Consider the following 288358-nt stretch of genomic DNA (forward strand, 5'->3'; position numbering starts at 1 on the left):
GCTAAAAAAGTGCTGATTTTATTTTGTTCCATCTTATTCAAGAAACTTTCAGAAGAAAACTGGACTGTCTAAAAATATGATAAACCCCTTGAAGGAAACCTTGTGGGGTCTACTTGTGTGAATGAAGTCATTTATGGGGTGTTTCTAATGTTTCAGCAGCATTAGGCCCCCCAGAAAACAGTATGCGGCTATAAAATCAAATGCAAAATTCCTGGACCGAAAAGGCCAAAAAGCCTCCTTTTATGCCAAGCCCTGGCACATGCCCGCACAGTGAATAAGGCTCACATATTTGGTATCCCCATGCACGGGAGAAGTGGAAGAATGTGAAAGGAGATTAATTTTGGCCGTGGTTCATACCGTGTGTGAAAAATGCTAGCATAAACCGACGCAATTGTTAAATTCTTGCATTTTTTTCCAATTTTGCCCACTTTAGTGAAAAAAAAAAAAATGATATATACTGACAAATGCCACTAAAACAAAGCCCTATCTGTCCTTTAAAAAGAGTGTAAAATTCAAAGATGAACTTTATTCACCTGCTGAGTTATAGTCATGTAAAGAAGCGCATAGCAAAATTGTGAAATTTGCTCTGGTCATTTAGCTGTAAAACAGCCTAGTCCTTAACCGGTTAATGTAGGGTGTATTTGAAATATTGTAATTATTTTATTTGATTATTAGAATAATTTTCCATGGTGCGATTCACCGCGGAACGCTGCGAACCCCCTCCCCCGGCACGTATGTCTTTGTTGGCAAAACAGAGAACCTGCTGTTAAAAATTGGAATCCGACCCCTGAATTACCCCTTAAGGAATCATATATGAGGCCTGTGCTATATGGTGGCGTTACACAGCTGTTGTTGCTTGTCTGTTGCACCCCCACCATAAATTAAATATCACAATCTGTGCGTGTATGTATATAGGACAGTAGAGCACTGTACAGTACCCAGCTAGAAGAGGGGAGCCAGGGACCGCACCCAGTGGTAGATCCCTATAGGTCCATTATGGGCAGCCGCCCAGGGACCGAGGCTCTCGAGGGACCCATGCCGCCTAAAGAACACATCTTAGTTTTGTCATGTTTTTGCTGCGAATCCGGTCATTTGAGTCTTTCCTGCTGGATGCGGCCTGGTCAGAAGAGACCAGGCCTGCATCATCGGAGACGAGGACGGTGCTGGAACAGGGACATGTAAGTGTGGTACTAACTACAGGGGGTGGCGCCTCTACAGGTGGGCTGTGTGGCGATTTCTACAGGGGGCTGTGTGGCGCTTTCTACAAGGGGGTAGTGCTATCTACAGGGGGGGCTGTGTGTGATACTGTCTATGGGGGCTGTGTGTTGCGCTATCTACAGGGGGGTGTTTGGCGCTATCTACAGGAGGCTGTATGTGATGCTATCTACAGGGGCTGTGTCCAGCACTATCTACAGGGGGTGTGTGTGGAGCTATCTACAGAGGGGTGTGTGGTGCTATCTATAGGTTGGTGTACGGCTCTATCTATTGGAGGTGTGTGTGTGGCAATATCTACAGGTGGGGCTCTGTGTGATGCTATCTACAGGGGGGGTGTGGTGCTATCTACAGGGGCTGTGTGGGGCACTATCTACAGGGGTTCTATGGGGTGCTATCTACAGGGGGCTGTGTGACGCTATCTACAGGGGGGCTGTGAGGCGCTGTCTATAGGGGGGCTTTGTGATGCTATATACAGGGGCTGTATATGACGCAACCCACAGGTGGGGTGGCACTACCTATAGGGTGTGTGTGTGTGTGTGATGCTATCTACAGGGGCTGTGTGTGGCGCTATCTACAGGGGCTGTGTGTGGCGCTATATCCAGGGGGCTATGTGTGATGTTATCTATAGGGGGCTATGTGGGATGCTATCTAGAGGGGGCTGTGTGTGGCTCTATCTCAAGGGGCACTTTGTATGTGGTGCTTTACTTTACAGTGTTTGATACAATTATATTCAGGGGCACAGTGTTTGGTACTATTTTATTAACGGAATCAGTGTATGGTGCTATTATATTTAGGGGCACAGTGTGTGGCACCTTGAGAACTTTTTCTTTGTTTATATGTGTGTTAATGTTGCAAAAGTGAGGAGCCAATGACATCTGAGTGGCAAATTCTGCAGAAATGGGTCAAGTCTGGACCGGATGGAGAAGAAAAGAGGAAAAAGAACTACTAGAATCTGAAAAGTCGTCACCTGTGAGTTACTGGATTTAAAGAGAATCTGCCACCTCTCCTGACATGTTTATTATGGGAAATCCTTGTATTTCACAAAAAGTCTTTGTGCAGTCCAGGACTGATTTTGTTTTTAATCCTTTCTGCTGTTCTTCACAGCAGTAAATCTGGCTGAAAATCTGCACCAAATGAAACATGATTTGGTGCAGACTTTCATTCGGAATTTCCTGTGGAATCTAGGTCGAATTTGCTGCAGAAAATTCTGACCCGTGTGAACATATTCTTAATCATACCTTTCACCCATCTGATCTGCCATTTTTTTTATTTATCTATTTATCTATCTACAAGGAGTAGGCAAAACTCTGTATAGTATTCAAGTGAAAATAATAATGTTTTATTCCCCCATAATAATGCGACGTTTTAGCCCCTATCATGGACTTTTCTCTATCTATCTATCTATCTATCTATCTATCTATCTATCTATCTATCTATCTATCTATCTATCTATCTATCTCATATCTATCTATCTCATATCTATCTATCTATCTATCTATCTATCTATCTATCTATCTATCTATCTATCTATCTATCTATCTATCCATCCCATATCTATCTATCTATCTATCTATCTATCTATCTATCTATCTATCTATCTAATATCTATCTATCTATCTATCTATCTATCTATCTATCTATCTATCTATCTATCTATCTATCTATCTATCTACCTATCTATCTCATATCTATCTATCTATCTATCTATCTATCTATCTATCTATCTATCTATCTATCTATCTATCTATCTATCTCTCTCATGTCTATCTATCTAATCTATCCATCTATCTATCTATCTATCTATCCATCCCATATCTATCTATCTATCTATCTATCTATCTATCTATCTAATATCTATCTATCTATCTATCTATCTATCTATCTATCTATCTATCTATCTATCTATCTATCTCTCATATCTATCTATCTATCTATCTATCTATCTATCTATCTATCTATCTATCTATCTATCTATCTATCTATCTATCTATCTCTCATATCTATCTATCTATCTATCTCTCATATCTATCTATCTATCTATCTATCTATCTATCTATCTATCTATCTATCTATCTATCTATCTATCTATCTATCTATCTATCTATCTATCTATCTCTCATATCTATCTATCTATCTATCTATCTATCTATCTATCTATCTATCTATCTATCTATCTATCTATCTATCTATCTATCTATCTATCTATCTATCTATCTATCTATCTATCTATCTCATATCCATCCATCTATCTCTTCCCTCAAAGGGCCCTACTATGCATATCACACGCCTTCCTCAATTCTACCTGATCTCATTGGCCAAAAGGAAGTCATCTGACAACTCACGGATCCTTCGCAAACTGAGCTGATTGGCTGTATAGCTACGGGGACCAGATCTAACGTCAGTCAAACTAATCTGGGCGGGCCACAGAAGAGAGGCGTGACGGGAACTGTAGTACAGCAGCCAACACCCTGCCCAAAGCAGACACGTGGTGGCCCGTAGATTGATACAAAATAGCAGCTGTAATTATATCCGCGCTGTGTATGACGGTCCACAGTTATAATGTAGCTGCCTGTCACACCGGAACCTCCGCTATACCGAGTGCGCTAACCCGGCTCAGACCACAGTCATGGTGAAACTACAAATCCCAGCGTGCTGTCAGCCATGATGGTGCTTGTAGTCCCAGTGCACATGTGGAGATGCTGGTTGTCTGCTGTCTCTATAAAGCATTCTTGTGAACACACTGCTGGATGGATAATTCTGTCCTGATGCCTGGCATACAGCTTCAAACATTGCAATGTGGCATTCATTCCCTGCCATGTGGGCACAGCCTGGGCACCACCCCCACTTGTAAATCTTGGGAATGAGCTTCTGTCATTGGACATCACCATCAGTATGAAAATTCAAGTTAACACACAACATTTCATAACCTGGAAGTCCCAGCATGCACTGTCCGCAGGATGATGGTGCTTGTAGTTGCTGATGCAGAGCTACAGGTTGCCAATGTATAAAACCAGATTGCAGAGAAGCCGCTAATACACACGGCAGGTGCTGCAGTGTAAGGTCTTATGTGGCATCGCTGTGGGCACAGCTGCTGGAATACGTGGTGGTGCCATGTTCTCCAGAGAAAGAACCGCTTTTTGCAGTGTCTCTCGGCTCTGGCATATACGGGCGGGCAGTGAGGACAGCCTTGTTTGGGTATGTGCAACACTAGACTAAAAACGTCTGAAAATACGGAGCTGTTTCCAAGGGAAAACAGCTGATTTTTAGACGTTTTTGTAGCAACTCGCGTTTTTCGCGGCGTATTTACGGCCGTTCTTGTAGCTGTTTTTCAATGGAGTCAATGAAAAACGGCTCCAAAAACGTTCCAAGAAGTGACCTGCACTTCTTTTTCGCGGGGGTGTCTTTTTACGCGCCGTATTTTGACAGCGATGCGTAAAATTAAGCCTCGTGGGAACAGAACACCGTAAAACCCATTGCAAGCAATGGGCAGATGTTTGTAGGCGTATTAGGTGCGTTTTTTCAGACGTAATTCGAGGCGTAAAACACCCGAATTACGTCTGAAACCATTGCGTGTGAACATAATCTTAGACATGCCATGAATGTATGATCTTTTTTCCGCTCCGACCGCTGACACCATCACTGATGCCTACAAAGAAGGAGCCGTGGCTCTTGTTAAATTGCAGGGGCCTCTTCGACGCCCCCCCCCCCCCCAAGGATCTGTGTAGGAAATGCAACGCCACCTCTATTCACTTTCACATCATGACATAGCTCCTGGTCAGGAGTGGCGCTGATACAGGAAGAATTCGCACCTCCTTCATTCTCGGGGGTCTAATCAATTTGCCATCAATTTTTTGGTGGAGATACACCTTTAACGCCTGATTCACACGAACGTGTTAAACGTCCGTGGGACGGCCGTTGAAACAGCGGCCGTCCTACGGACCTATGTAATTCAATGTGGCCGTTCACACAGCCGTTGTTTCAACAGACCGTGTGAAGGGTCCGTGCGAAAATAGGACATGTCCTATATTTTCACGCATCACGCATCCCTCCATAGACTCTCAACTACGGTAGATGCGGATATCGCGTCCCGCAGCGCTAAGCACGGATGCACCTCGGACGTGGAAAACGGCAGTTTTTCACGTCCGAGATGCGTAGCGCTCGTGTGAATCAGGCCTAAGGGTGCGTTTATTCGTTATAAATTGCCATATGGGTATCACCCTCACAGGAGTTTCTGCCATTGCTTCGAATGGAAATTCAGTTTCCGTCACCAACTAGTTAACACATCAGCACCACAACAGGAAGCTCCGCATCCCTGGAGCCCCACACACATCAGTAATGGCCACAAGGCAGGATCCATGGTGACCGCTCTCTGCAGTGCAGGACATGCTAACAAAAGGGTGGGGGTGGCGCGGTGGGGGCATCCTGTGCAGAAGCCATCAATAAGTGCTGGGCTCCATTGTAAAAACAAGAAATGGATTTTCTGCAGGTTAAGTATTCATGAGGCAGAATGAAGTCTTATTGGAAACCTGTGTATTGTGATGTATATACAGTAACAGCCGGCATCCCACAGGAGCTCTTCTGATGCAATGAGGATGATGGGCTTCTATATACTGTTAGCGGGTATATCAAGGGGGGGTGGTTGGGGTCCGTACTCCCCCAGGATATGTAATATAGAAAGTATATCCTTTCCATTGTGTGATAATATACACAAAGCTAAAAGGCTTAGATTTATGTACAGTGAGAATTAAGTGACCCTTTACTGTAATCTAGAAATGGTTCCGGCATTTTCTTTATCGCTTAGGCCTCGTTTACATCTGCACCAGAGGAACAGAACAAAGAAAATACTGGAAGCACCGATTCCATTGTAAAACGGACACCATCGGTGGCCCAACAGGACCTATTGACTTTAATGGGTTGCGCCAGGTTTCCCGTAAACACTAGTGCGGCATGCTGCGCTATTGTTTCGAGTATTTTCTGCTGGATCCATGGCGGAGGCCATGCTAGGAGTCCCTGCCTCGCTGCCGGACAACTGTCCTGTACTGTAAACATGTTTTCAGTACAGGACAGTAGTTCCACGGAGAGGCAGTGACTCCTAGCGTCGTACATAACTATGATGCTAGGAGCCCGGCTCCCTGCAGTGTGTTCGGTCCGGGACTTGCAGCCGAAATACGTTCCGTCCATTACGGACGTAATGTGCTTGTATGAAACCAGCCTTAGGGTATGTGCACACACACTAATTACGTCCGTAATTGACGGACGTATTTCGGCCGCAAGTCCCGGACCGAACACAGTGCAGGGAGCCGGGCTCCTAGAATCATACTTATGTACGATGCTAGGAGTCCCTGCCTCGCTGCAGGACAACTGTCCCGTAGTATAATCATGTTTTCAGTACGAGACAGTTGTCTTGCAGCGAGGCAGGGACTCCTAGCATCGTACATAACTATGATGCTAGGAGCCCGGCTCCCTGCACTGTGTTCGGTCCGGGACTTGCGGCCGAAATACGTCCGTCAATTACGGACGTAATTAGTGTGTGTGCACATACCCTTAAAGGGTTTTCATATTCAAACCCTTGAATATCAAGTTAATCAGACATAAAGGTGTAATAGCTGGAGGTCCAGTAGGTGGTGTCCTTATTGATTACAGGAGCGTTCAGTTCTTAAAGGGGTTGTCCAGAATTAGAAAAACATGGCTGCTCTCCTAAAACCAGTACTATGCCGGCCCACAGGTTGTGTGTGGTATTGCAACGGTCCCATTTACTTTTAAGGAGCGGAGCTGCAATACCAGACACATCCCTTTGGCAGGTGTGGCGCTGTTTCTCGGAGAAAGCAGCCATGTTTTTCTGAACCTGTACAACCCTTTTAATGGTGAGGTTAGGCTTATGTGAGGTAACCTTCATATGAAATCAGGGTTCCCTAAGGCCAGTTTTATGAAGCCGCAACACCCTATTGTGATCCAAGTTCGGTTCAGTAGAGCCCAATGCGGGGGGCTGGGTGTTGTGGACCCATAAGTACAATTGTGTGAAACCGGTCTTACTTTCAATCACTTTAATGGAGAATGACCGCAAGTGCGATGCCACATCTACGAATGTTTCTGTGGACAAAACCCCTTAAAAGTATAAAAGGTGTCCATAAATGGTTAAATGAATGGGCGCTTCGTGCCTCTACCCTACAGCTCACTGTACCGGAGTTCAGGGTGTTGCACTTTGATACCGAGCAGCGGATATATGGATCAGCCGGCGACGGAGTGTGATATATCCCATTTTCCACATGCTCTTGCCCAATCAGCTTCACCAATAGTTTACAGCAATGGCGGGGCCTCCAAACGCCAGATCAGGGCTGAACACGGACCTCGCTTCACACTTATTTACTCCTTTATTGCCAGCCTGTCACACATCTGTCTCCTCACACAATATAGGCTTTTGTTTTATTTTTTTCTGCCGGCAGCCCTTTTTGGTCAAGTGCTATAGCCAGTGGGGGGTGGGACATGGGTATATAGCGTTACATTTTCCACGCTATAATAAAGATATAGATGTATTTTTGGGTTGTCCAATGGATTAGCAGCCATGGGTATGAATCCAACTCTGCATTAAGTGTATATATTCCAAGTTTCCCCCACAATTTAAAAGATCGGTGAAATCATAGGCATATAGACCTCTATGGGCGCCAGATTAGGGTACATATAACTTGGAGGTCGTCAGAGCCATAATACAGCCGAGTGCAGGAGGCCAAGGGTTAATGTGAAATTGGCTTTAGTGTGCGATATAGGAGAATCAGATTGTGAGCTGGGGACAGATAGGAATGCATTCTCTGTACATCCCTGCAGGATATGTTTGTGATATAGAAAGAATAGTTAATGTTCTAAAAGATAGCAAGGATACACTACCCTTAGGCCCTGTTCACACTGAGTTTTTTTGACGCAGAAACCGCGTCGGAAAACGCATCAAAAAACGGCAGAAAATGTAAAACAACGCTCGCGGTAAAAAGAACCGTCATGCCCTATCTTCGGGCATTTATGTCTCTGACCTCCCATTGACATCAATGGGAGGCAGAAAAAGCGTATTTAGAGGCATTTTTGCCAGTGCCACTCAATGGGAGCGAGCGAAAATCGGGAAAAATTTTGAGGCAGAATTTTCCTCCGGCAAAAAGCTCAGTGTGAACCTTACATTTCTTACCAAATCCTTGGATGGCACTTCCCTAATATATTCTACAGGATAGTATACAGAGTAATACAATGGTTATATATATACAGTGAAGGAAATAAGTATTTGATCCCTTGCTGATTTTGTAAGTTTGCCCACTGTCAAAGACATGAGCAGTCTAGAATTTTTAGGCTAGGTTAATTTTACCAGTGAGAGATAGATTATATAAAAAAAAACAGAAAATCACATTGTCAAAATGATATATTTTTATTTGCATTGTGCACAGAGAAATAAGTATGTGACCCCCTACCAACCATTAACCCCTTCCCGCACCTTGGCGTAACTGTACGTCCATATAAGCAGTAACTTCGCGCACCTGGGCGTACAGTTACGTCCGCGCTTTAAAAGTTAACCGCCGCGCGGCGCTACACCGCAGCGGCGGTTAACTGTGCAGGGTGTCAGCCCTGCTCTCCCCGTTGCAGATCAGCGGCCTGTCGCCGCTGAAATCGGCAATTAACCCCTTCGATGCGGTGGTCGATTGCGATCACCACATCGAAGAGGTTTACAGCGGATCGGCAGCCCCCCACATGTATTTGCGGGGGCTGGCGATCCTTATCATGGCAACCAGAGGCCAGACAATGACCTCCGGGTTGCCATGTACGGAAGCCTCGGAGGATCAGCCTCCGGCCGTTCCTCCTCTGCTTCCTGTCAGTGTGACAGTTACGTCACAATGACAGTTAGAACACATTACACTACGTGTGTAGTGTAATGTGTTCCAGCAGCGATCAGAGCTGCAGGTCTAAGTGTCCCCTAGTGGGACAAGTAAAAAAAGTTAAAAAAAGATAATAAAAATGTTTTGAAAAAGTGTAAAAATCAAAGTTAGAAGTGACATAAACAAAGAATGCTTTTTTTCTTATAATAAGACTTTTATTATAGGAAAAAAAATTAACATGTTAAAAAAAAGTACACATATTTGGTATCGCCGCGTTCGTAACGACCCCAACTATAAAACTATAATATTATTTTTCCCGCACGGTGAACACCGCGAAAAAAATAAACGAAAAACAGTGCCCGAATCACAATTTTTTGGTTACCAACCCTCCCAAAATATACAATAAAAAGTGATCAAAAAGTCGCATGTACGCCAAAATGGTACCAATACAAACTACATCCCGTACCGCAAAAAACAAGCCCTTACACCGCTTTTTTGACTGAAAACTAAAAACGTTATGGCTCTTAGAATATGGTGACACAAAAATTAATTTATTTTATAAATAAGTGATTTTATTGCACAAACGCTGCAAAACATAACAAAATTATATACATCTGGTATCGCCGTAATCGTATCGACCCGCAGAATAAAGTATAATGGTCATTTATAGCCCAGGGTGAAGGCCATAAAAAAAACAAATAAAAAACATTGTCAGAATTGATGGTTTTTGGTCACCTTGCTTGCCAAAAAATGGAATAAAACGTGATCAAAAAAATTTCTGGTACCCCAAAATGGTACCAATGAAAACTACAGATTGTCCCGCAAAGAATAAACCCTCACTCGGCTCCGGTGGAGAAAAAATAAAACAGTTCTGGCTCTCAGAATATGGCGATGCAAAATGTGCAGTGTTCCAAAAGCGGATAAGATCGTGCGCCATTTATCAGTGCGACACTGGCCACATATCTGTGGATTATTATTTATTTACTGCATTATTATACCCTCTTATTATACCCTGATGTACCCCGCACAGATAACATGTACCCCGATGTACTCCGCACAGATAACATGTACCCTGATGTACTCCGCACAGATAACATGTACCCTGATGTACTCCGCACAGCTTACATATACCCTGATGTACTCCGCACAGCTTACATATGCCCCCACATTATAAACTCAAACACCAGTAAAACCCCAAACAGAACAACTACCAAGCAAACTCTGCGCCCCAAAAGCCAAATGGCGTCCCTCCCTTCTGAGCCCTGCAGCGTGCCCAAACACCAATTTACGTCCACAGATATGGCATCGCCATACCCGGGAGAACCCGGTTAATATTTTGAGTTATTTGTCTTCAGTGGCACAAACTGGGCATAACATATAGTGCACTAAAATGGCATATGAGTGGAAAATTGTAATTTTCACTCTGCACCATGCGCTGCGCATTAACCCCTGCGCGCACCATGACATAGCATGTCGTAGTGTGGGGGGTGATGTATGGAGCGTCTCACGTAAAAAATAAAGAATTTAGAACGGCAAAATCGCTGTTTTTTTGGTCACTTTGGCTCTACCTAAAAATGTAATAAAAAGTGCTCAAAAAGTTGTATGTACCAAAAAGTTGCACCAATAAAAACGACCGCTCGTCCCTCAATAAATAAGCCCTCATACCGCTCTATTGACTGAAAAATAAAAAAGTTGTGGCTCTTGGAACGCGGGGAGGAAAAAACTAAAAAGGAAAAGAAAAAAATGGATCAGTCCAGAAAGGGTTAATTACTTTCTAATGAAAAACCATTTATGACCACACGTGGGGTATAGCCGTACTCGGGAGAAATTGCTTTACAAATGTTGGGCAGCTTTTACCCCCTTTATCCGTTGTGAAATTGAAAAAAATGCAACATTTTAGTGGAAGAAATGTCGATATTCACTTTCACGGCCTAATTCTAATAAATCCTGCAAAAGACTTGTGGGGTCTAAATGCCCACTATACCCCTAGATAGATTCTTTAAGTGGTGTAATTTCCACTTTTGGGGGGTTTCCACTGTTTGGCCTCTCAGGGGCTTTGCAAATGCGACATGGCACCCAAAAACCATTTCAGCTAAATTTGAGCTCCAAAAGCCAAATAGCGCTCCTTCCCTTCTAAGCCTTGCTGTGGGTCCAAACAGCAGTTTATTACCACATATGGCATATTTCCGTAATCGGGAGAAATTGTTTTACAAATGTTGGGGTGCTTTTTCTCCTTTATTCCTTGTAAAAATTAAAAATGGCTACCTTTTTTCAGAAAAAAAGTCGATTTTTACCTTTACAGAATAATTTCAATGAATTCAGCAAAACAACCGTGGGGTCAAAATGCTAACTTTACCCCTAGAAAAATTCCTTGAGGGGTGTAGTTTCCAAAATGGGGTCACTTTCCGGGGGTTTCCACTATTTTGTTCCCTCCAGTGCATTTCAAACGCGACATGGCACTGAAAACCATTCCAGCAAAATCAGAATTTCAAAATCCAAATGGTGCTCCTTCCCTTCTGAGTCCTGCTGTGGGTCCAAACAGCAGTTTATTACCACATATGGGGTATTGCTATAATCAGGAGAAATTGCTTTACATATGTTGGGGTGTTTTTTCTCTTTTATACCTTGAAAAAATTAAAAATTTCTAGGTTTTTCAGAAAAAAGTAGATTTTCATCTTCACAAACTAATTCAAATAAATTTAGCAAAAAAACTGTGGGTTCAAAATGCTAACTATACCCCTAGATAAAATTCCCTGAGGGGTGTAGTTTCCAAAATGAGGTCACTTTTGGGGGTCTTTATTGTTTTGGCCCCACAAGACCTCTTCAAACCTGACATGGTACCTAAAATATATGCTAAAAAAAGAAGGCCCCAAAATCCACTAGGTGCTCCTTTGCTTCTGAGGCCTGTGTTTCAGTCCATGACCGAACTAGGGCCACATGTGGGGTATTTCTAAAAACTGCAGAATCTGGGCAATAAATAATAAGTTACATTTTTTGGGAAAAACCTTCTGTGGTATAGAAAAAAATGTATTACAAATGAATTTTGTATAAAAAAAATGAAATTTGTAACTTTCACCTCTACTTTGCTTTAATTCCTGTGAAACGCCTAAAGGGTTAATACACTTTCTGAATGCTGTTTTGAATACTTTGAGGGGTGCAGTTTTCAAAATGGGGTGATTTATGGGGACTTTCTAATATATAAGACTCTCAAAACCACTTCAGAACTGAACTTGTCCTTGTAAAAATCGCCTTTTGAAATTTTCTTGAAAATATGAGAAATTGCTGCTAAAGTTCTAAGCCTTGTAACGTCCTAGAAAAATAAAATAATGTTCAAAAAACGATGCCAAACTAAAGTAGACATGTGGGGGATGGTAACTAGTAACTATTTTCTGTGGTATTACTATCGGTTTTACAAGCAGATACATTTAAATTTCGAAAAATGCTAATTTTTGCAATTTTTCGCTACATTTTGGTGTTTTTCACAATTAAATACTGAATCTATCGGGCAAATTTTGCCAGTAACATAAAGTCCAATGTGTCACGAGAAAACAATCTCAGAATCGCTTGGATAGGTAAAAGCATTCCGGAGTTATTACCACATAAAGTGACACATGTCAGATTTTAAAAATCGGCTTCGTCCTGAAGGCCAAAACAGGCTCAGTCCTGAAGGGGTTAAGAGTTCAGCCTCCTCCAGACCAGTTACACGCTCCAAATCAACTTGGTGCCTGCATTATAGACAGCTCTTACATGGTCACCTGTATAAAAGACTCCTGTCCACAGACTCAATGAATCAGTCTGACTCTAACCTCTACAACATGTGCAAGACCAAAGAGCTTTCTAAGGATGTCAGGGACAAGATCATAGACCTGCACAAGGCTGGAATGGGCTACAAAGCCATAAGTAAGACGCTGGGTGAGAAGGAGACAACTGTTGGTGCAATAGTAAGAAAATGGAAGACATACAAAATGACTGTCAATCGACATCGATCTGGGGATCCATGCAAAATCTCACCTCGTGGGGTATCCTTGATCCTGAGGAAGGTGAGAGCTCAGCCGAAAACTACACGGGGGGAACTTGTTAATGATCTCAAGGCAGCTGGGACCACAGTCACCAAGAAAACCATTGGTAACACATTACGCCGTAATGGATTAAAATCCTGCAGTGCCCGCAAGGTCCCCCTGCTCAAGAAGGCACATGTACAGGCCCGTCTGAAGTTTGCAAATGAACATCTGGATGATTCTGAGAGTGATTGGGAGAAGGTGCTGTGGTCAGATGAGACTGAAATTGAGCTCTTTGGCATTAACTCAACTCGCCGTGTTTGGAGGAAGAGAAATGCTGCCTATGACCCAAAGAACACCGTCCCCACTGTCAAGCATGGAGGTGGAAACATTATGTTTTGGGGGTGTTTCTCTGCTAAGGGCACAGGACTACTTCACCGCATTAATGGGAGAATGGATGGAGCCATGTACCGTCAAATCCTGAGTGACAACCTCCTTCCCTCCACCAGGACATTAAAAATGGCTCGTGGCTGGGTCTTCCAGCACGACAATTACCTGAAACATACAGCCAAGGCAACAAAGGAGTGGCTCAAAAAGAAGCACATTAAGGTCATGGAGTGGCCTAGCCAGTCTCCAGACCTTAATCCCATCGAAAACTTATGGAGGGAGCTGAAGATCCGAGTTGCCAAGCGACAGCCTCGAAATTTTAATGATTTACAGATGATCTGCAAAGAGGAGTGGGCCAAAATTCCATCTAACACGTGTGTAAACCTCATCATCAACTACAAAAAATGTCTGACTGCTGTGCGTGCCAACAAGGGTTTTGCCACCAAGTATTAAGTCTTGTTTGCCAAAGGGATCAAATACTTATTTCTCTGTGCACAATGCAAATAAATATATATAATTTTGACAATGTGATTTTCGTTTTTTTTTTTTAAATATAATTATCTCTCACTGGTAAAATTAACCTAGCCTAAAAATTCTAGACTGTTCATGTCTTTGACAGTGGGCAAACTTACAAAATCAGCAAAGGATCAAATACTTATTTCCTTCACTGTATATACAAAAAGCTTTAAAGGGAATGTGTCATCAAAAGATGAACTATTGTTTAAATCAAGTTTTTATGTGAAACATTTAAGAATTATTAGATTTTTTTTTAATTTGGCATTATCTATATTAAAAAATAATTCTAAAACCTTGCAGTTTTCACTCTGGGCACTGAACCTTCCAATAGACTGATGCCTCATGCACACGACCGTTGTGCCACTCCGGCTGTTTTTGACGCCATCCGAGTGGCACCCGATAGTCTTCTTGGACCCATTCACTTTAGCGGGTGAATCGGGTCCGTGAAAAATGTTCAGAGTCTCCGATCCGAGGAGAAATAGAAAATGTCCTATCTTTCCTCGGATCACTGACGGGACTAAAATGGCACACTCGGTCGTGTGCATGAGGCGTAATCCTTCCTGTTCTGTAGAGATCACTTCCCAGCGTCTTCTCATTATCATCACAGGCAGGTTTACAATGAAAGCGAACACCTATATATAGAAAACACAGGATCCACAACTCATAATAGACTGATCCTTCCTGTTCTGTAGAGATCACTTCTCAGCAGTCACCTCATTATCATCACAGGCAGGATTACACTGACAGGTAACACCTATATATAGATAACACAGGATCCACCAATTATAATAGGCGATGGACACAGTTCTCCTCTTCCCCCTCCATGCACAATGACCTCTGCACAGGTCACAGAGCATGCCCACAACACTCTTCCATAAAAATCAACGGGTCCCCTCCAGTTCACAGGTTCCTATGGCTGCTGTACAGCAGATCTCTAAATGTGGTTAACAGCAACTCAGGCAAAATGACTGCCCCCATAACCATGTACAGAAAATAGAATTCACTTTCTGGTTTTAATTATGAAAGAAAATATAGCGGACACTTTCCCTTTAAGATATACAATGTTTATTCAGCCGTTATGACAATAAACGTTGATATAAGGCATTTATATCTACAGGCACAAACTTCACAGTTATAGGATCACACGTGCACATGGACAATGTATAATCTAAACCACAATATAACAGCTACAAACATGGGATCCTTCACAAGCCATCTCGGGGACTGGCACAAGCTTGCCAACATAGCTCAAGCAGGGTCAAGAACAGCTATTCTGGGGAGGACATACGAGGGATTATAGAACAGGCAGCACATCCTTAGTGGCATCAATTGCGATGGAGACTGGCGTATTTTTATGAATGGCAGGGCCCTTTAAAGGTAACGTCGGGGGGGGAATCTTTCCCGTTTTTGCACTTTGACACTTGCTGGTGCTCAGTATAGTCATGCCATTTCTATAGAAGTGACAGGGCCTTATAGCAAAACGAGATTTGATTTGTAAGTAGGTCGAATAAAATCTACAGGTCTAGTTCCAAATTTAGCGTTGGCGAGGCCGACAGAGCAAAGAAAAATCTGGCTACACTGCCCCCTACTGGGGACAACTGGCTGAACGTTACATGTAACTATGCTGAGACGGTAGTTGTAGATCAAACAATTAATTCGCCAAGGTCGGACATTACTATTACCGGCACTGAAAACGATGTCCGGGACTATTCTGGATTTGATAAGCAATGGGATCATGACCGTTTGCATAGTTTATTAGCAGAGCGATGTCTCATACATAGGAATATATAGGTTTTATGGTCGTTAAATAAAACGTGAAATACGCAGAGCATTATAACAACGAGAGGAGACCGGACGTCAGTGCGACAGGACACAAGTCGTTCGCTATATAGAGTAACATGAATACAAATCTTGAATTTATCTGGAGCAAGGCTTCATCCAAACACATGTAAATCATCAGATGAGATGCAGCCATAATACATGTAGTGAACACGTAGATAAATCTCAGAGGCACCATTAGGAGGAGGGGGGGGGGGGGGGATGCCACATCGACCTTCTTCAGTTAGGACATGCGTCCGGGCTTCCTCTGTATACTCTAGAAAAGATAAAGAATAGGTTTGTGATGGTGCTGGACAGCGGGCACAGAATCCAAAGCTCCAAAAAAACTGCAACTACTGTCAATATCAGGGATCTGACAATAAAAGGGACTCCAAAATACTTTTACCTTCTGATGAGTAATATAGACAGCTCTTAGTCACAAATTTATTTATTTTTATATGTTTTTGCTTTTAGTGTGTTATTAAAATACATTTTATTTGTGTTTTACTTTTTTCTGACTTTTACTTCTCTATGGGGGCTGCCATTTTTTTTTTCCATCTCTGTATGTGTCGATTAACGACACATACAGAGATGGAATACGGCACATACATCTCCATAGAGAATGCGAACGGGAGCCGTTCCATTCACTATAGCGTACGCCGTCTGTGTGGGAACGGCGCATGCGCCGCTCCCACACAGTCCAAAAGGAAGGTCTTTGGCCGAGCGGCATCCGGCGCCATTTTCATGTGGACCGGAAGTCGCGGCCGGACAGTAAGATGACGACTTCCGGTCATGGCTTCCATCCATATGTTCAGAAGCAAGGACTAGGAGCGGAGGCAGCGGCAGGAGCAGGTAAGTTATGTTTGTGTATGTTTGTGTGATACTGTCTGATTACCACTGTATCTACTCCTCCTACACTGTGCATTCGCTCAAACAATGGCGGCACAGTGTAGGAGGTTTGAACATTCAACCCCCTCCTTTCTCCTGGCACTAGCCAGGATAGAGGAGGGGGGATTGTTTGAGCACACTAGAGTGGGTGTGGTTACACCAATTTTGCAGCATAAAGCAATGAGGTTGCTTTACCACATGCCAATGCTGCAATTTTGGGAATTGCTCCCTCTAGTGGCCAGCACATGGAAATGTTATAAATTAGAATCTAATTTATAATATTTCCTGACTTGTGAAAAACGTAAAAAAATTAGAACAATGTGTAATCATTTATATACTAACAGTTTAACTAAAGAAAAAAAAATTCTAGCGACACATTCCCTTTAAAGGAACACTAACCTTTTCTCCATGTTTTATCAAGTAGGTCTTAAAGAAGCGGAGCTTAAGTCTGCCATACACTTTAGATAGCTGTCGGGCGAACAAGCGTTCGGCCGACAACTATTCCACCATATCGAGCGCGCATGTGTTCTTAATAGGGAGAAAGCCACTACCGAACAAGCCGACCCTTCTCCCCCCCGCCCCATCTGCCGACGGAAGAGATGGGACACATACACATCAGATGGGCTGTCAGTCCTGACGAAATCGGTAGGTTCGTGCAGCATTTATAGAATGTGCATGGCCACCTTTAGCTTTGCCTCGTGTCAACTAGTCAGAAAAGTTTCTACCCAAATGTTATGTTATGATAAAAATGAATGTCTACAATCACTGTCAGACCTCAACGCTATGGCGGTTATTCTGGAAAGGCGAGTACGGCTGCTTTTGTTATTTTTTTTATCATGCTCAGAGGATTTAAAAAAATTGATAAATAAGTGTAAACATGATGGCGCTGCCATGGTTAGGCGGGGTTCACACTGATCAGATACGCGGCATAAATCTACGCAGCATATTTGACCTAGAACCCGCGGCACATTCGTGGTGCAGTTTTCCGGGTGGAATTTCCGCTGCGGAAAGCAGCGCTAGAAAAAACCCCAACAGACTTCATACTTACCCCAGGCCATAACCATGGCGACGCGTCCCTCTGAAGTCCTGTAAAGCGGCCTCCTGGGATGACGTTTCATCCCATGTGACTGCTGCAGTATTCACATGGGATGAAACTTCATCCCTGGGGGCCGGGCTGGACACGGGAGCAGAGATCTGGGTATGTGATTTTTTTCTTTTCTGAGTTGCGATTTTTGCAGCGGAATCACCAATCATTATGTTTCTATAATTGTAGTGCTGTTTTCTGGTTTAAATGGAAATAGTAGGGGAAATCTAGATCTATTTTTAATTCTTAATCTCGCTCTTGTATTTGGGTGGTGATGGCCTCGATTGCAGCTTCCACACAATGACTGGGAGGTCTTTCCTCGAATACATTGCTCAAAACTCATCACTACTGACCTGGCTGATGCTAATGCCTGTTAGCTTCTCCACCGTGTCTGGAAGGCGACTGAGTATATCCAGGACTTCTCCTGTTATTCTGGAGGCTCCAACTTCACTCCCACCGCTGGACACCAATTTTATCTTCTTCACCTGAGTTAAAGGCCTGCTGATCTCCTCCACAACCTGGAAGAAAAAATGTGAGTTCACCATAAGGACAATGTAAAAGAAAGATAGCCAGACGGCAGGAAGAGAAGATCGGGTATAGAACCCCTATATAGCCATACAGTCGCATGATAAAATTTTGTCTACCTGCAGTCACCACTAGGGGAAGCATTCAAGCTTGCTGAATACTATACATAAATTCAACTCAATAAATCAGTATGCAGTAAGCTATTAAGCTCCCCCTAGTGGTGGCTGCAGGCAGAATTTTTTATGACAATACAGGGGGTTTAGGGTCTAACTGAGTAAAACCGAGCTCTAACCACTATAAAGATATAAAGAAATTAATCAGCACCGAATTTTAACCCCTTGGCACTACATACCGGACATTTATGGCATTTGGAAGCCTGCAGCAAAGGCGTAGACAAAAGTTGTGCCTGCACCATCACCCGCAGAAGGACGGTTGTGAACAACAGCCGGCCTTCCGCGGTAAAGGAGGAGATCTGAGATATATCTGATCTCAGCTGTTCAACCCCTAAGATGCCATGGCCAGTAATGAACAAGACAAAGGGAGGGGTCTGTCGGATAAAAATAGCAGTCAGAGGCCTAATAAACTATATGCCTCCTAGTCATGGTTTACTAGGTGCCTGTCAGTTTTTATGGACAGGCATTAATGCATTAGAATGGAGGTTTTTTTTTTAATGAAATATTTGTTAAAATTATATATATATATATATATAAACTAACGTTTGGAGTTTAGCAATGCAAAATGAAAACATTTTTTTTTACCTGGGTCCTCAAGGGGTTGAGGTGCTCATATTTTGTCCCCCTACATCACATTGGAGTGGAACCCCTTTAACAATAATCCTAGCAAAACTTTTCAAAATAATTTATGGGAAATGTAAATTGTACTCGCAGGACTCCCATCTCTAAAGAACAGAAAAGAGAATGGAGAGTCATTGTTATTCCCATCTTATAAAGTGATGGCATATCTCTAGGAAATGGCATCACAGTGCGAGTCCGACCTCTGGGACCCCAACCGATCCTGAGAAGAGGCCGCAGCACTGATTTAGCGCTGCATCCCCTTCACCGTTTCTCCACATACAAGTGACTTGGGCCAGCTGCGGTTCCCTCACAGCCATGTGGCCCGGAGCGCTGATGTGCAGGGAAAACCTAGGACACACAGCGCTAAGTCAGCACTGCGGCCTCTTTATTCTCAGGACTGGTGGGGGTCCCTAGTTATAGTCCATCACTTTAAAAGATGAGAATAACGCCTTAGAAGGGGACAACCACCATATGCGACTTCCTTTCCTCTACAAGGCAGTTCTGGATGGACTAGACCATGAATAATAACTGGTCTAGGACTACTTACCTCCGGCAGCTTCTCCAGCAACATGTCCACTATGGCAGCTTCTTGATATTGCTCGAAGGCTTCTGCCTTCTTGGCCATCTGCTCTGCATCAGCGCGAGCTCGGACTTCAACCGCATAGGCTTGGGCCTCCCCCTTTATCTGCGGCGACATGAGAGAGTAGAGAAATGTAAAGAATCCAAACAACTTGCACTATAATCTTATTTCAGATTCCCACACGGGATGGCTACCAACCCTGATGGACTCCGCTTCTGCCTCAGCTTCAGTGATGAGCTTCAATCTGAAAAACAAGAAAATTGGGTGAAGGGCGGTGAGAACGGACATGTTTGAGGGTGGGGGATAAAAGACACAACCACAAGTATATTACGTGACCCACCTCTCGGCCTCCGCCAGTTTCTCCAGGCGATAACGCTCGGCATCTGCCGGCTTCTTGATTCTGGCTTCCAGCTCCATCTCCTTACGGCTGATTTCTTGATCTTGCAGTTGGATCTGCTGAGTCCTTTCCACTACTTGGACCTGAACCTTCTGCTCCTCAATCTTCTGCTTTGTTTTAGCGACCTAAGAAGAAACCAGCGACGGGTTTTATCCGTCTGTCTCCTCAGTTATGGATGAAATGGATGGGGAGATGGGAATGGTTGTACCTGTAATTGATAGGCCAGGTCGCTCTCCGCTTTCCTGGTGTTCACCTCCAGGTCGTACATGGCTTTCTTCAGCTCAAAGTCTCGCTGTGCTTTTGCCATCTCTATTTCGTTGATGTATTGAGCGGACACCTTTGCCTGTTGAGCCTCCGCTTCCTGTAATATGGGGGTGCACTTATGATTAGAGAACAGTTTAAGAAAAATTATATATATATATTTTTTAACTGTATATTGCAGGGTGTTTGGAGCTATGGATCAGAAAAATGGAGCTATGACCAGTTTACAGGTTTATTACAAAATTAAAGGGGTTCTCACGCGAGGATATTTATCAAGAGTTTAGGTGATACATGTTTGATCGCTGGGGGCTCCACCTATCGCTAGAAATGGGTGCCCGAGCCCCCTGTCCCTCCTCACGGAAACAGTGGAGCGCTGTAGTCGGCCTCATAGACATTGAATGACGCAGCAGGGAGCATGTGTAACCCCCGTGCTACATTCAAACGTGGGGGGGGGGGGGGCGGGCAGGATACCATGAACTAAGCTCTAGTCCTTATGTTATAGTTACGGCAAGCATTTAATTCATAACTTCTTACATACGTCATTGGCAGTAAAAATTTGGTATTTTTCCCTCCAATGCCTCATATCAGAGATCCATTCATGGTGAAATTACCTTAATCCCAGCATCTCTTTTGGCCACCGCTTCACCGATTCTTGCATCCTTCTGCACCTGAGCGGTTCTGGCTTTACCTAGAGAGTGCAAGTAATCCTAAAGGAGACAGGGGCAGCAGGGTTCAGTATTACTCCTCATCTTCTCCGCCCCCTTCTCTCCTTTTTTGCGGCCTTTACCCTTTATTTACCTGATCATCATGAATGTCCTTCAGGGTGTAGCTCACCACACTGATCCCCATGTTCACCAGGTCAGACGAGGCCACTTTAAAAACCTGCTCAGAAAACTTCTGTCTGTCCTTGTAGATCTCCTGATAATAGAAGAAAAGGGGTTAAAAAAAATACGAAGGTAAAAATATGATTTAGCAATATAATGTAAATAATAGAAAATAAACTATGTATGGAGACTATATATGGGTTGGGGGCATTCCTCAGGTGGAGCAAGACTACCTCTTCATTGGTGTATTTGGAGAACGTGGGGGTCGAGAATCAAACGGGGGTTACCATACCCCTGTTCTTCAGGTAGGTGAGGGTCCCAGAAGAGAGACCCTTAGCTATGAGACATTTATGGCATATCCCCGGACGCCGTATATGGCCAGTGATGTCAGGGGCTTCCCCGGAGCAGAGCCTTTACTAGCACTCTGCCTCGGACTCCTGCTCTGCTCCTGACATCACTGTCCATATACGGCTAGTGATGTCCGGAGGAAACCCCAGAGCCAAAGACCGGGCAGAGCACTACTAGCACTCTGCCTGGGACACTGCTCTGCTTCTGACATCAATGCCATATATGGACAGTGTGATCAGGGCCTTCCCCAGAGGAGTCCCGGAGCAGAGCCACTTGTAGCGCTCTGCCTGGGACTCCTTCTCTCCCTCTGACATCACCGTCCATATATGGACAGTGATATCAGGGGCTTCCGCAGAAGCAGAGCCGCTAGCTCTCTGCCCGAGACTACTCCTCTCCTCCCGACGTGACGGCAGCACCTAGTGGGCCCCCCCCCCCAAGTGTAGCGTGCCCTGGCACTTTCCCGGGTGCGAACGCCAGCCCTGGCTCACTATATACACGTTTATTCTTCACTGACATTGTGCTACATCATAACCTACCTCCACGGTCATGTGTGCCATGATAGCGCGCTGGTGACCCTCCAAGGTTTCAAGGGCAATATGAGTGACCTCATGCTCTGTTTTCCCCAGGAACATCTGACAGGCGGCTGCAAGCATCTCCTTATTCTGCCCCTGAATCTTTACCTGCAGGTGGGATGCACAGAAAAGGGAGAGTGTCATACGATAAATTCCTACCGCCGTACACAGCGTATATACACATACCAGCCGTTCCTATTCGGCCTTACCTGAGCGATGCCAGTGACCGAGATGGGGACTCCGTGCCGTGTGTAGACCTTCTCACTCTTAACATTCAGCGTCAGTGTGTTCAGAGAGATCCTGCAGACAATCACTAAGTGAATAGATGCAGATTTCTGTACTTAGAACATAAGCAGCGAGGTCATTGTATCTTACCTCTGAATCTGCTGCACGCAGGGGAGGACAAAGACCCGTCCACCGGCTATCATTACTGGGGGGCTGCGGCAGAAACCTGCAATACACCACAGATATATAACCCCTCCATACGGGGATGTGTGTATGACATGACAATACCTTATACTGCATGATACGGTCACAGTGTAGCTCCAGTTATGGGACCGTCTGCTTCTCCTGCCTTAAAAGTTGGCGAGAGGTGAGCAGACCAAACATAGCAAAATGTCCAACGCCGGAAGGCATCCACTTGAGCCACCATTGTAATACTACATATCGCCAGCAGGTGACGGGAACACGACCTGGAGTGATCAAATGATCGCCCAAGGGATTGCATTCTGAAAGAGGTTGTCTTTGATTGGGTGATGAGACAGCCCCTTTAATTACCCAATAACAAGGGTTTCCAGGTCCCTGTTTTTGGCAGAGAAGTGGACGCACTCAGCTGCTTCATATCTCCCATTCACATTTCATCCACTTTCTGCAAAAAACAGGGACCAGGAAACCCTGTTCTGGGGGTCATCTCATCACCCATGTGCTCCCAAATCTCCCCTATGGGATCACACTTTTAGCATCTAATGTATATGCCATTTGTTGCGTTTCACATGACCAGAACAGATTTTCATCCTCTGGAAGTAAACAATGGAGGTTTCCATTAAATGACAGCAAGCAGATATCTTGAATTGATATAGGAAAATCCAAAATGTATATAGGAAATTGTATAAACTTCTCATTATACAAAGGCAGGAACATAGTCTTACCTGATACAACCATGGCTTCATTCGGTCCACAGGTATAAAACACCATCTAAATATGAAAATAAATAAAAGTAATAAATGTTTGTGGCATTGGGGATGGTGATGTTAGTGTCTGAACTGTGATCTACATTTCTATACATAAAGTGAAAGATTTCAACCATTCTCCATCCAAGAAATCAGGAACTTGTGGTAATTAAATGGATTAAAAAAAAACATGCCTGGGTTCTTCAAAAAACAGCACCACACCTGTAAATGGTTGTGTCAGGTATTGCAGCTCGGCTCCTTTGAAGTAAATGAGGCTGAGCTGCAATACCACACACAACCTGTAGGATAGATGTGGCGCTAACTTTGGAAGACAGCAGACGTTTTCCTAATCTTAGATAATAACACCTGTGAGGTTGAGATTGTAAATCTGGTCATATACATCAGATATTTGTTGGCAGACCTTTCAGCAATCCAATATGTATGGAGACCTCCTAAGTGTCATAACCTCTCCCTTGAGGGGAAACAAGGTATGACAGTTGGGTTTTATTAGACCTGTAAAAGATAAGCGGTTTAATGTGTCTGACAACCGCTTATCTCCCTAGTCTGTTTGGAAATAACATACATGCTCAGGAGTGAGGGGATGATCACGGTCAGCCAAACAATTGTTCAGCTAAAACTGTCCCTCGTGCACGGTGCACAGTCAGCGGCGCAGTGAGCCTATACATGTATTGGGGTCTAGTACAGGGGTCAGCTCCTTCGGCAATACAGCTGTTGTAAAACTACAATTCCCAGCATGCCCTGACAGCCTTTGGCTGGAATAATAAAGCATTTGGCTGACATTGCATGCTGGGAGTTATAGTTTCACAACAGCTGGAGTGCCGACGGTTGCTGACCCGTGAGATCTGATTTTTTTCTTTGTTTTCTGTCAATGTGACATCTCTTTTCCCATGGTCCCTTCCTGTTTGTGGCCGTCACGCGGTGCGATCAGTGTGACTCTGTATTACACAAGGGCTGAGTTTATGGTCTTCCTTGTGATAAATCTTCTGGAACTTCGTCTAAAGTCCTATAACAACAGACTGTATGCCTCATATGTCAGCAGAACACCCCCCCCCCGCCCCCCCCCCCCCCGCTCTGTAAGCCGAAGGCTTCCAATAATCCAGCATCCAGTCATGCCGACATATAGGAGTTCCAATAGCGTTGAAGCTCCTGTTGGGCATAAAAATCCAGGTTTCTGCGGTCCGGCACCCAGCGGACCGGGGCATATAGCAGCTTCACTTCCAGCTCTGAATGAACGCTGCTCCAGCTTTAGGGTCATATGCCGGTACAGGGGAGATTATATATATATATATATATATATAAATATCCATTTTTAAGGTGGCGTTACATTACAACCCTCCTGGTCCATTATGATAGCCTTAGCGTATGAATCCCATAGGCTCCATTTTTTTGGAAGTTCTTAGTGCCCGTTACCTTGGCTCCTGTAGTTATTGTCATCCATGGTCCTCGGTCACCGTTTTAGGTTTCGCCGCTCTACTCAATGTTCTAAATCTAATTTGATCCGGACGATTAACGTTCAACCTCTAAGGACAGATCATTGCAGGTATGCCAACGCAACTTGCCCATAACGTTACGCTTTTCTTTAAAGACCGCCGAAGCCCAAGTAACAGATCTACAAAGTAAAAAGGACCAGACCTTGATGGAGTCAGACGTACTTTACTTGGCATTAAAGACGACCTGTCCCCTCTCCCGACATGTCTGATTTACAAAAGAATGCCCTGAAAAATAAAAAAAATAAAAAACTATCCGGGAGCATCTTTCCTTAGAACTCTACGTTGTGCCGTCCCTCTGTTATTCCTCCTAGAAACGTATGAATAAATTGAGAACTGGGTGTTACCAACTGGGGGGGGGGGGTGTTCTCGTGGGTTTTACCTCCCCATTGAATTCAATTGGGAAAACTAATAAGCAGCGTTTACGCAATTACAATTGACATGCTGCGGAAAAAAATGCCGCACTGCAGGTCAATTTCTGGGCGTTTTTTTCCGCTCTGTATTTACGCAGCGTGTGGATGAGATTTGTTTTATCTCATCCACTTTCCTGCTACTGTATTTGCTGCGGATTTTCCGCAACTAATTTAGTTGCGGAAAAACCGCAGTATTTATGCAACGTGTGAACTGACCTCAGGGTATGTTCCCACACACAGGATACGCTGCAGATTTTCTGCAACAGAATCTCTAAAAAAATAAATAAACTGTGTGTGCGTTTTACCTGTGATTTTCTAAATGTCATTCACTTTAAACAACAATTCTGGAGCACCTTTTTTTTTTTTTTTTTTTATAACTCTGCATTGTGCTGTTCCTCTGTTATTCCTCCTGGATATTCATGAATAAATTGACAACTGGGCGTTACCAGTCAAAGGGGCGTGTCCCTAAACAGTTTGGCAGTGTCAGCAGTGATTGGACAAGGTCAGCCTGTGTAGGGACACACCCCCAGCTGATATCACCCGGTTGTCAATCTATTCATAAGTTTCTAGGAGGAATAACAGAGGAACAGCACAACGAAGAGTTCTAAGAAAAGATGCTCGAGAATTGTTGTTTTTAATGGGGAATACAATTATTTTCTAACTCAGACATGACAGGAGAGGGGACAGGCCGTCTTTAATACTTCGTAAAGCTCGTCTTACTCCATCAAGGTCTGCTCATTTTTACTTTGCAGATCTGTTACTTGGCCATTGGGTTCTTTAAAGAAAACCGCAACTTGGTTGAGGGCAAGTCCTTAGGGTTGAGCGTCAATCAACCAGATCGAATTCGATTTAGAATGTTGAGTAGAGCAGCGAAACCTAAAACGGTGACCGAGGACCAGGATTGACAATAATTCCGGGGACCAGGAACAGGATGGCCAAGAACTTCCAAAAACATTGAGCCTATGAGATTCATACGCTAAGGCCGCCAAAATGGACTAGGAGGGCTGTAATGTAATACCGTCTTAAAAATGGACGAACCATCTGGACACCCCCTTTTCATATGCCCTATGACATCCATATACCCTAATAGAGGTTGTGTGTCCCTGGTCGGAACCCCCTTTATATTCCAGGGCAAACAGTGGATAAAAAAAAGACCCGCTCCTGTTCTGGTTGACCATATATAAGATGCCCCTTTATTGGAAATAAGAGGCCAAACATAGCCTCCCCAAACCAGACAAGCAGTACTACAATTAGAGCGTTCAATACACCAATTTCGCTAAGGCTCCGCCCACACTAACCCCGATCAATCAGGAGCGGGAAGATCTGTGCGTCAACCCACTTTGCCTGCAGCGGCCACTGCAGGAGGAATGTAGTATTACATGCAGCTCATACACCATGCTCTTTTATAGTCTGCTAGTGGAGGATGCTCTTTGCAGAAGCATGGTCTAATAAAGGGGGCCACCAAGCAGCGTATCCCCCTCTATGAAGTCAATAACATGACATACAGAAAGGGGTTGCCCAGTTTTCCTACCCAAATGTTAACACATCCTAAAGACGAGCCTGAATTCACCACTGGACCACCAGGGACTGGAAATCACTAGACTAGCAAGGGACCAAACACTGAATATAACCCCCATGGGACCCCCCAATATGTGGGCCCCCTAAAGTTAACGATCATTCTCCATTTGTATTACATGACACCGACTGAAATAAACGGCTGAACTGCAGGAAATAGGGAGCACGTCCTGACATCACATTGTGCAACAGCAGCTTTCACCAGTTACAATATGTCGCCCCTGACTGCTACACAAAAGCTGTATGTGCCAGCGGGAGAAGAGATTCAATTACCATCACTCATTTCTGCAGAGCGGGCAGCACCCGAGATCTGCATTGCTGGGCTGGCAGTCAACGAGTCTGCATGTATCCTCAATTAGAGATGCCCACGCTTATCCAAGGGGAGAGGAGCGGCACCAGAAGTCTATGGCTTTGGGCAGAAACCTGTGGTGACACTACAACTCCCAACAAGCTTGTGTCCGGGTGATCCTCAACGGTAGCGCCAGATCCATTGTATGACACGTCCCCCTTTGACTTATAGTGGTCCAGTTGTGTCCGCCGTTTTGAATGTAAGATTAGCGTTGCGTGCTGCGTTACGCTTTCTGGTAAAGCTGTCGAATCTGCAATTAAAGCTCCGATGCAGATGTGAACAGAGCCTTAGCCCACAATGTACTTAGCGCACGTCATTTTGCGGGGTGATGTCATCAGAAACCGTATCGCAGCACATCGGATGAGATAAGTCGTTAAGTCCCAGCCTAACCGTCACCTCTGCAGCATTTAAATCCGCTATTTCAAGAGAAAATGACCATAAAGCATTTCGCCAGCACTTGAAAGTGATCCGTCGGTGGATTCGCTTTCAAAATATCCGCTGAAGGGGGTCACCGAGTCTTATGTCAATAAAGCCGAAATCATAAACTGGAAAAAAAACTTTTCTAATATACTCAGTGTATCAAATCTTTATCATTTACAACATCTCTGCTTGTTTTCAGTGAACGGGAACATTCATTGTTTACATTCAGAGGCTGAAAACCATGTCCCGACACCGGATACACTCAGTAATAGGCCTTGTTCACATGACGGAAAATTCACGCCGATTCTGACTCATTTACCGCGTCAGAATCAACGTCAATTCCGCTTGTAAATCGCCTCCCATTGCATTTAAAGGAAAACGGAATAACACATTCAGCATCCGGAATTGCAAACCATTTAGCAACAAATAGGTGACAGGTCAGTTCTGGGAGCGTACCAGCGTCACGTAGACACGCGGATTATCCCCATTAATCTGCGTGCAGAAATGTGGCAGTTTTTACTGCAAAACCGCGTCAGAAAATAAACATGGCCTTACACCTGCTGGACATGATCAGGATAGTTTTCAGCCTCTGGATGTAAACAAGAATGTTACAACTCACTAAAAGCAAGCAGAGATCTTGAAAATGGTGAAAAAATGAACACACAGAGTATATTAGAAAGCTGCAGAGAATGTTATCTCACACACACCCCCGTACAGACAGGACAGATCGCATACATAACAGGCACACGTGTATTATTGTATTCCGTGCATTGTATGACTACATATAACATGTATACTGCACCTTGCTACGCGCTGCAGTCGTATGAAGCGACCTTCAGGGTAATAATAAGATGTCTTCAGCCTTCTTCACGGTTTTTTCCCCCCGCTGTCTTCCTCCTGTGTTTTTCTTCCCGTACTGCTCCACCCTGCTGTCTCCTCCTCCCCCCACTACTCACATACTGGTGCTAAAGGACAGGATCATAGAGACGCGCTCACTGCACGCAGCGCCATCTAGTGCCTGGGATTACTCACTGCACGCTCCAGGGCAATGGTCTGCACCCACATAATGTATAGAATTTGCTTTTCTATTGAAAATCCACATTGCTTACATTTTTCCTGTCAGAGTGTATTAAAAAATGTTCTGTCCCTAACGGGAGGGGTTATTTTGAAAAGGGTGCGAGATAAAGGGGCCGTACAGTATTTAAAGGGCATTTGTCCCATCTGACCCATATTTGGCTTGTTTTTAGGAGGGACCGTCCTTATTTTTCACCATAATCTCTCCGTCGCACTTTGCTCCTGAAATACCTTATTAGAAATGGATTTTTTTTCAGTTTGTAATATACCTTTTTCAGACAACCCCATATAAAAGGTTATATTAGGACACAAAGGCGTAGGGGGCAGAGGTAGGCATCGCAACTCGGTCCTGGTGCCTGAGAGAGCCCGAAGACCCCAGTACTATAAATGTATAAATGGCACCTGGTAGTTGAAGGACCCTGTCACAGATTTTGCATTGGGGTCCCGGAGCTTCAAGTTCATGTTGGGACATTTTGAGTTTTTTGAAGTGGGTCCCTCGATCATGTCCCCACTGTATTGTGGAGAACTACAGCAAAAAGCGACTATTAAGGCACTTTTACATCGCCCAATTATCGGGCAAACGAGCGTTCACAGAACGTGATCATTGCTCTGTGTAAACATCGGCTGATCGTATTGTTTATGCAGCATAAAATATTATCGATGTCGGCAGACTAGATAGAAATGTATGGGGACGAGCGATCGCAGTAGCGAGCGATCGTCCCCATACTAGCTCCATGTGACAGGAGCAAATGAGCGCCGATCAGCGAGCTGTCTCGCTGATTGGTGTTTGTTTACACGGCCCACGTCGACCCGTGTAAGAGGAGCCTAAGTTCACAGGACCCCGACGCGTCCTTTGAAATCAATAGACGACCCGCTGATTTCAATGTAATGCAGGGCAGTCCTTCTGTTCATTGTGTTATACTTGTTGGGCTCCCACACTGATCACAGCCGCTGGGACCTCCATGATCAGCTAGTTGTCCAGAGATTCATCAAAAGAAAAGGAAATTAAAACATAGACAATTCCTTTAAAGGGCCTGAGCCCTGTCAACCAATCCGATGTGTAGAAAGGGCTGACATGTTGGTTCTTTCTGACCTTGTAGTCTCATTCATTATAGATATGCTAGAGTTAAAGGGGTTGTCCGAGATACCATCATATTTTCAAAAACCCCTTTAGTGCTTGTCATTTATAAATGTAAATACATTTGAAATATACTTACATTTTCCAAAGTGGCCCCGTTTCCAGATCCTGCCGTGGGGAACTTGACGGGTGACGTCTCTCTCTTGAATTCTTTGCCGGGTATACGACACGTCACTTATGACGTGGCGTATATCGGCTTGTTCTGCTTCACATCTCGTAACGCGCATGCGCTGTCACTGCTGTTCTCGCGGTCCCTGCTGTTCTCGAGATAACAGCAGGGGCCGCGCATGCACGTTACAACAGAACAAGCCGATATACGTCACGTGACCAGTGACGTGTCGTATACCCGGCAAAGAATTCAAGATCAACAAAGTGGCAGAGCCAGTGCAGAGAGAGACGTCACCCGTCAAGTACCCCACGGCAGGATCTGGAAACGGGGCCACTTTGGAAAAATGTAAGTATATTACAAATCTATTTACATTTATAAATGACAAGCATTAAAGGGGTTTTTGAAAATATGATGGTATCTCGGACAACCCCTTTAACTCTAGCATATCTATAATGAATGAGACTACAAGGTCAGAAAGAACCAACATGTCAGCCCTTTCTACACATCGGATTGGTTGACAGGGCTCAGGCCCTTTAAAGGAAATGTCTATGTTTTAATTTCCATTTCTTTTGATGAATCTCTGGACAACTAGCTGATCATGGAGGTCCCAGCGGCTGTGATCAGTGTGGGAGCCCAACAAGTATAACACAATGAACAGAAGGACTGCCCTGCATTACATTGAAATCAGCGGGTCGTCTATTGATTTCAAAGGACGCGTCGGGGTCCTGTGAACGTAGGCTCCTCTTACACGGGTCGACGTGGGCCGTGTAAACAAACACCAATCAATGAGACAGCTCGCTGATCGGCGCTCGTTTGCTCCTTTCGCAAGGAGCTAGTATGGGGACGATCGCTCGCTACTGCGATCGCTCGTCCTCATACATTTCTATCTAGTCTGCCGACATCGATAATATTTAATTATATAAGTATCTCGGACAACCCCTTTAAATGGATTTTCCAGAGGGAGAAAATTGATGGCCTATCATTGCTCACTGCGTGTGAACATGCCCTTACTGAACAGAATGTGAACTGGAATAATTGCATCTGCCCCACCTAACCCAAGAGTATACATACCCGGAGAAAATGAATCTGGCGGTGTGTGACAGGTGAGCGAGGTATGTGCTGCTAAATGTCAGCGACATACAGTATGAATAAATGATCACACGCAACCAGCCGTAAGGTCGACCCTGGTCCACGGCACCGCTCGCGATGGGTCCCCGACAGCCTTTGTATTTGAAGGCCTCAGTGACACTAAATCCCTAGTGACCTTTAAGTCTTGTGGCTGCATTGTCCAATTATAATTATCATAAGTTATTAAATAAAAAATGTCTAACGCCAATAACTATAATGCGGGTGGTTGAACTCGCAGCGTTTTTCTAAAAAAAATGATGTGTGTGAAACCACGCTAAGGCCGGATTTACACGAGCGTGTGCGTTTTGCGCTCGCAAAAAATTTGGTGTTTTGTGCGCGCAAAAGTTACTTAACAGCTCCGTGTGTCATCACCCTATGATGCGCGGCTGCGTGATTTTTGCGCAGCCGCCATCATTATGACACTCCGCTTGTATGTTTGTAAACAGAAAAACACGTGGTGCTTTTCTGTTTTCATTCATACTTTTTACTGCGGTTGCGCGAATCACGCGCGTCACACGGAAGTGCTTCCGTGTGGCATGCGTGATTTCCACGCACCCATTGAATTCAATGTGTGCGTGATGCGCGAACAACGCAGAAATATAGGACCTGTCGTGAGTTTTACGCGGCGGATACACGCTGCGTGAAACTCAGGGACAGTCTGCACGGCCCCATAGACTAACATAGGTCCGTGCAAGGCGCGTGAAAATCACGCGCGTTGCACGGACCTATTATACGTTCGTCTGAATAAGCCCTTATTATGTAAAAAAAACAATCTGGCGATCTGCAACCACTGACCTCGAATCCTCTCACCTCATTACCACAAAGGCTTGCAGTAAAGTGTCTCCAATAATAAAACCGTATAACGCTTCCTTCACATCGTTTTTTTTGCCTCATATAGGAAACGAAGTGCGGTCAGAAAATGGAGCAGCTGCCTATAGCGTGACTTGTTAGACATATATTCATCAATGTGCAAATACAGAACAGTAACTTGTACTGGAGCGCTGGTACGGCAGGTCACAGCGCTCATTCGTCACTTGATAAAATGTCCCAAAAATTTCTCAAATTAGTGAACATTTTTGCATCTCTTTACGACTTGTCCTTGTGAAATTACGGATAGGTCTGCACGCCGTGTTATCTATAGTGCACACAATACATTCCGTGGATGCGGTGATTTGTTTTTCTTGGCTCGTCACTGTGAAAAGTTCTCTTCCTCTTTGCTCTCAGCTTGACCGCAATAAGGGAATTTTTACAGATTCATCTATGGTGGAGTTACCACAGGTAATTTCCTCATTACAACTTCCTAGGTACAGGTAGATGCCAGTGACAGGACCAGTTTTAGGGGGTGGCAAACAGGGCACAGCACCCCCTTTTCCTTTGAAGTTGGGACCTGCAGGAAATATCTGAGAGTGGAGCAGAAAAACATTCAGCTCCGCTGTCAGCAGAGCTTATACGGTTGTATTATACGGATACTGTATGGAGGTATTATATAGGCATGCTATGGCGGTATTACTGGCTGTATTGGGGGCTTAGTATGGCAATATTATTTGCAATTTTATGGAAATTATTTGAAAAACTGCCTAAGACTGAATGCACACGTTGCGTATTACGTGCAGATTTTCATGCGTCAAAACCGCAGCGTAATACAGTACCAGCAAAGTAAATGAGATTTCAAGAAATCTCATCTACACGGTGCAGATATTTTCTGCACGTAAATTGACCTGCGGTGCGTATTTTAAAATCCGCAGCATGTCAATTTATCCTGCGTTTCCGATTGCGAATGTTAACTAAACAAAAACGATTATCTACAACAGGGGGTCGGTGTGGCATTATCTACAAGAGGGGGGTCTGTGTGGCATTATCTACAAGAGGGGGTCTGTGTGGTGCTATCTACAAGAGGGGGTCTGTGTGGCGTTATCTACAAGAGGGGGTCTGTGTGGCATTATCTACAAGAGGGGGTCTGTGTGGCATTATCTACAAGAGGGGGTCTGTGTGGCGTTATCTACAAGTGGGGGTCTGTGTGGCGTTATCTACAAGAGGGGGTCTGTGTGGCGTTATCTACAAGAGGGGGTCTGTGTGGCATTATCTACAAGAGGGGGTCTGTGTGGCGTTATCTACAAGAGGGGGTCTGTGTGGCGTTATCTACAAGAGGGGGTCTGTGTGGCGTTATCTACAAGAGGGGGTCTGTGTGGCGTTATCTACAAGAGGGGGTCTGTGTGGCATTATCTACAAGAGGGGGTCTGTGTGGCGTTATCTACAAGAGGGGGTCTGTGTGGCGTTATCTACAAGAGGGGGTCTGTGTGGCATTATCTACAAGAGGGGGTCTGTGTGGCGTTATCTACAAGAGGGGGTCTGTGTGGCGTTATCTACAAGAGGGGGGCTGTGTGGCGTTATCTACAAGAGGGGGTCTGTGTGGCGTTATCTACAAGAGGGGGTCTGTGTTGTGCTATCTACAAGAGGGGTCTGTGTGGCGTTATCTACAAGAGGGGGGCTGTGTGGCGTTATCTACAAGAGGGGGTCTGTGTGGCGTTATCTACAAGAGGGGTCTGTGTGGCGTTATCTACAAGAGGGGTCTGTGTGGCGTTATCTACAAGAGGGGGGCTGTGTGGCGTTATCTACAAGAGGGGGTCTGTGTGGCGTTATCTACAAGAGGGGGTCTGTGTGGCGTTATCTACAAGAGGGGGTCTGTGTGGCGTTATCTACAAGAGGGGGTCTGTGTGGCATTATCTACAAGAGGGGGTCTGTGTGGCGTTATCTACAAGAGGGGGTCTGTGTGGCGTTATCTACAAGAGGGGGGCTGTGTGGCGTTATCTACAAGAGGGGGTCTGTGTGGCGTTATCTACAAGAGGGGGTCTGTGTTGTGCTATCTACAAGAGGGGTCTGTGTGGCGTTATCTACAAGAGGGGGGCTGTGTGGCGTTATCTACAAGAGGGGGACTGTGTGGCATTATCTACAAGAGGGGGGTCTGTGTGGCATTATCTACAAGAGGGGTCTGTGTGGCGTTATCTACAAGAGGGGGTCTGTGTGGCGTTATCTACAAGAGGGGTCTGTGTGGCGTTATCTACAAGAGGGGGGCTGTGTGGCGTTATCTACAAGAGGGGGTCTGTGTGGCGTTATCTACAAGAGGGGGTCTGTGTGGCGTTATCTACAAGAGGGGGTCTGTGTGGCGTTATCTACAAGAGGGGGACTGTGTGGCATTATCTACAAGAGGGGGTCTGTGTGGCGTTATCTACAAGAGGGGTCTGTGTGGCGTTATCTACAAGAGGGGGGCTGTGTGGCGTTATCTACAAGAGGGGGTCTGTGTGGCGTTATCTACAAGAGGGGGTCTGTGTGGCGTTATCTACAAGAGGGGGTCTGTGTGGCGTTATCTACAAGAGGGGGTCTGTGTGGCGTTATCTACAAGAGGGGGTCTGTGTGGCGTTATCTACAAGAGGGGGTCTGTGTGGCGTTATCTACAAGAGGGGGTCTGTGTGGCGTTATCTACAAGAGGGGGTCTGTGTGGCGTTATCTTCAAGAGGGGGTCTGTGTTGTGCTATCTACAAGAGGGGGCTGTGTGGCATTATCTACAAGAGGGGGGCTGTGTGGCATTATCTACAAGAGGGGGGCTGTGTGGCGTTATCTACAAGAGGGGGGCTGTGTGTGGCCTCTTTAATTTATTTTAATTTACTGTTATGTTAACTACTTTATATAATTATTGCTGTAAAATGTACAAATGGTTTTATGCGCGAGTCACATAAAAAAAGATGTGAAAAAAAAAGACATCTCATTGATTGGTAGAGAAAGCAAACATGGCGAGGGGGAAGGAGATGTCGGGAAAGAAGTTGCGGGCGGCGCCAAACTGAATCTTTGCTCCGGGTGCTGGAGAACCTAGCTACGCCTCTATGCACTGTATGTGTTTAGTATTTTAGTATCATATATCATCATATAGTTCACATTTCATTTCAGTTAGGCCTCATGCACACAAACGTAAAAACGCCCGTAATTACGGGCCGTAATTACGAGCCCATAGACTTCTATTGGCCACGGGTACCTCCCCGTTTGCTTACTCTTTCAGCACCCTTTTAGCACCCTGGACAATGACTACCGATCACAATATAGATCAACCTGTAAAAAAAAAAAGACGTTCATACTTACCCAGAACTCCCTGCTTCTTCCTCCAGTCCGGCCTCCTGGGATGACGTTTCAGCCCATGTGACCGCTGCAGCCAATCACAGGCTACAGCGGTCACATGGACTGCCGCGTCATCCAGGGAGGTCGGACTGGATGTCGAAAGAGGGACGCGTCACCAAGACAATGGCCGGGTATGTATGAATTTCTTTTACTTTTACTGCGGAAAGAGCTGTCCCTTCTCTCTATCCTGCACCGATAGAGAGAAGGGGCTGACGATTAGCGCAGTGCAATTTTGCAGCAAAAACGTGCCCGTAAATACTGGTGCAATACGGGTCGAATACGTGTGACCAAGGACCCGTATTTACGCCAGTATTTACGGGAGGAAAAAAATACGTTCGTGTGCATGAGGCCTATTAAATTGTATTAAAGGGACAGTGTCATGATTTTTTTTTATTATTATTAATTTATGTGTTTTTATTGAATAAAATATGATATCGACTTTATTTTTTCACACACAATGTTTTTTTTTTATTAACACTTTCTTACTGCACTGGGGGCTGCCATTCAGTGACGTCATCACGCCAGCCTGCGTTGGGTCTCTGGGATTCTTATAGGCTGCGGGCCTAACGTGGCCTGTAGCCTAGTAATGCTGGAGCAGGGAGCTGCTCCGTCATAATATTCAATTGTATCTGCGTCCAGAGGATGCAGATACAATTGAATGTGACAGTCGGTCCCCCACTGATCAAATGTTGATGGCCTAGCCTAAGGATAGGCCATCAATTTCTTATGACTGGACAACAGCTTTAAGGATTGATTTTTCAGGAGCAGATCCAAGGACCATGGATTTGGAAACCTGAAAGCCTCATGCTCTTGCTGTGGACTACCAACATAAAAACATTGAATCTATATCCCTTATGTTGATAAATTATTTATTACTGTTTGCTGCGTAGTTACGTTACTATGTGTGTAAAGTCACTGTCATCGTGTACAACAGCGTCATTACATAACGCAGGGAACATTGTTTTGATTCCTGAGGCCGTCTGTCAGGTTAGAAAATCCCTTCTTCGGCAGAGACCAGAAAAATGTAGATGAACAGGAACTGTTTTCGGATGATAAATAAATGTTGATCTACCCTGAGTATTTCAGTACTTAGTGAGTAATATTTCTAAGCAATGTGTTAGGATATAGCAGGGGTGGACGTTATCTGTCTTTTTGGAGCCAGAGAGCTACCAGAGCTGGTTATGCAAATAATTTCCCTGAATTGTTCTGTTGTTCTGTATACCAGAGCCCTGTCCCCAAGACCGGATAGTACCTAAAGTCCAGACATATGCCGCCGATTTGCGGCTTGGAATACGCAAACTCAAACTTGCTACAATTCTGCCACTTCTGAACATACCCAAACAGGGGTGCCACCTTGAAGCTATTCCTAACTGTTACAGAAATAGTATTAATATCAACAAAGGATAACCCATACCATTGTGCCCACCACGTATTATGCCAGCCGGCAAAATCCATATAATAAAAATAAAAAGCCGGCAGGGTCCATATAATAGTTCACAAATCAGTGTCCACTGAGTGGTTACTGCTACAACATTGACCCTATATAAAGTGTAAGCCACGGAACTGTCCATACAAAATGTGGCGGTCACAGTGCTCCTATAATACAACACGAGTATCTTCTCCATGGTCCTGCACTGCTCTTTAGTCCTCTAATAGGAAATAACGTGAGCAGCCAAATAGCAGCCACGTGAATGTAGCTTCCTCTACCTGTGCCAATCTCTACCGTCAGAGATCAGAACTGGAGAACCAAAATTGGGCAGAAAGATTCCCAGATGTGTGGTGGCAGACACCTGGTATATCTCTGAACGTGTTTTGCATGGGGTTGGATTGTCCACAGGATAGGCCATAAATGCCGAAAGATGCAGGTCCCATCTCTGGGACCCCGCACCTAAATCTAAAATGGGCCCCCGAGACCACCACCATACCTTCTGCCTCTGTCGCTGGTCCCTGGCCACTGTCTGACGGTGTAGCTAAATTAATTTCCACATTATATTGTAGTTCTGATGTGACTTTCTGGATTATCAGATGTCAGATTAGAGGTGACCCGACTAGAGGTGAAGCTCTGTTGGATCTGGTCATTTCTAATAATGCAGATCTTGTTGGGAATGTCAATGTTCGTGAAAACCTCGGTAACAGTGATCACAATATAGTTACATTTTACCTATACTGTAAAAAACAAACGCAGGCTGGGAGGGCAAAAACATTTAATTTCAAGAAAGCCAATTTCCCCAGGATGAGGACGGCAATTCAGGATATAGACTGGGAAGAACTAATGTCAAATAATGGGACAAATGATAAATGGGAGATTTTCAAATCTACTTTGGGTAATTATAGTGCAAAATTTATTCCTACAGGTAACAAGTATAAACGACTCAAATTAAACCCCACATGGCTTACACCTTCTGTGAAAGGGGCAATACACGACAAAAAAAGGGCATTTAAAAAATACAAATCTGAGAGTACAGCTGTAGCCTTTGTAAAATATAAAGAGCTTAATAAAATCTGTAAAAATGTAATAAAATCAGCAAAAATACAAAATGAAAGGCAGGTGGCCAAGGATAGTAAAACAAATCCTAAAAAATTCTTCAAGCATATAAATGCAAAAAAGCCCAGGTCTGAACATGTAGGACCCTTAGATAGTGGTAATGGAGAGTTGGTCACAGGGAATCAAGAGAAGGCAGAGTTACTAAATGGGTTCTTCCGCTCTGTATATACAACAGAAGAAGGAGTAGCTGATGTAGCCGCTGCCGGTGCTGTTAATATATCAGTTGATATACTGAATTGGATGAATGTAGATATGGTCCAAGCTAAATAAAATAAAATAAATGTACACAAGGCCCCGGGACCAGATGGGTTACACCCTAGAGTTCTTAAAGAGCTTAGTTCAGTTATTTCTGTCCCCCTCTTCATAATATTTAGAGAGTCTCTCATGAGTGGTATAGTGCCAAGGGACTGGCGCAGGGCAAATGTGGTGCCTATTTTCAAAAAGGGCTCTAGGTCTTTGCCGGGTAATTATAGACCAGTAAGCTTAACATCAATTGTGGGGAAAATGTTTGAGGGGCTATTGAGGGACTATATACAGAATTATGTGACAATAAATAGTATTATAAGTGACAGCCAGCACGGTTTTACTAAGGACAGAAGCTGTCAAACCAACCTGATCTGTTTTTATGAAGAGGTAAGCAGAAGCCTAGACAGAGGGGCCGCTGTGGATATAGTGTTTTTGGACTTTGCAAAGGCATTTGACACTGTCCCTCATAGACATCTAATGGGTAAATTAAGGACTATAGGTTTAGAAAGCATAGTTTGTAATTGGATTGAGAATTGGCTCAAGGACGGTATCCAGAGGGTTGTGGTCAATGATTCCTACTCTGAATGGTCCCCGGTTATAAGTGGTGTACCCCAGGGTTCAGTGCTGGGACCACTATTATTCAACTTATTTATTAATGATATAGAGGATGGGATTAATAGCACTATTTCTATTTTTGCAGATGACACCAAGCTATGTAATATAGTTCAGACTATGGAAGATGTTCATGAATTACAGGCAGATTTAAACAAACTAAGTGTTTGGGCGTCCACTTGGCAAATGAAGTTTAATGTAGATAAATGTAAAGTTATGCATCTGGGTACGAAAAACCTGCAAGCATCATATGTCCTAGGGGGAGCTATACTGGAGGAGTCAATTGTTGAGAAGGATCTGGGTGTACTTGTAAATCATAAACTCAATTTCAGCATGCAGTGTCAGTCAGCTTCTTCAAAGGCCAGCAGGATATTGTCGTGTATTAAAAGAGGCATGGACTCGCGGGACAGGGATGTAATATTACCACTTTACAAAGCATTAGTGAGGCCTCATCTAGAATATGCAGTCCAGTTCTGGGCTCCAGTTCATAGAAAGGATGCCCTGGAGTTGGAAAAAATACAAAGAAGAGCAACAAAGCTAATAAGGGGCATGGAGAATCTAAGTTATGAGGAAAGATTAAAAGAACTAAACCTATTTAGCCTTGAGAAAAGACGACTAAGGGGGGACATGATTAACTTATATAAATATATGAATGGCACATACAAAAAATATGGTGAAATCCTGTTCAATGTAAAACCCCCTCAAAAAACAAGGGGGCACTCCCTCCGTCTGGAGAAAAAAAGGTTCAACCTGCAGAGGCGACAAGCCTTCTTTACTGTGAGAACGGTGAATCTATGGAATAGTCACCGCAGGAGCCGTCACAGCAGGGACAGTAGATGGCTTTAAAAAAGGCTTAGATAATTTCCTAGAACAAAAAAATATTAACTGCTATGTGTAGAAATTTTTTACTTCCCCTTTCCCATCCCTTGGTTGAACTTGATGGACATGTGTCTTTTTTCAACCGTACAAACTATGTAACTATGTAACTATGTAACAGATTAAAGGAATTTTACTGTAATGGTATGTCACTTAGGTGGCAATGAGCTAAAAGTCCATATTTACAAGGGTATGAGCCCCAAGGATAGCATTTTATTATAGTTTCAGTCACAGTGGGCTCATAAATGGTTCAGCCACCATGCCAACATTATTGTAGGGGCAGCCAACTTGATCTGATGACTTCCGGTGTACACAGCACAAGCTGAAAAGTGACCAGAAGTGTCATATAGATCAGGATTTTTTGAATATAGAGAGGGACATGACAAATTAATAAAACAAATATATGTTTAACCTACTGCTTATGTAAGACATATAACAAGCAATGGATACAAGTGTGACAGGTTCTATATATAAAGCAGAAGACATTTGGGTTTATATATCCATATACAGCTTGTTTATTATATATATAACATCAGTATACAAAAGAATTATCAGATACAGGTGTATTATAAACATTACAAAAAACATCTAGTTACAATACATTCAACATAAATACATAGATATAAATAATTGATAGATTCCACATTCTGCTGCTCATCATGAGCTGAAAAGATGCGATGCTCTGCAGGTAATGCAATATTCTTGAATCCATCTTCTGCTCTGCAGGCCTCTAGATTTCCTAGAAAAAAGAGAGGATAACGTTTAGCAATCTATTTTAGTTTGTACTATAGGGTAACGGTGGTGCTGGTCACAGGAGGTATTTGGGTACCAGAGGAAAATAGAGCAAAAAGTGAAATGACTTTGCAAATTGTGTGTTAAAAATCTACCGTTTTGTGTATACAGCTCCTATACAGACCTGTGTGTTTCTATCTACCCCCTGTTCTGCTATCTCTAGGTTAGCAAAAAAAGGGTCAGATGAAAAGAGTAAGGGTAAATTCACACAAGGCAGATTTGTAATAAATATTTCAGATCGGGGTCTGCAGAAATCCATGCAGATTCTACAGAGACGACACCATTCAGATGTAAAGCACTGATTTTCAGTTGCAGAAATTCCTGCAACAAATCTGCTGCGTGTAAATATACCCTAACATACTACAAACAGGTTTTCTTGTAGTCTGTAATCATGGAGACACATAGTTCTGCATAGGAGCTGTATACACAAAACTGTAGACTATTATTAATCAAGACTATTTGCAAGGTTTCTTCATTTTTATTTTAGGCTGTGTTCACATCACTGTTCGTTTCCGCTGAGGGGTCGACTGCGCTATTGGTTCCGTCAAGAACAACGGAACCCTGTCGCAACGATGACAAACGGAAACCATTAGCTAGGTTTCCATCACCATTGAGTTCAATGGTGAGGGAAACGGAAGCTAAGGTTTCCTCCGACGGAACCCCTCAGCGGAAACTAATGGTGATGTGAACAGGCCCTTAGATGCATTGGAGCATTTTACCAGATGGGTATTTATCAATTCTGCATCAATATAGAAATACCACATTAGGCCAGTTTGGGCGCATTTTTTGCACACATATTACGACTGCAAATCCACAGGTCAAATGACCCCAACAAACACTATCAGATGGATCGACGAATACACACGTATGACACTCGTCTGAAACCAGCCTCAAGGAGAATTTACAGTGTCACTCCATGCTAGACCCGTGGTACGACAGTTCCATATAGCGCTGATGGACCCTATTGACCTATTGATATTGCACCCCGCCTGGGTTCCATCGAGGTTTCCATCGTTTTGATGACAAGAACATCACTGCATGCTGCACTACTCTTGCCACCAAAAGTGATGGAACTGCCAATGAAGACCCTGAAGAAGGCGCTGAACACCTTGTGTATGGTAGTCCTATATTCGTACCCCTGCTTGGATTTAGCACACAAGTGGAAGCTGTCACTGGGGTCGAAGCACCCACATGACAGCCCACAGGCACCTTCAGAACTATAAACAAAGTACATATTACAATAGGTGAAGTCAAATAGCATTACAAATGGTATACATGTAATTTTTTCAAATAAAAATATATTTTCTATTGGCCCTAAAGGAAAAACAACAGACACTGACTGGAGCATTTTGTATGCATGTGCCCGAAGGAAGTCAATACTCAATAACCACATTAGAACGTGCAGCGAAATGGTGCAGTGTCGATTGTATGCAATGCAATAACATTGCGCCATTGTCTAGGACAATGGTCAGGATACACATAGGTGTGCTCCACAAACTACAAATAGATATTCAGATTTTCATCATGAAGTTTCCTTGGTATTGATTTCAAATGGTACATATGTGTATTTTTGAAAAATACATTAAAAAGATCAATTTTTACTAGAGTTACCACTAGGGGGAGCAGTAGATCATGGCCGACCCTGGGTTTAGAAATTGCATCTTTTTGCTCCATGTGATGGCTACCTCTTTACATGTGAACTCCACCATTGTAGGCAGAATAATGGTGTACTGTGATGTATGAATGAATTAAAATCAAGAAGCAGCCAACAGGGCTGAAGTATGAAGGGGAAGCAGAAAAGAGGGAAGCAATGTGAAAGGAAAGAAGTGCAAAAACAAGCAGTCAACATGGAATAATTCTGAAGAGGAGGCAGAAAAGAGGGAAGCAATGTGAAAGGAAAGAAGTGCAACAACAAGCAGTCAACATGGAATAATTGTGAAGAGGACGCAGAAAGGAGGGAAGCAATGTGAAAGGAAAGAAGTGCAACAACAAGCAGTCAACATGGAATAATTGTGAAGAGGACGCAGAAAGGAGGGAAGCAATGTGGAAGGAAAGAAGTGCAACAACAAGCAGTCAACATGGAATAATTGTGAAGAAGAGGCAGAAAGGAGGGAAGTAATGTGAAAGGAAAGAAGTGCAACAACAAGCAGTCAACATCGAATAATTGTGAAGAAGAGGCAGAAAGGAGGGAAGCAATGTGAAAGGAAAGAAGTGCAACAACTAGCAGTCAACATGGAAGAAGTGTGAAGAGGAAGCAGAAAAGAGGGAAGCAATGTGAAAGGAAAGAAGTGCAACAACTAGCAGTCAACATGGAATAATTGTGAAGAGGAAGCAGAAAAGAGGGAAGCAACGTGAAAGGAAAGAAGTGCAACAACTAGCAGTCAATATGGAAGAAGTGTGAAGAGGAAGCAGAAAAGAGGGAAGCAACGTGAAAGGAAAGAAGTGCAACAACTAGCAGTCAACATGGAATAATTGTGAAGAGGAGGCAGAAAGGAGGGAAGCAATGTGAAAGGAAAGCAGTGCAACAACTAGCAGTCAACATGGAATAAGTGTGAAGAGGAAGCAGAAGAGAGGGAAGCAATGTGAAAGGAAAGCAATGCAAACAGGAAGCAGCCAACAGGGAAGTAGTATCAAGGGGAAGCAGAAAAGAGGGAAGCAATGTGAAAGGGAAGCAGTGCAACAACTAGCAGTCAACATGGAAGAAGTGTGAAGAGGAAGCAGAAAAGAGGGAAACAATGAAAGGAAAGCAGTGAAACAATAAGCAGTCAACATGGAATAAGTGTTAAGAGGAGGCAGAAAAGAGGGAAGCAATTCGAAAGGTAAGCAGTGGTACAGCAAGCAGCCAAATTGGAAGGAGTGTGTAGGGGAAGCAGAAAGGAGGAAAACAATGTGAAAAGGAAGCAGTGCAAATAGGAAGCGCTCAAAAGGGAGGAATGTGAAGGAGAAGTATTCTAAAAAGGGTAGCGCCACAGCACCGGCCATAAATGTCTGATAGGTAGGGGGACACATCTGGGAACCCCAAATACCAGGAGACCATGACAATGGTGACATAAAGGAGAATACTAAATGGAGAGGTCTATGGAAGTTATGGAAACAGCCTGTGGTCAGGGGACCCCTGTTCTACTGAGAGGGTCCCAGGTGTGGGATGTACAATGCTGTCAGAGTAGTTTTATAGATAACCTGCTTGTGGTCTATATTTAGCTCACCGTCAGTATCATAGGGAACTAAATGCTAAACATCCCATTGAGTGGCAGCCACATTGCATCGCACCTGTATGCAGATGAATGCCATGCTTAACATATGACAAGATGTGATGTTGCTATGTGACGGCAGTGATCAGATTGGTTGCTATGGGCAACACCTCCCGTTTAAGCATCTGTCTAAAAAGTGCCCACCTGTCCCCCAGTTTAATCTTTATCTCTCTTTAGTAAAGGGCCGGAGGGACTGAATCGACTATTGTGAACATTGCCTAAGGATCCCCACAGACATTAGACACTTAAGAATAATGACTTGGACGGGTCGGATCTTTCCTGTCTGGTTCAATCGGTGTCCCTGAGAAAAGCGTGATTTATCATCCCTCCTGCCTAAAGCTGGCCATATATCACTCAGTTGACAGCCATCTTCCCCTACTCCCCCATTACTTATATGTACAGTGTTACTTAAAAGGGTATTCCAGCCTGTAGCGTTTTTCACCGATCCACTGATCTAGCATTTATCAACCATCCAGTGGGTAGATGAACAATGCTAAAGGCTGGAATACCCCTTTAAAGGCCTTTTACACTGGGCGTTAATCGCCTGAACGATCGTTCGATCGAATGTTCCCAATCATTGTCCAGTATAACCATGTGCAGTAAAGAAATGATCAGCGATAATTCGCGCGTTGGTCGTTGATTGCATCTTTTATCAGCGACAAATTATCGTTTGTCAACGGTGCATCCCCTCATGTAAACAGGCATTTGCCTGTTGTTTGTAATGGAATCAAAATGAGAGGAGGAAAGACAACCAATCACCGAACTATCGCAGTTACGGAAAAAATACCCCATTGTTGTCACATATAAATGCAAGTCTTGGAACCGTGAACGACCTGCCAGCTTTGTTACAGTTCATCTCTATCATTTGGATATAATTACAGTGACATTTGCATATAGGAAGTTTGTGTTGCACCCATTATATATAGATACGGCCTCCAGTACAATGAAATCCCTGTGCGGTTATCTACCCGGGCATTTACTGATACTACTATCTGATATATGAGCAATCTGTAAAGGCCCCCTCTTTATACGATCTCTTGGTATTGGGGGCATATTAGAGCTGGCATCAGCACCAGTGCCCACTTGGTCTCTGTAAACATGCTCTATGCTTGTGAAGCTAAGGGTGGGGTAGATGGGGCCCCACTGTTACTCTGTTACCTAAGGGCCCACATACATCTGGAGCTGGCCCTGAGGGAAATGATGCATTACTACATAGGGTGTATATTGGGTGTACTTATGGGGATTATTGCTTATTAGCTAATTCATCCTCTATTCTGACAGAAACAAGCGGCATGAATGGCCTCATGTAACCAAACATCTGCCTCAGGGGAGGACTCTGCTTTTCTGGTAACAAGATCCTCTGAACAAAAAATAAGTTGCGCTCTCACCTGTTCCTGCAATTTCTTCCTCCTGGGTGGCATGGCTTGGAAATTGAGCCTCTGGGCAATACGTGTTGTGACTCCAAGGCGAACGTCGGTGGTGACCGCCCTCCATCCCATCACCCGTCCACATGTTGGGCACATTAGCTGCCCCCCTGCGTTTTCCTTTCCGCCAGCATGGGTCACCAGGCACAGTCTACAGTAACTGTGCCCACACTCCGTGGTCACCGGGTCCTCAAAGTAACCTCCACATAGCGGGCACATGGAGCCATCCTGCAGCTCTCTAAAGGGACCTCCTGAAGTCATTATGTGTGATCTCTATTCTCTCTCCCGTATAGAGCAGTGGATATTATTAATAGATTTATACATATATACATGCATGTGTCCGCCCCTGTTTACCTGTCATGATTACCTCAGACGGAGAGGCGGGAATTATGTCGTTTGGCAAGTTTGCCTGTTCTGAGTGATTCTGGGAAGTGCCCTCGGGGCCCGTATGTCACCTGCCTGTGATGTAACGAAGAGTTAATCTACTATAAATAGCTGGAAGCTAATAAATGGTTAAACGTGGGTCATATTGTTTACAAGGAAGCGTATAGTAGCACAAAACCTGCGGCGGGTACTCAATAGTAATTGATTAATTCAATGCCCGCAGAGAATGTAGCTTCAATTAAAATGTCAGAGAGTCGTCCTGTCCTATCAAGTTTCTAAATTCAGATTTTTTTTTTTAGTAAAACAGCAGCTAAATAACCAGGCAAATGTGCCGTTCTTGAATAGAGGAAAGCTGGGTGACAAATGCTGGGGAAGTTGTAATGGCGGTCATATTGCTGTCACCCAGATAAAATGAAGAAAAAACTGAATAGAATGAACAGAACGATTCAATTTACTGGGGGTCTTTTTCTTAAAGGGGTTTTCCATAATCATTATTTATCACCTATCCACGGGATATCTGATCAGTGGTATTTACGAAATCCGGACCGCAATGATCAGCTGGTTTTTATTTAAGAAGGGGTGGTCTTGAAGAAACAACACCTTTAAATAATTTTTTGCTGGGACCCCCAACCGATCAGACGAACGGGCTTACCTTGCCATTCTTGGGCGCCCCATAGGAATGAAGCAGTAGTGCGCATGCTCGATCACCGCTCCATTTATTTCTATGGGACTGCTGAACATAGCACTCGGCAGCACCATAGAAATGAATAGAGCGGTGGGCGAGCATGCGCACTACCGCTCTATTCCTATGGGGCTCCCAGGAACGGCAAGGTAAGCCCATTCTCCTGATCGGTGGGGGACCCAGCAGTCGGACTCCCACCGATCAGATATTTATCACCTATCCCGTGGATAGGTGATAAATATTGATTATGGGAAAACTCCTTTGTTTCCTCAAGACAACTCCTTCTTAAATAAAAAAGCCGGCCTGCCGATCAGCTGATCATTACGGTCCGGATTTCAGAAATCCAGCGATCAGCTGCTATCAAAGATGCAGTCTATACATCACCCCTGCAATGGAAAGGTAGAATTACATGCCAGTAATTCAAATAAATGTCCGACCATGTAAATACATGAACAGGCCATGTCCGCCAGTAAGAGAGTCTCTCTGTTAGTGGCACTCCGCTCTAACACAGGTCAAGTGGTGCCCTAATTGGGCACATGGAAAGGGGTTATCCTGTCGTATAACCTTTATATAAAGCTTGTATGTTCTCCTTGTGTTTGTGTGGGTTTCCTCCAACACTACAAAACATGCTGATCCATTAATCTGCTCTAGTGTGTGTGATATAGGGAAATTCAATTGTGAGCCACTACTGTGGACCAGGACTTGGGATAAGCGGCAACCTGACACTATGACGCCGCTTATTCAACATGTCAGGTTCTCATTCCTCCATTATGAAAGGGTCCTATGAGGCAGCCCACATGGGATCTAAAAGAAGATCTCAGGATGATTTCAAGTTGTGATCATGCAAGAGATATAGTTACAGTTCAGATACATCAGGCTTCCTGTCAGTCATTTTATTGGAGAACATTACGGTAAGAATTTTTGCGTTACTTTTTCCAGCTAATGGCTGATGTAACCTTATAGTCAAAGGAAATACAATGTTATACATCTCAAATTCTGTCCAGTTACAAGAACACGTAACTACATGAAGCAGCTGTTGGCGTGATGCCATGTGCCCTGTGTGTTCTGTGTGGTTACTTTATTATTTCTACCTATAAAATACATGAGCTGAATTGTTCTTTACATTTTATGGCTGTTACGGAATATGTAACTTGCATAACGTCAGATGATTGAGCTTTTTGTAGCTGTGAGCCATAGGCAAGACCTAGATGGGTACGTGTACCACATAGTGCCAGGCACATGTTTTTTTTTGTGCCGCTCTATGCCACTGGCCCAATGCAAAATATATAACAGGTTGCCCCAACTATCATGTGTCCTCTTATGAGGCCGAGGGGCTGTTGGGTCCACTACGGCACCAGTGCCCGGATACGACTTTACCCCCTAGAGTTACACCCCCTGGCTGCCGCTTTGGAGATTTTCAGTTGCACTGCTTGCTTTGTTGTATTGCACCCCATTGCATAGTACAAGTATCCAGCAATCTTTCCTGCTTACATAAGAAATAACCACAGATTTGGTGAAGAAGGGGTTCAAAAGAAACCAAAATTGAGTTATGGGAATACTTATGGTGGACGCCCAAAAACCTCCTGGCATGATTCAAACACACATCAATGTTAAAGATTTGACATTACTTGGATGAATGTGGTGTATTTGAAGGGGTTGATGGGTTGTCTGTTTTTTTGCAAATACATTTTATTTTTTTGTTTAAAGAAAAGTTAAACAATTATACAATACACTTGCTATATCAATTCCTTTCAGTTTTTAAGATCTCTGCTTGCTCTCATAGCTTACTCCAAGTGAATACAAATCTGTCCAAGTACACGGCTCGTTACAAGACAGAGCTCTGAGAACCGTACTGTAACTGTCACAAGCCTTGCACCTGTGTGTCCATCACATGGCCAGGACAGGTTTTTATCCACTGGGAGTAAACTATGACATTAAGCACAGATCTTGAAAACCGTAAGGAATTGATACAGCAAGTGTATTGGAAAATTATATAACTGCAATAAAACTTATGACCCAAAATGGTAAAGCCTACAGCACCAAAACACAGAGAGAGAGAGGGAGAGAGAGAGAGCGTGCGAGAGAGCACACACAGAAAGAACAAAACTGCAGCTGCATCCCCCTCCTCCCTGTTTTATAATTACTATTTTACTCCAAAGTGATTTTTACTGACTGAGGTTTCTGAACATTTACAGAGAACCTGCAGGCAGGAAGGGGAACTACAGGCTGCTGGAAGTTGAGGAAGATGCTACATCTAATAAGAGATTACAAATTCACCTTTACTACTGGTTTATTCATAAAAAAAGATAGTGATAGATAGGCTTTAAACCTCACACGCACCCGTCAGTATAAGTAACAGCTGACACAACACACCAGTGCAAAATGACGGATGTGCCACAGGGCCTGGAGAGGAAGGTAATATCTGACAACAGCTGCAGAATAATATGTTGCCTAAGCCCAGGAAACAACAGCCCTCCATAGTCCATTATATTGATGAGCAGTAAACAACGCCATTTTTTTATTGCATTCAGTGAGAAATCTTGATGTTCTGAAATTCACGAGGAAGGTGGGAATTCCTGTTTGTTTATACCAACTTACCCGGCAAACAGGCAATACTTCATATTGTGCCCATTTTGAGGCTCTTTCAATAAATACACGAGTACAAACAAGTTTGAAGAGTAATTGACGGGTGAGCGTGCCTTTTTGTTTTCACTCTTCCTCTTCTACATGTCCATGCACTAAGCTTTGAAGTGGACAGAACACCCCATGGCCAACCAGATCTAGGGAATGATCAGCAGCAGGGGAAGAGGCTAATGATCTTGTGGGGGGCAGTGACCTTTCCATTCGTGGTTATATCAGTAAGGACAGGAATGCATGATGCGAGGAGGGGAATGAAGACGATGGAGTAACAGACAGAGCTAAAAAGCAGAAAGTGCACTGGGCCAATATCACAGAGTATTTCAGGAGAGGAGTGTGCGGATCTTGTAGGTGGCAGTGACCTGTATACTTGTGATTATATGACAGAGGCAGTCAGATAATGTGAGAAGGGGAATTAAGACTGTGGGGTCACAGATTTTGAGCTGAATAATAGCACAGAGTATTTCAGGAGAAGAGCGTGCTGATCTTGTGGGAGACAGTGACTTAATAATTGGAACAATAAAACTAGGGTCACAATGGTCTAATTATATACAGTATATATAGGCATTTTTAAAGTGTAAACTTTTTATAAACTTTTGGACACATCATGTCAGAAGTTTTGATCAGTCAGGGCCCAAGCGTGGGGACCCCCACCGGTCGCTAAACCAAAGTGGCAGGAGTGCTCGAGTGAGCGCTGTGCCGCTTAGTTTCTGAACGACTTTCTTTGGAAAGCCGAGCAAGCGGTGTGCAGACTCATAGTCTTTCTATTGAGCCCGTACACCGCTCGCTCGGCTTTGCGAGGAAAGCCGATCAGAAACGGAGCGGCACAGTGCTCACCCGAGCGCTTCTGACGCTTCGTTTTAGCGATCGGTGGGTGTCTCAGTGCTTGGACCCCCACTGATCAAAACATCTGACATGTCAAAAGTTTTTAAAGAATTTAGTTACCCTTTAAGGTCACACAGTCCTTCATCCATCAGCAGCACCCATGGTCTTTTGACTTTCTCCAACTCCTCACGTAGCCAATCAGGCCAGGTTTACACCATGGAGTAAGTTGGGGCCTTTCGCAGCAACAATAGTGAACTACAAAAAATTGCAAAAATGAGTGAGTGACATACATCCGACTGTGTTTTTTGGGATTTTTTTTTGTTGTTGCAGCAAAGCGTGACCCGGCCTTAGTCTCATATATGAGGTGTACAGCTGTTTCTGAGTTGTTTTCCTCCAAACCTCCCACTTTATACAGTTGGTATTTTTCTTTCTCAAAGATTCGTATCAGCTGTCTTGGTGAAATGTCTTCAACTCTCTTACTTTTCAGTGGATTGTCAGTGTTTGCTTTAGGAGAAGAGAAAGGCTTGTCCAAACACATGGCCTATTCAGTCAACGCTGCCCTAGGCACTGTGTGTCAGACTATGCTGCATATTTAAAAAGGCTTATTACCCAATACCCCTACTCCCATTATAGTTTGTATTACTTCAGTGTTTATTTACCTTTTGTCACATAATTTAGCGGCAGTCAAACTGAAATCGGGGGGTCCAAGCGAAAAGTATTATTGGTTGGTAGGGCTACACAACAAGCAACGGTGGTTAGTTAGGCAGGGGGCACCTAGGAGTCAGAGGTCATGTAAGTCAAGATCATACTTGGTCATCAGACTCTGGCTCCAAGGTATCGGGGGGTGGGGGGGGGGGCTGGGATTTTTTATTTTTTAGGGAACCATAGGGCAAACTAGAATGGGTGGAATCAGTAACATTTTGTTAATTATTATCCTTAAAAATACTCTAACTAGTGACCATGGTGATTGAGATTAGTATTAGCTTGGTGTATTTGAATTATTATATGTTGACTCGCCAAGACCTCAGTGCAAATCCTATACTACCCAACTAATGATGTCATATATCAATGAACGCCATGATGTCATGCACTGTAGGATCTATTAGTATAATGAGAGTTTCACCAGCATCGTGCAACTAACATGGTATATAATTGTGCAGTCGTAGCACCTCTGCTCTCTTGTACCAACCAGTGTAGGGTCCTAATTCAAATGTGTGTAATATCCTATTAGGGAATTGTGCGTTAATAGAGGTGTGCCCCCCATTCAGGGCCCTTATCTATTAGCCACAAAAGAGATCGGCTACAAAAAGTGTCTTTTGATCTAGGGGGACCCAGCACATCCGTGTAATGCATGGACAGCCCATTGCTTTGTATGGGTGCTATGCAGGGGTGCTAAGGTAGCAGACTCTTCAAAAAGTGTAAATTGATTACTAAAAATGCTTATTCTAGTCCTGGTCCTTCATGGCATCTGTAGGATATGCCATCAATGTGTGATCGGTGTGACCGCAGGAACCCCAAGGAATCACGGGAACGAGGTGAATGGGGCTAAGGTGCAATACCACGCCGTGGTGTTCTCGTGAACTGTGGAGTGAGCAGGATAGGGGTCCCTATATGTGGGGGACCAATCGGTCGGGCCCTCCAGCGAGCAGACAATTATCACCTATTCTGTGGACAGGTGATAATTGTGGATTTTGGGAATACCCCTTAAAGGATTACAAAAAATAATTAATTGTAAGTGGAAAGGGGGGAAGTGATGGGGCAGTGGCTGCGGCTACTTTGGAAGGTGACAATGTGTCCTGATAGTGACCCTGGAAATGAAGAGTTTCTGGGCTTTGAGAGGAACACTTGATGTTATACATCACATCTATTCTATTTCTCAGTCATTGACATTTGCCATACCACAGAATTATATAGGATTCACTCGCTCTTTGTTACCATAGAAACCCTTTGTAGGTTTCCTTCCCCCTCCTGACAGCTGTTATCACCCTATACTATTCTCCTGTCACCTGTTACGGCACCACGCATTTCTCACTCAATCTAATTGATCCGAATCTGTGTGTAACGCGCCAAGAATACTTTCTGTCTTATGCCGCATTTACACTGCAGATTTTTTGGGCCAAAAACAACCGAGAAAAATTGTTTTGGCCGACACATTTATATGTTCATGCCCAAAGAGCATCCCGGAGTCAACCGCTGGGACCCTGACTGATCCTGACAATGGGGGTGCTCGGTCACTCTCTATTGAAATTAATGTGAGCACAAAGTGGCGTAACGATTGCGCTCGCAAAGGTCCTGATGGGACCGGGGCCCTCCCCGGATCCCCTCAGGCTGCCACATCATGTCTCGGCAAAGGTCTGCGCTGCGGTGAATACAAGGTCCTGACAGCGGGCAACATCGAGATATTATGCGATGTGGGCTGCGTTGCATATAATGTCCTGGTGCTGCCAGAGTCAGGGCCTTGTATGCGCCATGGCTTGATGTGTCAGCCTGAGGGAATCCGGGACAGGAAGAGAAGAGGTGAGTGAATTTTTATTTTTTTTAATGTTTGATCGGGGGGGATATGGGGCCCGACTCCATCTTGTTATCCTCCTAAAAGTCATCAGAGGATAATGATGTAACATCCTGGAACTCTATAAAATCTTGTTTATGGGATTTAATCCCTGGGTATAATTATCTTGTCAATAAATTCTAATTAGGATGATGTCATCTCTAATTAAGTCCTCCGCTCACACTTCCTGAACATAGAAAACATTCTGTCTCTCTTAATCCTATGGATGTGCATGGTCACAATCTACTCTATTGTTTTCTTATTTCAGGGTTGATTTTAAGGCGGATTCCTCATCGTCTCTCATCACCATCCTTTGTGGAAAACCTGGTTTGGGGCTCAGTATCGATCAATACAACATGCTTATTCGCTTATCAATGCACACCCGGAATGGGTGACACCCACAAGGCAACAATCGCACAGTGATCTAGTCTTAACCTTACCACACATTAGGGACTTCAGACAGCCGTTTTCTGAATGACTTGCCGTTTCTGGTTGGTGTGTGAAGGTTTTCGTTGAAATAACAAATCGGTCTCTGCCGTGATTTGTTGCCTGGTCTGGACTTCCATTGATGGGATGCAGATCTGTCATTGGGCATGGACAACTTTTTAACTAAAGGACCTTAGGCTGGCCATGCATTTTAGCTAGCTGTCAGCTGAACGCTCGTTCGGCTGACCATTTTTCCTCCCGACGCCCCCCATACACATGTGTTCTCAGGGAGAAATCCGCTGCCAGATTAGTGTGGCCGCAACTTATCTAATAACAAAAAAAAGGATCGGGCATGTTGAAATTCAACGACTCTTCTCTCCCCTGACACCTGCCACTGAGGAAGAGTCGGGATGCCACCATACACATTAGATCGTCGGTCGGTCAGGCAGGTTTTGCCGACGTATGTTTAATGTGTATGGCCAACTTTACAATGACCCAAAAAATTAAACATGGCAGATCTACTTTTCTACAGATATCTATCAGAGGTCAGCATTTAATTTAATCAGTCTCTTCAGCCATTGAAAATCTCTAGTATATGGCCAGCTTTAGGGTTAGGGTTAGATATCTTCCTGCATAGTCTTGGAGCCGATGTTCTGCAATGGTGACATATCAAGATGTTTATGTTAAAGAGCACTCCACCCAAAAATAACATGGCTATGCTGGATATATTAATTGTTACCCAACTTTCCCATAAACAAATATAACTAAGAACTTGAGAAAAAAATGATGAATCCACCAGTTTGGGTTCATTGGGTCCACCCGAGGAAATGATTATGTGGACCCACCCGCTCTCCATACACACAGGACAAATAATCATTTAGGTCTAGTAGTTTATTTGTGAAATAACCCATAAGAAATAGACCCTAGTGACAAGTGATTGGCTCCAAAGTCACCTTGACATGGAATTGTCCTCTGAATTTTTAGGGCCTATTATTACGTTCGAGTATGGACCACCTGTTTATCCTTGGTACTCTGGTGGGCCAGACCAACCCTGATTCAGGATATTTATTTACTGTAGATTTTTATTTTATTGTAAGTGAGTTTGAAAATATACATTTATATTTTTCTATGCAAATACTATGTTAAATGGATTTTCCAGTTTGGGGAAAATAAAAAATCAAGGGGTCCTAGTGCTGGTATTCACTAGGATCAGCTGTTTGGCTGCAGCGGTGACATTGGATTAAACATCATCCCAGGAGGCCGGCCCGGAGGAAGAAATACTTTCTCCTGGATAAGTATAAGATTTTATATTTTTCTGAGTTGCATTTTTTTGCAGCGGAATCACTAAAAACCTGCCGCAAAAAATGCAACAACTGCTGTTTGTTGCGGGATTTACCTCCCCATTGAGGAGATAAATCAGGCTGCAGCGGTCTCCTGGGATAAAACATTTCCGCAGCGGACATTGCAGGCGAAAAACTGCACCACAGAATTCCCTGCGGCGCACAGGGCGGATACGTTGCACGCATTTACACAGCGTATGCGCCCTGTGTGGTAGGTGGAGGACACTTTTACAGAATCCACATTGGGGCTCAGGAGCTTCAAGCTACGTTTCTATGGCTCTACCACATAGGCAGGGGTGCCGATTGACCCTTCCATTGGCTCAGCATCAATGATATGGCAATATTGTGTGCCAGGACAGCCAGGCAACCGGGTCCTGCTTAAAGGCCCAGTCATTGAATATGTTATTTCAGAAAACTCTGAAATATCCACAGATCTAATGAATATATCTTCCCATCCTATGTTAGTGCTGACCTAAGATTATTCGACTTGCATCTGCTTGTTCTTGGAAATATCTTGATTTGCAATGATCAGCTTGTCAGGTCTAGTTATTTCTCTATTGCTAATTGCATAATTTTGACCTTGGTGTGACTGTACATTCATGTGTGACACATTACTTCATTCGTAGCAACCTACATGACCTGTCATTATTATATTTAAGAATTATTCCTTATACGGACCAGAGTTACTCGACGCGCTTATGTTTTGTGTGGTCCATTTGGAAGGCCGCAAAAGCCAAAAACAAAACATAGACTTAAATCTGACGATCATTAAGCCTGCCGCTATCTTATGTATATGGGCAGCTTTGGTGTATTCTGCAGGCTGTAATACTACAGGTTGCCTAGCAACCTCTTAACTTTCTATCTGAGTGACTACCATGTGGGTACATCTAACTACATATATTAAAGTGGTCACAGAAATCTCAATCTGCTATAGAAAATAATGCAGCTGTAATATACACATGCTTATATCAGGTCTCTCCCACAATCAAGACAAAAGGACAGAAAAAAGTTATGTATAATACTGTATTCGCGCATTATGGTCAATTCGCAGTTTTCTGCAATTTGACCGCAATGTGTAAATACAGCCCTATCTGTGTAGGAAGAGGGAGGATTGAGTAATTCCATTATAAAATGACGTCAGGTCAGCGGCACTGATGGGTTCAGTGTCAGCGGGTCCATGATCCACCGGTTATCGATCACATCTAAGTTATGAACTTAGATGTGATTGGTAATAGCTTGATCCGACCCGCTGACACTGAACTCATCAGTGCTGCTGAACTGACGGATTCAGGTTTCAGTGCTAGATACAGCTGCTCTGTATACAAGATAGTTACAATAATTTTTCAAAAAGGAATTAGAAAGTTGCACCAAATACAGTGTTTTATCGAAAAAAAACAACAACAACACGTTTTCAAAGGTGTACATGGCCTTTAATTAATTAAATGCTAATTAAATGAATAAGAAGCGGGTCCCCATAAAGTATTACTGATCTACTTTGTGTTCAACATTTTTAAGATCACTGCTTGCTGTCGGTGAATGGGTCCCATTTCTTGTTTACATTCAGGGGTTGAAAATACTTCAAGCAGTAAGAGCTCATTCAGACGAGTCTATGAGGGATCCGTGATAACGCATCACACACGGATGCACCTCGGACGTGAAAAATTACTGTTTTTCACGTACGAGGTTGCACACACTCGTCTGAATGTAGCCTGAGGGTTTGCTACAACTTTATGCAGTCTGGGCAATCCTTTGTGAGCTAAATACATCAGCAGCACTAATCTCTCTCCTGTGTGGAGGCTTTGTCATAGTATATCACTAGGAAAATGGAACAGCGTGGAGTCTAGCCTATTTAGCACACAGTCTGTCCTGCAAATGCAGATAATTCCTGCCAAAATTCAATCTGTAGGCAGCCCTAACTTCACAATGTTCCTGAAAGTAAAATGCCACCGAGATGCCACGCTTTAGGACTTCAAGAATGGCAATTTGGAAAAAATATGTGTTAAATATATTGCGTTTTGAGAAAAAAAGACGAAGAAGACATGCCGATCACTTAATTATCTTAACAAACCCACAGCCATTTACCCGCCACATACCAAAAATCTCTGAACTGCGCCTGGTCATTAAAGGAAGATATACCTGGTTGTTAAGGAGTTAAAATTGCATGAGAACAGCGGCAAAACCGAGAAACACACACGACAGCGTGTTTATGATCTTTTGTTACATTTATTATGTGTCACAACATTGAGCAGCAGATTAAAGATCCATGATCTAAAATGCGGCTCATCACAGCCTCTTGTGGCCAGATAGAGAACTGCAGGTTTAAAATAAATCGGACTCTCTGTAGGCCTCGTTCACATGAAGGTATCAGAATATGGTTGAAAACCACAGATATATACAGACAAAGAATTTACCTTTAAGATTTTTTTGAAATAAAGGAAATTTTTTAAGCAGTTCTTGTACTATATTGTTTTAGGACATTTTCTGTCATTGCCCAGCCTCAAATTCACATGTACATAAAAATCTAAATAAGAAGCTTCATGTTTGTTAAGTTTTCATTGGCTTCCATAGGTGAAATTTGGTACCAATATTGACAACAATAGAGCATTCTGCGTATTTGAAATATGAACGTAAAATAATACTGCCTTGTGAAGATTTGCATTGTCTAACATTACGTGACATTAAAGGGGTGTCCAGTTAAGAAAACCTATTTTTGTACACCCTATGAGTGAATTCGGAGTTAATATAGGGGGTCCCCTGTTCAGGATCCTCATCTCTTGGTTAGAATGGAGAGCTGTTACATAGAGCGTCTCTCGCTCTTGAGAAACTGCCCTGTCCTGCATTATACACACAACCCATTGATATGAATGGGCACTGTAATACTTGATGTCCCCTGTGGTGGCGCTGCAGAGAAATTAAACACTTACTGCCAGGTTTCCCCACAGAATACTGCTGATCACTGAGGGTCCTTTGTGATCAGCTTATTGTCAAGGGACCCTTCTAACTGGCAGAGATTGTCCAAATTGGAGATCCTCTTTAAAGAGGATTTTTTTTAACCCCTCCAAATGACTAAACATAGAAACATTTTTTAATATTATTATTAATACATTCCACACCATTCACATGCCACTAGTAATTGTGGTCCCACACCGCGTTTTGTCCTCTAGCATGTGACCACGTCAATAATGTCATATAGTCTAAATTTATGCCATCGCTGTGGCCAGTGGATGAAGCATTGCAGCCCACAATGACAAGATTTATGCCAGGGTGATGACTTTTGTCCACTGGTGGCTTTGAAGACTTTACTATGGATGACATGTCAGCATTGTCGACAATAACTGGTCACATGCCGTGGATGAAACGTCACAGCGAGAACTCTGCAGAATTTTAATGATAAGTATATATTACAATTCCCAGGTTATACTAGGTCTAACTACAAGTTCCATCATTTCTTGTCAGGCATAGGCCATACAAGATTTCTACTCAGTTCTACACCTACTATCACCAAGTTACGTATCCCTAAGGGCGGATTCAGATGAACGTTGCGTTTTTTGCGCGCGCAAAAAACGTGGCGTTTTGCGCGCGCAAAAACCACTTGACAGCTGCGTGTGTCATCCGTGTATGATGCGCGGCTGCGTGATAGAGATGAGGCTAGTCGACGCCCGTCACTGTCCAAGGTGCTGAAAGAGCTAACTGATCGGCAGTAACTCTTTCAGCACCCTCGAATGCCGAACACAATATCGAGAAACCTGTTAAAAAAAAAGAAAAAGTTCGTACTTACCGAGAACTTCCCTCCCGGCCGTTGCCTTGGTGACGCATCCTTGGTGACGCGCCTCTCTTGACATCGGGCCCCACCTCCCTGGATGACGCGGCAGTCCATGTGACCGCTGCAGCCTGTGCTTGGCCTGTGATTGGCTGGAGCTGTCACTTGGACTGAATTGTCATCCCGGGAGGTCAGACTGGAGGAAGAAGCCGGGAGTTATCGGTAAGTCAGAACTTCGTTTTTTTTTTACAGGTTCATGTATATTGGGATCGGAAGTCACTGTCCATGGTGCTGAAACAGTTTAACTCTTTCAGCACCCTGGACAGTGACTATCTCCTGACGTCGCGTACCGGAAATTTTTTTGCCGGGTTCGGCCAAAACGAGTTCGGCCGAACCCGGTGAAGTTCGGTTCGGTTGTCCGGGTTCGCTCATCTCAAAGACACTCCGTTTGGATGTTTGGAAACAGAAAAGCACGTGGTGCTTTTCTGTTTACATTCATCCCTTTGACAGCTGGTGCGCTGTTTCAGTCGGTTCGCACGGAAGTCCTTCCGTGCGACCTGCGTGGTTTTCACGCACCCATTGACTTCAATGGGTGCGTGATGCGCGAAATAGGCGGAGATATTGAGCATGTCACGCTTTTTGCGCAGCTGACAAACGCTGCACAAAAAGCACGGACTGTCTGTACTGCCCCATAGACTTGTATTGGTCTGTGCGTGGCGCGTGAAAACCACGCGGCCCGCACGGACCCAATACACGTTCGTGTGAATCCCCCCTAAGAGAAATAACATTTCTCTTTGTAGTTGGCCGACAACCAGCAGCCAGAGGAGACTGAAAGAGTCAACTACGCAGCCAATAGGAACCCGACTACTGCTCCCACCTAGTGTGAAATTCCTGTCGGACAGTTCGGGGGCCTTGGCCTGTATGAAGAGTGTGAGGTTTCCACGCTCAGCGGGGGTCCAGGTATGAAAGATACTGAAGTAAATTGGGAAACGATACTTCCACATTAATCTTCCCTGTGCCAGTCTCCTCCAGCGCTCGAGTCTGATCCAGAAATATCTATACATACTAATTATAAGATATGACTGGCTGCGTATTCATTCTATGACATAAGCAGGGACACAGGCCCCTCCATGTAGGCTTTGTGTGTAGATGTTCTACCCAACTGAGGACTTCTCAAAACAGAGTGAAAATTTGTAATTTAATATAAGAACCCAAGGCTGAAGGTGTGGAATCACAGGAACTACCCACATTACCACTATTAAGAATAAAGGAGCTGTGGTGCCACCTTCCCGTGCCACATGGACAGTGCGCTTCTTTCTGAGGTTGCAAGCAAACAAATGAAAGGGTTTTCCCTACGATAAACTTTTATGGCTTGGCCTAGAAAGTCTGATCAATTGGGGTCCGATTACCATCAACCCCACAATCTCAAGAATAGAGGTGCCCATTCCTCATTCCCGACGCATAATTGACCAGGCTTTATCCATATCTCTCATTGAATGCAGAGTGATAGTTCATGCATGGTCACTTCTCCAACAAGCACCGGGCACACCTGTTCTTGGGATCGGTGGGTGGTCCCAGTCGTTGGACCCCTACCCATCAGGCTTTATTGGCATTTAAATTGAATATTTCGTAACAGTCTGATCCCAAGAACAGGGATGCCCTGCCCTGTCCTCCCTGAAGAAGTGACTTGGAACCTGTAGGGGAACAAGGTGATTGATTTTGGTAGCTCATTGTATCAATATCTGGCCGGTCACATACCTCTACGCCGGAATCTGGAATACTCTTGGTACCTGTCTCGTGATGTCAGTGTCTGTCAGTCCGTCTGTGGTCACCGCCTGTAACACCATCACTGGGAGTCTATGTCAGACTGAGTTATAGCAACAGGTGGTGGGAAGGAGGGGGGAGCACAGAGACACAGAGACTGAGGAGGGGGAATTCATTTGGGAAGTGGGAGAACGAGGAGAGGCCTGTGAGGAACACTGACGGCAACACAAAATAGCAAGAAGACAGAATTGTTTGGAGAGTTGAAATCTAGGACAGTGCAAAGGACACAAAACTTCATTCAAAGCACCAAGTACAATTATTCTGGATACAGTTATATATTGACCAGATATTGTAGTTCCCGGGACAGACTCATCATATAAGAGCTAAGAAGTGTATAGAAATTTAAAGGGTGAACCATGGACCTGGGCATTGATCCCTATTCTATCACTGGCGTCCACATGGGAGCATTCGATTCTGGATCCCTATAGGATTGTCGCATAAGGGAAGCCCTGTGATCATCTACTGCCGAACAATACCTCATAACACTCCACCTGCGTCATATTTACCGGTCATTGAACTTTATGAAAACTCATATTTAGCAGCCGGGGGAAAAAAGGAATCCGACAATATTGGATGTAAGTAAATGTATTGGTCTATTATATAAAATTCTGCTTGATATGTAATATGTTGGGTATAGCTGCCCAGTAACATGTATCGTTGTCACATTTGCCAATAGTAGAGTATGCTGGTATGTCGAATTTTCTGTAATTTACTATATAAGCATACTTAGACTAAGTTTTGTTTCAACTTTTTAGCATTCGCGTCTTGCTACATGGTCTTATGGACCCTTATTCTACTAGATGATGACTGTAACCACATGTTTTAGTGATTCATTATGTGCGACTCAATACCAATATGACACATGGTTGTGGACAAGCTGCAGTTTACTGCAACCTGACTGCAATGTCACGGCAAGAAGAACAGATTGATTGTCCGGACTGCATGGCCAGGCTACAGGGGGCAGGGTAATGAGGCATGAAGCACAATTGGTCACTATTCACACACATAAGGCTTAGGACAGGATACACTGTAATTGCAGGTCTGAATCTGAACACCACAAACCATGAAATCACTGCTAAACATGTCATAAATCTACAGTTAATACGAGATATTAAAGGGGTCCTCCAAATGGGAGCATTCTTGTTAACACCCAGAGAGAGCACGGATACACTGCAACAAACTGTTCACCTGTGTCAGTAATGGCATGTTCACACACAAAAACGGCTGAAAAACACGGAAAAACAGCCTCTGATTTTCAGCTGTTTGTGTAGCGGAAATAGTTTTTTGAGGCGTTTTTTGTAGCCATTTTTGGAGCTGTTTTTCCATTGACACAATGAAAAACAGCTCCAAAAATGGCTCAAGAAATTACATGCTCCTTTTTACGGGGCGTCTTTTTACGTGCCGTTTTTTAAAACAGTGGCGTAAATAAATGCTCCGTCTGAACTAAACGCAGTTTTCCCCATTGATTTCAATGGGCAGATGTGTGTAGGCGCGTAAAACAACGGCTCATATAAAGAAGGAGCATGTCACTTCTTGAGCCGTTTTTGGAGCTGTGCTATCAAGTGTAATTTCACTTTTTAAGAACATTTCACAGCCTAAATTAACACAAAACGTTGAGCAACTTTACTGTTTTACTGTTTTTGCACTAATCATGAGTTCCTCTAAGAAACGTTTAAATGCATAGCTATTTTATTTCAATTCTGCTGGTTGCCCATGGAAACAGACAGCGTTTTATCTTCTCTCTGCTGTCAGATATGAGACCTATTATCCTAGCTCTATACATTTCTCATTAGCTCGCACAATGCACTGCTCTCTGATAAGTGGAAACAACATTATGCTCACTTTTGATTATATTGGTCTGGCCCCTTTTTTCCTATCATGGTTAATGCTTGCCATTACTGCATAGGAGTCAATTGCTGCTATGTGCTCCTTGCCCAGTATGGGCGATCAAACAGCCCATGTTACACAATAGTATAGAGTAGATAAAGTACACACAAACAGTCTAGAATGTGTGTGTATATGTGGTGTGTGTATATATGTGGTGTGTGTGTATGTATATGTGTATCTGTATATCTGTGGTGCATATATATATATATATATATATATATATATATATATAGCGTGTGTGTGTGTGTGTGTGTGTGTGTGTGTGTGTGTGTGTACATGTATATATGTGGTGTATTTATATGTATATATGTGGTGTGTGTACAGTATGTACAGTATATATGTGGTGTGTGTATAATGTGTATGTGTATATATGTGTACCTTGCAGGGCTAGAGGTTGGGGGTGCGTTGTGGTATTCTTATTTCAAATTTTGCCAGGTATGAAAATGATCAGAATGGGGGTCCCCTCATCTCAAAACTTTGTTACTGGGTCCACCAATGTGAAAAACGGCCCGGCTTTAATATGAAAAGAGTTGTCTCTGATTAGGCAACCCCTTTAACTGAGATCCAGGAAGTCACCAGGTTGTCAGACATCCATTGCATCTTAATAAATCATCTTCTTAAAGGGGTTGTTCATTTTGGACAATCCCTTCTTGTTAAAAGGGTCACTTGACAATAAACTGTTCACACACGGATTCCCCCTGCTGGGACCCCCTGCGATCAGCTGTAATCTGTCGGGAAACCTGGCAGCAAGTATTTTATTTTTATGCAGCACCACCACAGGGGAAATGAAGCATTACACAATGCCCATTCATATCAATGTGTTGTCTGTGTAAAGCAGGACAGGGCAGGTCCTCCAGAAAGAGAGAGAGAGAGAGAGAGAGAGATGCTCTTTAAAACCACTCTTCACTCTGGCCAATAGATGAAGATCCTGAACAAAGGACCTCCTGAGGAAATTATGCAGCTAAACCACAGGTAACAAAAATGTGCCTGAGTGCGGTTTTTATGTTTTGCTGCGTAAATCGCAGCGTTTTCATGCTGCGGGTTTTGCTGCGTATTTTTCTAGAACTACAGGGATAGAATTCGCATGCGGAATCGCAGAATAAATTGACATGCCGTGGCTTTGAAAATATGCACCGCGGAGTTAATTTACGTCCCGAAAAATACCGCAGCGTAGACATGAGATTCCCTGGAATCTCATTGTCTATGCTGGTACTGTATTACGATGCGGTTTTGCCGCACGCAAATCCACACGGCAAAACAGTACGTAATACGCATCATGTACATTCAGCCTAAGGGTACCCATACATGCTACAGCCATTCTGTGGTAGTGTGCCGCATGGCCAAGAACCCCCTACTGTTGCACATACCCTTAGAGGTGATAAAAATAAGGTAACATTTGCACCGTGTGCTGAAGACCTGAGTAATCTAAGACAGACTGGTTGCTAGGGACATTCTGCCTGACAACACTATTGAAATGACTGTGGTAGTTAGGCAGTGTATCCCTAGAAACCAGACAGGACAAACTGTTCAGTTCAAAGCTTAATTGTCATGACAAGAGGAGTAGAAGAACAGCTTGACAGCAGTCACACATACAATTCCCATCTCAACATGCAATATTAATCAGATTTCTCTAAAAGTACATTTAGGTGGAGAAATGACTATAAAAATGCTGTGATTAGAACAGTAGGGATAGAGGGAAATGTGTCACATGTGGAGGGGAATATGCGGTAAGCAGGGGCGTAGCTAAAGGCTGATGGGCCCGGGTGCAAGAATTCAGCTTGGGCCCCCCTACCCCTCCCCAGCACCACCATCATCATCAGACCCCTGCGCGCTCCTATGCCCAGATGCCTTGCCCAACAGCCCCCATAGTATAATGCCCCCACACAGTTAATGCTCCCATAGCTGCCCCCACACAGTATAATGCCCCATAACGTATACTGCCCCCTATAATAGCCCCATACCGTATAATGCTCCCCATATCAGCCCCCCATACAGTATAATGCCCCCCCCCCCACAATATCAGCCCCCCCATACAGTATAATGCCCCCATATGTGCATAATTACTTACCTATCCCCGTTCCCACGTTGAGTGGAGGATCCTTCGCCTCCTCCGGCGTGTACTATGAGTGACTCAGCGCAGGCAGGCGCGATGATGTCGCTACAAAACGCCTGCCTGTGTCGAGCCACTCACGGCACAGGGAATGCTGGATCAAGGAGATGTCAGCTCCTTGCTCCAGCATTGATTGGAACCGGGACGTCGGTGAGTGACTCACGAACCCCCAGGGGGACGCGACCCACAGTGTAGGGATGTCACGATACCAAAATTTGGACTTCGATACCGATATTTCGTTTACTTTGCCAACAGTAATATAAATAAAAAAAAGTTCTTCCATTTTCTGATGTGAGGCACGAGGTGTGATTATGAATTTTGAATGTGCCTCACATTAATAGTAATTAACCCCATTATGTTTCTCAGTCATAATGGGTTAATATGTAAGGTACATGATGGAGTTAATTACTATTAATGTGAGGCACATGGAGGTTAAATTCATCATCGCACCTTGTGCCTCATAATTAGGCCCCATGCACACGACCGTAAATAACCTCCATTCACTTTCATTGAGCGCGGACACATTTCCGTAGCGCTACGGATGGGTGTCCGTGCCGTAGAAATGTTCCGAAAATTATGGAACATGTCCGTCCTTTTGCATTTTGCGGGCCGTTCTCCCATACTTTGTATGGGAGCACGGCCCGAAAATGCGGGTGGCAGTGGGCGGCCGGCCGTGCCCGCAATCGCGGGCCGTGATTGCGGGCATGGTCGTGTGAATGGGGCCTAAGTGATAGAAAGCAATTTTTATTTTATTTTTTTACAGAGTACACATCATAAATGATGCAAAAAAATTGTTGTGCAGGTTATTACGGGCACGCCAATACCGATTATGTGTATGTTTTATGTATTGAGACTTATTTTAATGTTTATTATAAAAAAGGTGTATGTGTATTTTTTTTATTTAACATTACTTTGTTTTTACTTTATTTTAAAACTTCAATGTACTGGCCTATAGCTATATGACAGTACATTAGCCTGTGTACTGATAGTACACAGGCAGTTGTTAGGACATACCTCAGTATGCCCTAACAACAGGAAATATGGTAGGACAGCCCTGGGGTCCTTCAATAGACCCTGGGCTGTCTGGCCATATATGGGATGTCCCTTAATCGCGTCACAGGAATTCCCTGTGACGCGATCCAGGGGCATCCCCCCTTCTCATTTTCCCCTGAATGCTGCTGTCAGCTTTGATCGCAGCATTCAGGAGAATAGCGGCGGAGATGAGAGGTTCTCTGATCTCCGCCGTTATAGAGCGGGGCTGCGGCTGTGTAATACAGCCATTGCCCCGCTCCTGACAGGAAGTACGCGCACGGTCAGCATGAGGAGATGCGGCCGGCGCTGCACTAATGAGCGGCAGTTCAGGCATTGAGGACAGAACATGGGGGTGTTTTGTAGCGCGCCCACCATGTTCTGTCTTCAGTGCCGACGCTCATTAGTGCAGCGCCGGCCGCATCACATCATCCTGACGGCGCGCACATCTCAGGACTCAGGAGCGGGGCAGTGACTGTATTACACAGCCGCAGCCCCGCTCTCATACACTCGTGTGTACTATACTGTATTGTGTTGTATTGCGCAGTTTGCGGTGGAGGAGGGGGGGGCTGTGATTTAACGTCCCCCCCCCTCTCCACCGCAAACAACACAATACATTACAAGGCGTCACAACACATTACATTACATTACAATACATAACGTTACAACACAATACATTACATTACAATATACATTACATTACACTGCAGCTTACCTGGAGTCCTCCGCACCGCCTCTTCTGCTGTCTGGAAGCCGTGTCACGTGACAACACGGTCACATGGTACACTAAGTGTACCATGTGACCGTAACCAGGAAGTGCCGGCTTCACGGACAGAAGATTCAGTTAGAAAACATGCTGTATGGCAACGGGGGCCCGTGGGCCCCCAAGGCTTAGGGGCCCGGTCGCAATTGCGACCGCTGCGACCCCTATAGCTACGCCACTGGCGGTAAGCTATTTTCTATCCAATTAAATGGCTGTTTGGGGGGCATTTAACGGGCACAAATGCATCAGTAAGTATCTTTATACCCTGTCCTGGTGCAGGATCCCTTTAAAGGGGTTATGTGGGGACCTCAAATTATTATTAGTGTAGTCACTTCAGTATGTGATACACGCGCTAATATACATTCCGGTCCCCGTCGCGCTGATTCTGAGATTTTCATAGATTTTTATAGCACTGCCGGGGGACCGGAAGTCTAGTGGCACAGTCTTATTTGATGACGTTACGACTGTTCGTCATGTGACCGGCCCCGCTGTACTCTATGTAATCGCTGTACTACTGCTAGTGCTTGTACATGGAGAACAGCGGGGCCGGTCACATGACGAAGAGTCGTGTCGTCATGAAAGAAGACTGTGCAACTAGACTTCCGGTCCCCCGGCAGTGCTATAAAAATCTATGAAAATGTCAGAATCAGCGCGACGGGGGACCGGAATGTATATTAGCGAGTGTATCACATACTGCAGTGACTACTTTAAAAATAATTTGTGTTCCCCACATAACCTCTAGTCTTTAACTATTTACCCAATGATGCGTCCCTTCAAACCTGCTTTGTAGACATATTATATTGTACTTAATCAAATTTAATGGACTGCCCATAGCAAAGGAATTTACCCTTGTTAGTTGTTGATGTGTGAATGTCTTTGACTTTTTCTCCTTCGGATTCCGGCGGAGCTGTGGCTATGAGGTCATGTCGTATTCAATTAAATTAAGCTTCATTATTCTTCATACCAGAGTCCTTTCCAGTAATGAAGACTGGCCTCATCTGACTTATGTCCAAGACAAGGTCTTGCAAATATACGTGATAATATTTTGTCATGTAGTTGGGGGCATTCTAATGGGTCACACAAAAAAAATAGTTTTTCCGTTAAATTTAGATATGTATCCCAAGACTAGTGACAAGCTAGCTTACAATCTAATTATAATGGCCACACATGCTGCGATTGTTCAACCTGATGTGTTGATGTTGAAAAATCGTGTTCCCATAACTTGATCCTCCCTTTTGTATTTTGAGGTCCTCAGCTGTGCTGCCAGCACCAGCGAGACCTAGGCCAACTTCACAGATGCACCATGTCATATTTTATAGATATGAATCCACTAATGACATTACGCCGATAGTCTAGGTCCACTGGTATCAATGTGTGATTGTGAGGGGTCCACTAATTACAGTCTTCTATTTGTCTAGGTCGGCTAGTATCCGTGTGCTATTAGTCTTGGTCATAGCCGGCCTTAGGCGGGTTGGTTGGTGCCCTGTGCAGTACTTTGCATTGACAACCTGCCCCCCTTATGATATACCATATGGTGCCCAAATAATACAATCATGAAATGCCCAAATAACATTGACTGTGCGAGATGCCTAAATAACACTGTCCAATGAATAAACTATGGAATGTAGCTGCATCCTGTGCAAATGTCTTATATGCTTGGGCACCAAGTGAGGAATCAGGGGTGCAAGCTCCAGGTGCCCAGGCCATCAGAGCCAGAGGTAGCCCCTCCAGTAGTGAAAGGTGATGTGGTTTATGTTTTGGGTCAACTTGTTTCATTGTGTAATTGTTCTTGGTCCTCTAGTGTCCGTGTCCCATTTTTTCTGGTGTATACTAGTTTCAGGGTGTCATTGTTCTGGCTCCTCTAGTGTTAGTGTGCCATTATTCTGGGTTCACTAGTGTCTTTGTGCTACTGTTCCAGGTCTACTAGTGTCTTTGTGCTACTGTTCCAGGTCTACTAGTGTCATTGTGCCATTGTTCTGGGTCCACTATTGTCATTGTGCCATTGTTCTCGGTCCACTAGTGTCATTGTTCCATTTTCCTGTATCCAGTAGTGTCATTGTGCTACTGTTCCAGGTCTACTAGTGTCATTGTTCTGGGTCCACTAGTGTCATTGTTCTGGGCCCACTAGTGTCATTGTGCCATTGTTCTGGGTCCACTATTGTCATTGTGCCATTGTTCTGGGTCCACTATTGTCATTGTGCCATTGTTCTGGGTCCGCTAGTGTCATTGTGCCATTGTTCTGGGTCCACTAGTGTCATTGTGCCATTGTTCTGGGTCCACTATTGTCATTGTGCCATTGTTCTGGGTCCACTATTGTCATTGTGCCATTGTTCTGGGTCCGCTAGTGTAATGTGCCATTGTTTTCGGTCCTTTAGTGTCAATGTGCCATTATTCTGGATCCACTAGTAGCAGTGTCATTATATTTGGTTCACTAGTGTCATTGTGCAATGTTCTAGATGCAGTGTATCATTGTTCTGGGTCCACTAGTATCATCCACCATTATTCTAGGTTCACAAGTGCCATTGTGTCTGTGTTCTGGGTCCATCAGTGTCTTAATTCTGGGTCTACTGGTATCAGTGTGTAATTATTCTGGGTCAACTAATGTCCAAATGTGAATATGGTGGGTCCACTAGTATTAGTGTATTATTATTCTGGGTCTTCTAGTGTATGTGCGCCATTTTTATGGGTCCACCAGTGCCACTGTGACATTATTATGGGTCTTCTAATGTAGTTCACGGTTGCTTGGGGACCATTAGTGTTGGCATTCTATTGTTCTAGATGTATTGTAATATTATTCTGGACCCAGCGGTGACATTAGCTACTAGTATTTTGGTGGCCACCAATGTCAGTGTACAATATATAAAGTTTTAGATGCATGTGACTTTGTTCCAGGTCCACTATCGTGCCATTGTTTTGCGGCTCAAGATGTTAGTGCTATTTCCTGAGATACCAAATGTTGCCTTTACTCTAGCGTCCATGTGCCATTATGCTGATATCTTATGCGTCACTATGCCACCTTCTAGACTGGCAAGTTGCAGTTTGATGCCTCTCGAATGAGGATGAATTTATTGCCATCAAATGACCCATGTAGGGCGTTAGTGTACCGGTGTGGTATATGTCTAGGTATCGCGAAACTTAAAATCTGGGTTGAAAAATATCACGACTTGGGGGATGGGTCAATAAGGAGGGGCGGTGGCACTGAACGCTTAGGAATGCAGAATGTACAAATGAGGGGATTAACAAATAATAATCTCATGCCTTGCCTTTAATCTTGTATTAATCCTGACTAATCCCGGGTACAAACACCCGCACAACATATTATCTCAGGCCACTTCAGTAACTCTCACATATTCTCCTAATATTTTCCTTTCTTTTCCAGCTCATCACCCATCTTGTCACTTGCTCTTTCCGTGCTCCCCCAGTGTGCTTTTTTGTGCATCTTTCTTTTCCCTCAATGTCTCTCTCTGTGTCACAATCGCCCCATTGTTCTTGCTGATTCCTTTATTCCGGGCAGCTGTCCCTCCATCACGCCCCCTGACACACAGAGCAGCTGATCCTCATCCCCTCCCCCTCATCACCCACATATCATCTCCTAGTGTAAATGGGCATCTGCTCCTCATGACATTCTAACCCAGGTACCAGGCCCTGACCTGTTGCTGGAATTCTGCATTTTCTAAATTTCCTAAAACAAATGCAGAGGTTTTGTCACCGACTGATCGAATGCACTACTCAAGGACCAAGACGCCAGGTCAGTCATGCTGGTCTGAGGCCCCATCCACACAGCTGTCAACACTTAGGGCATGTTCAGACGTGGCGGACAATTTCCACGTCTGAACATGACCTTAGGGTACATTCACAAATTGTGATTGAGGTGCAATTAAAACCGCATTTGAAAAATTAAAAAAACGCATCTGAGAACTGCATGCTTTCTTTCCACTATTTGGTGCGTTTTCGGTGCATGTGCGTCTTTTTAACTTCAAATGCATTGAAAGACCCACCGAATTGCAGTAAAAATGCATGCGGTTTTCAGATGCATTTTTTCAATGCGGTTTTAACTGCACATCAAGCGCAACATTTGAATGGACCCTTAGGGTATGTTCACACGCAGTGTTTTCAGGTGTTTTACGGCTCAAATTACGCCTGAAAAAACGCCCCTAATACGCCTACAAAGATCTGCCCATTGCCTGCAATGGGTTTTACGGTGATCTGTTCCCACGAGGTGTCATTTTACGCGTCGCTGTCAAAAGATGGCGCGTAAAAAGACGCCCGCAAAAAAGAAGTGCATGTCACTTCTTGGGCCGTTTTTGGAGCCGTTTTTCATTGACTTCATTGAAAAGCAACTCCAATAACGTCCGTAAAAAACGCTGCGAAAAACGCGAGTTGTTAAAAAAAAAACGTCTGAAATTCAGGAGCTGTTTTCAGGCGAAAACAGCTTCGAAATTTCAGACGTATTTGGTCACTGCGTGCGAACATACCCTTAGGCTACGGGCATAGTAATAGGGAGTGCAGAGGTTGCACCTGGTGCCTAAGGAGACACAGCGGCCATTCTGCCACATAAGTGGACAGCAGTACTTTAATGGCATGTAATGGTTGGGAGGCCATAGTATAAATTTTGTATTGGGGCCCTGAAGCGTGACTTTACTCTTTAGGCACTCCTTGAGCCACTGTATGTTGGCACCATATTCTCTGAATTCCTCCGCAATACGGCATGCAATTATAAAAACAGAACCATGTGGCGGTACGGTATCAGCCAATAGAATTCTATGGGTGCTGTATTCCGGATTCATACCACATAAATCGGACATATGGCCATGTGCAAAAGTGCCAAGAAATGTCTCTCTTTCTGCAATAGTCTGACAGTTTTTAACGTAAAAACAAGTAAAAACACAACATGGCTTCCAATCATGAACTTACACAGTTAGGCTATGTTCACACGGAGTATTTTGACGAGTTTTTTTACGCGGAAACCGCGCCAAAAAGCTAGTCAAAAACTGCCTGAAAATGCCTCCCATCGATTTCAATGGGAGGCGGGGGCGGTTTTCTCCTGCGAGCAGTAAAACCGGCTCTCGGGAAAAAGAAGCGACATGCCCTATCTTCGGGCGTTTCCGCCTCTGACCTCCCATTGACTTCAATGGGAGGCAAAGAAACCGTATTTCGCAGCGTTTTATGCCCGCAGCGCCAAATGGCTGCGGGCGAAAAACGCTGAGAAAATCGGCGTGCAGGGAGAGGAAAATCTGCCTCAAACTTCCAAACTGAATTTTGAGGCAGAAATTCTGCCTGCAAAATACTCTGTGTGAACATAGTCTTAATCTTGTAGTAAAATACTGCAGCAGGAAAATCACCACAAAAACACTGTGTGTGAACCCGGCCTGATGGGGCCTTGTCTGCAATCACTGTTTATAGGGGGTTTTCCCACCCCAATGTGTAAGGTTAGGTGATAAACCCTTTATTGGCGGTCTCACTGCTGAGTTGGTCATTTTTAGTGAGACCTCATGCACATGGTAAAGTCGTCTGCAAGAACCTGCATGGTGGCACTCACAGTCCCTACGTTTCCATGTTATGGACCAGTAAACACTCTGTGTGCTGCTGTATTTTATGTCTCTGTATGGCACTGTATTCAAGGGGAGAATATCATCGTAATACGGCATGCGATGGAATATGGCACGTTTTTTTCCTCACAAATTTTATATGATTCCCTGAGAAGACTCCTCCATATGAAATCCAATTCATAGGGAGGTCCAATATGAGGGACATAGATTTATGATGTATAGACTTATGGGCGCCATATTAAGATCTGTACAACCTCCTAGGAAGGACACTGGGGGGAGACTTATTAATACTGCTGTAGGTTCAAAGGAAAAGTGTAGCAGTTGCCCATGGCAACCAATCAGGTCATGGCTTTCATTTTTCAAACGGCATCTGAAAAATGAAAGGTGGAATCTGATTGGTTACTATGGGCAACTACTACACTTTTGCCTTACAATAGTTTTGATAAATCTCCTCCATTTATTACTCTCGCTGCCATACATATACACAATATTATGCGCCATAAAATGTTGCACGCCTTTAGTAAATTCGGCACATTTTACAATTGTCCTTTTTTCTAGACTCTTTTAAAAGCTGTCGAGGTAACCGTAAAAGTGGGAAAAAAAATGTAGAAAAATTATTACAAAAGTTTGCTCGACGCGTTTCCACTGCGTTAGTCCATGTGTTAGTTGATACCACGTCATGAATAGCAAGGTGCTGGAAAATATCCCAAGAAGAATCCTGAATCGACAACAGGTATGCAAGGCAATGGAGAGGAAAAAATGGTGTATCCAGCACTCTGGTAAAACAATCGGCTTTATTCGGTCATTTTAAAAAACAGAACAATTAAAATGAAAATCCCGGGACCACGCTGACGCGTTTCAAACCTCTGGGGTTTTCATTTTAATTGTAGACGTAAATGTTAGGGATCTGCCAGGTACTTCATCTAGGTATACTCCTGGGATTAATCAATCCACACCTGAGGCCAGACCTGTTCGACTGACACCATCTCCCACCAACCAGGGTGGCAGGCTCAGGAGTGGGAGAGCCTATCGCGGCCTGGTCTGTCGGAGTTAGCTCCGCCCCCTGTCCTTTATTACCTGCCCTGTTCTCTCCCTCAGTGCTTGTAATTCTTTTGGATTCCTGGCCCCACTGCTGCTTGCTCCAGCCTGCTTCTGCCGTGCTTCTGCCTTGCTGCAGTTCTGCTTGACCTGCTTTGCTTTGCCCCTGGCTTGCTTCTGTCTCCTTGCCCGCTTGGGTGTACTCACTTCGTCCTGGTCCTGACTGTCCGTTCGCCGCTCCGTTTCCTCGTGGCGTTCCGTGGCTACTGCCCCTTCCCTTGCATGTTCCCTGTTTGTTTTCCTGTGCACTTAGACAGCGTAGGGACCGCCGCCCAGTTGTACCTCGTCGCCTAGGGCGAGTCGTTGCAAGTAGGCAGGGACAGGGCGGTGGGTAGATTAGGGCTCACTTTCCCTTCACCTCCTTCCGGCCATTACATAATTACAAGCCCTTACCTAGTCTACCATTTCTCCTACGCTGACGCTATCATGGACCCCCTTGAGACCCTGGCCCAGCAGATGCAGGGCCTCTCCCTACAGGTCCAGGCCCTGGCCCAAAGGGTCAATCAGGGTGACGCTGCTTTAGTAGTACCCCTCACCTCACCTCTAGAACCCGACCTCAAGTTACCTGACCGGTTCTCAGGGGACCGTAAGACGTTTCTCTCCTTCCGGGAGAGTTGCAGACTGTATTTCCGCCTAAAGCCCCACTCCTCAGGTTCCGAGAACCAGCGGGTGGGTATCATCATATCCCGACTCCAGGAAGGGCCCCAAGAGTGGGCCTTCTCCTTGGCTCCTGACGCCCCTGAACTTTCCTCTGTTGATCGTTTTTTCTCTGCCCTCGGACTCATTTACGACGAGACTGACAGGACTGCCTTAGCCGAGAGTCAGCTGGTGACCTTACGTCAGGGTAGGAGACCGGTTGAGGAATACTGTTCTGATTTTAGGAAGTGGTGCGTAGCTTCTCAGTGGAACGATCCGGCCCTAAGGTGCCAGTTTAGGTTAGGATTATCTGACGCCCTGAAGGATCTGCTGCTTAGCTACCCCTCGTCTGACTCCCTTGACCAGGTTATGGCCCTAGCAGTACGACTTGACCGACGTCTCAGGGAACGTCAGCTAGAACGCTTCAGTGTGCTCCCCTCTGACTTTTCTGCGATCCCCCCCGAGGTCCCGTCTCCTCGCCCCTCCACGGAGGACTCGGAGGTACCTATGCAACTCGGGGCCTCCATGTCCCCTCGACAACGTAGGGAGTTTCGCAGAATGAATGGTCTCTGCTTCTACTGTGGGGACGACAAGCATCTACTGAACACCTGTCCCAGGCGCAAGAATAAGAAGCCGGAAAACTTCCGCGCCTAAGTGATCATCGGGGAGGTCACTTGGGCGCACAGGTATTTCCCGTTAATGTGAAACGCAATAAAATTTTGCTTCCCTTTCAGGTCTCGTTTGCTGGCCGGGCTGCCACGGGCAGTGCTTTCGTGGATTCAGGGTCATCTGCTAATATCATGTCTGCGGAATTTGCTATGTCTCTAAAGATGCCTTGTATTGATTTACCTTATCCTATCCCTGTAGTAGGAATCGACTCAACTCCCCTTGCTAATGGTTATTTTACTCAGCATACTCCTGTTTTTGAACTCCTTGTTGGCTCCATGCATTTGGAGCAGTGCTCTGTACTGGTGATGCAGGGATTATCGTCTGATCTGGTTTTAGGCCTTCCCTGGTTGCAGTTGCATAATCCCACGTTTGATTGGAATACTGGGGATCTCACCAAATGGGGTAATGAATGTCTTATGTCATGTCTTTCTGTTAACTCTATTTCTCCCCGGGAGGAGGTAAACACGCTTCCTGAGTTTGTTCAGGACTTCGCCGATGTGTTTTCTAAGGAGGCCTCCGAGGTGTTGCCCCCCCATAGAGATTACGATTGCGCTATCGATTTGGTGCCTGGTGCCAAGCTTCCTAAGGGGAGGATATTTAATCTTTCATGTCCTGAACGTAAAGCTATGAGGGAATATATCCAAGAATGCCTGGCCAAGGGTTTCATTCGCCCCTCGACTTCTCCTGTAGGTGCTGGCTTCTTCTTCGTGGGGAAGAAGGATGGTGGTCTTAGGCCGTGCATTGATTATCGTAACCTGAATAAGGTCACCGTAAGGAACCAGTACCCACTTCCTTTGATTCCGGATCTTTTTAATCAGGTTCAGGGAGCCCAATGGTTTTCTAAGTTCGATCTACGGGGGGCATATAACCTTATCCGCATCAAAGAGGGGGATGAGTGGAAAACTGCGTTCAACACACCCGAGGGTCATTTCGAATACCTGGTCATGCCCTTTGGGTTGTGTAATGCCCCTGCTGTCTTCCAGAATTTTATTAATGAAATCCTGAGAGAGTACCTGGGTAATTTTCTTGTTGTGTACCTTGATGACATACTGGTGTTTTCCAAGGACTGGTCCTCCCACGTGGAGCATGTCAGGAAGGTGCTCCAGGTCCTTCGGGAGAATAATCTGTTTGCTAAGACTGAAAAATGTGTCTTTGGGGTACAGGAGATACCATTTTTAGGGCAAATCCTCACTCCTCATGAATTCCGCATGGACCCTGCCAAGGTTCAGGCTGTGGCGGAATGGGTCCAACCTGCCTCCCTTAAGGCGTTACAGTGTTTTTTAGGGTTCGCCAACTATTACAGGAGATTTATTGCCAACTTCTCGGTCGTCGCTAAGCCTCTTACGGACCTTACCCGCAAGGGTGCTGATGTCCTCCATTGGCCCCCTGAGGCCGTCCAGGCCTTTGAGACCCTCAAGAAGTGCTTTATCTCGGCCCCCGTGCTGATTCAGCCCAACCAAGAGGAGCCATTTATTGTGGAGGTTGACGCTTCCGAGGTGGGAGTGGGGGCCGTCTTGTCCCAGGGTACCAGCTCCCTCACCCATCTCCGCCCCTGTGCTTACTTCTCTAGGAAGTTTTCGCCCACGGAGAGTAACTATGATATTGGCAACCGCGAACTTCTAGCCATTAAATGGGCTTTTGAGGAGTGGCGGCACTTCCTGGAGGGGGCCAGACACCAGGTAACGGTCCTTACGGATCACAAGAATCTGGTTTTCCTAGAATCGGCCCGGAGGCTTAATCCTAGACAAGCTCGGTGGGCACTATTCTTTACCAGATTTAATTTCTTGGTTACCTATAGGGCTGGGTCCAAGAATATTAAGGCTGATGCTCTGTCACGTAGTTTCATGGCCAATCCTCCTGAGAAGGATCCTGCTTGTATTTTACCCCCTGGTATAATCGTCTCTGCCACGGATTCTGATTTAGCTTCTGATATCGCGGCTGATCAGGGTGCAGCTCCCGGGAACGTCCCTGGGGACAAACTGTTTGTTCCCCTGCAATACCGGCTGAGGGTACTCAGGGAAAACCATGACTACGCTCTATCTGGTCATCCTGGCATCTTGGGCACCAAACACCTCATTACCAGAAACTATTGGTGGCCTGGGTTGCCTAAAGACGTTAGGGCTTACGTCGCCGCTTGTGAGGTTTGCGCTAGGTCCAAAACCCCTAGGTCCCGACCTGCGGGCCTACTACGTTCCTTGCCCATTCCCCAGAGACCTTGGACCCATATCTCCATGGATTTTATCACCGATTTGCCTCCATCTCAGGGCAAGTCGGTGGTGTGGGTGGTAGTCGACCGCTTCAGCAAGATGTGCCACTTTGTGCCCCTTAAGAAGCTACCTAACGCCAAGACGTTAGCTTCTTTGTTTGTGAAACACATCCTGTGTTTCCATGGGGCCCCAGTCAATATCGTTTCTGACAGAGGGGTACAATTTGTTTCCTTATTTTGGAGAGCTTTTTGTAAAAAGTTGGAGATTGATCTGTCCTTCTCCTCCGCCTTCCATCCCGAAACTAATGGCCAAACGGAAAGGACCAACCAATCCCTGGAACAATATTTAAGGTGTTTCATCTCTGACTGTCAATTCGATTGGGTCTCATTCCTTCCCCTTGCTGAATTTTCCTTGAATAACCGGGTCAGTAACTCGTCAGGGGTCTCCCCGTTTTTCTGTAATTTCGGGTTTAACCCAAGATTCTCCTCCGTCTCCCCTGGTTGTTCCAATAATCCTGAGGTAGAGGATGTTCATCGGGAACTGTGCACCGTCTGGGCCCAGGTTCAGAAGAACCTAGAGGCGTCCCAGAGCGCACAAAAGATTCAGGCGGATAGTAGACGTTCTGCTAACCCCCGGTTTGTCGTCGGGGATTTGGTCTGGTTGTCGTCCAGGAACTTGCGCCTTAAGGTCCCGTCCAGGAAGTTTGCTCCCCGATTTATTGGACCTTATAAGATCATTGAAGTCCTCAACCCTGTATCCTTCCGTCTGGAGCTCCCCCCATCATTTCGCATACATGACGTCTTCCATGCCTCCCTCCTTAAACGCTGCTCCCCGTCCTGGTCCCCCTCGAGGATACCTCCTGTTCCCGTTCTCACCCCATAGGGGGTGGAATTCGAGGTGGCCAAGATTATGGACAGTAGGATGGTCCAGGGCTCCCTCCAGTACCTGGTCCATTGGAGAGGATACGGGCCGGAGGAGAGGACTTGGGTACCTGCCCGTGATGTTCACGCTGGGGTATTGATCAGGAGGTTCCACCTTCGCTTCCCCACTAAACCGGGTCCCCTTAGTAAGGGTCCGGTGGCCCCTCATAAAAGGGGGAGTACTGTTAGGGATCTGCCAGGTACTTCATCTAGGTATACTCCTGGGATTAATCAATCCACACCTGAGGCCAGACCTGTTCGACTGACACCATCTCCCACCAACCAGGGTGGCAGGCTCAGGAGTGGGAGAGCCTATCGCGGCCTGGTCTGTCGGAGTTAGCTCCGCCCCCTGTCCTTTATTACCTGCCCTGTTCTCTCCCTCAGTGCTTGTAATTCTTTTGGATTCCTGGCCCCACTGCTGCTTGCTCCAGCCTGCTTCTGCCGTGCTTCTGCCTTGCTGCAGTTCTGCTTGACCTGCTTTGCTTTGCCCCTGGCTTGCTTCTGTCTCCTTGCCCGCTTGGGTGTACTCACTTCGTCCTGGTCCTGACTGTCCGTTCGCCGCTCCGTTTCCTCGTGGCGTTCCGTGGCTACTGCCCCTTCCCTTGCATGTTCCCTGTTTGTTTTCCTGTGCACTTAGACAGCGTAGGGACCGCCGCCCAGTTGTACCTCGTCGCCTAGGGCGAGTCGTTGCAAGTAGGCAGGGACAGGGCGGTGGGTAGATTAGGGCTCACTTTCCCTTCACCTCCTTCCGGCCATTACAGTAAAAGTGTCTAAAATTTGGTGCACACCTTGTACTCTACTTTTATGACACATATCACAGACGAATTCTGGTGCATTTTATTTAGTAACCCTCCCCCGCTTTGTATAAACGCTGCTTTAGGGTACGTATTTGCCCCGTATTTCTAAATTTCTTGCGTTGCGTAATATTTTACCCATAGGATTACATTGTTACGTTTTCAGCAGCGTATTTTTACACAGCGGAAATAAGAGGCAAATACGCCACATGTAACTGCACCCTAAGGTTTTATTCGAATTAATGTAAATATTGTCCGTGTCATGGTTGGTATTTTTTAACGGCCATAACATGGATGCATTTATTTTAAGGGAGCTGTTCACACGGCCGTTGTTTTAATGGACCGTGTGAAGGGCCCGTGAAAAAATAGGACATGTCCTATTTTTGTCCATTTTCACGCATCCCTCAGTAGACTGAAGTCTATGAGGGATCCTTGAAAACGAGTCCCACATAGGTGCAACTCAGACCTGAAAAACTGCCGTTTTGCATGTCCGAATTTACACTCGTTAATCTGAATAAAGCCTAAAGGTACAAGGGATTAGAGATGCAATTTTTTCCGATTTTTTTTTTTTTCCCAAATATATTTGCAATATTAATTTTAGATCCTCCCAAAAGATTTCTATACTGGTTTGCAATCAGTAAATTTTCCAACAATTTTTTTTACCCTTTATGCGACAATTGTGCACATCCATAGTCATACATTTGTCCTTAAACGTTTGTCATATTTCATATAGGCGCAATCACCTAAAGACACAAGACCCCCCCCCCCTCCCTCCGCCACAAATCTCACAAACAGCTGGGAGCCAAAGATCTTGTTTCATTTATTCCAGGAGTGATTGCACCACCCAGGAATTTCTGTCATGTGTGCACACGTGTGCGTGAGAGACATACCCTGCATGTGTGTAAAGAGGTGCGTGTAATACTTTACATATGTACGTTACGCGATGCACAGTCGTGCACAATATCAACTGCATGCCTCTTATGTGTGTCTGCCGGATATATGCCTTTATATGTGTGTGATTTGCTATCTGGCAGAGAACAGGTTAATCAGAGGTTTTAGACGTTACGTAACAGAAAGGGTTAATCACAGCACAACACTGTGTAAATCACCGCCGGCGTGCGTAACTACTCTTCACGAGCATTAAAGGGTTAAAGTAAGGAGTACAACTTTTTCGCAATCTCTAATTATGACTTAAATATTTTTTTGACATGCTCTTAATAAAATACTCTTTGTTAAAACGGAATGCATGATTTTGGCGCTGATTTCAGGGTCCATATCTGTGTCCATGTAGATTAGGATTGATCTATAGGGATCCATGTATGCATAATGCATACCGTTTATACAATCGCCCATTCCCCCTTCAGGAGCCTCAGTCCCTGATATAGGAACTAAAGGACCGTCCGGATTCACAAAATGCGGTGCAGCCGCAATTCGGCCAAAACTGCGCCAATATGAGGTTTTGCCACGGTTTTTCAAATTGATTATTAATGGCCGCGCGGTTTGCAGGCAAACAGCAGTAACAATCAATTTTAAAACTACGCAGCTTTACGGTTTTAACCGCATTGGATCGCTTTTTGTTTTGCCTCGTTTTTTGCTGACTGAAAAAACAACAAACCACCGCTATGCTGCGACTGCAAAAAATGTTACTGAGCCAAAAAACGCAAGTCAAAAGAAAAAAAATGCCACCAAAAATAACGCCGTTTGGCCTTATTCACACGAGCGTATTTCACGTCCGTGTTACGTGTGTAAAAACAACGGACGTCACACCGACCTATGCAATTCAATGGGGTCATTCAGACATTCAGGGTATGTTCACACGGCAGCGTCCGTTACGGCTGAAATTACGGGGCTGTTTTCAGGAGAAAACAGCACCGTAATTTCAGCCGTAATGGCATGTGCAGGCGTCTTTCGCTGCGTCAATTACGGACGTAGTTGGAGCTGTTTTTCCATGGAGTCCATGGAAAACGGCTCCATTTACGTCTGAAGAAGTGACAGGCACTTCTTTGACGTGGGCGTCTTTTTTAAAAAAAATTACCGTCGGCACAGAACATCGTAAGACCCATTCAAATGAATGGGCAGATGTTTGCCGACGCTTTTGAGCCACATTTTCGGACGTAATTCGGGGGCTAAAACGCCCGAATTACGTCCGGAAATAGTGTGTGTGAACCCAGCCTCAGTGTTTTTCACGCAGCGGAAACTCACTGCATGTCCTATTCTTGTGCGTTTTTTGCGCATCATGCACCTATTGAAGTCAATGGGTGCGTGAAAACAACGGACAGCACACGGACGTCATCCGTGTGCTGTCCGTGTTTTTCACGGACCGGTTGCTAAAGAAGTGATGAGGAAAGAATAAAACACCTCCTTCGTTTTTTTTTTTTTGCTGACGTAAAAATCGCGTGACATACCGAAGACATACGCGCGTAAAAAACACAGACGCGCACCATACACGGAACTGCAACGCAGGAAAAACGCTGTGTTCTTTACACGCGCAAAACGGACACGTTTGTGTGAATAAGGCCTTTGTAGTGCGTTTAATATTTTTCCTACTGATTTCCAGCTAACATCTGATCGCAACGTTTTTTTTAAAAAAAGACTCGGGGCCCAAGAGGAATAACTTGGCTGTGGAAGGGTTAACAATGTTCTCGCTTACATTTCGACATGGGTGGGGGTTAAACAGTGAAAGCTGCTTAACAGGAACATAATAAAAAACAGCCTCGGGCCTTTTATCTTTTATTACCGAAAGAACCTGAAATGTATTCCTCAGCCTCGCTGCACATCTTGTATTCCTGGTCGCTGCCTCTATTCTCTCTCCCGCTCCCGCCGCCCCTTGAATCCCACTTGCCCCGTTTCTCCACTTCTCTGCCTCTTTTCATCTGCGGCACCCCCCCCCCCCTCCCACTTCTCAGCTTCTCACTGTGGCTTGTGGTATTTCTCAAGGAACCAACACTTCTCATCCTTCAACTACCAGAAGCCTTCATGTGTATATGTGGTTCAGGGTTTACAGTATAATCTCAAGAGTCAGAAGCTTGATCAATTTCTGGTTAAAGGCTTAAAATGTACTAAAACCAGAAGTATAAAGCATCTATGGTTCCAAGTATTCCCAATATTCTAGAACCAGAAGCCTGAAGCCCCTATGATTCTAAGTATATTAAATATTCTAGAATCAAGGACCTAATGAATGAATGGTTCTAAGTAGTTTGTATATTCTCGAACCAGAATCTACGATTCCAGGGATACATACATTATAGAATCATACATACATTATAGAATCATACATACATTATAAAATCAGATGACTGAAGCCCCTATGGTACCTTGTATACTACATATTCTAGAATCAAGGACCTAATGAATGTATGCACCTTAGTTTTTAGTATGTTCTCGAACCAGAAGAGTGATGTATCTATGCTTCCAGGAATACATATACTCTAGAACCAGAAGCCTGAAGCCCCTATGGTTCTAAGTATACTACATAATACAGCATAATACAGAATTAAGGGCTTAATGAATGGATGGTTCTTAGTTTTTAGTATATTCTGGAACCAGAAGACTGATATGTCTATGTTTCCAGGAATACAAAAATTCTAGATTCAGAGGCCTGAGGCCTCTAGGTTCCATGTATACAACATGCTCTAGAACCAGAAGCCTGAAGATTTTAAGCATGGGCCTAAACAGAAATCATAGGCCCTCAGAATGGACCCCAGCCCCAAAAAGGAGAAAACGGAGAAGAAAAAAACATGTCATAGCAAGTAAAACTGTCCAAAAATCTTTGCTGATTAACTTCATAATATACTTTTAGGGGTTGGTGCTCCCCTCTTCGAACGCATAGCGCCCAACCCCCTGCTTTCCTTCATATGTGACAATGAATTATAAAATTCTGGCTACCGGCTGTAGGTTAACAACATTTTATTGTGAAGGGAAGAAATGGGAGTAGCTCAGTGCTCTGCTGTGTTTCACTGTATATTTGTTTCCTGCTCCTAGTCTAAAATATATTCCAGAGTTAGAGGTCTTAGGGTATGTTCACACGCCGTGTTTTCAGGAGTTTTTCGGGGGCGTAAACGCCTCGAAAAATGCCTGAAAAAAACAGAAGCTGAACGCCTCCAAAAATCTGCCCATTGATTTCAATGGCAAAAACGGCGTTTCGTTCAGACGGGGCGTTTTTTTATGCGGCTGTTTGAAAAAACGCAGCATAAAAAAAACCCCATGTAAAAAGTGCACTTCTTGAGCCGTATTTGGAGTCGTCTTTCATTGTGTCAATAGAAAAACAGCTCCAAAAACGGCTGAAAATCAGAGGCTGTTTTTTCCTTGAAAACAGCTCCTTATTTTCCAGCCATTTTTACTTTAGCGTGTGAACATACACTTGGTTCTGGATGCAAAATGTAGATCCGGAACCCTACACAAATCAATGGCTTGACACATGCAATGTATTCTACAGCCAGGAATTTATGTAGCTCTTTATCTGTCTATACAGAATATTGTAGGACCCGGAGTTTTCATTTCTGGTTCTAGATCAGCCCTACATTCCAGAAATAGATCAAATGTAAACTTGCTGCTAAATATCACACGTGGTGCCAGGAATATTTTAAAGGTTTAGTCGAAGATACAGAATCTGCTTCATTGATTTGATGCTGCCGGATCCTACAAGGAAATTTTCCTAGGTGGCAGATTAACACCGGTATGTTCCTTCTTAGCACAGCGCCAGACTCTTTGTTTGCTCTTGTGCCTGCTTATTCTTTCATACCTTCTGGGCTAGGATCATTCGTTTTTGTTGGTTGGTCATAGGTGGTTCCGCTACTATTAACTGCTATCATCTGGGGAACCCCTGTATAAACACACAGGTCCCTCTCTATTATATTACTATTAGTTACACAGGGCACATGTAGGGCCCCATTCACATTACGTTTTTTGATACCAAACGTTGACTATGACAGATGCCTGAGAGTGGCATCCATTACCATAGACTATAATGTTATACGTTTCACATATACGGCGTGAACACTTAGCGTCCATCATCCATAGGTCATAATGGTAACCATTTAACATGAGAAGTCCATGACGTATACGGTAAAAGGATGCATGTGCAGTGACTTAAGTACCAAAAAATATATATACCGTGCTGTATACTTTTTTTTTCAGGGATCCCAGGGGATAGAATAGCGTAATCTGCTATGTTATTCTATTTTTAAAAAAGTTTAAAAATATGCTGTACACCAGCCCGACAGAGACCAAAAGTACACCGTTTTGGCTTCAGTGGGGCTAATGGAGACCAAAGGACACATTTTCTGACATACACGCTAAATATAGGACAAAAGCGTGATTCAAATGGGGGCTAAAAAAGGTAAAATCAAAAGATGTTTGTAAAAGCCTTTTCTATTGAAGAATAGCGCTTTAATTGGAAATATTTTATAGTTGTGATGTAAAGAATATGTCAGTGGATTTTCTCATATATGTCAGTGGTTTGATGGTGGTTATTACTCGTTTGATTCTCATTGAGACATGAAAACATGAAGGGTTCTCAAGACTGCGGCCAATTTTCTTCAAGAGCTTCAAACCTATTAAGGTATTTTGAGTTAAGAGAGTTTCTTGTTCAGAAACATTTAGCTGGAGTGAAGAATAGCTACAAAGAGCATCTCTCTCCCTCTCTCTGGAGGACCTGTAGAGGGTCTCTCTCTCTCTCTGGAGAACCTGAAGAGCGTCTCTCTCTCTGGAGGACCTGAAGAGCGTCTCTCTCTCTGGAGGACCTGAAGAGCGTCTCTCTCTCTCTGGAGGACCTGAAGAGCGTCTCTCTCTGGAGGACCTGAAGAGCGTCTCTCTCTCTGGAGGACCTGAAGAGCGTCTCTCTCTCTGGAGGACCTGAACAGCGTCTCTCTCTCTCTGGAGGACCTGAAGAGCGTCTCTCTCTGGAGGACCTGAAGAGCGTCTCTCTCTCTGGAGGACCTGAAGAGCGTCTCTCTCTGGAGGACCTGAAGAGCGTCTCTCTCTCTCTGGAGGACCTGAAGAGCGTCTCTCTCTCTGCAGAATTAAACGTGGTCTGTTCATTACACAGACAGCTTAGTCATTTCAATGAGCACCATGCAATGCTTCAGTTCCCCTGTGGTGGTGCTGCAGGCGAATTGAACATTGGTGCCGTTTTCTCCCATAGATCACATTCATTGATCTTGGGGAGTTCCAGCAACAGGACACCTCCTGATCATATTATCGTCAGGAGACCCTTCTACGAAAAAGGAATTGTAAAAGTGGACAAACCCCTTTAAAGGGGTTGTCTACTACCAGACAACTGATGACAATCCACTGGATAGGTCATCAGTATATGATTGGTGCAGGTCCGATGCCAGAAGCAGATGGTTCCGGTCACGGAATAGGAGCAGAGCTGCAGCATGGCCGCTATGCAGTTTACGGAGCCAACTGCTTCCGGCTCCGTACACTGCATACTGTGCAATGACATCCGGTGCCCGGAGGGAGCCGGAGAAGCTAATTCGGTGCAGGGCCCGGGTGTCACACCAATCATTGTTACTGGTCACTGTTTTATACAGTCAATGTCCACCTCTGAACTCCATTATTATAGTTTACATATAGATAAAATCTAAATAAATAGTCAAGTATTTCTGTAAATACATTTCATTTCTTATATTTTATTCATCCTGACTTACAGCCTGTATTCTAATCCAGAGCTGCATTCGCAAGTCTGCTGGGTGTCAATGGAAACAGTCAACAAGCTTGTGGATGGAAACACCCCTAACAGCTCCTATAATGCAGTGGGACAGTTAGTTTTTCCTACATCAGATTACTTTACAGTGCATAGTATACAGATAAAACATCCCAGAATGCAAATTACTAGAGAAAGCCCTGCACAGACATTGATCCCGCATGGGGCGCTGGAAGATTTTAGCTCTGAAGTTAGAAACGTTGGGAATGCCGCTCTAGACTGTGATACAGGATTTATTTGGTAAAATTACTGCCCTGGCTGCTAATCCCATTGCTTTAGTTTAGACTCTTGTCCGTGTGGCCTTGATTTATTTGTTTCTCAGTTTACATTGCTTATCAAGGATTTCTAGCTTTGCTTTTGGTTCTTATGTCTGTTTTCTCAAGACCGACAACACTAATAGAGTAGCTGCAGAAACATTATATACTACCCTCTGGCACTGTATATACCCTATTACCACTACCACTAAAAATATATATGGCCGCAATGCTATGTCATTCTATTGGGTAGGGACACGTCTCCATTGCGTACACTGTCTTTACCCCAGTTAACAGGTAGAACATAACTAATGTTTTTTCTTGTCCCTGCCCTTTTCCACCTTGTCTTGAATGTTGTCGTCCTAAAGCAGCATGATTTCTTAAGCCATCTTTTCATGCTTCCTAAGTAAGGGGACCTAAATCAAGCCTGTGTAGTATGGAGAGAAATTCCAATGTGAAGAAAATATAATTTTATGTAACCACTGCAGCTACACATACTTATATGGTGGTCACCCAGACAGGAAGTCAAGTGATTGCTAAGCAACCTGAACTAACACACCCTGAAAAAAACACTAAGGAGGTCCCGCAAGAAGTAAAATAAAAGTAAAAATAGATTCTGTAGAACTGATGGAAGTGAGTAAGGCTGCAGGATCAAACTATACAGCGATTATTTGTAGTCTGTAACCATGGAGACACATAGGTCTGCATAGGAGCTGTACACATAAAATTGTTGTGTCTTTTTAATAATACCATTTGCAAAGTTTGTTATATTTGAATTTTCGAAGCATTGGAGTAATAAAAAAAAATTAGTGCAAATGAGGACCCGTGTTAAAAGCTGACTCTTTTTGGGTGACTTATCAAAAGGCTTCTATCCCCTCTGTCCATAGTGACCTTATCTAAGGGAAAATTACAAGGATAAGATGGGTCTTCCCACTTCTCCTACTGGATTTCCTTGCTCCACTTACTCGAGTCTGTCTAGAATAGAATATGATAGACGTTAAGAACTTGTTGACTGACATCTTATAAAGTCTCCTCTGTAATTGCCGTCAGGTTTGGATCAGACCCAGGACAGCACCTAGTGTGACCCAAATTGTCAAAATGCCACTGTGCAAACACAGTCTTATAGCCCAGAGTTGCATTCATAAATCTGTAGGCTTCAGAGCTGTAATCTCCCAGCAGTCTTTGGCGCCTCAATATCTGCACTAAGCATGCTATGGTGATTTGCATTCTCGGAAGTATAGTTTTTGCACCAGGCTCTGTACAATAATCCGATGTAGGGGAAACTAATTTTCCATTTTGGGAGCTCAACTAAGGCTGCATTCACATCTGCGTTGGGGCTCCGTTCATGGGTTTTATCGGACATTTCTGTCAGGGGAATGGTGATGGATCCGGTGCAAATAGTTTCAGTTTGTCACCGTTGTGTAAGGGTTCCGTTGTTTTGACAGAATCAATAACGTAGTTGGCTGCGCTATTCATTCCGTCAAAACGACGGAACCCTTACACAACGGTGACAAACGAAAACCATTTGCACCGGATCCGTCACCATTGAAATCAATGATGATGCAAATGGAAATTTATGGTTTCCATTTGTTTCAGTTTGGATTCCATTCATGGGTTCCCCTGACGGAAAGGTCAGACGGAACCCATGAACAGAGCCCTGACGCAGATGTAAACGCAGCCTAAGCTTTTGACAAGCTTATTGACTGTTTCCAAACACATCCAGCAGAATTATGACAACAGTCTACATCTCAGGACCGTGTATATCTCAGGCAGGAGCCTTTTTTTAATATTATTGCAGGTATCTGACCAGTAATAATTTCATGATCTTGAGCCTATATTCATTTACTATGACAACTACAAAAATTCTCAATTCGAGCCTCACAATTTCAACCACAGCAAAATTCCTATAAGTTTCTTTACCATACACATTTTTTTAGTTCGTCACCAGGGACTGGTGGGGCATTTGCTCAGGGTGCTGTGTGCCAGGGGAATACCAACAAGCCACGGCCCGTGCCCAGGTTACTTAAAGACAGGGCTTATGGCAGCAAACTGAATCTGCTCCGGTGAAGGAAAGCCAACTTAGACTTTGTATCCCACCAAAAGTGAACTCCCAGTCTTTTGGGGGTCAAGTTTCTTAAAACAAGGGCCTGTTCCTGAAAATCCTTGTTCGAAATGGGAAGTGACCAGAGGAAATAGCTCATAAATGTAAGGAAGTGTTGTCCAGGCTGTAAAAAGCAGTGGAAAGAGTGTGAGAAATGGAGATTAGAGCAGTGAGAGAATGAGTTAAGGAGAATGGAGGGGAGGGGAGCAGAGACAAGTGAATGCTGTGCTAGGTGGGGAGGAGGGATCTTAGGAGGAGGACGGAAGAGGCACAGATAGTTTAGTTCCTGTCTGTCCCAAGGGAGAGAGTCCCGAGAACATGTCATACTCCTAGGACTACCTGGACCCGGACACAAGTGAGTGGGCGAAGAGGGAAGGGGCATGGAAAGGTGCAATGGAGCAATGCACAGTGGGCAGAGAGCGTATCAGGTGGCAGATAAAGTGGGCGCAAAATAAAACAATGAAGAAAGTGGCAAAAAGTAGAGAAGAAAGAGAGAAAGTGACAACGCTGTAGAGGAAGCATGGCCCTGACTCTGCCCGCACAGGTGTTTGCATACAAGGGAGAAAGGAGCCTGCAACATAGAGGGGTATTTGCAGGGTACGCTTTGTGGTTTTGCTGCCTTCTCCAACATGCCCACACTTGTAAATTATATTAGGGAAACTAGAGTAAATAATCACGGTTTCGGATTCATGGTGGTCAATCGCTGCTCTTCATGTTGTACTGTACAATGTTTTTTTAATTTATTTATTTATTTTTTTATTACAATCACAATTACCATTTCAGTCCTAAATAGGACAGGAAAAATGACAAAGGATCAAATATATTACTCCAATACTCTCTCGTCAATCCCCTCCCCCATGCTTTACAATGTACACAAAGAAGCGTCAGAGTAGAGAGTAAAACTGCGTATTCTTAAAGTGGCCATACACAGAATGAATTTTTAGGACTACGGCTATGAAAATTTTTGCTACATGTGTTGTCGTTTTATGGTCAAAGAATAACTTTGTGAATTTGTAAGGTTCGGATTGAAAATGTAGATCATTGTTGGAGTTGATAAGAGAAAATCTACACATGTGTGAAGTTCCTGTAACTACCGATCATATAGGACGCCTGATCGTATCGTATATAAGAAACCGTCTTATGTATGGTATCCTTACAATAGAAGTTTTAGAATTCGTTGTAAATGTTTTCCCAGTATAGAAATATATGTCATATTGAATGGATGTGCCATAAATGTCCAATGGGTCGGGGGCCTGGTATTGGGGCACAGGTACAAAGTGTTATCCATTTGAATTGATGGTGTTGCTTGGTTACGGGCTGTCAGAATAGATTTTGTCAAATTATTTTGCCATTATTTAGATCCTGTTCACATCACGTTTAAACACACTGAACGTATGCACCAGACGTATGCAACTATGCATTTATATATGTCCGCGCTATTAATTCCGTCGGAAAAACTGAAACCTGCCGGAACGGTGACAAATGGAAACCATTAGCAATGTTTCTGTCACCATTGATATCAATGGTGATGCAAACGGAAGCTAAGGTTTCCGTTTGACTTTCCATTGAGGGGTTCCACGACGGAAACTTCAGATGGAACCCCTGAACGGAAAGCCAACGCTGATGTGAACAGGCCCTAAAAAAACAGCTGGGAGCTACAGATTGCAGACCACAGCTGTTAAATCTTCTTCCATATTCCAGACCCTGTATTAAAGTTTTTTTTCATGTAGAAACGTTAAACTTGATTCTAAATCATACATTAAAATTTTTGGGATAATCGGAATAATAAAACCGGCTGAGTAGGGGAATAGTATGAATGCTGCCAAGTTGCTCCTCCACTTATGGCCTAAACAGCTGACAGTCTGGTTGCTAAGGATTACAGTCTTTTATATGGGGTTGTCAAGTAGCACTTTCATAGTAACCAATCTGTCTAAAATTACTGAGATTTTCATCTTATGGCACAATGAGCACTGTGGTAAGGACAGTGAAAGGGCCAAGGGTTAGGGTCAGGGTTAGCTTGGCAGTAGTTAAGCCACACTTTCCTGTATGTCCTATGGCTTTATTAATCAGATTATTTTTTTTTTAAGTGAATTTACGTGAACATATCAATTGGGAGCATCCGATTGTGTATGAGGTGAATTTATTTCATATAGTGATATCATTATAATTTCATTCGGCGTGAAATAACAATTCTGGAGCATCTTTTCTTAGAACTCTACATTGTGCCATTACTCTGTTATTACTCCTAGAAATGTATGAATAATTTGACACTTGGATGTTACTAGTTGGGGGGTGTCCAATGTCCAACTAGTGCCGACAGAGTCAGAGTGTTTAGGGACACCCCCTTTGACAAGGGAAATGGTCACACCCAGTTGTCAATTTATTCATAAATTTCTAGGAGGAATAACTGAGGAACGGCACAATGCAGAGTTCTAAGAAAATATGTTCCAGAATTTGTATTAATTGGAGAATACAAGTATTTACTAAAATAGACATGTCAGGAGAGGTGACCGGACCACTCTAAATGTTTTACCAGGATTTAACATTGACAATCTATCCTCAGTATAAGCCTTCAATGTGTGTGTTTAATGGCGGGCCGACCCCGATACCCACATGATCAGCAGAAAGAAGGGGCTTAATAAAAATTTAAATAATGCAATGTGTTTACAAAGTTCCCCATCTCATACTGATCATGAGTTACAGCCTGTATTATAGTCCAGAGCCACATTTAAAATTCTGCAGGCTTCAGAGCTGAATTCTCTCAGCAGTCTTTTGATTCTGTTGTATAGATTTTAACTCTTGGAGATGTATTATTTATACAAGGCACTGTACAGTAAGCTGAAGTGGGAAAAACAAACTATTGAAACACATTACAGCTAAGCTTTTAGGGGTGGGTTTCTTGACAAACTTGCTGACTGTTTCCAATAATAACCAGCAGAATTCAATTTTGCATTTCATTACTATGCATTGTCCAGATGTTTCTGTATTAGATCAGTGAGTTTGTACTACAATAATAAGAACGCTGTATTAAGTCAGTGTGTTTTCAAGATGTTTAGCTTCCCAGCAGTATCGCTAACCCAAGGTGAGACCTCCAGAATGACAAGAACAGGTTTGTAATTCTGCGTCTACCTGAACCAGTTTGCATGGTTTTCTCTGAGTTGGTTTCTTAAAATACCTTTCTGAGATAACCTTTGTGTATCCAACCCCCACAATAGCCTTTGTGTATCCTGATCAGTGCACCAGCCTGCCGAACCTCTTCAGTGGGTGCCAGTTGGTGCATTTTCTTACTGAGTCACTTCTATAAGTATTAGCTTCGGCACCCTACTATATTACCTTCATGAGTATATCACTGTACGTCTTCTCTCTGAACCACTTCTGTTACTACCAGAAGGTACATCGCCTCACTAAGCCATCTCAGTGCCAGACTGTACACTTTCCCACTGAGCCAGCTTTGTAAATATCAAAATGTGAATCCTCCTACTGCTACCACTCATATGAGTTTGAGACTGTGCATACTTCTTCGGTGTCACTTCTCCGACTACTAAGCTGTGCATTTCTGTACTGAACAAGCTGCTTGGGTGCCAACCTGCATACATTAGACGAGATTTATTAATACTGTCTTAAAATTAGACAGAATAAAATTAGACCAGACAGGAAGAAACTGCTCCAAATGAATCATAGTGGTGCACACATGGCCCATCTTGCTAGACATGTAAGACACTTTTCTCTACCTTATGCCGAAAGTGGATTTTGTTTAGTTATAATTATTCCAAGTGTTCAACCTCTATGAGAGTTATCCTACTTTGCCACCTCTATGAGTACCAGGCTGGGCTTCTTCTGTCTGAATTACTTCTGTCAACGACAATTAATTTTCCCACTGAGCCACATCGTTTAGTGCCAGACTGGGTATTATTGCTGTGCCTGCTCTGTAAATGTCAGACTTTGCATCCTCTTACCGATACCCTACTGAGGACTTTCCTACTGGACCAACTGTTAAGCCCTGTTCCCACGGCAGATTTTGCATGGCGGGTCCCACCGCAAAATCCACCGCAGAACTATTTCTGCCGTCAGTAGTAAGATTCCTCCCTCCCACTGATTTCAATGGGAGGTTCGGGCGGAATCTGCCCGAAGATTGAGCAGGACGCTTCTTTTTCCCGCAAGCTGAAAAAAATTAGCTAGCGGGAAAAAGAAGCGCCCGACTCCCATTGAAATGAATGGGAGGTGAACATTTGCGGCGGAATCCATGGCCAATTCCGCCACAAATTCCCTCCATGTGAACATAATCTAAGAGTACCAAACGGTGCAGCTTTCTACCGTATGATCTGATTGAGTACCAACCTGCACTTCATCCGCTTGAACCACAACCACATCTACCACAACTGTCTCCTCTATACCTCGGCCGTCAAAAAAATGTTAAGCTTTCTGTAATATAGTCTGCCACCTACCATGTGCCATATAGAATACTGGTGTCTTCTTATGTGGCAAAGGGTCTATGGGCCACCAGTGACGAGTCGCGACTGCTACGAGCCTAGTGCAAATGTTATTGTGTCACCTCTGTAAATGCCGAATGTGCATGTGACCTTTCAACTCTGCCAACTTGTTGCGCCATCTTTGGGAGTGTTAGGCCTCATGCACACGACCGTGTTTTTGCGTCCGCAATTCCCCCGCAAATCCACGGGAGAATTGCGGACCCATTCATTTCTATGGGCCCATACACACTATCCGTGTTTTCACGGGCCTCCGCATGTCCGCAAATCCGTGCCGCAGAAACTCAGGACATGTCTTATTACGGGCCGCAAATTCGATGCGGACATGCCAATAGAAGTCAATGGGCCCGTGGAAATTGCGGATACACCTCCGTGTGTCATCCGCAGTTTTGCGGATTTGCGGAAGTGTTGCTAGGCGACGACCGGGAATGAGTTCTGTCGTCATCCTGTTTTACCTAGGCTTTTTTTTTTTCATCCGCATTTTGCGGATTACATACGGGTGAACTGCGGATTACATACGGATGAACTGCGGATGACATTTCACGGAACACGGTCCTGGAATTTGCGGACTAGAAAAACACTACGGTCGTGTGCATGAGGCCTTAGACTATACAGTACGGGGCATCGTTTGGAAACAGTAATTTTAAAAAACGCTAAATACATGAGCGAGTCTGATCAAACTCAGCTGCCACAAAACTAAATTTTGTGTCACAAAATGATATCATATGCTACAGATTCGTGGTATAAGTGATCATTGTCACACTTTTGTGACACAGAATATAATATGGTGCCATGAAATACCATTCTGTGATACAGAATGCATTATTGTAGTGAAAATGCAGTTCGGTAATAGAAAATACCATTTTGTCGCACAGAATAACATTTTTGCAAGTTCTGTATAATTCGCAATGCCTGGATTTACCGCTCTTTGACCCCCCCATATAATGACCCCCCCCATATAAATTGTTGACCCATGTATATTTACAGTGTATATCCTGGTGTAATGGAAGGACATTGCTCGCTGTCTCTGGGTGTTTATGCTGTACTATTCTTTGACTATAACACATAACTCTATATCTTTGCAGGAAGAATTATGGGTCAGAATTTCATGAGTCATCACTGACAGAAGATATGAAGATGATATCTCGTCTTGTCTCCCTTGGTCTTCTCATTGGCTTCTGCCTGGCCGAACCAGATGCTCATTTTGATCCATGTAAGTGTAGACCGGGTCTTATACCTAGTGAAAAATATATTTGGGGCTGAAAGACTAGCCAGCAAGGACTAAGGCACTACAGATACTAGCACTCAACCATTGGCCTTTAGAAATTAGTACACTGAATCACTGGACCGTAAAGACAGGGCCCTCAACCAGTGGACAGTACAGATAGTAATGCTCAACCACTCGCCATCAGGGACTAGAAAACTGAATCACTGGACAGTTGGGACAGGGATCCTCAAACACTGGACAGTACGAATAGTAATGCTCAACCACTGGCCATCAGGGAGTGTAATACTGAATGCTATGGACAGGGGTCCTCAATCATTGGACGCTACGCATAGTATCGCTCAACCACTGGCCATCAGGGACTGCGATACTGAACACCTGGATGCTAAGGACACAGGTATTCGACCATTAGAAACTAGGGAAAGAGACTCCAAATAAGAGACCCCAAGTAGTAAGACACCAGATGAATAGATACACAGTAGAGAAATTAAATACTGGGAAGGGAGTGTGATTCATTTTGCAAGCTTTACTTTTGGCACCAAAAAGGCTTGCCCCGGGAATGCCCACTGGGTAAAGCCAACACTGAAGCTTGTTATTGGTGATATCAACTGATTTTTCCTCTGCTTTTATGTCCAGTTTTGGGCATCTCCTTCCTGTAGTAAAGATGTCACCAGAATGAAATACATTTTTCTTATGATCTGCAGCTTCTTGCCGGTATGCCTTGGGGATGCAGGACAGGACTATCCCTGATGAGGACATTACTGCATCAAGTGCATGGTCAGACTCAACTGAAGCCAAACACAGCAGGTGAGAGAACGCAGATCGTGTACATTCTGGGTAAATGACTTGTATATTATCCGTAATTAAATATGAACGTTGGAGATTTGCATACATTGCGAATCAAGAGGCCTGGCCTGCGACTAAGATTGTCACCTTTTCCACCCAAAAATATTGGCCAGGTTCAGGGTGTATTTACACATGCCAGTTTTGCGTCTTTTTTTGGCCACGATTTTGCGTAAATCTCATCAATAAAACACCATAAAACCTCCACATGTAAATACACCCAAAATTCGGTAAAAAGTGGGTGTCATTTGTCCCTGAGGTTTGGGAGCCTTAGACAAACAATGACTCGCTATAACTGAATATCCTCCCTTGACCTTCGCTTTTGAATGTCGGGGCTGTCCAGGCCATTGGCGCCAATTTCACACTTGACCTAGTACTGATGCTGCAGACGTTACTAGGGCTGGCTGGACTGACAAAGAAGGAGCATCCAATCCAAATAGGAAGAAATCTGACTGCGCACGCATATTATGCAAAAATATACTTTTATATCTGCTCTGGCCTACCGGTATAAATACGGGCTGGGTCGGTGCTTTATTGGCATGGTGGAAACCCTATATGCGACAGAGTACAGACTGCCATAAACAGCAGCGTATAAATGGCCTATGGACTTGCAGGGCAACAGAGAACAGAAAAGCAGGCACTTTGGGGGCATCTGAGGCTGACATTCACTATAAAAGAAACTTAATGGGGTTCTTCCGGCATTTTATATCTTTAGGATAGGCCACAAATATCACATCAGTGGGGGTCCGACTGATGGCACCCCAGTCAATCAGCTGACTGAAGGGGCTGCAGCCTCTTTAGTGTTTACCAGGCACAACACCGTACACGTCCGTAGCAACTGTGCCTGGTACAGCAGCTCAGTCCCATTCACTTATACAGCGCTATGCCTGTAAACTGCGAATCAGCTGATCGGCGGGGGGTGCCGGGAGTTGGACCCCCACCAATGTGATATTGTAAAATCGAAATAAAGATTGAACTTTAAATTGCATACAAAAAGCCTGGAGTGCTATTCAATTCCACAGATCTTTGTTGCCCTTAGCAACCAATCAGTGTCCACGATTCATTTTTCCAATGCAGTTTAGAGAATGAAAGCTGGATTGCTATTGGTTGCCAAGGACAACAAGGATGGCAAGGTTTCTATGGGACAGATTTAAGGCCCTCCGTTTACTAGGAACTAATGGCGTAAATATGATATCGGGTCCTTCATGTGCTTGTAAAACAAAATGGCTTCCTGTAGTAAAGATTACTTTTCTTCACGGTAGTCAGTTTATAGGTCTTTTTGTCCTTTACAACTACAATCCCCTATAGATTAGACACGGTTTAGGCCGCCTGCTCCTCGCTCCGCAATCTCATGCGTAGTGCATTACAGATACCGACTGTTTCTCATAACGCTGGGACAGAGAAAACAACATTCACCTGTTTCCACACATGTCTGATCAAATACACACAAGTTTACTCTGAAAGAAAGATTCCCTTTAACTTTCACTAAGTCAGTTCAAAGCAATGGAAGCCATCACATCAAACAGGAGAGTTACAGGCGGTAATAAGGTGCCGCATACCATTCGGGAGAATTACCCTTAAGTTGCTGTTCACATGGCCGCCACATGTAACATGAAACACTCATTGAAGAGGCTGTATAATGCTTAACAATATCCAATAATGGTTTTAGATGTTTATGTTCCTCAAGATTTAGGAGAAGGACAAAAACCACATGAGGGTTACCTTCAAGAAGCTTTTAGGGCTCCTTCGCACACACACAGTGGTTTTCCTGCCATTTTTTGTTGCATTTTTTTGGGCAGAAAACGCTGCGTCCAGATATTAGCTGGAAGTCAATAGGGAAATATTAAACGCACTACAAACAATGCATTTTTTTTTTGGTGGAAGTTCTGCCTTTTGTTAATTTTTTTTTGCATGTGTCAATGTGTCCTGCGTTTTTATATGGCTTTTTTTTTTTATAGCTTTTTCTTAGAATAAATCATGTGTTGCAAAGAGAAATCTTTGAATCACATAATGTGCTTATGATGTGATAACAAAACACATGCAAAAACGTAGGTACTAAAAAAACAAACAAAAAAACCCACTGGAATAACACCACAAAAAAGTACATGTACCATAAAAAAAAAACACGCTGCAAAAACCGCTGTGTGAAGGAAGCTTTAAAAGGCAGTTCAACCAAAAATAATAACAAATAAAAAATGGAAGGCCTCATGCACTCATCCGTTGGCCATCATACGGCCGTGAAACATGGACCGCACATGGATGGTTTCCGTGTGCAGTCCGTTGTTTCAACGGACCAAATAAATGAAATGGGCGAAACTGTTTTGTCAAAAATAGACAGGAGTAGGACCGGTCCTATTTCTGTTGGAACGGAAGTGTGCATGGCTCCATAGACATTAATGTGTCAGTGTGCTATCCGTTAAAAAAACGGATAGCACACTGAAGAAAATAACTGAAGTGGGCATGAGGCCTTAGAAAGATCGTCACCCAGCTTTTCTAGCGCATATTATTTTCAGGGGCCTAGAAGAGCTGGATGGCATATCGTTTGTCACCCAGCTCTGCCCAGAAACAGATATAGGCTGTTTACACATGGCTGTAATATTTGCAGGCCCTCAGGCTTATTAGCCGCTGGGCTCATGACTGGGAGGCATGTAAAGGGTTAATTTAGTTTTAGTTGGCTAGGGGATGGCTTATTTACCCTTCTAACCTGGTGGCATATAGAATTATAGGTTCTCCTCTTAGAAGGCGTTTTTAGGTGGGCATGTGCGGTCTTACCCCCTCTCTTTCTGGGTATTTAAGGGAGGTGCGGGAAGACGTCTTCCTCTTTTGGCTGTTACTTGTCCCAACCTCCCTCCATATTTCCTGTTTATTTGTCTAAGTCTGTTTTTAAAAAAAAAAAAAAACACCAAACATATATATATATATATATATGCAAAAAAAAAATAAAAAAAGGGAAAAAACAATCGTTTATACATACATAATATTTTGTTTCTATTTTGTACTCATGGGAATTTGTCATTGTATACATTGTTTTTCTCGGCTGTTTGGCTACATGTTTTCTGTGTTTTTGAAATTTTATGTCACAGCAGGCAGTGTTTGGAAAAATGTCTGACCTAGATGCCCTTCCATATGCGGGCTGGCATTCGGGGAGAAATTGTTATGTGTATATGTGTTGAATATCTTTTACAATTGGTTTATTATTAAAACATGGAAAAATAAATAAATATATAAATAAAGCTGTGGCCGACCCTCGTGTTAACCCACGTTATAAAATTCAATTAAGCCTCGCTCAAGTTATTTCTATCCGTTGGGACATGATTTACCCCTAGCCTAAATTTGCATGGTAAAGTTGTATGCACACAGTCTTGCAGCCGTGCACAATTTTGCATCTGTATTATGGCCGCACCACCCGGACCTCGCGTGGTTCATCTAAACCGGACATAGATCACCATAGAATGGCAGGATGTCCGGGTATTGCGCCTGTGAGTGGCCATAATGGCAGGATATCATTTTTAACATCTTGACAGAAGAGGGCATCTATCTATCTCTCTCTCTTTTTATATATATATATATATATATATATATATATATATATATATATATATACACTACCGTTCAAAAGTTTAGGGTCACTTAGAAATTTCCTTATTTTTGAAAGAAAAGCACCGTTTTTTTACATTGTTAATGTGCTAAATGACTATTCTAGCTGCAAACGTCTGGTCTTTAATGCAATATCTACATAGGTGTATAGAGGCCCATTTCCAGCAACCATCACTCCAGTGCTCTAATGGTACATTGTGTTTGCTAACTGTGTTAGAAGGCTAATGGATAATTAGAAAACACTTTAAAACCCTTGTGCAATTATGTTAGCACCGCTGTAAACAGTTTTGCTGTTTAGAGGAGCTATAAAATTGACCTTCCTTTGAGCTAGTTGAGAATCTGGAGCATTACATTTGTGGGTTCGATTAAACTCTCCAAATGGCTAGAAAAAGAGAGCTTTCATGTGAAACTCGACAGTCTATTCTTGTTCTTACAAATGAAGGCTATTCCATGCGAGAAATTGCCAAGAAACTGAAGATTTCCTACAACGGTGTGTACTACTCCCTTCAGAGGACAGCACAAACAGGCTCTAACCAGAGTAGAAAGAGAAGTGGGAAGCCCCGCTGCACAACTGAGCAACAAGACAAGTACATTAGAGTCTCTAGTTTGAGAAATAGACGCCTCACAGGTCCTCAACTGGCAGCTTCATTAAATAGTACCCGCAAAACGCCAGTGTCAACGTCTACAGTGAAGAGGCGACTCCGGGATGCTGGCCTTCAGGGCAGAGTGGCAAAGAAAAAGGCCATATCTGAGACTGGCTAATAAAAGGAAAAGATTAATATGGGCAAAAGCACACAGACATTGGACAGAGGAAGATTGGAAAAAAGTGTTATGGACAGACGAATCGAAGTTTGAGGTGTTTGGATCACACAGAAGAACATTTGTGAGACGCAGAACAACTGAAAAGATGCTGGAAGAGTGCCTGACGCCATCTGTCAAGCATGGTGGAGGTCATGTGATGGTCTGGGGTTGCTTTGGTGCTGGTAAAGTGGGAGATTTGTACAAGGTAAAAGGGATTTTGAATAAGGAAGGCTATCACTCCATTTTGCAACGCCATACCATACCCTGTGGACAGCGCTTGATTGGAGCCAATTTCATCCTACAACAGGACAATGACCCAAAGCACCTCCAAATTATGCAAGAACTATTTAGGGAAGAAGCCGGCAGCTGGTATTCTATCTGTAATGGAGTGGCCAGCGCAGTCACCAGATCTCAACCCCATAGAGCTGTTGTGGGAGGAGCTTGACCGTATGGTACGCAAGAAGTGCCCATCAAGCCAATCCAACTTGTGGGAGGGGCTTCTGGAAGCATGGGGTGAAATTTCTCCCGATTACCTCAGCAAATTAACAGCTAGAAAGGTCTGCAATGCAAAGTTTGAAGGAGAAAATTATTATTTCAAATAAAAATCATTATTTTTAACCTTGTCAATGTCTTGACTATATTTTCTAGTCATTTTGCAACTCATTTGATAAATATAAGTGTGAGTTTTCATGGAAAACACAAAATTGTCTGGGTGACCCCAAACTTTTGAACGGTAGTGTATATATATATATGTTGTAATATGATCTGTGCCCAGGAGGACGTTCACACAGACATACTGCTGCTGTTTGCATTGTGGATGACAGGGTGGAAGGTCGTCGATTATTGCTGATATCCCGGAGCACAAGAGAAAAAAATGCGGTTATTACTAGTACGCCATAAACATCTCTTGATGTAAACATGATAAAGGAACAACCATCTGGACAGTACGTAAAAATATAGGACTTTTTTCCAGTGTCTGAAAAAATAATTGTACAGATTATTGGGACTGTCATTATAATAATATTCAAGGTTGCAGTAAATTCTGCTGCTGTGATCATATCACTTGGCTATAGACATCGGTTACTTATAATGTTTAACAGTCATTATGGTTTTCCAACTGGTCCGTAAAAATGTTGCACAGGTTCTCGCCAATCCGATATGAGCAAACAGGACTGGGCCCCCTCCCCTCTCCATGGACCCCATAGGAGCTGCGTGTTCTGCCTTTATGGTCCGTACACCCATGGAGGAAAAGCAAATGTCATGTCCGTAGGATCCTGAATAACATTCGCAGGAACGTGGTGCTGTAAACACTGCTGCGGTGCTCGTGGGAACGCCTGACAGATCTGTAGAGAATGAATATGCTGACAAAGGAAATTATTGTACATGGAAGCCATCTTGTCGTGACTTGCCCGAGAATGGCTTTGTCAAGCTATCAGTTTCTTATACAAGGAATCTTAAGGTTCATTAAAGGAAAAAAAAATTCTACTTGATGGAGATGAAGAGACTTCTAGATCTGTCTCCAGGGACAAGTTGGGTAATTCAATGTGAACCCGCTATAGAGACCACCGGGTGGGTCCAACATCCTGGGGGGCACATAGTTCTCCCAGTCACAGAAGAAACTAGGATTATATGAAGCTGGTGCAATGAGGACTTCTAATCGCACAATACAGTAATCATGCTAGACAAATATGTGATAATCCCCCCTCCCCCGACTGTAAATTATAAGAACACTAGAAGTCGCTCCGGAGCGGAGGCCGAAGGCTGAGCATATTCATACGGGTCACAGAACTCCAAATATGCCATATCAGTTATAGTAGAGGGTACAATATACCCCTATCTTATAACACTACACCTCAGCTGCTGCAGAGCCTCTTTTTGAAGAGTTAGAGGAATATTCCTTTCCCTCTCATCCTTTTAAAAAGAAGATCTGCAGCATCTCAGGTGTGTATTATGATGTTCTGCAACAGCTGAAGTGTGTATTATAATGTTCTGCAGCTGAGGTATATATTATGATGTTCTGCAGCAGCTGAGGTGTATATTATAATGCTCTGCAGCATCTCAGGTGTGTATTATGATGTTCTGCAAAAGCTGAAGTGTTTATTATAATGTTCTGCAGCAGCTGAGGTGTGTATTATAATGTTCTGCAGCAGCTGAGGTGTGTATTATAATGTTTTGCAGCACCTGAGGTGTGTATTATGATGCTCCGCAGCAGCTGAGGTGTGTATTATGATGTTCTGCAGCAGCTGAGGTGTGTATTGTGATGTTCTGCAGCAGCTGAGGTGTGTGTTATGATGCTCCGCAGCAGCTGAGGTGTGTATTATGATGTTCTGCAGCAGCTGAGGTGTGTATTATGATGTTCTGCAGCAGCTGAGGTGTGTGTTATGATGTTCCGCAGCAGCTGAGGTGTGTATTATGATGTTCTGCAGCAGCTTAGGTGTGTTATGATGCTTCGCAGCAGGTGAGGTGTGTGTTATGATGTTCTGCAGCAGCTAAGGTGTATAATATGATGATCTGCAGCTGCTGAGACGTGTATTCTGATGTTCTGCAGCAGTTGGGACACATAACTCTGTCATACACAATGCAGCTGCCGAAGAACCTTTTTAAAGAGACACGGAGAACAACATGTCTGTTAGTCAGTGCTTGATGGCACATGATAGGAGATAAGCAGCGCCCATGTAACGCTGCTCATCACTGTATAATCATCAGCTTCTGACATAAGAATGTGACATTTAGAGCATACATTTTTTACAGTCATATCAATGATGTATTTTATATATTTTATAATATATTGTGGCATGTGAAGTCATTGGCGTGTTTCGTTCTGTTATAGATTAATCTCTGTAACCTTTACTATTCCTTCCAGTACGCACAGTAGACTTGACCTCAGAGGTGTCAGTAAAATTACTCTTATTTGCCAAGGGGGTTTGGGAAGTGGCTGGTTCTCAGTTCACTTAGGCTACTTAGTATATGAGGTGTCCACTTTAAGTTGACCTTAAACCTGGTGTATTTCAATACGTGTGAAGAACACGTTGTACTTGTTTTTATTTTTTTATATATATATACATACACTAACGTTCAAAAGTTTGGGGTCACCCAGACAATTTTGTGTTTTCCATGAAAACTCACACTTATATTTATCAAATGAGTTGCAAAATGACTAGAAAATATAGTCAAGACATTGACAAGGTTAGAAATAATGATTTTTACTTCAAATAATAATTTTCTCCTTCAGACTGTGCTTTGGTCTTGGAATGCTCCATTTGCAGCAATTCCAGCATTGCAGACCTTTGGCATTCTAGCTGTTAATTTGCTGAGGTGATCGGGAGAAATTTCACCCCATGCTTCCAGAAGCCCCTCCCACAAGTTGGATTGGCTTGATGGGCACTTCTTGCGTACCATACGGTCAAGCTGCTCCCACAACAGCTCTATGGGGTTGTGATCTGGTGACTGCGCTGGTCACTCCATTACAGATAGAATACCAGCTGCCTGCTTCTTCCCTAAATAGTTCTTGCATCATTTGGAGGTGTGCTTTGGGTCATTGTCCTGTTGTAGGATGAAATTGGCTCCAATCAAGCGCTGCCCACAGGGTACGGCATGGCGTTGCAAAATGGAGCGATAGCCTTCCTTATTCAAAATCCCTTTTACCTTGTACAAATCTCCCACTTTACCAGCACCAAAGCAACCCCAGACCATCACATTACCTCCACCATGCTTGACAGATGTGTCGGGCACTCTTCCAGCATCTTTTCAGTTGTTCTGCGTCTCACAAATGTTCTTCTGTGTCATCCAAACACCTCAAACTTCGATTCGTCCGTCCATAACACTTTTTCCCAATCTTCCTCTGTCCAATGTCTGTGTGCTTTTGCCCATATTAATCTTTTCCTTTTATTAGCCAGTCTCAGATATGGCTTTTTTTTGCCACTCTGCCCTGAAGGACAGCATCCCGGAGTCGCCTCTTCACTGTAGACGTTGACACTGGCGTTTTGCGGGTACTATTTAATGAAGCTGCCAGTTGAGGACCTGTGAGGCGTCTATTTCTCAAACTAGAGACTCTAATGTACTTGTCTTGTTGCTCAGTTGTGCAGCGGGGCCTCCCACTTCTCTTTCTACTCTGGTTAGAGCCTGTTTGTTCTGTCCTCTGAAGAGAGTAGTACACACCGTTGTAGGAAATCTTCAGTTTCTTGGCAATTTCTCGCATGGAATAGCCTTCATTTCTAAGAACAAGAATAGACTGTCGAGTTTCACATGAAAGCTCTCTCTTTCTAGCCATTTGGAGAGTTTAACCAAACCCACAAATGTAATGCTCCAGATTCTCAACTAGCTCAAAGGAAGGTCAGTTTTATAGCTCCTCTAAACAGCAAAACTGTTTACAGCGGAGCTAACATAATTGCACAAGGGTTTTCAAGTGTTTTCTAATCATCCATTAGCCTTCTAACACAGTTAGCAAACACAATGTACCATTAGAACACTGGAGTGATGGTTGCTGGAAATGGGCCTCTATACACCTATGTAGATATTGCATTAAAAACCAGACGTTTGCAGCTAGAATAGTCATTTAGCACATTAACAATGTATAGAGTGTATTTCTGATTCATTTAATGTTATCTTCATTGAAAAAAACTGTGCTTTTCTTTCAAAAATAAGGAAATTTCTAAATGACCCTAAACTTTTGAACGGTAGTGTATATATATTGCGTAGCACAAAAATAGAGAATCCTGCTCCATTCACAATTTAATAACGAGCCCTGACAATGAATATCAACAATCGCTAGATCCTAGAAACATCATGCTTTGTATACAATGAATTTCCTTTAATCAGGCATCTAATATTCCATAAAGTCACACTGTCCATTTTTGTTGTGTTTTTCACTTGAATTTTTTTTTTTATTTATTTTTTTGCTTTGGTAGATAAACTATCAAGCCCCTTAAAGATTATTCATCAACCAAAAAAAAAAAAAAAGCATGTAAAAAAAACGCACCAAAAAATGCTAAGTGTGAACCCAACCTGTCATTTCATCTGATTTAAAAATAAATGAATGTTTAATTAGGATAGATCTGACTCCTTTATCGTTATATGTCTAGAAAAGATTCACCGCCTGAAAGAACGATTAAAATACTTTTATTATAAATTTGTTAAAAATGGCTCAACCAGCCACTATTTCCAAGAAAACAGGCATAAGCAAGTGTTAGGCGAAAAGGAAGTGTCCAGGGTAATGGTATATTTCAAAGCACCCAGGACTAACTCTCCCTATTTATGATATATTGATTCGCTACAATCTTGCCAAAAATGTCAATGTATCAAGATCCTACGCGTTTCAGCATTGTCACTAAAACAATACCTCATCAGGGATTGATATACATAGGTAGTTAAATTTCTAAAGGTAGAACACTGGATAGCACTGTTTATGTGCTTATTTTAACCTCCAGCCACGCATACGGCTCTGATGTACTGGCCGCACACGCGCCGGAGAAATCATGGGCTTTTAAGGTTAAGAGCCCGCCCTTCAGACATCGTCATCGGGGGCAGCCGCCAATCCAAGTTCGACACGGCACAGCTGTGACGTGCAGGAGGCGGCTTGCCTCCTTCTAGCCGACCAATCAGGGCGCCCGGACAACGAACGTGTCCATAGTAACCAGGGGACGCTAGACGCGGCTCCTGATATGTCAATCGACAAAACACAGAGTAAATGGGTAACGATCATATTCCCCTCCTGTACTCACCACCACTGTCCCAAGCAATTAGGAACATTGAAAGGAACAGGGCCTGAATGAACAAATTTCCTACTAGTGCCCTAGTTGTTTATTGAGGGGGCGCTGGTGGGCAATGATAGGGTGTCACTTAGTGACCCTGCTGGAACAGTGCCCTTTTGGTTGTTAATATATTTATGCTTTCTGGTCTGGTATGGGCAAATTGATCTATGATATCCAGGGCCGTTGCCCCCTTTTTGTAGAACTCTGTGACTTTATGTGTATCTACGGTGCTGAACAACGTAGTCAATGATGTGACAGTCCGTACCCCGAGATTTGCCCCTGGTGAGTGCGCTAATTCCCCCCTGTTCCTTTCAATGTTCCTAATTGCTTGGGATAGTGGTGGTGAGTACAGGAGGGGAATATGATCGTTACCCATTTACTCTGTGTTTTGTCGATTGACATATCAGGAGCCGCGTCTAGCGTCCCCTGGTTACTATGGACACGTTCGTTGTCCGGGCGCCCTGATTGGTCGGCTAGAAGGAGGCAAGCCGCCTCCTGCACGTCACAGCTGTGCCGTGTCGAACTTGGATTGGCGGCTGCCCCCGATGACGATGTCTGAAGGGCGGGCTCTTAACCTTAAAAGCCCATGATTTCTCCGGCGCGTGTGCGGCCAGTACATCAGAGCCGTATGCGTGGCTGGAGGTTAAAATAAGCACATAAACAGTGCTATCCAGTGTTCTACCTTTAGAAATTTAACTACCTATGTATATCAATCCCTGATGAGGTATTGTTTTAGTGACAATGCTGAAACGCGTAGGATCTTGATACATTGATACATTGACATTTTTGGCAAGATTGTAGCGAATCAATATATCATAAATAGGGAGAGTTAGTCCTGGGTGCTTTGAAATATACCATTACCCTGGACACTTCCTTTTCGCCTAACACTTGCTTATGCCTGTTTTCTTGGAAATAGTGGCTGGTTGAGCCATTTTTAACAAATTTATAATAAAAGTATTTTAATCGTTCTTTCAGGCGGTGAATCTATTAGTTTATGAACGACATCATATATCGAAACTACAGTGAATATTTATGTCTAGAAAAGCATGGAAAAAAATTATATATAAAACATATACATTGCAGTAGCATACATAGAGAACGAGGTGTCACAGCAAAGATAAAAATACGGCCCCTTTCAGGTGCTGCTTGACAGCACCACTCGCCTAACCACCTACAACAGGAGGTCCTGGTGCCCTCATCAAATTTTCATGATCGTGAGTCCATTACTAGCATTGCAGCACCTGTGAAGACCACATCTCTGGTTAGGTTCTCACCACCCATTAAAATGGAGGTAAGACCATCCTGGTATGAGCCCCCTCGCTCCAGGGGCCCAATAGCAGCCACATAGGCTGCCTCTATTATACACATGCACTTAATACAAGATTTACCACATGAAATATTGATACCAAGAACTGTGTAACCAAGCAGGAGACATAGTTTACATAAAGAGGGTTCAAGCATCAATAGAGGAAAGGATTCTTTACAGTAAGAGTAGTAGTAGGGGAGAATGAGGTATAATTGTTTCAGGAAAATGATCTGACTACCTTTGCGTTAGAAGAGATTATCGTGTCTGTGAGTAAAACCTTCCAGTCGGTTTTGTTTTGTCTTACTCTGAATCCACCAGCTAAGTTTGAGAAATGTATAAACTTGTTGGGCATGTGTTGTTTTCCAACCTTAGTAACGATGTAACAATCTCTTTTCCACGGCACAGACTAGAAAGCCACGATGGTGATGGTGCTTGGTGCCCATTTGGGCCTGTCTATCCTAATAATGAGGAATATCTTCAGGTGGACTTAAGGAACCTGCATTTCATGACTCTTGTCGGCACGCAAGGCCGAGAGAGCGGAGGACTGGGCAAAGAATTTGTCCGACATTACCAGCTACGTTACAGTAGAGATGGTTACAAGTGGGCTCACTGGAAAGACCGTTGGGGAAATGAGGTAAGAGATGGATGAGCGGTGGTGTAGGTACGACAGCTATCCTCCAGATTGAAGTGTCCGATTAAATAATTTTACCATTTGCTCTATTCTGTCTTGTAAAGGTGATAGTTGGAAATGAGAACACCCATGACCTCGTTTTGAAGGACCTTGGGCCCCCAATTATTGCCCGTTATGTCCGTTTTTATCCCATGGCTGACCGAGTCATGAGCGTGTGTTTGAGAGTCGAACTATATGGATGTGTTTGGCACGGTGAGTCTACTACTCATGCAACTATGTCAACCATGACCTCCACTCTGAGTAACCCACCAGTGCTTGTTGGTAACTGTTTAGCACCACTTTTAAACCTAATGTCACTAAGGGGGTTCCTGGTGGGTGGGCTGTCTTTACCTTATAAGCTCTTCCTGGACCATGCTCACCCTCCTAAATATTCCCATGACGCTGAGCATTGTCCTCTGGTGTCCATAGATCTTCTCTTCTTGACTTCCATTTTTTTTCACACCACAGATGGACTCCGCTCTTACACCTCTCCACCTGGAGACATCATGACCCTTGATTCAGGGATGGTTAATTTAAACGACTCTACATATGATGGATTTACCGTTGGAGGGTAACTATGTACACGTATAGTGACTTCATACATTACCATACACAACCTATCATGTATCTACCACTATGACTTGATGTGTTCCATGATTCCACAAGTGTTGCACTCAAAGATGTCTTATAACTTTGTAAATAAAGTTCTACAATGTAATTCCTATTGGCTAAAGCAGTATGTATTAATTAAAGGAACACACCATACAAAAGTGATACAAAACACCATGTAAAACTGGGGGCGGTGCATGACAAAGGGATACTAAGAACACCAAAGAGAATCCCTTTGGTTGAGTATGGTGGAGCTACCTTTTAATGTCAGTCTGTCTTCCCCTACAGGCTACATTATGGAGGACTGGGCCAGCTGACCGATGGAGTTATTGGCGCTGATGATTTCCTCCAGCACAAGGAGCAGGGTGTCTGGCCTGGGTATGATTATGTTGGTTGGAATGAAGCAAATTTCCCTTCTGGATACCTGGAAATGGAGTTTGAGTTTGATGCACTGAGATCATTTACATATATGAGGGTGAGTACTGTATGTATAACACTAGAGATACTGCAGCTGCATCCCCCACCTCCCCTTCTTTATCATTTTACACTACACAGTTTTTTTTGGTGACTGAGGAGGTTTCCAAATATTTACATAGACACTGCAGAGGGAAATGGAAACTATGGGCTGTTGGAGAACGAGGAAGATGTCACTTTCCCCTAATAAGCTATAGTACAAGATCAGCTTTTGTGATGTATCGCATGTTACAAATCCCAATAGCAAAATCTCAGCAAAACGCTTAGGTTTGTTTGTTTACATATGCATGAAGGACGCTCAATATGCACTTTGACGTTTATCTACCTCTATCCCTCATATTATCTTCCCATGCGTATACAAACAAACCTATCAATTCCTCTCAGGGACAAGGCATGCTACAAAAGCACAACACTATACATGATCTGCTAGTGAGTACCGAGTTGCTACAAGTTTTAGAATCTCTTTAATTGTATTAATGATAAAAATAGTTTTATATGACTATATAGAAAGATGGTAAGAGAGACACTCAGAGGCATTACTTCAATCTCATGGGCCCCAGTGCTAAATCGGTAACAGCCCCCCTCCCACCTACCATGTGCCATTTATAATACTGGTGTCTTCTTATGTGGCAGAGGGGGCTATGGGCCTGCTACCTCTGCATTCCATATAGCTGAGCCCCTTGAGGCACTTACACCTTAAAGGGGTTGTCTCAGTACAGACATGTCCCATTAGTGTGGGTCTGACCGATGTGACCCCACTAATTGCTAAAACTAAGTGGCAGTGGTGGCCATTGACTATATTGCACCAACCGAGTATTGAAGGAAGTACTGACTTACGAGTATGGCAGCCCCTGAACATTACTGAATGGCCAAGAGGGCTTATGGGTAGTAGAGATGCACGATCTACCACCTGTCTTCAGGGTCCCATTTATGGGTCACAACTTTAATAAAAAATGAACTTAAAGGCTATGTACCCTTTGATTTTTTTTTTTAACTAAAACTATGTATTATAGTGTTAAATGCAACTGTGTAATTGGAATTTATTTAAAAGAAAAATATTTTTTTGAGATGAAGCTTCTATGTATCTTGAGCAGCTGTATCTTGCGCTAAAACCCAAATCCGTCAGGTCAGCGGGACTGACGGCTTCGGTGACAGTGGGTCCTGCGATTCTCTGACAGGCAGGATCCAGCTGTTATAACAGGAGGATCCTGCATGTTAGAGATACGCAGGACCCGCTGTCATCGAAGCCGTCAGTCCCGCTGACCTGACAGATACAGGTTTCAGCGCAAGATACAGCTTCTATGTATCCAGGATACATAGAAACTGTATCTCAAAAAGTAATTAAAAAAAAATACAAATTAATTCCAATTACAAAGTTGCATTAAACAATATAATACATAGTTTTAGTAAAAAATCAATTGTCTTTAATGGTATACATAGACTTTAAACTAATCAGCTGGGGTGGGAAATATGATTATTTTTTTCGTTTTTGCGCCACTTTTGTCTATGATTTACTAAGTCTCCCTCTCTAATCCCTGCCCTCCAGTAATTTCACTATCCTCATATTCACCTTCAGGTACACTCTAATAATATGCACTCCAGAGGGGTCCAAGTGTTCCGTCGTGTGGACTGTTACTTCAAACGCACCTTGCATACTCCCTGGGACCCCAACCCTGTCACTCTACCTCTGGCAATGGATGTCCGTGACCCGAGTGCCCGCACCGTCACTATGCTCCTGTCTGGCAGGCTGGCGAGAATCCTGCGCTGTCATTATTACTTCTCCAGTCCATGGCTGCTTTTCAGTGAAATCTCATTTCTCTCTGGTCAGTACTTACTTTGTATATTATCTGTTGCAGGACTCTATAGAAAACCTGAGAGATAACACATTATGTTTCCATTTATTATTTTTTATCTCCTTTTCCTCCCCTTCTCTGTCATATGTGGCTGTTTGGCAAATCAAATGGGCAAGGATGACAGAAGAGAAGATAAAAGACTAAAGAAGGAGCTTGTCCATGCACTTTTAGTAAAAAACAATAGCGAGGACGAATACTTGCACGTCTCCCTTTTTTGTCATCCCTGCCCATTTTTCCTTAACAAACAGGCACAGATGACACTGAACAGTGAAACTGACGAGAAAGCAAAAGTAGAGACATATTCGAAAGACCACTTACAAAGTTTTCACCTTGTCCTTCTCCTATCTGCCTGTCTTGACCTATGTCTAGTATATAGTCTGGTCTTCTTACATGATTGTTAGAAGTTCTGGCCAATCAAAATCCTAGTAAAGTAAAAACGCTGCCAAGCAGTATGTAGGAATATTGGTATGTAGGTAATTTGTTCTGTCGGTCATAATATCTGATCTTGTTTAAAAGGGTTTTCCACGATTAGGACAAAGTGTCTGTTTGTTGTTTTGTTTTTTACAAATCTTGCCCCACTCCTGTCTATGGGCTGTGTCTGGTACTGCATTCAAGCGAATGTGGCTGAGCTGCAATACCAGATACAGCCCGCTGTTAAGGGTGGCGCTGTTTTTGTATTCAATGTCATGTGACTCTGATGTTTTTTGACCCAAAGATGTTCAGGACTCCTCAGAACCAGAGGAACCGAGCCCTCTCCCCCAGCCACGGGAAGCCACTCTGCAACCTCCTACAACAGAGTTACCACAGAGCACCAGCCAAAAAACTGCTGCAACTACCATGGGCAGTTCCAGTGAAAGCGTTCATGGTGAGAAAGTTACATTGAATTCTATGATAATTTATTATTTCGATTGTGGATTCGTATTTTCATGGTTTATCCCCAGTGACCCCCACTAGTCCATCTCGTTCTATCAGGCCATAAAGCTGTCTCTATGCCATTTAGGGGGTTGTCTAAGATTAGAAAAAGGGTCTGTTTTTTTTTGTTTTTTTTAAAGATACAGCGCCACTCTTGTCATGAGCTGTGTCTGGTATCTCAGAATTGAAAGGAATGGGACTGAGCTGCAATACCAGTCACAGCCTATGAACAATAGTGGTGCTGTTTCTAAAGGAAAAAAAAACCTGATTAATCTTATTAATCTCTACATCTCTTGCTCTCTGTTCTCACTGCAATTTATATTTTGTCCTTTTTTTTTTTTATACTTTCCTTTTCTATTATTATCTGCTATAGAGGCCGTTAGTGTTGATCAAATTAATCAACCAATCGTGAAGGACGAGAGCAGCAATACTGCCATTCTGATTGGCTGCTTGGTAGTCATAATCCTGCTCCTGTTGGTTGTCATAATCCTCATCCTGTGGCGACAGCGCTGGAAGAGATTACTGGGGAAGGTAGGTGAAACATTTGAGTGTCTGCTGACAACGCATTGCAAGTGTCCCCTATAGTAAATGATGGAGATGCAGTACCAGTAGACTGACTGTTTCTTGTGTCTTTCTATTATTTAGCGAGGTTATAAGGTATATGCATCAAATAAAATTTGCAGGACAATTCTTGTGATCTTGTCATATGTGCATTTCTATCTTAGTGTGGGATTGCCTTTCCCTTATGCACAATCCAGTAAGCTCAGAAGGCACGGGGGAATGAATATCGGAGTACGTTACACTAAAGACTAAGAGGTGGAGAGAGAAGGGGTGGAGAATAGAGCAGTATCTGCATCTACTTGTATGCAAGTGGGTGACCGGGTGACCAGAAAACTCAGCTACTTAATTCCAAAATGGCTGACTATGGTTGCAATGTCCCCATTTACTGTAGGAAGAGATGCTCTGGAGCACAAACTGCTGCTCTAACAAGTGACAGATTGTGTAATTGTCTGATAGGTAAGAGAAGAAAGGATTATGTGCTTGTTCTAGTTATGGAAATCTAGCCTTAGTAATAAGATATCATATTACCGAAAGCCACATTTAATTTCCTTTTATTTGCCTCCAGGCTCAGCACCGTCAGTCAGACAGCGATCTCACGGCCCACCTGTCCCTCCCCTCTGACACCGTGGTCATAAACAACACTCAGAATCTTTCATTGGCATCTAGACATGGCAGCCGCTATGAACGCATCTTAACTTCAGAGGGGGAGTACCAAGAGCCAAACCACAACCCTCTTGCCAAGATGGCTGCCCTATGCCCAAACTCTGATGGGACAGGTGAGTGGGCACATCAATGGATAGTGCACGTCATGTGTGTTGTGTCTAGAGGGGTAATATCCTAAGTTTCTAATATGTGCATGTGTGTAGGGTACGAAGGTTTACACTAGGTGCATGACAATGTATATATCTATATGTTAAGGGGATGTAATCATTAATATTGTCTTAACTCTTGTTTATATGTTATGGGGCGGGGCACTGGTCTTGTGCCTCTAGGATCTGATCACATATTATACTATTATACATATTATACTGTCTAGAAACTGGTATAATGTGTCAGCAGGTTGGCATATTAGTTCTGTATCATGCCAAATTTTCCTGCAGGTTCACAACAATTACTAAAGGGGTATTAAGATTTCTGGTCATGTGATGGACGCACAGGTGCACGGCTCGTTACAGTACACTTATCACAGCTTTTTTAATGAGCCATACACGTGTGCGTCCATCACATGATGAGAAAGTAAACAATGTAGGCTCTAGTTAACCCCTTTACGACGAAGGACGGATATATCCGTCATATACAGGAGCTATTTCCTGCATAAGGTCGGATATACCTCTGATCGCGTGGGTACTGCCACTGTACCCACGCGATCATCGGCAGGAGCACAGCCTGGCTCCTGCCCCAACTGCCGGAATCGAAGCGCACTCAATAGCGACAGAGGTATCTAATGTGTTTGACAGAGGGAGCTCCCTCTGTCACCCCATCGGTGCCCCCGCAAAGAAATCGAAGGGTGCCGTTGGGTTTCCAAATCTGCGGGTGAATTGCGGCCCCATTCATCTCAATGGCCCATGCACACAATTGTGGCGTTCCACCGTCCGTGCATTGCCCAGGAGCCTGGACCGCAAAAAGAATGGACATGTCTTATTACGGCCGTGTTTAGCGGTCCAGGCTCATAGAAATTAATGCACGTTTTGCGGGCGGCTCCTGGTGACACTCCGCGGCCGTCCGTGCCGCAAATCACGAGGCCTTAGTATAACAAAGCATTATATCTGCGATCTAAAGATCGCAAAGTGAAGTCCCCTAGTGGGACAAAAAAAAAAGTAAAATAGAGTTTATAAAAAAAACAAAAAAAACATTACAGTAAAAATAAAATAAAACCTATATGGTATCACCGCGATCATAACGACTCGAACACATTAATTAAACCGCCGGATGAATGGCGTCCAAAATACAGGAGCAAAAAATAAAGTTGATAAAAGTTAATTGATATATTATATGCATCTAAAAATAGTGCAATTGAAAAATACAACTCGTCACGCAAAAATCAAGCCCTTATACTGCTATGTCGACAGAATAAAAAAAAAGTTACGACTCTTGGAATGCGACCGTGAAAAAACAAAAAATAATGTTTGGTCATTGACGCGCAAAATGGCTTGGTCATTAAGGGGTTAAATGACAGAAAGCAGGTCTTTAAAACTATGACAAAGTTGATACACAAAGGATATAGCAAAATCGTATAACTTTTTATTATAACATTTGCTTTCCTTTAACTTGCATGAGTCAGTCCTATAATAGTTACCAGGCCTTAGGTATAAATATACAGCAAGTGCCATAGTCCAGCATCCAATATTAATGTAGATTCTGGATTATAAAGTGTCAGACTATTGGAATTTTAGTGTAACAGTTTCTAATTCACATGTGTTTGAGACGGGGGATGTATATTCAACTCTTTATGGATCTTGGTGACTAAAATGGTGTACATGGTGTTAACAGGACTGTTGTGGGGTGGGATACTTGTGTGCATGTGTGTGTATTTATCTAATTACGTGTACACAGTGTCTGCATGATGATGGTGGTGTACACTATATACTCTGCATGTGTCTCTCCAGCTCTGCTGTTAAACAACCCAGCCTATGAGCTCCTGCTTTCCACCTACAGCCGGCCAATCACAGAGCCTGGTGGCCTGCAGGCTAAGCCAATCAACAGCCAGGGTAAGGGGCTGTCACATCGGAGCTGAGCGCAAAACGGTCAGCTCCGGTTTGTATATACTCTCCATTTTTGCTGTCTTTCTCCATCTCTGGCATCCTAAGGACTGGAGGGTCCGTATTTAATTCTGTGCCTCATACTATCATGTTTATGCATGACTAGAAGTACAGGGACCAATTATTTGGAATACTGGGACAATTTGTGACAGTCAGAGCTGTCATAGAGAGCTCCTCTGTCTAGGTGTTACAATGCACTTAAAGGGGAACACCATCTAAAATATTCTCGCATGTCATACAGTGGCGTACAGAGAAGACAGGAGACCCCCACTATGGTGTCAGGTTTTGTCACCCAGGACAGAAGCGTTTTCCCCTCCATGTCCTTTCCATGACCCTTGGGCCAATTTCCCCCCGGTCCTCCACTGAAGAGGGTAGTTTTGCATAGGTTCTCACCACCCAGTAGTGAAAGAGGCTGGGACTATTTAGGGCTGGGTCCCTTCTTTCCAACGGGCACATAGCAGCTGCATAGTCTGACTCTATGGTATGTTTACCCTTGTATTAGAAGATGAGATTGGTGGGGACCCTGGGCTTGGACCTCCACCTTTTTCTAAAATGATTTGCATAATAGAAGTCCAATGACTTCTTTATTTAGCATGTTGCGTCAGGAAGTGGTGGAAATCTCTGAGCGGCGTCACTAGGTTTTAGGAACTTTATAGCGCGCCAAAGTCCATTCATTTTAGAAGTTGGTGATGGTCCAGGAGCCGGACTGTATGACATGTAAGAAAAATATTTTAGGTGTTCTCCAAACTCCAGCATGTACGATTCCTGTTTCCACTGGTGGGAGATGCTGAGGAATAGTCAGGATGTCCCCATAGACATGAGATTGTTGGGGATCCCATTGAAGTTGTCAGGATCCAATGACAAACTCTCATGTCTACGTTTAGCTGTATTCTTGATTGTAGGATTGGGCATTGATCTTCAGCAACATATAGCAATACTGGCATACTGGGGGGTAGCTATAGGTGGTAAAAAGGTAGCAGCCGTAACTGGGCCCAAATGCCGTAGAGGGCCCAAATGTCCCTCTGCTGCATAATAAACCGGTATTTTAAATGGCAGGTGGGGGGCCCCATCACATATTTTGCATTGGGGCCCAGGAGCTTCAAGCTATACCCCTGCTAGCAAAATATAAAGTGATTGATATAAAGCCCAACCCTTTACCCTCCTAGAAGGGACTTGACAGTCCTGCTGCCGTTATTTCCTGATAATTGTCCCTATACTTGTAAGACCACATTGTAAGATAACGTTCTCCTTTTCTTATGCTCCCTATATATCACTCTTCTTTCACAGTCTCTGCCTCTTTATTTCGCTGCTGTCCATCTCCATTTATCCCTCTCTTTACCCGTTTTCTTTTTCTCTCCAAGTAGGTGGCTACAGAGAACTGGAGTCGCCTAAGCTGCCCATGGTGTGCCCCCCGAGTGTCCCTCATTACGCAGAAGCGGATATTGTTACTCTGCAGGGGGTGACAGGGGGTAATACCTATGCTGTGCCTGCCCTGACAGCCGACACTCTCACCTCCAAAGAAAAGCCCCTCAGCAAATTCCCCCGTGGGCATCTTCTATTCCGAGAAAAGCTGGGGGAAGGGCAGTTTGGAGAGGTAAGTGTTCATCGCTAATAGGGCTACAATGTGTTTTTTAATAAGTTTGTATTATGTTTACCCTTCGTTCATGGTGACTGCTCCTTTACCCCTTTTGATCCACTTGTAGTCCACTGGTTTGTATATTGCTTTAAAAACACTTCCCTGTCATCCATTTTGCCGATTGATCTTTTATTTTTTTGCTTTTTGACACCAGACCGTGACTTTGTGACGTATCATTGTACGTTTCGATCGGTCTTCTTTAAAGGAAAGCCTCCTTTACAGACATCTCCCTGTCAACCATTTTGCCCTTGCAGGCCCATTATTGTTTGTCAACCATTTATGGACCCATTTTCTCTTAACCCTACCTATGTTCCGTTTTAGTAAAATCTGATTAATAAAGCAGACTGAGATGGGGAATGGCATGGCCTGACTGCTGCCAAGCTGCGTTATCCCTTTTCTGCTGGTTTTGAGCTGAACAGTTGGGTCTTTTAGGACAGCCTGGTTGCTAGGGATATGATGCATAAAAAATTCCCTTTACACAGCCCAATAATGGTCATGAAAACAAGACAACTCGTTGATCGGTGCTCGTTTGCTCCTTTCACAAGGAGCAATGATCGATTATGTATTTGGACGAGCGATCGTTACTATGATCATTCGTCCCCATACACTTCCCTCTTTACACAAGGTGGTGTGCTGCCGGCTAGCGATCATTTTATTGGCCGCATAAACGAGCAGATCAGTTGTTCATCGGCAAGAACATGAATGAGCTATCATATGAACGCTTGTTTGCCAGATCATTGGCCCAAGTAAAAAGGCCTTTACAACTATAGGCTTATGGCGTTGTCAGGCAGCAAGTCCCTAGCAACCAGTCTGAGCTTCAACTCAAGGCCAAATTGGCACTAAACTGTAGGCAGAAAATGGACTACGAAGCTCAGCAGTAGTCACGCCACAGTATACTTTATCTGCTATTGCCATATTATTCCGATTTTTTAACTATCATTTTACTGAACCCTCTTAGTCCGCTGAACGTTATAGAATAGTTATAGGTAGTGTGACTTGTTACTTTCATTACCAGGTTCACCTGTGTGAGGTTGTGAATCCCCAGGAGCTGCCAGTTCTTCAGTTCCCATTCAACATGCGCAAAGGGCGGAGTCTTCTTGTGGCGGTCAAATTACTACGAGCTGATGCGAATAAAAATGCCAGGTAAATTAAAAGGTTAGCTGCAGGGCCTACCATTTTTAGTACTCCAGGCTAAGGCTGCACATCAAATAAAAATCGTATCAGTCACATCATGTGATTTCTAAGATAAAAATCTCACACAAATTGAAAAGTCAGGAATATACAATTAAGGTAGTCATTCTAGGGAATGCCCCATATGGAGGAAAAAAAATGGGCAAAAGTATCGCCTGACCTGTTGTCTGCTGTAGCTATAGATTATGCCCTATGGTTCTAAACTATAAGGCATGACCCACGCCCTAACAGTCGGACATGGTGGGTGTTCCTTTTTTCGGTAGCATATACGATGTTGCTTAAACAAAACTTCCATCTGACTCTGCACAGTATGTTTGAGTGAGAAGCCTTCCCAACACCACCTGTACCCATGGTCCGAACAGTCTTCCTATCTCAGTCTATCTCACCCATGATCTCTGCCTCTTTCCTGTTGGATCTCAGGAGCGATTTTCTAAAGGAACTGAAGATCTTGTCCCGTCTGAGTGACCCGCACATAATCCGGCTGTTGGGAGCTTGTCTGGATGAAGATCCCCTGTGTATGATTACTGAGTATATGGAGAATGGAGACCTCAACCAGTTTCTCAGTTCCCACGAGTTGGCTGAGGAGGACGAGCGCATGGACGATGGACACAACCCTCACTGTATCAGGTGAGCACACCTCTAGTCTTATTGACCAGATTCAATATGATTTTAGCTGTAGGCACAGTGATTCCGAAAGGTGAACCTACAGGCGTATAATGGGGAGATTCCATAGACGTGAAATATTTATTGGCAGGCAATTTTGATTGGATCTTCTGGTAATCAGGAGATCTGCCAACAATTTTATGGTCACTTTCAGACATCCTATATTAGGCCCTGTTCACACAGACTCTTTTGGCTCTGATTTTGACGAGGAAATCGCGTCAGAATCATCGCCAAAAAACGCCCGAAACCGCCTCCCATTGGTTTATGGAAATGCTCATGGTTTCATTGCTTTGCCACCTTTTTCTTCAGCCAATAATTCCCCTTAACCACCCAGACACCTCACATTTTTCAGTGCCCTCATAACAGTTCTAGTCACAGCATTCCCGGAGCAGTGTCATCCTCAGCGTCCACATAACAGAACCAGCCACACTGCCCAATACCGATGGCTGGTAGCATTCCTGATACCATCAGGGCTGGATTATAGGGAGGGCACGTGCCCCAGGGCCTCCACCACCCACACTCCGTGCCCAGGCCAGTTCTTCTGATCTGGTCCTTAAAATCAGAAGCAGATCATAAGAACCAGTTGTCCTGCCTTGCCATTCACCTTGTAGGCCACAGGCTAATTGTAGCTTTCGGCCTACCATATGTCCTCTTTAACACATTTTCATTTCTAAGACTACCACCTCTCAGGAAAATGGGGGTGCCCTGATGGCCATTTGGCAATGCTATCCAGCCAAGACAAAATTGTGAAATGGCCAGGCATGAGTTTGGCTCTCTAGATTGACGTCTAAGAGATTTCTTGGCTTGGCTGCCTCCATAAATCTCATAGACTTCAGTGGAGAGGGCCTCATGTATGCGTCTGGTGGAGAGGACCTTATGCATGCCTCTGGTTCTCAAAAGTAAGAAGGGGCCTCCACCAAATTTTTTGCCCAGGGGCCACCACCAACCCTACTCCTGTATACTACCCTTATTAGCAATTTCCAGCTACATTGCCCTCATAGCAGTGCCAGCTAGTGGAGATTTATTTATCCACCACGTTAATCCACAAGTGTCAGGGGGCATGATAGACATGCTGGGAGTTGTAGTTTCAAAACAACTACAGGTTAGAGAGCTCTGATCTAGGTTGATGCAGCATGAATATATAATCTTACCCACTATCCTGTCTCTATCCTCAGTTTTCCCAGCCTCCTCCACGTGGCCTTGCAGATTTGCTCTGGTATGAAATATCTCTCATCGCTAAACTTCGTGCATCGGGACCTCGCTTCTCGGAACTGCCTGGTGGGCGAAAACCTCACCATTAAGATAGCCGACTTCGGTATGAGCCGCAATTTATACGCTGGAGATTACTACCGTATACAGGGCCGTGCAGTACTGCCGATCCGGTGGATGGCCTGGGAGTGTATACTTATGGTGAGTGTCATTATATACAGTTTCATCTTATATTTGAGGCCTCAGTGCAAGAGGAATAATTGCCCCCTGTAGATAATGAGACTATATATATTTTTTTAAAAGAGGTTCTCAGGAGCTGGGCGAGTGTTTAGGTTTAAAGAAATACTCCGGACAAAACAATTATACTGTGTTATGCCGAGCGCAGCTTCTGAGGGGGCGGAGCATGACACAGGGATGTTCTCTTTGGTGTTGTTGAATCCGTGTCATGCTCCGCCCCCACAGGCCCTGCAGTAGAAAAAACACTGTTATCAGTGTTGCCCAGAGCGTTCCTTTAAAGTGAATTTCCTTCTGAAAAAAACATGAATACATCACATCTCCTTATGAATATCGTAGAAAACTATATTTCAGTTTTTTTAACTATATCGGTTTATGGGAAAGTTGGGAGACAATCAATATGGCTGTATTACACCACCCAAAAAAGCTTTCCTAGAGTCTTGAATAATAGACCTCCCTAGTTACACAGCTGTATGGGAGCTTGGGATGTATCCCTGTATAACTAGCCAGATTTGCCATTCAGGCGTCTGGGAAAGCTGTGTAATAACCCTTATGGAAGCTTTAATGGCAGCCATATTGGTTGTCCCTCGGATTTCCTAATATAACATATATTTATTAATAGATGGTGAATAGAATTTTTTAAACTTGACAGGAGGGGCCGATAAAAAGAACTTTATACGTTTTATGTGGGCAGTTCGTGAAACCTATGTAGCCCTATAGCCCCTATACTGTCCTCACTCTCCTGATGAAAATCTGATGGGCTGCAAAATAAAATAGTCACTGGATAGAAGCGCTGACTCTTCCCTCTCTGCCGTCTACATTTCTAGGGTAAATTCACCACAGCCAGTGACGTCTGGGCCTTTGGAGTGACATTATGGGAGATTTTTATGTTGTGTAAGGAGCAGCCGTACGGGGAGCTGAATGATGAAGATGTGATTGAGAATGCCGGGGAGGTTTTCAGAGACAGTAAGAAACAGGTGAGTGATGGAAGATGTTCATAGACATTATTTATTGGTAGATTCAGCCAACTAGATGGCTCATGCATGAGTCGGAGGGTCAGCTCAGGCTAGCGTTATCCCATTTTACAATTAATTGAGGGGGGAAAGTCCAGGGCAACAAATGCCAGGCCCCCAGTTCCAAGACGGTGAGGTGTGAGGGTATGAAGTGGCAACAACAGCAGGCCCCATTCTGATTTTTGCAATGGGGCTCCGCTTGCTCTTGGTGTGACCCTGGTAACGTGGGCTTTCGTGGGCCATAGGCATTAGATTGTCAGAAGATCCTGCCAAACTTAAAGGGGTATTTGTATCTAATAAAGAAACGGCATACCACTAGGATATGCCATCTCTTTATAAAAGGTGGGGGTCCGACTTCTGGGACCCCCAACAATCCTGAGAATGAAGGGGCCACAGTGCAGGGAAAACTTAGGGGATGGAGGGGATGTATTGCTAAATCAGTGCTGCAGCCCCTTCATTCTCTGGATTGGTGGGAGTCCCAGAGGTCGGACCATCACTGATCACAAAGTGATATTCATATCCTAGCGATACGCCATCACTTTATTTGTTGGGAATAACCCTTTCAGTTTGGCAGGAACTTTGGGATACATAAAGAATGAGCCTACGTAAAAAGTTAAAGAACTTGTGTAAATAAATTACTTATCTTCTAGTGATCCTGTATTATACTAGATTTACAATTTTGCTGGTTACTATTGGAAACAGTCAACAGTCTTGTCGACAGACACAGCTTAGCTGAGCTCCTCTAATGCGGGGGCACAGTTTGTTTTTCCTACATCAGATGACTGTACAGTGTCTAGTGTATAGAAGAAACTTCCCAGAATGCAAATCACCAAAGCAAGCTCTGTGCAGACATTGAGCAAACTAAAAATGCTGGAAGATTTCAGCTCTGAAGCCTGTAGAATCTTTAATACAGATCTGGGTATAATACAGGATATAACTCAGGACCAGCACGACATAAGTAATGTAATGTGTTTGTAGATTCATTCTATAGGTAAACTGTAAAATATTATTCAAAGGTGGAGATATATACATTAAAACATCCAGCAAGACCATTATGACTCAAACGTCTATCCTCTGAGCTAAAGTGACTATTCTGGCAGTGAGTGACTTGCAGGCAACGTGCCAAATACCTTACCCGTGTCTCATGAGCAGGCCAGGAATAAGGATGTTTATAAGAATTCCTGTTAATGAGGGAGTGTGGGTCTCTCTAAAGTCTTCACATATAGAAAGTTTTATAGTAACATATAGGTTGCTATTCTTGCCTTATATAACTGGAAACATTTAACAGTCTGTACACTTTTAATGAAATTGCCTAAGATAAAAGTAGAAAACAGGTGTTTTTCTAATTATTATTAATTTTTTTTCTGAAATAGCGCCACTCATGTATACTGGCTGTGTCTGGTATTGCATTTAGCTGGGAATGTAATAAAAGACACAGCACATGGACAAGTGGCGCTATTTCTGAAAAAAATCAGACCGTTTTCTAATCTCAAACAACCCCTTTAACGATCTTATTATACCATCAGTGGGAGTCAGTGACCACAGGTCCTATCTCATATCTTTGCTCACTGCACACTACAGTTCTATTGATTTCAATGGTAATGCCTCAGGGTAACTCAGAAAGAGCACATAAGAAAGGAACGGTCCCCCGTACGTTCACACGCTTAGCAAAAAACGTCTGAAAATAGGGAGCTGTTTTCAAGGGAAAACAGCTCCTGATTTTCAGATGTTTTTTAAGCAACTCGCGTTTTTCGCTGCATTTTTTACGGCCGTTTTTGCAGCTGTTTTTCTATAGAGTCAAAGAAAAACGGCTGTATAACGGTTCAAGAAGTGACATGCACTTGTTTTTCACGGGCGTTTTTTTTTACGCGGGTGTTTTTCAAAACGGCCGCGTAAAAAAACGCCCCATTGGAACAGAACGCCGTTTTTCCCATTGAAATCGATGGGCAGATGCTTGGAGGCGTTCTGCTTCCAAATTTTTCGGCCGTTTTACGGGCGTTTACGGCCCGAAAAACGTCCGAAAATAAGCCATGTGAACATACCCTTACTCTCTGCGTGGAGTTTGCATATTTCCCAGAACACTAGTCTACTCGTATGAATTAATGAAGGCAGATTAACTAGATTTCATTCAAATAAACCCTATATCAGGGGTGGTGAACATTTTTGACAAGAGTACCCCAAATGGGCAATCATTTGGGAAATTTTGCCGAGTACCAAGGTACCAATAAATATACGGTAAATACAAAATTTTCGCATGAAGTGGACGTCTTTTTTTCACAGTTTATTGTAATATGTATGTCTTCTGCAAACAATAAAAAAGTGATGGGTGTGAGGCTCATTTTAAACTACAACAACCCCCACCATACACCTCACTGTCTAAGGCAATGTTCCCCTGTCTACAATACTACACCTCCCTACGGTTATCAGGGTATGCTGGTAGTTGTAGTTTTGCAACAGCTGGAGAGCAACAGGTTGGGGAACACTGGTCTCCGGATACGTTCAGAGGCCCTAAGAGAGTGAAGGTGCAGGGTAGGTGGAGGCTATTTGAGACACAACAACCCCCACCATGCACCCACATTCTCCTATGCATTGGTACAGGTATATTTACTTGTATTAGTACGAATAAAAATCCGTACAGACGCAGGCAGGTCAGGGCTAATAGTAGTTGGGATTGAGAGCCTGGGCCAGGGGAGGGTGGCCGACATGAGACCGGCCGTCACAAACCCCGGAGCGCGAGTGTGTTACATGTGACGTCACTCGCCACTGTATATATGTATATTAGACAGGTTGTAAGCTGCACTATATTCCAAAATCCATTTGACATTTACTTTTTGCTACAATTGTTGTTATATTTATGCCAATTTTTATTTTTTTTAAAGAAACAGTAACAGGAAAAAAATGCAGATCTATTCAATCCCATTTCTTTCTTTATTTCCAGATCTATCTCTCCCGGCCACCGCCCTGTCCTCAGTCCCTCTATGAGTTAATGCTGCAGTGCTGGGCCAGAGACTGCAGGGAGCGGCCATCGTTCCAGGACATGCACGCTTTGCTCACCTCTCACGCCCTCTGCTGTTCCAGTGCGGAAGTGAAGGAGTAACCTAAGCACTATTCAGAACACTTTACAATACCTGCTTCACCATCTTACCCCCATAGCATCATTTCCTTGCTCCTATAGTCGTCAATCCTTATAAATGGCCTATAGGATGCAGGAGACATGTCTTGTGTTCATCCTCACCGTCAAGCCTTCATCCCATAGAACTATTCCACTGCAAAGTGTCTCTCCCAGTCTTATACACTGGATATCCCAGTCATAGGGTAGACATAATATCTACTTGTGCATACAATGTGAAATGTCGGACTTTTACCTAAACACATCCTATACCCCGTACACTGGAATTATCACGACAAGCGCAACGATACAATATGGAGACCATTTAAGTATATCATTCGATTACCTCACCCTTCGATTATCTACCCCTTAAAATGTCCATGCACGCCTATACCAAAACTCAATAGACCAGATGGACTATCACTCCAGGATTGCGAGAGGCTTGTTGCTACGGTGATGGGACAATCAAGAGTCGGAGGAACAGCGAGATTCAGGGTCGTATTATAGCAAATCTAATTCTTGGTGGAAAAAGTCTAGACGGGAACATGGAACACAAATATTGTGGTGTCAGTGAGCCCTTAAAGGAATTATCCACTTTACACAAGCCCCAATAGCGCATATGGAGGTAATAGAAGGGGCCCCTGGCTTGCTACCTCCTTTGTTAGCAAGGGTGGTCCAAGAAGGATCAGTTCTCGATCCGGAGGACCACCGTCATCTGTGTATTTGTCAGAGGACCTGTCTGACATGGGGTTGTCTTCATGTTTCGGGATGAGCTGCTTACAGACAACTCAGGCACCACTTATCTATCGGAAACACTAGAATTGGACAGAATTTTTTTTTTCCACCATCATCAGGTGCTGGGTCATAGTTTGTAGCCCCATAGGATACGAGATTATCAACTAATCCTACTGAAATCCAAAGGATCCACCAACTTGTATGCAATGTCTACAACCAGGTTCATTCTATTCCAGCTATTTGGATATATTTGTCTATAAAATGAACCGTTGATGAATTATACCTCACGCATTTTGTGTGTGATCCTTGACCCCCATCTATATTATGAACAGTACGACATTCCACGGGAAAGCAGATCTAGTTATACTACAGCGCTATTTTACTTATTACCAAAAAGGTGCCCATCATTGCCATGGTAGACAGACCATGCTCCATTATACATAACCCCCTGGTGCTCCAGTGGATGAGAGACTTCCCTGTAACATGGGGAGCGGGGTTATTATTTTAGTATTTCCATAGACCCGGTTTTCGTAGTTCAGTGTGCGCGACATGTTATCCTGGAATTGAGCGGGCACCTGTCTTTCCAGAAAAGCGCCCATTTCTAACCGCATCGTCCTTGCTCATTTCGAGACTCCCCCTCCTCTATAACACAAGTCTTGTTTACCAGAGTTTCCAGGCCGCTGTAAAAGTTTTGTTTCATGAAGTCTGACTTAATTTTTGTTTTTTTTCTGTTTCAAGAATTTCTCAGCGGAGGAACTTGATATTTCAGGAATGTAAAAAATGAGCGGCAAGTCCTTTGCCAGCCTTCTCCTCCATCATCCCACGCTCTGAAATCCTTATCCTACAGTGATGCCAATAGGGAGCTGCGCCTTAAAACAGATCACTTGAAATTCCGGTCACACACACACATCTGCTGCTCCGAGATGCGATAAGTGGGCACATTTCCGACACAACACTCCTTTAATTTGTCTAGAAAAAGCCACATTGGCGCTTTCCATTTGACACACTCTGTAGTAAAACCAAATACTCCAGATTATATCCTTCCTACTTCAAGGGCTTCTCCATAAGGAGACAATTCTAACCAACCCTATATATAACGTGCCCGCATCCTCCACCATCTGTTTTGTCTGGACTTGGAACAATTTTCCTTTCTTTCAGCGAATGGAAAGATTCCAGTCTCTCGGTTGTTATGCAGTATAAATGAATACATTGTTTTATGATCTCAAGATGAAGATCTCGAGGACATTCGTAACCAGAGACCATTTCTAATCACCGAAACAATCCCGGACAATTCTGGGTTATATAACGTGGGTTGTTGATGAACCCTCCAAACTCCTCTTGAGAATGTTGCGATTTTGATTTGCACGGAACGCAGGAGGCATCTGATAGGACGTTATGGAAACTTCTGCTGGAACGTTGTTGCTAATGAATTTATAACGGCCAGCGACAAACACTCCTTTGTCAGTCTTGCAAATGACTCCATATTCTCTATCGGGCCACCCAATGGATGTTTGTATGAGTTTGGGGGATCCCCCAAGACATCTTGCTCTTCCTTGAATGGGTTGGACTGTAATGTTGGATGCTGCTTGAATCTTAATCTTGGATGGTCAGAGCGGAGCTCAGTTGTGAGGAGGCTTTGACATTTGTATCCCAGTTTTAACGCTACGGCCTGATCTGTATATATAGTTCTGCTAATTTAAAGCTTTACATGAGATTGTGTTACTTTTTTATATGATGTTAATATATAGAGATTTGCCGAATATCACTAATTTGCAGAAATAAAGATTGACATTTTTTCTAGATTCTTTTAGAAATCTTGGTCCCTGTGTTTTTCTTTCCTATCGTACGTGCTCTTGTATTAGGCCTCATTGACGTCAATCCCGTTTTAAATAAAGCCGATCTGGGGATCGCTGCTGCAGGGGGGGAAATAGAGTTACATACCAGCAATTCAAACTACTAGAAGATCATGTAATACAGACAAGTCGAGTCCGCTAGCGCTCGATGGTAGCAGCTCTGCTCAATAGAAAGGGGTCCCCATGCAGCAAACCCCCTCAATAACGTCCATATAGCCTAATAGGGCATATTGGAAGGGGTTGTCATTGTGAGAGAACTCCTTTAATCACTGTACGGCGCAATATTCTGCAACTTTCTAATATACATAGATGCAATTCCTCACTAGCTCAAGATCTCTGCTTGCTGCGAGTGAATGGAAACATTCTGTCTGGAAACCTGTACATACCTAATACTTCTCACAATGGAGGTGTTTTGTTTGTTTTACAATTGTATCCAGTCTAGACAATGCTCTTAAACAGGCTTATACATTTTACCTGCATTGATACATTGTAGCAAACTATCAGGACATGAAAGGGATTTGTGCTTTTGATGTGCTTGGCTCGCAGAGGATTGTCAAGATTGACACAATTGTAGACAACCCTCAGTTTGAGAATTATTAGGTCTGGACGGGCTTTCCTATTCACAGACATCAAGTAGAGATCTTCAAAATGGTGAAGAACTGAAACACAAAAGGGGTAATTAATTATACGTCTACGCCTGTTTTCTGACAAAAAAAAAAAAAAAAGACTTTTGCTACATTTGGTGGAGCTGAATAGAAGGGTCGAGGCTACCCGCAGCCCCACAAACTGACACCAGAAAGTGGCATAGATTATAGCGCCAATCTACTCCAGCTCATGGCGTAGAGTTGACTTTCTGGTGCATGAACGGCCAGAGATGCGCCTAATTTATTAAGAGGAGTGCACCACTTTGTAAACTAAGTACATCTTACTCCAGCGTTGTTATAATTAAGACTGGCATATAAGATGCCACTCTTAATAAATTATAAGCATAACAGAAAGTTGCAGATATTTTCTGCCAACCCATTTCCCATATGCCCTATTAAAGGGGTTGTCCAGGATTAGAAAAACATGGCTGCTTTCTCCCAAAAACAGCGCCACACCCGTCACTTCAATGGAGCGGAGCTGTAATACCAGACACAACCCATGGACAGGCGTGGCATGGTGTTTGAAAGTAAGCAGCCATGTTTTTCTAACCCTGGTTAAGCCATATGATCACAGAGGGTGTTTTGCACCTGGGACACCTTTTTAGGAAAGTGGCCAACAAAGATCAGCTCTTACACTGGCAAGTCCCGCCTGTCTACGCATTACAGGATTGGGTCCCTCATTCTGGTCCTCCATCAATTAGTTGGAGAAGAGATCAACCACACAGAGTGTCTCTGGAGGACCCAGCACGTGTGTGTGTAAGCCAGACAGCCTGTTGATTTCAATAGGCACCATGTAATGCCTCATTTCCCCTGTGGAGGCACTGCAGCCAAACTGAACACTAGATTCCAGGTTTCCCTGCAAACTATGGCTGATTACTGGGGTACCCAGCAGCAGCAAATCTTTAGGGTGCTCTATTAAGAAAGCAGACAATCCCTTGTAAGCTTTATGTACGTAAAAATGATGGTAATAAATTGATTTTTGGGGCACTTTAACATTACACATTTTGCTTCCACCATCACATTTGGGCCTGAGAGCGGCCAAATGATTTTTCTGGGATAATAATCCCGCCTAATTAAAAACGCTGGGCATCAAAGACGAGCTGTTCTTCAGTCCAAACACAAAAGTTGAATGATGAGGGCAGTTGTGTAATGTTGTGAACAGCTGAACTCAAAAAAGGAAAAAAAAATACAATGACCGTTTTCATGGTAACTCTGGAACGTCAGTCATTCACTTAGACATCTGCTGAATAGAGCAAGCAGTCATGACTGCCTCCCAGCTGCTGTGGTGACAGGAGTTACTATAGGAGCCCCGTCCAATCTGATTCAATATTCTTTGTTTTGAGCAAGTTAAAATAAATCACCTCAGGAATCCGTAAATAGAATTGTATTTATTTGTATACAGCAAAATAGAGATTTGAAGCCATGAAAACGACGAGAAATTGAGTAAATATGCCTTACGCGCTTAGGCCAAGAGGGCGCACCGAATATGAGGTAGGGGCGTCATTGTGCTACAAGTCAGCCATGTCGTAGGAATCTCTGCATTATGACGGTAACCTCACCGCTCTATTACCAGAAATGTGATCTCACACCCTCTCTCTACTTAAAGGGAAGTTCCACTTTTTTTTTTTGTTATTGTTTCTATGCATCAAAAATGAAAATGTAAGCAACTTTACACATAGTGGTCATTAGACACCTCCTACTGCTTTCGGTCCACAGCTCCTATGCAGTTTTATGTGTCTCCATGGTTACAGACTACAAGTAAACCCTGTGTCTAGCAGTCGTATTACCATACCTAATGTGTGTTAGTAAGTAGAGAACAAATGGGAGTGTGATTACAGGATCAGACTACACAGGGTTTATGTGTAGTCTGTTACCATGGAGACACATAGGACTACATAGGAGCTGTAGACACCAAACAAGTATTATTATTTTTTTTTTTTTAATGAAGACCATTTGCCAAGTGGCTTCATTTTTGAGGCATTGTAATAATAAACAAAACTGGATTGTGAAGCTGGACATTGCCTTTAATACAACCCAACCTCACCAATCCATGAAGCCGAAGGCTAATCCTGCTTGGTAAATTCTCACACCAGCCAAACCTGGAGCATTAAAAGTCACTTTTCTATTGGAATAGTTTAGTTAAATACAGACTCGGTTATGCTTAGCACCTTGGTCCCCCCCCCCCCCCCCCGCCATATGATATTGATGGAAAAAGCACGCACAATATTAAGGTAGTATAATAGAAGCCGCTCGGCTGAGGCAAAAAGAAAAAACAGAACACCACCACTCTGCTTATAGCCATTTTTATAACTCACAGACCTATTGAAGTCCACTTATTATGAGGATGGAATGTGGTCGGGTCTATGCACAGAGTAACAAGCCGTTTTGGGAGCTGGATGGTTATTAAAATGCATTATATTACTGTACTGGTCACATGACTGAAGTACGAGCCACAGGGAACCTTCCGCTTCAGTAAGACATAACTAGTTCGGAATAACGATCCCATTCATTTCTCTTCACTGCATGTTGTATAGGTTTAGGCCACCAGGACATGAGATCAGTGTGGTCAATAAGAAACCTCATTCTTAGCTGATCCTCAAACAGCGAACGTGGCGTCAATAATCCACCCTTCTGCTTAAGGTTCCATCGGCTCCGCGTGAAGTGTTCATTTAAGGCAATGTATACTTTTGCAACCAATTTTTTATTGCTTAAATGCATTGGATATAAACAATTATGCAACTTTTTGATTCAAGTACTTCAGTTTAGTGTATGCAGCTCCCATGCAAATCTATGTATGTGTAGTCTGATCCTGCAGTCATGCGTTTCTCCACTTCCTCTGCCTACTCTTCTACAGTCTGTAGGTTAGCAAGAACAAGGGGCAGAAGGAGTGGAGTAACACATCATTGCAGCATCAGACTACACAGGGTTGTTACGTAGTCTGTTACCATGGAGTCAAATAGGTCTGCATAAAAATTTTTTTTTTTAAGCAATACAAAAATTGGCTGCAAAAGTATACATATCCTTTAATGAACACCAAATGTTGTACCATTTTGTAATGAGATCTTAGGGACTGGTAATTTATCACTATATACACGCTCACCAATACAGTTTACTGCATGGCTGAACCTCATACTTAGAGCTTGTTTGGGTCCAAGAGACCACATATTGAGACTACAGAGACCCTTTCAGGAGGTCCGGCCTTTATGTATAAGATCTTGTGTAACAGATTCTCATATGTGTATTATACGTCTCACCCGCAAATGAAATAACCCAATAAACCTTCATAGATCTGTAAAGCAAAGTAATCTTTGGAGCAGTGGTTGCAACCTGTGGCTCCTTTGCATGCTGGGAGTTGTAGTTGTGCCACAGCTGAAGAGCCGCAGATTGCAGGACGCTGCTATAGAGTGTACAGGGAGCAGCCATAGGGAACATGTCAGCTCTTTGTAAAGCAGATCCCAGGGGGGAGGGCGGCTCTGCCTGGTTACTGTGCAGTAAGTGAATCATGGGAAGGTTTTTGTACAGAGGCAATAACCTCACCTTTTCTAGAGCACAAGCCTCCTAATGTCACAGCCCAAACTCATCAACACTCGCCCTCGCCAAGAAGGGCGTAAGGGTTGACATCAGCAGTTTTACTTTTGGCCCCTTTCTTTGCCTGAAGCGGAGTGGATTCTTCATCTTCATCCGCCTCCTCATCCGCATCCCGGTCACGTTCTTCCTCTTCTTCCCCTGAACTGGAGATCTCCTCCTCCTCCTCTTCTTCTTCTTCTCCGGCTGAGGAGGAGCGACTATCAGACTGGACTCGTGTCTGAACATGGGAAACTATTTCCTGTGTTTCCAGGTGTTTCTCCCAAGTCTCTGTAAGAAGGAAGAATATAGAGAGGAGTTGAGAGGCAGACATTTTGTGGTCAGTTGCCTGGCACTCACAAGTTGTCCACATTTAAATATAGTCTTCATAAAAGTTCAATCACTTTGTAAATACATTACATGACTTATCTTGTACTGATCCTGTATTATACTCCAGAGCTGCACTCACTATTCTGCTGGTGGAGTCACTGTGTACATACATTACATTACTTATCCTGTACTGATCCTGAGTTACATCCTGTATTATACTCCAGAGCTGCACTCACTACTCTGCTGGTGGAGTCACTGTGTATATACATTACATTACTTATCCTGTACTGATCCTGAGTTACATCCTGTATTATACTCCAGAGCTGCACTCACTATTCTGCTGGTGGAGTCACTGTGTACATACATTACTTATCCTGTACTGATCCTGAGTTACATCCTGTATTATACTCCAGAGCTGCACTCACTATTCTGCTGGTGGAGTCACTGTGTACATACATTACTTATCCTGTACTGATCCTGAGTTACATCCTGTATTATACTCCAGAGCTGCACTCACTATTCTGCTGGTGGAGTCACTGTGTACATACATTACATTACTTATCTGGTACTGATCCTGAGTTATATCCTGTATTATACTCCAGAGCTGCCCTCACTATTCTGCTGCTGGAGTCACTGTGTACATACATTACATTACTTATCTGGTACTGATCCGGAGTTATATCCTGTATTATACTGCAGAGCTGCACTCACTATTCTGCTGGTGGAGTCACTGTGTACATACATTACATTACTTATCCTGTACTGATCCTGAGTTACATCCTGTATTATACTCCAGAGCTGCACTCACTATTCTTCTGGTGGAGTCACTGTGTACATTACATTACTTATCCTGTATTATACTCCAGAGCTGCACTCACTATTCTGCTGGTGAAGTCACTGTGTACATACATTACATTACTTATCCTGTACTGATCCTGAGTTATATCATGTATTATACTCCAGAGCTGCACTCACTATTCTGCTGGTGGAGTCACTGTGTACATACATTACATTACTTATCCTGTACTGATCCCAAGTTACATTCTTCTATCTAAAAAATAGAAGCTGGAGGCCTTGTTCACACAATGCAGATTTGATGGAGATTTTTAATGCATTTTTTAAGCCAAAACCAGAATTGAAACCTATAAATTCTTATTTTATATATTTATTCTGTTAAAAGGCATTGTCCAGGTTGGGGGCTGTTTTTTTTTATACAGATGACCTATCCACAGTCTATGATCAGTGGGGTTCCAACACCTGGACTGATCAGCTGTTGCGGCGGTCCCTGGGCACCGGAAGCCATGCACGGGGCGGTGCCGGAAGGAGACGGCTCCGTACACTGTATAGCGGCCGTGCTGCCGTATTCAAGTGAATAGGAGCAGAGTTGCTGTTCTGCAGAACGGCCGCTATAGTGTACAGAGGCATCTGCTTCCGGCACCAACCAGTGTAGAACATCCGGTGCCTGGAGACAGCCGGAACAGCTGATCGGTGCGGCGTCCGGGGGTCAGACCCCCACCGATCATATACTGATGACCTATCAGAATGAAAAACCGGCCCCAACCTGGACAGCCCTTTAAGGTTCCATACCTGGTTTTGGCTCAATCCAGGGGAGGTCGGAATGTCAGGTTTATACCTTTCTGAAGGGAGTATCCAGGAGGCCTCATACACAAGCAAAGCCGTCCATCTACAGCAAGGCGCAGGAGACTGTTGGCGGCCCTGTAACTGTCACTGCGCGAGGCTTTTGCAGTCTTGTATCCGCGCTTATCTGCCCAAGCTGAGTGTGGAAGGAGACAAAAATGTGATGATTCGTCACCACTGCGTATGAGAGAGTGCACAGTGTCTACCCCATCAGCCCATGCCTAATAAATAAGGTCATTTACCTTCACAGATGCCCCATGCAGTCCAGCCCTGACCTTGTCCTTCCGGATAGTTAAGTTTAAGGAGATCGGGAACGGGTATTCGACAGGACAGATATCCAACAGAGGTGTAAGGTTCCTGAATCTGAGCGATAGGGTAGATTCCTGCAAGCAGCTGTTAGGGAGAGAGAGTACAAATGAATGCTACACTTAAACCTGCCACCCTGCCCAGGTCATACGGTAAAACGGATACACAGTGTTACGGAGAGTGCTCGGACTAAGGGGGGGGGGGGGGGGAGCATGACACAGGGGGGCGGAGCATGACACTCACTATGTCTACATTACACTATTTTTGACCCAAGAAGTTACCAAAGTATACTCAAACAACAGGCGATAAGAAGAGACGGCCCTGGGATTGTCCATACGATGTATTGCAAGGCTCCTGACCGTATCACCAGAAAGTCCGCCGACATGATCGAGGGGATCATGTGGGAACAATTGTTGCAAATGCAGCAGCTCACATGCATAATTCTGTGCCTTGACTCTGCCATAAGCTTCTGGCGCTGTGTGTGACGGGGTTAATATGATGATTACATATTAGTCACTCATATATTTACCTGCTGTTGCTTATCTATAAGTGAAGGGAAGATGAGGCCGGGGCAGTCACAGAGGCGCACTGTGGGCGTCAGGAAATACGTCTGAAAGTATTTGGTGTGACCCGGAGTCCGTGAAACACTGACAATCTTTCTTCCAACGAGTCCATTGATTAGTGAGGACTTTCCCACATTTGGAAACCCTGGAGCAAAAAGCGGAAATAAAACCGGAGCTCACCATAAAGCGCGGTTCACATATGCTACAATTATCACTTTTACATGACGCGCTCCGCCAAGGTTTGAATTGAAGACACTAAACATAAAATCTTTATTCTATTTGCTGTAGCGTTGACTAATCGATCGTTTACTATGATCAGCCTCTTCATACTTGGGAGAGGCAGACAGTAGTGATCTCCAAAAAGCAAAACTGTAACACGTCAAGGTGCAGATCTCACCTAAACAGCCAATGCTCAGCACCCCATCCTTATAGCGCTCTCTGCTGGGTACCCCTAGTTCTGCATCAGTGACCTGCTGGGCGACGACAACATCTGCCTCACCGGCCTCCTTCTCCTCTCGGTCTTCTTCCCTCCCAGCAGCGCCGAGTAGTGCAGCCGAGTCTCTCTCAATCTTCTCTCTCCAGGACGTTAGATCAACTAAAAGGAACATAAAAGAAGACCGTGATGAGGAGCAAAGTAACAGCCCGGTACTGGTGGCAGTCAGGTATACAGAACCCCTGCCTAGATTTTGCGGCCTGCCTGCCAACAACTGATAGTGAAGGCTGTAAATGCTTGTGGTCCCTGCGGCAGATTACCTGGCAGATACAAGGTGCACAGTGTCTTTTTTAATGGACGCCGGCGGTCGACCGCGCTGAACGTGGTTGGTGGATTTATCGAACTGACTTATTAATCGCTAAATGACATCGTCAGAACCAAATCCCGAGACGACATCTGTGATATTAAGAAGTAATTACCATTTCCAGCAGTGATGATCTCACAAGCTCGCAGGAGCTGATTGGGGCCCAGGGCTGCGTTCCTACCCCGGCGCTTCTTCCTGCGCTTCTTAAACACTAATAGGAGAGAAAGAGATTGGACTAAGAAGCACAAACGTGGAGACAAACTGTAAAGAAGAAGGACTGAGACCTGCATCTGTCTGCAAACAAGTGAGATGCGATGAAGCTGCAGGATAAAGGGGCACCGTATGGGCATCGTGTTACGTATATATGTATGATTAGCATGTAAAAAAAAAACTACAGTTCCCATGATTCCCTTTCCACAGACATTGCCTCTATTTACAGTGGCCTGTATGCCCATATATTACAGGGTGTAAGATAGTGTTGTAATTATTACTCTGTCTGCTGCTGAAAAACCGATCTGTTGCTAGACTCTGCACTACCTACTGCCCAGCATGTGAAACACAATCCATTCAGAGACAGGTAAGGGGGAAAGCAGGGAGCAGTGGAGATAAGAGGCATGTGATGTGTGACATCCCGTCCTGTCCACTTATTCAGCATAGTGAATTTGACACAATCAGAAGATAAACACCAGTAACATCGTCATGTGACTGCATGGGAGATTGGCTTACAGAGGCATTTTAGCTACAGACAGTATATGAGTAAGTGACTAATCTTACTGCAGTTATACCACCTGCACACAATTTTTTTAAAGACTAGATGACCCCTTTAATAATTGTATAATAAATAGTTCTGCAACTCTTAAATATACTTTGTATTTCCATTTCTCAATTTTCCAGATCTTGGTTTGTAGTCAGATGACAAAAAGATTCGACGGCATCAATATTATAGTCCTAGATAAGCCCTTTAAGTGAAGTTTACATTAAACTGGAAAACCCCATTAATTACGTGGGGAACAATCTGATGGAGGTGGAATCACAGTGTATAAAAGAGAAGAGGTGGATGTAGAGAAGAGGAGATTAGACCCGAGTATATGAAAGTGAAGAGAGATCAGAACAGATATGGAGGTCAGAGAAAATACTGCGGAGGTTAACAAAGGAAGGTTCGACATAAGAACAGATATAAGGATAGATGGAAGGAAGTACAAGGAAGTCTTGGTCATACCTGCAGATGGGTCTTGCTCATCGTCAGGATGTCTTGGGTAGGAGGTGAAGCAGACCACATGGACTTGTGGGAACTTCTCCTGAAAATAATGCTTCCAAGCTACCACCAGTGATGGGGGCGCCAGGTCAATCTTATTGAGTACGAGGATTAATGATCTGCCCAGTTCTTGAGTCACATAGTCATAGAGGGCAGGAGAAAAATGTAGCACCTGCCAAAGATACCACACAGGACTAGTTATTACAGAACAATTTAAAGGACCACTCTAGGAAATCTGGTACACCGTGTTATGCCTAGTACAGGGCTTGGGGGGGGGGGGGGCGGAGCATGACACAGATTCAAAGAACAACATAGACGTCATGCCCCGCCCCTTTCATTTTTCCTGGGGTGTACCTTTAAATCCCCAATTAAAACAATTATTATTTTCCTTTCTTAGATGTCCACAATTTAGAAACAATGTCCAGAATACTGACCGGGTGCCGGATGTCTGTTATCAGCAGGACTATGTCTGACATCTCAAGGACTCTCCAGAGTTGGCGCCATGTCTAAAAGTAAAAAAAATTGACAAGTTTTACTGAGAAAATAAAATTGTACTTGTTATGGCTTATGTTCTATAATAAGGCTTACCGAGTGGGACTTAAAGGGGAAGGCTCCTGTAAAAAATAGGCATTTCCTATTGTAATTATTAATATGAGAGTATTTCATACTCCCTAATGCAGTGGTCTCCAAACCGTTGCTGTCAGGGCATCCTGAGAGTTGTAGTTCCCCAACAACTACAGACTTATGCGCTAGTGAATACAATTTTTTTGGGCCATGCTGTTTTCAAATATACTGGTCACTATTTAGTAACAAAAAACATGGCTGGTGGGTGACTACATTGGTTGCTCATAGTTTTCTCCATTCAGATGCATTCAAAATTCTGCTGGTTGCTCTTGGAAACTGACAACAGATTAGCTCCACCCCACTGTCAGACATGTGACGTTACAGCTTAACTCACTGTATTGCCATTAGCCGAGTTTCCATAATGCAAAGAAACCTGGGAAGATCTGGTCAACAAGCCTCAGTTAAAGCCTGACCATGGAATCGGGCGGCAGGACCTGGTCATAGATGACCAGGTTGAGGTCTTTGTGGAACAACCCCTTTAAACTTCTCTCCACAGCTAGGCTTCCGATGTCTGCCTCCCTAACCCTGCATCTAAATATCCTGGCCAAGCTGGCGTTCCACCTGGCACCCCGCACCCAGGGAACATGCTCCGCCAGCCCCCGCACAGCTACACCCCTGCTTCACTAGGCGTAATCGTTTCCATTCTTGGCATCTTATATCTCACCTCCAGGTTGTGATCGAAGTAACTGAGCTCTTGAGGAGTGTGATTTTCATAAATCTTCTGCAGATATTCCTTAAAGGCTCTTTCCTCCTGGGACAGCACGGCCTCCTTGCTCATCTCGTAGCTCCAGGCCGGTCTTTTTGGGAAGTCCAGCACTGTGGGGAAAACATTAGTATTCTGTGATACACACGATATACAGAACATGGATGGCCATTCATTCGGCCGCTACAGGTTAAATGTTTCGCTGGACGCAGCTTCCTCCGGCAGGAACTGCTGATCGCTGAGGTTGAGAGAAGCCGGAGTCCATAGATTAATAGTCTCCAAAAAAATAATAAAGTACAACCCCACCCCCAGAGACCAGGGAAGCTACATACAGAGCCTTTTCTGGATGTATAGTACTACTATCCTGCCTTATCTAGGCCACTAGAAAAATAATACAGCTGTCATTAACTCCCCTGCCGACTCCGTCCCAGTCTACACAGCAAAGCTGACAAGTGATCTGCAGAAAACAGGATGTGTCAGCCTATTGAAAGAGTCTTCTCTAGTGGCCATTGTGAAAACGAATATTTCAGGATAATTTTTTACATGGGTAGTCAAATAAAAAAACGTTTATGATAAAAAACCTGATTTAAAGGGTTTGTCCAGGTTTTATTTATTTTTTTACTTATTTGTAGAATAGGAAATCATACCGTTTTCTGATATACATGTATTAGAAATTATGCTCACATACAATTATTATAGTGCATGAGGCCCCTGTCACAATGGAATGGTACAGCCCACCGGTTAGTCCTGTGTAACGCATCCACAGGCTGCCGGAATATGATTAGACCTGGCGTCAGTCATGCGACCCACCACACACACACACACACACACACACGCACGCACAACACACACACACACACGCGCGCACACACGCGCACACACACACGCAATGGTGGAATAATGATAAACAATTGATTCACTGCCTGTATTCACGGTCTCTAGAGGATTTATAAAACGGCTGCCTGTCTCTAGGTGATGTTGTCATGTTGTTAATAAAGTTGAATGAAAAAAAACCCCATACAGAGGAGACCGTGAGAAGAATGTAAGAGCTGAATGCCAGTGGTCACATGATGTGGGTCACATGACTGCCCATTCAGTTATCCTGCGGGTGCTTTTTTTATGGACAAATCTGTGGGCTACACCATTTTTGTAAGTTTCGACAGAGACGACTTCACGGATATAAGAAAGGAATGTGAGCAAAATGTTAAATACATGTATATTAGAAATGTGGACGATTTCCTATTCTATAAATAAATTAGTAGAAAAAAAATAAAAAAAAGTGGACAACCCCTTTAAATAATTTTCTGATGATACATTCCCTTTAAGATATGGAGCACATGCCATGGTATAGAGGATTGAGGTACGGGGCAGACTATTGTGGAGGAAGGGATGATAGACCTGTAGAATCCCACTGAATGTGATCATACAGAAGGACAAATCCCACTTCGCATTACTAGATTTACATTGGTGGACTCCAGAATCCTGTTACAATAGGATCATTTTTACTATATAAACCTGTACGGAAGATTATTTCTATATTTCCGCAGTTACATGAATGAGTGGGGTAGTAGTGCCTGCCGTGTGAACATCCGCTGACGGACGGTGGTGTCCTGGAATGTCCTCACTTACGTCCTGCAGGCAGTGTGTCCACGCTCACGACTAGCTGTGTCCTTACACAAAGCCGTGTAAAATCTTTCCAACCCCGTCCAGTGAGGTTCAGATTCCAAAAAAACCATTAACATTAATAAACCAACAACTTTATAACACGATACATCCGCTATGTAAAATGTAGGACTGGATCTACAATTAAATGGGAAATCCAGTCCAAATGATATGTGATGCATATAGATGACAAGATGGCACAGGTGAAGTCTGATCGCTACGGATTTCTAGAATGACGGGGCTCTATAGAAAGAGATTAAACCCCTTTGGCACAGCTCATAGATTTCTGGAAGTGTGACCCAACCCAATTGGTGTTAGCAGTTGTGGGTGTGTCGCTACACAGACCAATCAGCGCTGACAGAGTGAGACTGTGTAGTGACACGCCCCTTTGACAAGGGGAACGGTAACACCCAGTAGTCAATTCATTCATACGTTTCCAGGAGGAATACCAGAGGAACAGCACAATGCAGAGTTCTAACAAAATATGTTCCAAAATTGATATTTCACTGGGAATACAAGTATTTACTGAAAGGACAAGTCAAGAAAGGCGACAGGTCCTCTTTACGAGGGTCCTCGGATGATAAGCGAATTGTTTGTGTTGGGGTCCCAGAACTGCTGTGATCATTGGCAAACTCCAGAAGTCAGAATTGGCTTCCCCTGTAGAGGGAATGAAGTATTACACAGTGCCAGGTGTAATACATGGATGAGCCAGGTTTTCCAGACTCCCTACTGTGGCTAAAAGAGGGGGGAACCTTCCTTTGACCCTTTATGAGGAGAGAGGCAAATAACTCTTCAATCCAATATATATCCATACTAGAATTAGAGAAGAAATACAGAACCCTCTAGAGACCAAGAAGTGGTCAGTAGGTAAGGACAGCCATGGGGAACTTAAGGGATAACTAAACTTTTGACAAACATCTGACATGTCAGAAGTTTTGATTGGTGGGGGTCAGTGCTCCTGTCAGAAGTTTTGATTGGTGGATGTCAGTGCTCATGTCAGAAGTTTTGATTGGTGGATGTCAGTGCTCATGTCAGAAGTTTTGATTGGTGGATGTCAGTGCTCATGTCAGAAGTTTTGATTGGTGGATGTCAGTGCTCATGTCAGAAGTTTTGATTGGTGGATGTCAGTGCTCATGTCAGAAGTTTTGATTGGTGGATGTCAGTGCTCATGTCAGAAGTTGTGATTGGTGGGGTCAGTGCTCATGTCAGAAGTTTTGATTGGTGGGGGTCAGTGCTCATGTCAGAAGTTTTGATTGGTGGGGGGTCAGTGCTCCTGTCAGAAGTTTTGATTGGTGGATGTCAGTGCTCCTGTCAGAAGTTTTGATTGGTGGGGGTCAGTGCTCCTGTCAGAAGTTTTGATTGGTGGGGGTCAGTGCTCATGTCAGAAGTTTTGATTGGTGGGGGTCAGTGCTCATGTCAGAAGTTTTGATTGGTGGGGGTCAGTGCTCATGTCAGAAGTTGTGATTGGTGGATGTCAGTGCTCATGTCAGAAGTTGTGATTGGTGGATGTCAGAAGTTGTGATTGGTGGGGTCAGTGCTCATGTCAGAAGTTTTGATTGGTGGGGGGTCAGTGCTCATGTCAGAAGTTTTGATTAGTGGATGTCAGAAGTTTTGATTGGTGGGGGGTCAGTGCTCATGTCAGAAGTTTTGATTAGTGGGGGTCAGTGCTCATGTCAGAAGTTTTGATTAGTGGGGGTCAGTGCTCATGTCAGAAGTTGTGATTGGTGGGGGTCAGTGCTCATGTCAGAAGTTGTGATTGGTGGGGGTCAGTGCTCATGTCAGAAGTTGTGATTGGTGGGGGTCAGTGCTCATGTCAGAAGTTTGTCAAACGTTTAGTTACCATTTAATTTCCCTGCAGCTTTTCTGCTCTTTTACCTGAATTCCTCCCTCTCATAAAGGAAGTCATTGTGGTAATGTGTATACTATATATGAGGGAATTTCTGAACACGTAATTCCCCAATATAATCTTAAAAACGGATCCAAATGAGAATTGTCTGTCTAATAATATGACATATGAATAATAAAGACATCACTACAATCACATAGTGGGAGAAATGAGCCCATACAACGGTTACCTGAGCCCGGCCTGTATATCTTCTCTATATCCACCTCAAGTTCCGTTTCTGCAACTGGCTCCAATATCTTCTCGATCGCGAGTTTCTTTCTGCGTTCAATTTCTTCTTTGCTCTCTCTTTCAAACTGCAATCTAAACCTGTAACGCAAAAGGAATGGAGCAAATTCACCACGGTGTATGAAAGGGACAAAATGTGGATTAATAGGGTTTACCAGGATTTGTATGGTATCACATTCAGTCGATAAACAAGAAGGACTGGGGTGCCACGGTAATCAGGGTACTACGAGTATAGCAGCTGTCATCGCCATAACTTCATACAAACTCTTTCCTTCATGGGACATCAATGGTTGTTTCTGACTTCTGCTTCCCCTGAGACTGCGCGGATGTTTAATATTAGATATCAGCACAGTCTCCTCTATGGAGTGGGTGGGCAGAGCCTGGCATTCACTAGCCCCTGCCCACTGGGATGAAGTGGCGCACCAGGTCAGAATACCAGAGCTGTACTAGTGTGTACGTATTTTTGTTTTCTGCTTGTGGCGTAAAATAGAAATCCAGAACAGGGGACGGGAAATCCGCTTATAATAGGCGCATCCCTTGCAGCCCCTTTATGGGCCGGATGCTTAAAGGGTTACTAAACGTTCAAACTTTTAACATGTAATAGTGACATGTCAGAAGTTTGGATTTGTGGGGGTCCAAGCACGGAGACCCCCACTAATCGCTAAAACAAAGCGATAACGCTTTATAGGGCCATCATTTAGATACCTCAAGTGAACCTATCTCAAATCCAAAATCCCATACAAACATACAGTAAAATTCCTTTAATCCGAGATCATAGTGACTTGATAGATGGCGGATTATCAGATGCTGTGGATTATTGTAAGGTCATAGAAAAGCATGTGAAATCCACTTGTCAATCCTAGTTCTCAAGGTCATAATACAGCCGCATTTTAGTGTCCATATAACACCTGAACCCCTCATGGTCCTACTGATATTAGATTACTATAGGGTTCTATGAAAGCCGGATGGGGGTAGGAGTTTGTCGGCCATAATACAGACGTTAAAATACGGCCGTCTGAAACGACCCCAAGGCTGGAGAAGAAAGTTTAAGATAAAAAAAGTTAGAACAAAGTTTCTGCTGCTATGTCTGACTGAGCGGAACTTCCGGACAATTCGTTCTCTCTGCTCGGTCTTCTCGTGTTATGAAATTTCCGTCATAAACAGGTGGCGATTATCGGATGCCGGAGTAAAAGGAATGTCGCTGTATTGACACATATTTTAATGGCTGACCTGTTGGGGTCGTATCCTTTTTCTCTAGACTTGAGGACTTGCGGCTGCTGATTGATTCTCCTCACTTGGGGTCGGACGCTCTCACTGTCTGAGGTGTCTGTGTTCTCCTCTCCACGTTCTCTGCTTTGGCTTCGGCTATTTGACTCGGACCTGCCGGCTTCAAGTGGCCCTGGAAAAATATAATAAAAAAGGCGCACTAATTAATAAAGTCTTAGACACCATAACATTGATGTGAACTGAGCGGGGGCACTACCAAATTGTTGGCATCTTGTGTGAAGCCCTACAGCAGATTCTGCACCATCTGCTTCCACTAAACTGGTGACAACCAACATGGCTGCCGCAACAAGGGTTATCGTCCAGCCTTCATAGACTCCTGAATAGTAAGTCTGCCGCCCGCCCGCCCGCCCGCCGCTGATTGACAACTTTCCACCTATTACTGTGCATAAGGGAAAAAAATTGTCAATCGGGGGCATGGGGAGTGAACCTGAAGGCATGAAGCAGGTGACAGATTTGTTTAACATTTTTTTTGAACCATTTTTAAGATCACTGTTTGCTGTCCATCACATTCACAAGCTGAAAAATAATTCTCACAGCTGAGGGTTTGCTACAATTGTATCGTCTAGAGAATCGTCTGTGAGCTTAACAGCCTGGACTCCAGGCTTAAAACATTTTACCTAAACACTGATGCATTGGATAGGAAAAAAACATAGGCTGGATACAATTGTAGCAAACTCTCGATATTAGGGCTGTATGGGTTTCCAGGTTCTGGGTATAAAAAACGATGGCCACATTCACTGACTGCAAGCAGATGTCTTGAAAATGGAGAATAGAAACACAAAGTATATTAGAAAACAGCAAAAATTCCCATAATACAAAAAACCACAGCATTTTATAAAGCTGCCCACGAAACATTGGCAGGCGATACGTACCGCGCTTCCGATCCCGTTTGTCTTGGAGCTGCTTCTTCTTCTGCTTGTTGCTAAATGGCTTCTTACGAGGCATCTTTAAGTATCATAAACCCAAGATCTGGGGTCAGTCTTTGCACTAAAAAAAAATAGTCCTGCAAATACAGATGTTTTAGGGACTGATCCCTACACTACACCCGGGTAATAATACGATGCTGCCCCTGATCCCACCCCTCCAGATCCTGCTAATAATTATTTCTTTAGTAACTCTCCAGGACCCCTTATCTGAGCTATGCCTGTGCCCTACGTGCCAGATACTGACCCCCACACCTGTTTTTTACTGGGTTAGGCCTCCCACGACAAGTCCTGCCCCCCTAGCTTCAGAGACCAACTAATAGAAGCGTCTTGGTTTCCCTCTATGGAGCCAGTGCCCTCTGAGGCCCTTCCTAAAGGAATAGACAATAACCCTGCATTGCCAGGTAAGAACGAAGAAGGACAATGTGCTTCTCTCTGCCCAAGTAACAGGAAATTCCCGTTGTGCGTTCCACGCCTCAAACCCGAGACTTATTAGCCAATAGCCACGCACTAAGCGTGTCACACCTCGATGTTCTGTTAGAATTAGCCAATGATAAGAAGCCGATGTAGGGACGCCTGTCAAATGACTTCTGTCAGCCAATGACACAAAGTAAGGTCAAGAAAGCATAGTTTTCACCAATGGGGTGTCAGGATGTGTTTCAAGCCTCGCATTGTAGGTTGAAAAACGGGAGGGGGTAAGATGCGGATCTTGCCTCGTTTTCAGTTCTCATTTAACCAATCACAAATTGACGTCCGCATTGGGAGCCTTGCTTCACCTACGTCTAAGCCAATGGCGTGTCTCTTATCATTAGAGTACAGCGAGGCCGAGGAAACGTGTAATCTGATTGGTTTGGATGATTAGTAGGGGGCCGGTATCCTGGACAGGCTCTGTTCGCCGGTCGGTAGATTGGGCTGCGCCACGTGAGTAAGCGGGTTTTGCGCTGACATCACGGGAGGGCAGTGACGTCATTTTTTAGAAGGATTCCTAAACTCCGGCCGTCTTTAAGATGCCTAGAAAGCAGGATTTGGAAGACGACGAGGAGGAGAAGGGGAAGGAGGCAGGTGAGTACAGTCTTATATGGAAGAAGAAAGACTGAGATAATCATAGGGAAAAGACCTGGAAGAGTCATCTGGGCGGTGGCGGAGAAAATGAAAAGGGCTCTGACTGAGAATTAGGAAGGGGGTTTTCGTTTGACAAGGAAAACCAGATGGCGACTACAGATATTCGCCGTTGAGTTACACAATTTGCTCGGTGACGCCGGGTTGTGCGTTATTGGCAACTTTGGCGCAACTTGGAACAGTCCTACTGTACTCCAGTTTAACCTACGAAACCGCATTCACGATTAGAATCATTTTGAAAACTGCGCCATGTTGCGGTAAAACCGCCGTTTCGTGGCTTCTATGTGTGAACCCAGCCGAAGGGCTCATACAGACGAGCGTGTAAATCGTCCGTGTGACGGCCGTTCAAACCGCAGCCTTCACATGGACTGATGCGTTTCACTGCGGCCGTTCACACGACCGTTATTTCAACTGAGCGCGTGAAGTAGGGCCGGGCAATTCTGACTTAGATCGAAATCACGATTAATTGAACGTATAGCCTTGCTTTCGATTGGATGATTGTTTAGGCTACACTCATTTTGCATAATGCGTCCCCTATTTGCGTTCTACGCCATTGAATTAACACTTATCCCATGAGCCTGCTGTATACTACCGTATATAATATACCCCGACACTGCCCCCGCACAGTATATTGCCCCTATAGTTGCCCTCCACACAGTATAATGCTCCCCACAGCTGCCCCCAATAGGGCCTGTTAAAAATAATATACATACTCCCCTAACCCTGTTCCAATGCCGAGGGGAGGAGATCCCTCTGGTTTGCTGGGCACAGACAGGCGCGATGACATCACATAGTGAATGGTGGAGCGGGGACCTCGCGGCTCACTGCTCTACCATTGGAGCCAACTGTATCCGCGTCCTGAAGATGCAGATAAAGTTTAAACCGGGAGAAAATAATAATTGATAAAACCGAAATTCACAAAATGATGTTGATTCATCGCTCTGAATTTTGATTATTTTTCGATTATTTGCCCAGCCCTAGCGTGAAGGGTCCGTAGAAAAATTGGACATGTCCTATTTTCTTGCATTTTCACGCATCCCTCCGTAGACTCTAGTCTATGGGGATCCATGATCACGCGTCCCGCACGGGTGCACCTCGGACGTGAGAAACGTCCGAGGTTGCACACGCTCGTCTGAATGAGAAACTCTGAAATTTTCTAAGATACTTTGTGATTTAATTCATACGATTGTATAAATTTCTGCTTGCTGTCAGTGAATAGTGTACATTCTTCTTTCCACCCAGAGGCTGAAAACCCATATAGACCTAATACTTTTGACAGCTGAGAGTTTGCTACAATTATATCCATTCTGGACAATCCCCAGGCTGATATTACTTGATCTGATACATTGTACCAAACTATCAGGACTGGAGAGGGATTTGTGCTGCTTTTGTGTTAGCATTGTATCGTTTAGACTGGATACAACTGTAGTTTTCAGCTGCTGGATATAAAAGATCATGTCCTCCCATTCGCTGCCAGCAAGCAGAGGTCTGGAAATGGTAAGGAATGGAAACCCAAAGTATATGAAACTGGTAGAACATTTCATTGCACGATGAACCCAGATATCCCAATGTAGGCAGCGACCTTCCACCTTTGTTCAGACGGCTGAGTGGCGCAGAAGATGGTGGAGCCCCCGTCGTGGTGGGTACGTACCACGTGGATGTCCACGCTGGCTGCGGTCAAGGCTGACGAGGTGGGAGCTACCTCCATATTTGTGCTGTGCCTCAGCCATAATGTTCAAAGTTAAGCTTCACCTCCAAACGTTATTTATTTCTGTTACTTATATAGCGCCAACATATTCCGCAGCGCAGTTCTATTAGAAATAGTCGCTGTAATTGCGGGTCCCTCTGCTGGTCCAGTGGGGATATTGCGGTGTAGATGCAGTGCTGACATTTGGGGTGAAGGGGGGGGGGGGTCTGTTCTGTTCATTACATGATTGACACTTGTCACCAGAACGTCCCTCCCCCTCCTCCGCTGCCTCTACTCATCCAGATAACGGAGCCACGTCCTCCTCTGTTAAATTTTATTTTTTTTCTTTCAGATAAGTTGGTGAAGAAAGGAAAGAAAGACAAGAAAGGAAAGAAATCGGTAATTACTTCGCATCTCTAAGGCCTAGTTCACACTGAGATTTTTGTCGCTGTTTTTGATGCGAAAAAATGTGCGAAAACGCCTCCTGTTGATCTCAATGGGAGGCGGAGGAGTTTTTTTTCCCACAAGCGGAAAAAACGCTTGCGGGAAAAAGAAGGGTCATGCCCTTTCTTCAGGCGTTTTAGTCTCTGACCTCCCATTGACCTCAATGGAAGGCAGAGAAAGTGTTTTTTTCGCGGCGCTCGATGGCCGCGGCTGAAAAACTCCACAAAAAAAATGGAACCCGTTGAAGTCCAAGGCCTCCGTCGGGCACCGGTTGTTTCCGTTGTTCAACGGAGCCTGCGATTCCGCCATTTCCATTCTGCTCCTCTGACGATGCAGAACGACGGAAACCCAAACGCAAATGTGAACAGGGCCTGAACATCGATTCCGTTACTTATGCTACGTGACATTTTTGTTTCTGGGAAAGCTGGGTGACACGGCTACCCTTACCGGGTTCACCCAGCTTTCCGTGTGTCCGGAACGGCAAAACGTCAGGGTCTGCATTGACGCATCTTCACCCCCACGTGTTGCTTTATGAAAAGACACATCGTCATTTAGGGTTCCTCGGCATCTGGGTGATGAGCCTTGAGGGAGCTTTATTGTCGGCCATGTTGGTCGTCTCCCAGATTTTTCCAGAAACCTCTATAGTGAGAAGATAGTTGAATAAAATGTCTAACGACCTGACCGAAGACAAATGAAAGGGGTCTCCCCCACAAATGACATTTATTATGACATAAGCGTATGATCGCTGGGACCCCCACAAAGGCTGTACGCAGATGGCCCCATCAGCCCCATAGGCTTTCAATGGAGCGGCAGCGCGCATGCTCGACCGCCGCACCGTTATATTTGTATCATTTTTTTTTCATGTAACATGATTATTTCTTTTTTTAATTAAAAATTATTGTTTTGAAAGTGAGAAATTTTATATTTACTTTTTACACATCATAAAATATCTGACGCTAATGACGAAAAAATCATAAAAGATAATCTATCGCCATTTGACCAGTACGTACGTAAAATCTTGAAAATGTTGTATTCACCGAGGCCCAAAACCATGTGGGTATTAAGGGGTTAAAGGGGTTGTCCACCTTCTCACAACTGATGACTTGTCCACCGGATAGGTCATCAGTATATCATCGGGGCGGGTCCGACACCCGTACCCCGCACCGTTCAGCCGCTCCGGTGGCCTGGCGTTACCGGATGTTATGACACATGATGCTATGTACGGAGCCCGGAAGCAGTTGGCACCGTACGCAGCATAGCGGCCGTGCTGCAGATCCGCTCCTATTCACTTGAGCAGTACTGCAGCTCGGCCGCTATTCCGTGGCCGGAGCCAACTGCTTCCGGCATGTACGTCCCAAAGGCACCGGACCAGCTGATCTGTGAGGGGTCCGGGTGTCGGACCACCATAGATCATGTAATGATGAGCTATCTGGTGTATACGTCATCAGTTGTCAGAAGGTGGAAAACCCCTTTAATGGGGTTCCTTAACCTTTTAAAAAAAAAACAAAAAACACCACTTCTCAGTTGCTGCAAAAGTTTAAGAAAAAATAGATTAAATATAGATCTTTTAAATACGGCGCCGGCACCGCTGTCACCGGGTTCCCTGACGCTTCCGGGTATTGTTGCAAACGCTGTCATCGCTGTAGACCACACATCAACACTGTCGTCTGTGATTGGCTGCTTCCGTCATGTGGCGCCAGACATCACATCACACGGCTGCTGTGGCCAATTTGAGGCCATGGTGATGTCACTAGGAACGACACCTCATCGTAGTATGATTGGCTGTAGCAGTCACATGACCCTAATCCTTTACATTGCCCCAGCCTCTCCTCTGTCCGTATGAACATTAAAGTATTATTAAATTAAACTGGGGGCCAGGAAAATGTTCTATAACCGATAGAGACCGTTATAATTTACACCGGTCACATGTGAAAATGACTACAAACTAAATGTGGCAAAGTAACGTAGCCCTTACCAACCAATCGTATTGCATCTTTAGAAAAATGTCAGCTGTGATTGGTTGGCTACAGATGACATGAATGTTTGTTTGCTCCGGTCATTGACCAGTCTGCGCCAGTTGGTTGTGTACGGAGCCGGTGGTGGATGTGATCGGTCTCTCTGCTTTTCTTCCACCAGTTTTTCGAGGAGTTATCCGCAGATAACAAACAGGCTCAGGAGGAGGAATTGGTCAAGGAGCGAGAGAAGGAACAGCAGCAGCAACAGGTGGGATACCAAGCGCAATATAAGCCCCCAGACCTTCCCCGGGGCAAGTCCCAACGGGGCGTTACACATCCCTTTATACAATTTTCATTAGTTGGGTAACTTTGTATATACTTTGCTTCACTTATCTTAACATTTTGTCCCGCAATCCTGAGCTGCATTCAAAATTCTGTTGGTTTCTACTGGAATCAGTCGACACTTTGCTGACAGACACACCCTTAACCTATATCGCCCGTAAAGCAAAATGTGCTTTGTACAGACCACCAGGGGTTGCAGCTAAATAGAAGCTTGTCGAGCTATATCTGCAGCTCTGGATGTGAATGGAGTATAAGGCAACTTGGAATTAGGACATTTTATGTAAAGTAAATTATATCACTCCATGTTATATATAGACTGTAGGTCAGTGTAAAAAAGGGGTAAATCATACTTTATTGGATCACGATGGCTACTTCCTGTGTTATCTGGGCAAGAGAAGTATTTATTTTACTAAAGGGGGTGTCCCAAATACGACTTTCATAATAAAAAGAACCGTCCTAAAAGTCTGAAGGAGGTTGTGCCACTGGGACCCCCAATAATCCCAAGAACGGGCCAGTGACCTGGTAAGAAGGCTTCATATGAATGTGACTGTACAAGCGCCACTACTCCCGACTAATTATAAGCTGCCAGGGCATGCTGGGAGTTGTAGTAAATGTGTGTATAGTAAACCATGTCCAATAAGCTACACAAAGATCACTGCCCGTGAAATATTCCCAACTGACGACCCCGGATTCCCTCCACAGCAAAAGAAGAAAGACAAAAAGAAAAAGGACCGGAGGAAACAGAAAGGAGGGGACGATGACGACGACGATGAAGACCGACAAATCACAGAAAAGCTGAAGAAACTGTCAGTGCAGCCCAGTGATGAGGATGAGGAGGATTTAGGTACAGTAAGATATGAACCCGGCAGGAGAGCTGACAATCCCGGGGTTACTGACCTATAGCAATACATTTGAGTTACTTTGTGGATACACTACATTACTTATCGTGTACTAATCCTGTATTGTAGTCCAGAGCTGCATTCATAATTCTGCTGGTTACTACTGAAAGCAGTCCGCAGGTTTGTTGTCTTGCATAGGTCCTATATTGCAAAAGGGCAGTTGCTTATTCCTGCGTCAGATCCCTGTACAGTGTCTGACGTAGAGACACTTCCCAGATGGCAACTTCTATGTAGGTGCGGAGCAATCAGTGAATTTCGGCTCTGAAGCCTGCTGAATTATAACGCAGCTCTCGACTATGCTTTTTTAATAGGAGGATCCTGCAAGGAAACATATACCGCCTAGTATGTTTATTTAACATGGGGCGCTACGGCCGACATGCAGCTGTATGGCATTCAACGCACACGTTGGGAGATTTTCCCAGTGTATGTGCCCAATCGAAACTAAAAACGAAGTGTGAATAAAGCTTTATATGGCTGAATGTGAACATAACGAACACTGATGGCTGTTGTGGAGGAGTCCGGAGGTTGAGCTTCTCGAAGGGATATGCAATGACCAAAAGGCTATGGACACCTTTGGGGTCTTTTTATTAAAAAAATAATAATTATGGATTTTGTTTTAAAGGATAGGGATTTTTTTGGAGAGTATAAAAATCCTTTTTTGTTGAATATATTGGGGACATCACCATGGGTATAGGCTCTTGTTACTAGGAGGCTGACACTAAATCGGAAAAAGAGTTAGGGTAGGAACACACTGCGGATTTTCCGCAGCGGATTCATAGCAGAAAATGCGCAGATTATTACAGTATCGGCGGGTGAGATTTCAAAAAATCTTGTCCCCACACAGCGGAAAAAATCAGCCAAAAAAACGCACATAAATTGACCTGTGGTGCGGTGTCTTCATTCGCAGCATGTCACTTAATGCTGCGGAATTGCTCTTCTGTTGCAGGTTTTCTCCATTAAATTCAATGGGGTGCTCAAAACCCGCAACAAAGTGGTGTGTGTTGCGACATTTGCAGCGGAATCACAGCGATTCCTCCACTAAAGTCGCATGTAAGAAAAAAAAAAAGACGTACCCAGAGTTCACTGCAGCTTGACACAGCGTCTCCGTACCAGAGTGTGGGCAAAATAAAAACTACAGTGTGACCTGCCAATGCACAGCAGCTTGAAGTACTTTGCCACCCAGGCTGGCATCGGAGGAAGCCAGAGTAGGAATTTGGTGGAACTTGGTAAAGGTTTGCAGCGAATAACAGGTAGCGTACTTAGATACCCGGGAGACCGACGCTTGGTGTCCTACTGAGTGCACCGACAGCCCTTGTGCAATGGGCTGTAACCCTAAAAAAGAGGAGCCGTGCTCTTGGACGATAGGATTCTAGGACCACCAACCAGCAGTGGTGTAACCTTTGTCCGGCTCCTCGGAAAACACAAAAACAGAGTCCGAGCATCTGAAGGATTCAGTTGTCGCTGCAGCACTACTGTCCCGTACTGTAATCATGTTTTCAGTACGGGACAGTAGTTCCACGGAGAGGCCGGGACTCCTAGCGTCGTACATAACTATGATGCTAGGAGCCCGGCTCCCTGCACTGTGTTCTGTCCGGGACTTGCAGCCGAAATACGTTCCGTCCTTTACGGACCGAACATGCTCGTGTGAATCCAGCCTTAAGCTTACGTCTGCTGGTGGGATGGGGAGGAACAGAAGGTTGAGAGGACAATATCCTTATTGATGTCAAAGGCATAGACTCTGGGAGAAACGATGGATCAGAACACCTCATTATCTTTGTCGGTACCTAAGACTGGAGCATTGCAGGATAGTGCGGCCAGTTCCGAAACCCGTCTGATGAAAGTAACAGCCACCAGGAGGAACGCTCCAGAAAAGAAAGTGGAGTGAAATGCTGCAATGGCTCAAAGGAGGAAGTGGGGGAAAGTTCCGATGGCTCAGAGGGATGCTGAAAAGGAGAGATGGCATAAGCTACCCCCTGCAAGAAGGTCTTCACCTGGGAACGGAGGGATAGCATAACTCAAGGAGGATAGAGAGCGCAGAGAGCTGGCCTAGGGAAGCCTGGCCCAAAGACTCCAGAGCAGATTGGCATCTGTGGAGGCAGAAAGACACCTGTCCCTGAGAAGGGGAGGGGGTAGTCATCCTTAACCTGCAAGGTGTCCCTGACCGCACAACTCCGTTCCTGTATAGCGGCTGCAATTTTAGTGTCTTGTTCGGACTCAGTGCTGGACTTAACACAGGATCCTAGTGAAGAAACAGAAGACGAATGTGACTTTTTTCTTGTGTCCCTGGGTCTCTTACAGGAAGGCATTACAATTTGGGAAGATGCGGGGATGGGCAGCAATTTTGGATGTGAGGCGTTCCAGAGGTAGCCATAGACTGGCAGAGTCTGGAAAGTCCCCTAAGGCCTGGGTAAAGGACCATACCCAGTTAGGGGGCACATTCTGCAAGTGTTCTGGGGGGCCCTGGGTTACATGCACTGAGAGCATGGTAGATTAGGCTGGCTGCATGGGAATTTGGTAATCCAGCGAATACAATTCTAGTAAGTCACTAAAGCCACGGGGGCTGGATGTCTGAAATCCTCCAGGGAGTATGACCTGCTGAAAAAAAAATAAAAAAATCTCTTCTACACTGATTAGACGAGTGTCCGAGAGAGAGAGAGAGGGGTAGCACCGCTGATGGAGAATAATGGACGCCTTAGAAGAAAAAAATACTGCTCAGAGCTGACCTACCAAGACACCTGTACTGGGTCTTAACCGAAAACTGGCGTGAAGGTGTCCTGCGCAGAGGAATCACCAGGCCCCGCCCCCTCAGCAGCGCAGCAGCCAATCGTCTGACAGGCCCACACGACGCATATGACCAAAATAGGCAGGGAAGCCACCGAGCGCATTGAGGCCTAGACCCCTGAAAAGCTGGGGACTAAAGTAATGGGGTTTCATTGGCAGCAAAGCGGCCAATGGTGCGGGACCACAGTGAAAATGTCAGCACCCCTGGGGGGGGGGGGTTCAAGGAGGGCCTCTACCTGAGCGTAAAAGGCTCAATGGTGGAGGAAAAAAAAATGGCACTAGAGCCAAAAGCTAGAGTAGAAAGGCAAAAAAACCTACTAAGACCATCAGGGATCTAGACCGCAGGGCCATGACAGGGATAGCACATAGGCTGGGGGAGGGGGTGGTTATACCTACGTACTCGCTCTCTGGTGTGTGCGCAGGGTCACCCCTTTAGTAATCTCTTACATTTAGTAGGGTTACCGGCATGCCATCTGCCGAAATATGTGTTTAGATGACCGGCGATGGAGGAAGTGCAGTGCAGGATATTGCCGGCTTTCCATGCACCCTCGGGGTTCACTAGGCTGGCGATCAGACTGACAATCAACCCTGAACCTAGGGGAAAATAAATAAAATGAAAAAAGTGCAACAGACCAGAGAAGCAGATGATGTCGGCCTCCTAAACACACTAGGCTAAAACTGATTAGTTCACTGTCTTTGGGAAGGGAAGATTTTTCCTACCGAGTGTCGGCCTCCCGGAGGCAGGGGTGTTTACCTATGGGGTGGTGTCCCCCAGCGATATTAATGAGAAATAACTTTTATTGCAAAAAAAATATATAATTGTTTCTCTACTGCAGCCTCTATGTATCGCGGTACATAGAAGCTGCTTTAAGCCAAATTCAAATAGTGCTGAACTAGTAGTAACATCTCCCGCTCTGCATCGGGCGTGCAAACTTCAGTGGGAGATGAGGAAAAATGTCCCAGTTATCTTTTATTTATGGATGGCTATTATCTTCTCCTTTTCTCCTTTTGTAGACCCGGCCCCAGCCCCCCGACGTGGTAAAATTCAAGTAAGTGTTTTTGTTTTTTAAATGTATCTATAAGAAATATTTTTTTTTTTTTTTTAGTAATTTCACACATTTTACCCTATGAAGAGTTGTACATTTAAAACTGCTGTAATCTTCCATCCCATAATACAAATACTCTCAAAGTCTGTCACGTTTCTGATACAGAACTGCAAAATATTTTGAAATGTAAGAAAACAGAGACCAAAAGAGCGGGTGGGAGGGGGCTCAAACCTTACGGATGAGTTTTGTGTAGTTTTCAATGACTGTCCGATTTTAGGCTGCGTTCACATCTGCATTGGGGCACCGTTCATGGGTACCGTCAGACCTTTCCGTCGGGGGAACCCATGAACGGAATCCAAACTGAAACAAACGGAAACCATAGGTTTCCGTTTTCAGCACCATTGACTTTAATGGTGACTGATCCGGTGCAAATGGTTTCCGTTTGTCACCGTTGGGTAAGGATTCCGTCGTTTTGTCGGAATGAATAGCGCAGTAGACTACGGTATTGATTCCATCAAAACAACGTAACCCTTACACAACAGAGACCAACTGAAACCATTTGCACCGGATCCGTCACCATTAAAGTCAATGGTGCTGAAAACGGAAACCTATGGTTTCAGTTTGGATTCCGTTCATGGGTTCCCACGACGGAAAGGTCTGACGGAACCCGTGGACAATGCAGATGTGATTTCAGCCTTATCCAGCATGCATTCTTCTTAATATAAAATAAACTTTGCTGTACTCCGTGGCATTTACTTGTTCTGAGAAACTCTTCCGCTAAATATTGCTCTAATGTCCTTAAAGAGTCGGTCCTGCTTGGACAATCCCTACGTGTAAGAAGGTTTCCTTGACCATAAGCTGATCACAAAGTTTCCCCACAGCGCCACCATAGGGGAAATATAGCATTACACAGTGCCCATTCATATCAATGTATTGTCTGTGTAATGCAGGGACAGGTCCTCCAGACCGAGAGTCGCTCACTGTCACTGCAAACGGGTTCACTAAACTGGACATCCCCTTTAACTAGTGCGTTACTGTTTGAAAAATTGTTTCATATTTTTCTTCATTTCTTTTTATAGCCCTCGGGGAGAAATATTTTTGCCGCGCTTGGTGATGGCGATAGTGAGGAGGAGGAGGAGGAGGCGGTAGTAGAAGTGAAGAAGGAGCAGCCGACTAAGAAAAATAAAGGCAAGAAAGTAAAGGTAATGAGAAATGAATTGGTTCTTCTTGCCTAGATACCGGCTGTCTGTACATCTTCAATGCATTGATGCCTCATGTCCGATCAAGAAGAGGATGAGGGGGTGCAAATACCATGATATTGGACATTTATAATACGCCCATATCCTAGTGATCCAAAACTACCCAACCCCCACCATCCCAAAACAATAGAGGCAGTACTATCCATCCAAAGGATATACTAGTGTGGGTATAATCTGTCCTATTCCTGTGCCTCCGCTGCCTGCCAGTCACTCGTTATACCAGTAATCCCTGGGATATAACGTGGCCAATCACTGCAAGTAACCTTTCCATGACGTCCCATCCGGTTGTAAATGCGGAGTAATGGGAACCAGTGGGCAGCGGCGCAGGAACGGTAAAGAATTAAGGTGATTTATATTAACATAACTTTATCGTTCCGTCACATTTGACTCGCTGAGTACTGACTGCCACACCGTATAACACTTGTTTCGTAGGAAGAAGAGGAGAAGAAACCTAATAAGAAGGGGAAGAAAAACGAAAGCGCCAAACAGAAGGTACCGTAAAAATCGTACTATAAGAAGTTATAAAATCGTCTCTTCTGGATCTCACTGATAAATTCTTATTTCAGCCTCCAAGTGAAGAAAGTGAGGAGGAAGTACCGAAGGAAAAATCAAAAAGTAAAGTGAGTATGTCGTCCTCCTGCAGGGCGATTCTGACCGATCCTAACGGTTGGCCCCTCCCACTGCAGGGTGATGGAAGTAGTAAAGGGCTGTGGACCTGTATTGTTTAACCCCTTCACGTCGCAGCCATTTGTTTTGTTTTTTTTCTTTTTCGTGTTTCTCTCCCCGCCTTCCAAGAGGCATAAATCTTTTATTTTTTGCGGCGTTCACCGTACGCTTTAAATAATGCTATATTTTAATAGTTCAGACTTTTACGGACGTAGCGATACTAATTTTGTTAATTGTTTATATTTTTTACATTTCTTTTAGAGCAAAAATGGGAAAAGGAATTTGTTGTTTTTTATTTATTTTTTTATTTATTTATTTTTTTGAACAATTTAAAAAAAAAAAATCACTACTAAAAGCTTTTTCACTTTTTACACACTTTAATAGTCCCTCTACTAACGTATTGCAGTATATCGTCATTTTTACAGGCATCTGTTAAGCCCTGGATTATTAGGCACCCGGGTTGCCATGACAACCATAGTCACCCTCTTTTCTCAACTCCTCAGATGCTGTGATCGACCACAGCATTTGAGGGGTTAAACAGCCAGGGACAGCGTGATTGCTGCTCCTGGCAGTTAGTCCTGGGTGTCGGCTGTAAAACACCGCTGACACCCGCAGCGTATGGAGCGCGTGAGCACACAATACATTTCCCCCCCGCACTACGACGTACCAGACACCGTCGTTTTCCGTGAAGGGGTTCATAGGGTGTCTTGCTATTGCTCTGTTCAGCACGTCCGATGGCCCATTGGAGACACAAGTCAGGCCTTCTCTATGCGAGTTATGCTGAAGGCGACCCTACTGTCCCATAAGGATGACCTAATCTGGGACAGGAGAAGTAATGGATATAAAGATATGTTTTGTTTTTTTCCAGAAACCTCCGCCCAAAGCTCCTGATCTCAGTGACGAGGAAGAAAAGAAACCTAAAAAGGGCAATAAGAAGCCAAAACAACCACAGGTGAGATCCCTCCCTCCACATATACGCCCTGGAAATGATGGGGATTTGCGTTTCTCATAACAGACCTTCTGTACCTCATGGACCTGTGGCTAATTGAACTAGTCGCTTGAAGAGGACTGGTTACTTCGCCAGACACGTCTGTTTTAGTAAAGGCATTCATTCCCCATAAAATAGGCACCTTTTTATTAAAACTCTGCATTGTACCGTTCCTCTGTAATTCCTCCTGGTAATGTGGGCATAAGTTGACAACTGTTACCATTTCCCCTTGTGAATGGGGAGTGTTCCTACAGTCTGACACTGTCCAATCAGTGCTGACCGTCTCAAACAATTGACAAGTAGAAGGGTAATGCTCAGTTGCCAAATGTATTCATATGTTTACAGGAGGAATAACCGAGGAACGGCTCACTGCAGAATTCTAAGGTGCTTTGTTTATGGGGAATGCAGGCATTTACTAAAACATGTCAGGAAAGCTGACCGATCCTCTATAAAGGGTTTGTTGTAAGCACAAAAAGACATCCTAGGGGAGATCCCTTGTTTGAGACCCCACTCTATTAGCCAGGGCAGAAAGGAACTGCAATCAGTCGCTCTCGCTCTGCAGAGAACTTGGCGAAACCTTGTATTACATGGCCGCCCATTGACTTCAGCGGACGCCTTGTAATATTACATTACCTGCAAGGGAAATGTGGACACGTCAGCCGCTTCCTTCTCCAATCCAGAGCTGCCATAGGTCAGGCGCGTGTCCTAGGTGGACATCCCCTTTAAATTTTGGAATAAATTATTTAATATTTGGTCTTGGGATTACAGCTGCCGGCCACCTATTTAGCTGTTAATACGTTGATTTATTTGCCCGCACCTTAAAAGAGGAACTTCTTATTATTTAGAGGAGGTCTCTAGGTAAGTTGTCCTCTCGCTGTTTACAAGGTGCTGGGACTCGGTACATCACTTGCTTGCCATTTCCCGCACCCGCACTGTCCCTTCCTGACTGACCTAAATATAACTGGAGAACCTGTAAACCATGTAAAGTGTCCCCGACCGCTCGCCGTGCCCCGTCCAGACATATTAATGCGTTTTCCCTGTCCCTTTCAGAATCGTTTTGTTGCTCTGAATAATGACTATGATGATCTGGGAAGTGCCGGGTCTGAAGAAAAGGTGAGTGTGGAGCTAGGAGACTGCACGGTGTCCTACTGATCATAGAGGCCGGGCACGCAACTTCTATGGGGGTTCAAGATTGGAGTTGATAATTATATAGTGGCTATCTGGAGCCGCCACTAGCGGACCTCACTGCATACAGATTTATGCAGCTGCCATTGAATTTAATAGTATTTGTACAAGTCTATATGCAGCTAGCTCCCCCTAGTGGTAAATTCAGGCAGCCAGAAATTGAAAGGTGGAGAGTAACTTAAATTTCTACTTTTAAGAGACGTTATACATCTGTCAGTACTGTTGTGGAGATCGATTTAGGCAGGTCATCAACTGGACCTTGTTGTAGTCGATATCTGTTGTAGTCCCTACCCTCTGTTGAAATCTGACTATATCAGATTCAATTATATCCTTACAATTAGGACTCCGTTATATATTTTCCCCAGGCCTACAGCACTCGAAAGGTTTGTGTGTGTAATATATATATATATATATATATATATATCACTTTTACACTTTACTAGGTGTGCGGTGGGATATCCTTTGCGTTGCTACTTTATCTTAACCATATAATGAAGATTACATACAGTAAAATACAGACCAGAATAGTTGGTATTTCAATCAATATCTGTTACTGTCATTTCAAGTTACATACGTCTATAGAGTGAGTTCTATTGTAGACCTTTCATGCAAACACAGATGGGGACATTTGTTCGGGATGGAAATGTAAGAGACACTGACTGACCTGAGACAGAATCGGGAGTTTATTGGCTGAGGCAATTTTTAAGTAACGAACAGTGTTACTCATCGCGGTTTTATGTCAGCGACTCCTCCCGAATCCGTCCACTGTGTTCAGTCTGTTACTTGTTGTCTTCCATCCCGGGTTTCGGCACCAAGAATTGTTTTAGATATCAATTTAGGCAGGTCATCAACCGGACCTCGTTGTAGTCTCTGGTTTCAAATTGGTGGGAGAGCATGCAAGGAGATGCGGTGCATCGGAGAGAAAATAGCACACGAACAATATGTAAGTGTAATCCGACTCTCTAAATTATTAAGGAACAATACAAATGTTATATAACCATTCTGTCCGTCCCTCAATCACAAGGGACTGTGTCCTTGAGTCATCATAAAAGAACCCGTATACATGATATCATATCATTTGTAATAAATGTAGTCCTCATATTTTTAGCTGTGTGAGCAGATTCATCTTATAGTCTGTCTAAGACAGAGGAGGAATCTTTACAGCTTGCGGTGAGACGTTTCTAAAGAGGAAGAACAAAAAGTTTGATTATTTACACAACTTAGTTTTGCAGAAACTTTTACCTTTGTAACAAATGGATTTTTAGATGAGAGAATAAATTCTTGTTCACAAGACGACTATACAAAGCTCGGGCTTCCACCTCGGGGCAGCGGGGCTTATGTTTGCTGTGGTGTCTTATGTGTTGATTTGATGATGAAGCTTATTGTGCTGCATTAGTAAAAAAAAAAAAAAATCTGATCTATTTGGTTTGTTTGACAGTCGGATGATGAGGAAGGTGAAGCCGGAGAAAAGAACGCGGGCGCTGACGATCCTTTTGCCAACTTAAGTAAAAAGGAGAAGAAGAAAATCAAGAAACAGGTCGGTTTGAGGAAGATTGTCTACGAGTCTTTAAAGGGAGATTCTCATCTTTTACTATTATGGCATATCACCCCCCGCCAATCCTAAGGACGAAGGGACCGAGGTCCCTTCAGAATTTCCCTTGCACAGCGTTGCTCCTGCCCACCTGTTGTGCCAAAAACTGCAGCATAGCCCCATTCATGTGCATAAGAGCCCCATTCATTCTGAGGATTGTTGGAGGGGGGAGGGGCGACCAGCATTCTGACCCTCACTGAGAAAGTGATGGTATATCCTAGCGATGAGCCTGTACTTTCTACGGAGGAAAAACCCCTTTAGGCATGAAAGTAATGAATTCATTCCTCCATATGCACGACTTTGCAGCAGGCCATAAGGCAGTTAAAAGAGATACGCATTTGCTGTGTTTCTATAAGTGGTTGTAAGCAGCAATATAATACATTACACCATCCTAATATAGCATTTTAAGTAAGCTGAAGTAATTGTGCATGGTAACTCCTTTTTTTTTATTTCTTATATATTTTTTTTAAATTAAATGATTCAGTTATGCCCCCTCTCAATCAAAGCTACGCTTTCCCGTTTTGTCACAGAAGTGCATTCTGTCTGCCAAGGCTTGTTTAGCAGGGGTGGTGATGTCTAGCATTGAGTCATTGTATGCAGCTGATTGGTTAGTTGTAATTCATGATTGAAATTCTTGTGCTGTACGTTCTGCTGGGAGAGATGGAGGGAGAGCTGTTCTCTGAAAAGATCATGCCCCTGACAATGCTTATAGGTAAACTTGTTTTTTGTTTCTCTTTTTTTTTTGTTAATCTGAAGGAGCCTTAATGTAATTCCTGACCCTTTACTTGCATCTTGACGCATCTTGTTTCTCATGGTGTATTGGTCTTACTACGTGACTTACTTTTTCTTTCTCCTCTCACCATATAGATGGATTTTGAGAAACAGGTGGCTTCCATGAAGAAGGCCACAGCGGCAGAGGATGACTTCTCAGTGTCACAAGCCGAGCTCTCGTCTCGTCAGGCCATGCTGGAGAACGCCTCTGACATCAAGGTACGTCTGGTTACATAGGGTACATACGTTACTACAGTAACCTGTTCATATTTACTATTATTTCTGGGACTCCTTTACATTCCCTATGTAAGGAAACGTGTTTTATATTTTGTACCCCTTTAAAAAATGTCCGAGATCCTTCATCCGCGTCCGCTATTGGTTAACTGGCTGACTGCACTGTTATGGGGCAAGTTACTTTTAATTAACTGTAGTGGCTATCTCTGCTTGCTGTCAGTAAATTAAGACATTTCCTGTCTACATTCAGTGGCTGAAAAATTGTTGTTAATATATGTGCTGCTCACAGGGGCAGGGCTTGTTACAGTGTGAGCTTTCTCATATATTGAGCTCTGTATCTGCGGCAGTTGCACATAAGCAGAGCAGGTTTTCAGCCACTGAATATAAACTAAATCTCAATTTGACAGCAAGCAGAGATATTAAAACACTGTTTATAATGCAATCATGCTTTATTTACTTGACCGATTTTACTTATAATTATTATTATTTTTTTTTAATTCTGGTTAGCTGGAAAAATTCAGTATCTCTGCCCATGGGAAAGAGTTGTTTGTTAACGCTGACCTGTACGTGGTGGCGGGCCGGCGTTATGGTTTAGTGGGTCCGAATGGGTGAGTTCTTGGATGAATCTCCCAATCCCCTTTGCCTTTTGTGCTTCCCTTTTTATACTCAAGTTTTCTTCATGTCTTCTCTGTCAGGAAAGGGAAAACCACTCTCCTAAAACACATTGCCAACCGGGCCCTGAACATTCCCCCAAACATTGATGTGTTGCTTTGTGAGCAAGGTAAGGCCTCATTCACACGGCAGGGTTTCCCGGCCGGGTGCCGGCCGTTCATAAATCGGCCGGCACCCGGCTGCATTAGGAATAATAGACTCCTAATGGGGCTATTCACACGACCGATTTTTTTGACGGCCGGGAAATCCGGCCGTCAAAAAATAGGACATGCTCTATCTTTGCCCGGGTACCCGGCCGCCCGGCTCCCATAGAAGTCTATGGGGCCGGGTATTACACGGCCATCACCGGAATGTGTTCCGAGTGATGGCCGGGTTTCCCGGCGCTTGCGCTCTATCTCCTCCTCCTCACAACGCAGAGTGCATGTGAGGAGGAGGAGTTGATGCCATTCTGACGAATGGCATCGCTGTACACGGTGTGGCAGGGCCGGGGTGTACAGCAGGAGGAAGGGAGCGCTGCGCTGGCTCCCTTCCCCTGCTTGAAAAGCACCCTGGCCCGGCGACACCTTCGATGGGGCCGCTAGCAGCTGCAGCTGCTGCGGCTGCTACTACCGTAGCGACGCCACTATAGCAGAGCGGGGAGGTATCTCACCGCTCTGCTATGTGCTAGCCACACTTTAGCTCCTTGAAGGAGCGGAATCCCCGTGTTTTCGGGGATTCCGCTCCTGGACAGAGCGCTTGATGTCTCTGTCCATATCTGGGCAGTGACATCAGGGGAAGCTCCTGAAGCGGAATCCCCGAACACATGGGGATTTCCCTTCAGGAGTTGCCGCTGATGTCACTGTCCGGATCTGCCCGGCCCGGCACGGATGCAAAACTTGATGCAAACCGGCCGGGCAAAATGGCCGATTTTACCGGCCGGCACTCGGGCTCGGGAACGACCCGTTCGTGTGAATCCCGCCTAAGAAAGTCTGGGTGCCAGGGTATCGGCGTGCTGAGGTATCCGCGTGCCCTGTCCACTCCCCATTGCTTGTTCTTCATGTATGTCTCCTCTCCTGCCCGCAGAGGTTGTAGCGGATGAAACTCCGGCGGTCCAGGCGGTTCTTAAAGCGGATACCAAACGTCTCAAGTTGTTGGAGCAGGAGAAGAGACTTCAGGCCCGGCTGGAGAAGGGAGATGACAGTGCGGCTGAGCGGCTGGAGAAGGTGACCTGGGCTGGGCTGGGTTTGGAGGGACAATGGTGGACACTACAGTGGGGCAGCGTATGACTGTGTTCTTTCTCCTCCCAGGTTTATGAAGAGCTTCGAGCCACCGGAGCTGCCTCCGCAGAAGCAAAAGCACGTAGGATCTTGGCCGGTCTGGGTTTTACTCCAGAGATGCAGGATCGGGAGACTAAGAGATTCAGTGGAGGGTGGAGGATGAGGGTTTCACTGGCCAGGTAACTAATGACGTTTGCCTTATTTACCCGCAATCTCCAGACACCTTTAATTTCCTTGGTCTGTGGTTGCATGAAGTGAATAAGAGTACCTATTGTTAGTAAAGGAAGACCCCAATGCCTCCCTGGGCAGCTGTAGGTGGTGTTAAGATGTGGAGCAGCCAGATATATTGTGTGGATCCTGCAGATTTTGGTTCCTTTCCTGGTTTGTGAATGTACGTTTTTCTCTTTCCACGCTTGCCGAGTGGGCGGGCTCTTCCTGGTGTGATGTAAGAGCTGTCCTGTATGCCCTGAGCCAATCAGATGTCTCCCCCCTGCTGCTCCTCCCTCTACCCTGAAGCTGCATCCCCCTTTTCTCCCTTCTCTTTCAGTAAATGCTTCCAGTTCCTGCCACTCTTGACACGGTTTCCTGCATGTTCTTCCTTTCAGGGCTCTCTTCATGGAACCGACACTCCTCATGTTGGATGAACCAACAAATCATTTGGATCTCAACGCCGTCATCTGGCTTAACAAGTGAGTGCCTCTCTAGACTGTACGTCTGCATCAGCCAGTCCGTTAACATTATATATATATATATATATATATATATATATTTGCCGGTGTATGTGACTGACCTCGTTATATTTCTTCTTCCCCAGTTACCTCCAGGGCTGGAAGAAAACACTCCTGATAGTGTCCCACGACCAGGGATTTTTGGACGATGTATGTACAGACATAATGCACCTTGATGGACAGAAGCTGTATTATTACCGGGGAAATTACAGTGAGTGCTCAAGGGCTGAGACAGAGGAGTGGCCCTGCTCCCCCCCTTCTATATGCATTGGGTCTGATCCCATGTCATTATTTATCCTTCCAGTGACCTTCAAGAAGATGTATCAGCAGAAACAGAAGGAGATGCAGAAACAGTATGACAAGCAGGAAAAGAAGCTGAAGGAGCTGAAAGCTGGGGGGAAATCTTCCAAGCAAGCGGTAAGAGGCTGCCCCTCCACGAGTCCATGCAGGCGGATGGTTCGGCCTAAGGCCTTATTCACACGACAGTGAAAAAAAATGTCCATTTAAAACTGATCAACTGTCAGTATCTCATGGCCATTTTGCATCAGTGTGTCTCTAAATTTTCATCCATTTCTAGTCCGTCTGTCTGTTTTTTAATGGCCGTTTGACATCCATTTTGCATCAGTTTTTCATGGCCGTTAAAAAAACTGATGAATTTCATTGGTCAGGCTTTTTTTGTCCCAACCCCCTGAAAACAACCAAAGGAAGGTCACATGTTCCCCCAGACACTATTTACAGCCTCCCTGTAGATGGTGCCACAGCAGCCTCCCTGTAGATGGTGCCACACCAGCCTCCCTGTAGATGGTGCCACACCAGCCTCCCTGTAGATGGTGCCACACCAGCCTCCCTGTAGATGGTGCCACATACTCACGAGAGCAGCGCCGTCTCTCCTCTTCACTAGTAGTTCCCTTGCCAATCCCCATGTAACAGATCAATTTTTAACGGTTGTTACATGTATTGACAGCCGTTAAAAACATGTCCTATTTTTTGGACGGCCATTATACACGGGCCGTTAAAAAAACGGTCGTGTGAATGCACCCATAGAATATCATTGTTCTGAAAACGGCCATGTGAAAGCCGTTAAAAGGACGGCCATCACACTGCCGTTTTTCACTGTCGTGTGAATGAGGCCTAAGGGTTTATGGCAAAAAATCTGCTTTCAACACACCCAGAATCTCCTATAGAAACATGGGATACCATATACTCATTAACACTGATCAATATGAGGTCAGGAGATGCCTGTAGGTGGAATTCCCCTTTAAGGGGATGACTTTTACTTGCTGCTCGAATGGTCTTTCTTACATTCTGGTGTCCTCCTCCTCCTCATCCAGGAGAAGCAGACGAAAGAAGCCTTAACTCGAAAGCAGCAGAAATGTCGGAAGAAGAATGCAGATGAGGAGGGCAACGAACCGGCCGAGTTACTGAAGAGACCAAAGGAATACACCGTGAAATTCACCTTCCCGAACCCCCCACCGCTAAGCCCTCCTATTCTGGGTCTGCATGGTAAGTAGACATGTCACCAGTCCCTGTTCTATGCCAGTGCTGCAAGATGCTGATCTGTTTCTTGTGTTCCTGCAGGGACTGATTTTGGGTATTCTGGACAGAAGCTGCTGTTTGAGAACCTGGATTTTGGCATAGATATGGATTCCAGAGGTGAGGCTGCAAGAGGGCACTCATTATTAATGACCACTTCAGTGGGTCCTTCTTTTAATTCTAAATTTCATTCCCATCATGCGTCAGGATGGATCAGAGATATCCTATTCCCGTCATCCTGTGAGGAGCTTTCTCCTGTGCTCATTGTCGCCCCCTACTGAGTAATGCGCTTCGTAAGATTTTCCTAGATGATTGGGAGAATAGTGGTGGTCTCTCTTTAAGCACATTCAGCCACTGGCCTGACTAACATGAATATGTTTAGTACAGACAACTATAATACTGCCCCCTATAGACCATAATATAACTACTATAATACTGCTCCCTATATACAAGAATATAACTACTATAATACTGCCCCTATATACAAGAATATAACTACTATAATACTGCCCCCTATATACAAGAATATAACTACTATAATACTGCCCCCTATATACAAGAATATAACTACTATAATACTGCCTCTATATACAAGAATATAACTACTATAATACTGCCCCCTATATACAAGAATATAACTACTATAATACTGCTCCCATATACAAGAATATATCTACTATAATACTGCCCCCTATATACAAGAATATAACTACTATATTACTGCCCCCTATATACAAGAATATAACTACTATAATACTGCCCCTATATACAAGAATATATCTACTATAATACTGCCCGCTATATACAGGAATATAACTACTATAATACTGCCCCCTATATACAAGAATATAACTACTATAATACTGCCCCCTATATACAGGAATATAACCACTATAATACTGCCCCCTATATACAAGAATATAACTACTATAAAACTGCCCCCTATATACAAGAATATAACTACTATAATACTGCCCCTATATACAAGAATATAACTACTATAATACTGCCCATATATACAAGAATATAACTACTATAATACTGCCCATATATACAAGAATATAACTACTATAATACTGCTCCTATATACAAGAATATAATTACTATAATACTGCTCCTATATACAAGAATATAACTACTATAATACTGCCCCCTATATACAAGAATATAACTACTATAATACTGCCCCTATATACAAGAATATAACTACTATAATACTGCTCCCTATATACAAGAATATAACTACTATAATACTGCTCCTATATACAAGAATATAACTACTATAATACTGCTCCTATATACAAGAATATAACTACTATAATACTGCCCCCTATATACAAGAATATAGCTACTATAATACTGCCCCTATATACAAGAATATAACTACTATAATACTGCCTCCTATATACAAGAATATAACTACTATAATACTGCCTCCTATATACAAGAATATAACTACTATAATACTGCCCCCTATGTAGAAGAATATAACTACTATAATACTGCCCCTATATACAAGAATATAACTACTATAATACTACTCCTATATACAATAATATAACTACTATAATACTGCTCCTATATACAAGAATATAACTACTATAATACTGCCCCCTATATACAGGAATATAACTACTATAATACTGCTCCTATATACAAGAATATAACTACTATAATACTGCCCCTATATACAAGTATATAACTACTATAATACTGCCCCCTATATACAAGAATATAACTACTATAATACTGCTTCTATATACAAGAATATAACTACTATAATACTGCCCCTATATACAAGTATATAACTACTATAATACTGCCCCTATATACAAGAATATAACTACTATAATACTGCCCCCTATATACAAGAATATAACTATTATAATACTGCCCCCCTATATACAAGAATATAACTATTATAATACTGCCCCCTATGGACAAAAATATGGACCCTGAGTGAGTAGTGGAATTTTTTATGTCTGATATTTTGATCATCTTTATTGAAAATGTTGGAGAATATATTTATTTTATTTTTTGCCAGTTTGTATTGTGGGCCCAAATGGAGTAGGGAAAAGTACGTTGCTTCTTCTATTGACTGGTAAACTGACGCCGGTGAGTATAGAGCGGTTCATATCCCCTTAATAATCTACGATCCACAGCCGGAATATTAAACTTTTCTTGTTTATCTTTACAGACCAAAGGAGAAATGAGAAAAAATCACCGACTGGTAAGTATTGGGGGGGTCTTCCGAGGAGAATATCTATACCCGTGCATTGTAGGGCCGATTCACCAAGATTGGCGCTTAATTTGCCAGTCTTGGATATCTGCTCCGCAGCAGTAAGATGCAACAGATTTATTCTGTTTATGAAGACGCGCGTGCCTAATACTGGCGTAGAAAGTTTAACCCCCACCCTGTATCTTCTTTTGGTCTTGTAGAAAATTGGGTTCTTCAATCAGCAATATGCTGACCAGCTAAACATGGAGGAGACGGCGACTGAGTATCTGCAACGCAACTTCAATCTCCCGTATCAGGATGCCAGGAAGTGTTTGGGGAGGTTTGGTCTGGAAAGCCACGCGCACACCATTCAGATCTGCAAACTTTCAGGTGACTGAGACACTACACCCCCCTCTCCTGTATTATTGGGTTATATACGGCTCATTGATACTAATGGTATGATTGAATGTCTTCCACGCAGGGGGGCAGAAGGCTCGTGTGGTCTTCGCTGAGTTATGTTGTCGGGAACCTGATGTTCTCATTCTGGTGAGTACACGTGGACTAGATTAGTCTTGCACATTGGATAAAACCGTTATACTAATCTCATCTCTTCACTACTGCCCCCTACAGGATGAACCTACAAATAACTTAGATATTGAATCTATTGATGCTCTGGCTGAGGCAGTGAATGAATATAAAGGAGGTGAGTGTCCACATAGTCCCATTACTAATGTCTGGTGGAGGATTATATCACTGGAGTTGCGCAGTTGGAGCAGACCCCATTAGTTTATTTGTTGCCGTAAAATCAAAGGTCACCTTGGCACAGAAGATGACATTGATCAGCCGTAGATGAGATTAGTAAGACGAATATGCTAGGTGACAAATATTAAGGAGTGACTTATGGATAAAGGGGTTGTCTCATCCCGACCACCGCTCACCATATGTCGTCCTATTATAGAAAGTTGACCCCCCCCACCCCCGTCTACATGTCCTGAGTCAGAGCAAGGAGCTGCTAGCAACCCGTGGCTCTGGTGGACCAAGTCCGTCCATCTATTCGGTTCTGTTCACATCTGCGCCGTGGCTGCTGTTCAGAACGCATGGCGGATCCCATTGACTAGTCTTAGCTCTGTAGTTCTGATGGCAAGAATAGCTCTGCATGTAATGCTGTTTTTGCCATCGAACCTGCCAGAATTGCTGATAGAGGCACCAACGCAAATGTGAACTGAGACTCGCGTTAACAGCCATTCATTGTAGTACTAAATTTCCCCTGTAGTGGCCGCTGCAGGGAAAAGGAGCAGCTGGCACCCATTTTCCACAGCAGATCATCAGCTGCTTGCCAGGGTTTTAGGAGACAGATTAATGCAACGGCTCTCATATTAAAGGGGATGTTTGTATGTGACGGGCACCACGTTTAAGATTCGTGAGGTTCCCTTTTCCAGGATTCTACTGTTGACCTTTCAAGAGATCTTTAGGTACATTTGTCTCTATTTAGTTGAATGTCTTCGATTTTGTTATGAGCCGGTTCAGGCTGGTAAAAGGTTGGCTGTAGTGTTCTTAAATGGGATCCCCCCTCATGATCGCCCCTTTGTCTTGCAAATCTGCAGTAACTTTGATTCACATCGCTGTGAATGGTAGAAACCGACCGTTCTATAAACTTCTTGTATTGGCTCGTGACTACTTTTAGTGATTGTTTTTTTTCAATCACGTTGGTCCCAGTTCTCCTGCTTTTTGGAGATCGGACTGGCTTGAATATGATTTCCAGTTTGTTTTTTTTCTTCTCATTTGTATAATTGGCCAATTGCATAGTTTTATAGGTAAAAAACTACACCGGTCCATCACGTTCAACCCCTCTCCGATCAATAACACGTCATTGATTGATATATTAGTTATCACTTTCAGTGCCATTTGTCAGTAAATAATCATCTCGCCTTTTTTTAAATGCTGACATAGTATCAGCCATCACTATCTCTTGGGGTCGGGCATTCCATTGTTCAACTACTCTAACTGTAAAGAACCCTTTCCTATATGGATGTCTGAAGCTTCTTTCTCCACACTCCATGAATGTCCTTTGTAGAGTCCTTGGAAGGAACAGATTATGTGCTAGTCCTCTGTATTGACCACACAAACTTATACATGTTAATAAGATCCCCTCAGACTTATTTTCTCCAAGCTGAACAAGCCCAATTAATGTACCTTTCATTGTAAGCGACACCTCCCATCCCATTTAATAATCTGGTCGCCCACCTTTTGAACCCTCTCCAGTTCTATTTCCTTTTTACAATGTGGAGCCAAAACTAAATTCTGTATTCAAGATCTGGCCTTGCAAGGGATTTATAGAGAGGTAATATTACATTATGGCCTCATGCCCACGGCTGTGCCCATAATCGTCCCAAAATGCGGGCACGGCCGGACGCATTTTCGTGCCTTGCTCCCATACAAAGTATGGGAGCACGGCCCGTAAAAAACAAAGTAGGACATGCGCCATAATTCCCGGCACGGACACTTATCCGTAGCGATGTGGAAAGGTGTCTGCGGCCAATAGAAGCGGGCGGGTCCATAATTGCGGACCGTGTTGAGGGGTAATATTACATTTGAATCACTGGTTTTTATCTTTTTTTTTTTATACATCCTAAAATCCTATTTGCTTGTGCAGCTGCTGCCTGACATTGAGTGCTGCTGCTTAGCTTATTTGTAACCAGAACACCCCAGTCCTTGTCTTGTTCCGATATCCCCAGTTTTATTCCATTTAATGTATACGTATTAATACTATTATTGTGGCGTAAGTGCATTTCTTTACATGTATCTGCCATGTTTTTGCCCACGCTGCCAGCTTATCTAGGTTTTTTGTAATATTGTACCATCAAGCTGAGTTAAGTATCCTACAAAGTTTTGTATCGTCAGCAAAAACGGACACCTTACCATCCATCCCATCCACAAGTTCATTAATAGAGATTGAAAAGAGTCGGGCGTTGATTTATATTTGTACATTTCACGTGGCGCCTTCTGTTACTAATAATTTCCCTCTTCGTATAGCGGTGATCACGGTCAGCCACGATACCCGCCTCATCACAGAGACAAACTGCCAGCTGTGGGTTGTAGAGGAGCAGACCGTGAATCAGATTGAAGGAGACTTCTATGACTACAAGAGGGAAGTCCTGGAGAGCCTGGGCGAGGTCATAGTCCACAAGCCCAAAGACAAGGAATGACCGGCCACAAACCACGTGCCATAACCAGGGCCAAGAACAATCTGCCCAGATACAGACCTCACTATGAGACGTGGAGGAGGAATGACGGGGGGAGTTCCCTCCGGTTTTTAAATCTCATTTTGCTGCCTTGTTATTGCGGAGAAGACAAATAAATATTTATATATTGGGGCGGTCTGGGCTTTTTCTTTATGATGTGCATTTATTATTTGATTGGCTCAGATATCTGATGATGTCATCATGACTGTACTGGGTCAGAAAGGGATCCTGGGAAGGGTCAATCTGTGTCTGCCCTGCATTGCCCAATATACAGATCACTGATGACCTAATGGACAGAAGATCAATGAAGGGGCACTAGGCATTCTTCTAAGGGCTGGGGTCTTGGACTCAGCTTTGTGATGCTGCCAGGCTCTATATTGACTTTAGTGAAGCTCTCAAATCACATCCAGTCACCTCCCACAGTCTTAGACCCGATGCACGCGATTGTAGAATTCATCCGTAATTACGGACCCATTCACCTCTATTGCCCACGAACACTCTCCCGTATATCTACAGGAAAGTGTCCGTGCCATATAAAGGCTCCGCCAAAGATAGATGTGTCCTATTTTTTGCTTTTTATGGACATACTTTATATGGGAGCACTGCTTGCAAATGCGGATGACTGTCTGCGCCCATAATCATAAACAGTGGTTATGGGCACTGTCGTGGGCAAGGGGCCTTATGCTGTGGGGGTACCCTTAGCACACGAAGAGCTTTCTATAGTATCCGTCTGCAGTAAATATTTTAAAAACAGGTCAGTATAAGGCCTGATTTACACGAGCGTGTGCGTTTTGCAGCCACCATCATTTTGACACTGTATGTTTGTAAACAGAAAAGCACATGCTGCTTTTCTGTTTTCATTCATACTTTTTACTGCTGTTGCGCGAATCACGCGTGTCCCACGGAAGTGCTTCCGTGTGGCATGCGTGATTTTCACGCACCCATTGACTTCAATGGGTGCGTGATGCGTGAACAACGCACAAATATAAGACATGTCGTGACTTTTTCGCAGCGGACTCACGCTGCGCAAAAATCACGGACTGTCTGCACTGCCCCATAGACTAACATAGGTCCGTACGACACGCGTGTTGCACGGACGTATTACACGTTCGTCTAAACAAGCCCTAAAACCTATCTGTCCGTTTCTAAATGATATCTGGCTCAAAAAGCTGGGTGACTACCAATATGGCTGCCGTTACAGTTGTGGTCATCCAACTTTCTTAGTCTTAAAGGAATATTGCAGGCAAAGAGTTTCTAGTTACTTTTCTACTACCTAGCGCAGAGGCCAATGGTGATGTTGCTAATGACGGCTAGCGCTGTTTGTTAGAGGACATTAGAAAAATAATAATATAGGCGTGGTGTCGTCTTTGGAAGAAAGACAACCTCTTTAATAATTGTATAATGAAATATCCTGCACTGTATATACTGTGGGGCAGATCTAATAAGAGGTCTAACTAGTATGGGCTTTAGACCAGGCAGTCCAAAGATGCGCCAAGTTTATCACCGTGGATCATATTGCTGGACTTTTTTTTTTTTTCTCTTGCGCTGTGCACACGACCATCTCTGTTTTGTGGACTACAAAACACTGGTCTAGTGGCTGCTGTGCGCTATCCACTTTAATTTTTTTTGCAGACCCATACACTGCAATGGGTGAGACGGACCGCCAAAATGGACAAGAATAGGACCTGTTCTATAGTTTGTGGAAGACACGGATCCACAAAAACAAACAACTGATACATGAATGGGGTTCTGTGAGCTGCAAAAGAAAAAAAAAAAAAACCTTATAGGGCACTGAAGAGAACTGTTGCCTGAGCTCTTATACCACTTCTTGGTTGGCACGCCACTTTTTTTTTTAAAAGCACACTTTAAAAGTGTCTAGTCCGGTGCAAACATCTGCTCTTAAATTAGTCTAAAATGAAATGTCAAATTTCTATCTAGACACAAACATTAGAGTTGTCCACGGCCGGACAACTGATGACCCATCCCCAGGATAAATCATCAGTATATGATTATTACAGGTCCAATACCCGGACCCCGCACCGATCTGGCACTCCGGATGTTTCGAATGGGATGCAGTAGTTGGAAATAGATTTATTTCGGAGCAGCTCTGTAGAACAGCTGCTGTGCAGTGGTCGGAGCCATCTGTTTTTGACTCCATACCGTTCAAAGCAGCTGGAGTGGCAAAGCGGTTTGGGGTGTCTGACCCGCACCGATCACATACTGATGACCTATATTGGGGATGGGTCATCAGTTATCCGGTCCTGGATAACCCCTTTAATTAATTTACCCATTTGTATTTAAATTATTCAACATTTCTAGGATTTCTGCTGGAAAAGGCGATAATTTAAATAAAAAGTGCCAATTAAAAGTGTTATCTGCAATTATCAGTGATGGGTGTAATAAAATTGAAAGGTGGTTCCTCACCTGGACACCTGCTCTCCATATGTCCTACTGGTGTCTATAGATGTCATAGATAGGGGCCCCCCTCTGACCTAGAGCAGAGATGCTAATAAGCAGAAGCTATATCTCTGGCAGTCCTGTATTCCATAAGCTGCATGTAATATTACATATCCCCTGTAGTGGCCGCTGTTAGGTAAATAAACAGCCCAATGCAACTTCCCCCAGCAAAATCAGCGGTTTGCCAAAGGTCACAGGAGCTGCACCAGCAGCTTAAAGGATTTGTCCAATTATTAATTTAGTACCAATAGGATTTAACGGGTGACCTATTTGCCTCCAGTAACCAATGAGGACAAAGTTTACTTCCAAAGGATCGCTGAGCTGCAAAGTGATTGGCTGCTAGCTGTAGCTCCTTTTTTTCGCCACCTCTAACTCTTCTAATTCTAGAATATCAAACAACTCTGTGTCAGCAAATCACAAGCCAGTTAAGTGGATTAACCTCTCTAAATATATATATCTCTCTCTCAATAGCTCGCTCTCTCTCAATAGCTCGCTCTCTCTCAATAGCTCGCTCTCTCTCAATAGCTCGCTCTCTCTCAATAGCTCGCTCTCTCTCAATAGCTCGCTCTCTCTCTCTCTAAATAGCTCTCTCTCTCTAAATAGCCCGCTCTCTCTCTAAATAGCTCGCTCGCTCTCTCTCTAAATAGCTCGCTCGCTCTCAATAGCTCTCTCGCTCTCAATAGCTCGCTCTCAATAGCTCTCTCTAAATAGCTCGCACTCACTCTCTAAATAGCTCGCTCGCTCTCTAAATAGCTCGCTCGCTCTCTAAATAGCTCGCTCGCTCTCTAAATAGCTCGCTCGCTCTCTAAATAGCTCGCTCGCTCTCTCTAAATAGCTCGCTCGCTCTCTCTCTAAATAGCTCGCTCTCTAAATAGCTCGCTCTCTCTAAATAGCTCGCTCTCTCTAAATAGCTCGCTCTCTCTAAATAGCTCGCACTCACTCTCTAAATAGCTCGCTCTCTCTAAATAGCTCGCTCGCTCTCTCAAATAGCTCGCTCCTCGCTCTCTCTCAATAGCTCGCTCTCTCTCAATAGCTCGCTCTCTCTAAATAGCTCTCTCTCTCTCTAAATAGCTTGCACTCACTCTCTAAATAGCTCGCTCGCTCTCACTCTCTCTAAATAGCTCTCTAAATAGCTCGCTCTCTCTCTAAATAGCTCGCTCTCTCTAAATAGCTCTCTAAATAGCTCTCTCTAAATAGCTAGCTCTCTCTAAATAGCTAGCTCTCTCTCAATAGCTCTCTCTCAATAGCTCGCTCTCAATAGCTCGCTCTCAATAGCTCGCTCTCAATAGCTCGCTCTCAATAGCTCGCACTCACTCTCTAAACAGCTCTCTAAATAGCTCGCTCGCTCTAAATAGCTCGCTCTCTCTCTAAATAGCTCCCTCTCTCTAAATAGCTCTCTCTCTCTAAATAGCTTGCGCTCTCTCTCTAAATAGCTCGCTCGCTCTCAATAGCTCGCTCTCTCTCTAAATAGCTCGCTCTCTCTCTAAATAGCTCGCTCTCTCTCAATAGCTCGCTCGCTCTCAATAGCGCGCTCGCTCTCAATAGCGCGCTCGCTCTCTAAATAGCGCTCGCTCTCTAAATAGCGCTCGCTCTCTAAATAGCGCTCGCTCTCTCTAAATAGAGCTCGCTCTCTCTAAATAGCTCGCTCTCTCTAAATAGCTCGCTCTCTCTAAATAGCTCGCTCTCTCTAAATAGCTCGCTCTCTCTAAATAGCTCGCTCTCTCTCTCTCTAAATAGCTCTCTATCCTGGGAGATGAACTAACGAAACTTCAGTAGAATTATTGACTGTAAATCCTATTGATGACAATTTGTAGACACACTGGTAATTTGTTATAATTTAATTATGTACAGTATATGTTACACATCCACAGGCAAGTTCAAGGTTGCGCATGCAGACACAGCAGTGCAGAGTATTTCAGGGGGGAGCCTACCTCCTGTTGCGCTCTGATACAGATAAGACTCTACAACTTAAGGATGGTATAATAGACTATGGGCACAGGCTTATTCTCGCCATGTAAAGATGCAGTTGGTCTTCTGCTTCTCTATTAACTCCTAATAGAGCAGGCAGATCTGTGACTCCGTCTCTATGGCCACTAAAGGGTGGATGCCACAGTCTGTCTCTCCCGCCGTATTACATGGGGCTTGCGAAGGGGCAGCAGCAGTGCAATGAGGGGGGGGGGGGAGATATGCTCCTAGGAAAGGCATATGGTCACAGTTCATGGGGCATTTTAGGGCTAGAAAGAAGATTTAGAGCAGGTCGATCTTCTCCCAGCCCCAGAGCAAGCAGAGCCGCGGCCAATAACGTCTTTTTGGTTATAGTGATGGGTGGAGACGGCATAACCTGCAGAGGACAGAGGGGAGGAAAGTGACATCAGTCCAGAAAAGATGATTTGACCAAAGATTTCAACCCAAAATGTAAAAATAGTCCTGTCTATATTATCACTTACCCGTTCTACCTTATGTAGACATATTAAACCATCATGAGCCAGCTGGAAGGTGGAGAAGGCATCATATGTCCTGAGAACGAGAAGAATATTCCGTCTGACCATGTAAACGGGGACAAAACATAACTATCTACTCCCTAGACAAAGATGGACCCACTTTGGGTTACAAAATGATATTAAATATCCCACCTCATCTTCGTGCCTGTGAATCCACTATTGTTCCCTGTTATCAGGCTGGCTGTAGTCAATGTAAGTACTGAGAATATTGGTCTGGGAATAGAGTAATTGCATCCCCGACACCAATGACCCATAATCTGGGGTTCTCCAGCTGTTGCAAAACTACAACTCCCAGCATGCCCTGACAGCCGGTGGGAATTGTAGTTTTGCAACAGCTGGAGAGCACTGCTTTATGATTCTAATCAGATAATGTCTGCCCAGTGACTTGTGCCAGTCACCCTAAGGGTAAAATTCACAACGGCAGTTTCCACAACGGAATTTGTTGAGGAAAATCTGCAGCACAATACGATAGCAGTATATCGGCCGCATTTCCCGGACAGAACGCACTGCAGGGAGCCGGGCTCCTAGCGTCATAGTTATCCATGTTTTCAGTACAGGAGGGTTTTCCGCAGCAAAGCAGGGACTCCTAGCATCATAGATAACTATGCAGGGACTCCTAGCATCATAGACAACTATGCAGGGACTCCTAGCATCATAGACAACTATGCAGGGACTCCTAGCATCATAGACAACTATGCAGGGACTCCTAGCATCATAGACAACTATGCAGGGACTCCTAGCATCATAGACAACTATGCAGGGACTCCTAGCATCATAGACAACTATGCAGGGACTCCTAGCATCATAGACAACTATGCAGGGACTCCTAGCATCATAGACAACTATGCAGGGACTCCTAGCATCATAGACAACTATGCAGGGACTCCTAGCATCACAGATAACTATGCAGGGACTCCTAGCATCACAGACAACTATGCAGGGACTCCTAGCATCACAGACAACTATGCAGGGACTCCTAGCATCATAGACAACTATGCAGGGACTCCTAGCATCATAGATAACTATGCAGGGACTAATAGCATCACAGATAACTATGCAGGGACTCCTAGCATCACAGATAACTATGCAGGGACTCCTAGCATCATAGATAACTATGCAGGGACTCCTAGCATCATAGATAACTATGCAGGGACTCCTAGCATCATAGATAACTATGCAGGGACTAATAGCATCACAGATAACTATGCAGGGACTCCTAGCATCACAGATAACTATGCAGGGACTCCTAGCATCACAGATAACTATGCAGGGACTCCTAGCATCATAGATAACTATGCAGGGACTCCTAGCATCATAGATAACTATGCAGGGACTCCTAGCATCATAGACAACTATGCAGGGACTCCTAGCATCATAGACAACTATGCAGGGACTCCTAGCATCATAGACAACTATGCAGGGACTCCTAGCATCATAGATAACTATGCAGGGACTCCTAGCATCATAGACAACTATGCAGGGACTCCTAGCATCACAGATAACTATGCAGGGACTCCTAGCATCACAGATAACTATGCAGGGACTCCTAGCATCACAGATAACTATGCAGGGACTCCTAGCATCATAGATAACTATGCAGGGACTCCTAGCATCATAGATAACTATGCAGGGACTCCTAGCATCATAGACATCTATGCAGGGACTCCTAGCATCATAGACAACTATGCAGGGACTCCTAGCATCATAGACAACTATGCAGGGACTCCTAGCATCATAGACAACTATGCAGGGACTCCTAGCATCATAGATAACTATGCAGGGACTCCTAGCATCATAGATAACTAGGAGCCCGGCTCCCTGTAGTGCATTTGGTCCGGGAAATACTGTCCGTATCATGGACTGAACACGCTCGTGTGAATCCGGCCTAAATGAGAAGCGGAAAAAAAAAAAAACGCTCAGAAAGTAACCTGCGGTGCAGTTTTTTCTAGTCCACATCACGTCAATGGTATTTGCTTATTTTCTGCTTGTTTGTTGCAGGATTTCCCCACGGAATTCAATGTGGAGGTAAAACCTACAACAAATAGCAGAAGTTGCAATTTTTGAGGCGGAAAAGCTGCAATTTCACCTCAAAAATCACAACTCATAATTTAAAAAAAATCTTATACTTACCCAGAATTTTGTGTTTCGCAGTCCAGGCCGGCCTCTTGGAATGACATTTCAGCCCATGTGATCGCTGCAGCCAATCACAAGCTGCAGCGATCACATGGGCTGAAACGTCATTCCAGGGCTGCAGAACGTCAGGCTGTCGTTGGGACGCATCACCACGGTAAGTATATTCTTTTTTTTTTCTATTGCAGGATTTCGGCAGTGGACATTCTGGCCAAAAAACGACACCTGCGGCAACCAGGGCGGATACGCTGTGTGCTTTTACACAGCGTATCCCGTGTGTGTGTGTGTGTGTGTGTGTGTGTGTGTGTGTGTGTGTGTGTACACGTACGCAGCCTTATTGTATGCTCAAATGAACTGGTAGTTGTGCGTCACCACTGCATTAGAAAAAAAAAAAACGAGATTAGAAAAACATAGCTGCTTTCCAGAAACAGCGCCGCTTCTGTCCATAGGCTGTGCCTGGTATTGCAGCTCACTTGAATACCAGACACTGCCATACTTATCTCATTAGCGCAGCCTAAAACAGAAACACATAGGGGTCTGTCCAGATGAACATTGGGGGCAGAAGGCGACCCCCACGATCTGATGTCTATGACATATCCCGTGCTGCCGACAACCAGATCCTACTAATCTCCTCGAGGCCACATACAGTGGATATTTGTCACCTGTACAGTTCACTCTTCTCGGAGCGGAAGAAGTATAGGAAGAGAGAGTGCAGCGGGAGGCCGGAGAACGACCAGCGGGCCTGGATGGTGTTATTCTCAGGGTGAGACGTCAGCTTCAGCACAGAGATCTGCGAGTTGGTGAAATAACACAAGAGCAGCAGCCGGGTGATGGTCAGGAAGAGCTGGTACTTTACGAGGCCGCTGTGAGAGAGACAGAAACAAGAGACTAATACAACATAAATGGTCCGTCCGTTTGCAAATCTATACGCTGCAGCGCTGCAAGGACAGGAAGATCTAACCCTGCGGCCAGACCCGGTTCAATGAGGTTCCCCTCCCCTCCCTTACTGCATAGTAGGGCGTACAATGTATAGAAAAGCCATATATACACGTTATTACAGACCTGCCTAAAAGTGCCCTAAAATATGCTAGCGATATGTAGCGATGTATTTTTTGGGGTGATTCTGTCTTGAGGTCTATGGGGGGTTGGCTCCTGGTTAGTTTGCAGTGTGTCGCCCATCGCCGGCTCAGCCGCACCCTTACGTTCCAGCAGAGGAATCAGAAATTATATACGACTACTCCGCTCTTACCGTAAGCGCACGTGCAGCATGTTACTGATGAACTCCACATCCTTCCTGTACAATGAATAATTCGCCGGCTTCCATAAGAAATTGGGCAACTGAGAAATAAAATGGAAACAATCAGTAGTAGAAAACGCCTGAGGCAGGGGCCGGTCCTATACGAGTCCCTATTTTTCTACATTTGCACTGCAGCAGAAACACGGATGTGCCAGGAGCTTCCAGCCCGTTGTCACGGGAGCGGCTTTAACATATACAAAATGGTGGCAATGACTTGCGGGTCCTCTTTGCGGCTGCTAAATCCCTACCTACGAACTCACCTCATCCCTTAATTTCTCGTGCATCAATGCCAAGTGTTGTTCCATGTCTGATTTGTCACTTCCAGGGACTTGGCCGGTCCCAGCCCTCTTGCTGGGCGTAAACGCTAATAACCCTTCTTGTACGGCGGGTACGGGTAACACCATAGCCTGGTATGGGGTCCTACAGACTCCGGGTTCAAACAAGCTTCTAAAAGAGTCCAGCTGAGAACTACTGAGGTGCCAGCACTCCGACTCCACATGGGGCACGCTGCTGGGCTTGGCACATGGCATCGGCTGTGGAGGTAACTTCTGTTTTAAAAAGTTTGTCAGCGCTTCTCGGGCTTTGTCCGGTTCCCATGCTGGTAGACACATCTTGGGTCCTATGGGCAGGATACATGCGGACAGCGCGGGTGTCAGGGATGGCAGAGGTCGTCTCAGAGGAGCGGCGAGGCGTGGGCAGGGCCGTAGTTCTCGGTACAAGATGGCATCTCGAGCCTGGTACAAAACAAAAAGGTTACTAAGGAGCCAACAGGGAAACAAAACGGTAACGATAGAAATCAGGAAACTACGAACAAGCGATACGTGTTATTATGCAAATATCAGGCTGCACATGAAGTAGCGGAGCTTGCATTAACCCCTTCATGGGAGCCAGACGTTTTTTATGTTTCGGTCTATAGAGCAGTGTCAGGGCATGTTTTCTGCGGGGCGAGCTGTAGCTATAATTGGTACCATTTTTGTGCACAAAAGGATCAGAAAGTGACGGGAATAAACGTTAAGGGTTTTTATTCCAGAATGAGGCCTTTTTATATGCACGAGACATCCAGACTTTTTTATTTATTTTTTGTCCCCTGGATACACATTATTATTATATTGACGCCGGTTTTCTTGCATAAATACATTGATAGATAAAGTGAACATCTTATTTAACCCATAAGGACGCCCCTCGTTTTGGCTTTCCGGATGCAGCGTGTTCTTGCTTCATTCATACCGTTAAGGGGATGTTCACACGGCCATAAACGCCCTGAAAAATGGCTGAAATTATGGGGGCCGAGCGCCTCCAAACATCTGCCCATTGATTTCAATGGGAAAAACAGCATTCCGTTCACACAGGGAGTTTTTTTACGTGGCAGTTTTTAAAAATGGCGCGTAAAAAAAGAAGCGCACGTTACTTCTTGAGCCGTTTTTGATGGTCTCAATAGAAAAACAGCTCTAAAAACGGCCGTAAAAAAAAACGAATCAAAAAACGCCCGATGCATAAAAGATGGCTGAAAATCAGGGGCGGTTTTCCCCTTGAAAACAGCTCCGTATTTTATAGCCGTTTTTTTGTTAAGCGCGTGAACATAACCTCAGGGTGTTCTTATATTCAGGCTGATATTGGACGCTCAAAATACACTTGAAATACATCGGCAAACAGTCCCATTGATTTCAATGGGAAACACACTGTGCTGTTCACACGAGCTATTTTTATGCTCCCGCTTTTACCGCTCGCAGGAAAAAGACGCCTCCGCCTCCTATTAAAATCAAAGGAAGGCGTCTTCGGCTGTTTTTGGCACATTTTCCGAATCTATCCGGACGCATGCAGTAAAAAAATAGTATATGTTGTTTTTTTTAACATGAAAGTCTATGGGTGACTATGCCACTGTACGGCATACGTCACAGGCATCCGCTTAACGCATACGTCACCCGCCGGCTATAATGGTGTCCGTTTAACGTATTCGTCATTACAGGTGCTATATTAGCCTATGGGTGTTTTTATTCACTTTTTTTCACATTATCGCTGAGACTGACGATCAGGGGGCAAAGGGAGACCCCTTGGCTTGTGACGTTGCGATCGCAGCATCAAAAGGGTTACATGGCTGGGATTGGAGTTTTCTACGATCTGGCCGCTGTTGCACGGTGCTGGCCCCTTGTAGGTGACGCGTGTAAATGTACGCTGCTGGGCGCCATATATTGGAGGAAAATGGGTGGGGATTCAGTCACGTTCCGTATAACGCCCCCCCCCCCCCCAATCTGAAAAGTGGCAGAAACAAGAGAGGGGGAGAGACCGGTACGATTCGCCAGTATTAAAGGGGTTGTCTCATTAAGACATATTATTGGGCATATAAGAGGGTCCCCCGCTCCGTCTGTATCCAGGCAGGACACGGACGGCCATGTAACGCTACATTTCCCATGTACATCCAGTCGCGGCTTCCCCCGACGTTAACGGCTATAATTGTCGGGGTGAGAGAACCGGCCCCACGTCTGTCTTCCTGAGAAAATTTTTTAATAAATCTCCCCGTATGAGCGCTGTATATAGAGCAGAGGAAGCGGCGATGTCACGGTGGTCATGTGACGCCTAACTAGACCCAGAACAGTTCTCATTATAAGGGACCTTCTTGCTTTGTAATCGCAGCTGCTCCGGTTACAAGCAGGAAATTCAGCATAAAAATTATATTCCCGCCTAAAAAAAATAAAAAATAAGTATTTTCTGACCTTTTCGGGGACACACAATAAACATCTGCCCCCAAAAAAACACAATACACCCCCTAATCAAGACATAGGACCCAAAACTGACTAAACGGTTCCCGTTGCCCATAGCAACCAATCAGCACTCAGGTTTGAGTTTCAAATCTGTGCTGCAAATATGAAAGCTGGATCTTGATTGGTTGCTATAGGCAACAAGGCATTTTGCTCTGAGGTCCAGTCAGCGGATGCCTGGGGGTAATGTTACAAGTTATTCTGTGCACTAGATTGGAGGCATCATTTCCTGCCAGTCACAGGTAACGGAATATGAAGCTGTATACTGTATAGGACGAAGAGCAGCTGGGAGCATTTACCGCCCATCCCCTGCACTCACCCGCATGCTCTCCCGGAGTCTCCCCGCCGCTCCACCAGCACCGCGTATCCCGCTCTTCCAGCGACTCCCAAGCCAGGGAGCTCCGCGGAGCCTCCGCACACACAGTGCCATGTCACCCAACGCAGCGCCCCTCAGCGGAGACCGGCAAACGGGCGTGACGTCACTCAACTAGAGCCGGCAACCGCCGAGGACAGAACGCACCCGAGAAGTGACCGACATCCAATAGAGGGAGAAGACGTAAATCGCCATTAGCCAATCCGACTGTTGAGCTTTCTGCCGGAAAAACCTTACGGACCAATAGGAGCTCAGAGGTGTGAGTTTGATGTCCAATTAGGGAAACGGTATCTGCCATGTATCCGCCCTACGTAGCTTTTGAGCGGCACTTCCGCGGTCTGCGTTCCAGCACTGTAGATTAGGTCTTACGCCATAACCACCTTCCCATTGGCTACTGTTTTAATTTCCCATCTTTAGCGTAATTTGATTGGCTGATAAAGTAAATGGGGCGTGACGTCGGATATAGTCGTCTTAAGTGAGGGCAAAGCACATGTTCTTCAATGACACGCAGAGGGAAGGACACTGAATGGGAGTAGTGTAGTTGTCATATGAAGGGGAATAGTCCTTTAGCGTCTGCTCTGTCTCTTCTACATCCAATTTACAACGCAGTATGGAGAAAGTAGACTCTGGTGCGGTTACTGTTAGGGGGGTCTCTGGCTCTCACTGTTATGGAGACAGATTTGTTATAAAGTGCAGAGCAAAATTGGAGCAGTTGCCCATAGCAACCAATCAAGTCGCAGCTTTCATTTTTATAAAGGCCTTCTGAAACATGAGAGCTGAACGCTGATAGGTTGCTATGGGCAACTGCTCCATGTTTCCTTTGGACCACTTTTGAGATACCTCCGCCACTGTGCCTGACTCCAATGGAGACTGTGGCTGGCACTTATAAGAGTGCTTTGGCACTGGCTGCTTTATTATGGGGGCACTGTGGCAGTCACTGCTCTGTTATGTAATTATTGTGGTGACACTATAAAAGGGGCATGTGAATATCTATCAGACTGCACGCCTACTTTAGGGGATGGTTAAAAGAGGATAGAGACTGGGTGTTGGTGTGGAACGGAAGAGGAGAGAGAAGGTCCCAAATACTGGTAGTCAAATACATCTGTTATTCGCGTCAACTTCAGGGGGGTAATCGCTGGGGTTTGTTGAAGGAGGGAGACGATTATTGAAGCAAGTATGGCAGACGCAAATACATCACTTCTCTTGTACTGGTCCTGTATTATACCCCAGAGCTGCATTCACAATTCTGCAGGCTTCAGACATGAATTCTGCTGAGTTCAGAGTGAGAAAATAAAGTCATATCAGTAAGGGGCGCTATACTAATGTCTGGCCCTGTGTCATTGGTACCAGAACAGTGCGGGCATGGCTGTTGCTCATGAAGGCTTTCCCTCTCAATTTTCAGGCCCAAAGTAGAAAAGACCAAGCGGTGGATTGAGATATTTCTGTAGGAACTTTGTTATGTAGCATATGCCAAACCTGCATTATGCCCAGGCTAGGACCTTCCTCCGCACACATCCTGGTTTCTGTCCAGCTATCCACAGATTTGGCCATAGACGGTATTGTCCGATCTGTGATGGCTTTTCTTCCAGACAGTATGATGCCTGAGCCCATAGCTTTGAGATGTTTAATCGTGGTGGATCTCACTTTACTTCCCCCCCCCCCCCCCCTATTGCAGACAGGGGGTGCTGTCCTTTGCCTCTTGGATAACATTGTTTGATTTCCATCCTTGTATAACAACCTTGGTGGAGGTCCTGCAATGATGAGACCATGTGGTCCAGGCGTTTGGAGGCTTCTGGGTACACTGCAGATTTTGGCTCGGTCACTTTTCATCACTGCAGCCATCACATCTTCTACTTTTTAGTTCAGCAGCTTCACCGTAGAACAACGTTAGGGACACGTTAACATTAAACGCAATCTCTCATCTTTTTCTACTCTTCCATTAGGCTCAGGCCTCAGTAACTGCCATCTTGGGATGGAATAGTTTCTTGGTCATTGATAGTCCTACAAGTTGTAATGGGGTCTTCTTCAGGAGCGCTGCATTAGTCTTATGCTTTTTCTTGGCATTTAATTTTGGAACATGGGTACGGTTATTTGCCCTGTACATTTGTTGCTCTTCATCAGTCCAGAGCAGGGAGTGAGACACCTTCCAACCAGAACCCTACGCTGTACTGATGGAGGAGCAACAACTGTGAAGCGGTGAGGTCTACAGACGTATTTCTCGGCTTTGGCTATTAAAGAAGCACTCCACTTTTTCTTTTATTGCCCCCTCCATTTGTACATTGGTGTTTCCGTGGGGTGCTGTGTGCAGAAATACTTAGATCCCTGCATCATGTCATCTTCAGGTCCAGCGCCATCCACCTGATCTTCACGCAGACCGGTTCTCTGAAAAGCAGGGATTCCAGACCAGTTCAGAATGAAGAGCATGTGCGCCTCACTGGACCCAAAAAAACCGACACGATGCGTGGGATCGGTAAGTATTTCTGCACACAGCACCCCACTGAAACACCAAAGTACAAATGGAGGGGGCAATAAAAGAAAGTGGAGTGCTTCTTTAACCTCATGTTTCTAGGCTCTATAATAAAGGGTCAGGCATTGATTTACAGGGTAGTCACCTACAGGTGGCACTAGAGAGTTCTCTTCCTTCTAGAGAGCAATTTTGCATACTTTTTCCAGGGAGCGTGGCACTCCCTACCAGCTGAAACTCCGCAAGTACCTTCCAAGATCCGTAGCTTATGTAGTCGCTCCAGGAAAATGTAAAATTCAAAACCTTAAGGCAGGACACCCACATTTCTACACTCTGAAGGACCCCTTCCTAAGGGGTAAAGTATAAAACCTCTCTGTGGCAAGGTTTATGAATCTAATAGAGTAAGACGCTCCCCCCTCCTATCTAGATCAGAGAGATACAACAAAGACTACGCCGACTGCTGGGATCTCGGCAGTAGGAAGATCCACGATCAGCACCTTGCACATAGGTACGTGTGGTCTAAACTGGACAACCCCTTTAAAATGATGAACTGCTATCTGCCTGCAGTCACCACTAGGGGGAGCTCACTGCATATAGTTTAATATCTTAATGGAAGCTCCAACCCCCTATAGCAATAGATTATGAACCAGATCAGTGTAGAATTGGACCTATTTAGATTATTAAAACAATAAAATAAGTTAAAACCCACAGCATTGGCCAGGCAGCATGGCGCTCTACATGCCCTCAACAAAAGCTGGCGTTTCAGCAGAGCCTGTATATGAAATACACCCCCTGCGTACTAACCAGGAGAGGAAGTATTTCTTCTAAAAGATTTCTGGGGGTCATTAGGTATAATTGGGAGCGATTGGTCTAGAAGAGGATCAGTGGCTTAGGGAGGGGTGGGGTTGGCTACACTATAAATTTTAGCTTTTGGTTAGAGTTCCTCCATTATATGGATGCACTAGAAGGAGAATACAATGCAAGAAACAAAATTCACATAATTTAGTTTATTAAATGCTAAAAAAACAAAAAAAGTTTATTCTGCTATAAAACATGAATATATAATAAAAGTGTCAGTGCCAAGTGGTATGTTCTGCAGTGTCCTCTGTCACCACGGACGTGTTCCCCGCATCTCCTGCTTCCGCTTCACCCATTGCGCGTTCATGACGGATCCAAGCACCGTCCATGACGGTTTCTCCAAACAAGGAGTCACGGAGTCATCAGGGCTGCAGGGTTGGTTTTGGTCCGTGTCTTTTGTAGGACTTTTCGGTCCTCCTGGTGGCCGATGACCGAGTGGCATTTTGTTTTCCAGATTGCTTTTGGACTGAACATTACAGGGAAAGTCACCAGCTGCTCCTCTGTTACCCCTGTGAACACACGATGCAGAGAAAGTTCAGTTTGTGGAGCCCATTAGAGAAACCACCCAAAAAAAAACACGCATTCCTGTAATCCGGCATAGACCCCCTCCAGGTTTCAGATTATTGGCTAGAAATACATGAATGGCGAACCAATAATGTAGTACAAAAACGCTTGGACAATTTTCTTCTATATTGTAAGGCTATGTTCACACGCTTCGCAAAAAACGCCTTAAAATACGGAACGGTTTTCAAGTGAAAAACAGCTCCTGATTTTCAGACGTTTTTTTAATTAACCAGCGTTTTTTCACAGCCGTTTTTGGAGCGGTTTTTCTATGGAGTCAATGAAAAACGGCCCCAAAAACACCTCAAGGGACATGCACTTTCTACGGGACGTCTTTTTAAGTGCCGTTTTTTTGAAAAGGAGGTGTAAAAAAATGGCCCGTCAGAACAGAACGCCGTATTTCCCATTGAAATCAACGGGCAGATGTTTGTAGGTGTTCTGCTTCCGATTTTTCAGCAGTTTTTCGGGACGTTTACAGTCTGAAAAACAGCTGAAAATAGCCTGTGTGAACATACCCTTTAGTATCCGTATGGTTTCTTTTCTTGCTACAATAAGATTCAAGGGTGTGGGACGGGGGATTATAAATTCATTAAAGGGGTTCTTTGCTTTGGACTAATCCCCACTTGTTAGAAGGGTCCGTGTACAATAACCTGATCACAACGTGCCCCTCTGCTGGGACCCCCAGCGATCAGCTGTGATCTGTGGGGAACCTAGCAGCTCGGGTTAGATTTCTCTGCAGCGCCACACTGGAGAAATTAAGTATTACACAATGTCCTATCATATGAATAGGTTGTCTGTGTAATGCAGGACAGGACAGGTCCTCCAGAGCGAGAGACTCTTTGTAACCGCTCTCTAGTCTGGCCAAGAGATGAGGATCCCAGAGAACCCTCACCCCTCTTAACTCAGAATCGGGTTCTCTTTGGATTTGCTCACTACCCAGAAATACTGGGGCACTATTTATCGTACATTATTTTACTTCTATGCCGATATACAAGTCATTGGGAGCTGTATAAAACTTCTTGGTGAGCTCCACCTAGTGGTGACTGCAGGTAAACAGACATTTATCATGCAGCTCTTCAGCATCAGGGCTCCTTCTCCATTGACCCTATACATCAGTGGCATGGTCTGTTTCGAGGTTAGTTATTCCATTGGTAAAAGTCCCGCAGGAAGACATTCAGACGAGTGAAAAATCACATGATGCCCAATATAAAAAAATCTCTGGATTAGATGGTCAGGGTGATTAGAAAGTTGCAGAAGTTTTCGGAGCACATTGATTAAACTTTTACATAAACTCAATGCAAAAGACACAGGTAACAGAAAGTAGTGGGGCGCTATAAGAGATCGGAACGAGCCCAATCCCTCCAACTTCAGGATAAAGCTACAGCTAGACGGCATCAAAGCAAAGAGGTGGCGTTTTGCTGCCCTCTACCTGTAGGGGGACAAGGTGACAGAAGAGATTATTATATGGAGCGTCCGCTTACCCTGTATCAGCTTCATTTTGTTCTTTACCGTCCACTGGAAGAGGAGAATAAAATAGAATTAAAAATAAAATAAAAAAAGTTAAGAAAATAAAAAAGAGCAAGTCATTTTCACATGTGGTATAAGATGACAGCAATTGCAGGACTATAAGTACCAAGTGAAGGGGACCCTGAAACTGTTTGGCGCTGCTAAGAGATTTTCATTACAAAAAATATATATCAGGCCCAGCAGAGAAAAGCTTGACTCCTTGCAATGCTTCCTCGTATATGTAGTAGGAGTCACAATATCATTTAAACATTGTCACTATAGATATTAATAATTTGTATGGAAACTTGTTACTTGCAATACCCTGGCTGACCACATAGTGTGCTGTTGAGAGAGCGAATACCAGCGAGGACAATGTAACAATACTTTACAGCGCCACCTAGTGCTAAAGAGATTAGGTGCAGGAATTTTAATATTTTATTTCAGCAAAACAGACGACCAATTATTATTATAATTTTTTTTTTAAATGGTTTTATGTAAATAAATGTAAATCTTTACATAACGTAATAATATTTTTACTCAGTCAGTAGATGGGACCATTCATTCTTACATCCAGGGGTTGAAAACTTGTACAGATTTAATACTTCACGACTGAGGTTTTGCTACAATTGTAACCGGTCCAGACAGTCCTCTGTAAGATAAACACATCAGCAGTACATTTTTCTTCTATGTCCTGATAGTTTGCTACAATGTATCAGTGCAGATAAAATAGATCAGTCTGGGGTCCAGGTTGTTTATTCCACAGAGGATGGTCTAGACTGGATGCAATTGTAGCAAACCCTCAAATATAAGTATGAAGTCTATATGGGGTTTCAGGCTTTACATGTGGACAAAAATGGTTCCATTCCCTGGTAGCAAACATGGATCTTGTAAATATTGAATGAATTGTATGACCAAGTATATTACAAAAGTTGCATTTTTTTTTTTACTGTACTGGGATCAATCTATTTACAGAAAACCAAAACAGGAGAACTACAAAAAAAAACAAAACTAAAAAAACCCAAAACATTCTGCATAAATAAAGTATTATTTTGAGGTGAGGGGGTCCTCAGGTCAACGTTTCTACAGGGTCATGGAGCGATTCTCCTTCCCTCATTATTTAGCATCATATGGGTGTTGCAATATAATAGAAGATTGAACGTACCTGTAGGTGGCGCCCTGGTGAGTAGCGGAGGGGAGGGGCACGTGTAGCGGCTGTAGCAGTTCTTCTGAGCCACGAGTCCACGGGAAACATTCATATCGCTGAGAGACAAAGCAATAGACAGGGGGATAGGAGGGGGAGGGGAGGGTTTGAGGAGCAATGGAGAAATAAAAGATGGCAGGAAGATGGAGTTGCCCAGATTGAAAGTGGAGTGACGTGAAATGCGTGCAGAGCAGAGAATGAAGAGAAATGACAAAGGGGGTCATCAGCCTCACAAGTGTCTGCGGAGACGTCCTCTATAGGTTACAAGAAACTTAAAACATACTAAAAAGAGCGGTCGTCCATAAAAACTGGACCGAAACAGAGCATGGAATGCTGGGTAAAACGCTCTTTACCAGTGGACCATTAAAAAAAAAAATAAAAAAAAAAAATGTAATTTCTCTCCTCGCAGTTTTGTGAAGGTTAGGCTTGCTCTGGGGTTGCCATGGCAGCATGAGCACTCACTCTTCTGTGTAGGGACACCCTGTCATGTGACCTGCACTCGAGTGGAAGTCACATGACAGGATGTTCATGCACAGATGAGTGATGATTTTACTATGGCGCCTACGGAGTGAGCACAATTTTTATCACACCGCAGCATTTCAATCAGGAGGAGCCATTGCTTAAATTTTTTTGTAAAGTACAAAATACCCCTATAATGGAATCAGGCTGCGGCTACAAGTGACCCTGTACCAGATAGATCATCTGTCATAATCACACATGGGGGAGGGGGGAGTACAGTATAGGAGAAGACATTGCAACTAGGCCACTTGGAGCCATCACCTAACACAATGGCCAATTGCGCAACAGCTAGCCCTATGGCAGGAGCAAAGTGCATCTATGACCGCGATGGAGCCCGGACCTAGCAACTACAGAAAAATTTAGGACTTGGTGTAATTTAAAAAAAATAAAAATAATATTCTATATAAAAATGCACTGCTCCAGACTGAAAAGGACTAAATCTCCTGTAGGGGGCACATGGCGGCGATTTGGATTTTCAAACCATTTGAACGCCAATGGATTATGGGGGGCCAAGGACTTTCCTGAAATTCCTGTCAATCATCCAATTTAAGACTACTATAGTCAGCCTCAAGTGGCTGATAACAGAGGACAGAACACTAAGCAGAGGCATAAAAAAAAATAAAAAAATAAATGGACTATACATTTTGTGACCTTCATAACATGATCTATGTAAAGGCTATTAGAATGGTTCATATACAATGTGTAAGGATGTAGAGTTTACATTAGACATCAGAAGGAGGAAGGGTAGAGCGGAGTAGGAGAAGCTGCAGGATCAGACTACACAGGGTTTGTTTGTAGTCTGCAACCATGGAGACACACAGTTCTGCACGGGAGTCGTATACACAAAACTGCAGTGTTTTTTTTCCCCCAATATCAAGCCTATTTGCAAAAGTTGCTTCATTTCGTATGTTAGTTAAAAGTTCATGTATTCTTTCGCAATCTATTTTTACTTCTCGATTTGTTCATATGTCAGTCCCGAGCACTGCGCAGCTGCTAACTGGTGGTCAACTAGACGCCTCCATGAGCGCCAAAGCTAGCGTGTACTCAGATGCCGGACTTGTACATATTAAAAAAAAACACAACCAGTACAGAGCTCATCAGCCGGCATCTTTTTTTATTGATCCAGTCAATAAACAAACTGTACCCATAAGTTATTTAGGGCGCGCACGTCACCTACAGAACATGGAAGTGGATATTTCCAAATGGGTAACCACAAAACGCCAACTTCCAATGCACCCAGGCAACGAGTACTGTAATAAAACGTTATACTGAACAGTGTAGAATACTATTAGTGTACAAAACAGGTAAATAAATATAAAAAAACAAAACATTCTCATAGCGTAGAGGACAGACGTTACCGGAGCCATTACTTGTCAATGGTGATGAAAAGAGCCAATAGTGACTACATTGTCAATGCACTCATTAGGGAGGAGCCTGAGAGAAGAGCCCTCCCCGTCATCTGCTCTCAGCCAATTAGCATTGCTGAGAGCACTACTCACGATTCTGATTGGCTGCTCACAATACTCCTCCTACATATCCTTTTCAGCTGGATACCAGGCACCGTATACAGTCGTCACCCTGGTGCATAGTGGGACCTCTTAGCACACACTAATTTAACCCTTTATTGACCTCTGAGGGTATGTTCACACGCTTAGCAAAAAAAAAGCTCCTGATTTTCAGACGTTTTTGTAACAACTCGCTTTTTTTGCGGCCGTTATTGGAGCGGGTTTTCAATGGAGTCAATGAGAAACGGCTCCAAATACGTCCCAAGAAATGACCTGCACTTTTTCGCGGGCGGCTTTTTACGCGCCGTATTTTGACAGCGACGCATAAAATTATGCCTCGTGGGACCAGAGCACCGTAAATCCCATTGCAAGCAACGGCCAGATGTTTGGAGGCGTAAACGGCCCGAATTACATCTGAAACCACCGCGTGTGAACATACCCTTATACATGCAATTATAAATAAGCTGCGGTCTCATGACAGTGGCTGCTAAATGAGACCAAAGCCGGGAATCTGAGGGTCACTCTGAAGCGTATCCACCTTGTATGGCTGAGGTGTTGCCATTGCAAAAGTCAAAGCGTAGACCGAGCCTTAGGTATTGAAGTTTACGGAACTACATTATATTTGAGTAAATCCCAAAAAAAAAAAAAAAAAAGGAAAAAGCCCTCTCCATTATCTGGTCATGGCGCCGGTTGTGAGAATCTCTGGAGAATATAAAATTGTTCTCTTAAAGTACAAAATAATGAAGGCCAGTGCATAGTGAGACCACCTAGAAAACCACAACTGGTCCTGACCGCCACCGCCCTCGCCATTCTCCCACAACTGGAAATGATGCTGGCACATGCGAACACAATCAATGCGTGACAACCCGGATCTCCACACAAGCAGCAGATTTTACAAGGTCATCCACAGCCAAATCCTTTGTTGCCTAGCAACACAGATCAAAAACACACACGATGCTCTTTTCATGGTGGCGATCCCGGCCCATAATGCAGTTTGGAAAAGCTTGAAATTCAAGCAACTTCTAAACTGAATTTTCCTTTCCCCCGAATTACCTCCGTGTGTAGGGGATATAATGACCATTCTTGGGGATTCTGAGGCCAAACGGCAAATCTAATAAATAAAATCCTAAAAATGTAAAAAAATAAAAAAGAAATTTAGCTTTTTGTTACTAAGGCCTCTTTCACACAGCATGTATTTAATGCGTTTTTGCCGCGTTTTACGTGTCAAAAAAAGCATGCTTCGAATTTGCCATTGAGAGCAATGGGAAAAAACACATTGAAGTGCATACAAGGTGTTTTTTTTTGTTTGTTTTTTAAAACCGCGTCATGTAAAAAAAAAAAAAAAAAAAGAAGTCAATTCCTGGTGCGTAAAACGTGCCTAATTCCCACAGTAAATGGGAGTCCCAATTACGTACCCAAAAACGCTAGTGTTTCTGGCATGTTTACACATCAGGTTTTTTGTGCGCTGTGTGACCAAGACCCAATACTGAATTAGCTGCAACAACAATCGATTAAGTTAAAAATAACTGTAGGACATCGCAGGTTTCAAACAAAAACGACAAAATCTGCCTGTAGTGTGAGAGCAGTGGCGCCCCTCTGGTAAAATACGCTTACTGCACCTTTATGAAAAGAAAAAGGATATAAAAAAATTAACCCGAATGAAACAAAATCCGTTCGATCATAGATCACAGAAGTCTTGCCCACTTCTACCAAAAGAGGAGACGCTCATAAATAGTAATAAAACACGGACTGTGATCCCACCGACTCATTTCTTCACCACCTACAGGTAATAACTCCACGTATTGACCTCATGACATTCATTGACTCTCAGGACTCCTCTGTAAAGCTTTGTCTATGACGGAGCCGACCTGCCCAACGTTCTCTTGGTTTGTTTTTTGCTCCCCAAGTGAAAAAGTAGCAAAGTTTGAAATCCAATTCACTGGTACTGTGGCGGTCTATGGGAAATTATCTAGGGGGGAGGGGTTGCAAAAGTACGACGGTAATGGAGGAGATCAGATTGTATAAAAGATCAAGTTAATGGTGAATGCTCTGAGGGCGGTTGAGGGAGCTGAAGGGAAAAATGCAGGGGAGACAGACAGAAGGAAGGAGAGACAAAAAGAAGAAGAGATCTATAGTGACAGACAGAAGGAAACCTGCAGATCAGAGAGTAACAATCACTTGTGGCCTCTGTACCGACTACAATGTGATATATTCCGGAGTACAGAGCAGATACGGGAAACGTGAGACTTAGTCATAAATTCGTCCCTATATCCACGAACGTTACATAGACTGCGAAGTAAAAGAAGTGGCCCAAACAGGAGCCCCCTCTATCCTTAAAAGGGTATTGCAGCCTTTAGCATTTTTCCCTTATCAACCGGATAGGTGAAAAGTGCTAGATCAGTGGGGGTCCAACTGCCAAGACCTCCGATTGCCAGAACGGGGGACACTGGACCACCGTTTCCCCCAAGCCGACAACTAGACGACCTGTGGCGGGCATGCGCGGTGCAGCTCCATTCAATCACCTTCTTGCAACGGAAGCAGGGACGGGGGAAAGCATCCCCCGTTCTGAAGATTGGTGAGGGTCCCAGCAGTTGAAACCCCCACCAATCCAGCATTTTTCACTTCTCCAAGGAAAGGTGAAAAATGCTGAAGGCTGGAATACCCCTTTAAAGGGTAACCAAATCTTCAGACATGTTAAAAGTTTTTTTAAAGTTTAATCAGTGGGGGTCCGAGCATGGAGACCCCCACCGATCACTAAAAAAAAATGAATCGGCAGAAGCAGATCAGAAATGATGCACTTCTGCGGCTTCCTTTTTAGGGAGTGATCGGTGGGGGTCTCGTTAACACGAAGTCTCGATCATTTTTACACCTGTATAAAATTTGCGCGCTTACACTGGACAATGATCGGGAATGAACAATCGTACGGGTGATCATCGCGCAGCGTAAAAAGTGCCTTTAGAGCGTTCGCAGAGAGATCTGCCTAAAATTTTTTTTGCCCGTCTCCACCGACCCTCATGGTGTGTGGAAATGCGCTAATTTCAGCAGAATATACGGATTACCTAACAAATAATTCTTCATGGCTGCTAGCCATCTGGAGCAGCGTATGTCAGAGATAACTATAGGTCTGGACTGAAAACCAACTGGTCTGATCTCTGTTTCCACTGGCATCAGGGCACAGCAAGTCTGTCACCATAGACAAGATTAACAAAAAAAGTCTATGGCCAACTTCAGTCCTCCTTATACCTGCCCTAGGATCGAATGACCAGTCCTGGTGGCACATGCCGCATCACTCCTGACGGATTTACCAGCTCTTACTCTAAAGAACCCTTCCTATGGTATACACGTGGATCCAGTGGTTTTGTTACACACTTGGTGAGCACCAAAACATCTACAGACCTACAGCTTTTTTTCTTCACAGGTGGGTTCAGATGTGCCCGCTGGTATCTAACAGCCCAACAGTGAGGTACATCACCCTCTAACAGTAATGCCGCTAAACCCATTTACCTGGTCCTTCTCCTCTGGGTGGGATCCTCCTGTTCACCATTGGCTGCTCTATGGAGTGAGTGAGGTCTACAACTTCTGAGTGACTTCACAAAATCGTCTTCTCCAGGAATGAATCTGGGGCCGGCCCGGGTGGGAGAAGAACCGAGGCTACCAGCACGGTTAAGGGATGACTGCGCCTGGCTAAAAGGCCAAGGAAGACCTTCCTCTTGTTTCAAAACTAGAAGTGAAAAAAAATAAACAAAACATTAGCACAATCCTATAAAAGGACCCACTTACAGTTCCCTCCCCACTCCGGGGTCTAGTTCACTCAATATACATGGAGCAAACAACAACGGTGACGCCCATAGAAACTATAGCGACCGCGCTGGTTACCATGAGAACCTCCGCCATTTTTATTCTGCGCTAGTTTCTAGAAGTCTCCATGTCGTCCCTGCCTCCTGTTTTCAGACAATTGGACAAAACAATCAGATGATTGGATAAAACTCGGGCCGCGGGAGCTAACAAGTTACTCCACGAATGGAGGCAGACAGGAAGGGGGAGACTTGGTACCCATATGTACTAGCAGGACGTAGTGGTGGGCAGACCATGACCCTTCTATGGCTACCCATATACATTACATATAATTTCCCTTTGACATCAATCCCCCCCACCACCACCGCCACCCCAGTCCTTACAGTCTCTCTCTGACAGGGAGTACGGTTTGATCTCGCCTTCTGCTCGTTTGGGCTGTAATTTCCTTCCTGGGGCTGAAAGAAAAAAAAAAGGGAAGTAGAAAATGTTAGGAGACTCCAGCAAGGATTAATTTCTCTTGTCGGTGTAAGCAGGGACCTGAACACACATCGGGGTCCCGTCCATGCTCCGGGGTACTACACTAGGGGCAGGAAAGAAAGAGCGAGAGCTGTCCTGAGTCAACCCTAGGGAAAGGCAACTGACAGTCAGCAGAGATACTGAGAAAGAGACCGGGCCTCAATCAAAATGATCAGTCAGAAAAATCCATGAAAAGTAGATATACTGATACCAACCAGCAGCAATAAGGATTTGGAAGGTTTTCATAATATAATGCCACTAGGGGGTGATCTGTATACAGCGGATATTAACCCGAGTACAGATCGGTCCCTAGTGGCCATGATTTTTTTTAAGAGTGTGGGGGAGAGGGGAGGGAAAGAGACGGAGCACGGCAATAACATTGGTTACATAGGGGAAAACACTCCAAATTATTTATGCCATTGCTTTCTTTGAAAAAAAATACAATTGTAATGGTATTCCCATCTAATATAGTCATGGCATGTGCCTACAATAGGACATCACTGATTTAGCGCTGCGTCACTACTAAACCCTGCACAGCGGCGCCCTGGCCACCCATTGTGCAGGGAACTCCAGCACGGCCCCATTCCAGTAAACGGGATGGCTGCAGTTCCCTTCACAACCAGGTGGCTGGGAGTGGTGCTGTGCAGGGAAAACTAAAATCAGAGCTGCAGCCCTTTTATTCGCAACATCAGTGAGTCCTAGGAGGTCAGACCATCACTGATCACTTTAGAAGGTGTAAATATGGTAAACGGAAAAAAATAAAAATAAAATAGTAACCGGCACAGAAAGGAAGAATAAAGGGGGTAACGGTGCAAGTAACTTGGGGGTTTAAGGATTTTATGGGGAAGGGGGTGGGTTTGGTTTTATGCCTTACTGTCCAGTTAGCAGGACGATCTTCACGCGCTCCGTAAACCGTAGCATCAGCTGCATGGAGTGAGGGATTGGAGGGTTATAAAGACATTGGGTCATGAGTGGAGAGGGCCCTTTATAAACCTCATAGTATAAAGCTTAACACAAGTAAATGAGAACTGTAATAACCGGGCATCAAAACGTGAACTCCAGTATGCGGCTGGACATGGAGGTCACCGCGGGACCAGTCAGACCGGAGCATCGGGGGCTGGAATCCCGGAATTTTGCTTTTCAGAAGTGAAAGGAATCTGTGTTTGGAGCGGCTCAATCTGCATCTTAGTTTTCATACAAGACATTACAGGACCCCGGCTACTCCTGGGTCGCAGGATAAGCGCCCGTTATATCACAATGTAGTAACGCTACACCAATGTACGGTTACTTAGCTCTGTTAGTTTGAGTTTTCGGTTAGCCAGCTGTAATCTAGCCATCTCCCCCAACCGCACTATAGACATGGCTGCGTGCTTTTCCCGAGCCGACATGCTATTTCTATGGATAGCGGACAAAAGAGGTCACTGACGCCGCTTATCTTACAGGAGGATAATAAAATTGGACGTTTAGAGCCAAGTTGTTCAAACCTTAATGTGATGGGAGATCTGACCGTCACCACAGACATGATTGTTAGCAGATCACATACATTTAAACAAAAATCTGAGGCCTACGGCCGGCTTTATAGAGCGGTCAAGACCCCGATCAGTCAGATATGAGCCGTCCATGTACACCCAGAGAGATCATACTAGCAAAATACATCCCGGTTACATCTTCTTACCCATGTAGTGGAAAAAAAAATAAAAAATGCCCCCCTATATGTGACAACCAGAGAGCACATATCCGCTATGACTGATAAGGGAGATAACATGAAGAAAAGCTCCTGTATCGCCCCCCTGGGGTCACTGGAGGGAGTACATTGGAGAAACAGTAAAGTAACAGGCTCTGATCTTTCTTCCTGCTCTCACTTGCAGCTTCCTCCCTCCCTCCCTCTCAGACACAGAAGTATAACTTTTCATTCTGCTCCCCGACTCCAAACGAGGGCTGTGCAAACACAAAGATCTTCGCTTTAGCCCTTATATTGTAGCCACAGCGAGAAATTAAAGTGAAAGGGATAAAGGAGTAAAAGGGGCACTAACATGCGAGACCTCTTGGCTTTATTGTAGCACCAGAACATTAGTATATATGGCACGCTATTTTCTGGGCTCTTTGGAGTGGTTTAGTTGCACCCACTAACGCAATATTAATAGGGCACATGTACAAGTGTCTGATCTAAAAAGGAGCCGGTCCTGCCGAGAGGTTCCCCAAGGGGAATTTGATTAAAAAATTAAAACAAACAATTGCCTTTTTTACGCCAGAAACAGTAAAACTTCAGTTCTTAGGTTCTCAACCTCTGGCGTGTGTACCCCAGGGGGTACCCACCATGTCCCAATGCTGTGCACTGCATCAGAGTGTAGGATTATAGTCTCAGGGGACTTTAAGTCATTTATTAGAGTAGGAGATACTTTGCTTAGAAAATACTTGAGTAGGGCTGATCTGCAATACCAGACACGGCCCACTGACTAGAGTGGCATGGTCTGGGGGGAAATCGTTTTTTTTTTATTCTAACCTCAAACCACACTTTCAAGCCAACCTGCTTATTTTACAAGATGTAGTTTCTTACCTTTCCTGTCTCTAAAGAAACCATCAAAGACGACAAAATTATTAACCTGAAAAGAGGAGAAAATCTGCAATAAGCCCACGACACCCAGTAGGTAAAAAGAGTTTTAAAAAGTCTGAGCAGCTTGAAGGAGCGCCCCGGTGAGCCCCTACGTGCCAAGGCGGCAAACAGCCGTTTAGGGGGTGGAGATTTCCCGCTGACTTCCCTTTAGAAGGGAATTCTTTAGATCCTCTACATTTTGGGACATGTCAGATGGTTTTTAAGAAAACGCCTCATCATTGTATAAGGAATAGTTAACGGTCAAAAATATATTTTTTGCAATTTTGCAAAACAAACATGTACACAGTGTATCCGACCTAGAACCTGCAGGGAATTCCTACCAAAAGACCACGCCAAGTTGTCACCACTGCGGAAAACAGCAGAAAAAACAAAAAGTCAATACTTTTCTTCCCTGGCGTTGCCATAGCAATGCATCCCTGCTCCCCACCTCTGTTCTCCGTGGAGCCCGACCTCCTGTGATTGGCTGCAGTAATCATACGGGATGAAACAGCCCAGGAGGCCGGGCTGCTCGGAGAACAGCTGGGGAAACAAAGAGCCGTCGCTGACATAGTCAGGGAGGGTAAGTATAGACTTTTTTTTTTTAAATTCCATTTATATTTAAAAAAAAACTTTTTCCAGATTTGTAATTTTTGCGGTGGAGTCGCAGCTTTTCTGCCACAAAAATCGCAACATTTACCATTAGTTGCGGCTTTCACCTCCAGGAAAAAAAAAAAAAAATGCAACAAAAGTGCAATAATTCCACAACATAACTGGACATGCCGCAGATTAAACAACCGCACCGCAGGTCAATTTACAAGAGTTCTTAGTGTATATTTTTCTGCAGCGAGTGGATGAGATTTGTACAAATCTTATCTACTGCAACGGTGATACGCTTCGGATTTTCCGCCATTAAAATCAGTTGTGGAAAAGCTGCATGACACAGGTGTTCAAAGAGAATCCCTGTGTTGTGCGCCGCCCCAATGGACATTTGACAGCGCATCAGGGTTTTCCTTTTAGGCCGGAACCACCGCGAGTTCCTTCCTCCTCACCTGTGGGATAGTTGAGCGGAGGTTGTAATGTTTCCTCAAGAAGGAAAGAAACTTCTCAGACGGTCGGTCAATGGCAAGATGCTGCGGTTCAACCTGCTCAGTCTGGGATGGGAGAGAACAGAAGAAGAAGATGAGAACATAACTATGGAAGCCATAAATGCAGCGGCCATACCACACAAGGACCGCATACTTACTCGGAGCATGAGGGTGAACAGCTCCTTCCCAAACCCGTTACGCTGGAGAGATTCGTGAATGTAGAAGTCAAGAATACACAGTGGCTCCGCTTCTATATGGGATCCGGTGTGATCCTTAGAAGAGGAAAACATTTGGGGGGACATTACAATTTATAGGGGGAACAATCTAGTCGTGCGGCATTTGTCACAATCAGATACGCAATGACTTGTCCGTTAATGGGTTAAAGGCTATGTAGACCTTAGAATCACTTTGTATTAAAAAAAAATAATTTTGAGATACAGCTGCTTTGTATCCTGTATACAGAGCAGCTGTATGTAGCACTGAATCCTGTATCGGTCAGGTCAGCAGTATTGACTGGTTCAGTGACAGCGGGTCCTGCGTGTCTGACAGTTCATAGCTTAGATGTGATCGATTAAAGGTGGCTCCCGCATGTCAGAGACACTCAGGACCCGCTGTCACTGAACCTGCGAGTCCTGCTGAACTGACGGATACAGAATTCAACGCTAGATACAGCTGCTCTGTATACTGGATACAAAGCAGCTGTATCTCAAAAAATAAGCATTTTTAATAAAAAGTAACTACAAAGTTACACCAGTCACACAAACTTTTCCATACATCCTATTGGGGGAATTCTGAGTTAATAGAGGGGGGGGGGGGTCCTCTGTTCAGGATCCTCTTCTCCTGGCCAGAGTGGAGAGCGGTTATAAAGAGTCTCTCGCTCTGGAAGACCCGTCCTGCCCTGCATTACCCAGAAAGCACATTTATATGAATTGACACGATGTAATGCTTCATATCTCCTGTGGTGGTGCTGCAGGGAAGTTGAGCACTCAATGCCAGGTTACCCCACAGATTACAACTGATCGCTGGGGGGACACTTCGGGATCAGCTTATAGTCAAGGGACCCTTCTAACAAGTAGGGGTTGTCCAAAGCTTAGAACCCCTTTATGTTCATGTCTTACCAGTACAAACAACTTCTTATATCCGACCTTGAGGAAACCGATCACAACTCCCCGGCCAGCTCTGAAACACAAGATTATTGAGATTTAGTCACAGTGAAGAGATCTGGAGGGGTGTGAAGGAGGAAGAAAGTGCCAAGTCGATAGAAGATGTCAAATTAATAAATTAAAACCATTACCGAGAATCTCCGACAATAAGAAAAAATAAATCTTATAAGTCCATGATTTCTTCCTGGGATCTTCTGTCTAGGTGACAGGAAATATGGCCGCCATTACAACCCCCACAAGGTTACGCAGCACTATGGAGGCGGAGTCCATAACTAGGTATCATTTCCATTTTTGGAGTCTGGTGACCTCTGTGGGGGCTGTAATGGCGGCCATATTGGCTGTCACCCAACTTCCTTAGATACAGGTAGCACTAAGTAAAGTGAATTTAGGAGGACTTGCTCTTTGATAAAACACAGCACACTGCTCATGAGCTCACGTTTTTGGAGTGCAGTCCTTCAGGATATAGAGATGATGCGGATTTGTCTGCATCCGCGAGGCGCTGGTTATGGGAGCCGGTAATCGTTGGGCCTAGAACAGAGATGAGGCAAATATTGAATGTTTATATAAGCGCCCCCTAGTGGATGGAGCCATGTGACAGGTCATATACAAAACACGGTAAAGTCGAATTATTACAACGTTACCTTTGCTGACGCCTTCCCAATCTCATCTATGACGGTCATGATTTGTTTCTGGGCCTCAGAGCTGGAAGATGAAAGTTATACAGATAATTATTAATGAGATTTATAATGTGTGACAACGTGTGACGTATTGACGATTACAATGCAAATTTACTATAACAAAACAGGAACACCAAAGCTACCCACAGTACCCTCATAACAGTGCTATGAATACAGCAATAGTCAGGGTAACCCCATGTCAGCCACAGTACCCCCATAACTGCACCAACAGTGACCTAGTTACAGAACCCCCACAGTGCAGTGCCAGCCACAATACCCCCAGTAATTAGAGTGCCCCCCATGGTAACCCCATTACAGTGCCTGCCAAAATGAACTCCGTAGTTACAGTGCCAACCATAGTACCAACCACAGTAAACCCAGTCATTACAGTTCCAGCCACGATACGCTATTACTTTAGATTAATATATCCATGTTTCTAGGCTGCGCTCTCGTGGCAACGAAGATGAGCAGTACCAGTGGGCACTCTCGGCTGCCTTCCTGTGCCAGTCTCTGCATTTAGAGTCACTGTCAGGCAGAACCAATCAAGGAGCACATTGCCCTGGGCAAGCAGGATGGCCCAACAATCCAGGACGAGCGTTTCTTGAAAGACATGACAGGTTCCTAACAATGGTTGATGCAATATATCACATTCTTCCCATGGAAATGGAAGGACTTTTAAATAACAGCTGGAGGCCTTAATGGGACCGTCCGTTATGGATAATCCCATTTTGTTAGATAATAAAGCGATCATCGGGTGTCCTGCTGATGAGACCTCCAGTGATCAGCTGTAATTCGAGGGGGCGGTTTCCCTGCAGCACCCCCACAGGGGAACTCAAGCATTACACAGTTCTCATTTTGTGTAATGGCTGGACATGCTGGATCCTCCACAGTGAGAGACGCTCACCCCGCTGACTAATAGATGATGATCCTAAACGTGAAGCCCAATCTATCAACTGAAAATTACCGAATACAGGATTTCAAAACCAGACAACCCCTTTTAGGGGTCTGTGGCCAGGTACACGTCCTACTGACCATGTGTGGTTACATGTATGTATGTATGTATGTATGTATATTGTGCCAGAGTACGGTCGTGTAAAATATCTCCTTCGTTGACGAACTGGAACGGCTCCTCATAGCGACCAATTTTAGCGACCATAGCAATCTATTTTTCGCAGAATCTTAGGATCCAATACTTCCCTAATACTACAAGCGCGTTTGTTCTCTGCCAAGCCGTCCAGCTGGAATCCATGAGGCCGCCATGTCCTGCCCCCCCAGAAGACTAGACCGACAGTCATTGCAACCCACCCACGGTCAGTCTCAGCATCAGAACAACGAGCCATTCACCGATAACATTACTGGGTACACAGAGAAACAAAGAGGCCGATTAACCCCTTATTGACAGAATATTTTTTTTGCCGCACCGCATTCCAACGGTCATAACGTTTTTATTTTTCCATTAAAGTAGCGTGAGGGCGTATTTTCCTGCAGAACTCGGCTACGTGCACACGACCGTTTGTATTTTGCGGCCCATAACCTATGGATTTTTTTTGTGGTCTGTGGGTCGTCAGTGTGCCCTCCACATCCGTACGTTCCACAGGTTTGACTTGAATGGGCAAGACAGCGCCACTAACACAGACAGGACCTGCTCAGAGTTTTGTGGATCAGTGAAAACCACGGTAGCGTGCGCGGGGCCATAGAAATGAACGGTGTGCTACACAATACAACAGGGCAGGGTACGCTTTGTACAGTCAGTAAGCAAACCGGGCCAGAGTCACGCATTCAGAATTTTGTACGCAGCTCTGGATGTAAATGGAGTAGAAGGATATATTCACACGTGGCAGATTTGTTTCAGTAGTTTCCGTGACTGTCCCATTCATCCGTATGCGGCTTACAGAACACCCAAGTGCACGCTAAAGAAACAACCACAGTCAATGTATGGAGACGATTTTCAGTCTTGTTTTCTGCAACAAATCTGCCATGTGTGAATATACACCTAAAGATCAGTATAAAAAAAAAAAAAAAAAACACAACTACATAAAAAACTAATAGTGACCCAATCCGAACTCTGACTATCTGCGTTACGTCATTATACATTTCCAGCGCCTATTCAGACACCAGCCGATGACATCATGTGGTCTCGCATAGCCACGTTCAAACATTAAGTCACATGATACAAGAGCTCCGCCCCTGAGGAGACACCATATCCCCCCCCCCCCGCTCAGTGCTAAATAAATAATTATACAATGCGCTCCTACATACCTGGAGATAAGAGGCCGCCGTATCGGGAGCAGATTGCCGTCCAGCTTGGTGATTGGCTCCAGGAAGATCTTGTGTATGTCAAATACAAACTCCATCTTGGTCGTAGGTGGGAAACGGCGACTTTATAGTTCAGTTCCAGAAGATGACTCCGTAGTGAGTGTCACATCCCACCTAGGCAGAGCCCCCCCCCTGTACGAGACAGAACACAGAAGCGTGACCGCATTACATCGCAGCGCAATATCACAACGAACGTATATCGAATCTCAAAAACTGCACGCGAGCGCGATAAATCCAACAGTGTCGTATTTCTTGCAATATTAGAAGACTGCATTTGATAGGATGCAATTACAACTTTCTACGGGAAATCGCAATGCAGTTTTGACCGCTAAATCGTAGAAAACCGCCCGCAACGTTATTATTGTAGGCTATTTTGCAGAGAGGTCACCACGGGGCCAGGACTATACGGCATAAACATGCCCTACTTGTTGCACCGTACGATTGCAGTAGATAGGGTATGACATCACAAGTTATCGCCGCCAGCGTTACGCTAGAGAGAGGTCTACATGGCATTACATGCGTCCGCATGTAGGGGCCACATGTTGGTATGCCATGGGGCCATCTATACATTGGTGGCATGTGTGTATAAAGGAACATTAAGATGGCCATATAGATTTATCACACACACACACACACTTTACTAGTATTGCCATAGGCAGCTACGTGCTCACTCACCTTTATAGATACACCCAGTAATGCACGAACGTCAGCGTACACACGGGGCGGTATATAGCCTATACGGCCAGTGATGCGCGTCCCCGCCGCTGTCCCGCACTCTGCTGCGCGTCCCCGAAACAAAAGAACACCGGCTCTGGATAAGAGGCGAGCGGGGGCCTGGCCATATGACAGCAGCTACCGCCAATCAGCGAAGCGCAAACCGCTTCCACCTAGCAACCGCTTTCCTAGCGACAGAATTTAACGCCCGTTGATTGGTTAGGAGAAAAAAAGGCTTTGCGGCTGTAGTATTAAACCTGAGCACGCCCTCCTGATGTCTGGTAATTGGCTGTCACGTGACCGCCTCTCTGTCAGTCAAAAAAAAAAAAAAAAAAAGGCTGTGAGGCTCCCTAGCAACCAGCCAGGCCTTCCTTAGTAACAGGCGTATGGTCTGACTGGAGCTCTGATGTATTTCTTCCCCTGTATTACTGATATAATTCCTTGGTGATGTCCGTCGCCTTCTTTCTAGGTGCTTTTCAGTGATTTATGAATAGTTGCAGCTGAAGAAGGACATTACGGCTGTTTTATTGTACTGTCCATAGAGATCAAGCCAGGTGTACACAGCTCCAGTCCAGGTGCATGTCCCACATTTCACTACATGGCAAAAACCTAGCCCTTGTTCACACAGTGCGTGTGGCAGTTCCGTCAAAAATAGGACAGGTCCTACTCCTGTGCGTTTTTTGACGGAACAGTCTGTTTTTTCATTGATTTGGCCCGTGTTTCACGGATCCGTAATTAAAAGCCGTACGACGGCCAATGGAAGCGTGCATGAGGCCTCAAGCACACATCTGTGGCTATTTGTATGGCCGCAAATCACTGATCCGTGATCGAGCGGACCAAATGAATAGAAAGGCGGAGACTGATCCTCGAGAAACGGACAGGAGTAGGACCTGTTCTATTTTTTTGCGGAACGGACACACGAATCTGTTAAAATAACAGAAGTGTGCATGGCCCCATAGAAATCAATGGGTCAGTGGGCTATCCGTTAAAAAAACGGATCGCACACTGAAACATTTTACTGAAGTGGACATGAGGCCTAAGGCCCTGTTCACACAAAAAAATGTAGCCACAGAAACCGCGGCAAAAAATGGCCAAAATCGCCTCCCATTGATTTCAATGGGAGGTGGAGGCTTTTTTTTTTCCCACTAGAGGGAAAAGAAACATGATGCCCTTTCTTCGGGCATTTCCGTCTCTGACCTCCCATTGACATTAATGGGAGGCAGAGAAAGCGTTGCCCGCGGTGCTCAATGGCCGCGGCTGAAAAACGCAGCAATGAGAATGCAGGCAGGTCGAAATCTGCACTCCATGTGAACAGGGCCTAAAGGAAAGACTGATACTTCTCTCTTTGTATCCACTTTTGTGTTTGGCGGAAAAAACAGCATTCAAAACTGCACGTGTGATTCCAGCCTACGACCTCATTGACACGAGCGGGTCTGTGTTGCGTCAGTGTGGTTTCCGTTTTTCTCCTCTTTAAGCACTTGCTGGTTTCACTTTTCTTTAGTAACTGATCATTGAAGAATGGAGAGCGCACGGATGTCATGCCAAAACAGACCAAAATAACGCATGTTGTGAGTTTCTCGCAACGAGAAGAAAAACGGAGGTGTAAATAGGCCCATCGACCTGTTTGGGTCAGTGTGCGGTTTGCTATTAAAATGGCCAGCACAGCAACGAGAAATAAGTTTTTTGTGAATGAGACCTGAGAGTGCGTTGACAATAGAAGTTTTTGGCGAACGCAGTCAAAAAAAAAAAAAAAAAAAAATGTATACATTTTTTTATTTTTTTGTGTTTTATACGTGCTTATCCACATGTAGCGGAATTGCTGCGTATTTTCCATCCAGAATTGCATACGGAAAATAAATACTATAGCAGCAAAGTGGATGAGATTTAACCAATCTCATCCACGTGCTGCATAAAAATTCCGACCATAAATTCACCTGCGGTGCGTATTTTTTGGACCGCAGTTTGTCAATTCCTGCTGCGGAAAGTGGACAGAATTGTTGTTTTTCAGCATTGAAAAAAACGCAGTAAAACACGCACCATTTTCTGCAGCAATTCTGTTACGTGTGAACACGCCCGACCAGTGCGACTTTTACAGGTGATTTTTTATGGTGCTTTTAACGCGCAGCTGAAAAAAATCTCATGTAAATGCAACCTAAAAATGAAGTCGGGGGAAATCCGGTATTACCACTGGGTCTGGGCACTCATGAGCGCTCTCTTCTGGGTCATAGAGGGGGTGCAGCGACTCAAATCTTTGTCTTGATAGGAATAATAGTAATCAACTAAGCTGAACTCCGCTAACCTTCATTAGTCCAAAATCACACACATGCAGTTCTGATGCAGGTTTTTTTTTTTTTTTTTTTTTTTTCTAAACACACAACCAGACACAACACAAGAGGGGATACAGAAGTCTTTTCTTTATACATTTCCTTCCTTTTGAATCCCCTTTTATCTTTGGCTAAAAAAAACAACAAGAAAACAGAGCCAAAAGCTGCATCAAATCTGCGTGTGTGTGATCATGGCCTTAGATTAGTCAGCCAGGGGTAGAAGACGGCACAGGGAGCGTAATTAATGCTTATGTTAAAGAGGCTCTGTCACCAGATTTTGCAACTCCTATCTGCTATTGCAGCAGATCGGCGCTGCAATGTAGATTACAGTAACGTTTTTATTTTTAAAAAACGAGCATTTTTGGCCAAGTTATGACCATTTTTGTAATTATGCAAATGAGGCTTGCAAAAGTCCAAGTGGGTGTGTTTAAAAGTAAAAGTCCAAGTGGGCGTGTATTATGTGCGTACACCGGGGCGTTTTTAATACTTTCACTAGCTGGGCGCTCTGAAGAGAAGTAACATCCTCTTCTCTTCAGAACGCCCAGCTTCTGACAGTGCAGCACTGTGACGTCACTCACAGGTCCTGCATCGTGTCGGCACCAGAGGCTACAGTTGATTCTGCAGCAGTATCAGCGTTTGCAGGTAAGTCGATCTTACCTGCAAACGCTGATGCTGCTGCAGAATCAACTGTAGCCTCTGGTGCCGATGTGGCCGACACGATGCAGGACCTGTGAGTGACGTCACAGATCTGCACTGTCAGAAGCTGGGCGTTCTGAAGAGAAGAGGATGTTACTTCTCATCAGAGCGCCCAGCTAGTGAAAGTATTAAAAACGCCCCGATGTATGCACATAATACACGCCCACTTGGACTTTTGCAAGCCTCATTTGCATAAATACAAAAATGGTCATAACTTGGCCAAAAATGCTCGTTTTTAAAAAATAAAAACGTTACTGTAATCTACATTGCAGCGCCTATCTGCTGCAATAGCAGATAGGGGTTGCAAAATCTGGTGACAGAGCCTCTTTAAACTCGAAAAAAAATATTTAGAACGAGTGTTGATGATTCTGTAATGAATATTGATACATGACATACATAGCTTAGGGTACAGGAATAGTGTTAGGGTTGGGCTATGTTCACATTTATGTTCCCCCCCCCCTTGACTGATTGGTCCTGTACACCGCTATGGCTTCTGTTATGATTGGAAGTAATGCAGCTGTGAACAGAACACTAGGCTAAGACTACACAGCGACTTTGACTTTAATTACGTGCAATGCACGCAGGGACCAGTGTCGCCCCAGTGAGACATGCGGGTCGGCATGATCAGGTCTCAACAGTCACAAGAAATTCAGCAGGATTGCAGCGGTCGGGTCACCACAACATTTACAAGCAATGCAGGCAGGGGGGGGCAAACAGAAATCTTTGGACGCACAACAGGTCTCACGGCCAAAGTCTCTGTGTAGCCCTAGCCGGAATGTTTTTTTTATTTATGAGACCAATGGTCCTGTCAGCTCTCATCACAATGTGTTATTCCTCCTGGAAATGTATGAATAAATTGTAAACTGGTTGTTACCATTCCCCTTATCAATAGAGTATATCCTTACCCAATGTGACACACAAACTCATAGCAAAGCATTAGAATGTGAGGACATGGTAATGGCAGTTGTCAATTTATTCATACATTTCCAGGAGGACTAACAGAGGAACATCACAACGCAGCATAGGACATTCCAGAATTGTTATTTCAGGGGTGATGCCAGTATTTAATAAACAGACATATCAGAAGGGCAGACGGGTCCTCTCTAAAGGAGAGACGCAGATCTGATATGTTATCGATACATGTGAGGAGACGATAACATGTGGAAATCAGTGGTGCTTCGCGATCAGACTTCATCGATGTGAAGTCCTTCAAGCCCTTTGACGACTGCGGTATTTTACTCCAGTTGGCAGATTTTATAGTTGTGATTCGGAGACTTAAAAAAAAGAAAAATGTATCAATACATTTTTTACTTTTTAAACATGTAACTAACCTTTTAAAAATACCTTGACGTTAGTGTGTCATGTCAGAAGTTTTAATCGGTGGGGGCCCAAGCACTGAGACCCCTAGCGATCGCTAAAAGGAAGCATCAGAAGCGCTGTGCCGGTTTGTTTCAGCAATCGGTGTGGGTCTAAGTGCTCAGACACCCCCCCCCATCAAAAACGTACTATGACATGTCAAAAGTTTTTAAAAAAAAAAAGTTTAGTTACCCTTTAAATCTAAGTTAAATAAGTGAAATCTGTCACAATACTGTTCAATCCACCTTCTCATTGGGTTTATTTATCATTTACAAAGTATACAAAAAAAAAAGAAAAACAAAAAACAAAAAAAACATGGAGTCAGGGCTCCCTCTAGGGGCCCATAAAAAGTAACAATTAAAAGAAATACAATATATTCTTGGACAGTTTTCACAGAAAACAAGGTTTACAGGATAGGACTCAGAGCCCCCTCCCATCCTGTGATGTTGATGGGTACAAAGGTCAGAGCCTGCCCTGTTAATACTGTATTTAAATACAGGGGGTGAATGACAAAGACCGTATTGAAGTGGTATCGAAACAGCAAAATTCTCATTGTATACCGATGGACAACGATGAGCTCCTCACGTGTCGGCCGCAATAGTATAAATACTCAGCATTATCTGTATATAGATACCCTGTACATTAAACAGAGCAGCATTTTCACTATATACATTGTACAGATGCTCAGCATCAATTGACATTATATATATTTAAAAAAAAAAAAAAATCTGTGGTTTCCAATGCCGGTAAAGGAGTCCATAACAATGCAAGTTTTTTGGAGTCTTTCCACATTAGTGTAGGGGATTAGTCAGTGTAATACTCGTTGTTCTTAGATGGTCGATGAAGAGTCACATTATACTGTTTAGTGTTTACACAGGGAAAGAAGATTTCTGTAGAAAGTGTAAAAATTTCCAGTGACAAAAGTAGCCGGGGGAATCGTAAAAGGTGCAAGTGAGCAGTGGGGAACGGAGGAGGAAAAAAATAAAAAAATGACACAAATCGGAGCAGTCATTTCTCCTTAAACCACATTCGCTTTCTTTCCTTATGCAGAGTTATTTTCGGGTTCCAATACACCCCCCCCCCCACCCCAACATTGGACATTTCCATCCTTTATAGTCTATGGTCAACGGAATAGATAAGAATTCCAAGATCACCCTGTGCTTGGTATTAGGCGCTTTGCTTTTTGTATTTTAATGTTATTCAAGTAGAGTCAAAGGTAATGTGAGGCAGGTGGAATTCTCTGCTCTTTCCTCAGAATAAATCAAAGTGAGGGAGAGTTTTGGGGCCTCACAGAAGCCATAATAAAAAAGAAAATCCAACAAGAATTTTCAAGTCAATTGTTCGCTTTCTGCCAGAAAACACTGATTAAAACAGTCTTTGGAGGGGTACTATAGAGGGGGGCCGTTGATGCCTGGATGGTAGAAGGCACAGCCATTTTCATATCGGCAATTTCCTTTGATCATGAAGTGCCGGCAGACAGGTCGAAGAGACATATCTGAAAACAAAAAGAAAATGGATTTATAATGGGACCGAAATATTACACAATATAGTAAGTGTAAAGAAATGAAAAAACGAAGAAATCATTTGAGTTGCTGGTCTTACCTCCTCCATGTCCATGCCCTCTGTGCTCGCCACCGTGCCCTCTGTGCTCGCCACCGTGCCCTCTGTGCTCGCCACCGTGCCCTCGGTGCTCGCCACCGTGCCCTCGGTGCTCGCCACCATGCCCTCGGTGCTCGCCACCATAACCTCTATGTTCCATTCCATGAGGTCCATCTCTTCCTCTACCAGGAGGGCCCCTTTCACCTCCTCTTCCGCCTCTTCCTCTGTATCCTGGCTCACCTCCTCTGCCACCTCTATTTCGGTGGAATGGAGGGGGAGGGGGAGGAGGAGGAGGTCCTCGATCTACCCTCATTCTACCTCTTCCTCCCATGTTTTCATGATGCTCGCCTCTCAGGTCATTAGGTGGGGGTTCCCAGTAACCGTCACGGGGAGGAGGGGGTCCAATCATTCGTGGACCACCAGGGGGTCCGTGTGGTCCTATAAAACAATTATATTTTTAGTCAAAGACAAATCATTGAGAACGGTTCCAATCACTATGTCGATCTTTAAAGGAAGGGTGTCGCGAAAAAATTTTTTTTTAGATACATTTGCTTTTAGTGTTTTATTAAAAAAAAAAGTTTCTTTATTTGTGTGTTTGTGTTTTACTTTTTTTTTTTCTTCAAACTTTTTACTTCTCTATGGGGGCTGCCATTTATTTTTCATCTCTGTATGTGTCGATTAACGACACATACAGACATGGAATACGGCACATACAGCCCCATAGTGAATGCGAACGGGAGCCGTTCCATTCACTATAGTGTACGCCGTCTATGTGGGAACGGCGCATGCCACACAGTCCAAATGGAAGGTCTTCGGCCGAGCAACATCCGGCGCCATTTTCTTGTGGAGTGGAAGCCGCGGCCGGACAGTAAGATGACTACTTCCGGTTGCGGCTTCCGAGCATGTGTCCAGAAGCAAGCGGAGGGAGAAGACGGACCGGAGGGAGAGGCGTCGGCGGCAGGAGCAGGTAAGTCATGGTTATGTATGTTTTGTGTTATAACCACTGTATATAAGCCTACTACACTGTGTATTCACTCAAAAAATTCAACCCCCTCCTTTCTCCTGGCACTAGCCAGGATAAGGGAGGGGGGATTCTGTGAGCTCACTAGAGCGAGTGTGTCTTCTCCAATTTTGCAGCATAAAGCAATGAGGTTGCTTTACCACATGCCAATGCTGCAATTTTGGGAATTGCTCCCTCTAGTGACCAGCACAGGGAAATGTTATAAATTAGAATCTAATTTATAATATTTCCTGACTTGTGGAAAAATGTAAAAAAATTATAACAATGTCTAATCATGTATACACTAACTGTTTAACTAAAAAAAAAAAAAATTTCTAGCCACACATTCCCTTTAATTAGGGCTCTATCGCTGAGAAGCTGAATTTGTGACGCTTGGAAAGGAAACTGCGGCGGTTCCAGACAGGTTCTGATATTTCACATATCTTCAGCTGTTGTCAATATATAATTTTAAAAGAAAGCTCAACGTAACGGACAAGAAAAAAAAAACAAAAACAATAACCCAAAACATACCGTGGTATGGTCCACCAGGCCCAGGTGGTGGAAAGGGCTGAGGTGGTGGTGGATGCGGTGGATTTTTTAGTCCTGGTGGTGGGAAGCCATTGTTGGGTGGCAAAGGTCCTGGCATTCCTGGCATAGCTTTAAAAATGGAAAGAACAGATTATTAGTCTTTGCAATAGCAAATAAGTTACTAATGTTTATACAGCAAAATGTGACATCCTCCTAGTTCCGTGGATGGTATCAGACTACTGGATTCAAAGAGGACCAGTCACCTCTCCGGACAGGTCTGTCTTTGTATATAATTGTATTTTCCATGAAATAACAATTCTGGAGCATCTTTTCTTAGGACTCAACAGTTCATCTGTTATTCCTCCTGAAAACGTATAAATATATCGACAGCCATGGGTTACCGTCGGGGGTGTGGTACTACACAGATTGACAACGTCCAATCAGTCTGAGGCCTTATCTACACGAGCGTGTTAAACGTCCGTGAGACGGCCGTTGAAACAACGGACCGTGTGAAGGGTCCGTGAGAAAATAGGACGTGTCCTATTTTTTCACGCATCCCTCCATAGACTCATCTAAGGGGGATGCGAGACATCGCGTCCCGCAGCGCAACGTTTTTCACGTCCGAGATGCACAACGCTCGTGTGAATCCGGCCGGTGAGTGAGACTGTAGTGAGACGCCTCTGACACGGGGAATTGTAAAAGCCAGTTGTCAATTTATTCATGCATTTCTAGGTGGAATAACAGAGGAACTACACAACACCGTTATTAGAATTATTTCATGGGGAATACAAGAGACATGCCAGGAGTCCTCTACTAAGAGACATGCCAGGAGTCCTCTACTAAGAGACATGCCAGGAGTCCTCTACTAAGAGACATGCCAGGAGTCCTCTACTAAGAGACATGCCAGGAGTCCTCTACTAAGAGACATGCCAGGAGTCCTCTACTAAGAGACATGCCAGGAGTCCTCTACTAAGAGACATGCCAGGAGTCCTCTACTAAGAGACATGCCAGGAGTCCTCTTTAAATAGTCTAGATGGTGTCAAGGCACAAGATGTCCCCATAATTCTGAAAACTATTCAATAGCCCAGTCCAAGTGCAAAAATTAGATTAAAATAATTATATCTACCTATTAAAATTTAAATCAGCCTGCTTTCCCCTTTTTGTAACCATTCTGTGCTTTTCAGCAATGTCTTTACGATAACCGGTTTTCTTTACCCCTATTTAACATTTATGCAAAGAGCGGCACAAATAATCTTTTAAAATCTTAAAAAAATCTCAAAACTGTCTATTAAGAAGGGGGATGTACAAGGTTAGAATCACATGGCTGCGGTCTTCCGGAAACCGCGCCACACCTGTCCACAAGTTGTGTGTGGTTTGAAGATCAACTCCATTTACTTCGATGGAGCTGAGAAACAATACCAGACACAAATCGGACAAAAGTCGCCATGTTTTTGTTTTTTTAACAAAGCACAACCCCCTTTAAGTGTAGACGTACAAGACAAAGATGTAAAATGACACTTCTGTATGGAAGAGGGTAGACATTTATTCATGGAATGCAACTCGCTGGCACTTACGTGGTCCTGGTGGTGTCTGGTTTGGATTTAGCGTCTGACTTTGTAACGATCCAAGCAGTAGTTTTATTTTGTCGGAAAAATCTGGCTGTTTCATCAAATCTTCGGTGTTTGCATTACCCTGAGCAGTCTAATAAAACACGAAAAAATGTCATTCAAAAATAAACTAGAGCACTGCAAATCATTAGCAGAAACCGTCCCAACTGCGGTCCTGAACAGCCATCCTATATAAAGATCTCATGTGCATTATTTTCGCTTACTATTATGGACGTCAGGATCTCCTGCATCGCGTCTGGCAAGGGACTAGTTTGGGCCTTTGTATTTCCCATGCTGCCCATTAGGTTAGCCAGAACAGGAGGCAATTTAGCACCGCCAGACAAATCTGGGGATTGAGAAGCTCCACTCTGATCCATAGGCTCAATATAGGACTCATCATCAACGGCACAATCCTATGGAAGAATTAACGTTGGTTAATGTAAACAGGTATGCAACCGTGCGAGTACGATGAAAATGGTTGAGGAAAAAAATAAATAAAAATAAATAGTTGCACTGAATGAAAACACTAATTATGGATCACAAGTCAAAAGCACCAGCTCCAGCAGAAACCCTCATGAAGAGATGGGTATTGCTGGTCCATAACTGACAATACATTGGGGACCTGGAGTCTAGCTTCAGCTATTCAAGGGTTTTTGCCATCAGGGACATGACATATCCACAGGATATGCCATAAATATCAGATAGATGCAAGTCCCACCTCTGGGACCCGCGCCTACCTCTAGAACGGGGCCCCATAAACCCCATTCTACCAATCTGTGCTCCGGCTGACGCGTGAGATTCCCGATCACTTTATTTTTCATGGTCGGGAATCACATGCGTCAGCCGGAGCACAGAGCGGTAGAACAGGGTTTAGGGGGCCCCGTTCTAGAGACTGGCGAAGGTCCCACATTTGTGGCATATCCTGTGGATATGCCATAAATGTCCCTGATGGGAAAACCCCTTTAAGCCAGCCAAGAAAGGGAAATATAAGAGATCTGTATAGTGAGAACTGGTGGTGGAAAACGGTTTAGAACTTACCTCATCCAGTGGTATGAGTTTTGGAGGTGATGGTTCATAAGGCTCTGGGTCTGGCTCATGTGGCGTGTCAGGAACACTGTAGTGGGTAAGAAAAAAAATTATATTTCCAATTTCCACAGAATATGGTTATTTCCACTGCCTTGTTTTCCTGGGAAATACTAACATTTTAATGACAAAAAAAACAAATACAGTTGAAAATGTGTATACCTCTCTTTGGATAAAAAGATCTCCTGCAGAATACCCATCTCTCGCTCAGCTTGGGTTTGCCTCTCAGTGCTGTTGCTACCAGCTTGTACAAGGGTTCCTATAATCAACAGGGGTCTCGGTAGTACCCAGGGTGTGACTTCTTCCATAGTATCGTGGCTAAGCCGTCGGGCATTTTGGAAAGCACGCCGGTCCATCAGCATTTCTCGTTTGGCAGCTTCACCAAAGTCCTTGATCTTATTAACATTAACTGTAAAAGAAAGATAATAGAAATAAAGTGAATATATTGTGGACCAGGCAGGTCTATACACAACTATAAGGTTTAATAGTAAGTACAGTAATTATTTGTTATCGCATACCTCTCTCGGTTTCATCCAGCTCAAAGTAGAAGTACTCCCGTAGGCGAGTCTCATCCTGCCAGGTGACAGTTTTCCTCTTTTTTCCCTTCTTCGTCAATTCAGGGACTTCTGGTTCATTAGGTTTGACTTCTGTTGGGGCCGGTGCAGGAGTAGAGACTACAAAAAAAAAAAAAAGTAGATATACAAGATAAAGTTACATTGCATGAAATCAGGAAACCATAAGAAACAGAACGAGAAAATCAGCAGGACAAGGCCTTACTTTCCATGGGCTCTGGAAGTTCTACAGAAGGAACTGGAGTCCCAGGTCTCTCCACTTCCATCCCCTCAGCTGGTGGCTCTGGATCAGGAGAAGATGGCTTGCTCACATTGGTTGCATCTCCTTGAGGCTTGCTATCAAATGGACTGGACTGCAAGTACAAAAGGTACAATTATAGATACAGATAAGGAAGTAACAACGTTATCTAGAAACTGGGCACAAACTGCACCGGAACTAACCTTATTGCTGGTCGGAGAAACTGCTTTTTTCTTCTTTTTGATCTTTATTCCAGGAATGGGGGCAGAATTCAGAGCATCCAGAAAACCTAAACTCTCCATGGCTGGAGAAAGTCATGAAATTGATTATTTGAGGGTATGACACAGAGGAAAGGACAAAATTACTGCTAGAAAGGACACAGCTATGAAATGGGACAAGGGAAGTCACCACAACCATTAGGGTGGAAAACAGATTAGCATGAAGAACGCAGTCAATATGGAAACATCTATTAGGCTAGATACATACGCTGAGGAGGAATGATCTTGACTTTGATTTCTTTGGTAGTATTTGGCGTAATATTGAGAGGTTTGTACTTTTTCTCAGCAGGAGCAGCATCGGTGGCGGAGGGTACAGGTCTGGTGGGAAAATACATGCGTGAGTTAATGCTACAGTCAACACACACGCTGCCTTACAAAGTCAGAAGACTAAAAAGATTGAATAGTCCAGGATGTATCTCAGCAGCACTTTATTATACAATCCTTGGCAAGAGCGTGCACGTCTGGTGAAACCGATTGTTTTGTTAGATACAAGTTTGTGCCACAGGCCTCAGTGATTTAAAAAAAATGTATTAACATTTCCAGCGGCCACTTCCTCTGTACAGGCAGAAAATCAATCATCGAAAACAATCAAACCTTTTTGCTTACCCCTGCCTCTTTACTGGGACTGGCTTCAAGTATTTGTCAGATATAACAGGAACAATTGTTGGTTTCTTGCTGGGTGCAGGAGATGGAGCTTCAACTTCAAGACCTGCCAGATGAAAATAGGTAAACCGTCAAACAAACATATTAATTTGAGAGAAACAAAGGAAATGTTCATAGGGATGTCACTCACCAGTGGATCTGAATTTCGCATGACTTGGGGCTGTAGTGCGCTGGATCTTTGGCTTCTCTTTCTTCTTATCACCTGGATCCTCAACTCGAGACTCAATTTTTGTCTCTGCAATCTTATCAGCAATAGGTGATCGCACTTTTGCTTCTTCTTTCTTTTTCTTTTTTTCCTTTTCTATTAGTGTAAAAACACAAGAAAACGTAGGTGAGGAGAGACGAAACACTCAGGTAGTGAACTATAAAGACAATAACGACAAAGGCTTTTTCATGGCAGAAAGCGATTTCATCTTACCTGGAGGCAGGAGGTTGCTCTGAGTTCGGATAACATTCATCCAGTCATTCACCAAAACCCCCGCTAACTTTCGAACCTCTGAGAGTAAATTAGAAGAAGAAACCAATTTAGTTTTTTAGTCTTTCAATGCAATAGGATGCAGCAAACTGAGGCTGCAGTCCAGAAGTACATTCACATCATATCTTACCTTCATCCTCACTAGTTTTGCTGAGCTGCTTGACTAATTTTGCGGTGTTGTTCTGTGGAGACAAAAACAGGAGAAATGTTAGAGAATACAAAAATCTCTACAGAATTTGGACAGTGCTCAAATACTAGAACCTACTTTTCTAAACATATCGGGAGTTCCCTAAAGGAAAATCCCACCCTAAAGCGGTTGTCTGGTTGAAAAAAACAAAAACATTTTCATATATGCTAGAAGACAATTCTGTGATAATAGTGGGGGAGGTCCCTGTTCAGGACCCTTATCTAATAGCCACAGCAGAGAATGGAGTGGCTGCAAAGTGTCTTCAACTCTGGAGGACCCGGCACAGCCATGCATTACATAGACAGCCCATTGATTTATTGTCTAATGCTTCATTTCCCCTGTGGTGGCGCTGTAGGGGAATTGATCACTTGCTGCCAGGTGTTAAAATCTGTAGTCTGCTGAAAGATTCTCAATGAAACCACAGGAAATCTTAATTTTTCACCAAGTCATGCATTGGACTCTTCCTATGGCTAATGGCAAAAGAAAATAATAATACCAATTTAACTATTAATATAAAAGTGGGATTAAATGGAGCCTAAAACAATTTACTTTTTAGTACGTAGCTGTACAGGCTCCATCAGATGTGTATGGAGATATATACCTCCATAGCTACAGTCCGATGGAGCGTGACAGGACTCATGGATCTGTATGAAAAAAAAAACTCTGTAGGTGATCAGGGGCATACAAGGTACAGTAGAGGGCTCATGCACCTCGAGGGAAGCGCCATCATGGTTCTGTACAAAACAGCCGTAATGTGCTTGAATTCGGTTTTCTTACCAGCTTCAGGTGGTCCACGGTCAGAGGTAAGTGCTGCAGTGTAAGAAGAATCTGGTGGAGCAGTGGGCTGTTGTTATTGGTGCGGGCGTAAGTCAACCAATTATTTAGCAGCTTGTATCCACCAACACGAATAAACCTGAAAGCCAAACATCAAACAAAAGGTTTAATTTCAAGGTCGACCATTCGTCTATCCGCTAGAACTGTTCTTGTTAAAAATGTCTATTTATTTTTTTTTTTTTTAAAGGAACCTTTACCTTGCCATACACAGCTATCCCTTCTACATTAATGAGGCATTATTACCATGAGGTCACGAGAACTATTATACCATCTAATTATTTGTATACTCCTAATGTTATTTATAAAAATGAAGAGCGGTGAGAAGTGTACCTCGACTGGAAAATTCACCTTTGATCACTTATTTTAGAGATCTTTATATTTTGTGAATTATTGTGCAATTGCAGTTTACTTTATATATAAAACAATTACTATAATAATAAGAAAAACTAAAATATATAGTCTTATGTCACTTACTTTGATAGAACTTCAGGGGCTTGCGTCTGAAGGATAATGTTAAGGTAGATACACCGGCTCACCAACTTTTTAGAATCTTTCATTAAGCTGAGGGAAACAATTGGGACCCTTAGAGACCAAAGGAAAACTAAAATTCCATATAAAGAAATGAACATCTAGATACACCTACTTGTAAATTTTGGCCATTGCATCAACAGCTTTCGCTTCTCCTCCTTGACCAATGAGAAAGTCTATCCCCTTCAAGAGCTCAAGGGGGTCTATCGGTCCGGACCCCATATTGTTAATGGCTAAGAAAATAAAAGAGGGGGAATTAATTTACAAGTTGGCTTAGAGCAGGTTGTGAATAATACACGATTAAATTATTCTAGTCACACTTGTGTTGTAAGAGATCTGTTCTACCTTCTTTTTCACCAAAATTAAACCAGATCCCAGAGGAATCAAGACAAAAAGGCTGAAAGGGAAATGTCTGGTTTGGGTTTTAGTTTTTTCAAATTAAACAATTTTTGATTTATAGTAGAAAAGAAGGTTCCCAAAAGTAGCATATGAAACAAAGAATGGGGATTAAAAGGGCACTTCAGATATTTTATGGAATTAATGCAAGGGAGAGCGGGTTCCTATGTATGAACCAAGCTTGAGCCCTACATGGGTTAATAATTGCACTCCTGGAAGGAAATCGTTAAAGGCTGTCCTAATGTTAGTGGTGCAGTCTGCGCCATTAGAAGACACCTACACCTACACCAAGGTAACGGCTTACCAGCTCTGAGGCTAAAGTACCATATATAAGAGACTCGCCAATGTTTAATGGTTCATGCACGCGGTCATATTTCAGCTCCAAGCATGTGCTGTACATTTAGACCCAGGGATGGGATTAGATTCTGTCCATGGCAGTAAACATACAGCACATGACGGAGCAGTAATATGGCAGAGTGCACGAGCCTAAAAACATGGGGTTATTGGAGAATATTCAAAAATATGGGGACATATATTTTGCTGTTAGGTTCAATTCAGAAGCGCACATACAGCTATACCCCGATTCTGGTACATGACTTATGCCGGCCAGAACACCAACACTTATAGTATTGTCATTAGGCCATAGGGATATAGACCTATATTAGGAGACATACAGGTTATAAATAACTACACTTGTTGACTATATAGGGTAACATGAGAAGCGTCAGCCTTCCAGTACTAATCTCGCAGAATGTTAGGCTGGCAGTAGCGTGGGGTTAAGGCTAGATTCACATCGCATGTGGGGTTTACATTCGGAAGTAGCCGCCAATGTTAAAACATACGTATGCAACATGCTATAGACAGTTGTACTGAAAAAACCGCAGTCAGCTATGCTTTTCAATACACTTGGAGAGGTGTGCGTATAGATCAGGGCCAAATGTATGCCAATAGGACACCCTTTAGGCATGTTTGCCCATTAAGGCCTCCGGCATGTCAGTGTATATGCCAACAGTACACCACAAACATGGTGTGAATCGAGCCTTACCTATAGATTCTTGACATATGACACTAGTTCAGCCACACTCCACTTTTTTTGTAAATTGCTAATAGTTTCACGCTAGTCAGTGAGTGTTATTCGCATTTCCTTACAATCTGCCACATTAATGCGTGTGATGTTATAGTAAGTGGCTCATAATTACATCACTAGCTAGTCTGATCTATAGGCTCTAGTGTTCATTAGAAATTGATATATCTTACAAGTTGATGAGCATGCAGTCAATAAGACATTGTAGATACAGGAATAATATATATCTCTCATCTTAATCCTTATAATGAATGTGAGCAGTTACAGGTTTAGAACTGGCGTCAGGCGGAGAAACGTTTTTTGTACTGGCCTGAGAACATTTACAAACAAACTTTCAAGATATCAGTTGCGTACTTCCTACCCAGGGCTTGTTCATCGTGTTTTTTATTTTAACCAAAAATGTGATAAGATACCAGCAGGCGCTATGCTCATGTACAAATGTTTTAGCCAGTCCCATTTTTGGAAAAAACAACATGCATAGAGTATGGAGCGGACATGTGAACTACCCCTGAAGTTTAGGAATATGCCAAAGGATCTCATTGAAAGTTATTTTGGGCAAAAAGTCCAATTACAGATTTGAATGACAGTTTACAGTATATTATTCTCTTGTAATGGTCAGTTTAGATCGGCTACAAATATCATTTTGGACTCTGGAAATGGGGCACAGTTCAGCATTGAGGCAAGTGGTCGATAAAGCTGCAGAGAACATGGGTCAGTGTTATGCTGGGTTTCGACAATTATGGTGGTTGAGACGGGGGAAAAAAAAATTGCTTATATCCTTACTAGGAACGTCAGACGAATGAAACAAGTTAGACGTCGAGTGTACAATACTCAGAAAAAATAAATTAAAAAAATGATCTATATTGTTAACACTGAAAGTCTAGGCACAAGACTCTTCCTGCAGGATGACTTGAGAAAGTGCTTGACGGCAAAGATCCGGGCTCAGGCACTTCAGTTAACAGAGTATTTCAGTCCTTGTGTAACATGTTGTCAGACACTAATCATTTTGTTTTTCCACGGTCGTCTGGTAGGGGGCGCCATAGAGACTTTATAAAGGAGAAGTTTCTTCCTTCATCACTGAGGGACCGGTTGTTCCTAGATTAGTTCCCTGCAGAGACGGAGCTTAGCACACAACACTAGAAATCCCACTGACATCCATCCACAGCACACACTACATACAGTATATGGTGTAACAGTAGCTTCCCTTCTGATGGAACTTGCTGGACATGTCACACTTTGTAACTATTTTGTGTTTGCCAATTATACAATGTAACTTAAATGCATGTCAGCACTTTGTGCATAGCTCATATGACTTTACTTAAAGGGATACTCCCAATTTAGACATTTATGGCATATACTGTGGATATTCCATTAATGTCTGATAGACCCCAGCTCTGGGACCCACACCTATATTGAGAACGTGGATCTCTCAACTCCCCCCCCCCCTTCGCATGGTGTAGCAGCCGCAAGCTGCCGATTCCAGGTGGGAACTAGTGGAGCGGGGGCTGCATTCTGTTCAATGGAAGTTACAGAAACAGCCGAGCAAACGCTGCTCAGCTGTTTCCATAACTCCCATAGAACAGCACGCATGCAGCACCCTCTACACTAGACCCTACCAGGAATTGGCAGATTGCAGCCGTCACACAACGCAAAATGGGGTTTAGGGGGATCCCCATCCTAGATATATAGAATCTATGATTTTCTGGCATATACTGTGGATATGCCATGTCTCAGTTGGTAATACCCCTATAACAAGTAAATATGTTCACATCACGTTTTTGCCCTATGTTTAGCGTGTACACCAGTGAAGATCCTAACGTACATGCTAAATGTGTCCATAGGGTTCCATTAGCACGACTGAAGTCAAAAGAGTGTCCTTTTGGCCTCTATATACCTTTTTTTTTTTAAAGGTATCGAATATGCTACTCCGTAGAACGGGATAGCATAAAATAATGTATAGCGTGAGGTATACATTTGTCAAACAGAAGCCTATGGGTCACGGATGCCACTGTAAGGTATACGTTACAGGCATTGATTAAACATATATGGCAAGAGCATGTCATAACGTATGTGTTAAGCAGATGCCATATTAGCCAACGGGTGACAGATGCCGCTGTACGGGCCTATTCACATCCGCGTCAGGCTTCTGTTCATCGCTTCTATTCGACCTTTATGTCGGAGGATCCGATAAACCGAAATCATAGCTTCTGTTTGCATCACCATTGATTTCAATGGTAATGCTTCCCTTGGAGTTGGTTTCCGTTTGGTAAAGTTTCCATTTTTTTTTTTTCACGTAAACAATAGCGTAGTTGACTATGCTATTGTTTCTACAAAAAAAAAAAAAAACCTGAAACTCCACAGATCTAAAACTGCAACGGAAGCATTACCATTGAAATCAATGGTGATGCAAACGGAAGTTATGGTTCCGGTTTATCGGTTCCTGCGACGGTAAGGTCGAACAGAACCGATGAACTGAAGCCCGACGCGGATGTGAATAGGCCCTTAGGCATGCGTCACAGCCTACATTTACCGTATACATCAGTATACGTTAAAAGTAGGTTAAAAATGTGATATGAATGGGGCCTAATTAACGCAGCAGCACACTGGCCAGCCGAACATGTACTATACATTGAAGTACTTAGAGGTTGTATGAGATTAGAAAGAAGTCTGCTTTTCTTTTTCCTTAGAAACCAAGCCCCTCGTCAACTGGCTGCATCTGGTATTGCAGGTTAGAACCATTTACTCAAATAGTGCTAAACTGCAGTATCAGACACAACCCATGGTCAGGCATGGCGCTGTATCTGGGGGAGGGGGCAAACCGGTTTATTTTTTTTATATTTTCATACAACCCCTTTAGCTAGAGACTTTAACATGCGTGCAGCATGTGTCGGCCTCATGAGCATGCACTTCGAGTTGATCAAGGAAAAGTTGGTGTATTTCAAGCGTTAAAAAACACATTCATTCATACGCACGCACATTCATTCATACGCACGCACGCACATTCATTCATACGCACGCACATTCATACGTACATACGCACGCACATTCATACGTACATACGCACGCACATTCATACGTACATACGCACGCACATTCATACGTACGCACGCATTCATACGTACGCACGCACATTCATACGTACGCACGCACATTCATACGCACATACATACGCACGCACGCACATTCATACGCGCGCACATTCATACGCGCGCACATTCATACGCGCGCACATTCATACGCGCGCACATTCATACACGCGCACATTCATACACGCGCACATTCATACACGCGCACATTCATACACGCGCACATTCATACACGCGCACATTCATACACGCGCACATTCATACACGCGCACATTCATACACGCGCACATTCATACACGCGCACATTCATACACACGCACATTCATACACACGCACATTCATACACACGCACATTCATACACACGCACATTCATACACACGCACATTCATACACACGCACATTCATACACACGCACATTCATACATACGCACAGACACGCCAGGGGTATTATCTTACCAATACTTGAGCTGGACTCATCTGAAGGACCATCCTCTAATCCATTCATTACACGCAATGATGAAAGCCGTAAGAGTTGTCCCTGTGCTAAAAGCAGTCACACGGCCGCCACAACACCAAAAGTATAAACGCTGGCTTCATGTTACTCACCCCGTGTTTCCTGGTAACTTTTATGGCAAAAAAATGTAACAAGTAAAAAATAAAAAAAGGCTTCTTTGGAAAGATGGTTAGCCACATCAGAGCTAAAAGGCTCCATACTTAATATATGAGACACAAATACTGGCATAAGTAATATCAGTGACGTGCATAACATTAATCAATTTCAAATGAGTATAATTCTGTAGAAACGTAAAAGCAAACAAAAGTCTCGAAGATGAGGACCATCGTCGAGCACCATAAATCATCATCTGGGGAAAAAAAGTCAAACGCTCATAAATGAACTGAAATCTTATTATCTAAAGTACGAAGGGGCCTCGTCCCGTGCAATTCAGAAGAATCTGCAGTGGATACGAAATGGTTCATGGCTTCTCTCCACAAAAAGGGGAGAACCTATGTCGGGAGAGCAACAACCTAGACTACTTTACACACAGATATGAGATAGATCAAGAATATATATAGATCGATCTATAAATATTATTTTTAAATATCTAGATTTTAATTATCTAGACCGATAGTTAGTAAAGGATGCTCAGCCATATCTGTGCATGGTTTCTACGGGAGAATAAAAAAATATTGTACGACTATAGAGATTCATACACTGAGACTAAGCATAAAAAATGCAACCCACAAATATGCTGATTTTCTTGTCCCTCTTGCCAAACCCCCCCCAAAATTGTAAAACCTAAATTTTAAGACATACCTGAAATGCCAAGGTGTAAAAAAATTAAATAAAAACGTGCTCACTTGTATAGATCTAGTAAAAATACATTTCGGATGTCAAACAAAAATCTGCTGTGTTGCTCAGTATTTGCTACAACAGAATACAATTTCATTAGTAGGGATCAAAAACGGAACTACAGGTCAATGAGCAGAATGTTTAAAAAAATAAATAAATATATAAGCAATATATGATCAGTATGTTCAGTGTTACTTTAGAAAAAACTAAAATATATAAAAAGCAAAATATGATCAGTATGTTCACCATTACCTTAAAGAAAAATCTAAATGGCTAAACCGTATAAACATATGTACGTAAACACGTCTGTGGCAAACGACCTATTATTGGACAAATCTATATAATCTATCATAGTGCGCTAATCTGCAGGAAGATAAAGTAGTAGCTCGCAGTATAAGACGGTGCTCGGAAGACCCATGACTATTACTGTCTGGCCTCTTTTCTTCCCCCCTCTGCTCCTCTATCATCGTTTTCAGCTGTCTGGACGAGTAGAGGGCATTTGTAGATGAAACGAGGGCGTTCCTAGGAGCTGATCTGAGGGCCAACCCACTGCAGCTCCACCGTCCGCCCAAGCTGAAAACAAAGGAGGGACAGGAGCCATTTTGCTGTTGGGACAAGCAAGAGCTTAGAAACAAGCACGGCAGCCATCTTGGAGAAATGATCTGAAGCTCGAGATTAGCACAAGGCAAAAAAAAAAACAAAAAACAAACCACCATGCAATAAAAAATTCAGCAAGCTAAAAAAAAAAAATCAAAAATCAAATGTTTAAAAAAAAAAAGTTATAATTTTGCCACAACAAACAAACAGCCACCTATTCTACAAACATAAAAAAAAACAAAAAACTATGCATATAAAAAAGAACCAACTAAGATGAAATGTGTGTTGTGGCAGGTAAACGGTTATTATGAAATGCCAAGCACGTCTAAGAGGTCTCGGAGAAAGGGATATACATAAAACTAATGACATAGATCAACAACTCTATAGATATGTATTCCTATGGTCACACGGCCTAAGACACAGTCATGACTTTAATAATCCTACGCTGCACAGATGCCCCCCCCGAGCCCAGAACTACTTCTCGTAGGGTTGGCAATCTTTATTGCTAGATTGCATGCAATTCTCTTAGGTAATTTTGCCCGGCTGCTCTAGCCGAAAACCATAATTGGACCCCACTGCTGTGTAAATATTAATTCCTTAAGGACGTCAAAATAAGTTATGTCGAGCCAAAACAGCAAAATCGAATGAGCGAGGGAATAAAATATAAAGTCTCCGTAGATGTCGTAGCTTATCGTCCATTATCCTAACCCTTCCATATCATTGATTTACGTCTCTACTTCTCTTCCTGCCTGGTCGGGAATATCTCGCCATTCACCATCCTCGGGTTCATTTCTGCAACGTCTCTCCCTGCAATCTTTATGTACAGATTGCTCATGGATCTTTCGGGGGTGGTCTCATCCTGGAAAACGCTTAATACTTTTCCCTTTCTTCCTCCTCTGTATTAAGATACAATCTTGTCTCCCACACAGAGATGAAGCTTTATGACCATCACTCCCAACATCATCTCTAGTGTGGGAGCTCATTTTTCTACATGATAGAAAAATAGATAAAGTATTTACGGCTCATAAACGCCTGTGTATCCGACCATCTAGTCCTATATATCTTCTCGTCTATGTACGGACCATATCAAGAGACTTATGAGCAGTAACGTTGAAGATGCATGCCAAAATTACAGATACACGTGATGGCGCCGAGAAGCAAAAAAAAATTAGGAGGGGGTTAATAAATTCTCTGCAGCTTTAGTCTTTGCCTCAATGATTCAGACTGTGCCTTTCAGATAGTGATACCATATTCCTAGAGTCCATAGATATTCATAGTACTGGGATATCATTGTAGCCCATCAAGGGCTTATATGAAGCAGTGGATATAGGTTTTCGGATGGGTGGGGGTATAGATTTAAAAAAAATATATAGCTGGTTTTCCAAGGTCGTTCAAAAATGCAACACTTACTATCCAAAACTTTCCTCCTGTGCGTCGTACGTAGGTATTGGGCTAAAAACAGAAGGAAAAAGGTAATGGGGGAGGGGAGGGGGGTGTATACGAGAATCCTTTAAGTAGACAATGTGCCTCATTTACGACCACATGTAAAAAGCTGTGGTGGCCATGTTAGAAAGGGCGTAGCAATTCACGCTGATGGAAAAAATCCAATAGATTTCCTTTGAATTGCTCAAAAATTAAGAAAAATCTATAGAATTCGAGGCTTTGGAGGATATAGGTTATCTTTCAGCTAGAAAAACCGGTGACTAGCGTTTATTACCAACGTTATTCTATAGACTAAACCGCCCTAGGTTAGATTACGGTGGAAGAACTTTTTTTTTTTAATAAAAGCGGCACAAGATTATATGGGAGAGGAGGGGAAAAATTGTATAGAAGTTGTATGAAGAGGTTTCCTTGAGCAATTTGATCTTCAGACTCATCCAACAAAAATGGGAGGGGGGAGGGGAAGCTTCTGGTTCTTTAGTTATTAATCTTTAACTAAGGTCCATAGTCATGGTGGAGATGTAGAAACCCAGAATGTTCGTGAAGACCTGTGAGGAAAGAAAGAAGCATATTAAGTACATGGCAAACAGAAGACACGACAAATAATGGCGTCTGAACAAACAACGAGGACAAGAAATGGCGGCTGGTAGGGATAGACGGACACGACGGGGGAGGGGAATTTGCTAGCAGAGATCGCAGTTTCAAGAACCAACGTACCTGACGACGAAGCCTGGAATGGCGGGTTGGTGACGCAATCACATTTATATAGGCTCGTCACGTCAGAGGGGGCGGAGGAAGCCCGACGCTCAAATAAGGAACGTGATTGGCTAAAAGAGCCCGGGCAGATTTTCAGCCAGGTTAGCGACTGGTGACGTCGCACGGCTAACCAATGAAGTGCCGTCTAACCGCCAACGAACGTGACCCGCCCGTGGACTTTGCCTCGACGATTAAACGTTTATATGATTTTAACACTCGATCAACCGAATAGATCCTTGTACTCCTTCATCCATACGACCAAAGCTGTTTTACAACGGCGGAAAAAGGAGGCAAAATATCGATATATATTGTGTTTGAAGCAATTCTTAGCTGGGGTGACGTAATGGCGTTAACGCCCTTCTTGTTACTGGCACATCCACTAGAGCGCAAGCTGCCGTACTTATATCGTCTCTGCTGGAAGACATTTTGTGTGAGCCATCGTCCTTATGCAAGGGTAGTCTTCAGAAAAATGGCGCCGTTAGTAGCTAACAATCACTCACGTGTCCTATAATTTTAATGTCTATTTAATGAGCTCTATAAAGCCTTCATAACCGTTTACATACTATACATAATATATTATATACATAATAATAAAGCATCGTTACTATAGGAAGAAGTCTGTGAAGAGCCATTATTTGAAACGTGGATGCTGAAACGAACAGTTTTTTACCAACAATGTCAATAAAGTTAATGCCATAGCAACAAATTTTGACCATCCGCTGAAAAAAACAACCCGGTTAGCTATGAAGATCTGTGTGTCAATGCATTGGGCGGTGTTTGTCAATGCGCCTGTTGTTAATAAAGTTTGATGAAGAAAAAGAAAACTAATAATGGTTGGCAGATGTCCTTGCGTTATGCTTAGACCTTCCCTCACCAAGATGGCGGCCTCCTTGGGCAAGTTCTGTGTGACCGGCGTGAGAGGGGTTCTATTGAGCAGGGTAATTAAGAAACGGATTGTAATTAGGGCACGGCATTGTTGTAGATGACAGTCGGTGTAAATCCATAATGCCGTGTGTTCTCCCCGCAGACCCCGGTATCAGCATTGCCCTTTGGGGTCCGCTCATTCTGTAGCCCCCCTGAAGAGTTTGATCTGGTTTCTCGTTATAAGGAGCATCCCTGGGAGTATCTGAGCAGTGAAGGTGATCGGCAATCAATTAACTGTGCAGTCTATCTATTGTCCTCTGTTATCAGCCATATCCGCTAGGGAGAGTCTGATTGTAGTGTTATTCAATGGGATAACTGACGAGGTCCAGAGCCATCCCTTACCTTATAATGTGGGGTTTCCAGCCTGTGTCATAACTACAACCCCCAGCATGTTTCCGACAATCTTCAACTGTCCAAGGCGTGCTGAAAGTTGTAGTTTTTTTTGTTCCATTCCAGATTGAGGGTCTTGCTGCCCCCACACTTTGGATCCAATGGAAAATTCGGCACGGATTAACAATCTGCATCCCATGCATGTGAATGGGGTTTCCGCAACTTTGTTAAAAAAAACTGCGCCGCAGAAAAAAAATTGACTTATTCTTGCGGATTCCACGCGGAAAAGCCAGTGGATCAGACCCGTTAAAGGAGCTGATCCTCGTGCGGACCCGCGGTCAGAAATCTGCCGTAAATACGTGTCGGATTTGTAGTAATCACAATGTGACTACGGCATTATAGGGTAATCATTGCTCTGAATAAAGACCTGCAGCCCCCCGGGGGGCAATTTGTGGACCCCTCTATAAGCTTTACCTGCCATGACAGGGAGTTGTCTGTAGACTGGGGCCGGGGTCTTATATTTCTCCTCTCTCTCTAGAGTACTCGGAGCGGTATGGACAGCGGACCGTGTGGGCCGGTTATAGAAGAAACCACAAGGGATCCATCCCACCCCAGAAAACCCGGAAAACCTGCATTGTGAGGCCTTGGGGCGGGTTGTCCCATAATTACAGGGATTGTCATAACTGGTCAGCCCCTGTCCGTATAGTAGTGACTATAGACATTATAGTGGGGTCCTGCACTTGAGACCCCCCTCTATTAGCCGGGGTGTTGAGACGTGACCTGAGGTTAGATGCAAACGTCACAAGGTTTCATTAACGTGAGATCTGGTCATCGTAAAGTCGCAGCTCTGCTGAGAAGGATAATCCACGGTGACTGCCGGCTCTCAGCAAGAACAACCCCTCGTATCTCGGCTTTCCGGACCCTCGTGACAGGGGAGAGGGATTTTGGGATTAACCAGGTTTTAATAAAGCTAAATTACAGTTGGTGCAGGTGCCCCTTGTAAAGCATTGAATGGTCATTTTTGGATTACACAGTCTGTTGCCAAGGTTACCCATTAATCTTTTGGTTCATTCATTAAAGGGAACCGGTCAGTAGTTTTGCCGCGTCAAAGCAGCTGTCAGGGTGATATAGGGGAGGGGAAGGGCATGGTAAACATTACTTTTTTTTTCTGGCGTTTGGTTCCCCCCCGTGCGGCGGTCGCAAGTGACGCGCTCTGCTCTGCGTGACGGCTCTAGTGGTTTCTTGATTGGCCGATAAAGCCAACACAGAGCAATCAGGAGACCACTAGAGCCGTCACTCAGAGCAGAGGGGCGGAGCTTGCAGCAGCCCTGCCTCGGCACCCCTTGCGATCACCGCGCTGGGGGAATTAAACGTCATTTTTTCGGTCATGCAACTTGCACGACTGAGACAAAAGGTACGTTTAAAATGCCCTATCGCCCTGTCAGCAGTTTTGAGACTTCAAAACTGCTGACAGGTTCCCCTTAAAATAAGATTTAAAGGGGAAATCCAAGCCAAATCATGTTCTGACACATCAGAACTGTGAGACCCCCAACTACAAGGGTGTACAGAGCTCTAAAGTGCGCCCCTGCCCCTTTGGGAATAGTCCGATATCCAGCGACTGTCTAGACCTAGCATGCCCTGTCACAATATTTTGCCCCTTTAAAAAAGTAACAAAAACCTCCAAATGAAAAAATGACTTATCTGACTTAAATTTGATTACTGTGGTGGCCTCCTTATAGTTGTGGCCTTCCTCTTGTCTGTGCCCGAGACATTCACAGGATTTATTACACCCCATCTGGACTTTATAGAATGGGCAGAGTGCCCGGGATGCCTATTAACCACTGGCACGGGGTTGCGAGTGTAGAGTTCTCCAATACTACTGGCAGGACAGTCTTAGTTTTATAGAGTCTCTTTTAGACACTCCAAAAATGATGCACCCTTAGGTCGGCCTCTTCGGACTTGCGGATGATGATGATCCTGTGAATGTCGCTGCTCGTACCCGGTATAAACTTACCATGCTGAAGTTGGTTTCTTATTTAACAAAAACATATTCCTTGTGAATAAGAATCCGCCTGGTTATAAACATTTATTCACCTTTGCTATAAATGTTATTCGACTTAATTGGAAGCGCCTCAATAAACCCTCCATCCGTGACATTAAAGAAGCACTCCGTTTTTTCACCTTTGTATTATTACAGTTTACATAGACCAAAATATCTTCTTAAATCGTATTTACTTGTCTGCGCTAGATGGATTACCGATTTTCCATCTTGGCTGCTTTCCCCTTAAGACAGAAGCGGCTGCCGGTGCGTGGCTATGCCGATTGGCTTTTGCTGGGGAATCCTACAATTCCCATCATGCCCCATTTCTTTGCCCTGAAGTAGCAGTAGTGAATAGACTCCATAGAAACAGAGTCCTGGGACCCCTCTCACTGGCTGCTAAATGGACTCACAGAGCGGAGATACTACGTAGACTTATCATTATGCAGTATACGATTTCTTGGGAAGTGGGGGGGGGGGCATTCATTTGGCTTTGATGGCACATCGTACACATTCACTTCTTGGTCCCATCCTGAATACATGTCCCCTTTAAATAATAGAATGATTAAAACCGATCAAAAGAGATTACCAATACAGGGGTCTCTACAAACAGCGCCACCCTCGTCTATGGTTTGTGTCTGGTATTGCATTTCGGCCCCATTCAAGTTAACATGCACTAACTCCTTTCTATTCTCTGGCAGAGAGGAAATAAAGTGAGTGGTAATCCCTGTCCTATCTGCCGGGACCAGCAGCTCGGTGTGGATTACCGGGTGAGTAGGGTCCTATAATAGAGGCCGTATAGGTGCGGTGACTACTGGCCTGTCTCTCCCTCTATACGGATCCTCCCATACCAGACTGTTCTATGATTGATCTTCTGTCCACAGAACGTGAAGTTACTCCAGCAGTTCATCTGTCCGCACACAGGAGTGGTGTATGATCCTACCAGAACAGGTTTGTCTGACTATCCCATATGACATAGGGCGTAACCCCGGTCAGTATGCACAGACGCCTATAGACCTAATTCATGTATTTATCTCCTAGGTGTGTGCATGAAGCAACACAAGCGGCTTACGAAGGCCATAACTGATGCCGAGGACCATGGTGAGCAGTCAGGGAGTTGTTGCGTGATTTGAGATAAAGGTTGCTTGGCTGTTTCTATAAGGCCAGATTCACACGACCGTGGGGAAACTCAGACGTGAAAAACCTGGATGTTTTTCACGTCAGAGGTTCCCCGTGCGGGTCCCGTTTTCACGGATCCCCATAAACTTGAGTCTATGGAGGGATCTGTGAAAACGTAAGCTAATAGGACAAGGACATGTTCTACCTTTCAACGGACCCCTCGCACGATCCGTTGAAACAACGGCCGTGTGACGGCCCCATCGAAATACACGTGTCCGTGTGACGGGCTTTGTTTTAATGGCCGTCACGCGGACGTATCCTATGTTCGTTAGAATTCGGGATAACTTCCTTTAAAAAAATGCTTCACCACCCCATGTCAACTTATGCTGCGGATTCGTTGCTCTTGTGTTGCGAATTTTGCAGAAGAAATAATTCGATGCCACTGCAAAAAACACAAATAAGAAAAAATTGGTGTAAAATGAAAAAAAAAACATCCACTTACAGCCCGGACTGTACCGAGAACAGAGGGACGCGTCGACATGACAACGGCCCGTGGTAAGTATAAACTTTTTTTTTTTTATTCTTTCAAGCGCTGGATTACGTCCGAAAACGTGCACGACTATTTGGTGCGTTTTTTTTTTTTGGGGCGGAGTTCGCTGGTTCTAGGTCTCATGCGCTGTGTCATTTTACACAGCGCATCTGACCCGTGGGAACCCGGCCTTAGGGTATGTTCACACGGCCAAATTTCAGACGTATACGAGGCGTATTATGCCTCGTTTTACGTCTGAAAATAGGGCTACAATACGTCGGCAAACATCTGCCCATTCATTTGAATGGGTTTGCCGACGTACTGTGCAGACGACCTGTTATTTACGCGTCGGCGTTTGACAGCTGTCAAACGACGACGCGTAAAAATACAGCCTCGTCAAAAGAAGTGCAGGACACTTATATACATTATATGCGGGACACTTCTATACATTATATACAGGACACTTATATACATTATATGCGGGACACTTATATACATTATATGCGGGACACTTCTATACATTATATGCGGGACACTTATATACATTATATGCGGGACACTTCTATACATTATATGCGGGACACTTCTATACATTATATGCGGGACACTTCTATACATTATATGCGGGACACTTCTATACATTATATGCGGGACACTTCTATACATTATATGCGGGACACTTCTATACATTATATGCGGGACACTTCTATACATTATATGCGGGACACTTCTATACATTATATGCGGGACACTTCTATACATTATATGCGGGACACTTCTATACATTATATGCGGGACACTTCTATACATTATATGCGGGACACTTCTATACATTATATGCGGGACACTTCTATACATTATATGCGGGACACTTCTATACATTATATGCGGGACACTTCTATACATTATATGCGGGACACTTCTATACATTATATGCGGGACACTTCTATACATTATATGCGGGACACTTCTATACATTATATGCGGGACACTTCTATACATTATATGCGGGACACTTCTATACATTATATGCGGGACACTTCTATACATTATATGCGGGACACTTCTATACATTATATGCGGGACACTTCTATACATTATATGCGGGACACTTCTATACATTATATGCGGGACACTTCTATACATTATATGCGGGACCCTTATATACATTATATGCGGGACACTTCTATACATTATATGCGGGACACTTATATACATTATATGCGGGACACTTCTATACATTATATGCGGGACACTTCTATACATTATATGCGGGACACTTCTATACATTATATGCGGGACACTTCTATACATTATATGCGGGACACTTCTATACATTATATGCGGGACACTTCTATACATTATATGCGGGACACTTCTATACATTATATGCGGGACACTTCTATACATTATATGCGGGACACTTCTATACATTATATGCGGGACACTTCTATACATTATATGCGGGACACTTCTATACATTATATGCGGGACACTTCTATACATTATATGCGGGACACTTCTATACATTATATGCGGGACACTTCTATACATTATATGCGGGACACTTCTATACATTATATGCGGGACACTTCTATACATTATATGCGGGACACTTCTATACATTATATGCGGGACACTTCTATACATTATATGCGGGACACTTCTATACATTATATGCGGGACACTTCTATACATTATATGCGGGACACTTATATACATTATATGCGGGACACTTCTATACATTATATGCGGGACACTTCTATACATTATATGCGGGACACTTATATACATTATATGCGGGACACTTCTATACATTATATGCGGGACACTTATATACATTATATGCGGGACACTTCTATACATTATATGCGGGACACTTATATACATTATATGCAGGACACTTCTTTGGACGTTTTTGGAGCTGTTTTCTCATAGACTCCAATGAAAACAGCTCCAAAAACGGACGTAAAAAACGCAGCAAAAACGGCGCGAAAAATGCGAGTTGGTAAAAAAAAACGTCTGAAAAGCAGGGTTTGTTTTCCCTTGAAAACAGCTCTGGATTTTCAGACGTTTTTGTTGACTACGTGTGCACATACCCTAAAACTGTGCAGAGCATTTGGAGTTTATTATCTGGGGACCCCCCTCATTCATTGTAATGATGGGAATTCCAAAAGCCCTACTTCTAATTAACAGATCATAAAAGGAAGAAAAGACACACACACAATATCAACGGGATAAGAAATTGCACATGTAACACTTTATTATCATCTCTTATTTGCAGGTTTCCTGCCGGTTTTGATACAACACAAGGATATGACCTTTGGAGACTATTCCCGGCACCACGGCGCAGTGGCACAAACCCCTCCTGCCCCAGCAGGCCCCTGGTATTCCTGGTATGAGTGGCAAGAGCCGGCAGCAAAGGACGTAGCAAAATTACAGAAGCTGTACAAGCCGTACTGGAAGGAGATGATGGGGGAGCAATGACCAGGCAGTGCGGCTATTTTATGTTTTCTGTATGTAACATTGAATAAAATGGAGACGTCTGGTAATAATGAGGCAGCGTGGAATCAGTTCATATATATACTCATCCATAATACTACTCAGTTAGGCTGGATTCACACGAGCGTGGCGTTTTTGCGCACGTAAAAGCCACTTACCAGCTCCGTGTGTCAGCAGCATATGATGCGCAGCTGCGTGCTTTTCGCGCAGCCGCCATCATTATGACACTCCATCTGGATGTTTGTAAACAGAAAAGCACGTGGTTCTTTTCTGTTCTCATTCATCCTTTTGACAGCTGTTGCGCGAATCACGCAGTTCGCACGGAAGTGCTTCCGTGCGGCATGTGTGGTTTTCACCCACCCATTGACTTCAATGGGTGCGTGATTCACACAAAACGCCGAAAGAACAGACGTGTCGCGCCCTTTTTTTCAGCGGACTCACGCTGAGTAAAAATCACGCACATGTTCGCACGGCCCCATAGACTAACATAGGTCCGTGCGACGCGCGTGAAAATCACGCGCGTTGCACGGACGCAATTCCCGTTCGTCTGAATAAAGCCTTATATATACCCTGCTCCATAACACAGCACAACTGCAGCCGCAGATCCAGATAAGGCGAAGTCGGTCACTTGTAATATTATTGCGGGCACCCAGTGTTTCCTGCCTATAATACCATGAAGCGGCTACAGAGTCACGATACACAGAGTCACGATCCACAGAGTCACGATCCACAGAGTCACGATCCACAGAGTCACGATCTACTGCAGCCACATTGCATCACGCTTTCTAGTAGACAGATGTGACGCTGCTTTGGTTACAGAATATTGCCTCTGATGTTATCATGTAGAGGAGCAGTGCATTGTGATCGGCATGTGGGCTGTCATGTGGCTGCCGGAGGGAATGTCCTGTTTATACTTCTCCAAGTAGAGGCCGGACTGTGGAAGTAAAATGCATACAAAAGAGAACGAGGAGTCGTGCACTGTCAGGCTATGTTCACACGCTCAACCAAAAACGTCTGAAAATACAGAGCTGTTTTCAAGGGAAACCAGCTCCTGATTTTCAGATATTTTTTTAAGCCACTCACAATTTTCGTGGCGTTTTTTTACGGCCGTTTTTGGAGAGGTTTTCAATAGTCAATGAAAAACGCCTCCAAAAAACGTCCCAAGAAGTGACCTGCACTTTTTTCACGGCCATTTTTCAAAACGGCCACGTAAAAAAAAAAAAAAAGGCCCGTCGGAACAATGGGCAGCTGTTTGGAGGCGTTCTGCTTCCGAATTTTCGGCCGTTTACGTCCCAAAAATATGCCGTGTGAACATACCCTTATTAGTATGAAAATAGAAAAATCCCAATTTTATTAAGTCAAACGAATTGAAAATATAGAGGAGATCCAAACAAGATTAAGGCCCCATGCACCCGACCGTGCCCGCAATCACGGCCCACTATTGCGGGCATGGCCGGCCGCCGACTGCCACCCGCATTTTCGGGCCGTGCTCCCATACAAAGTATGGGAGCACGGCCCGCAAAATGCAAAAGAACGGACATGTTCCATAATTTTCGGACCATTTCTATGGCACGGACACCCATCCCTAGCGATACGGAAAGGTGTCCGCGTTGAATGAAAGTGAATGGGTCCATTTTTGCGGTCTGCAAAAACGGAGGTTTTTTACGGTCGTGTGCATGGAGCCTAAAGTACAACTAAACGTTCAACAAACTTGTGACATGTCAGAAGTTTTGATTGGTGGGGGGTCCGAGCACTGAGACCCCCACCAATCGCTCAAACGAAGCGGCAGAAGTGTTCGTGTGAGCGCTCAGACACTTCGTTTTCTGTTCGGCTTTTTCCGGAAATCAATGTAGCGGTGTGCGGGCTCAGTAGAAAGTCTATGAGCCATTACATCGCCTTTCCAGAAAAAGCCGAACAGAAACGAAGCGGCTGAACGCTCACACAAACACTTCTGCCGCTTCGTTTTAGCGATTGGTGGGGGTCTCCGTGCTCTGACCCCCCACCAATCAAAGATTGACATGTCACAAGTTTGTTGAACGTTTAGTTACCATTTAACTGTATAAGGTCCATACCGGGAAAAGATTCTCGTTGCGTTGTTTACCGGTACTTCCGCTATTCTAGACCCACTTGTTTGCATTACGCACTTTTTCAATGACCTGTAAAACTTGTCCCGTATCAAGTACCCCAGACCCTTTGGACTATGTAATTGACGTCATACTCCCGGTTAGCTGCCATGTAATCTTGTGTATGACATATACGGATGTGATATTGAGGTCCCTTTTTTCTCTGGATGGCCCTTATACAGTTCATCTTGTTTGGATCTCCTGTATATTTTATATTCCCCATTTTTTGTGATTTAATAAAACTTAGATTTGTGCACGACTCCTTGTTCTCTTCTGTATATACATGACGTTTTTGGAGTCCTTATTTACGTTACTATTTTTTTTTTTAACTTTTGGAGGTGTAATACCGTACACAGGAATCACCGAGCCAACAATTTATATGTCCTGTGAGACCTATAGTTGCGCAAGTAAAGTATAGACCGCAGGGAAATTGTGTGTGTGTGTGTGTGTGTGTGTGTGTGTGTGTGTGTACAGGTGGAGTGAAGTCTGGTCACTAAGGAGTGAAAGGAACAGTGTCACGACCAACTTTTTTTTAATATGTTATGGGTTTTAGTGTGATAGATAAAGAAATTTTATTAATGTATGTTGTTGTGTTCTTTTTTTCGTTTTTAATTCATTTACTTCCCTATGGGGGCTGCCATTTTTGTTTCCATTACTGTGTGTGTCGATTAACGACACATACAGACATGGAATACGGCAGCTCCAGTCCATAGGAGTCAATGAACGGGACCCGTCCCATTGACTTTGCACTATGGCTCTGTCCTGCGCAGAGCAGCTGTTTGCAGGGAGAGAGCAGGCGCCATCCTGAAGACCAGCTGCACTGCAGGTAAGATCTGCGTCTCTGCATGTCCCACTCTCTCTCACAGACCCCCGCTCTCGTGACCCCCGACGGCCCGGCCCCCCCCCCTCCCTTGTGTGAAGGACACATGAAGAAACTGTACTGGGAAAGCACAATTAGAGAGATTTATCATTCAGGGGTCTGGGAAAGCTGGGTGACCACAATTACCCCTCCTACTGGAGTATGAGAGGTTCATTAGTCACATCCCCAAACACACTCCAGTAGGAGGGGTAATGGTGGTCACCCAGCTTTCCCAGACGCAGATATAACCAGGAAAGGGCTGGATGGACGGGCTGAGGGTGCACAGGGTTTTTGGTGATCCCCCTCTGTCATGTGATCGGACCTAGGTTACCGGTTCATCAGACGGGGTTCATGTGACTATAACTCTGTCCATAACAAGAGACAGTTCACTCAGGACAAGCCCTGCCCTCATGCCGTAGTTGTGGTTCTGTCTGCAGTGATGGCGGTGGGTGTCTCTGACACCCGCCTCCCCCGTTGGGTCATCTCAGGACAGAACGGGTGTCTGGACTGGAGACACAGCGCCGCACCTGTCCTCAGGTCGTGTCTGGTATTGCAGTTCACCTCCATTGAAGTGAATAGGAGAGAGTTGTAATACCACACACGACCTGAGGACAGGTGCGGCGCCATGTTACACCTCGATTTACGCCTTAAAATACGGCTCCAATACGTCGGCAAACATCTGCCCATTCATTTGAATGCGTTTGCCGACGACCTGTAATTTACGCGTCACTGTCAAAAGACGGCGCGTAAAATAACAGCCTCGGCAAAGAAGTGCAGGACACTTATATACATTATATGCAGGACACTTCTTGGGACGTAATTTGAGCCGTTTTTCATTGAATTCAATGAAGAACAGCTCCAAATTACAGCCGTAATTGACGCCTCGCAAAACACGAGTACGAGCAATTACGTCTGAAATGACGGAGCTGTTTTCTCCTGAAAACAGCTCCGTCATTTCAGACGTAAATGCAGTTAGCGTGTGCACATACCCTAGGGGTATGTTCACACACAATGTTTTCAGCTGAAAAATCGGAAGCAGAACGTCTACAAAGCATCTGCCCATTGGTTTCAATGGGAAATACGGCGTTCTGTTCCGACAGGGCATTTTTTACGTGGTAGTTTTCCAAAAACAGCACGTAAAAAGACGCCCGACCAAAATGAAGTGCACATCACTTCTTGGGACGTTTTTTGAGCTGTTTTTCATTGACTTTATAGAAAAAGCTCCAAAAACGGCCGTTAAAAAACGCGAGTTTGATTAAAAAATGGCTGAAAATCAGGAGCGGTTTTCCCTTTGTTTAGTAAGCGTGTGAACATACACTCAGGCCTCATTCACACGGCAGGGTTTCCCGGCCGAGTGCCGGCCGTTCATAAATCGGCCGGCACCCGGCTGCATTAGGAATAATAGACCCCTAATGGGGCTATTCACACGACCGATTTTTTGACGGCCGGAAAATCCGGCCGTCAAAAAATAGGACATGCTCTATCTTTGCCCGGACACCCGGCTCCCATAGAAGTCTATGGGGCCGGGTATTACACGGCCATCACCGGAATGTGTTCCGAGTGATGGCCGGGTTTCCCGGCGCTTGCGCTCTATCTCCTCCTCCTCACAGCGCAGAGTGCATGTGAGGAGGAGGAGTTGATGCCATTCTGACGAATGGCATCGCTGTACACTGTGTTGCAGGGCCGGGGTGTACAGCAGGTGGAGGGAGCGCTGCGCTGGCTCCCTTCCCCTGCTTGTTAAAAGCACCCTGGCTCGGCGACACCTTCGATGGCGCCGCTAGTAGTAGTAGCAGCAGCTGCTGTTGCTGCGGCTGCTACTACTGTAGCGACGCCACTATAGCAGAGCGGGGAGGTATCTCCCCGCTCTGCTATGTGCTAGCCGCACTTTAGCTCCTTGAAGGAGCGGAATCCCCGTGTTTTCGGGGATTCCGCTCCTGGACAGAGCGCTTGATGTCTCTGTCCATATCTGGGCAGTGACATCAGGGGAAACTCCTGAAGCGGAATCCCCGAACACATGGGGATTCCCCTTCAGGAGCTGCCGCTGATGTCACTGTCCGGATCTGCCCGGCCCGGCACGGATGCATAACTTTATGCAAACCGGCCGGGCAGAATGGCCGATTTTACCGGCCGGCACTCGGGCTCGGACCCGACCCGGTCGTGTGAATCCCGCCTCAGCCTTTTGGTGTGTCCTAGAACACACCCAAAATGGCTGACGGACACTGCTTAGCAATTTGAAGACACCTTTACCTGGCTTGTGAGAGGGGGGGTGAGGTTCCCTCCCACATTTACAGCAGCTGTGAGTCAGGTTGCTTTGCCTTATTCACCTTGCTGTAATTCTGGGAAGTGCTCCCCCTGGTGGCCAACATTGGAAAACATGTCAAATTATTATTTAATTTAATACTTTCCACCATACGGAAAAAAATAAAAAATACAGCGAAAAACTTAAAAAATATAATAGAAATAAGTAACAACATTTAAAAAAAAAGGTTTAATTTGCGACACATTCCCTTTAAGCACTGTACACACGAGGACCAGATTCACGCGAACGTGGGGAAACGTGTCGTTTTTCACGTCAGAGGTTCCCTGTGCGGGTCCCGTTTTTCACAGATCCCCGTAGACTTGAGTCTATGGAGGGATCCGTAAAAACGGAAGAAAATAGGACATGTTCTATTTTTCAACGGACCTTTCACACGGTCCGTTGAAACGGCTGTGTGAACGGCCCCATTGAAATACACGCGTCCCTGTGACGGCTGTTTTAACTCTACATTCGTCTGAATTCGGCCTAAGAAGGGGGACATCTGTGGAGGTATATACGCTCTTACTCTGGCTGACTTGGGCCCTCTATTTGAAATGTATATACAAAGGCAACGGCCCCTGGCAAAATCCGACCTGGTTTTCATCTGAAAAGGGGTCGCGGATTACCAAATGTCTGCTTGCGGTTACCCCTGGTGATCAGCTGGTATTGGCGGGGCAAGGCTGTGAGCAACCGTGTGATACTATAGTGTGCATATATATATATATATATGTGTGTGTGTGTGTAGCGGTCTCGTTGGGACAACCCCTTAAAATCCTAATAACCAGCGATGCCGTCTTATCAATCCAAGAGACAGAAACATGTTTTGTATCCAAAATGAGAACCTTTATATACACGAGCTGTACAGATATGGGTTAAATATGATCCTTGACACGGCGTCTTCTCCAGCCCTTCTTCCTGCAATGCAAACCACAAGTCAGAGGACCCAGCACACAAACAGTTAACATATACCGGACTGCACTCCAGTTATAGAAACTTTTTGAGCAACTTTGGCCCATTTAGGAAAAGAAGCGACGCTGATGCCGTCCCTCTCCATGTCCCGTCCCTCTCCATGTCCCGTCCCTCTCCATGTCCCGCCTACTAGAAGACACGGATCTTATCTATATAAAGCATCTGCTGTTCTCCAGTCCCAGACACTTTACACTGGCTGATAGGAGGGGGAGGGGGGCTTTATCTACCACCATATGCCTTAACCCTTTCAGGACCAGACTCATTTTCGTTTTTATGCTTTTGTTTTTTCCGCTCTGCGTTCAAATAGTCATAACCTTTTTATTTTTGTCGTTGACAGTCATATGAGGGCTTACATTTTTACGGGACAAATTCTACTTTCTGATGGTATTATTTAATAGTATGTGCGATGTACTGGGAGGCTGGGAAAAAATTCTGAATGGCGTGGAATTTGGCAAAAACAGCAGTTCCGCCATTTTCTTATAGGTTTTGTTTTTACAGTGTTCATTGTACGATGAAAATGACGCATTACCTTTCAGTACGATCGCGGTGATACCACATTGAAATGTTCTAGTACCTTTGAAAAAAATGTGAAAGTTTGAAATAAACCCCCGTAACGTTTTTATATTTCCGTGTACAGAGCGGTGTAAGGCGTCTTTTCGTATGTGGAAAGATGTCGTTTTTATTAATACCATTTTTGGGAACGTTTGGCATTTCGATCACTTTTTTTTAAAAAACATTTTGTGGGGTAGAAGTGGCAAAAAAAACGGATTCGGTCATTTTGACCTTTAGTTTGGCCATTTTCAGACGCCGGGATACCAAATGTGTTTGTTTATTTTTGTTAGTTTCTTTTTCTATGTGATCTAGGGAAAGGGGGGGGGGGCGATTTGAAGTTTTAGAAAAAATTTTTTTTCCATAGGCCCAAGAACGCATAGTATTGAGGCCAACCTAATAATCTTCAGCGCTCAGAAGGTATTTTACAACCATTGACTTGTTTTCTTTCACTTACAACCAGTAAAGCTCGGGAGTTGGTCTTTCATCCGCATATACCGGATTTTTCGCGTGCTCAATTCAGCCGCTAAAATGTGGATGAATTGCGGCCCCATTCTTTTCTATGGGCTCATGCACACGACCGTGGGTTACACAGTCCATGCATTGGCCGGGAGCCCGGACCGCAAAAAAAAACAATAGGACAAGTCATATTACGGGCCGCGCTTGCGGTCCGGGATCCTAAAAGTCAATGCACATCTTGTATGTGCACAATCCGTGATTGCGGATGGCCGCGGATCACACGTGCCCGTAATCACTGGCCGTCTGCATGAGGCCCGAAGATGCATTTTAAGCCTCTCGTCGTCCATAAGCCAGGTAGACGTGAAGCCTCATGTGACGGCTGATCAGAATGAATACACAGAAGACAGTTCAGGGTTTCACAAGAAATGTGAGTGCACAAAAATCCTTCTCTTTGTCCTGCAGCTTCTGTTCATTGGTGTCACATTTACGCTTATTGCGATACAAAGAAGCGTCAGGTGACAAAGGGAATGTGGAGATCAGCTCCACCCTGTATGGAGTTGTGTTTACATGTTGATCAGACCCCATTGATCTATTGTGGCCGTGAAGACTGACAGCAGGGGGCGCTGGAGAGCAGTGAGTGAATGTCCTGAGAACTGCCCTCCAACACACAGCGTCTATTAACCCCCCCCCCCAGCAATGCCCACAGCTCCTGTCACCCGGCGGGTCCCATAGTCAGAAAAATACGCTATGTCCTGCTGAACACATAGATTTCCTGACGGAAACGTCTGAAGAGTAATATGTGGGCCTATCTATAACACGGACCAAACAGTCATGCGAATGTGACCTAAATTGGACGGAATTCAACACAGTCCTACTGAACCCAAGTACTAGACCCCATGCGGATACGTAGATGTTAGCAGCCAGATTACGACCATGTGATGGCAGATCATGCTGCGATCAAGCGCTAGGACATGACATTCTGCACTAAATGCGCTTTAGGACTTGAAATCCATTGCTGTTACGAACACTTACCTAGTCCTGGAATTCAAATATGGCCGTCACTTAACCAAGTTCATCTTTGCTCTTTCCGGCTATTTTCGGCATCTTTTTACTGCTGGCGTCTTCCAGTTCTCGGGATTTGTAGTAATGCGGTGCCACCTCTAGGAGCCAGGAGCTGTCGATCTCAATGATCTGCAGGTGTACATTGTATTGGTTAGGCCCTGTTCACATCACATTTTTGCCCTATATTTAGCGCGTACGTCAGGAAAGCTCCCGACAGACGCTAAACGTGCCCATAAGACTCCATTGCCAGACGTGTCCTTTTGGTTCCCAGCCGATATACGTCAGTCAGTATACTGCAAAACAGATGGAAACATTTTGTGACGGCGTGCTACGCGGTTTCCATACTTCCGACCACCTGGTCAGACAGTCGTTGGGGAGCAGTGGGAGTCAGACAAAATAGAGTGGGGGGGTCAGGCCCCGTTCTAGAAATAGGTGCGGGTCCAAGAGGTAGGACCCACATCTATTGGACATTTATGGCATATCCTCTGGATACAGCCCTAATAACCGGACTGTAACACGAGCTGTGCACCTGTGTGTCCAAGACATGACCAGGATGGATTTTTATCCCCTGGAAGTAAACTATCAACCTTCCAATTGAATGACAGCAAGCAGAGATCTTGAATACATCTCTCAAAATGAATGTGGATGATGACGTGACCCCAGAGGCCTTGTTGTGCGGTCAGGACGTACTCACTCTCACACATTTGGGCAATCAGATCTGACCTGTCTCATAAACTCCTTGGTGGTGAAGACGAGCTCGTGGTATATGACCCAGCGGGGCTGCTCCTCATGCAAGCTGCTGTTGGGGTGGATGAATACTGACTGTTGTTGTTTTACGGTCTTGTATCCACTGCGGGTGAGCCTGGCCGTGTGGTAGAAATACCCGGCTGTGATCGCCTGAGGAGTAAAAAGACAAAAACGCAAAAAAGTGAGAACAAGCCAGGGTTATATCGTTGTATCGGAAACATGATCAATTCTGATAATTTGGCATTAAATGGGCCAGAAATCCTGTAAAATTCCCAGCGGATTACCAGGGAGTTACCTGGCATGTTGAAGGCAAGGCAGCGGTGCATCAGAGGGTATGCTTAAAAGGGACACCCCATACAAATCTAATAAAGTGGGAGAGATTTACAAAAGAAAATGGCGTTCACGCCGTGCTCCTCGCTAGACAGTTTTGAAAGGAGTCTAGAAAAGGGCGCGTGGCTGAGAGGGGTCATACAATTCATACAATATATTAATGACGTTCACCATTTTTTGGTGTAAAGTACACTAACCCAAAGGTGGTGTTAGGCCTCATGCACACGACCGTAGCCACGTGCACGGCCGTGATTTTCGGGTCCGCCGGCCACGGAGTGTCAGCTGCGAGCCGCCCGCAAATCGCGGGTTGTGCACATGGCCGTGGCCATTATATTCAATGAGCCCGGACCGCGGAAACCACGGTCGTGTGCATGGCCCCATAGGGATGAATGGGGCCGTAATTCCCCCGTGGATTTTCGGGGGAATTGCAGTCGCAAAAGCACGTTCGTGTGCATGGGGCCTAAGGAAAAGTGTCTAACATGTTCAGTAGGATGAATCATATAGCGTGCGTCATTGTGATAAATTTGGGACGGTTTCACTTTAAATTCTGTCTGATCCAGAATCTATATAATGTGTGTTGGATTACTTTCGTTTTTTTTTTTTGGCTGTACCTTGCGTATTGGCACAATGTCCTCTTCGCAGGACGTCAACTCGATTTCTATCCGCGCCATGAGTCCTTCGAGCTGCTCCCGGACATCGCGTGCACGTCGGAGGGAACGAGCTTGAATGAAGTTCTCGTAACACCACTGCAGAGAGTGACCCGTCTCCACCCACTAAAATAGAGGAAGAGACGATAACAGAGGATAGAAAACAGGTTAAAGTGTAACTCCGCTCAAAACATTAGTGACGACAGTTAACCCCAAAACCCCTAAAAAAGCCTGACGACCCACACAATGGCCTGTGAAAATTTAAGGGTATATTAACCTGGCGTGTTTTTTGTTGTGATTTCATGAACTCTACAGTAAAAAACACAATTTGACCGCAAATAAATGAGGAAATTCTTTTCCGGTTTTCAAATAATTTATAAAACTGCCACAATACAGAAGTCGCCTTCCATTAAAACGTACCTGTCAGTATTTTTCCCCCATAGATCAGCAGCAGATGTGAATATATACGACTGATATATCTTATTAGGGGAGATGGGCATCTTCCTCACCTTCCAGTAGCCCCCAGATACCCTTTTCCGGTTCTATGTAAGGGTCCGTTCACACGTAGCGAAAATACTGTGGATTTTCCGCAACGAAAATCCGCAGCAAATACAGTAGCAGCAAAGTGGAATGAGATAAAACAAAGCCCGGAAATTGACCTGCGTTGCAGAGTTTTATTCGGCAGCACGCCAATTGTATTTGCGTAAACGCTGCTTATTTGTTGCGGGTTTTCCCCATTGAATTGAATGGGGAGGTAAAACCCCCAACAAATAGCAGTTGTTGCGTTTTTTGTTTTTTTTGTGGCGGGTTCCGCCGCAAAAAACGCAACTCAGAAAAAATTTTAAATCTCATACTTACCCAGAAGTCTGTGTTTCTTCCTCCGGGCCAGCCTCCTGGGATGACGTTTCATCCCATGCGACCGCTACAGCCAATCATAGGCTGTTGCGGCGGTCACATGGGATGAAACACCCCAGGAGGCCGGCCTGGATGACTTCAGAGGGCCGGCCTCCTGGGATACACTTCATCTCATGTGATCGCCGCTGCAGCCATCTCCTGGGATGAAATGTGCTGAAGTTTTGCGCAGCGGACATTCCAGGTAGAAAAACTGCACCAGTTTAGTGCAGTCTTTCGCCCCGGAATTCCCCGTGGCGCACAGGGTGGGTACGCTGCGTGCTTCTACGCAGCGTATCCGCCACGTGTGAACTCAGCCTAAATGCTCACAAACCTCCTCCATCACTAAAAAATCCATCTAGTGTAGAACAGCATTTAAAGGGTAAATAAACTTTTACCCGAGTGCTTTTGCTGCTTCGTCTTAGCGATCGCTGGGGGTCTCAGTGCTCGGACCCCCACTGATCAAAACTTCTGACATGCCACTATGACATGTCAAAAGTTTTTTAAAAGTTTAGTTATCCTTTTAGGACATTGATATAAGGAAGGAAAAAGACCCCAAATCTACAGCTGCTAAGGAGGGATCTTTCTTATTTCTTTTTAGTAACAATGGGCACCCGTACGTTCACACAGGGCGGTTATGCTGCGTAAAAGCACACAGCGTATCCGCCCCGGGCGCTGCAGGAAATTCCGGCCGAAAAACCGCTCCAAATTGTGGTGCACTTTTTCAGCCAGAACGTCCGCTGCGGAAAACTGCACAGAAAAAAAAAAAATAATAAAAGTTTGATACTTACAAAGCTATGGCGACGCGTCCCTCTGCCGTCCTGCAGCCATGCCTCCTGAGATGACGACATTTCATCCCATGTGACCGTTGCAGCCTGTGATTGGCTGCAGCGCTCACAAGGATGAAACGTCCTCCCAGGAGGCCGGTCTGGACGAAGAAACACAGAGTTCTGGGTAAGATTAAAAAAAAAAAAAATTCTGAGTTGCGTTTTTTTTGCGGCAGAATCGCTGCTTTCCCCCTGCAAAAAACGCAACATCTGATATTTGTTGCGGGTTTTACTTCCCCATGGAATTCAACACGAAAATAGCGATTACGCAAATACAAATGACATGCTGCAGATTAAATCATAATAAAAGGCTAAAACCTTTGACCTTTACAACCACATGACCGCCCCCAACTAAAAGGCAGCCATGCTCATGTATTCTAGGATATATTTACCTGCGTGTATACATTGAGCAGCACCATGTGGTCTCCGCCGGGCACAGTGAAGTTGACCCGTGCTGTGTCGGCATGCACCAGCTTGTCTTTTGGTCGATAGAAGATTGCATTATTGACAGACAACATGGCGGCGATGGTCAGAATCTGCTCAGCACAGCCATACCTTAGAAAGAAGAGGAAGAAATATTTGTGAAGGTGACTGACCCAATAAACAATAACAGAGGTCAAGAAAACGAAGCCGCACTCCTAGAGGAATAAAGCCAACAGCCTATATGGCCAAGAAGACGGGGTCTCGGCAACTCACTTCTCAGACGCCAGAATCATCTTGGATAACATGGGATCCACCGGGAGCTCAGCCATTCTTCTCCCCAGCTGCAGAATGCAAAGTGGAACAGAATATGAGAAGGGGAAGAAGTAGCATCACTATGCCATCATTACCCGCAGTGCCAGGCTAACCTTGGTCAGCTCTCCCAGATGGTTAAGGGCCCCAAGGGCATACAGCTGCTCCAGCGCCAAGACCAGCGTCTCATGGGGTGGTGGGTCCATGAAGTCAAAGTGAATGAGATCATTAATACCTGGAGAAGAGAACAAGAAGCTGTATATAATGCTTAAAAAGGTCGCCCCATCTGGAAAACCCCTTCTCTAAATGAGATTCCGCAGGCAATCAACTGATCCCCCAGAGATCAGCTGTTATTTCTGGTGGAATTCGCAGGAGCTGCACCGATCTCCTGCAGTGGCCACTACAGGAGAAATGCGGTATTACATGGCGACCATAAACGAACATGGTCTCGTCCTCTAGAACACTCTTGCTAATCATGCTGGGACCACCGTCTATGATGTCCATATGTTCTAATAGGACATCCAGAGAGGTCTTGTCCCATTTAATCACTGTATAATGATAAGATATGCGGCTTTCTAATATACTTTGTGTTTCAATTTCTCACCGTTTTCCAGGATCTCTGCTTGCTGTACACTCAGACTGAAAAACTTGCCTAGTCCTTTCACACAACTGCAGTGTGTCATAATGTAGGTCACAGTTATCTCATGGCGTCTAGGACAAAAGCGAGACGTATGAAGTTTCAGCTCACAGAGCATGACCTACACTGACACATTGTAACAAGTGTAGCTGTGTCAGCAGGACTATTTTAGTTTCTATTCACTTACAGCTAGCAGAGATCTTGAAATGGTGAGGAACTGAAACTAAGTATATTAGAAAGTTGCAGAATTTTAACCCCTTTAATCTACACAACTTCCTCCCATAATGTCACGTGTAACCACCAATCACCTAAACTCTTCAGCAGCAGAACCACATTTCCCAGGTTGGTTCTCTGGATTTCTGGTACAGTTGTATCTTCCATTTCGTTTTTGTACGCCCAAGCTGTATATAGTCGGAAACATTTCCCGGCAGCAACACGGCCGGCTCTCCCTGCTCTTTGGTTGGCTGACGCCTGGCAACAAAAAGGACAAAAACTACCCATGTAACGATCTCATAAAGCAAATGAAGTGATTACAACGATTAAAACGGACAAGTCAGTTTCAGCAAATACTTGTATTCCTCATGAAATCACAATTCTAGAAATGTTGTTGTGCAGTTCCTCGGTTATTCCTCCTGGACATGTATGACAACTGGGTGATACCATTCCCCTTGTCAATAGGGAGTATCCCTACACAGCCTGACACTTTCCATATTGATAAGGGGAATAGTAAGACCCAATTGTCAATTTATTCATACATTTCCAGGAGGAATAATGGAGGAACGACACAACACAGGGCTAAACTCTTCTTGCTTGCTGGAAATACAAGCCCGATCTGCTGCAGGTTAGATCAGAGCGTAAGAAGAGATTTTCTACTCTATTTCTACTTTGGGAGGGGGGTTATAGAAGAGAAGGGAGATCAGTCACCTTCGAGCAGGGGGTGACGATCAGGGACTCCATCCCGGTACGAGCATTGTAGCTTTTCTGCTTGCAGAATCCAGGGTCAAGGACGTAAATGATTCCATCGATGGTCAGTGACGTCTCCGCAATGTTGGTGGCTACGACGACCTGGGGAGCGGAAAACAATTATTATTAATTACAAGAAATGTACCTGGTCCTACAGCAATAATAGAATTCCCACAATGCCCTTCTCCACTGTCGGGTTCCGATTCCTCACCGTACCTTTCTTGCGCCGGGTGGCGTAGGGTCAAATATCTTAGCCTGCATGTCAGAAGGGAGGTTGGCATATATAGGCAAAATCAGCATCTCCGCAATCTTGGAGCCCAGCTTACGACAGCGTTCTTGTAGCATTTCACAGCACGCCTCGATCTCCTCCTGCAACCAACAGAGAAGCAGTGAATAGAACCAGTGTATATAGCTCTATATATCATGGTGGAACAGCTACAGTTATTTGAGCAAACGAATATACATTGTCAAATGTGTAACAGGAAGCCCCAACTATTACAAACATATACACCATTTTTAGTCTGGTGTGGCAGCGGGTGACTTGGTGTGGCAGCGGGTGACTTGGTGTGGCAGCGGGTGACTTGGTGTGGCAGCGGGTGACTTGGTGTGGCAGCGGGTGACTTGGTGTGGCAGCGGGTGACTTGGTGTGGCAGCGGGTGACTTGGTGTGGCAGCGGGTGACTTGGTGTGGCAGCGGGTGACTTGGTGTGGCAGCGGGTGACTTGGTGTGGCAGCGGGTGACTTGGTGTGGCAGCGGGTGACTTGGTGTGGCAGCGGGTGACTTGGTGTGGCAGCGGGTGACTTGGTGTGGCAGCGGGTGACTTGGTGTGGCAGCGGGTGACTTGGTGTGGCAGCGGGTGACTTGGTGTGGCAGCGGGTGACTTGGTGTGGCAGCGGGTGACTTGGTGTGGCAGCGGGTGACTTGGTGTGGCAGCGGGTGACTTGGTGTGGCAGCGGGTGACTTGGTGTGGCAGCGGGTGACTTGGTGTGGCAGCGGGTGACTTGGTGTGGCAGCGGGTGACTTGGTGTGGCAGCGGGTGACTTGGTGTGGCAGCGGGTGACTTGGTGTGGCAGCGGGTGACTTGGTGTGGCAGCGGGTGACTTGGTGTGGCAGCGGGTGACTTGGTGTGGCAGCGGGTGACTTGGTGTGGCAGCGGGTGACTTGGTGTGGCAGCGGGTGACTTGGCACTCTCTGGCACCGGGGTCCAGGTGCAATTGCAATCTCTTCAGCCCCTGAACACAGACCTAACCAGTCTCATATCAGACACCAGTATTATATAGCGTAGTCACTGCCCTCTTGTGGTCTCATGTAGTAATAACAAGCCAGGTACAGAATAGTAGCCATACAGCTAAGGCCTCATGCCCACTTTAGTTATTTTCTTCAGGGCACTATCCGTTTTCTTTAACTGATAGCACCCTGACACATTCATTTCAATGGGGCCACGCACACCTCCGTTGTTTTAATGGAAACGTGTGGCCGCTGCGACAAAAATAAGACAGGTCAGTTTTTGACGGAACAGTCTTGGCCTTTTCATCCATTTGGCCCATGAAACAACGGACTACACACGGAAGCCATCTGTGTGCGGTGCGTGTTTTACAGATCCATCATTAGTTGCCATACGACGGCCAACGGAAGTGTACATGAGGCCTAAGGCTTTGTTGAGACGGAGATCGGGGCTTGGCTTCCATGAAAACAAAAAGAATAATGTATCCCACTACGCTTTTTTGTTATACAGTAAAAAAAATATTTACTAATGTATACCGGCTCGAAAGAAGCCAAAAGGACGCTCTTTTGGCATCGGTCTCGTGAACGGAGGCCTATGGCTACATTCGGCGCATACGCCGAATGTATTCACAAAACGCAATGTCAACACAGCTTTACACATATGAGACTATTGGGGCGTATGGACGTCATAGGGGGGTGTATCTCGCTTGCGACAGTCCTCGGAGTCAGAATGGACTCGAGCATCCATTACCTGGACCGCCATGCGCGAGTCACTGCAGATAAGAAACGTAACACCTATAGAACAGCAGCATCCCTGACAATTTGTACGTACCTGCCCAGTCAAAAATACCAAAATGTCTCCAGTCGGCTGTGTGACGTGAATCTGCAGGACAGACACCACACATGCCTCCAGGTAATCAGCCTCTGGTGCCTGTAGAAGTTGAAGATTACAAAAAGTTTTTACACCTGGCTGGGGTAATCACTGCTTATAGAAATATATTAAGCTGTTTTTGGTTTAAAAAAACATTATTTATTAAAAAAAAACAAACAAAAAAAACAAAAACTATGTTGCCACTAGGGGGAGCTCACTGCCTACAGATTTATTATTGCGTTCAATGAGAGCTTTCCCCTATCAGTGAGCTCCCTCTAGTGGCCAGTAGACAGAATATCATGATTTAACTAGATGGTTGTTTGAAGAGAAGCAGGGGATTTGTTTTTCTTAGGCTTCGTTCACATCTGCGTCAGAGTTCTGTCAGACTACGCTATTGATTCCGCCGAAAAAACGGAAACCTTACGGAATGGGGACAAATGGAAACCATATCAACGGAAGCATCACCATTGATATCAATGGTAATGCAAACGGAAATCTATGGTTTCCGTTCATGGGTTCCTCCGACAGAAAGGTCTGACTGAACCCGTGAACGGAACCCCGACGCAGATGTGAACAAAGCCTTACAGAGCTCTGATCCCTATAAAAACCTTGACCCTAGACAATCACTATTAACCCCTTCACCACCCTCAGCCATAAAATAAACTACATCATTATATATTACCTGCTCATTACTAAACCACTAGACACATTAGATATTAACCCATGACCATCTTAGATCACCATGGATCACAAAATTAACCCCTTCACCCCTGCCTAGACCACCACAGATACTAGGTATAAACCACTAAGCCACTTGAGATCCCCAGAGATATTAAAGGGGTTGTGCAGAATCAGAAAAACATGGCTGTATTCTTCCAGCGCCACAGATGTGCACTGGTTGTGTCTGGTATTGCAGTTCACCTTTATTGAAGTGAATGGGGCTGAAACGCAATACAAGACACAACCTGTAGGCAGGGGAGGCGCTGTTTTTGGAAGAAAGCAGCCATGTTTTTAGAATTCTGTACAAACCCTTTAAAAGGTGTACTATTATTAAACCCCAACCCGCCACAAAACGTGTGATGATGTACAATGTAGAAAGTTGGCAAATTGCCTAAAAGTTGGGGGTATAGAGGGGAATTTTGCCTTTTCCAACGTACTTGGAAATCCCCTTTAAAAATCCTGCGTTTGCCTCTGAAAGGATTTTTCCATTCTGGACAATTCCTTTTCTACAAGAGGACCCTGCCGGGGAGAAACTGCGGCACATTTCTACTGCAGCGGCCACTACAGGAAAAATGTATTACATAAAGCCCATATAAATGAATGGGTGACAAAGTAATACAGGGTCACGCCAAGTCCATCCAAGGGGGAGCCACTCTGCAGGGTGTCCTAGGTCATTCACCCATAATTGTATAGTCTTGGTAAATCAGTATTAATTATATGCTAATTAGTCTTTTATCCCCACTTTTTCTTAAAGGGGGTTTTACACTGGCCAATTATCGGGCCAGGAACGCTCATTGGGGTGGCGATCAGCAGATGAAGGGGCAAACTCTCGATCATCTGCTGATCGTATCATTTTTAAAAAACTGAAATATATCGGAGTAACGAGAGCTCATCCCTATCCATAGCTCCGCGCGACAGGAGCAAACGAGCGCCGATCAACGAACAGTCTCGTTGATTGGCACTGGCCGAATTTGTCCGGTCTAATAGGGCCTTTACTTTGGGATAAAACAGGTTAGTGTAATCCGCAGACTAGATCTACATACCTTGGTGTAGTAAATATCTACAGGATACCGTCGGCCGGGGATTCGGAAAATAGGAGCATCGTCAAAGAAAGAAGAAAAGCGCTCCGTGTTGAGTGTCGCACTGGACACCAGGACCTTGAGGTCCGGACGGAAACGGGCAATGTCTTTAATCAGGCCGAAAAGCACGTCGGTGTGCAGGGTCCGCTCGTGGGCCTCGTCTATGATAACTACACTGGAAGGGGAGAAAATAAAAATGATAATACAATGTTAATATGGAGAAAGAATCAGGAGGACACTGGAGCGGCTGCCGACGTCACGTCTTAACTCAACGATTATTTATATAGTAGGAATAGATGAAGACCTGCTGCGGATGTGGACGTCGTACCTGTAAGTGGCCAAGTCCGGCTCAGTGAGGAATTCGCGCAGCAACATCCCATCGGTCATGTACTTCAGGACAGTGCGCTCAGATGTGCAGTCCTCAAACCGAATACTGTATCCGACCTGCGAGCAAAGAATAGATCAAGTTAAAAAGTGCAGTCAGCAAATAGTTTTATCAGTTTCTGGGAAAGCAGAGTGACAACTAATAAAGATCATTACTATAGCTGCCGAGTCCCGTCCCAGTTCTTCATTACATCCAGCAGATTTAACGTAGAATACTCCAGAAAAGCCGGCTGACATTCTCTAAAACGGCTGCTATGGTGACTGGTTGTCTGGTATAGAAAACTATTTGGAAAAACTCTATTAGGGAATTAATATGAGGGAGTCACCTGTTCATAACCCTCATCTATCAGTCAGCGTGAAGAGCAGATCTCTGGAGGACTAAGCACATCCGGGCATTACAAGAAAAAGCCCATTGATTTCAATGAGAGTTGTGTAATGCTACATTTGCCCTGTGGTGGCACTGCAGAAAAACTAACAGATTACCGCTGATCGCTGGAGGTCCCAGTAGTAGGTCACCCTGTGATTAACCTATAGTAGGGAACCCTTCCAACAAAAAGGGATTGTCCAAAGTGGACAAACCCTTTAAAAGGAGCATCTGCAATGGACAGACCTCTTGAAACTAAAGGCCCTATTACACTGTGAAAGGAGCAAACGAGCGCCAATCGACAAACTCTCTCATTGATCGGTGCTTGTTTAAATGGCACGTCGGGTCGTGTAAGAGGACCCTTAAGGTCCTATTACACTGGCCAATTTTGGCCGATGCAGCGAGTGCGATGAACGAGATCGGCGCTATGGATGGGGACGAGCGGTCGTTACTCCGATCGCTCGCCCCCATACATTATTATTATCATGTCGGCGGCGCATCTCCCCGTTTACACACCAAGAGGTGCTGCCGACAACCATAATATTTTACTATTTTAAAACGATACGACCAGCAGATGAACGAGCGTTTGCTCGTTCACCTGCCGATCGCTGCCCTGTATACACAGAGCGATTATCGGCAACGAGCGTTCTATGAACACCCGTCTGCCCGATAATCGCCCAGTGTAAAAGGGCCTTGAGCCATCTATTAGATGCCGTAAAAAAATTAAGATAGTGGGTACTTCGACAACACCTAAGAGAACACCGGCGGTATTGTAATCCTGCTGATTAGAAACATGTGGCTGCTTTCTTTCAGAAACAGCGCCACTCTTGTCTGGATCTGGTATTGCCGCTCAGCAATACCAGGCACAGCACATGTACAACGGTGACGCTGTTTTTGTAAGAAAGCAGCCATGTTTTTCTAATCTCAAACAACCTCTAAATTTTCATCCAACTTTCTGAATAGTATGTCATGAATAGGGCCAACACGACTTACCTCATTGCCCAGTTTCACCGCCATTTCCTGAGCGACACGAGCAGCGACGCTCATTGCAGCCACTCTTCGAGGCTGAGTGCACCCGACCTTCATCCCATTATTAGTATAACCCTGTACGGGCGGAAGAAACAGGGACAATTCTACATGACTGCCGGATCTAGAACATCTATGGGGTGTGCACGGGTGAAGAGGGGACACTAGACACTTACTTCTTCATGCAGGTACTGAGGGATCTGAGTCGTCTTGCCAGAACCAGTCTCTCCCTCAATGATGAGGATCTGATGATTAGCGATCGCTTGCAGAAGATCAGAGCGATAGGGGAAAACGGGCAGACTGCGCCGCACCTCCTGGATGGACAATTGCTGCTTCTCCAGCTCAGATAACTGATTTGCATTCTCATCTTCCTAAGAGAGACAACGGACCTTCATATCAGATCAACAGCGGCCTATGTGTAGAAGTCAGAACCTCTATGTCCACGATTTAAAAATATGTCCAATGCTCCAGTGAACTGCTGGTTATTACCTACTATTAAGGGGCATTCTCATCTCAGACACAGGAGGGGCTTTAAATGTCATGAAATCACCTCTTGGACCAGCACCAATGTGGGAAACGGGGGTCCCCTGACCTCCACCTCGACGCACCCGGGTGGAGAATGCATGGAGAGGTGGCTGCGGTTCCCTATATACTTCTATGGGAGTCACGGATCCAGATAGGAGGACCCCCGTTCTCCACATAGGTGCGAGTCGCTGCACCTATCAGACATTTATGGTATATCCTGTAGATATGGCATAAATGTCGGAGATGGAAATACGCCTTTAAGGAGGAACCGTCACTCCTCCTGACATGTCTTGTGTTTGTATTCCCAATGAAATAGAAATTTTGGAACATATTTTAAAACTCTGTTGTGTTGCTCCTCTGTTACTCCTCCTGGAAATGTATGAATCAATTAACACAGGCTTTTACCATTTTCTTTGTCAGGTTGTCCCTACACAGTCTGACTATCAGTATTGATTGGACAGTGTCAGGTTGTTTAGTAACACGCCCCATTGACAAGGGGTATGGTAATGCCGTTATAAATGTATTCATACATTTCCAAGAGGAATAACAGAAGGACAGCATTATGCAGAGTACTAAGAAAGGATGCTTCAGCTTGTTATTTCTAAAACAGACATGTCAGGAGAGCCGACAGATCCTCCTCAAAGTGTACCAATGCATACAAACAATATATTTTGCATAAATTAGTAGTATGTGTGAATATAAGGGGTTTTGTAACATATGTTATTAAGGTAAGTAGCATCTTCCTCACTTTCCAGCAGCCTGTAGGTCCAATTTACCTGCCTGCAGGTTCTCCGTAATCTGTCTGGTGTAACAAAGTAAATAGAAGACAAAAAGGAGGGAGAGGAGGGGGATGCAGCTGCAGTTTTTCCCCCATAGTGTCTGTGGGACTGCATGCTGTAAAAAAAGGATGGGAAGCAGCGAGGGAGACATCCGATTGGCTCACAGCAGAGCTCTTACCGTAATCATCAAGATAGAAAATGTACAAAACCCAGAAGAGGGTAGGAAACAAAAACAAAAGAGTCACAGCTCTCACCCGAGCGCTTCGTTTTAGCAATCGGCAAAGGTGCTCAGACCCCCACCGATCAAAAACGATGACATGTCAGAAGTTTTTCAAAAGTTTTAAACCTTACTTTTGTGACTTGTTTTGTTCCAGATTATTCTCCTGGACTAGGCTCTATACCGCATACTCAACTCTGCTACATCTCGATTACCGAACCACACCATTGCTTTAGTATCGTATACCAGACTGCTGCTTCTCAGTTAATGAAGCATGGATAGCCTGACTACTCTCCGGCCCAATGCTTCTTAAAGTGTAACTAAACGTTTGACAAACTTCTGACAGGACATAGTGACATGTCAGAAGTTTTGATTGGTGGCGGTCCGAGCACTGAGACCCCCACCAATGGCCAAAATGAAGCGGCAGAAGCGCTCGTGTGAGCGCTCAGCCGCTTTGTGTCTTTACCCTTTAAGCACATACCAGCTCTGCTACATGATGAACTCTGCTGTGTCATATTCCTGGTACGTGTGAATAGACTTTTGTAGCTGTTACCCTTAGCAACCACATCTCCTACTGCGCTATAGTGGTCTGGTTCCCCTACTACTGAGGTTATCTAACGAATCAATCACCGGGCTAACTAGAGGCACTGTAGTCCTGGGCCAGCTGAGTACCTCGACCCTAACCAAAGTCGTAGAAGAGGGGGGCGTTATAGTTAAAATTGTGCCGCCTGGTTGCCATTTGCGCTGGGTATTGTAGGAACTAGTTTGTAAACCCCCCCACCCCCCCCCCCCCAGGCGATTAACGTCAAATTGAGCATCAAATCATAATACTGCGCACGTGTATGAACAGAATACCGCCATACCTTCTCCACCGTCCCTTTTATTTGTGTCGCGCTGACAAACTGTATGACCTCTTCTTCCTCCATCACGTAGTCATATTCCTTCTGACCACGAGCATGGGCGTCTTTGGCTCCAAATTTCAAAGCCGCAGCGCCGATGTGTTCCTCCTCCCATCGTCTTTGTTCTTCCCGAGGAGCAAAACGTTCTTCGCTGACGGGTTCCTGGTACCGGTCTGGAATTTTCTGCATGGCAATACAACACGGGTAAAAGATCAATACGTCTATGTATGGGAAATAATTTGTTTTTAATTACTGTGGGCTCTTAAAAGGGCCGCTACACCTAGAATAAATAATGCAAATAAAATATTTGTACTGTAGCTTGAACATTTACATTAAAAAATAAAGCGCTCATAGAGGTTAACGATTTTACTGTCGTTAAAGGGGGTTTTACACTCGTTGCCGATAATTTCCCTATGCTTGTTCATCGGCTGATCGCTTTAAAAAAGTAAAATATTATGGTTGTCGGCAGCGCATCTTGGTGTGTAAACCGGGAGACGCGCTGCCGACATGATAATGTATGGGGGCGAGCGATCGGAGTAACGACCGCTCGTCCCGATCCATAGCTCCGTGTGACAGGAGCAAACATGCGCTGATCAATGAGCGGTCTCGTTGATTGGCGCTCACTGCACCGGCCAAAATCGTAATAGGGTCTGAAGACTCTTTGCAGGGTCTCGGCCGGCAGATTTTATGGCCATTGTAGCGTAAAATGCGGCGCTAATCTTCCCGTCAAAATTACCAAGACAGAACCCTGACGGTACGGTATTGTAATTCAACAAGGTTTGTCAGGCGCCATTGGGATCCGTTGTGGTTTTCAAACCCACGACGCAGGTGTGAACACAGCCGGAGATAATTGTATTGTCAATCTGTGTAAACTTTTGCCACCATCTTTTTTTATTGCTCCAATGCATCTAAAAAATTTATCAACTTTGCAAACAGTCTTGGTTAAAAAAATAAATCTCCTAAACTCTATGTGACTCCATGGTTACAGACTACAAACAAACCTTGTTTGTAGTCGGATTCTGCAGCCATGTGTTACTTTCTTCCTCTTTTACAGACCGTAGATTAGCAGGATGACAGAGCGGAGACACATAGATCTGCATAGGAGCTGTATACACAAACGTTTCAGATGTCTTAATAAAGAAATTTCTCATCACAAAAATGATTGGGGAATATCTGTACATCTCTGATCAGCTTGATGGCGATAAAACTACCGTAACAGAGGGTATGACATCACTACATGATCTTTTCTCCCCAGGCTTCTATTAGAGAGGACGTACTTTACTCCTATTCTCCTCAGGCATGAAGTAACGATCGTGCTTTTCCATGCGCTCCTTCTCTCCGGCTTGCTTGTATTCTTTGGCCAGATCCCTGACGCTTCTTTTGTATTCCAGGTCCTTCTTCTCAGCTGCCGTCAACTCGCTGTCCACAAAGAAATACTCATCATCCGCTATCTCTGCTTCCAGGTCTTCCAGCTTTTCCTTCTCTCTCTTCCCAAGGTAATCCCTGCGGGACTTTTTCCGCAGCTCTGGAACCTGCAGATGACCAAGAAAGAAGGAGGAATAAGAAACAATCAGATTGTAGTGATGGCGGTACGATAAACTTAAAATAAAATCTTGATATTCCCAGAATGGACAATTATCTCCTATTCACAGAATAGGTGAGAATTATCTGATTGATGGGGGCCCCACCGCTGGGACCCCCACTGACCATAAGAACATATGTCCCGAATACCCGTTCCTTCTCACTGCACACACCACAGTAAGGAGGGCATATAATGGAGCGGTGGTCAAGCGTGCGCGCTGCCGCTCCATTCAAAGTCTATGTGAATGACGGAAATAGCGGAGTAAAGTGCCCGGCTGTTTCGGTCAGTCCCATAGACCCTGAATGGAGTGGAAGGGGCATGCTCAACCGCCGCTCCATTTAATGTCCACCTCGGGGGGGGGGGTGCAATAAAAAGGAAAGGGGATTCGGCGTCTCAATTTTTGCGATCAGCGGTAGGGCCCTCAGCAAGAAGAATATGATCACCTAACCTGCCCATAGGTTATAATTTCCAATTGTGGTACAGCCCCTTTGAAGGGGTTGTCCACGTTACACAATTCTCACATGTTAGAATGGTCCCTTGACAAAAAGCAGATCAAAGTGTCATCGAGCTGGGACACTCAACCTGTGGGGAAATCTGGAAGAGTTCAATTTCCCTGCAGCGCCACCACAGGGGAAATGAAGCATTACACAGTGCCCATTCACATCAATGAGTTGTGTGTATAATGAAGGACAGGACGAGTGAGCGAGAGACACTCTTTGTAACCGCTCTCCATTCTGGCTGAAAGATGAGGTTCCGGCAGAGTGAACCCCAACAAAAACTAGAACAAACTAGATTTAGGGGTTGTTTGAATGAGGCTGAACATCAATACTAGACAAAGCCGATTTACAATAGCGATGCAGTTTCTAGTTGAAAGCCATCTTTTTCTAATCTGTTACAACCGTTTTAACTGCTTCAATATGAAGGGGTTCTCTCGCCATACACTTTTATGGCCTATCGACTAGAGATTCCATAACAGTACGACCAGTGGGGGTCTCGGCATTCAGAGCCCCACCGATTCCAAGGAAGTGAGTCCGACACTACCATTGAGGTGGGCACTTTACAGTAAATAAGAGACCGGCGCTCCTTCTGCTGACCTCACGCTCACTTTAGTTGAGATAGACTGAGCATGCGTGTCCACTTCTTTATTCTCCGTTCGGAAGGGTGACGTACGTTTGCATATCTAGTTGGTTGTACGGGTGGGTAAAACCCTTTGACTAAAAAAAACCGCCTACCATTTTTTTACGATCCTCCTCCGCCATTTTGAGTCTCTTCTGCGCTTCTTCATAAGCCTAAAAAGAGAGAGTAAACACTCAATGAATCAAAATACCGGCTCTAGGAGTTCTGTATTGGCAATGTATAGGCTCATGCAGCAAGCAAGTACTGAATCGAATATAATTATATATATATATATCATCTGCCTGTGACATTGAACTTAAAGTGAAGCCCCGTGACCCCTTCAGAGTTCTACCAGACACAGCAGCGCTCTCCTCCAGGCTCTCGGCCTAGTATTGCAGCCCTAGACCCAGTGCATAGATGAGGGTGACACTTTGACTGGTAAAACACCGAAGAAGTCCTTCTTTCTAGGAGGAGGGGTATGCCATGAACGCTTAAAGATACAGGACCCCTTTAAACAGCATAAAATAAATTAAACAATGTGTTGGATACAAACTAACACTGGACTCATTTAAGGAACGGACGCCAGGAGAGGGGGGGGGGGTTGTCAGCCTCCCCATATCGTTAGCAAATCCAAAAGAAAAAGAGAGGCTACAATGACATTAAGCCTCTTGGTGGCTTTAGTGGCTCCTCCACTGGATAGGTGATCATGTTAAGTCAGGGGAATACTCCCTAAATGTGGTGGTCCTTCCACTGCTAATCGGCGGCGTCTGTAAGGGTAGACCCTCAATAATTGCTAGAAAAAAAAAAAAAGGGATGTGGCGCTCGAGTGTGCACTAAGCTTCATCTGAAATGTCAATGAGTGCAGCGGATGGGGCATTATAGATTTCAATGGGACGGAAAATATCCGTGTGTATCACCAATACATGAGGGGTGACTACGTTTCTGTGACTGGGGCATCCACATTCAAAACTGCTTACCCAGGTTCGGGCATCTCACCTTTTTATCCGATCTCTCCACAATATTCCTGGTCTTTTCCTTATCTCGTTGCTTTACCCGCTCCGCGAATGCATCTCTCTCTTCCAGGTCCTTCAGCCTGGCCTGTTCCTCACGCTCCTCCTCATCATCAGAGATGACCTGTGGTGATGGCACCTTCTCATTCCTGGTAGAAACAAGGAATAGATCAATGAATGTGGAGACTTTTTCTGCTGCAGATGAGAGTATAAGGGAAGGTACACACAGAGCTTTTTGCAGGCTGAAAATTCTGACTCAAAATTCCGTCTGGAATGATGTTAATGGGAGGTCAGAGACGTAAACGCCCGAAGATAGGGCACGTCGCTTCTTTTTTTAAATCAATGGGAGACGTTTTCGGACGTTTTTTTTGCGCATTTTCAGATGCGGTTTCCGCATCAAAAAAACTCTGTGTGAACAGGGCCTTAGTGTAAAGCTTTCATACAAGCACTGTGATGTTCAGGTGGAGCTGAAGGGATACCAATGCTTCAGAGAGAACGGGACTCCCCCCACTAGGACAATCGCGACGGTCCCCGAGGACTACACTCACCGTGCTCTGTCACTTTCACTGTCAGACGATTCTTCTTTCTTCCTCTTCCGGAGATGTTTCTTTTTTCTCTTCTTCTCGTCTTTGCTCGTGACCTTCTCTTCCTCTTCGTCGCTGTCCTCCAGCAGGGTATAAGATTTATTTTTCTTCTGCATCGCTAAAGCCTCTCTCTCCGCAGCTCTGGCTGGACGCTCCACCGGGGCTTTACGGGGCAGCTGTGACCATAGGGAATGAAGAGGATACTCTTTAACAGCTTCTCCCAAACATAAAGCCCGCTGATGCCCCTCCGACCTTAAAGGGGTTTTCCCACGAGGGACATTTATGACGTATCCACAGGATATGTCCTAAATGTGAGATAGATGCAGGTCCCACCTATCTCTATAACGGGGCCCTCTATCACTGCTATCATTGACTCCCGGCCACTTCCTGACCTTATGGTTGGGAGTTCCGAAAACAGCGTAGCTCGCTGAGCTGCGCTGTTTCCGTAACTCCCATAGTAGTGAATAGCAGTTACGGACACAGCATAGAATGCAAACTACGCTGTTTTCATAACTACCATTCAGTTCTGTGGCGTCTACGAAAACAGCGTAGCTCAGCAAGCTACGCTGTTTTGACCTTCATGGTCGGAAACCAGCCAACACACAAAGAGGTAGAACGGGGTTTAGGGGCCTCGTTATAGAGATAGGTTCAGTTCCCAGAGGTGGGACCCGCATCTATCTGACATCTAGGACTCCTCTTGTCCACACTGCTGCTTGTGGTTTATAACCATTTTATAGTGGTTCCAATGGAAATCAGCTCCTTGCACAGACTTCCTGCTGAGCTTTTGCCAATACACAGCAGCCAACCTAAACAAGTAAAGCTGCAGTGTAAAGCATGGGGGATGGAAAGCGCAACACCCTGAGCTTCTAATGAAACAAAGACTCCAATAGACAATGAAGCTACATGGTTGTCTCCTAAACAGGAGATGAAAAAAATATTAAAGGGTAACTAAACTTTTAAAAAACTTTTGACACGTCAAAGTGACATGTCAGAAATTTTGATCGGTGGCGGTCCGAGCACTGGGACCTCAACCTAACGAAGCAACAGAAGCGTTCGGGTGAGCGATGTGCCGCTTTTTACTGATCGGTGTACAGACTTTCTATGGAGTCCGCACACCGCTCCGAGGAAAGCCGATCAGAAACTAAGCGGCACATTGCTCACCTAAGCGATTCTACCGCTTCTTTTTAGTGATCGGTGGGGGTCTCATTGCTCGGACCCCCACCGATCAAAACTTCTGACGTGTCAAACGTTTTTTAAAAGTTTAGTTACCCTTTAAGTAAACATCAACCATCGGGGGAGAAACTTAAATATAATTTTACTAGAATTCCGTGTACATTTTCTATGAATAATCCCAGGGTGACGGCTGTAAATGAATATATACCTGGTCTAATCTCTCACCTTCACCCAGAGCTCCTCTGCAAAGCCGCGCACTTTGTCGGTCACATCAATGGCTCCTGTGTCGTTCAAGCGGCTTAAAAGGTCGGCGGAACTTGCGCTTCGCCGGGCAGTGCCAATCAGGAATTGCGCCACATGCCGATCACTCATCCCCAGGACATCGTGGAGTCTTTCCTTCACCCACAATTCTATCCCATCCATTTTTGATATTGGTTATGGTTCTCAAATCTGTCAGCGGCGGCCTAGACGTCATACGGAGGAAACAGGACGAGACTGGAGGAAGACGTTCAATAAAAAAATAAAAAAAAAAACAACAACGGAAGGCGTCACAAAGATGATAAAATTGAAAAATATCCGAAGGAGCTGAACTATTGGACTGTGCAGTGTGAGGGTGGCGTTGCGACATATTCCGGTTTTAGGACATTAGGGTTCATTCTACGTGTAATAAATTTATTCATGAACATTGGTGAATGACACCGCGGTAATGATCTGCAGTTTGCTTCGTTCCCAAACGCCGCAGTCAGTATAGCGAGAACAATATTGTCCTTAGCGACATCACCAAATGGCCGCATCGCATGCTGTATAATCCCGGATACCCTAAATCTGGAATTTGCCTCTAAATACAAATGTTCTAGGTTCCTGGTCTAACCAAGAATCAGTTTTTATCAACCAATTCGCATTTTTTAAGATGGCAGAAAGATAAAATTCTACAAATCACCCCTAAAACAAAATAATAGACTCAGTCAGAATCCCTGCTTCCGACCGTCCATTGCGTAAATAGTGACATGACGCCATATGACGTCGTCAGCCAATGCCTGCAGCGGAAGGTCCAGTCACCATGGAGAAAACATCACTGCAGCCAAAGACGATTGGATAATAACGTGATTTACTATGGTCGCAACCTCACTGCGGCCTAGTCATCAGACGGCAGGTTACAGAAGGAGAATTCCCACCGGGGCATAAGGATTCCTGCCGGATATTACATTAGCCGTGGAGACGTGCAGGTAATATGTTGTGCAGTATAGTTACCAAGGCAACCATACACATACGATATCCAAAGAGTCTCGTGCCTGAGACTTCTCACACATCTTATGGTTGCCTTGGCAACTGTACTTAGCGCTGCACCTGCTAAGTCAAATTTGGTAGGAGAACGCAAGGGAACCAATTTTTCAATGAACATCTTAAAGGGGAGCTGTCAGTCAACATTATTTAGACATAAGGGGCCTCATCATGCATAAAAATTATGCAAATAGAAACCAATCATATTCCAGCTTACATTTTTCCATAGCAGGTTTGAAAATGAAAGCAGTGCTCTGATTGGTTGCCAAGATCAACACTGTCACTTTATGTCTGCATAGCTTTTATGCATGAGGTCCAATCACTAGAGTCCCTCCCCTGTATTTGTGGATCAGAACATGTGGCTCACCAGTTGCTGTGGCACTACAAATCCCAGAAGAGCTTGCGCCTACGTATTTTCCAGACACTCAGAGCCCATATATTACAATACAATAACAACCGATCGGTGCCTATAACTCACCTACCACAAGTAAATAAAAACGTATATCCCTCTTGCTTACTTCACACCAGACGAACATTATCCGGCATTGGCGACTATTGATGACATCATACGCTCTCTTTGAGCGCTCTTCCGCATCCTGGACCGCAACATGCGTCTCGCTGACGTCACGTCCTGTCGACACAGCGCACAGTGCACATGCGCAATGACCATTACTAGAGGCCGCAGTGTAGGAGGTTTTCAAGTCTCTCTTCCGAAGCTGATTGGCTGGAAGTGAGGCGTATTCTGTGCTTCGAAATCATGGCAGCGCTCGTACAATTTAATGAAATAGATCTATAATTTTAAATATAATTAGAGAAACACTGGGGAGTTTTAGTATGACTGTGCTGATTTGTAATTATTCATAAATATAAGCTATTATTTAACTTGTGCTGTGCTCTTTCTCTATTTCCAATTCATTTCAGTGGAGCCTAACCGCGCAGACGTGGGCGCCTCGACGCCTTAAGAACGGGGACCAGGACCACCTTATCATTGGTAGGGGTCAGGCTCTCACCAATCACAGTTTGAAAGCATATCTAATTGACATGCAATAAAAGTTAAAAGTGGAAAATCCCTTTAAGAAGTTAAAAGAAGAACAACATTCTTGTCAGCAAAAGCCATCAAAGATGCGCCATAGACATAATGTAAAGTCTCCTGCCCATGCACTGCCAGTTGTTATAGGGTTTTTCACATCTACAACATTTATGGAATATGCCGTATGACGTATATACGGGATATACCGTAAATGTCTGATGGCACCTATGTCAAGAATGGGGTGTCCTGCCTCTTCAGTAGACGCTTTCAGGAGCAGAATAAATGGAGAGGTGGGTGCCGATGTACGTCTCTATTCATTCTGTTTTATGGGAGTTACAGAAACACCCAAGAAAGGGCGCTCGACTGTTTCCGTAACTCCCAGGTCGGGTACGAATAACCCTTCAAAGTGGTTGTCTCATGAAAATAATCCCTCTCCATGTGTCCTATTAGGGCAGATAGACCCGCTCAGGACCCTATGAGACAGAAGGGAGAGCCTCTCTTACGGATTTCAGCCGTTCATGTATTGATGGTTATTCATCTGAATGGCCGCCATGTAATATTACAGAATTGTCTGTATCCAATTGATATATTTGGTGAATGCCGAACACAGGGTCCTGACGCGATGTCAAGAGAGCCCTAAGGCCCATTTACACTCGCCATTGATCAGGCGAACGAGCATTCATTACGGAGGCTCATTCCTGATCATTGCCCTGTGTAAAAAAGTCAGCGATCAGTCAACGAATGAGCAAACGCTAGGGGTTCCATAATAGTGGCACTATAGCAATGGCCCACCGATACTTGGGACCTCCGAAACGTCATAGACTTACGCATGGGTTCTCAGAAGAGGGTTACTGACACTTAGAATTCCAGTAATAGCGTAGACCGACATTTAAGGTCCAAAAAAAAGGGGCAGGCTGAGAATTGGAATTCCAGAAAAAGGGCAGGCGGACAATTGGTATTCCAGACAGAGGGCAGGCGGACACTTGGCATTCTAGACAGAGGGCAGCCTGACACTTGGCATTCCAGACAGAGGGCAGCCTGATACTTGGCATTCCAGACAGAGGGCAGCCTGACACTTGGCATTCCAGACAGAGGGCAGCCTGATACTTCTCATTCCAGACAGAGGGCAGCCTGATACTTGGAATACTGGAAAGAGGGCAGACCCACACTTAGGGTTCCCAGAAAAACAGTAGATTGACACCTGGAATACCAAAAATAGGGAAGTCTGACACTTGGGATCCTAGAAGGAAGGTAGACTGACACTTGGATTACTAAGAAGAAGGCAGTACGACACCTGGAATCCTTGAAAGAGCGCGGATTGATACCTGGGCTCCTTGAGACAGGGCAGGTGGACATTTTGAATCCCAAAAGTAGGGCCGGCAAACACTGAGGGTATGTTCACACGCACTCTTTTCAGGCGTAATTCGGGCCGTTTACGCCTCGAATTACGCCTGAAAAAACTGCACCATTTTGCCTCCAAACATCTGCCCACTGCTTGCAATGGGAATTACGATGTTCTGTTCCCATAAGGTGTAATTTTACACATCATTTTCAAAATGCGCCGCGTAAAAAGACACCGCGTAAAAAGACGTGCAGGTCATTTCTTGGGATGTTTTTGGAGCCGTTTTGCATTGACTCCATTGAAAAACAGCTCAAAAACGGCCGTAAAATACGCCACGAAAAACGCGAGTTGCTACAAAAACGTCTGAAAATCAGGAGCTGTTTTCGCTTGAAAACAGCTCCGTATTTTCAGACGTATTTTGCTAAGCCGTGTGAACATAGCCTTACAACAAACCAGAACACACTTGGGATTCAAGAAGGAGGTTAGACTGACCCCTGACCTCCTTGAAAAAAGGCATGCCGACACTTGGGATCTCAGAAGGAGAGCAGATGGACACTTGAGATCTCAGAAGGAGAGCAGATGGACACTTGGGATCTCAGAAGGAGAGCAGATGGACACTTGAGATCTCAGAAGGAGAGCAGATGGACACTTGGGATCTCAGAAGGAGAGCAGATGGACACTTGGGATCTCAGAAGGAGAGCAGATGGACACTTGGGATCTCAGACTTTATACGCGACACCTGATGTCATTAATAGTTAGATGGTGGGCAAAGGTATGTTTTTTTTTGGTAGCATTGAATGACGACACACTCACTTCTGGACACGACTATGAATATTGTTGGCACTACGACCAAATACCAGTGTAGTAATTCATGACCAGGGGAATCGGTGTGATATAAACAGATCTGCCTTAAACGGCCCCAGTAATGTCCACAAGATACCGGTCAGCCGACAGCTGTTCCTCCTGACCCCCATACACTGCAATCTCGACTCTACGTCTTTCCCACAACATCTATTATCCAGGTACCTCCATACACATTAGATGGTCGGCCGGTTCCAACAAAATTGGCAGGTTCAGCCAACCTTCATTTAATGCGTATGGTCACCTTTAGTCCCAGTATCTCTTTATTTAAACCCCATGTGGTAAATATAAGGAAATAATAACACAGAGGGAATGCTTGGAGGTTTTTTTTTGTATTATATTTTTAATTTAGCAGTTTGTTTTTTTATAATCCTAAAGCCAAGAACTGTTGTCTAAAGAACACAAAGCTGTAGTTTCACTCATGACCAGCAGATGGGGCCATCTTGTATATTTTTGGAATGTTTTTGCATGTAGGCACAAGGAATGTTGGCCTTCAGCTATTTATGTAAATGGTTTTCCACTTTATAAAATCTTCTGACACGTTGTCGTGGCACTCTGACTTAGGATCACCACCAGTGGTTTCCAACCTGTCCAATAGATTTTCCGACCAAAAGGATTTGTTATCAAAAACAGGACAATTATCAGTTGCATTGTTATATGTGTCTATGACCAACCTTACGTGGAAGGCGGATATCCATGCCAAAAATATTTTGGCTTAGGCCATGTTCACATCAGCGTTGCCCTTCCATTGAGGTTTCCATCAGGTTAACCCCTCAACGGAAAGGCAAACGGAAACCTTAGCTTCCCTTCCCTTTGCATCACCATTGATCTCAATGGTGATGGGAATTTTGCGAAGGCCTCATGCACACTTCCGTTGGCCATCAAGTGTTTGGATCTAGAAATGACCTCGGCTTTCAACAAGAATTCCCAAGATAGTCAGACCAGGGATAGGACTTAAAGGGTATGTGCACACACACTAATTACGTCCGTAATTGACGGACGTATTTCGGCCGCAAGTCCCGGACCGAACACAGTGCAGTGAGCCGGGCTCCTAGCATCATACTTATGTACGATGCTAGGAGTCCCTGCCTTGCTGCAGGACAACTGTCCCGTAGTGTAATCATGTTTTCAGTACGGGACAGTTGTCCTGCAGCGAGGCAGGGACTTCTAGCATCGTACATAAGTATGATGCTAGGAGCCCGGCTCCTTGCACTGTGTTCGGTCCGGGACTTGCGGCCGAAATACGTCCGTCAATTACGGACGTAATTAGTGTGTGTGCACATACCCTAAAGGATAAAAGCTCTGGCAAAAGAAAGAAAAAATTATATATGTTTATTTTATCAAACTGATCACTCGTACGTAAACAAAAAGATTTTGAAATGGGGCCCTCCTCCCTATTGCAAAATTGAAGGGGCCACAGTAAAGCACCCACCACTGTTCCCTTTTTTAGCAGGATGAATATTCAATGTATGCAGGAGATGCCGTTTCAGCTGAGACTACTGACACCCTCCAAGATGTCAACAAACGACGCACGACGGGATCAGGGTATCGGGAAGTATGGATTTTTTTTGTATCAAATGGTCAGATCTTGTTATATGGAATCGACTTTTTGAGGTTTTTTTGGGGGGGGGGGGGGCGGGGGGATTTTGGAAAACCCTTTTAACTGAGTTTACCCCAAAGTGGCACGATGGGCTTAATTCTCATGATCGGATCAGGATATCACGTCTATTTTAGGACAATTGGGTCAGAGCTAAGATTACGACAATGGTTTGTGGTTTTTAATTTCTTTTTTTGTTTTTATTATAGTGATACAGTAGTTTGTAGTAAATGTTGTAAAGATTTTTCAGTGAACGATCAACTTTGTAAACATCTGGTCGGAACGAACAATGTATTCATCACCTTACCCATAATCCTTTGTTTTTCTTCCAACTACTAGACTAAGAAACAAATATATGGCCATCGGTACGTGATTTAGCCTCTGGTCTGACTGGAGCTCTGATACTTTTCGGGGGCCTGGTGGTTAAAGGGAAAATATTGCAATATACTGTATCTTTAATGGTTGGAAAAATTGATCATTTACTTTTATTGTTGCATCTATGACTAGCCTTAAAGGGGTTATGTGGGGACCATAAATTTTCAGTGTAGTCCCTGCAGTATGTGATACACTCGCTAATATACAGTCCGGTCCCCGTCGCGCTGATCCTGAGATTTTCATAGAGTTTTATAGCACTGCCAGGGGGCAGGAAGTCTAGTTGCACAGACTTATTTGATGATGATAAGACTCTTCATCACGTGACCGACCCCGCTGTACTCTATGTAATCGCTGTACTACTGATCCTGCTTGTACAGCGGGGTCAGTCACATGATGAAGTCGTATCCTCATCAAAGAAAACTGCGCAACTAGACTTCAGGTCCCCCGGAAGCGCTATAAAAATCTATGAAAAGCTCAGAATCAGCGTGACGGGGGACCGGAATGTATATTAGCGAGTGTATCACATACTGCAGGGAGTACACCAATAATAATTTTTGGTCCCCACATAACCACTTTAAATGCATATTGTACACAGATGAGATTCAGGTATGTAATGACAATGATGAGAATATTCCCCTCTCATCAGAATTACCGTAGTGCGCTGTATAATGATACCGAGTATCTACAGATTGACAAACGGTCGCGCTGGTCTTTATAACGCGGAGTAACTTCTACTGATGATACATACGGCTCAGTAGCTGCAGGTCCATAGAATATGATCAGTGATTTTATTCAATTATTTGCGTTTTGGTCGCTAGAAGTCAACCACAAACACGTCAAATCCATTCGTACAACACGTCTGCGTGGTGACCCATGTAAATAGTCAAAACTCGAATTTGGAGTACCGGCCCCAGCTCTATCAACACGGTTGTCGGGCCGAGACGTCTTCCATGTGGCCCATAACGGTAGAGGGGATTACACTTCTGGGGATAGTCTCCCCTACTAGCTAGACCCAAGATCTTCGGTGGACAGCAGGTGCAGATTGGGATCAATAAAGATGCATTTATTTGAATGGGTGACCTACAAAAAGTTTTCCAACCATCAGCAGTGGGACCCTGGTGGTCAGCTTGTGAGGGACCCACCATGTGAAAAGGGGTTGTCAACCCCTTTAATGATACGGATTATTAGTATGTTGGTCTCCAGATACACAAGAACGGCTATGCATTCTAAGAATACAGAAAAATTGAGGACATATCTCATAATGGTATATTTTACAGCAGGTACTTTCAAAAATCGCAGTCATGATTTGCATCCATCCAAGAAATACAACGAGGAAACATACATATATATTAAAATATTCAAAATTAAGTGCAAAACACAGTGCATTATTGAAGCAGACTTGCCTCTGCTGGATCATGATGATGCCCAGACGACCCACAGGAAAGTGAACCGGTCACCTACGCAAAGTGGCGGCAGCCATATTGAAATATAGGCCCTACTGTAGGGACCGTCCACAAAATGTCAACCTCCAATATGCGTAGGGCACCGTACCATCTCCTTAAAGTCTAAACTATGGACATCATTTTCCACCAAGAAAAGTAAAAATAATATGTAAGAAAAATAAAGAAAAATGTGGCGACACATTCGAAGTGAACGGAGAGTCAAAAAGTCTTATTGTGCATGACCGATTTTTTTTCTGCATACAATCAGAAGGGGTTGGCATTCACGTATATAAGAAATCTTAAAGCCTGGATAGCAAACGCTTGTTTATCAACATTTTCTTGTATAAAAAAAAATACAAAAATATTAAAAAAATATATAAAAAAAAAAAAATAACAAAAAGCAGTTTAAAGAAATACTTGCCGGTAATAAGAACTAGCAATTGAATTAGTCTGAACCAGTGTGTCCTCATTGAGAACGGTGACAATCCTGAGCCAATCAAGTCCTTTGTTCAGTGGCCGCTTGTAATACATTCTCGACCGACCAATGGTATAATTTGGGGTAATACCAGTACCTTAGACTAGAGTATCGCTCACCAGTAACACTTGTTGTTTTACCAGTAATAAAATAAAACATTCTCTGACAACTTGGTTAGCAGTAGGAAACTTTCTCCAACCTACGAAATGACTAACTAGCTAAAATGAACACGCTGAATACTATTCTGATGGACTCTAACTAAGAATGTTTTCAGTGGTTAAAAACAGTAACTTGGTTTACTAAAAGATGGCTGTTTTCATCCAAAAACAGCGCCACACCTGTCCACAGGTTGTGTGAGGTATTGCAGTTTTGTCTCATTCACTTCAAAAAAGGCGTAAAACCGCAATACCAGACACAACCCAATGTGTGGTGCTGCTTTTGAAGGAAAACAGCCATGTTTTTCTAATTCTATACAACTCCTTAAACATATCACGAAGTAAGAAACTGGTTAAAGACTACCTGTCACCTCTATTTCCCATTAAATAAAAATTCTGGTACATGTTTTCTTATAACTCTGCATTATGCCATTCCTCTGCTATTCCTCCTAGAAATGTATCAATAAATTGACAACTGGGTGTGACCATTCTCCTTGTCAAAGGGGGTGTGTCCCTACACAGTGTCACTGTCAGCTCTGATTGGACATTGTCAGTCTGTGTAGGGACACACCCCCAACTGGTAACACCCAGTTGTCAATTTATTCCTAAATTTCTAGGAGGAATACCAGAGGAACGGCACAACGTAGAGTTCTACGAAAAGATGTTCCAGAATTGTTATTTCATGGGGAATACAATTATTTACTAAAACAGACGTGTCAGGAGGGGTGACCGGTCCTCTTTAAGTCAATTCTACCTTAACCCTCAATGAAGTCAGTCTATACATTGTCACAATGAACTAATTAAACATGTTAAGATAATAAGTTATGGCTAAAACTAGTCTCACCCCTAATATGTATGTACTCTAAGAACAGGTCATCGTTACTAATCCACTGTGGAAGGGTTTCGATCGTTTCAAAGATAGATAATGAATTGGTAATTATAGCCGAAGAAGTTGCTCCTTGGTTCCACCAACTTGGATGACAATGGTTGTTGCCGTCACTGGAATAGTCAATGGTCCGAATAGTAAACACACCATCACGACATCTGCTTTATTATTGACCGAACTACAGAAGCAACTCTTCATAGGTAGACCAAGGCCACCTCGTCTGAGAATGCATCGGCTATTGTATCCGCCATTAGACTGGTCGTGTGTGCTGGTTTCACTGGTAAACATGGCTAGTTCTACTGGTAAACTACCAGGATCCACAGGTGCATGGTGCTCGGTCCCCGAAACACTTCCGAGACATCTCCTCAGCGTTTGCAGGACTCATCTACAACAGATCAGAAATGAGAAATGTTATAGAAAAGAATGAATGGCACGATCATACGGTAGAAATGGAGAAAACAGAAAATTGAAGACAAGATTTTGTCAAATTACTCACCCACTATGAGAGCTTTCCTTCTTAAGATGCCTCCTAACAGGACACTTTCCTCTTCTTCGTCATCCTCGGGCTGAGCAAGTGGAGGAACTTGAATTTCTGGCTCATCTGCCGGGCCATATTCTGCTAACATGGAGCTCTCTGATGGATACTCGAAGGTGCTCTCTAGATCCGCTTCCGGAAAGGAGATGTTCATCTAATAACAAAAAGATACAAAAAAATTAACATGATTGGAAGGGGGTGGAGATCCTTAGGCCTTGATCACACGGCGCTAAAAAAAAAAAAAAAAAAGAAGTGTTAACGCGTCACAACCGCTAACATTTTTGCAAAGCGCTTTTTAAAATAGAGGCGTTTCACACTTTTTTGGTGGCATTTTTTGACGCAATTGTGGCACGTTTTTGGACACGTAATTAGGACTCCCATTGACTATGGGAATTAAGCGCGTTTTCGGCGCCAAGAATTAACCTAACGCTTCTTTTTTTACACAACGCATTTTTTAAACATGCGAGCGTAAGAAAAAAACCGCGTCATATGCACTACAATGCGTTCTCCCATTGATGTCAATGGGAAGCTTAAAGCAAGCGTTTTTCTGTGTGTAAAATGCGGCAAATACACGCCGTGTGAACAAGGCCTTATATCTGTGTGTAAATGTGGAGTTATTCAGAACTGGAGATATGTGAGAAACAATAGTGACCATGGGATAAGGATTTTTTGTTAATTGGTCAAGATGCGTACACCCCTATTGGGGAACCCTAACCAATACAAAGAAAATATTGGTTAAAGTTCCCACTATCTACACTATAATGCATAGATTATTAATAGACTGTAATATACTCATATACACACCACAGTATAAAAAGGACCAGTCCCCTCTCCTGACATTTCTATTTTAGTAAATACTTGTATTCCCCATGAAATAACAACTTTGGAACATATTTTCTTAGAATTCTGTGTTCTGCTGTTCCTCTATTATTCCTCCTAGAAATTTATGAATAATTCTGAGAAGATTGTGCTTAATTTTAAACTTTTATAATGGTAGAGGGGGAAGATCAAGAACAGCAACAGGACGATTCAAAGGTAGAAGACGTGACAGTGGATAAGAAATGCCTTGACGGGATTTTAAGGTTTCCTTTTAAATATTTTCTCTAGATGTCCGATCCTTATAATAGGCCATCAATATATCATTGTAGGGGAGCCGACACCGGGAGCCCCACGATCAGCAGAACAACGGTGAATGTCCCAGCTCCTAGTCATGCTTTGCTATCAGATTGATATAATAAAAGGGAGGAATAGCAGTAGTTGTAGTTGCATACCAAAATCTGTGCCAAGTATCAATTACGTATATTTTACCTTGATTGCAGGCCTCAAGTAAAAGGGGGTTTTACACTGGGCGATTATCGGGCAGACAAGGGTTCATATAACGCTCGTTGCATATAACGCTCAATCATCTGCTGGTCGTATCGTTTTAGAAAAGTAAAATTTTATCGCGGTCGGCAGCACATCTTGGTGTGTAAACAGAGAGACGCGCTGCCGACATGATAATGTGTGGGGACGAGCGATCGGAGTAACAACCGCTTGTCCCCATCCATAGCTCCTTGTGACAGGAGCAAAGGAGCGCCGATCAACGATGTCTCGTTGATCGGCGCTCGCTGCACCTGACAAAATTGGCCGATGTAATAGGGCCTTAACTAGTTGCCGACACAAAATGAGAATGCTCGTCCTGACCGGCGGGTACTTCGCACATTAGGATGAGCATTCTCGTCCTGTGCGACAGCCGTATCCGCGCGATCAGGAGTGGGGCAACGGCTGTAATACACAGCCGCAGCCCCGCTCTAACGGCGGAGAGAAGGGAAACCTCTTCTCTCTGCCGTTAAACCCTTGAATGCCGCGATCAAAGCTGATCGTGGCATTCAAAGTAAATAAGAGGAGTGGGGACTGCCCTTTGATCGCGTCACAGAAAATCCCTGTGACACGATCAAAGCCCATAACTTGTATGGCCAGACAGCCCAGGGTCCATTGTCTGAGGTCCATACTGAGGTATGTCCTAACAACTGCCTGTGTAGAATCAGTACACAGGATAATGTACTGGCATATAGATATATACCAGTACATTACAGTTAAAAAATAAAAAATCCCTTTATGGGATTAAAAAAAAAGTTTAATGTAAAAAAAATGTTTATGATAAATAGAAAAAAAAAAAGTAAAAAAAAACCAGAAATACAAATTTTTTACAATAAAACTTTTGAAAATATAAGTCTCGAAACATGAAATAATATAAACATGCTTGATATCGCCACGACCGTAACAACCTGAACAACAAATGTATACCATTATGTATGATGCTTGGTGTATGGTGTTAAAAAAATAAAATATTAAAACTGCAGTGGAACTGTTTTTTTCAACATTTTCGCCAAAGTAAAAATTTATATAAATTAAACGATAATGTATTTGCACCAAAACATGGTACCGACATAAAGAACAACTTGTCCCACAAAAAACAAAGTCTCATACAACTAAGTCGTACAAAAAACAAAAAAGTTATGAGCGTCGGGATACAAAGAGGGAAAAATAAAAAAATAGTTTTGTCCTCAAGGCCAAAATTGGCCGTGTCCTTAAGGGGTTAAGTGTCCTTTTACACGGCCGTGTACACAAGCATCGATCAATGAGACAGTTTGTTGATCGGTGCTCGTTTTCTCCTTCCACAAGTAGAAATGCATGGGGTCGATCAATCGTTAATACGATCGCTCGTCCCCATACATTTCCATCATGTCGGCAGAACATCTCCAGGGAGATGTGCTGCCGACAAGGATAATTCAGACTGCATAAACGAGACGATCAGTTGCTGATCATTGCCCTGTTTACACAGGGCAATGATCGGGACTGAGCGTTCACATGAATGCTCGTTTTCCCGATAACTGGCACGTGTAAAAGGGCATTAACTGTAGGCAGCGGCCAGGAGGGGGTTAACTATGTTAATCTCTTAATTGGCTGTGGCCTTAACAAGATTATGTCATTAGAGGTCATCTAGGGGAGACACGAAGGCTGAGAAGCTGAGCTCTATCCAGGAAAGAAGCAGAGGCCGCAGCAAGGTGTGAAAAGAGGAGAGAAAGATGGAGGATGATGAACGAAGGAAGGGCCTAACATTATGAGGGACTTTGCAAAAAAAAAAAAAAAAATGTTGAAGAATGGACTGTAAAGAAAGAAGAAGGACCTCAGTCAGAGAGTTCTCCTCTCTGAATAATCCTATTATACACGAGTTATTAAATCCTCTCAGACCGCTCTATAACAGAGTTTATTATCTCTCTGCTCTACAGTCGGCATCTCCCTTTTTTTTCCCTCTATCCATTGTCCACGGGCCATCAATAATCTCTGTCTCTCTCCAGCCCCAGGGGATTTCCAGACCCCGTCTTCCATGGTCTCCCCTCCCTATCTCGCCCAGCTGTCTCTCCTCCCCCCATGACCCCAGATGACGAGAGACTTCTTCTCAAAGTCTCAGTTCTCTGCCCCTCCTCTTCCTTAACTCTTCCCTAAACCATTTGGCCTAAGACCAAATCTTCTAGTTTTCTCTTCTTGACCAGCTCTTCAGTAAGGTTTACTCAAAATCCGTGCTCCACGACCAAAGAAATTCATCATATGCAAAGCAATTTCTCAAAGATGGAACTTTTTGTTTATGTAAAAAAAATTCCCATCTGAGATTATTTTAGTCATTTTTGAGTGCAAAATCAGTGCATGTAAGTATATCCTAAAGGTTGGTCATAGGCATGTCGATAAAATAGTCAATCTGACTGATAATAAGCAATTGATAGAAGAAATGATTGGCTCTAACCGGTGGAAAAGATCACGAAAGACAAAAAAATTTGAGTAGTCCTCATAAGGATTCCATGGCCGGGCCTGTATGAACCTTTTATCCTCCAAATCTACTTGTCCCTCCACTTACCATCACTAATATCCAGGAGAAATCCATCCACTAGATTTTTATGATCGGTCGGTAAGAAGAACACAGTGAGCGAATAAACGTAGTAAGTTTTTTTGGGGGTTGCTTTGCTTCAGTACTCCAAAAGCTCATAGCGGACAAACCATGACTTGATTTGCAAAGATCGACTGGTCAATTCAATTCCGTTTCCCATTTCAATTATCCATTAGTCTTGCAATCCTTGATGACTAATGTTTTAGGTGCTGTTTAGCAACCAAGGCCGGATTATAGGGGCAAATGCCCTTGTACCTCGACCATCTTGAGAACCAAGGGGTCTCCACCACCCTCCCTCCCATATCTACTACATTCATTGATCCTTTAAGTAGGTATTTATGACCTACACTAAGAAAGGTCTATAGCAAAATGTAAAAGTGCCCAATTTGCTATGGGCCGAGTATTTCTGTTTACGCTCCTGGCAATCACTATTTATATAGGTAGTGTATATACTGCTCTGTTCTAGAACCCCCGCCCCCCATCTCTATATGGAAGAATCCCCTAGAGTCATTGCCTTGGCTATCTACAAAGACTTTCTTATGAAGAGCTATGAACGGCCACTTCTCCATATCTGGCTGCGATAGGGACTCAGATAGCGTCTGGATTTCAGAGGTGCGATGGCGGCCCCCACCAAAGAACACCATATAACATACCTTTGTCATGCTCCGCCCCCTCAGACCCTGCACTAAGCTTAACATATTGTAACAGTTTTGCTCAGAATGTTCCTTTCAGTGTATTACAACAAGGGTAACTAAACGTTCGACAAACTTCTGACATGACATAGACATGTCAGAAGTTTTGATTGGTGGAGGTCCGAACATGGAGAACCCCACCAATCGCTAAAACAAAGCGGCAGAAGCGCTCATGTGATGTGAGCGCTCAACCGCTTCATTTCTGTTCGGCTTTTTCTGGAAATCAATGTATCGTGTACGGGCTCAATAGAAAGTCTATGAGCCTGTACTCCGATATATCGGCTCTCCGGAAAATGCCGAACAGAAACGAAGCTTAATTTCTCATAAATGCGTGTGTGGCGTTCAGTATGACGTGAGTAGTTAATCAGATGAGTCGCATTTTCTTCTCGGATGAGTAACATTTTGAATTGATGTCACACTCGTGATATCACCACTGTAAAAAAATGTTTACAGCTCGGCTAACATCAGTTCTTTCATCCCTCCTCTTGATCTTCTTACTGCCTTTCCAAAGTCACTGCTAATCAATATACAGCCAGTTTTTTAAGTGTTAAAATTTGATCAAATTTTTTTTTTTCCATGAACATTCAGTTTTTTGTTTTTTTTTCATCAGCATTGGTCACTTCACGAAAAGTGAACATTGTGTGTTACCTTACTATCGGACTACTGCTACTTCCATGCGTACTCCCATTCTGAAATGCCCCCTGTAAGGTCATCAGAAGTACTCTATATCCCCCCTATATTCGGTATAATAGTTGCACTAGTTTTTGTGAATCTTCCCTAGTGAGTAACAACACTAGTAAGGAAATTGACCCGAAGAGGTGTAATCAGCAGCAAGTCTATGCAAATGTCACATCTACAGAACTATGTGTGCACATTAGCAGTTGTGTCCGACTATTCGCGTGAAAGCTTGCAGATTAAAGGGGTTGACAAAACATCTGACACATAAGAACTACTGGTAGATGGGCTAGTTGCCCAGTAGGGTCATTCGCACCACATGTATAGAGATTGAGATTTTAAAGACATAAATGAAGTAGGAAATTGGCTCTGAAATTGGAGAAGTAACCATAATGGTGCAGCACAAGAGAAATATTAAAATGCTGGGGTATTGTAGGATTGCAAAAGGTTATGTACAAACAGTATGACATTTCACTGCTGGTTTATTAGCTCAGTTTAACTTTGCAATAGTTGAAAAAGGAGAAGATGATAGTGTAAGTAAAATACAATTTGTTTGTGCTATAATTGATATATCCCGTTTAATTTCAAATAAATCAGCCACTAAAGATATAGAGAAATTTTGTTTCTACCGGTTCGGGTTTTGCTGATTCGAAGTATAGAAAATTGACTCTCCCATTTTATTCTATCGATTGACAGATCTGGTGAATCAGAGGAAACAATTCTCTATTCAACAAGTAATTAACTTTTTCAACCAGACACAGTAACTGGGTGATAAAGTATACAAGACCTGTCAGCTCTCCTGTATGGTGTAGTATAGAGGAGCTGTCAGCTCCCCTGTGTGGTGTAGTATAGAGGAGCTGTCAGCTCCCCTGTGTGGTGTAGTATAGAGGAGCTGTCAGCTCCCCTGTGTGGTGTAGTATAGTGGATCTGTCAGCTCTCCTGTGTGGTGTAGTATAGAGGAGCTGCCTGCTCTCCTGTGTGGTGTAGTATAGAGGATCTGCCTGCTCTCCTGTGTGGTGTAGTATAGAGGAGCTGTCAGCTCTCCTGTATGGTGTAGTATAGAGGATCTGCCTGCTCTCCTGTGTGGTGTAGTATAGAGGAGCTGTCAGCTCTCCTGTGTGGTGTAGTATAGAGGAGCTGTCAGCTCTCCTGTGTGGTGTAGTATAGAGGAGCTGTCAGCTCTCCTGTGTGGTGTAGTATAGAGGAGCTGTCAGCTCTCCTGTGTGGTGTAGTATAGAGGAGTTGTCAGCTCTCCTGTGTGGTGGAGTATTTAGGATCTGTCAGCTCTCCTGTTTGGTTTAGTATAGATGAGCTGTCAGCTCTCCTGTGTGGTGGAGTATAGAGGAGCTGTCAGTTCTCCTGTGTGGTGTGGTGTAGTATAGAGGATATGTCAGCTCTCCTGTGTGGTGTAGTATAGAGGAGCTGTCAGCTCTCCTGTGTGGTGGAGTATAGAGGAGCTGTCAGCTCTCCTGTGTTGTGGAGTATAGAGGAGCTGTCAGCTCTCCTGTGTGGTGTAGTATAGAGGAGCTGTCAGCTCTCCTGTGTGGTGTAGTATAGAGGATCTGTCAGCTCTCCTGTGTGGTGTAGTATAGAGGATCTGTTAGCTCTCTAGTGTAGTGTAATATAGAGGATCTGTCAGCTCTCCTGTGTGGTGTAGTATAGAGGAGCTGTCAGCTCTCCTGTGTGGTGGAGTATAGAGGATCTCTCAGCTCTCCCGTGTGGTGTAGTTTAGAGGATCTGTCAGCTCTCCTGTGTGGTGTAGTATAGAGGATCTGTCAGCTCTCCTGTATGGTGTAGTATAGAGGATCTGTCAGGTCTCCTGTGTGGTGTGTAGTATAGAGGATCTGTCAGCTCTCCTGTGTGGTGTAGTATAGAGGAGCTGTCAGCTCTCCTGTGTGGTGTAGTATAGATGATCTGTCAGCTCTCCTGTGTGGTGTAGTATAGAGGATCTGTCAGCTCTCCCGTGTGGTGTAGTATAGAGGATCTGTCAGCTCTCCTGTGTGGTGGAGTATAGAGGAGCTGTCAGCTCTCCTGTGTGGTGGAGTATAGAGGAGCTGTCAGCTCTCCTGTGTGGTGTAGTATAGAGGATCTGTCAGCTCTCCTGTGTGGTGTAGTATAGAGGAGCTGTCAGCTCTCCTGTGTGGTGGAGTATAGAGGAGCTGTCAGCTCTCCTGTGTGGTGTAGTATAGAGGAGCTGTCAGCTCTCCTGTGTGGTGTAGTATAGAGGATCTGTCAGCTCTCCTGTGTGGTGTAGTATAGAGGAGCTGTCAGCTCTCCTGTGTGGTGTAGTATAGAGGAGCTGTCAGCTCTCCTGTGTGGTGTAGTATAGAGGATCTGTCAGCTCTCCTGTGTGGTGTAGTATAGAGGAGCTGTCAGTTATTGTAACTGTTCAAGTAACTTTGAATACGCTATAGCAGTTACTAATATAAGTCACTTTGCAATATAGTCAATTACAGGAGAGCACCCCCTTTCAGTAATAATCAGCGCCAGACATGGCCTCTGCATGGTTGCATATTGTATTTACTGGCGTAAAATATTTGATGGACAATTTACAGCTAGACTTTTGCAGCTGCTCTGCCCACTATCAGCTGTCTCTCTGTAATTACATCCTTTTTTCTGTCTTCTTACTCATTTCTTCCATTTCCGGTTTTGAATCCACACCCACGTCACCATAGAATGAAGGCCAAAGCTGGATGATGTCATTAGACTTTATATAGAGATGAACATGGGCCTACTCTATATATTTTAGAATAGGAACTTGTACAGTTCAGCTTCTTCCGGACAGAGGCTCGAGATGGGCTAGCTGAAATTTATGAGCAAATTGAATTTTTGGCTTCAGATTTTGCCTTCTGGTGTAGTAGAGGGAAGCGTTCTTGATATTTTCACAACCAACTTCCAGAAAGTGTCCACACACTATTACAAGTCAGACGGAACGATACAGGAGGGAAATGGCAGATTATGATCTTTTCAAAAATTTAAAGGGCCTTTCCATTTTTGTCCCTTATTTGGCAAACATACCTAATGGAAAGGGTCCAATATTACATAGATCAAAGACCTACATCTGGACGTACGCTGATGGCCAGCCCATATATACAGTGACTTCTAGAGATCTGTTCTTCATTCATGAAGCTGTGATTATACATCGTAGCCAAGACGAGCTTCAACCAACTGACTGGTTGAGACCCTTGTCAATGGACCCCCCAATGATGGATAGTATAGAAGATGCCCCATCTGCAAAGAGGATTATCCAAAAGCGGGTATCCTCTTTACCTAGGGCTTGATGAACAACAATGTTTGTCGACTTTTGCCTACCTGACTGGTTCCCTGTATACCCTTTGTGGGGGTGCACTACATGACTATAATCCAACTCAGTGGCTATTGTGGTGATTAAAAATGGTCTCCTATGCCACGGAGGTGTCAAGGGGCCCTCTGCAATAGAGAAGAAAAGCAGTAGTGGTCCAATTTGGACAACCCTTGTTCAGTAGCGGCTTCCTCTGGGGACTGGTTAGTTGGTGGTTGATGGACAATTGAGTCATTGAAATCAGTGCGCTGTCATTTACCTTGTCAAAGGGGCGTGTCACTACAGTCTCACTAAGTCAGCACTGATTGGACATTATCAGTCTGTGTAGGGACACACCCCCCAAATAGTAACACCCAGCTGTCAATTTATTCATTTTCTAGGAGGTATTACAGAGGAACATCACAACATAGCGTTCTAAGAACTAGTTTTTTCATGAGGAATACAGTTATTTACTAAAACAGACATGTCAGGAAAGGTGACAGGTCCTCTTCAAATACAGCCACAAGTGACCGCACTGACAATTAGGTGGGTGGCCCATGTAAAGAATTTGCCCCGGAGGCGCAGGAACTTCAAGTTATGACTCTCCTCATCAGACTATAAAATGAGGGTGTACATAGTTTAATGAATGTCACATTTTCATTCTCTATTATTGGCATAATTAAATGCTAGTTCCATGCTGGATCCAAATTTCAAGGGTCATAAAGTCACATCATGTTGTGTAAATGTGCAATAAACATCTTTCCAAAATAACTTCCTTTGTACAGTAACTTCCTGTATTTACATGTACACAGCAATTAAAGGGAACGTTTAGAGGAACGTCTGTAATGAAGCCGTTTTCCCATGGACCCATGAAAAATTGCACCATAAAAAAATGGAATGGTATAGCGGGCCCATAGGAATATTACATTCCCCCAATCCTACATTATACAGGGTTTCAGGCAGGAAGCTGCCATCTCTAGCCCTGGAGGACCGCCATCCACCTGGACTGCACCCACCCCCCCCTTTTGAAGAATTGGCAGTGCAGCAGGGTCTCCATGTGCTATACACCGTCATCCGCATTACACTTCAGAGGCGGCCAAGTGAATGGGGTTGGGTTGCATTTCCCCCATAATACAAGGCCAGAAGTTGCATGTGCTGAGAAAAAACCCAAAAGTGGCCGCTTTACCTAGTTCTGTTTTACGGCCACTTTATTCAAGAGATTGGTGGTGGCCCCACAAGACAGACCCTACTGATCAGATAGTAATGGCATATCCTAGCAAAAGTAGTTCTTACTCCAATGGACTACAATGGGACTTTATTACACTTTGCTTGCACCGACTAGCAGTTTTGGCCATATATATTTAGAAAGAGGAAGAACAATACAGAAACAACCTGGATGTGGTATGCGACTAGGGAGCCCAGCTCAGAGAACAGAATGTCTGTAACTTGTTTTAGCCTGCCAATGGAATGAAAAGAGATAACGGTGGGAGTTGTTATGTAGGGGGGGGGGGTGCGGAGGAGGGACGGAGAAAGATATCACTGTACAAATAAAGAAAAAATGCACAAGTCATACAGTGCAATAGCAAAAGTCATCCAAATTCAGTGAGATGGCTCACATACAGGGGTGTAGCTATAGGCGGTGCAGGGGTAGTGGTTGCACCCCGGCTCTGGTGGTGCCAGAGAAAGTCCCTCTGCTACATAAGACACCAGTATTATAAGTGGTGCATGGTGGGTGAGGGGGCCGTTGGAGATTTTGCATTGGGCCCAGTAGCTGCAAAATACGCCTCTGCTCAAGTAGATCTATGGTTGATGTGTCAAAGGCTAATAAGAGAGAATTTTTTGTTTCATATTCTGAGAATATATATAAATTTTTCCCTTTGGGGCACAAGGAAGAACAATTTGCTGCAGACACAGATTGAAGATAAGAAAGAGGATGTTTGCCGTGTGATTTAGGGAGATGAAAATAATACATGCCTTGTTGTTATCCAAGATAACTTTCTTAAAGATGAGAGTAATGTTACAAGATACAAGAACAGTGGGCCCGTAATGCTATAACATTGGAATGCAATAAGGGTTAAGGAAAAGGGAAAACCACCCCTTACCTTCTTCTTGTCCCGGCTCTGCTTGGCCAGACAGGACCTAGACAAAGCCTGGTAGCCGCCAACTACTTTGATCTCATCTGCTGTTGGGTAACGTTTCTTGCCAGACTCAGGTTTGGTGGCCGGGGACTTAGTCTCTGTGACAGCATACCCATTCTCGCAGACTACCGTTTTCCGTGGGTTGACTGTAATTGTATTGCCTTTCCTCCTTTGCACAGGTTGGCTCTCTCCTGTCACTCTTTTGATGGCCTGAAAATTGCAAGTAACTTTGGAAGGACTAAGCCCAGTTTCCCCAAAAACTTCTGTTTTTCCAGAAGTAATTTTGAAGATTTCAGGCCTTGACGAGACTGGAGAAACCTGGGTAGCCTGCTTCAACGGTCTGGCTGGAGATGCCGGACGCAGCTGGAAAGGAAAAGGCCTAACTTCTTCCGTCATGCTTTGCCTGGTGCCGAACCCACTCATGGTCGTGGGGGCCGCACAAGTTGAGAGCTCAGATAGCTCAGAGTCAACACAGGAAGAGGAAGGAGTGACGTAGGGTGAGAGAGTGGTTTCCTGAGTTAGAGTGTGGCTTCCCGTGGTAGCAAGAAGACAGGAAGGAGAAGGCGGAGCGGGGTTTGCTATACTTGAGGCCTGGATTTCAGGCGTCGCTACTGCGGGAGGAGTGGACAATACAGTTTTGGTTGCCCCTTCTCCTTCTCCATTTACCCGTTGCAAACATGGGTCACTACTATCGTCTTCTGTCCTTGAGCCTCCAAATCGACTAAGTAATCTGCTCACCCTCCCTTTGACCTCAATGGAGGGAGATTGGTGCTCTTCTAATGGAGAATCTTGCTCCTTCACCTCATGTTGTAGATTTGTATCCTTGACTATGTCCTCTACCTTTGGAATGCGTTGGAGTGTTTGCTCAGTGATAGACTTTGGTCTAGTGCAGGAATATTCTGGTGTCCGCCTTTGCTTCTCCTGTTGGATAAATGGATTTTTTTGAACTGGTCCAATATTTTCTCTCAAGACCCGGCTATCTCTTTCCTCTTCTTCACCACCACCTCCACCACCATCTTTCTCCTCTTGTTCTTCTTCTTCTTCTGTCTCAGTTTTGTTCTCCAACATAGAAGCCTCAGCCTTGGCCTTCCTTCGTAAAATTATCTCCCTCTTCCAGGGAGGCATCTTGGCAAGTCGTTCATCTTCCTCTCGATCTCTCCTTTTCATGTCTTCTTCTTCCTTTCTTTTTCTTTCTAAAAGATGTACCTTCCAGTCTGGTACCTCCATCATTTTCTTATTGATAGATCCAAGTGTTGTGCTTGGATGCTAAACCAAGCTCCTGGGTTAATTTTCAGACACCATAATCAATATGTGCCAAGGAGGCATGGTGGAAGGAGAAAACTGAGCTTGCTTTACTTTAGTTGGATGTTCCTGAGGGAAATACAATATATTATCATTAAGGGTCAGAAGAAATGGCAATACGAAACAAAAAGACTCGAAAGGAATTGTAGCAGGACGGGACATGAGCAGCTACTTTGTAGACACAATTGACTAGTAGTAAAAAATAACAATGGTAAGGATGAAGATGGACATAAAGATGGAGATAATTTTACAAAAGCCGTAATCGGAGCAATGAACTTCACATTTATGGTAATGGACTGGTCAAACAGACTAAAAATTTAGCAGTTGAAGAAAAAAAAAGAGAGAGAGAGAGAGACTGAAGGAGCGCAAAAATATCAACACAATTATCATATGTGCCTCATTCAGCCATCATATCCATCACCCACTTGGTACCAGGGCTGCACCTGGCATTGCTAATATGTATTTTACCATGTAATTACAGATCTGTTCTCTTAGGAAATTATAGTAAACACCAAATTAAGGATTATAGCTTCTAATTCCAAAATTGTGTGTACGAAGGCCAAACATGTTATCAGTAAAAGAGGGGGAGGGGGAGACTGTATAAATAGGCGATCATCATAAAGGATAACCGCGCAATGAGACCGTGGGGGAGCAATAATAGAGTACAGTACAACGAGACCAGGGAGGGAGACAGTTCAATGAGAAAATTGTTGCAAGTGGACAATGGAAGACAGAACAGTGAAATCAGACAAGGGAGCAATCAAATGGTAAAGCAAGACATCACATGGCAAGGACACACTAGAGCGAGACAGGCGAGTGCAAGGAAACAGAGCGAGACAGCCCAGTGCAATGAGACGGTAGAGCGAGACAGCCCAGTGCAATGGGACAGTAGAGCGAGACAGCCCAGTGCAATGAGACGGTACAGCGAGACAGCCCAGTGCAATGAGACGGTAGAGCGAGACAGCCCAGTGCAATGATACAGTAGAGCGAGACAGCCCAGTGCAATGGGACAGTAGAGTGAGACAGCCCAGTGCAATGGGACAGTAGAGCGAGACAGCCCAGTGCAATGGGACAGTAGAGTGAGACAGCCCAGTGCAATGGGACAGTAGAGCGAGACAGCCCAGTCCAATGATACAAGGAAACACCATGGGATCAACAAGCTTGCAAAACCATACAGTGCAATAAAACTGGGGGTCTAGACAGACTATAAGAGGCGGGGACATGGCAACCCAAAACAATGAGATGGTGGAAAGACCGTACAGTAGAATGAGACATCATCAGACCAGTTGGAAAGCTCAGTCAAGATTAATGTGACTGCAAGAGATGAACAGTTAGAGTAACCGGGCCTGTCTACAGACAATGGAGAGACAAAAGGCGCAGCTGTCCACACATGCTGACATATAGACAGACATGTGTAGGGGGCCTTTCCATGAAACCTGAGCTACACATAGCGAAGTACTGCTAATTTTGGAGACGGACAGTAATCTGTGCATACAAAGAGTCACTAGAGAATATATATAGATCTATATACACACATACATCGGTATAAACGTATAAAAGTCTATGTACAGATATAAATGGCGGTTCTTTGATACGTAATAATATTTTAATGCCGTCAAGTAATTTTAGACTCCTGGTGACCATATCGGTTGTGTCTGCCCTGAATGTCAGGTCTTCTGTTTGGGGGTCATATCTACAGATGCCTTCATATTATGATCACACCTATACATAGAATTGTGGATACGGAATATATAGGATCATTATGGGACACACCACATGTAATATACATACCTCTTCCGAGCTGCTCTCCGCCACAGCTGGACACAAAAGCTTCCAAATAATTGGTGTCGCTCCGCTGTGTCCCTAGTATCATCCCTCACTTAACTTCTCCGGGAAAGGGACCCTATTACAGATCGGAGGGTGAATCCATCCGTTTCCTTCTAACGTCTCTCGTCTTTCCAAAAATCACAGCACAGCCTTGGTCCGTGTCAGCGATATTACACCAAGTGAGATTTCCAAATTACGTGGAGTTTTATTTTTGGAAAGACTAAAAAAAACAAAAATTTCAAAAAATTCCAAAAAGAAAATGTGTTAACAAAAAGCCCCTTTAAAATGAAGCAGGGAGAGAAGGGTGTGTGGAAAGAAGAAATTGATTCACAGACAGAAGGAAAGAGAGGGTGGTGGGTGAGGTTACTGCTATGAATAATACTGAGAGTAAAGGGGGAGGGTGAAGATACTAAGGAAGGAGGAGGGGGGGTATACAGCCCTATTAACCCTAGCGCTGCCGAGTGTGGGGGGGGACGACTGATAAATCCTCCAGTAATATTGCAAAAACCACATTCCGATACTAAGTACTCACTTCCTATGACAACTTCCTCTAATGTTCTGTGCATAAAAGAGCTCATTAAAAAACTCAAGTTATCACAGATACGGATTCAGATCTTCTAAATCTCAGCTCTTCTCCCCCCCAAAATGTCCCTCTAAGGCTTCCTTCACACACACTTTTTTTTTTGTGGCTTTTTTTTTTCCCCTTGTAGAAAACGGCATGAAATTCATGCGTTTTTTTTTGCAAGCTTTATTTGAGTTACGTTTTTTTGAAGTCACACGTTTTTGAGATGCGTTTTTCTATTTCCTATAGAGAAGCCTATTGGAAAATGCCTGAAACAAAGTAACCCACTCGTTTGCAGACAAAACGCCACTGAGATAGAAAAGCGCAAGACAGAAGAAAAAAAAGCCACATAAAAGTCAGGAAAAGAACGCAGCAAAAAATGTGGCATTTTTCCTAAAAGCTCTGCGTGAAATCACCCTAAGGCCCTGTTCACACAGAGTATTTTGGCGCTGATTTTGATGCAGTGTCCGATTTCAATGGGAGGCAGAGGCGTTTTTTTTTCCCGGTTGGCTTTTAGCCGGTCACGGGACAAAAAAATGCAACATGTCCTTTCTTGCTGCGGTTCCACCTCTGGCCTACCATTGAAATCAATGGAAGGCAGAAAAAACCGGCTGCGCTAGTTTCCGAGTTTTTTTTGCCCGCAATCCTTGCATTAGCTTCAATGGCTGCGGGCAAAAAACACAGTGAGAAACGCCACAAAAACCACGGCAAAAAAGCGCAGGCAGGTCAAAATCTGCCTCAAAATTCCTAAAGATATTCTGAGACAGATTTTTTCTGCCTTCAAAAAACTCCATGTGAACAGAGCCTTAGTCATTCTTGTATTTTAATGTGTTTTTTTTTTAACTTTGTATACATGGCTTTACAGTAAAATTCCTTTAATCCGGAAAGACTTGAAATGTGTCAGATTATGAAATGTTCTGGATTATCGGACATCATAGAAAAGCTTTCCAGATTGCAGTTCTTTTTTGGAAACAAGTGCTGAACTATTGGATGACGAATAAAAGGAATTTTCTATATGATCTTTTTATCTCTATCCTGGAGAACTGGGTGAAAAAATATACATTGATATTTGCTGAACGCAATGGTATCCAATCAGAGCCGGTTCCTGGGTTTGGGAAATCTTTGCGATCGCACAGGGTACACCACATGTCACTGGCCCAAATGACCTGGACACCCACCGCTTGCACCCCTGAACTTACACTTGGTACCCCAACCTATGGAAAGGCAACTTGACATGATGAGGCTCCAATACCAAGTTTATTGATTGGGAAGTGTAAAGGCCCTTTTACACTGGCCGATGCTGCGAGCATCGATCAACAAGACATCGTTGATCTTCGCTCGTTTGCTCCTGTCACACGGAGCTATGGATGGGGACGAGCGGTCGTTACTCATATCGCTCGTTCCGATACATTATTATCATGTCGGCAGCGGGTCTTCGTGTTTACACAGGAGATGTGCTGCTGACAATGATAATATTTCACATTTTTAAAACGATACGACCAGCAGATGATCGAGTGTTTGCTCATTCATCTGCCGATTGTTCCACTGTTTACACAGGGCAATTATCGGTAACGAGCGTTCCTAGAACGCTCGTCTGCCCGATAATCGTCCAGTGTAAAACCCCCTTTACTCGGGCGCTGTATCTGTATGGTCAGGATTTTGTACACTGTAAGGGCTTATTTACACGAGTGTGTTAAACATCCGTGGGGCGGCCGTTGAAACGGCAGTTTTTCACGTCCGAGATGCGCAGCGTTCGTGTGAATCAGGCCTAAACATTGCATTATTTGGGCACTAAATTGTAAACCATGTGGGGGCATCAATAGAAGGTACTGCACAGGGCACCAGCTTGGTCCTAAGCCCAGGACCAATTGAATGTGTCCAGGGGGCTATAGGAACCCTAAAAACATTGGGTGTCTTCTTCCGGGGGAGTAATGTGCCGTCTTGGATTTTTTACTTGGAAGATAATGTTGTTTTTCTCCAGCACTAGAGTTGTCTTGCAGTCCCTCATCCTTCCTCCTCCACAGAAATGACCATGGATGTTCGGCTGAGTGAGCATGTTAATTGGGGGATCGAGATAATAACTACCAGCTGAACGTCATCTTCAGTTCATGGCCAGCATTATTTGGGTTATCTTATCATGTCAATTCCTTTCTAAATTGAAGCCGGTATAGCGGTCAGCTGTAGGGTAAATGTTGCATTGCATAACAACCATTTAATCCAGGGGGTGTGTCTGTCAACAGACTTGTCTGTTTCCAACGGTAACCAGCAGAATTGTGAATACAGTCTGTAATTCAGCATCAGTGCAAAATAACTAAAGAAATGTATTTATAAAATTACAATTTATTTTATTTTTTTTACATATTATTATATCACAATATAAACCGTACTGTGTTGCTGAACGTTGGACATGCCTTTTAACAATGGTCCTTTATCATTGGCAAACAAACCTAAAAACATCCAATACGGAAATACAGATGGCCGTAAAAATCCAACCCATCTAATCCATTTTCCAACAGAAGGGATCATGAAGGATTGTCTAAAGTTCATCTAAATTTGGTAAATTTTACAGGTGCAAGTTTGCACAATTAGAAAATAACATTTCGGGGATAAATAATCTGGATGTTTGTCTGGGGTCTGCATTTACAAGTAGGTATAAATTGTGGTCATAACTCCCATCTCAGCGAGCTCGGCAGTTTCCGTAACTGCTATATCACCTAATTATCCCCAGGTTTAGGGGGGCCCAGATCTAGAGATAGATGCGTGCCCCAGGGCTGGGACCCCCTCATCTATCTGACATTTATGGCATATCCTGTGGATATTCCATAAATGTCCAAGATGGGAAAACTCCTTTAATGGGTTGTTCCTGATGAAGTATCAACCCATATATGACTAAAGGCCCTTTTACATCGGCCTACACTCTGCCGGTGAAGCGAGCGTCGATCAACGAGACATCATTGATCTCGTTTGTTCTGGTCACACGGAGCTATGGATGGTGACGAGCGATCGTTACTCCGATCGCTCGTCCACATACATTATTATCATGTTGGCAGCGCGTCTCCCTGTTTACACAGCGAGATGTTCTGCCGAAAACAATATTTAACTTTTTGTAAATGATACGACCAGCAGATGATCCTGCGTTTGCTCGTTCATCTACTGATCGTTCCCCTGTTTACACAGGGCAATTATTGGCGACAAGCGTTATATTAACGCTCGTCTGTCCGATAATCGTCCTATGTAAAACCGCCTTTAGAGACCCCGTATGATAACAGTAGGCCCAACATTTGATGTCCATCACAACACAATCTCCATCTGAGTAGCATTAAAAACTGACGCGTTTTGGACAGAATAGAGCTCATCTGATGTTCATACCATATAAGGTCTCCTCATACCTGTCTGCTCACACAAACAGTGGTGCTGTTCCATAGGCTACTAATAGGTGCTAATGTGCCCTAGTATTCTTCATGTCCCTTAAAGAGGCTCTGTCACCAGATTATAAGTGCCCTATCTCCTACATAGTCTGATCGGCGCTATAATGTAGATAACAACAGTGGTTTTTATTTAGAAAAACGATCATTTTTGAGCAAGTTATGAGCAATTTTAGATTTATGCTAATTAGTTTCTTAAAGACCAACTGGGTGTGTTTTTACTTTTCACCAAGTGGGTGTTGTAAAGAAGTGAATGACGCTGAGCAATCAGTGACCAATCAGCCTCATACACTTCTCATTGTTCCAGCCCAGCTTCTTTCACTGCACAATCACACTGTGCTGTGGATCATGCTGGGCTGGAACAATGAGAAGTGTATGACGCTCATTGGTCACTGATTGGTCACTGATTGGTCAGCCTCATACACTTCTTTACAACACCCACTTGGTCAAAAGTACAAACACGCCCAGTTGGTCTTTAAGAAACTCATTAGCATAATCTAAAATTGCTCATAACTTGCTAACAATGATCGTTTTTCAAAATAAAAACCACTATTGTTATCTATATTAGAGCGCCTATCAGATTATGTAGGAGACAGGGCATTTATAATCTGGTGACAGAGCCTCTTTAAGGACTAATCATCCCAATGTTATAGTGGGACATTGACACTTTTCTCAGGAAGCTGAAGAACATGTGCCCTTGGCTTGACTGTACTGTCTGATGATGACGACCCAATGTTTTGGCCACATTTGATGATTAGTTAAAATAGATGGCAGTTCTGGGTTGATGTTGGCCGGATGTCCGCTGATCTTGACCACCCAAACCTTGAGAAGACATTTCTGGATTCATTTTAGCTATTGTCCTGTTATCTTTTGTGTAGCCCTTGAATAGGCTCAATTAGCCTCCCAATACACCTCTGAATGGTCTGTTTACTGATCGAATGAGACCTCTTTGACTAGTACATTTACATGGAGACCAGTTTGGTCAGATTATCTTCTTGTAATACTCCTCCTAGATTCTTTCATAATAAGGTAAGACAAAAAGACTAAATTGTTTTTAGCTACGACAATCGAGCAGTGTATCTGGACATATTGTGCACTTTTGATGATCTGAGATGATCGGTATCACTCAAATCCTATCCCATAACTCCAACCCACCAGTGCACCAGGGTTTCTGAGGACAGGCAGATGTTTTATTGACAATCAGGACTGATGGGACATCTGTCTGTCTGTGGCCACCTATAGGCTGGGAGTGTCAGACTGGAACATACACTTCAGATAGCTGGCGGTTGAAAGCTCATTCGGCCAACAGCAGTTCCTCCCGACTCCCCCACAGGCTCGGCATGTGTTTTCAATGGAAAGATGGGAATATGCCGCTGCCAGACTCCTCCAACATGGCCGATCCTTATTTACTTCAACATCTTCCGTCAGAGGAGAGTTAGGACACCCCCTAAAGACATTAGATATGCACCTGGTCCCACCGACATTGGAAGGTTTGGACGACTTTCATCTAATTTATATGGGCTCCTTTAGGCCCATCAGAGAATATGTATCTGAGGGTCCAACATTAATTAGTGCAAAATGTGCCTGGTTGTGAAACATCTCTAGCAGCAAGTGATGGGGTTGTCTTCTGCTGGACCTTTGGGGCCCATGACTGTGTCAGAACCTAGCCCCCCCCCCCCCCCGGATGATCTACTGCTTAGATACTATCATTTACCCATAAAGATTATTGGCATTATTGGTCATTTGTGGTCCAAGCATAGAAAAATAATCCAGGGTGGCAAAAGCCAGGCAGATGTCTTCCCGATGCTAGCTGTTGGTGAAACATCTACCCATCCTCAAGCCTCCTAAGTGAGATTTTCTAAAACTTGGAAATTCTTCAGGTGCAATAGCGGGCACATCCAGTTCTCATATCTAGCTGTATATGGCCAACTTCTGGATGGGCACCCGTTTACTGTTAATTAGGATGATATGGCTAAAAATCTTATACTATATGCAGCAGTTTCTATCTGATTGGCTTGGCGATGGATCCATGGAATTCCTTGGCGGCAGGGTACACGGTAAAGCAGCACTTCTGTTTCCGGCACTATCATGCACTGATATTTACATGTCCAATGGTTGAGGTTTCCTAATAATCCGGTACCTTGTCCTGGATTATCAAAATTCTATGATGATTATTCCAAAAAATAATATGCGTTGCCGTCAACTTTAACAGAATTTTTTTTATCTTTATGTCTAGCATAACTGTACACTTCAGTCAAGTAACCACTGTCGTCTGGATTCCATCGATGCAGGTGTTCATAACCTAAGAGGTAGGTAAACATATGATTGGCATGGGCATTACCTAATATATCCCATATCTAGTACCCAACCTTCACTCTGAGGAATTATTTGTTCATATTAGCTGAGATAAGTCTGGTTACTGCCTCTTTAAAAAGGCTGTCTAACATATAAAAAAAAAATATGTGACACTTTATGGAAAGTGGTAAAAGGGCAACGTCATATGTAAAAAAAAATCAACCAGCATTCAGATAAAGGGCATATGAGGACATCACTGTCTTGTAAGATCTTCAACTATTTAGTACAAATGGAATGAAGTTAAAATATACAATGAATATTTTATAGTGATCATCATTTATATTCGTCGCTGTACACCCCTTGGTGTTCATATGAGGAATTTCACCTAAAAATCCAAACAAAAAAAGATCTTATTGATAACAAAGTCATTTTAAAGGGATAATCCAGTAAAATTGAGCAAAACCTATATTTAAAATTGTGTTGTGTGTTTACTTTTGGATTATTTTCTGCACATTTAAGCATATATGAACACCCTTTTACAATTTATATATATATAGCATTAATTAACATAAAAAGTTGAGTCACTGTGTACATACATTACATTACTTATCCTGTACTGATCCTGAGTTACATCCTGTATTATACTCCAGAGCTGCACTCACTATTCTGCTGGTGGGGGTCACTGTGTACATACATTACATTACTTATCCTGTACTGATCCTGAATTACATCCTGTATTATACTCTAGAGCTGCACTCACTATTCTGCTGATGGAGTCACTGTGTACATACATTACATGACTTATCTTGTACTGATCCGGAGTTACATCCTGTATTATACTCCAGAGCTGCACTCACTATTCTGCTGGTGGAGTCACTGTGTACATACATTACATTACTTATCCTGTACTGATCCTGAGTTATATCCTATATTATACTCCAGAGCTGCACTCACTATTCTGCTGGTGGAGT

The 288358-nt window shown here is 44.2% G+C and overlaps 10 protein-coding genes and 1 long non-coding RNA gene across 24 annotated transcripts; 3 read left to right on the forward strand and 8 right to left on the reverse strand.

The window, feature by feature from the left end:
• Positions 1 to 15014: 15014 nt before the first annotated feature.
• Positions 15015 to 28448, reverse strand: FLOT1 (flotillin 1). The gene is made up of 13 exons (XM_075836358.1): positions 28294 to 28448; positions 23206 to 23251; positions 22433 to 22508; positions 22267 to 22357; positions 22022 to 22165; positions 21112 to 21231; positions 20925 to 21020; positions 20261 to 20413; positions 19996 to 20177; positions 19854 to 19899; positions 19623 to 19760; positions 18110 to 18274; positions 15015 to 16061 (listed from the first exon to the last, which is right to left on the reverse strand). Exons 2-13 carry the CDS (start codon positions 23249 to 23251, stop codon positions 16029 to 16031), a joined length of 1290 nt encoding a protein of 429 aa, XP_075692473.1. The 5' UTR covers positions 28294 to 28448; the 3' UTR covers positions 15015 to 16028.
• An 11481-nt stretch (positions 28449 to 39929) lies between these two features.
• On the reverse strand, positions 39930 to 65287 carry LOC142659850 (uncharacterized). The gene is made up of 3 exons (XR_012850377.1): positions 65021 to 65287; positions 49502 to 49636; positions 39930 to 40125 (listed from the first exon to the last, which is right to left on the reverse strand). It is a non-coding gene; the product is annotated as an uncharacterized LOC142659850 (long non-coding RNA).
• DDR1 (discoidin domain receptor tyrosine kinase 1) lies at positions 65111 to 123433 on the forward strand. 6 transcript variants are annotated; one of them, XM_075836369.1, is made up of 18 exons: positions 65111 to 65316; positions 91575 to 91702; positions 92419 to 92521; positions 104417 to 104645; positions 104747 to 104894; positions 105150 to 105252; positions 105579 to 105765; positions 107341 to 107587; positions 108333 to 108482; positions 108903 to 109060; positions 109656 to 109866; positions 111697 to 111798; positions 113211 to 113443; positions 114501 to 114628; positions 115097 to 115303; positions 116515 to 116749; positions 117610 to 117759; positions 120734 to 123433. In XM_075836369.1, exons 1-18 carry the CDS (start codon positions 65309 to 65311, stop codon positions 120890 to 120892), a joined length of 2886 nt encoding a protein of 961 aa, XP_075692484.1. In that variant the 5' UTR covers positions 65111 to 65308; the 3' UTR covers positions 120893 to 123433. The 6 variants fall into 6 exon arrangements, with proteins under 6 accessions (XP_075692484.1, XP_075692485.1, XP_075692487.1 ...); XM_075836370.1 differs by having other exon boundaries at positions 113214 to 113443; XM_075836372.1 differs by having other exon boundaries at positions 65111 to 65252.
• Positions 123434 to 125505: 2072 nt separating this feature from the next.
• On the reverse strand, positions 125506 to 140421 carry GNL1 (G protein nucleolar 1 (putative)). The gene is made up of 12 exons (XM_075836378.1): positions 139869 to 140421; positions 138940 to 139108; positions 137654 to 137790; positions 133878 to 134029; positions 133024 to 133095; positions 132554 to 132761; positions 131450 to 131545; positions 130935 to 131132; positions 130504 to 130682; positions 129911 to 130061; positions 129664 to 129804; positions 125506 to 127991 (listed from the first exon to the last, which is right to left on the reverse strand). The coding sequence occupies exons 1-12, from the start codon at positions 139939 to 139941 to the stop codon at positions 127717 to 127719; spliced, it is 1851 nt and encodes a 616-aa protein (XP_075692493.1). The 5' UTR covers positions 139942 to 140421; the 3' UTR covers positions 125506 to 127716.
• A 253-nt stretch (positions 140422 to 140674) lies between these two features.
• ABCF1 (ATP binding cassette subfamily F member 1) lies at positions 140675 to 166667 on the forward strand. Of its 2 annotated transcripts, none has more exons than XM_075836375.1 (27): positions 140675 to 140840; positions 143078 to 143124; positions 145306 to 145392; positions 146169 to 146310; positions 150161 to 150195; positions 151272 to 151394; positions 151884 to 151943; positions 152018 to 152071; positions 152986 to 153069; positions 154156 to 154218; positions 155729 to 155827; positions 156749 to 156871; positions 157394 to 157494; positions 157582 to 157667; positions 158621 to 158760; positions 158845 to 158993; positions 159420 to 159503; positions 159629 to 159753; positions 159847 to 159959; positions 160874 to 161045; positions 161121 to 161195; positions 163120 to 163190; positions 163273 to 163305; positions 163515 to 163683; positions 163775 to 163839; positions 163924 to 163996; positions 166327 to 166667. In XM_075836375.1, exons 1-27 carry the CDS (start codon positions 140774 to 140776, stop codon positions 166497 to 166499), a joined length of 2613 nt encoding a protein of 870 aa, XP_075692490.1. In that variant the 5' UTR covers positions 140675 to 140773; the 3' UTR covers positions 166500 to 166667. The 2 variants fall into 2 exon arrangements, with proteins under 2 accessions (XP_075692490.1, XP_075692491.1); XM_075836376.1 differs by having other exon boundaries at positions 140762 to 140981.
• A 4148-nt stretch (positions 166668 to 170815) lies between these two features.
• On the reverse strand, positions 170816 to 178403 carry C8H6orf136 (chromosome 8 C6orf136 homolog). Its single transcript, XM_075836379.1, has 6 exons — positions 177996 to 178403; positions 175181 to 175654; positions 174873 to 174961; positions 174286 to 174486; positions 171440 to 171509; positions 170816 to 171333 (listed from the first exon to the last, which is right to left on the reverse strand). The coding sequence occupies exons 1-6, from the start codon at positions 178104 to 178106 to the stop codon at positions 171202 to 171204; spliced, it is 1077 nt and encodes a 358-aa protein (XP_075692494.1). The 5' UTR covers positions 178107 to 178403; the 3' UTR covers positions 170816 to 171201.
• A 3135-nt stretch (positions 178404 to 181538) lies between these two features.
• On the reverse strand, positions 181539 to 198878 carry ATAT1 (alpha tubulin acetyltransferase 1). 3 transcript variants are annotated; one of them, XM_075836380.1, is made up of 12 exons: positions 198752 to 198878; positions 196457 to 196517; positions 196252 to 196343; positions 195771 to 195831; positions 194811 to 194924; positions 194617 to 194718; positions 193532 to 193577; positions 190842 to 190913; positions 190168 to 190384; positions 184601 to 184698; positions 183414 to 183447; positions 181539 to 181880 (listed from the first exon to the last, which is right to left on the reverse strand). In XM_075836380.1, exons 1-12 carry the CDS (start codon positions 198844 to 198846, stop codon positions 181622 to 181624), a joined length of 1251 nt encoding a protein of 416 aa, XP_075692495.1. In that variant the 5' UTR covers positions 198847 to 198878; the 3' UTR covers positions 181539 to 181621. The 3 variants fall into 3 exon arrangements, with proteins under 3 accessions (XP_075692495.1, XP_075692497.1, XP_075692496.1); XM_075836382.1 differs by lacking the exon at positions 184601 to 184698 and having other exon boundaries at positions 181815 to 181880; XM_075836381.1 differs by lacking the exons at positions 181539 to 181880; positions 183414 to 183447; positions 184601 to 184698 and adding an exon at positions 188600 to 188731.
• Positions 198879 to 204133: 5255 nt separating this feature from the next.
• Positions 204134 to 222570, reverse strand: PPP1R10 (protein phosphatase 1 regulatory subunit 10). The gene is made up of 20 exons (XM_075836384.1): positions 222163 to 222570; positions 221416 to 221993; positions 213606 to 213723; positions 213437 to 213523; positions 212906 to 213041; positions 212072 to 212123; positions 211885 to 211962; positions 211597 to 211767; positions 211410 to 211512; positions 211012 to 211121; positions 210729 to 210829; positions 210493 to 210640; positions 210234 to 210389; positions 209878 to 210124; positions 209671 to 209746; positions 208857 to 209045; positions 208600 to 208726; positions 207029 to 207154; positions 205501 to 205935; positions 204134 to 205393 (listed from the first exon to the last, which is right to left on the reverse strand). The coding sequence occupies exons 3-20, from the start codon at positions 213710 to 213712 to the stop codon at positions 205287 to 205289; spliced, it is 2556 nt and encodes an 851-aa protein (XP_075692499.1). The 5' UTR covers positions 213713 to 213723; positions 221416 to 221993; positions 222163 to 222570; the 3' UTR covers positions 204134 to 205286.
• Positions 222571 to 223035: 465 nt separating this feature from the next.
• MRPS18B (mitochondrial ribosomal protein S18B) lies at positions 223036 to 229699 on the forward strand. Its single transcript, XM_075836383.1, has 7 exons — positions 223036 to 223139; positions 223229 to 223340; positions 223994 to 224091; positions 226195 to 226263; positions 226378 to 226444; positions 226535 to 226594; positions 229426 to 229699. The coding sequence occupies exons 1-7, from the start codon at positions 223056 to 223058 to the stop codon at positions 229626 to 229628; spliced, it is 693 nt and encodes a 230-aa protein (XP_075692498.1). The 5' UTR covers positions 223036 to 223055; the 3' UTR covers positions 229629 to 229699.
• A 6043-nt stretch (positions 229700 to 235742) lies between these two features.
• Positions 235743 to 259197, reverse strand: DHX16 (DEAH-box helicase 16). 6 transcript variants are annotated; one of them, XM_075836387.1, is made up of 22 exons: positions 259051 to 259197; positions 257513 to 257751; positions 256079 to 256290; positions 255517 to 255679; positions 254637 to 254693; positions 253100 to 253354; positions 251787 to 252005; positions 249579 to 249773; positions 249370 to 249480; positions 247957 to 248072; positions 247593 to 247803; positions 245791 to 245889; positions 243951 to 244103; positions 243696 to 243836; positions 243080 to 243242; positions 242251 to 242369; positions 242099 to 242166; positions 241795 to 241957; positions 239649 to 239810; positions 238684 to 238857; positions 237931 to 238089; positions 235743 to 235836 (listed from the first exon to the last, which is right to left on the reverse strand). In XM_075836387.1, exons 2-21 carry the CDS (start codon positions 257708 to 257710, stop codon positions 237961 to 237963), a joined length of 3108 nt encoding a protein of 1035 aa, XP_075692502.1. In that variant the 5' UTR covers positions 257711 to 257751; positions 259051 to 259197; the 3' UTR covers positions 235743 to 235836; positions 237931 to 237960. The 6 variants fall into 6 exon arrangements, with proteins under 6 accessions (XP_075692502.1, XP_075692503.1, XP_075692501.1 ...); XM_075836388.1 differs by having other exon boundaries at positions 259047 to 259197; XM_075836386.1 differs by having other exon boundaries at positions 257513 to 257782; positions 259051 to 259196.
• Positions 259198 to 265106: 5909 nt separating this feature from the next.
• PPP1R18 (protein phosphatase 1 regulatory subunit 18) lies at positions 265107 to 281476 on the reverse strand. The gene is made up of 4 exons (XM_075836392.1): positions 281070 to 281476; positions 277941 to 279347; positions 267228 to 267420; positions 265107 to 267116 (listed from the first exon to the last, which is right to left on the reverse strand). Exons 2-4 carry the CDS (start codon positions 279204 to 279206, stop codon positions 267097 to 267099), a joined length of 1479 nt encoding a protein of 492 aa, XP_075692507.1. The 5' UTR covers positions 279207 to 279347; positions 281070 to 281476; the 3' UTR covers positions 265107 to 267096.
• Positions 281477 to 288358: the final 6882 nt, after the last annotated feature.

The sequence above is a fragment of the Rhinoderma darwinii genome, chromosome 8 (assembly GCF_050947455.1).
Source record: "Rhinoderma darwinii isolate aRhiDar2 chromosome 8, aRhiDar2.hap1, whole genome shotgun sequence".
NCBI lineage: Eukaryota > Metazoa > Chordata > Amphibia > Anura > Rhinodermatidae > Rhinoderma > Rhinoderma darwinii.

Bases quoted from the DNA above. Each gene is read 5' to 3' on its own strand.
- PPP1R18 (XM_075836392.1), bottom strand. From the start codon at position 279,206: ATGATGGAGGTACCAGACTGGAAGGTACATCTTTTAGAAAGAAAAAGA. The intron at 267,421-277,940 runs GTAAGGGGTGGT...TTTTGTTATTAG, and splicing joins AGAGCCGGGACAAGAAGAAG to ATGAACATCTCCTTTCCGGA. The intron at 267,117-267,227 runs GTGAGTAATTTG...GATCTGTTGTAG, and splicing joins AAGGAAAGCTCTCATAGTGG to ATGAGTCCTGCAAACGCTGA.
- GNL1 (XM_075836378.1), bottom strand. From the start codon at position 139,941: ATGCCTCGTAAGAAGCCATTTAGCAACAAGCAGAAGAAGAAGCAGCTC. The intron at 134,030-137,653 runs GTAACCGTTGTA...TTTTCCCCACAG, and splicing joins GATATACAGGCCGGGCTCAG to TGCTGGACTTCCCAAAAAGA. The intron at 131,546-132,553 runs GTATGACCAAGA...CTCTCCTATTAG, and splicing joins TGAGCAAGACCCATCTGCAG to TGTTTAAGAAGCGCAGGAAG.
- ATAT1 (XM_075836380.1), bottom strand. From the start codon at position 198,846: ATGGAGTTTGTATTTGACATACACAAGATCTTCCTGGAGCCAATCACC. The intron at 194,925-195,770 runs GTAAGACATGAA...TCCTCTTCTAAG, and splicing joins ATAAGAAGTTGTTTGTACTG to GATCACACCGGATCCCATAT. The intron at 193,578-194,616 runs GTGAGGAGGAAG...TCCTCTTTTCAG, and splicing joins TCCGCTCAACTATCCCACAG to GTTAATAATTTTGTCGTCTT.
- C8H6orf136 (XM_075836379.1), bottom strand. From the start codon at position 178,106: ATGGCACTGTGTGTGCGGAGGCTCCGCGGAGCTCCCTGGCTTGGGAGT. The intron at 171,510-174,285 runs GTGACAAATATC...TCTCGTTCTCAG, and splicing joins GAGAAGAGTGAACTGTACAG to GACATATGATGCCTTCTCCA. The intron at 171,334-171,439 runs GTAAGTGATAAT...TGTCCTCTGCAG, and splicing joins GTCTACATAAGGTAGAACGG to GTTATGCCGTCTCCACCCAT.
- DHX16 (XM_075836387.1), bottom strand. From the start codon at position 257,710: ATGGATGGGATAGAATTGTGGGTGAAGGAAAGACTCCACGATGTCCTG. The intron at 256,291-257,512 runs GTGAGAGATTAG...CTATGGTCACAG, and splicing joins CAGAGGAGCTCTGGGTGAAG to CTGCCCCGTAAAGCCCCGGT. The intron at 239,811-241,794 runs GTAAATATATCC...CCTCTATTTTAG, and splicing joins TGCTCAATGTATACACGCAG to TGGGTGGAGACGGGTCACTC.
- PPP1R10 (XM_075836384.1), bottom strand. From the start codon at position 213,712: ATGGGGTCCGGACCGATAGACCCCCTTGAGCTCTTGAAGGGGATAGAC. The intron at 209,747-209,877 runs GTATACACATTT...TACCCACTACAG, and splicing joins ATCTTTTTATCCAAAGAGAG to TGTTCCTGACACGCCACATG. The intron at 205,394-205,500 runs GTAAGACCAGCA...TTTTGTTTTCAG, and splicing joins AGGGCATGGACATGGAGGAG to ATATGTCTCTTCGACCTGTC.
- DDR1 (XM_075836369.1), top strand. The intron at 108,483-108,902 runs GTGAGAAAGTTA...TATCTGCTATAG, and splicing joins TTCCAGTGAAAGCGTTCATG to AGGCCGTTAGTGTTGATCAA. The intron at 116,750-117,609 runs GTGAGTGTCATT...CTACATTTCTAG, and splicing joins CCTGGGAGTGTATACTTATG to GGTAAATTCACCACAGCCAG.
- ABCF1 (XM_075836375.1), top strand. From the start codon at position 140,774: ATGATTAGTAGGGGGCCGGTATCCTGGACAGGCTCTGTTCGCCGGTCG. The intron at 159,504-159,628 runs GTGAGTGCCTCT...CTTCTTCCCCAG, and splicing joins GCCGTCATCTGGCTTAACAA to TTACCTCCAGGGCTGGAAGA. The intron at 163,191-163,272 runs GTGAGTATAGAG...TTATCTTTACAG, and splicing joins TGACTGGTAAACTGACGCCG to ACCAAAGGAGAAATGAGAAA.
- MRPS18B (XM_075836383.1), top strand. From the start codon at position 223,056: ATGCTTAGACCTTCCCTCACCAAGATGGCGGCCTCCTTGGGCAAGTTC. The intron at 226,264-226,377 runs GTGAGTAGGGTC...TTCTGTCCACAG, and splicing joins AGCTCGGTGTGGATTACCGG to AACGTGAAGTTACTCCAGCA. The intron at 226,595-229,425 runs GTGAGCAGTCAG...TCTTATTTGCAG, and splicing joins AACTGATGCCGAGGACCATG to GTTTCCTGCCGGTTTTGATA.
- FLOT1 (XM_075836358.1), bottom strand. From the start codon at position 23,251: ATGGTGTTTTATACCTGTGGACCGAATGAAGCCATGGTTGTATCAG. The intron at 22,509-23,205 runs GTAAGACTATGT...GGTGTATTGCAG, and splicing joins TGAAGCCATGGTTGTATCAG to GTTTCTGCCGCAGCCCCCCA. The intron at 18,275-19,622 runs GTAAGTAGTCCT...TTTTTCTTCCAG, and splicing joins TGCTGGAGAAGCTGCCGGAG to GTTGTGGAGGAGATCAGCAG.